This window comes from Sinohyriopsis cumingii, chromosome 7 (assembly GCF_028554795.1).
Source record: "Sinohyriopsis cumingii isolate HCF-2022 chromosome 7, ASM2855479v2, whole genome shotgun sequence".
In the NCBI taxonomy this organism is placed as follows: domain Eukaryota; kingdom Metazoa; phylum Mollusca; class Bivalvia; order Unionida; family Unionidae; genus Sinohyriopsis; species Sinohyriopsis cumingii.
In genome coordinates, this window is record NC_142967.1 from 56909254 (window position 1) to 57167155 (window position 257902).

The 257902-nt window shown below is 35.7% G+C and overlaps 2 protein-coding genes across 12 annotated transcripts; one reads left to right on the forward strand and one right to left on the reverse strand.

Annotated features, from left to right (window-relative positions):
* The first annotated feature begins 54561 nt into the window (after positions 1–54561).
* LOC149795315 (synaptobrevin homolog YKT6-like) lies at positions 54562–98089 on the forward strand. Of its 2 annotated transcripts, XM_089965067.1 has the most exons (10): positions 54562–54701; positions 63021–63091; positions 65366–65492; positions 67342–67424; positions 68844–68944; positions 74184–74242; positions 77356–77401; positions 80655–80720; positions 82974–83075; positions 88322–98089. In XM_089965067.1, exons 3-10 carry the CDS (start codon positions 65386–65388, stop codon positions 88355–88357), a joined length of 600 nt encoding a protein of 199 aa, XP_089821193.1. In that variant the 5' UTR covers positions 54562–54701; positions 63021–63091; positions 65366–65385; the 3' UTR covers positions 88358–98089. The 2 variants fall into 2 exon arrangements, with proteins under 2 accessions (XP_089821193.1, XP_089821192.1); XM_089965066.1 differs by lacking the exon at positions 63021–63091.
* Positions 98090–105789: 7700 nt separating this feature from the next.
* Positions 105790–243591, reverse strand: LOC149795316 (uncharacterized). 10 transcript variants are annotated; one of them, XM_089965068.1, is made up of 6 exons: positions 243525–243591; positions 217981–218032; positions 148972–149252; positions 129867–129924; positions 119179–120005; positions 105790–112069 (listed from the first exon to the last, which is right to left on the reverse strand). In XM_089965068.1, the coding sequence occupies exons 3-6, from the start codon at positions 149101–149103 to the stop codon at positions 111701–111703; spliced, it is 1386 nt and encodes a 461-aa protein (XP_089821194.1). In that variant the 5' UTR covers positions 149104–149252; positions 217981–218032; positions 243525–243591; the 3' UTR covers positions 105790–111700. The 10 variants fall into 10 exon arrangements, with proteins under 10 accessions (XP_089821194.1, XP_089821196.1, XP_089821195.1 ...); XM_089965070.1 differs by lacking the exon at positions 243525–243591 and adding an exon at positions 231615–231717; XM_089965069.1 differs by lacking the exons at positions 217981–218032; positions 243525–243591 and adding an exon at positions 181310–181468.
* Positions 243592–257902: the final 14311 nt, after the last annotated feature.

Below are 257902 nucleotides of genomic sequence, written 5' to 3' on the forward strand. Positions count from 1 at the left end.
TTCCGAATGGTATATATTTATCTTAACCAGATTTAGAGGCGGATGAGACGCAATGACAATATAATAATTATCAGCGTGACAGAAGATTTATAACGCGTATCCTCTGAAAAGATAGTGTTAAAACTTTTCACATATATAGCATCGATATCATTAGTCGCCATAAATGCAATTCAGTTCGAAGGATTGTCTATTCGGAACGGTACTTAACCGTCAATGATGTTTCTATGTACCATTTATCATTACTTGTATCTGAGGGATTCTGAACAGCCACGTGATGATGATGTTGCGGAATTTACAGATGTAGTGTTTGATGGCTGACTGGGGATGTTAACATCGATAATGATTTTGTGCCTCTTGGCGAATGTTTGCTTCAGAGTGACGTTAACCAATCCTCATAAACACTGATATATAATCTTGCCAAGGGACAAATAGAAATCGACCATTGGGACCACCCTGGTGTGCCAATATCAAATGGAGCAAACCTTGAATTATCGCATTGACTCGCGAAAACGCTCGGTAGCTGAATAGACCACCAGGAGTGAAATCAATCAGAGATTGTTTCTACAACAACAAAAAAAACCCAAAGAGTGGAAATCACCAACAAATCCACCCTGGCTATATTTCTCGTCCATTACGTTAAACCAAAATTAGCTCAACTAAGAATAAAAAAGGTATCGACTCATAGTTAATAACGACGCACTTGTCCGTTTAACAGTTCTTGAGTACAAGTGAGAACAATCAGTTTGGACACGAAACAATGACATAATCAGTTTAATTATACATGAACCTAGTGGCAAGCCGCAATAATGCGCAACCACCGGAGTCTTCATTATTTCCTAGGTATATATTTTATATGATTGCATAGAAATTGTACCAGCAAAAAGGAGTAATTCGCTAGAAGAGCGTCTTGCACCTGAACAAAGCCAGCCTGGCGGCTAATTATACTTTGCGATCTCGTTACTAATAGCAGAATTACGATAGACTTTCAATACTAACGACGTGAAAAAATAATCGAAACAACGCAAAAACTGGTAGATATATTCGTCCAGAAAATCGTTTAACTCGCGAAATCCAAACGCGCGTGCGTGGTCGTATGTGCTATTTGTGGAAACACCGCTGAAACCACCGGTGGCCTTAGTGTTGCTGGAATTGTGATTACAGCATAGGTACACTAGCCGGGTTTGTTGTCGGAGATATACTGATAGTAACCGTTTCCGCGTGCAGCACTTGAAAAATAATTTCGCTACGCTTACATAACTGAATACCTGTCATTGGAGAAATTCTCTCGGAGGCACAAGGAAGTCTTATCACAACTGCCAGACTATGCTCTGTGTATGTCGAAGATAAAACGATTAGCATGGCTGATACGAAATGGTGGTGGTCGAAATGGAAACAACTGACGACTTCGTGCGCAGATACGGAACCGGGGTGCTAGCGACTCAAAACAGATAACTGGCTTATAATCAGTAAAACTGGAGTAAATATTTATCAGTGTATATTAATATGCCTGCGAGCACATCACTGCAGCTCCCGACTCATGATGCGGGCTTAACAAGCAGAGTTTTCACGTGGACTTACGTAAATTCCAATCACAGATACACCCTTGTGTCAAAATCCTCAGTGGGAACAATAATGGAAAATCCCGAAGAGGTTTCGGGTCTGGGAACGGAAACTGGTCAGACAGTCTCAAAATCAAAAAATTATTATACTACTCCTTTTGACACATGTTCTCTACACATTGTTTCCAGTACTGGACTTTATAGTTTCTAGTTTCTACAAATCCAAATAAATCATACGTTCAAAATACTCTGAAAATATATTGGGATTAATCTAGCAATAATTTTGAGCTGAGCCTGATCAAGGGATAAGTTTTCCTTGGAATAGAAAAGGTTTTGTCTCTGATGAAACAAATGTAACTAGAATATTTTTTTAAACTACCAATGAATTTGATGTCTTATAGTGTTCTTTCTGAGATCATTTGTTTAGAAAAAACACAAATAAGACCGAAATTACCTGCTAACTAAAAATCAATTGAAAGTTTGAATTTTTTTTTTTTATTTATAGGTCAAGTTTAGTCAAATTTTAGGAAGTAGAGTTTGCTAATAAATTGCCTTTAATTGTCTTTGATGCATCGAATTGGTTATTTAAATTAGTATATGTAATCGGGTTCTTGATTGTTCCTTGTCATACTCTCCTAGTTAATTTGCTATAATTTGCGTAACTGAATCAAAACCTCCAGCTATTAAGAAGATAGCAGCCCTGTGAGGTGAAACCCCGATATTCCAATTTTATTCTATTATTTAGTTATTTATTTAGTTACTTATAATTTATTTATTTATTGTATTGATTTTAGTTTATTTCACTTTATTCTGTTAATTTACCTATCCGTATCCTCCGCTGATAAACACTAACACACAAACCAAGGCTGGAGGTTAGGAAGAGGCCCGTTATTATTGTATTGCTTCACTGAGGGTATTAGCCTTTTCCTGCTGATGTCTTCTGTTGCCTTACCCTTTATATACTTTTCCTCGTGCGATACGCGTCTATTATACATACTTTTATACAATCTTATTTACTGAAAAGTGCTTAATATTTTTTTCATAGCTTGACATTTTCCTTGCATTGATTGTTTACATTTACTATGTAACTACCTTACTATATGTATCTAACTTGTCTAGCTTGTTGTATAAAGTAACCAGTCGCCATAGTCGTTTCCATATGTATTATTTTATTTTATTTGTTACAGCTTTCCTTTGCGGTTCAGTTTTTATGTGCTGCAAAATAGTGTTCTTGGTTTTTGTCCTTGTTTTTGTTTTGCTTTATTTTGTTTGCTTTTGTTTTAACTAAATCCATTTCCACACAGTGGTCAGGGCGGTATGTGGCTCAGTTAATGCATTTATTAGGACAGAACCTTTAAATAAAATCATTAAGATTGAAATTTTCTCTAAATTGTATTAAAAGTAAATTTTCATTAAATTGTATTGAAAGTAATTTTCCACTAAACTATATGGAGATAAATGTTATCTATTTGTGTAATATAAACTGTATGCTATTTCATAAAGATCGCGCTTTACGAGCAGGTGCAGAAATCCATAAAATACATTTCGCTCGTATCTAAATGTCAACAATTGTCAGCATAAAATACATTTCGCTCGTATCTAAATGTCAACAATTGTCAGCATAAAATACATTTCGCTCGTATCTAAATGTCAGCAATTTAGATTTGGGGGGAAGCTGCTGAACAGACAAATTATTATATCAATAATGGATGAGTTACGCAGATGGTTCACACGATGGCCATGTGAAAGTTCAAGAGTCTTGTTCTGACTGAACTAAACGAAACCAAACACTGTATAAATAGAGAAGCGGGATTACGAAGGGTTAGTTCGTTCCTCGAGTCAGAACAGCTCTGTCTTTTCCTTACAGGTAAGAATCGTCTGTGTTCGCAAACTTCTTTAAAGAATGGGCTTTTTTAATATTTGAGACTTTATCGGTAAAATTCATATTTTTCCAACATTTTTGTGAGTTCTTTATATTTTATATTATAATATAATGGAACGTTTAATTGTATTTGTGGTATGTATTATTGGAAAAGATGAATTCGCTACCAACTTCATGTTTAGATTTAATTTGGAAATAAAAGATTCATCCAGTAATAATGAGTAATGCTTAGTAACCTATTCCTAATTAGTATTCTATTTTAAATTACAATACATTTGTTCAAAATGATTGTTGCATTAATTTTATACTCATTGGATATCACGAAGTAACCGAGATTTAACTATCTGTATTACATTCTAAAAGGCAGAAATTATACAATGAAGTTGGTAAGCTCGAGGGGAAAGTGTAATTTTATATGCATTTCTTGTATTTTAAATATAAAGGCTTCATAAATGTATTTTTAGAATGTAGCATTATATATATCAATATAAAGTTCGTTCCTCGAGTCAGAACAGCTCTGTCTTTTCCTTACAGCGATTCCGTACCTCATTCCCCAAGATGTAGCCGTATCTCCACGGTTATTGGTGCAACCCTTCTTAGAGAGCCTGAACTCCTTCTTTTCTCTCTCTCTCTCTCTCTCTCTCTCTCGCTCTCTAACCATGGGCAAAGACATTTCTTAACTTATGAGTAATCCCTTCTCATAGCAAGAGATGAGAAGAAATGTCGCAGAATAGGAACCAAGTGGGTTTTTGGACTAAATGAATAAGACAAATACAATGTGAGAAAGATGGAAATTTATGAAATGAATTAATAAAGAAAAATATATGATGTAAAAATACAATGATTCTCTCACGCTCTCAACATACGATTGACTCAAATCACTCTACACAACATTCACACATTGAAAATAAACCAAAAATATGAGATCAATATGAAGTACAGATCCAAGAAACCTCATGGACTGCAGATACGCTTCAAACAGTATTTTACACAAAAGAGAGATTCACATAATCTCAATATGGACTCCGATTAAGATTCAAAATATTCTTATGAACACAACTAAGATTCAAAATAATCTTATGAACATAAAAATGCAATTGGAACAATAATTGAACCAAACATATGCTTCATGACCCCTTGTACAGTCGCACGATTCCTTGGGTTGGCCCACACTCTTATCGGCCGCTCGCACCCTTTATGGATCCACCACATGTACAGCCACACGTATACGCGCGTACAGACAGCACATAGCACCCTTTTGAATTTGCTACGTCTACGTCCGTGGCACAGACATACGTACATACATACATACGTATCGACAGCACGCAGCCTTAAATACTCTGGAAACTCCAGACAGCTCTAAACAACTTTAGACAGCTTCAGACAGCTCTAGTCATATTCACAGTCACAATCACAGCGACAGTCACAATCAGCTACAATAAAACCAAATTTGTCATAATAATAGTTACTGTAAAATCTCTAGATATATGCTAATACATTAACCTCTAATAGAGACTTGTAATTCAAAGTTCAAATCTGCGTTGTAATAAATGCATTATTACGCGATAAGACATTACAAACCGAATAAGCTTCGCATATCAAATGAAATGTAATTTTAACACTTACCCCTATGGCTGGAGAACAATGGAGAGCGTACACTCCTTGACGTGATCCAAAACGACCAGTGTCGGTTTTAGAAATTGATCTTACTTAAATCCGTAGGAGAGTGAGCAAAAGTCAGAGTAAAACACCGTGCATATCATGTTATTAATGTCCCTTCGTCGCAAGTAATTTCTGGCGAGGTACATGTTAATACAGTCGCTTACCTCGAAAAACACTTATTCACCCTAGATAACGTTGTACGCATGTACAACGAGAAATAGTCAAATAGTTCTAAGGCAAAACCAAGTTATTTTTTTTGCCTAATTCTGTGACAAGAAGGTTATGATGCAAATCTTATCATAACACATTGTTGCTATTCGTCATTCACGTTCCATGATGACCATGATATTAACTGGTTTGGTTTCTGAGTACGAGTGCGGCTGATCAGGCCAGTTTGTACTCTGAACTGTCCGTGATAAACTCGACAGGAGATGCCGCTTTGTTTTGCCTGATCAATAGATAACGTGCTGAAGATCTGAGATTTACGCTGCTTGCACTTCTGCTCTGCCGTTGCAATTCTCTACTCTTCAAAGTCTGTAACTCCAGTACGTATGAGACTGAACCATTTGGAGCGACTATGGGCCAGACCCTTTCAAGACTCATTTTAAGTTTTGAAGTGTTTCAAAGATTACTTGAGGGAACTATTGAAGCCATACTTCTAACCATCCTGAAATCGCGTTCTCTTCTCTTCTCTTCTGACAACTTGATGATATGGCATGCCCATCTCATATACGATTTCATCAGCAGAGTGTGGATGCTTGTAATGTCTGCTCCTGCGTGCTGGTGAGATATGTGAACTTGTCCACTGCTAGGAGGGTTTGGCCATCTACTGTGATGGTAGGTTCTATGAAAGGGTGACCTGGTGAAATTTAGTACACCACCTTTCTCTTCTTCATACTAATCGTGAGACCGAAACTGTCACAAGCTGAAGAGAAATGGTCCATATTTTGGTGCATATCTGACTCAGGTTTGGCATTCAGTCAACAATCATCACCAAATAGGATTCACGAACGGTCACTTCCAGTAATTTCGTCATTAACTTGCCGTGTCTCCGGTATCTGATGTCGATCCCAGTGTCATAGACCTAGAAGGCAAAAGTAAGCATCAAAGAGAACATCATACGGTAGAGGGTTGGGACACCACACAGCCTGTCTAGACTCCATTGGTGACTGAATGATTCAGATGCCTCGAAGATGCCATAATGGAGTTGCCGAACCAGCATGATGAGTTTCACAAATGTCATGTTTCCATCATTTGGAATTGACGACCTACAAACACGTGGATGTCATCCCTCGGCCTTTCCTGAAGCAACAATAACTCTCCCGGAGGACCCTTGATCGATGTAATGCGTAAGGCGATTCAACAGAATTCTGGTGAGGATTTGGCCGGCTGTTGGAAGGAAGGAGATGTCCCGATGGTTGTAGCAGGATTGTCTGTTACCTTTCTGCTTGTACAAGCGGACATTTGATGCGTCCTTGTACTCCTGGGATAACGTTCCTTGGAAAAGTTAAGTCAGTTTCTGTGCGTTGTACGTGTATCTGGCCTTGTAGATTTATGTTGGTATAGTATCTGCTCCAGGTCCCCGTTTCACGACACAATGTAAGTTTACGCACGTTGTTTTGTGAAATGGGGCCCATATGCTTTGTCATTGGTCAGAATATCAATTGCCTTCTTTGTTTCAGGCAGCGTTGGAGAACCTTTATAGATACAAACTGGACTGTAGCGGTGTTGTTTATGCGTCAGCCAGAAAAGTCATATAAAGATGCTTGACACATTTCACTATCGAGCAATACGATTCGCATTGCTAGATTTTCGGACATTCCCATGTGAAAGCCTTTTATTGAAGCGAATGAGACACATCTTTCACATCGTAGAGAAACATTATATGTACAGTACGCTTGCTTTAAGATCCAACCCTTTAAACTCTGCATTTGCGTCTGTGTACCAACCCTAATACAAAACATTATACCAAAATAAACTAAATGTTATCTCCTTTCAGCCTTGACAGTACAACAATCGGCTTTTAAAAAATCTCAAAGTCTTTTTGTTTCTCTAACACCTTCTTGGGTTCTCAAAACGAACCAAACTATTTCTACGCTATGACGAAGGAAACAATCTGAGACAGATCCATCCTTTGTTCATAACTCTTATGAGAAACTTCTCTCCGAATTTCAGTACTACGCAAGAATTTACTCTGACGGTCCAATTACTGCAACCTTCCTTAGTGGAAAGTGCAATACAAAAGTTAGTTTGCCATCGATAGTTTCAGCCGAATGTAGGGCAATATACTTTGCCTAAAATATATCGAAACCAAACACATTTTAAGCTCAGTCAACTTCACCGATTCACAACATGTACTCTAGTCACGAAATAAAATTCTCATCAAACATACTGAGATGTGTACCTATCACAATATAGTATATTATTGGTCACCCATCTATGTCGGTATTAAAAGTAATGAAAGAGCAGAAAGTGCTGCTAAAATAGCCATATCTCTACAATCATCTTACTTTAAAATACCATATACTGATTTTAACCCTTGTACAAAAAAAATTAATTATTTAGTAAGTGGTATACATCATGGAATGATGCTGTCCATAACAAACTCCATGTTATCAAAACCAGCCTTAGGCGAATACATTCCATCTTATAAAACCATCCGTAGGACGAGGTTGTTATCACAAGAATTATAATTAGTCTTGCTTATATCACCCTCTCCTACATATTATAGGGCGAAGACCCGTCTTTTGAATTTCATGCGGCACGAGCGGGCACTGGGACCCGCAGAATTGCGGAAGAACAAAGAAAGATTGCCGATAAAACCTACATGTCAACGGTCTCCACTATTGAATAATAGTGGAGAGTACTGCTGATGTAAAAGGATGACCTTACACTCAAAGTATACAAACTATTTCTTACCAGCTGGGAAGCAGCAGTCCGGTTGCGGTTTGGATCCCTCAGGAGAGGCCCTTTCAAGAGTGGGACCACTATAAATCTGAGGACCCCGGGATCAATCGAAATTGAAAAGATCGAGCTACATAACAAATTGCCGTAAGGAGTCCTGCAGGTTCCATTTGGCTAGAAACTACTTTAGATAATATCGCTCTTGTTGAACCCAATTTGATCATTTCGATACCACCATCAAAATTTTACATACCCGACCAAAACATTTTAATGCGTGATATTTTTAAAAAAAATCTTATTTCTTCAGACTCACACTGATTGGTATTAATTTTATTTAGAAGAAAAACAGTACATTTTGTACATTAAGTTCAAACTATTTATTATTTAAAGGAAATTTATCAACTCGTTGGATTTCGTTGATTGCTCAGGTGGCTTACACATTATTGGCATATTTTATCGTCCATTAGTAAAACTGGACTAGATTTGAAATAAGTACGAGCTGGCTTTTTAGAGCGTACACAATATCCGTTGCCTGTTTGCCGAGTTCGTTGCATCCTGCCTCTCTCGGACATTCGTACATGGACGGAGATGTGGAACAATTTCCACCCGTCTAAAGCCAGGTATCCCGATGTGACATCATCGTGGCGACCAATCGCTACTGGCGTCACATACTGCTTTGGTTGACACCTGGTGTAGTTAACAACAGACTGAAATTCCTTACTTAAGAGGAGTGCGTGTTGGGTTCATTCCTACTCATGATCATTCAGGTCGTTAGGAGCTAAATAGTCCTGCGACCTGAGGGCTAAATTTAACAGTGTTCTGTGAACACATAAATGCCTGGGGGATGAGGCACTTATTCCTTCCCCCAGGAGTAAATTAAACAGCCAGCAATGCTGGCATAAAACCGTCTTACATGCCCTAGTTGGGCGAAAACGACGTAAATTTAATTAGTCAAGTCAAGCCACCTGAGTGCGTTTCTTGCCATGAATCCTTTACCATGAAGCACTTTATTATAGATTGTCTCGATCTCCTACCTACAGGCGATCCTTACAACAATGTTCAGCACATGAAGGAACTTTTGACACAGTTAATGTGTCTTGTATTTTAAATTTCTTGAACAAAGTTTTCATGTATTGAAAAGTATAGCTTGTGTGAAAACCTATTACGCTTGAGTATCATCAAGTTACAACTGTACTGTTAATCACCCTAATTTATATTTTATTGTGTAATTACCGTTGATACACACCATTTGCAATCCCTATTAATAAGGAACCTTCACCATATCATTGTTTTGTTTTCATACTTTCATCGCTCGGTGGTAATGATCCTTTCTGATCAATATATTTTTTTTATCATATAACTATTTTATGGCACTATATAACCTTATAGGGCTGGTGCATTGTAATATCAATTTGTATACCCTATTATTTTTTTTGTTTCCTTCCTTTCTGTTTCTCGATGTCTTTCAGAATGGGCTCGTCCCCTTATGCAAATAGGACATATTTCCCTTTGCCTATCTGTTCTAATTAAATTCCTCTTGCTATGAGGCTAGCTGACACTCTAGAAAGCAGGGCCTTTCACTAATCTTATTCCCGTTGGATTCATAATTTGTGCCCCCCTCCTCCGTTTCCTATGGCGTCTGAGTATTATCCATCGTCTTCCCTTGTTGGTGCTTCTGTACGGAAGAAACATTTTTTTCTTCTTCCTCGTATCCGAGTATTACTGTGTTGTTGTGTTATATGGAAATTTATTGCTAATTACGTGTAGTTATATTACAATTTATTACTAATAAATTGATTAGTGATTATGTGTAAAGTGTTATATTACAACTGATTACTATGTGTAGTATTGGTATATGAAAATTGATTACTAATTATTTGTAGTGTTGGCATGTGACAACTGATTGCTACTTATTTTGTAGTGTTGGTATGTGACAACTGATTGCTACTTATTTGTTGTTTGGTATATGACAACTGATTGCTACTAATTTGTAGTGTTGGTATGTGACAACTGACTACTAATTAGTTGTAGTGTTGGTATCTGACAACTGATTGCTAATTATTTGCAGTGCTGGTATGTGACAACTGATTGCTAATTATTTGTAGTGTTGGTATGTAACAACTGGTTACTAAATATTTGCGGTGTTGGTATGTACAACTGGTTACTAATTATTTGCAGTGTTGGTATGTGACAACTGATTGATACGTATTTGCAGTGTCAGTATGTGACAACTGATTGCTAAGTATTTGCAGTGTTGGTATGCGACAGCTGATTGCTAATTATTTGTGTGTTCGTATGTGACAAGTGATTGCTGCGTATTTCTAGTGTTGGTATGTGACAACTGAGTGATACTTATTTGTAGTGTTCGTATGTGACAACTGATTACTAATTATTTGCAGTGTTGGTTTGTGACAACTGGTTACTAATTATTTGCACTGTGGTATGTGACAACTGGTTCCTAATTATTTGTAGTGTTCGTATGTGACAACAGATTGCTACTTAATTGTAGTGTTAGTATGTGACAACTGATTGCTACTTATTTGTAGTGTTGGTATGTGGCAAGTGATTGCTACGTATTTGCAATGTTGGTATGTGACAACTGATTGCTAATTATTTGCAGTGTTCGTATGTGACAACTGGTTCCTAATTCTTTGCAGTGTTGGTATGTGACAACTGATTGCTACGTATTTGCAGTGTTGGTATGTGAAAACTGATTGCTACGTATTTGAAGTGTTGATATGTGACAATTGATTGCTATGTATTTGCAGTGATTGTATGTGACAACTGATTGCTATGTATTTGTAGTGTTGTTATGTGACAACTAATTGCTACGTATTTGCAGTGTTGGTATACAGACACTAATGGCTAATTATTTGTAGTGTTGGTATGTGACAAGTGATTGCAACGTACTTGCAGTGTTGGTATGTTACAAGTGATTGCTACGCATTTTCAGTGTTCGTATGCGACAACTGATTGTTACTTTTTTGCAGTGTTGGTATGCGATAACTCATTGCTAAGTATTTGCAGTGTTTGTATGTGACAACTGGTTCCTAATTATTTGCAGAGTTGGTATGTGACAACTGATTGCTGACAGTGATGAAATAAAGCCGAATGGAAGAACTTTTTTGCATATGTACATAAGCATAAATAATAACAGGAGGCGAAGATGAGAGATAAGTTGGCGTATCAAGTATGAAAAATATAATGGGATAGTATGGTTTGTTGGTTCTGACATCAGCTTTCAAAATTGTAAAATATGTCAATACTTATGAGTTAAGATTGCTACATCTTTAAAAGTCATGGCTCATCAAATAAATACAATAGACCCAGATGTTCACACTGTTATTTCATAAATGAAATTACATATTTCAGTAGCAGTGATTACAAATAAACATTTTATATCCGTTATGATACTAACTATGCAGTTCGAGTCTAGGATTTGGCCAATGTGGGTATGTGAGAAAGCTTGCCAGTAGCTTTTCGTGGGTCGGTGGTTCTTCCCGGGGTTTTCCCGGGTTCTTCCTCCACTATTAATACTGGCCGCAATGCATAGCCTATCGTGTGCTGAAAAATGGCGTTAAACCCCACAACAACAACAACTAACTGTGCGACATCTAATGCTATTTATTATATAACTTGTAAAAAGAAATATGTTTTACAAACTCGTCAGGAAGTATATAACGCATGAATAAAGATGGCTTTGACATAAGTATCCTTATGGATTCATCGTTTTAATCTGATACCTCCACACGCTTTAATCACAGCTTGCATAATTTAAAAGATTTTTGATTTAAGTCAAGTTATGTTGTTAATTCGGAATTGTAACGTCGAAAAGAAACGTAGATTTAAATTCTTGCATTATATTAAGGACTTCCATTTGGCCACTTCTATTGCTATTCGTGTGGGTGAAGAACACGTTAGCAGTAATTGGTTTGGATGGGTTAAACCCATTTTAGAAAGAAATATTTTGCCTTCAACGTGTTTTTGTTGTTGTTGTTGGGAGGTATTTTGCCTTCAACGTTTTATTTTGGGAGGGGTGTCTATTCTCAACGATAACATGTTCAACATAGTTGTGTTTACATGTGTGTTTTTGTGTGTTTTTGTTTTCCTAACATTGTATTATCATTCTTTCCTTTTTTTGTTTTGTTTTCATAACAGATAATTGCCACATTCACACACACACACACACACACACACACATATATATATATATATATATATATATATATATATATATATATATATATATATATATATATATATATATATATATATATATAACAAAATCAGTCGCATTTCCCTTTTTGCTTTTATGTAAGTTGCTTAAACCAAAACAATGGAATTTACATTTATTAATTTTATTTAGTATTTATAGAAAACTGACAAAATTGTAAGTACAAAAGTATTGTGAAATGTCAAAATGTTTTTATATTTCTGACCTTTTCTATTCTTTTGTAGTTATTTCCTGCATATGTATATAAAACGATAAGGATTATTTTCAATTTATGTCCAAGTGTCTAAGAAATGACATTCTTAACACTTCAGAACATATATTTGGTGCTGTTCTCTACTAGGCTTTCTGGACATGGTCATAGATGCGGGAGGGGTAAAATCATCTGACCATTGATTAACCCACACACTGATTTTTAAGCAGGCATTAGTTCAAAATACCAGCAACCAGGGTTGAGTCCTCAACAATAGTCAACAACTGTGTGTCATCAATAAACATTCTTATAATGGATCGATTATCAATGACCGTATTATTTTTCGTCATTTAACCTCAATTTTCCAAGATACAGCGATATTATTTCATTATATAACCGAGTCTTCCAGCGCCATTCTATTAACAGGACCATGTCAATGTGAGGAACATACGCGCATGTACTGAGGGTGGAAAATTCCCAAACGACAGAAAGGTTCGTGTAAACAGTATTTCGTCACAGAAATTAAACTGTATGCCATTTATTTTGAATAGGAGTGACGTAAACCTTATAAGATGCTTCTATAGGTGATACTCAGATTGTGGTTCTACAAATGTTACCATTACATATCATTATTAATCAAACAGTAGATAGTGCATAATGTGAAAAAAGGTCTTAGATGCCGACAGCTGATAATTCAACTTAATTGTGAAACATAGGCCACGGAGACCTATATTTTATGTATTATTTCTGTATTGTGTTGTTATTCTTGCGATGTATCAAAAGTCCAAATTTATAAATGTGTGTGCAGCAGTTGCTAGTTTTTACCCTGCCACAGAGACGTGGAATGATAGTATGACCTACTTTGGCTACTAAATGTATCCATATTAGAAAGGACGCAGATATCGAACTCTATCTTGTATAGTCCGATAAACTGACCCCTCCAAATCTGTGTTGATACTGATGGATGATATGTGGGTATCGTGTGCAATTTTGCTGCATGCAAATCTTACCAGAACAAACATGCGTACATTTTAGACACATACTTGTATTTGGTAACAGCCATATCGAGCGAAATTCAAAATGACCATATGACAGGTGTTTTGCTATTCCACGTTGATTTGCAAGTCACCAAACACAGGATTTGCTTCGGAAATATTAGTTACATGTCACCAAAAGAACCCTTCAGCCCACGATAGCTCCACAGCCGTTAAAACGACTGGTAAGTGTAAAATATGTACACCCATGTGCGCATCCAAGAATGTCTGCAGATTTTTTTCAGGCTTTAATGAATAGGCGATATCAGACCCTAAAATGCCAATCAACAGCATCATTGGTGAGAGCTAATTTATTGGCCTATATATTGTACCCCTCCCCTTCTTAAGAAAAGAAACATTGCAAGCAAAGATAACCAGCTGACATTTTGTAGCAAATTCAGCTTTGCAAATGAGACACAAAGTATGCCAACTAGACATTAACATAGATGCGTTTAGTCTTTCCTGGTAAAAAGCCTGCAATTTGTAATTGATAATTTTCCAAGTGTCATTTAAGAAGACAGCGATGGCTAAGATATTTAAGTGTAACTTTATAATGCAATCAATGGCATTAACAAAACTGAATCCAAACTAGCACCATAATGACCTTAAATATATGAAAGAAAGAAAGAAACAAAAAGAAAAGAAAGAAATAAAATCAAATTTAATGAAATTTGAAAAAAAAATATATGACAGACATATATTTTTCTGATCCTCTTGTAAATTTGTTTGACAAAAGTCTAGTAAAGTGGTAAACCTTATTATCATTGCTAGGCTACATTTTGATATGCGTAACCTTTCAAAATCCCGAACCCTACTTATATATATGTGACACTTTTTATTGACATGCTTGATTATAGAACCTACATGTTTTAAGAATGGATGTAATCCATCTTATGTTGGTCTCATTCTTACAAATAAAAATAGCCAGTGTATTAATATCTTAAGTGTGATTACTGGTTTCTGATATTTCATACTTTGGTCTTTACTCCGTTAAGAGACACTGTGCATTTTGCAACTAGGAAAAATATCATATAGAAATTATAACTATTTGATGCGCTTGACTTTGTAAATGATTTGAAAAATGCTTCATTTATTGCCCTGTCTTCCAGTATTAACTCAGAATCTGTCAAATCTGATATATTAATTTTGAAAATATTTTGTTAAATGTTATCGACAAGCATCCTCTAATAAAACATACATACTCACGTAAAAAAGCATTAAGTTATACTAAAAAACTTCGGAAAGCTATATATGCTAAACATATGTTGTTTACAAAACACACTCAGTGCGAATCATGCAAAGCCTTGGAAAACTGTAGGAGGCAGTGAAAGTTGGTAAGTTAAAGAATACATCTATAAAAACATACGTTTTAGAGAGATGTGCAGGAGGAACTAAAGCTAGGAAATTTTGATAAACTATTAAGCCATATTTTTCCAATAAATATTCGGTTGGTCAAGACCATTCTCGCTGAAGGTACAAAACTTGTGAACAATGACAGAGAAATACGAAGAAATCTTCAATAACTTTTATGTCATGTGGCATTAGACATTGGTAAGGATGTTCGTTTTGTCATTCTAAACCATAAGAGTATCCAGGCTATCAAGAACCATTGTAACATGGATACATTTGTATAATTTAAGCAAGTTAAACATAAAAAATCGTATAAAATTATAAGTTCAAATTTTAAACAAAGTTACATGAGGGGCTCATATTCCTGTTAAACTGTTAAAAGCTGTGGCACTAATTATTATGGGACATAGTACAGATCTAACTAACAAAACTATAAAATCAATACATACAAAGGAAGCTCACGTAGTTCTGAATTTCAAAAACAACTCTCTTGATAACAGTAAGCATAGAACTGTCAAGCATTTTACCCATCATATCCAAACTGTATGAAAAATCAAATAAGACACAGCATAGCTTTTTGTTTTTCTCAGAGATATATCATATTTGAATAGATATGATTCTTTATATAACTTCGCTGACGATAACACTTTGTCCTTTTACTCACCGGAATTTAATACTGATTAACATACTTGATAGTAGTGAAGGGGGGCACCCTACGTACAATGGGAATTAGCATTACAGACCCCCTTGGGCAAATCTACGTACAATGGAAATTTAACATGGAGAAAAATCGTGGGCAAATCTACGTACAAGGGGAATTAACATGGGAATAAATCGTGGGCCACTTTACGTACAAGGGGAATTTAACATGGGGAATAGAGTTTGGGCTTGTTTAGGGACAAGGGGAATGGAACATGGGATTTTTTTTTTTTTTTTAAAAAAGGGGTAGGCAATTGAAAGGCTATCTCTTTTCGAGAAATATGGCTGGCCCTGAAAAGGGCCTTTGGGTTTTTTTCTTCTTCTTCTTCTTTTAACTTCTTAACTTTTTCCACCATCCTCTTATTTTGTCCATCATTGCTTTCTTCTTTTTCTTTTCTGTTTCCGGCATCCAGTCCGGGTGACCCATGGCTCGGAACTTGGCCTGTATTTTCATCCAGTTGTTATTCAGTTGGTCGAATTCTAATTTCTTCTTCTTATTCTGTTCTTCCTTTCTTTCTTTAGTCCACCTTTCCTTTATGTTCTCTACTTCTTGGGTCAGCACTCGTTTCATAAGTTCCTCGGCTTTTATAAGTTGGTCAACACCCCATTTCACAAAAGACCACTCACTCCAAACTAAGATATCTTGTAGGAAGCATCTTACTAATGTTGTATTATCTAGAGCTTCCTTCAAGCTACCTACTCTTACATAGGGAGGGTTAATTAATCCTCTTATTTTCTTCACTTCTTCTTGTAACATACCGTCAAGGAGATCCATAGCTAGTTTCAGACTCCTCACTTGTCTGGTCACAAAATCCCTTGTAACTGGATATTTCCATTCCTTTTCTACTCTTTCTACAACATATACTCCATCTACTATCCAGTAATAACAGTGTCTCAAGTTGTTGAACAGGTCAGATACAGCAACCATTTTCTTTCCGTTATTCCGTAGAATGATGCGAACGACCAACACTGTGGGTTCTTATAGTGAAAGCGCGGACGTGATGGAAAACATCCCCTAAAAACATAAAATTGATCTTACCTCGATCATGACCAAGCAACGCGCGGACGTGAAGGAAAACATCCCCCCTACTTTTCTCATTTCATATAATAAAACCCTAACTATACTCTCCACATACGCTAAGAAACCCATAATCTACTATTCACACAAACTTACGTGAACGGTTACAAACAAAAACACACAAACACACAAACACATACACTCTCACTATGAATAAAGAGTTAGTGTTTATATTCACACTACCCTACCTACACACATTGGCAAATGGATAGTTATTTCTTTTCTAGAGTATTGGGTAGCCCTTAAAAGGGCTGTTTTTTTTAACTCCAGATGCACCTATCTAATGGTTGCACCTTCCAGGCCTGGCGCCGCACACGCATCTTTGACTCCAGTCTCTTTTTACTTTTTGTCTTGAGAGTGCAGAGGCGGGATGATTCGCTTCAGCACCCCAATCCTCTGTCTCGGGAATATTGTAAGACATCCTCTCTTCTATTTTCTTTTCCTCTTCTTCCCTCTCTCTTCTCTCCTCCTCTTCCTTCTTTATTCTTGCTTCTTCTACGATAGCCTCCGCTGATAGTTCGTTTACTATGCGCCTGGCATATTCCAGGTGTATCTGGAGTTCTAACAGTTTCACTATTCTGCTATTCATTCTTGTGTTGATCAATCAACAAGGGTAGCTAGACTGCCCAGCGAGTTTCAATTTATAGTGAAAGCGCGGACGTGATGCAAAACATCCCCCTAAAAAACATAAAAATGAATCTTACCTAGATCATGACCAAAAAACAACAACAACGCGCGGACCTAAAAGAAACACTCACTCACTTTTTTATGCTACCCATCACTGTTTTAAAATTTTTTATAAATCACTTCAATAGACTATCCACATACGCAAAGCAATCCAATCTAACTCCAAATATACACCTCAAACACCCAAAAAAAACATCATATTAATCTACTATCCACACCAACGTACTTGAGCACTTACAAACACACAAACACATACACTCTCACTATCAATAAAGAGTTAGTGTTTATTTTCACACTACTCTACCTACACACATTGGCAAATGGATCGTTATTTCTTTTCTAGAGTATTGGGTAGCCCTGAAAAGGGCTTTTTTTTTTGTTTGCTATGGCATTCTTTTTTTAGTTTCTAAGAATGCGATGTCCTCTGAGGATAGTCTTTCTGGCGATAGGTCTGCTTCTTCTGAAAGAGAAGAAGAACTCTTTGGTGTTGATACGACAATCGACAAAGCCTCTGTCAGCTTCAGGTTGCTGCTGCTGCTGTTGTTGTTGCTGCTGTTGCTGCTGTCTCTGAAGTCTGTACTTCTCTGTCCATTCTTCTTTTTCCCTGTTCATTTCTTCTCTGAAGAGCTCTTCTATCAGGTCTTCAGTGATTTTTAACATTCTCACATTCTCTATTTCTTCTGGCTTCGGTATCAGACTGTGTCTGACCCTATGCAAATTCACGTAGGCTTCGTTGAGCTTAGCTAGTTTGGAGCACATCTTCTTAGGAGGATGAGTCGACAATGGATGGTTAGACTGGAAACAACCCCGGTTCTTAAAGTCAAAGCGCGGACGTGAAGGAAAACATCCCCCCACACGGTTTTCGAGTCGCAACGTTCAGTGAGTGTCATGAGAGGGATAGTAAGAAATCAAAGAGCATCAATCCAACATTCTTATAGCTAAACAAAAGACAAAGGCATTTTTTTTCAAAACACAACATTTTTTATTCAAAAATAACTTAACACATTAACTAACAATTCTAACATTTTAACAATAATCCAACACTATAACATCAAACAATCTTTTCAAATCACAAACATTTTTTTCTCAATTGACAATCTACTTTAAACAGGGCTGACAACGTTGTGATTTCCACTGTTGGAAATCATTAGACCATTGATGGACACTACGTTTCCTAGCTTGAGACAAAAGATAAGCATAATGGTCACAAAACCATCGATCTACTTTCACATCGTTTCTAGCAGAAGAACGAGGATCAAAATGAGTCACTAAATGTTCTAAGGAATAGCCCAGGCTGCGATGATGCAGAAAATACACACAATATTGTCCACACACCAAGGAATCTGTGCCTTGTAATTTCACATTATTGAATCGGGTGGTTTGAGCATTTCTTCTCATAAAGTCAATGATATCGTCTTCCAAAGGGGGCAATCCGTACGAATCGAAATATTCCACACATCCTTCTTGAGGAAAGTAGACGGCTACCCAGTGGGTTCCTGGGAGATGACTTTCGTCCGTGTTGATCACGTAAGCTTGATGGTCTTTAGGTTTGCGATGAGGGAGTTCATCTTTAGCACAGACGACAGGATTCCAAGAAGCCGTATACGAACTGTGGTTCAAAAGGTAATAAAGTTCCCAGGTATCCATTGATTTGTGTGTGCTTTTTTCTTCTTCTTCACAGGTAATAATAAGTCGTCAATTCGATCCTGACTTTTTGCTTGAAAATGTCTGACGAATAAACGGTTATTCGTTCTGTTTCCTCACTCTGATTCAGGAGAGCTTCGATACGATGGATCTCTTGTGTGGTTAATGGTGGACAAGAATGTTCACGCAAGTCTTTATACCACTGGTGCAACACGTCTTTAGTGAGATGAGACTCCAAGCTTCGTCCAGGTACTCGTCCAATTTTTCTTCTTGACTTAACATTAGGCATTTATCGTGTTGAATTTGACTGGGATGATCATTTTGACATCCATAGCAATTTTTCTTGATCAATTCCGTCATTTTGTCGACCAAGTGTTTGGCAAAACAGGAGACTAAATGGGCTTCTTGTTCTGGCCATCTTGACTTCATCATGATCACTTCTTCTTCTTTTTCTACAGTCTCCTTACATTCCATGTCCAAAGTTTCTCCACTAGGTAAAGAGGGATAACAGTCTTCCATGGCTTCTAATAGTCTAGAATGACTTCTCTCAAACTGTTGATTTCTATCGTATTGTCAAATTCTGCATACAGGATGACGTTCAACGTTGGATCAGCAGGGTCTCGGTTTGCAAACTGAATTTCCACACGAATCTGGCCTGATTTTATAGGGTGGAAATGTCCCTCGTCGCTGCCTTGGTCTGGAGTGAAATCGAAAGCCCACAAAGCATAGCCTCCTACATAATCGTCGTACGTAATCCCGTGACTGGTGTTGGTCCCTAACTGTCCCGTGGCTTCGTACAGGGACAAGTACGATCTCAAGTAATTGTTCTGGGTAAAGTTAGGCTCAAAGGGTCGGGTAAACAAGGTCTTGCCGTCGCGACTGACTTCGATCTTGGACACGCTAGAGTGTCGAAACTCAAAAGGATTTTCGTTGTAAAGTCCATTGAAAGCTGAATTCCTGACGATACCAACGATCAAACGCTTGGGTAACTGTCCTTGGAACAGATGATCTTCGATCATGGATCGCTGTCCAACAGGAATGGTGAACGTTTTCACTTCCACGCGTCGTATGGGATACTTGGCGGTCGTTCTGCTCAACGTCTGACTGATGTCGTTTCCCACTTTAGGTAACACTTCCACACGGCGTACGTAAAGTCTGACTTCTTGGATAACAGTTTTGTATTTGTTGGCATTGGCCATCAAATGGAAAGCGGCAGTGCTACGATTCAGTCTCAGGCGGATATCCACGCCGTTCAGCAAATACTTTTCTTGTAACCACATGTCCAAATGCAAACGATCCATCAGTTCTAAACTTCGCCCTTCCTTAATTTTAGTTCTACGTGTGTTAAACCCCACATTGTGAGGATTGTTATCTTCTGTCAGGGCTGTGTCGTTAAACGTGCCTGCCGTGTCAGGTTTCCATACCACGCAAGCATCCAGATGAGTATCCTTGGCTTCTTTTCCGTACGTCAAGAGATTTTCCAGGTAGGCACGATATGGGTAAGTATCCATGCTGCTGCTGACCAGTTTGTTATTCAAGTACAAGTCCACTTCGCTGAACAAGGAATGCATGAAATTGTTAACAGGAGCTACCCTATCAGTGGCTCCAGGATTGGTGTTGTCCGTTTTGCTCACTTTGACTTTCAAATACAGGTAACTGCTATTTAGATCGATGTAATCTTCGGGCTGTCCTTTGATTTCAAACTCGATGGGAGCGGAATCGGTCAATGAGGAGACGGGATGAAATTCCACCCACTGGGATTCTTGCATGGTCATCATGGTGGGGGGCATGGCAAACATATCCAGTTCCGTCTTGGAACAAGCGCAAGACTCTCGGTGCATCATTTTTTGTTGCTGTGTCTCAATAATCGAAAACGTCTAAGTCTCGAACGGTTCTTCTTTTCTTGGCCTTTCTAGCTTGAAGTCTGGTGAAAGGGTGTTTTCTTCTTCGTCGTCTCTTTCTGCCTTGTCCTTGCTGAATGCCTGACTCGGTAGCGTGCAGGGCATTTATAGGTGTGTCTCGGCGACCCAAAATGTCTTTGCCCGTTTGCAGCAAGACATTTTTGCCTGCCCTCATGAAGGCTTCTTTAGGGTTTTGTTTGTCGATGATGACATTTTGGAGAAATTCTTTGCCTTGCGTCAGTGCCGCATCTTTCAAGGCGTGCAAACCGCGTGTCACCATCGGTTTCAACACCGGGGCCACCGAACGAAAGGCCGATTTTAACATGTCTCCTAAACCGTGTCCTCGCTGTCGAGCAACCCCTCGGTACACTGGATACATGACTTACTTACGAGTCGTGAGAGAACCGTTTTCGAAAATGGAGTTTCACCGTGACTTTTCCTTTGGTGAATGGAATATTTTGTCCCAGATCTCCTTTTATAGCAATGTTGACCGTGTCCAAATAAGACTTGCTGACAGGCAAATAATGAGGATGGACAAATTCGCGGTGGACGTGGTAAGTGTTTCCACCTTCCTCGTCAGTGACCGTGGCAGAATTTACTTTGAAAGGAATGACACGCAGTAATGGTACGGAGGTGTGTCCCACCACGTTGTACTCCACCACATCGGAGTACACAAAGATCAAATTCAGTCCTTGGTTCAGTTCTACCGGGTAACGAAAATACCTTGCAAAATGCATGTCGTTGTCAATGTCTGCCATTTTATTTTTTTTGGTGTGCTTATCCGTGACCATATTGAGGTCTCCACCCAAAATGTCATACAATCCAGGGCAAAATTTAATACGTATACTTTTTTCCTCACTATCAAATTTGATGAGTAGACGATGAGACTGTTTGTGGTACTTGATGGTAACACGTCTATTTGCTGTGGTCAGAACTTTGTCAAAGGTTGCATAGAATTTGTCAGCGATGGCCTCCACCAGATGTTGACCACTAAAATAATGGCCTGAATTAATTTTAAAGCGATAAACGAAAAGAGGAGGAGAAGAGTCACTGCTGCAGGGTAATAGCTCCTTTGCAAGATGTGAGTTATGTTGAGGACTGCCCGTCATGGTTTGCTGCAGTGCTGGGTCCAAAATTTCGACGTCAAAAGTGTTTTGAGTTTCAGTGATGTTTTTGATTTGTGTCGGGTGAATCATTTCTACCAAAGCCACTTCCCAATGGGCTTCGTGATCTAAGGGGATGGCCTGAGGTAATTTGGCCGTGTAACAGCACAACGTGTTGTTGGGAAACACCTCCATGGAACTGTCACTGGGTAAGGTTAAGTAAAATTGGTTTTGGTGACTCATAATTCCAGAGTTCTGTGGCTGTCCGAGGGGTTAGTGGATGTCAGAGGCGTGTCTCCGCCCAAAATGGGGTTCTGGTTGTGGTTGTTGTTGGAGTGGTGACTGGCACTGGCACTGGACACAAGGTTCCCGTTCGAGGAGAATTTCAGGGAGGGATTGGGAAGTAGGTAACCGATGCAACTGCTCAATAAAATGGTCCACAATTGTTTGTCTCCTTGTTGCAAACTCAAATTGGCGATGGCTGCCCCGATGACACAATACACCACGAAGATTTGGCAGAAAAAGACGATTTGCGTTTTAGGCACACGTTCTCCACACCACACCCACAAGGGTTGTTTTTGTAAATCTTGCACAGAAGAACTAGGTGAAGAAGGAGTGGTCGACGTAGCTGCGTCTGATGTGTGAAAGGGCATAATGGTCACTTCTTTTTATAGTCGATGACTTGCGAAGCGTCGATCCAAGAATCGAAACTGGGTGGATATCCTTTCCAACGTACTTTGACTTCTTTGACACGTCGTTTGCCCACTTTACGGGTTCTGCGTTCGAGAATGCTTTCGATGTCGTACACGTCGTCTTCTTTTTTGGTGACACGTTGTAACTCGGGTAAATAAAACGTTCCTTTGAGCACTTCTCCGTTCATGTCTTCTAATTTATAGACGGCAGGATGACGGCCATGCACTAGTCCAGTGACGCGAAACAATTCGGTCGTCCAGTTAGGTAAGTAACCTTTGTCGAAAGTGCGTTTGGTTTTGCCAATACGCACCCAATCTCCTACGGCCAACTCTCCACTTTTCTTGGGGACAGCCCTCGTCGGGGACGTACCAAACAGACGCTCAAACACCAACACTTCGTTGTCGGGAGTCACGTCTTGCGGAGAACGTCCAATGCTTCGATGGTAAGATTGGTTGTACGCTTGCACCAGGTGCGGTAAGATGTCGATGTACTTCAGAGTGTGGTGATGCGTAAAATATTTCCACATGCGTTCTTTCAAAGTGCGTTGAAAACGTTCCACGATGCTGGCTTTGGTTTCGGGATTCTCGGTGGTAAAAAAAATGAATGTCACGTTTCTTTAATTCTTTTTGGAAAGCTTGGTTCAGAAATTCGGTGCCTTTGTCCGTTTGCCATCGAAGAGGGTGACGACCGCTTTGTTTCAACACCCGTTGCAGGGCTCGCACTAACTCGCTGCCCGATTTGGAAGTCAAGGGCACGACCCAGGCAAATTTGGAAAAGACGTCGATGACACAAAACAAATATTTGTAACCACGATTGTAGGTGGCCAAATGAGAGACATCGGCTAAATCGGCTTGCCATTGATGATCGATGCCTTCCACTCGGGTGCGACTTCTGGCAAACTTGCGTCGAATGGGTTTGTGTAAAGTGTAGGTAGCTTGTTCTTGTAACCATCGTTGCACTTGAGGTAAACGGAGACTTTTCAGTCGCGTTTTGGCAGCACGATACAATTTTTGAACTCCTGCGTAACCTGCAGGATGCGAGGGATCGTAGTAAATGCTGGCTAAGACTTTTTCCATTTTTTTGTGTTTGTGTGTTAAAAAGTCGCCCACTCTTCGGTGATGCTACTTTGGGTGGGTCGAAAGGGTGGTTTGGAAACGGATTTACGTGTCCGATGGGCTACGGGAGTAGAAGTCGAAGGTAGTGGTGGTGGAGGTGGCAATGGAATGGCTTTGGTTTTCTTTTCTTTTTTCGCTTCTGGTTTCCCTTCTTTCTTTTTCACTTCTGTCGAAGGAGGCGTGGACATCATCTTTTTAACCCAAGCTTTCATTTCTTCTCGTTGGGGTGTGGGGGACGGGGTCAACAAGGATGCTGCAATCTTACTCGAAATGGGAGCTGCTGACGGTGTTTGAAACACTCCGCGCATCTCTTCTTCCTCAGGTCTTTGTGGGGTAGCATCTCTGGTGACCCTTGGGGATGGTAGTGGTGGTGGTGGTGGTGGTAATGATGATGATGGTGCTGGACTTTTCAACAAGGTCTTAAAATCTTTCAGAGTGGGTAGAGCTGTTTCGTCTAAAGCTTTCTAGTGAAAGAGTTGCAGTCGTTGCAAGAGTTGACCGTACTTTTGAGATTTTTCTGTTTCGGACAAATCTTGGCGATCCATCAAGGACTGCAATTCGTGTTGTAACTGGGACATTTCGCTCAAATTGGGATTGGGAGGTAAATGCGGGGTGCGTTGTTCTTGCCACCGATGGTATTCCATCCATCGTTTGTAAGGCACTAAAGCTAGTTTTCGTCCTTCCATGGGGTTGTCAGGGGTGGATTCTGAGATCTTGGGACTTCCGAGGGCCTTTTTATCTTGCTCCCACCAGTCCTCCCAACATGGTTCCTAAGACTCCTTTCAGTATGGGGCCTAACAAGAGAGGTAAAATGCCTCCACGTTGGACTAACATCTTCTTTTTTTGACGAATGGGAATTTTCTTTTGAACCATTTTCCGAAGAACGTGACGATGTTTGCCTAAGCATTGTTTCTGGTGTTTGGACAAAGGGATCGTGCCTTTCAAAACGTTCAAACAACATTCGCACACGGTATCGATGACCTCTTTGGAGGCCGTTTGAATGAGTTTTTTTCGTAGGGGTGGAGAAGCTTTGGACAGGACAGATAACATGTCCCCATGTTTGGCTAAACGTGGTGGTAGTCCTTTCCTTTTCTTTCCTTGGGGTTTTCTGGAGGGTGGCATCTTTGCTTGTGGGTTCCGGGACATTCACCAAACAGACACTAACGTCGATGACTTAACACACACCCTTTTATCTTTTTTTTTGGGACTATCGCTTTGTCATAAAGGTGACAATGTTTTTCCCAAAATCGCCAAGGAATCCTCCCCTTTGTTGACGCCTCTTTTTCTTGGAACGACTGTGTCTTTTCTTAGGGTAATGTCGATGCTTGGCTAAGCGCTTTGTCGGATGACGCCTCTGCCTTTGTCTCTTTCTTTTGTGGCTTCTTGGAGGTGACATCTTTTTACAAGTTCACCGATACCCCGACTTGGTCACAGGTCTTTTTATACTGGAACGCGTCGCCACTGATTGTCTTTACGTCGTATCAGTTTGAGGACAGGCATGACACGTCGTGCAGGGGTACGCAACGGACTAAATCGAGCCAGTTCTTGCTTGGACAAATCCAGTAAACTTTGTAACATGCCCGATCTTTCATGGACTTTGATTTTGGGAGAAGGTACTTTGTGAGCAGCAGCCACTGCCGCTAAATTGGAGGGTCCTGCCACTGGGGAAGTTCTTTTGGGGGTCATCAACGGAGAAGTTCTTGGTGTGATCAACGTCTCCAAGTACTCTTCAGTTCCTGGTGACATCAACGGAGAAGTGGACAAACGTGAGGCTGCCGGAGACGCAGTCACCGCTGTGGCAGGTCGTGGTTTGCGAGTGTAAGGTTGCGTCCTGGCCGAAGTGCCTCTCTTGCGACTAGTTTTCTTCTGTGGACTTTTCTTTTTCTGAGGACTTTTTCTCTGTTTCTTTTTCTGGGGGCTTCTTTTCTTTTTCCGGGGTGGTGTCTGGTAAGAGGAGGGTCCTGCCACTGGAGAAGTTATTCTTCTTGGGGACCTGGTCTTTTTCTTTTTCTTCTTGGGGCTTCGTTGGACTTTTGTCTTGGGGATAACTTTGGGGGCATTAGGATCCCATCTTAAGAGTGAGCGAATGATGACCCCTCCTAGAGTACCGCTCCCTCCAGGTTTCAAAATGATTTGTTTTTTGGTTTGAGTGTCGATGCGGGGATCGGCCAGTTGGACCAAAGCGACTTTGTTTCGATCGAAAAAGCGTTGGGTTTGATGAGGAATCTGAATGATTCCTTGGAGTATTTGACGTGCTGTCACCGTGAACCATCGTAAGACTTCTTTGAGACTAGCTTCTAAGACACGAGCTCGTGTTTGTGGATTTTTTTCTCGACTGATGCCATACAAGGCACGAATCAATTTGACGGGAAGATGCGACTGAAGGGACGTCATGTTCACACTGTGTGAGGCAGACGAAAAAGGGTCTGAGGTTTTTATAGATTTTTTTATGGGGAGTGAAATGAAGTCGAGGACGGAGACGTGTACAGGACAGGCCCTCCGTCTTGGCACCAGTGGTGAAACAAGTGGGTACGAAATCGCAAATCCTCGGGGGTCGTAGGTTTCAAATCGACGAGTAAATAGGCGTGTGGCGTTTGAGTGGCATCGTCGTACGCCTGAGTCAGCCAAGGCGTTCCTAACTGTTTGGCTAAGACTTGCACTTGCGATTTATCTCGAGGGCTTTTAAACAAGACCACGTAATGCGCATTGAGACTGATGGTGCGATGGGCTTTACTTTGTTGAAACAAATTTTGGGTGATGTAAACGACACTGGCATTACGGTGATGCCCTTTGCGCGTAAACCACAATTTAATTTCTTCTTCGTCTTCTCCTAACATGTCGTCGAAAATGACCAAATGGGTTTGACGGGAGTCAGAGACGATGCCGTCGTCTTCTTTAGGAATTCCTTCCATAAACACGATGGAATCGCCTTGACTTTCTCGCAAGAGGCTGTACGCCGATTGCCACTCTTTGTAACACCACACGATCCGTTGAGGGGGTCGATCGATCAAATGATGTTTATGTTCGATCAAACGTTTGACGAATTCGGTTTTGCCAGAACCGCTAGGTCCAGCAATGAGCTTGTTAAAGGGATGGCGAAGATACAAAGCCTTCCAACTGGCACGATCTAAGTGTTCGTCGATGACTTTGACAGTAGAGGAAGAGGGAGCAGAGACAGTAGAGGTAGCCATGGTGAGAGAAATGTCACTTGTGACACGAAAACAAACAAGACAAGAGTTTATATACTTTTTCAGAACACGTTTATTGAATGTTTTTTTTCAAACATGAATACGAAAGACAAAAATACATAAAAGCCAAAGGCTTAAGTACAAGGATAAAAGGCACATGATAACGATGAACGTGGAATAAACACAAGTGTCTGTACAACAACATGTTTTGGGTAATGTTCTAACCAGTTCTATAGTAGGGGGTAAGGTCACACAAGTGTCCTCCCGAAAGGGTCTTTCAGGTCTGTCCACGACAGTCCTGTCCTGGGTGACGGGTTCTTCTGGCACCGTCACTAACACGGGTTGAAAAGTAACTTTTTTCCTTGAACAACTCTCGTGCATACTGGGCCACTTCTTGGGTCCAAGCCTCAAAACCCCATTCTTTCCAGGCACGGACATCTGTCCAATGGGGATGTAAGTCACAAGCTACACACACATCGTCATACACGTCTTGGGTAGCTAAAAGTTGACGAATCTTTTCTTCCTGTTGAGGTCGAGAAGTATCCAGATGAAAACGCAAGGCTTTGAGCAAAAGGAGTTTTTCGTGACCATTTAAGGCCATTGAGGTGGTAAGTACTGATCGTAAAGAGTCCACAAAGAATCGGCTGGTAAACGAAATCCCAGAAAACAAGTCACTAAGACACACACCACTTGTCGTCCCAAATTGAATGGATAAAATTCTTGTAATAATTGCTGGTAATGATCCACGGTTTGAATATGGTCATTGAGTTCCTTCCACGGAATCTGTTGGATGACATGTGACATAAACCGTGGCATGGCAGCCTGTTTTTATATTCTCTTTTTTTTGGATGCAATACACGTACTTTCTAGCCAGAGATCTTCGTTCTCCAGTAGGGAATCTAAATCTTGCATACTGTAACCGAAACGTCAGAGTTCGTTTAGAAGTTTCCTCTTCCGCTAAGTAGATTCCACGTAACAAATGTTGGTAATCCTTTACCTTGTCTTCCTCAATGTATTGCTGTAGGTGAATCTCGAAGTAACCATAATTATGAACATGTCGATCATTAGCGACCTCAAAGTGTTGAACAATGTCTGACCATTGAAACAATTTCTGACGAATCAGTTCTCTTATACCATTCAGGTACCAGTGGTTAAAGATCTGGTGACGTAACGGATGCAATTGTTCTTTACGTTTCACTTGTATTTTCACCAGCTCTCGGTAAATCCTTTCTCTCAACTCCACAGGCAAGCCCAAAATGTTCTCTTGTAAAGTATCCATAAGTATATACACTGTTTTTGGAATCGTTGGGTGGTGACCAATAGCCTCGTTTAACTTTGTACCTAATGTAATATCCACTCATAATCAGTCTTCTTGTACTTTGGAACATAGCATAATTTAAAACCGGACGAATCACTTTGAGTTTGCGTTTCACTTGTATTTTGATCAGTTCTCGGTAAATGCGTTCTCTCAACTCCACAGGCAAAGCACGAATGTTCTCTAGCAAAGTATCCATGAATAGGTCATACTAAATCCTCTTTGATCTGACACAAGAAATGTACTGTTTGCACAAACATGGTTTTACTTCAGTGTCGAATTTAAATCGTTTAGTCACTAGTCTACACATTACAATTCGTTCAGAAGTTTCCTCTTTCACCAAGTTGACATTGTGTTCAAGATGTTGGTAATTCGTTAACTCTTCCTCTGGAATTCGATGCAGTACGTTTACAATGATGTAGGTAGAATCGTCCATACCAAACCAATCCTTTTTAAAACTAGAGGATCGTTCATCAATGTCTGTCCGATGGAACACTTTCAATTGAATCAATCCTTGTATAGCCTTCAGGTACCAGTGGTTCAAACACCGGTGACGTAACGGATGCAATTGTTCTTTACGTTTCACTTGTATTTTGACCAGCTCTCGATAAATGCGTTCTCTCAACTCCACAGGCAAAGCACGAATGTTCTCTTGTAAAGTATCCATGAACAGATTATTATGGTAAGAAGTTACTTCAATGTCTCGGTCCCACTAAAGGTAAGTAATGACAATTCGGTGACCATCGAGCATGTTCTACGTAGGCCGAATCTTGCGGTTCCCAGTGGTGAAGTGACGCACCGCAACTGAAGCACTTGACTTTATCTCCTTCGCCCAAGTAGAAAAATCCGGCTCTGGCTAATTCTTCAGGGGTCGGTCCTCCCAGATACTTAGGCCATTTTCCTTTGAACGATTGAAGACGATTTTCAAAGTCGCAGTATTCCGACAAACGCACAGGAAACGAATATTCGTCTTTCACAGGTTCGTTTCGATGAGGGTTGAGTGACATGGGCAGGAGTTTGCTCAGGGCTGGATGACATCCGTAGGGAGGTAAACGTGAAGGTCGACATTCCCCTTTAAACCCGGTAAAATGTCTAAGAGGACGAGCGGCATCGCTTTCGCATCCCTCAGGTTTGACACGCACAGCATCACTTTCCATGATAGGGGCAGTGAGAACAAAGTTCCCGTGATGCTTTACGGCATCGCTCAGGTCACAAGGTACAGCATCGTATCCATCGCAAGGCTCACAATCGCACTCGTCTGCAAACTCCGTTACGCAATTACAATGGTAACCACATGGACAATCGCAGTTTCCTTCCGGACATTTTCCGTCGCAATGCCTGGGTCTTATCCATCTAGTATTAGTCACACTAGAGGAAGATACAACTTTTTTACAATCCCCAAACTGGAACGATGTCTCTTTCAAAGTATTCATCTTGTTCGCTCGGTCTTGGTAGTCACAATGAACTATCGATCTTGACCATAGCCCCCTTTTTATACTAGTCTCAATGCAGTCTCCAGCTTGTATATCTTTCCTTTTTTACGTTTTTTATGTCTTGTTCTGGAAGGTACCGTCTCTAAGGTACCGTCAACATTGTACCGTAGTGTGATGGGTGGAAAGGCCATAGAAAGGTAAGGGCAGTGCGGAGACCATCGAGTATGCTCCAGAATAGCTGAATCTTTATAGATAGATAGATCCATTCGTAACTTCAGTCCGCAAGCGAAACACTGTACCTCGTATCCCAATCCTGACTCAGGTCCCAAGTAGACAAATCCTGTTCTAGCTAAAACATGCGAAGAAGGTAATCCTTCCCTATCCGTAGGCCATTTGTGAAACGTGTCCAATCGACGGGCACAATCACAATAGTCAGGTAAGAAGACTGGAAAATGGTAGGGTTTGAACTTGGAGTTCTCATCGGGTTTCTCACTCGATTCTTGCTGTGGCGAAGTCATCTTTCTGGTGGGGTAACTATCCTCTTACAACCAATGTTTTATACCAACGTGTCCATACGGTAAGGTGAAATGATTGGGAAGTCGCACTCGCTTCTGGTACACGATTTGATAGACTTTTTCCAAGGGTCGACTGACGATGTGGTGAGTGGGTAAACGTACAATCTTGTTCGGTTGATAGGTGGTCACTTTAAAGTTTCCATCCTCTCCCGATTGCAAGGCTTCTTTCAATACCCCAAAGTTGACCACTCGACTGGTACGATAATTCAGAGTCAGTCCTTTCACTTTGCACGTCGTGTGCACTTCTCCTTGTTTGTCCCGGTATTCGTAGCCGTAATTTTTGGGGCCGCCACTGACGAAACTTAGAATCTTGTCGTCGGGATGCTCGTCTGTCCAGGCTCCTAAACGGTCTCCTTCGATGTTAGGGTGATGTTGAATCGGGTGATGGATGTAAATGCAACTGTCCGTGTCAAAGTACAGGACGCGTTCTTCTAACAGTTCTAAAGCTTCGTACAATTTTAAGCGAGCATGGGCTGTCACGTAAGCCGCAATGATGACATTTCCAAAAGGGTCGTCTTGTACAAAGTCCAGATCTTCTTCGTAATTGACCAAGATCAAATTCTCTCGAACGACGTCCACGTGTTTCATGTATTTGGTTTTGTCGTGAATCATCTGAAAGTAGCGGGAAGGTTCTGTCAAATATTCCGTCTTGGGTAAACACGGTCGTTGTGCCATTTTACCCCACAAGCAATTTAACATCACTTTGGCAAACGATCGCCTGCCTTCGTTTTTCTCGATGTGGTCTAAAGTGATGCCTTCTTGTTCGTAGTATTTCTCTTTGAATTGTATTTGGTCTTCGGGAGTGTGACACCAGGAAGGATAGCCGCTGGCTTCTTGTTTCAGTTTCAAAAAGGCATCCACGTAGTCTGCGAAAATGCCTTTCTGAGTAGGGTCACCCTTGTGGTATTGTTGTGTCTTGGGAAAGTGGCAAATTTCGTACACTTCTAACAGTTGGTATCCCATGTCCAGAGCTTTGAACAATTCTACGCTGACCCAGGTTCCCGTCAAGGCACGTTCTTCCTGGCTGTGCTGACAAGGTTGGTCTTGGTTGCACGTTTCGGCACAAGTACGGCACAAGGGAAACATCAGTTTGCCTTGACAATGGTGAGGTAAGATGGGATGGTATAGGTTCGTGGGAGGCAAAACTTTGCACTTGATCAAGCCTTCGTATTGTCGAATGTTTTTCAGGTCGATGTGTTCCGTCAGCAATTGCGGGTGCCCTACAGGAAAGCGACAATATTTGCACACGTAGGGATACAGCGAACACACGTCCAAGTATTTGATTTCTTCTCCTTTCTCTTCGTCGGCTTGGTACAGCAAACAGGTGGCATTGGTTCTTCCTCCGTACAAACTATCCCTCGGGTTCAGTGGGTCCATGAACTGGTAACTTTCCACGAGGCGTTTAAACTCGGGATCGGTTTTCATACGGTGATCGTACTCGTGTTCCCACATTTCCACCACTTGGTATCCTTCCTGTTCCAACTTTAGGCGCCGCTGACAAGTGTCCTGGTACAAGTCTTCCATGGTTCGTTGCAAAAACTGATTTTTAGTGCCACGGTCAGGGTAACAGACGGGACATCCGTGAAATAAGCAACCGTTAAACTCGTACACGATCTTGGGGTTTTCTACGTCCCAGCCATCGACCGAATACGTTCCGATGGTCTTTTCGCCCCCTCCGTTGCGGGCATGCTGAATCCACTTGTCTTCCTTGTCGCACAAGTAATGTAACCAACGTAGGGCTTTGACCGAGTATTGACGTTTGACATAGCGAGTCGTTTGAGGACTGATGACAGCCACGGTGTTTTCAGGCATGAATCGTTGTCGATACACTAAGGAACACGCTTTGGCAATGGTGCAAGCTTCTTTCAAAGGATCGACCCCTCCGTGTTCCATGAACAGTTCTCGAAATTTTCCACAGCAACGCCGTAAAATGTCCACGTCGGAACGACAATACTTTAGCATTTCTTCCTGAAAGTCGAAAGGGTCAGAGGCGTGAGCCTGGTACCAAGCGTAGAAAGCTTCTCGTTGTTCGGTACGCATGTTGTCGGGGTCGTAATAGTGAGCCTCAGGCAAATGGGGTAGAACGGCGTGTTGATTGGCTTCCGTATTGAAAAAGTGTGGAAAGTACCCTTTAGCCATTTCTGTCATTCCAAACGTTTTAGGCACTCGACTCAAAGGCATGGCCAAATAGATCATCGAATCTTTAAACTGTACTTGTCCCACTTGCATGAAAATGATTTTGGCTCCGTTCAAAGTCACTTTAGGACGCTCGGTGCCTTGTTCCGTATAGTACCTCAAAAGAAACTGTCCATCGTATCCGGAGAAATTGTGAGCCATCACCGTGGCATGACGATGACAATCTCCGTAACGTTCGATGTCCTCTTGGCTCCACGTCTTGTCGACGGGGTCTAAGACCCATTGGGCAAAATCGTCTAGCGTCTTTGGTCCCCGAAAGATTTTTTCACGCCCTCCAGGAATCTTGCTGCAGTGAGGGAAATGACTGAAGATAGGTTCTTGAATGCACTTCTCGCACGCTCGATGAGCCACGCAGAAATTAGGAATGTGAATGCCAGTCTCTTGCATGCATTCGAAATCGAAAAAGATGAAATTGCCTTTCTTCTTGTGACCGTCCTCTTTCTCTGGTGGGGGTTGGTATTTTTGCACGTAACATTGGTGTTCCAAGTCCACGATGTGGTGACAAATGTGACATTTTTTCTTTCCTGAACATACGTGTGCCTTGGTATTATTGGTACGTATGATTTGTTCACACGTAGAGCACAATCTCAGCAGTTGACAAGCGCATTTCTTCTGTGAACCTTGCGTCTTCAGATGTTGTTGGTAACAGGTAGGGCTGACAAACGTGCGCAGACAAGTTGAACAAGGCACTGGTTCTTCGCTCAGACAGGGTGAAGAGGCCAAACATCCTGTGCATTTAGATCCACAATGCTTGTGTTGCTCTCGATTGCTATAACCATGGTCACATTTCTCACAGTAATAACTGTATCCCAGAAATCCAGTGATAGTGGTAATCGTATCGAAATGGTCATCGTGATAATAAACATGAATGTATTTTCCGTCCTTAAAATCTTGGCCTCGAAACAACAGAGGCCCGCGCATTTCTTGAGGGTGCACTTTCAAGGTGTAGCGTGGAGCTAGGGCATCTTGCAATTTTTGCATCTCAGGAATGCCACAGGGTGTGTCTTTGGACAGGCCAGCTTGTTGCAACAGGAGTTCTGCTTCGCTTCGTTGTTTGGCTCGATCGGATCGTTGAATAGTGTTCCAGGTTCTTTTCCATTCTGCCGTGTCGTTCTTGTTGGCATAGGTTCGCCCCACCACGATGGCACGGGCTAAACACATCTGGTCATGAGGGTTGTTAATTCGGACGAGACTTGTTTTGGTGTTGCGAAGGTCGTCCACCAATAACATCTTTTTGCGTCCAGTCCCTTGAGGAGGAGAGACGTGGGTCATGTCCAGTGTGGCTTTACCATCGGTGATGTCAAACTGGTCATTAGATTGTTGTACGTGTTGAATCTTGTCCATGACTTTGGAAGCAGTCAATTCTGCAGGGGTGCTAAACTCGATCCAAACAGGGGATTTCAAACCGTCGTGTTGTATGGAAAGTCTCAAGCGATCGTCTTCTTTGGGTTGACATTGTCGCTTGAGTGAAGTGAGCAGAGAATCCCACACCCCAGTGATAAACACTTCTGCTTTCTCTAACGGCACTTCAGCCTTGAAATTTTTAAACTTCACCGTGTATTTGTAAGCCGTGGTTCTAAATTTTCTAGAGGAGCGCTTTTCCGTCTCTCGAATGGAATAGTACTTTTCAGGGTTGACTAAGGGTGGTGAACTTGGTTTAGAGGTTTCAAATTCTGGTTCACTCATGTCCTCTTCAAAATCACTGGCATGAATTTGTGCCAAGATTTCAGCCCTGGTTCGAGGCGATAGATCACGTTTCTGCCTCGTACTTTCTTCTTCTTCTTTCTTCTCGAATGAATAGGATCGTTTCATCTTGAGTGAAAAACGTCAAATGACTCAAGTTTAAACACCATAGACTAATTTATAGTCATGGCAGACCAGCGTATATAAAAGGGTGTGTGTCTTATCCTTTCACTATTCATTTCACTCTCAAGCTGAGCACAACGATGGAAGAGACTAACCAAATCGAACGTTTCGTCAGAGCTTTGCGAGGGGTCATTAGAAAATTCTCTTCAGACCAGCCTACGGACTACTCTCCTTCCTTTCGAGATAAAAGTCAAGATACTTGCTATATCTGTCAGAAGAAAGGGCATTGGTCTTCAGAGTGTCCAGACCGTCAAAAAAGAACAAAAACAGGGGCTAAAAAAGACAAAAGTCAAGATACCTGTTATTATTGTAAAGAAAAAGGACATTGGTCTCCAGATTGCCCAAAAAAGAAACAAGAGGAGTCAGAAGAAAAGAGGGATTCTTCAGAAGAAGAAAGGGATTCTTCGGAAGAAGAGAGGGATTATTCTGAGGAAGAAAGCAGACAGGTGAAGAAAAAGAAACAGGAGAAGAAAAGAAGAAGGGAAGAAAGTGAGGAGGAAGAAGAGGAAAAGAGTGTGACGGTGAAAAAATTCAAAAAACAGAGAGACTAAACAAGGAGAAAGAAGAAGTCAATGAACTTTTAATTAAAGTGTTGTGTTGTGAATTGTGAATTGGATTGTAAAAAATGGAGAAAAGAATAAATTAATGATATAAGGTAAGTGTCTTTGAGTTTTGATTTTAAAATAAGAAGCTACACTCACGCACTCATACAAAGACACGTACTATAGGGGTAAAATGGGTGGGGTTTTTTTTGAGTTATTGGCAAATTGAAATTCTATTTCTTTTCGAGAAATGTGGGTGGCCCTGAAAAGGGCCTTTTTTCTTTATGGTGTAGGGGTGAGTTTAAGCAATCAATTTTAACTGCCTTAAGCCTTTGCCACGGCCAAGGCCTACTTCTGGACTGCGTAATGTTGATGATGATGATAATGATTGGGTTGAAATCACTAAGGGTGGTACGGTAGGCTTAGTCACAGGGTTGACGTGTTTGGCTCGGGAAGGTCGTATTCTCTTCGGTCGTAATAAAGAAGTCTGATACATTTGTTTCAGACTTCTTAACTCCGCTAAAATGTCCAACAGTACCGTGACCGTTTCATTTTCACCCTCTTGTTTCTTTGCTGCTACTTCTTCTTGCTGTTGTTGTTGTTGTTTTTTTTCTTACCTCTTCTTCTTGCTGCTGTTGCTGTAGGAGAAAAGCCTGTTCCGCTTCCTTTTGTCGTTGTATAAATTTCTCCAATTCTTCTTTCTGTCTCTGTCTAAAATTCTCCACTTGCGGTAATGAAGAAGGTAACGAAGGTTCCGGAACAAATTCTTGCGAGGAGAGAAAATCCACAAAATCCCAATTCACCTCTTCTGAAAGTAAGTCCGGGTTCCCTTGGGCAGTCTCCCCTGTTGGTGCACCCCAATGGATCGTTTTCTGAGTTTCCGTCATGTTGAATCACTGTCGCATAGATTGACTGCACACAAGCGCTAACGAATCTATATAGACCAACTGACGTCACAGACTGCTCTCTTCGGATTGGATGCGGGGTAACTGAATTTTGTAACGCGTGTTTGGATTGGTGAATGAACTCAATCCGTTTCAATCCTACCTCTGCCTATAAATAAGCGCAGTTCAGTGCATTGATTCACCTGTTCTCGTCGCTTCAAGATGTGGACCGATGTGCAATCTTCTACGCTTGTGTCTTCCATGATGTTCAGGAGGGACATGCTCATGTATGTCCGATCCAAGTGGACCGTTGTCCACAGGACAAACACCAGCCTGTGGATACGTAGGATTTACGTGGAGAGGCAAGGATGCCTCAAAAGAGTCCTGATTTACGGGCCAACAGTGAGACGCAGCCTAAGGACAAGAAGAAGACCAATGCGGTGTCCTTTATGTTAATGAATACATTAACATAAACCCAAAGGCCCTTTTCAGGGCCAGCCATATTTCTCGAAAAGAGATAGCCTTTCAATTGCCTACCCCTTTTTTTAAAAAAAAAAAAATCCCATGTTCCATTCCCCTTGTCCCTAAACAAGCCCAAACTCTATTCCCCATGTTAAATTCCCCTTGTACGTAAAGTGGCCCACGATTTATTCCCATGTTAATTCCCCTTGTACGTAGATTTGCCCACGATTTTTCTCCATGTTAAATTTCCATTGTACGTAGATTTGCCCAAGGGGGTCTGTAATGCTAATTCCCATTGTACGTAGGGTGCCCCCCTTCACTACTCTTGATGCAGAGTAGAACATTCGAACTGACTGGTTCACTGCTAACAAAATGCAAGCCAACCCTGACAAGTTTCAAGCACTAGCTATCAAACCTGTACTAAACGTAAGCAGTGCTGTTAATAATTCTGAAGAAATTGTTAAACTGTTTAAAACTAACACTAACTATCAACTGCAATTCGAATCACTTGTAAACAATTTGGAAAGCTTTAAGGCAACTATCTGTCCTGAATGGTACGGGTCAACAAACTAATAATCTTATATACATTTATCATCTCAAATTTCAATTTCTGTCCCTTAGCCTAGCATTTCTGCAGCGACACTAACACATATAAACTTTAAAAAAATCAAACAAACAAAAAGAACAACAAAAAGCAAAATGACAAGCAAAAAACAAACAAAATAAAAAACATTTTAAAAAAATTCAAGAGCTTGTCCTGAGACTTGTGTGTCAGGATTTTCCAAGGGGCTATCATAAACCTTTGCTTATGGCAAAAAATGCCAACTCTGAAGGTGAGTAGACTTCGAGTTGTTGCTCTAGAGACTTTAAAAATACCGAACAAGCGTGATCCCAAATGTGTAGATGATTCAACAAGTTTTAAACACAATAAATATAAGTTTTGATATTCAAATATTTTCAATGTACCCAGAATTAAGACCTCAACATTTGGCATCAAATCCTTTAGAAATGTAACTGGCACTCGATTGAAGCAGCTACCAAACAACTTTAAAGAGCAGTCGTACTTTAATTAATCTGGATCATTAATTCTACCCTGGAATGGTAAAGACTGTAAATGTAACATTTTTAAATCTGTAAACAGTACTCACCCCTCCCTCACCATGATGACAGCTAACGTTTATTATCGTTTGCTGTTTATATGTATGTGTCTTATGTACTAATCATATGCCACACTGTTAGCTCCTTTCTTTTATTCAATGCTTAAGCTGCATCGCAGCATGCTGTTTAGTCCTAATCAGGCGCTTCTGCATTCATTTTTGAATTTAAATTCTGACCAATAATTTTAATATTTTGTTCATAATCATTTTTTTTAAAATTTATCCAGACACTAATTTCGCTTTTACTCATTGACTTTTACAATATTTTGCTTGCTCGCGACCTAAGTCATGAGAGGTATGTATGTGTTATGATGCGTTTGGATATCTTGCTAGTCATATTTTGTTGTAATGCCTTATTTGTTTTATGTGATGTCGGTAAGAAACTCATTAGAGCTTATGTTGAATTATTGTTTTAAATCATGCAGACGTTAAATAAATCCTGTCTTTTCTTATTCAGAACACGACTCCAAATACGAACAGCTGTCCAAGACTCCGATTCAAGTAAACATGTTTACCAGTAATAACCATGTGAATATTTAATCTATAATCAAAGTCACTGGTCAGGTGCACCATTAACGTTTGACTTTAGACAAAGGTCAAGTACAAAATGCAGATATACAAAACACGGTCCTACTAAACACTGCTAAGCCTGACAAAGCCCGACAAAACCTGACAAAGTCCGACAAAGCCTGACAAAGCCACACAAAGCCGCATAAAGCTTCACAAAGCCATGCAAAGTCAAATTAAACAAGTATATTTATATTGTTAATTATATTGATGAATTAAAATAAAAACAAAAAACAGAAAGACTAGTTTTCAACATAATTATGCCGAAATAAGTACAGAAAACTGGGTGACAGAGTTCAAATTCGAACAATGATAAAGTCTTGAAACAACCATAATTCGCAATATTTGTTGTTGTTTTTTTAATAAATTGTTCTTTTGACTAAATATAGACAGAAATGTAATTTTACAATATATGTTATAACGATTTATCAATTTTTATCTACTTTTTTCTATATTCGACACAACATAACAAAGGTACACAGAGCCAGAAAAAGTCATATTAGAAAGGTGTATTTATGTTGCAATATCAAATTGATGAATAAATCAACCAAACCGAAAGACAATGGGTATACACGTACCCCATTAATAGAACGCAAATTGGGAGATAATTTGGATAATAACAAAGTCAAACAAAATCATATTTGAAATGTTTATTAAGGAGTTGATAGGATAAACTATGGAAATAAAATGCAGTACCCTAAGTGAGTTATCAAACATATGTTGGCAAACTCAAAAAGTATGTCGATGTTTGACAAAGCATAGCAAAGGCCCACAAATCCTGACAAAATCGAACTAAAATATTTATTTAAAAAATATATATTCCGATAAATGATCGACATAAATGGCTATTTTTCACACAAGCACACAATGTCAACCTATGTTTAAAAACTCAGTCAAATGAACTTGCTCCATGGAGAACTCGTCCCATGGAGAACTCATCCTGGGAAAACTCATCCCAAGTGTCAGGAGAATTCGCCCCATTACGCCTGGAGAAGTTGCCCCAAGGATTTATAGATACTAATTCTGAGATGTCGCCACATGATGGTTACCGTTTTATTTATTGTTGTTTCTCTTCAATTTAATGACTTATTAAATCTATAAATTCTCAGTTTTTCAACTTTTCCATTTGATCAACTCCACTTCTTTACTTAACGAAAACCTGGAATTATAATACTTCATCACAAATTGTCAAAATGTTCCAGAAATATCATTTTCACCAACAGTGTATATAAAATTTTATATCAGAGATTAAAATATATAAATAAAAATGGCTTATTACAAAACCCTAACAAAAAAGTGTTGTATTTAATCTGATAAATCTATGTTTTAAACGATTTGGTTCGATTAAATCTGCTTCAGGTTATACCTGAATAAAACCCGATATAATAAGTAATTGTATTGAAAATTATAAATATCATCTGTCAAGTTAACACGGTTCAATTTGGTTTGTTGCTGATGAAATCGATGATAAAATTAAGGGATGTACTTTTGATCAGATGTCGTTTATTGACGCTATGGTTGATATATTATTTGATAATGATATACATACTATTTTGCAGATGAAGTCATAATTCAATCAGACCTATTTATGAAATGTATCTATTACTAAAATATATTTTTCTTTCAATTTTATAATACTTATAATAACTTGTTAAAATGTCAACTGTTGATACAATATATATTTTGTTATCATAATGATATAAAGAAAACTTTACTCGTTCACTTATCTTGCGATGACATTCTAATAGATCTTTCATTGCTTCTCTACCTGGAGGATATTTTCTACCTACAGCTAATACTTTTGACTTATTAAGATCAATAGTTAATTGTGTATATTTTTGTTGGCTTATTGGGTAATGAAAGTTATCATATCGTGAAATTAGCTCATCGCTTAATTGATCAATATAATTAAAGTATTTGCTGTCGTCTGATTTCATTAGCGATAGTTTTATTTTATCAAATTTTGTACAACAAATACCAGAAACTTCATTGTTAAACTCAAATGTTAATGGCTGACCGTTCATTGTTAATGTTTTAATTTTACTGCTGCTTCCATTTAATACCATTAAATTTTCAAACATTATTTTATAAAGTTTCGATAAAATTTATTTAAATAAAATTGTCAGCAATTTATTGCTGCACACTAGCTGAAGATGACATCGAGTATATGTTTGTCAGACTTCTGAGTAGAATGCAAGGCGTTCTGAAAACGCTTTTCGTTTACGTTTTGATAATGACCAAATGCAAACATATCCATTCCATTTTCACAATAACGGTTATCATCAACATTGTTTAAACTGCGTTTTATTATAACACCTGTTTCAAGTTTATGATGATTCGTTCGAGTAGCCATTGCTCTTATAAAACTAACTCCTCCATCAAGCGCACATTTGAAATTGTTAAATCCAATAATTTTTTAAAATAAACCTTTTACTTTTTTGTTACTACATTGTTGTCCAATACTAATGAGTACATTTTACTTCGCAGTCCGATAAAAATAATTTATAATACTCGAATTTGTCTCATCCTTAAATTTACTAATAACTTTTTTTTTTGTATCATCATGAACTTTACTGTTGCGAGGATAATCGGAAAGATCAAACAGATGTCTGTTATCATAAACATCTTGGTATATATCATCACACACTATTTCATAAACAAGTGTGTCGGTATCAATAAACAATAATTTACTTGGTGGCCACTGACTTTTAACAAAATTGTAATGAATATCATGCATGAGCCACTTTGATAAATCTAACACAGCAGCTCCAACATAGATCGGCTTATTAAGTGTTAATCTTGTTTTCCTTTGTTGTATTGCAACAAGATTTTCATTAAAGATTTTTCATGCTGACAAAATCATCATCTGACACAAGTTTGTTTTGCGGTTAATATCATTATCTAGCTCACTATTTACCCACTTTCTAAAATTTTTCCTTTGTTTTACCAAAGAAGGAGTTATTCATTAGCTTAAAGATTTTTCTTTTTCAAAATCAGTTTTTTTTCTGCAGCTAATCTCGAAGTATTCGAGCTAATATGATCTCTCATCCACGGCGATTGATTAAATATTAACACACGATGAACTTGTCTCAATACAAGACGAGTATCTATTGCTTATTTAAGAATTTTATAATATAAAACATAGTTTCGCCTGCTGAGCAAATTTGGTACAAGTTTATTTACAACAGAATTTTGTTTTGATGTTACCATTGCTTGTTGTTCTGGGGACAATAAACTATAGTCGATTATCATTTATTCAGCACAAAATGGGTAATCATTATGTAGATCATGTAACGAAATAGGATAATCATCATCAACTTCAACAAGATATGAAACATCTTCTGGTATTTTTTTCTGTTTCAGATTAAAACAATTGATCTGTTGTGATCCAACAAAAACCTCCAAACTGCATTGGTTCTGACATTTCGTAACCATATAAAGTATTTGTATAAAAATAATTAATATATTTTGATGGAAGATTTGGATCATACTCTCACATATTTTTTTATTTGCTTCCGAATATTTCTTTGTTATTACACTAATACCACCCCGAATACCTTTCTCAATAAAATTAAACACATCAACGTCAGTCAATAATGCCAGCTTCACTTTACTAAACTTTAATAATGCATCCCAAGATAGTCCTGGCGCAGAATAATACCAGCATGGATCTGGTCCATAATTATTATAACTAACCTTTCTAAAGCTTTCAAATACATCAGCAAGTAATAATACATCAGTTTTTAGGTATAGATAGTGGTAATTGCCAAATGTTTTACAATCAAATTCTTTCCAAAATTTTTTAGCATAATCATATTCAGCATCATTTATATTTTCATTTTTTAGTTGTGAATAAAAAATAATTTTTGTCAGGCAAAGACGTTTCATTAAATCTATTCCAGTCATCAAGATATTCGTATGGAAATATTCCTTTTTTGTTAACAAACTAGATTTATCACGGAAACAATCTTGCAGGTTATTAAACTCACTACCACCGCTTACAGCGCTGTTAACTAGCTCATCTAATGATGCTGTCATAAACTGTAAGCTGTCGATGAAACGAAATTTACCTAAAGTGACAGAACTATATACTTTTCGAAATTATTTGGGATACATTTGATTACGTTATCACCTTTTAAACGAGATACTATTTATGAGTCACCAAAAGCTTCTACAATAATATGACTGTCATAACAACGAAAATTATGTAGAGTGACAGGAATAAAATTTTGAGCATGAAACTTTAGATTACAAAATTCGTGAGCAGCTCCAAGATAGTGTCCTGTCAAATGAAAATGATCACGAACTTTTTTAAACTTGATTGAGTCAACCTTGACTAAGTCAGTGACAAAAGCTTTCTCGCAGGTATACAAAATTTTGCTTCGTTGTAATCATATTCTTGTTGATCTGTAATTATTATGTATGGTGCTGTCTTTAAACGTTTAAAAATGTTATCAACTTCGCTAATCAACTGCTTCAACAACCAAACAGTTGGGATAGAGACTCCAACACTTCGATATAATTTAATCGGCTTTGATAAAGTTGGATTAACGCAACAAACTACTTTACACTCGACTCCACGTGGAATATGGTTTTGAATTTTTCTTCTACTTGACATATTAGGATTATTTTTTCACGCCAGATACTGAAAAAGTATACACTCGAAGTTGGCGTAAATAACGAATTGAATCTTTAGTTTATGATCATAGTTTACAAACCGAAGAAGTTTTTTTTTTCTTTTTAATTTGGCATCGTCATTCGTTGTACTTCCAAACAATACTGCATGTTTTTGTAATTTTTCATTATCAGAGCATCCATGTAAGCAGCGGTAGAAATATTTTTGTTTTTATTTTTATTGTATTGTCAACCAACAAGTCCGTTGAAATTTTTAATCCACACGTAATGATTTTTATAAAATAACAAGTTTATCGTTGATTGTGATGCTGTTTTAGAAATATATCTTGGATAAACTTTTTCCATGTTCATCAAGACCAAAGACGTTAGCAGAAATAGAAAATCCAAAGATCTGATTTTGCTTTTCAAATTTCGGTATTTGATTTTCTTCAACTGGAAACTTGATACCAGTAAAATTTAGTTTTGATGCGTAAAAAAGTATTTTTCAACACGATCATCAATTTTTTTTCTGCCGGAAACGTCGCGGAAAGAATAGCCAATTGAAAACATTTGTTATCGAAGTTCGTAACGTTGGTGCGCATTTTTTTATTTTTATTTTTTGTTGTAGATCTATATAAGAACTACCACGTAGTACATTATATTGCATCGTGTGAAATAAAATTTCTGATATTACTCCAAACTTCCAACCAGAGCCTGATACAGTATATTCTTCTTTTCTTTTTTTTTTTTTTGGCCTAGTGGTTAGAGAGACCGCCTCTGATGCGGGAGGTCGTGGGTTCGATCCCCGGTCGAGTCATGCCAAAGACTTTTAAAAAATGGTACTATCAGCTACATCGCTTGATGCTCAGCATTAAGAGGTCAGTGTTAGGACTGGTCGGCCTGGTTTCAGGATAATGTAGCTGGGTGGGACATCATGCTACATTTCTGCGGCATGATGCCCCGGTGCTAACATCACTGCAGACATCGTAGCGATATGGCTGAAAAATTGTTAAAGCTACGTTAAAAATCAAAATTACACACAATGTTTTTATTTACTTCTTGATGTATTTCATCAGCGAACAATGAAAGATTAGTTCCAGGTAAAATTTGTCTTGATTTTACGTTAATACAGTGATCAGCTATTTCTTCATCAACATCATCTCCGAAAAAATTAAAATTTGAAAATAAAACATGATTTTGTGCTATAATTGCTATTGCGAAGTTCATGTTTTACAGTTGGTTCTGGTAAATGAAAAAGATTTGTTGATGTAAAACTGTAAAAAATAATTTGTTCATTAAATCGGTAGCTATTATCATATCCCTCAAAAGCGGTAGCAATTTTTGTTAGTATATTGCTTACAATACTCTTTTTGGCAATATCAAGTAACTTTAGCATTGTTATATTATGCTTTATTACGTATTTAATTATAGCATTTCTTTAAAAAATAATTAAACATATAAATTACTTATAAAATAAATGACAAGCACAAACGAGCAAGAATACTATAATATACATCATGACTATAACCTATATGCTGGTAATATGTTAGGATCAGTGATACATATTAAACATTCTTCACCATTTGGTATGAAAACATCAACAGGTTATAAAATTAGCATAAAATCTGATGGAGATGAAAATCTAACGGAAATGTTAAAGAAAGATTTTATTTATACATTATTTTGTGGAGATATACCAGAAAGACAGCGAGTATATCATGTTAACGGTGCCGTCACTAATGATAACATTGAAAACTTGTCTTTGCAAGATGAATTTCAGCCTCATAAGGTACATTTTATAATATGGGGTATCTGAAAGTAAATTTGCCAGAAAAACAAACTGATTTTACCGATTATCATCGCACAGAATTGTTTATGAAGTATCTAAAAAACCAATTCCACCAGTTTTAATTATTGATCGTATTAACAGCATTAAAACTGATAATCATCTCGAAGATCTTGAACTTGTTACGTTGAAAGAAAATAACCGACGAGGAAGTGCTATTAATTTTAGATTTCCAACTATACCTGTTATTTCATATAATACTGAAATAGATAAAAGTTTAAATTTTCAATCTATTTCAGCTGGCGCAAAACATTTTAAAATAGATTCAAGAACCATTAAGTCCGTTGCAGATGATATTATGAGATTGGCGACATCACAATCAACATTGGATAGAATAACTTTCAAATATGATGATGATTAAAATTTGTTTAAGATTTTTGTCAATTCTTTTTTGGTCAAACAATTATTTGCGTAAAGTATCACATTATCTTTTGTATATTTTATTGACATAATTGGATTAGATTTAAGCATTTCTTTTTCGTCAGCTGTTAATAGAATTTTATCATAATCACCATGCATTAGGATAACCATAATAAAATCGAAATTATAACCTAACAAACATCTTTTAACAGCTTCCTTAAGATCTTTTGTGTTTATTATATCAACCAGCTCATATTTTTTCTTTCATCAATATTAATATATTAGATAAAACGGATTATTATAATGAATATGTGTGAAATATTGATGCAGATAATTAACGCATGCGAAACTGATGTAGACGCAAAGCGTCCTGACTTTGTCAGTGATGATGAAATTGTTGCAGTATCACTGATACAAAAATTATGGAAAACCAACAGTTATTCGATATCATATCACCAAAAAAAATCCTAAAATTTCATTTTACTGTGGAAGAGAATCAGTAATTTTGGCTGTTGATAAAACCATTTTCAAATGTTAATATTTATGCCATGACTTTAAGGCAGAAAAATATAAAATTTGATTTTATATTTGTCAAAATATTTAATCTGACGATTATTTTCAACATTCGTTGAAAATATTTTATTTTATTATGTAAACCTGTAAAATATAAACCCATACTACAAAAATATGAAGAAAATTATATAAAAATTATTACGCTGTTTCAACCTATTAAATTTATCACCATAACCACGCCATTTTACAAGGCTTTTATTACCACGGTTTTTGATTACTCGTTTTATAACAAAAACATCTTGATCAGTTTTCTGTAATTCGTGTTCAAAAGAACTACCAATTACATGTTCTCCTGATAAATCTTTTAACGCATATGTTACTGGCATCGTTAAGAGTAATTTTTGAACGACAAACAATTCTTCAGACCAATTTGGAGTAAATCCCTTCTCACTTTTTTTTTGTTAGAGAAATTCGAACTCGATCTGCAACTTTAAATTTTTGTTTTCTGTACATGTTTTCATTTGCTCGTATATGGTTATTTATTGCGTCGTTAGGTGACATTGAAAGGATTTTATGTTTTGTGTTGTTGTATTCATCAACAACTTGCTGCAGGTTATCAATATATCGATTTGTGTTTTTAATTGTCAAATGTTTGTGGAATTTTGTGCTTAATGTACGAATAAATTGTTCAGCGATAAAAAATATCCCTCATTTCCAGTAACAAACTTTCTTATGTTGTTTTCCTGCAAGAATTGTTCAAATTTTTTATTTAAAAAACTCTGCTCCATGATCAGTCCAAATTTTATTATGTTTTTTTTTTGAGATTTAACATTAATTGTTTTAGCGCAACAGTTACTAATATACTTGTTTTATCTTTAACAGGCATACTAAAAGCGTATCTGGTAAAAACATAAATCACGCTAAATAAATAAACATTTCTTTGGAGCCCCGTCGATATTGAATTCGGCGAGGTTTGAAAGATCCACCAAATCTATCGCCCAAATATCATCAATAACATTTGCTACAACCTAAAGTCACTGAAATATTTTTTTTAGGTCGATGTAGTTCCATTGCAAGGCACTCTACGTCTTTACAGAGGCAAGACTCTCTGAGTCCATGTTTATATTTTGTTCCCATTAATTCATAAACAAGTTTTCTGTCAAATCGTTCTAGTAGATTTTTTGGTTTCATATCATGAAGTTCGTTTAACATTATTTTATACAGTCATATTTGTCAAGGTGGGAATGTTCCAAGTCACGGTAACAAATATCATGCCGCATTGATCTTGAATCAAATTGACTATAATTAATTTATGCACATCAATACCAGCTCCAATTATTTCTCTTTTACCACAGCTAGTGCAGTAAGTGATGATTTTGTTTTGTTCCAAAGATCTTTATCAACCAATTCACAGTTACATTTTTTCATTTTATATATTTTAATCATCTACAATTACTTCCCCATGGCAATTGCATCCACCACTCATCGACTTTTAAAATGCGTCTTCTTTTTACCACAAACAGCACAAATACTTTTTAATATTGTCCTGTTCTTTTTAGTCTTTATTATTTCTTCATCATTGTTTGATTTTTTGTTTCACATGTTAGGCAACATGTTGTCATTTGATATTTTATCACACACAAAAATCAAGTGCTATACTGTCATTAGCAATAGAAGGTTGTTTTTAAACTGTAAAATAAATTTTAAAAAATTCATCTCCAATCCTTTTGATCTAACGTTTTCGATTTGGGACATTTGTTTGATAAACATAACACAATAATAACCGCAAGAAGTTCCAAGCGGTTGCAGTTGATTCCTAGAATAGCCTTTTAAATATATATTTTGTTAATATATTGTTTTGATGACATCACTTGGTGGAAGATCAAATCAGTCCCAAAAAAACTACTTATTATAAACTGCTACCCAATGTGTGCCTGATCCATCATTAAATTCTTGTATATTAACTACGCATGACCCACCAGCGACGGCGTCCTCAAGTTCATGTTTGGAATAGACTCCACGAAAATTTTCACTTTTTTAATTTGTCAAGTATATCAAAATTACTCAACGCTTTTAGCGTCTTGTCCCTGGAAGTGTTATTCCACGTTTTATTATGAACAGATTAGGCAGCAGACTGCCAGCTATTCCCACCAGTAGTGGTGCGATAAATCCACTTTATTCACGTTTCGCCTCGACTTTTTCGCGTTTCTCTTTTCTTTTTCGTTATTGTCTTATTTTGGCATTTAATTTATTATTTCCACACACAAAAAAATTGTTTTATACCACCACCGTTGACTCCATCTCCAGTTACTCCGTCTGCTTTTTTAGTTGTTCCTGATATTGCACCTGATGCTGCTGCTATTCCTAACGTTCCTAGTAATGGATATATTTTTGGTAAAATAGTTTTCATTGTCAATCACAATACTGGTAAAACAAATCCACCATCTGTAGTCTGGCGTTTTACTCGCGACGCTGATAGATTTATTACAGATGGTTTTCTTCGATTAAATTTGGTGGTCTGTTGCTTTGTTAATATTAATTTTGCTAATATCCCACCGCTTTACTGTGGATCTACTCGAAGTGAAACAGCACGTTGTTTTGTGATTGATGTCGCTAAATTTTTTTAACTTGTCCTTGTGATAAATATATTTCTTTTACAATATATTCTGTCATTTTTATTAAACGTTAACATTTAAACGCAAAATGCTTTCCGTTTCGCGTTTATATAAAAAGTCATTTTGCTTTTATTTGCGTCAATTGTAATAAAACTATCACTAGAAACAAGCGCATACACATTTAGTTCAGCAGCTGAAGCAGCGCCAAGTGTCCAGGTTACTTCAATATCTGCAGTTGATCCGATAGCTCTTTCGTTTTGATTACTAACATCAAAGTAAATTGTCGGGTACAACACTCGAAATTCTTCAACAGTGATTTGACTTCCACTGTCGGCGTCCTGATACTTTTGCATAGCTTCTATCAGATGCTTATGGTCGTGTAACGTTTCTTGTCGCGTCATTGGTAAAGTTACATTCGATTGCTCGTTCGGGATACTGTTTCGAGTCGATTCTGGCAAATATGCGTATAACATTAGCGTTATTAAATATTACGTTATTTCCAATTTGATTACCATGTTGTTGTTTGTCGTTGAAACACAACATAAAAAAGTCTTGGTAATTGTTCTCTTGGTGCAGTTGTAATTCGCCAAGTACAATCATTCGTATTTGGAACTTCGGTTTGATAAAAAAAAAAATGTTGAAAATGGATTTTTTGTTCGTATATGTTGTAAGCATCGCCTCCAGTTCTATTGTATTGCTAATAGATGGTACAACACGCGGCATCCACAAGGCCAGTCTTGTATTTGAAATCGTGCGTCAGCTTGTACGACACAATCATTCTGTTCCGCACGATCTAAGATAAGTCTATGTTTTAGTCCACGAAATACTTTGTTGTAATCACGACAGAATCCGAAGATTGTGCTCATCGGAAGCATCGTTGTTATTTGGTTTGATTCTGCTGCAAACGCTCTTCGTTTAGAGTATCCCTAGTTGTATTTTATAATACGTGTATTTAGAAACCTATTAACCAGGTCCAGCATAGCATCATCATATACAACTGTACTTGGTGGTGTTATTCTAGGGTTATTACATGCTTGCGTGAGTGATGCTCTAGTAGCATCCAAAGTTTACTGCTTTCTTTATAAGAAAACCTCGAACAATCACAACAAAACCTTATGAAAAATTATTGAAAGAGCTTGGTGGATATTTAAAGTATAATATTATTAATATCACTAATAAAAAATATACTCCGCAAGCAATTTTATTAAATTTTATAGCTGCATATGGAATTATTAGCATATTCTTCTCGACAATTTTAACATACGAGATATAGCGCTAGTGCTTGGTTATATTGATGAATTAGAAAACAACTGTAAAGATATTTTAGATGAAATACGTTTATTTAATATTATTTACTACTTTCATAAGTATAGTTGGTTAATAAAAAATGAAGTATCAACAGATGAAAGGTATAAGGATACGGCATCGGTTGTCTAGGACAAATTCAGAAATTTTTATAGCTGATGCTAAATTTCGTGAATACCTTGACAATATTGTTGGAAATTCTACCTTTGATGTATAAAATTTATCGCATAAAATATAACAAATAAAAAACATTATTAATTTCAATCATATTTCAGAAAATATTCCGAAAGCTGAAATTGATGCGTTAATATAATATACGTTTTATCATTAAAAACAATTTTGGTGTTATTAAATTAATGTTATAGGTACTACGGAAATATCTTACTATTAATTTCATTTTTATCATTGATATTAACTAGTTCTGGTATAGTTTCTAGCGGAGTGATGTTCAATCCATTTTTGTTATTTATTTCTGGGATTGGTGTTAGTTTATCAACTGCGTTAAAACGAATAGGGTCAGGATCTGTAACACAACAAATGCTTGTAAAACAGCAACTATAATATATATATATATATATATATATATATATATATATATATATATATATATATATATATATATATATATAAAATTGTTGAACCAGATTAGATCTTATCTTCGCGGTGTTAGATACGACATGAATGATCTAATCTACGAGTTTCGTGTGATTGATAGTGTTCTTACAGATATTTTACCAATGCGAATAAGCAAGTATGAAAATCGATATAAAAATGTATAAAAATCGAATGTGTTAGTGATAGCTAAAAGTTCTTTAAATAAATAACATCGGATTAAAAGTTCAACCTTTGATATACCAAGTTTGATCTAGCAGATTTAATCAAATACAATCGCTTTCATGTCAATTAAATATATAAAAAAATTGGTATATTATATAATTACCTCCATAAGCGATGGCGAGATAGCTGACTATGAAACTGATGACGATGAAATTGTTGATAATGAAACTGATGACGATGAAATTTTGACTTTGAAAGATATATGAACGAAATGTGGGACTCAAAAGAATATAATGAAGCGTTAGAATATAATAAAATATATGAAATAATATTTCCAAAGTTTAGATGGTTGGAAGGGTTAAGTCAGTGCTGTCCAACCCGCGGCCAGCGGGCTGATTTTAAATGGCCCGCAAGAGCTCGAGTAGCTATATAGTCGTTGCTTTTCAGTTTTCTGCTGCGGCCCTCTGCTTCAAGAAAAACATTTTTCAGTGGTCCATGGTGTCAAAAAGGTTGGACAGCACTGGGTTAAGTGATAAGGAAAAAATATTTAAAAAAATGAAATTGATAGAAAAAGCGAGAAAAATAATAAAATATGAGAAAAGAATGAAATATGTTCTTCCTCCTAGGCACGTAATTCAACGTATTGTTAATCTTAGCGAGCAATTTACTGATATATATCATATAAGTTTTAATTTTAGGATGCGATATGATTTATATATTTAAAGCCTAAAAGGCTTTTATAATCGCACTCCTTATGCGCGTATTTAGTGATGTGATGTGATTTTTGATTTTTAACGTAGCTTTAACAATTTTTCAGTCATATCGCTACGATGTCTGCAGTGTGGCAGTTTATAGTGATGTCTAGCACTGGGGCATCACGCCGCAGACATGTAGCATGATGTTCCACCCAGTCACATTATCCTGACACCAGGCCGACCAGTCCTAACACTAACCTCTTAATGCTGAACGCCAAGCGAGGCAGCTGTTAGTACCATTTTTTAAGTCTCTGGTATGACTCGCCGGGGATCGAACCCACGACCTCCCGCATCCGAGGCGGACGCTCTAACCACTAGGCCACCGGAGCGGTTGCGTATTTAGTAAAGTTTTCTTTATATTTTAAACAACTGGTGAGGAAGTATTATGGAACCTTTTAACAATTGGTAAGGAAGTATTTTTTAATACCAATTTTTCGGGATCAGTGACATCATAAAATCAGTAGTAAAAAAACTTTTTTTGTGTGGAGTTTCTATGATGTCCTTTTAGAAATCTACAAAAATGAGATGTCATAAAATAAGTGGTATAAAAAATGTGTATTTTGATGTCCTTCAGACAGAAACCTGCGAAATGTATAGATCATAAAATCAGTAGTAGAAACAAAAGGAACTTGTATTTGTTTTGAGCTTCTTCGAGGTCCCTGCACCAGAAATCTCCATTTCTCCTACTACTTCGGTCACTACTGAGTTCAACAGCAAGGCTCATGCGCAGATTTCAGACGGTTTCTGTAAGTTCGCCTGCACTACGCCCGTCATTGAGTTTATTTGTTCCTTTTTGTCAGTGTTCGTAATTTTATTTTTTCTGAATAAAATAAATTATTTACATTTTGCACAAATATGAAACGAGAAGTTTGAAAAAATATTTCACTTCTAAATTGACGATGCAAAATAAACTGGATTACGTTATTTCATTATATATACAGGAACCTGACGTTTTATAAGTACAGCGAAATCTCGGTAATATAAGGTGATTTCATGTTGTCAGAGATTTCGCCGTACTTTACTGATAAAACGTCAGACTCCTGTGATATAACAATCCTATTATCACGAGTACTAATGGGATTTTGTTGCCTTAAATGCATGCTTGAACTGATCGACGTAACTGTCAGATATGAGCAATGATGGAAAACAACTGCAATAGTTCCCATATTATTCAGTACCAAGCGTAGGATCATCTAAGAGAATAAATTTAAAAAAAAACATTCTGATAGGCGCTAAACATATTCAATGAAGGAAAAGGTACTCAACTATCTATTTGATAATCTGAACCCTCTATTTACTCAAAAATGACGGTGACTCCTTAATAGCACATTTGATAAAAGTAATTACATTTATTTGAACATCGATGAATTTTAAATCAGTTGCTTAAATAGATTTTGTCAAAATGGGTAAAGAACAAAAATGTTTATATAAGAGTTAAAAACAATGACGACTTGTGCTTTTTGTATGCAATCGAATCAATTCTAAACACTTCCGTAAATGAATTTCTGATACCAACAATATTAATTTTTAAACGAGTGCTCATGTTGTTTTCGTAGATGTCCGATGAAACTATAAAATCTGTTATATGATGTGACAGTCGGGGCTACATGAATTTCTTACCATGTTGGACACCACACAGATGATTATATCATCTCGTTTTTGGTAACTTTCTGACAAACAAATCTGATACAGTACCTCACAATGGTGAGTTTTAAATAGCATCAATAACAGCAAATAGCGATTCCGAAATGTTCGGTAATAATAGTCCACATATACAGGGCTTAAGTAAACACTTGAAATGAAAAAAGAAGTGTGTGGTGGTATATTTGAATTACAGTGTGAATGTTAATCACGATGAATTATAATCTCAGTTAGTAATTGAGCAATTCAAAATGCGATCAAATAAAGCGGTAACCACCATATGACGACATCTTTGTTGCTAACAGTATTGTTCTAAGGTATATATTTCTATCTTTTAAATAATTTATTTATTTTCAAGAAATATTAAGGTTGTCTGGGTTACAAGTTTTGAAGCGACTTCTCCAGTGGCGAGTTCTTCATGGGGCGAGTTCGCCATGTACCACAGTTTATACAACAAACATTTAAAATATGGTTTTGTCTGACTTTGTCAATCTTTCATCATTATTTAAAATTATGTTGAAACTAGTCCTTCCGTTTGGTTAATGTATTCGTCAATATAATTTACAATATACATTTGTCTAATATGAATTTGCACGACTATGTCAGGCTTTCTGAGGCTTTGTATGACTTTGTCAGGTTTTGTGTAATTAGGACATACTGAAATATTGCATTTTCTTTCGATAATCATTCAAAAAGAACAATTTATAAAATAATAAACATTTTACATACGAATTTGTCAGACGTTATTATTACTTTGTCATTATTCGACTTCGAACTTTGCCCCCCCCCCCCATTTTATTCGGTTATTTAATTCGGCATAATTATGTTGAAAACTAATCCTTCAGTTTGTTTAATTTATTCGTCAATATAATTTACAATATAAATACACTTGTCTAATATGACTTGTATGACTCTGTCAGGCTTTGTGATGATTTGTCAGGCTTTGTATGACTTTGTCGGGGCCCCGAGTGGCCGTGTGGCCTAAAGCGCTCACCGTTCCGGATCACTGCCATCTCACCTCTGCGTGGGTTCGAGTCCAAGGCTCGGCTAGAGTGGGTACGTGGGAGAGCCTGCCAGTAGCTTCTCGTGGGTCGGTGGTTCTTCCCTGGGTTTTCCAGGGTTCTTCCTCCACCAGTTATACTGGCGGCCATGTATATCTTGTGCTGAAAAATGGCGTTAAACCCTAGAACAACAATGACTTTGTCTGGCTTTGTATGATTAGGATATATTGAAAAATGGTATTTTCTTTCGATTATAAGTTAAATGAACAATTTATAAAGTAATAAACAGTTTACATAGGATTTTGTCAGACTTTGTTATTACTGTGTCATTATTCCATTTCGAACATCATCGCCCAATTTTCGGTCATTTAATTCTGCATAATTTTTTGAAACTAGTCATTCGGCTTGGTTAATTTATTCGTCAGTATAATTAACAATATAAATACACGTTTTTAAATTTGACTTTGCATGGCTTTGTGAGGCTTTGTCAGGCTTAGCATTATTTAGTAGGACCCTACAAAACATATAATTATTAAGAAAAAACAAACAGTGCAATTTAAATATATAGAACTAGAACAATAATATTGTGTAATTTTCATGGATAATTATGTGTTTGAACTGAATGTAAATATAATAAAATATAAAATTAATTTTGCTAGATGACAGAGGTTCACAACCTTTCCGATTACGAGTTATACAAAAAAGAAAAGCGGGCGGATCTGACAAACAAAGGCTATGACGATGCATGAACACTGATACTCGGTGTTTCTAACAACTTTCCAACCAATATTTCCTGCTGAGGTAAAAAGTTGGTAAATTACAGGACTGATCCCCCACTCAAATCACAGGCACTTGATTCCGGGGTAAACTAATGTGTACACTTACCAATTAACACAAGGTAACTTTCGCCGGTCACAATCTGACCCCTCGATTACTCCGATCTAATTTTCCGATACTATCTGCGCATTCAGCCACTCATAACGTACATCACTGTAAAATTGGTGAGTTTACACATTAGTTTACCCCGGAATCAAGTGCCTGTGACTCAAATAAAAGCCAAGAATGACGAAAGAAAATAACTAAACCCGGAATGAAATGTACGTCCGCTCCTTTGACTATATTTTGTCTAATGCAGACTACTTCAGAGGTATTTTCTATTAAAATGTATAGCGAAAAATTACTTTTGCAAACCAATCTGCTAGGTTGGCGATTTTTCTCTCACTTCCGGTTGACTAAGCTGCTGTTGACATATGTCAAAAAATAGCTATTAGTAGCTAGAATTACCTTCATTTCAGTGACATATAATAATAAGTGCATTGGTTTTATCCACATTTAAATTTCTGATAAGAGGGAGGTAAGTCAAGTATTTATGAAAGTTATTCGGAAGGGATATTCTGCTTTGTTCAGTACATACATTTTAATTGAGCTTGATTATTATAAGTTGAGGCAGAAGGCGAATTATCGCTCTGGTATGTTCCTAAGAAGGGATTTTATATCTTTAAGGGCGAAACTTTGAGTTTTAGATTTCAGTGAATCGACTAAAATACAAGTCATGCAGATCATGTAGGCTAGCCCGATAAATCAGCCAGCACAACTATACTGAATCGGCGCCAGTACAGGTTTGGGGCTGATTTTTCGAACTATATGTAGGCGTGTTGTACTGACCACTTAAGCTGTAGGTGTGATTTTTAAAATTCGATTACACGTGCGTTTAAACGTCCGTTATTCATTTACTTTGTTTGTTCATCGATCAGTATTCCTTTAAAAATTATTTTATAACTCCTCCATGAAATGAATGCTGCAAAATCAGTGGTAAAGTATGTGGACATCGTTCTACATGGGGCCAACAAAGCTGTATATTCAGTGTGAACTGGATTAAATGTAGCACAATGTAACCACGAAAGTACTACATATTGCAATTTTTGTATTATCTTGCACTGGTAATGATTCAACTTGATTGCCTCTTTTTCTTGACCTAGTTTAACAGTCCCAGTTGCCATTGAAAAGGTCCATAGCGATAGTTTTTGTATAGAACTTATTTGACAACAAGAAATATGCTGCTCATTCAACAATCAGACTTTGTCAAAACTACATGAGTTATAAATTTTAGAACAACAACTAATATTTAAGTTTAATACAGGCATGACACTATTGACTGAAAATTTACGTGTTTCATAAGATGGTGAGATAATGTGTGTTCAATTTTGACAATTTGTATATATATATATATATATATATATATATATATATATATATATATACCTCATGAAATCCTGCTATAACACAATGGCCAGATTGTCAGGGTCCACAGTGTTGACTATTTGTATTGTGCAATGACCAATCAAATCAGATAACTGAAGAAAATGATAATCTCCTAGGCTGTACGGAAGAGGGATGGGTGGGTGCAAAACTTCAAAAACTTCATTTGCACAGTTACCGTCTTAAATCAATGTATATTAAATGACAAGTAATGAAAACATAGTGATTGCATAGTGAACACTTGACTGTATTGAGAGAGCCATGAGTAGCTATATACATGTAGAATATTTAAGGTATCAGCACATGTCCTCAAAAACGTATCACATTGCAACCATACTAGTGAATCAATAAATATTCCATGGAAAATATAGACAGAAGTGTAATATTTTGCAATCTTTCATAGATTAGTATGTGTCTGCATTCAGTGCCAAAAAATAATCAAAAATAAAATTCATCCTTCTAGATTACAGTGGGTCCCAATCTTTCAGAGTATAAGGATTCATTCTTAACTTAAGAAACTTTTGCATTGACTGCCACATACAAATAGTTGTATTTTTAGGTTTCTTTCTTGTAGAGGTCTGTGGCTCATTTATACACCATAGGGTCACCTGAACTGAAGTTTCATAAGAAACAGTGTCTTTGACAAGTTCTGTTTGATAGTTCATTTTGAATACCTATATTATGCCCTAGTGGCTGAATCCTGGAAGTGATATCTTTCAGGAGGAAGCTGATTTGTATTTATCTCTGCTCCATCTTAACATTTTGCTGGTGAACTGAACTGCCACTACAAAGTATTTAAACAAGGCAGTCATCATCCATGCATTTTTCATTGCATTATATAAAAAAGGTCGGGGCCAGATATTTATACGATGAAAGCACCTCAGTAACTTTAATTTCTGATAGATTGGTTAAAGTTTGTGATTGCCCATTTATTCTTTCCCTGTGGCAAAGTCACGATATTCATCTGTTTTTTACAAACTCTTCATGTTTATGTTAATCTATTTTCATAGCTAGGGTAGTTTTACTCATCATTTTGTAACAAAATCTGGCTTCATCACAATTGTAATTTCTGCTTCTAGGAATATCCACCTTATATTAATTCCCTCATTTCATCTGGTAAGATCATACTGGCTTTAGACTCGGAGTAGAAGATTTCTCCCGAAACAACAATTACTTGGCTTATCCCATGTCATTTCTTAAAATCATATAGCCAATCACTGCTATTTTTAAAATTTGTGTAATGACAAGTCTGATGATACTAGCAAGCCACGTGCACATCTTGGCAGTTTTCATTTTGTATGTTTTTATAAAAAAATCATTGCCTCATAATTTGAACAACCTTTAGCTGTCAAAATGATAATTAGCAGTTTCTTAAATTATTTGATATATAACATTGTTTGGTGCTTGCAAGCAAACATGATAGTTGTTTGAACAACAGTTGTAGACAGAATGTGTTGAAGACAAACACAAAGAAGACTCACACTTATCAGCAATTTAAACTCCGATCAAAGTGCAGTGACTGACCATTTACACAATTAAAATGAATATTCACGAATATAAATGTTTAACATCTTTATTAATATAAAGACCAAATGAAAAGACACTTGTTTTTTCAAGAATACAGTACATTAAATCAAACTCTTTTGGGCACAGAACTTTACTTGAGGAAATTGGTGAAATTATTTAAAAAATGTTGGGAGCCATGCACTGATTGAGTTGTATCCCAGTTTGTCCTATAATGAAGCATATCATAGTGGGTTTCACTGCAGTATATATATATATATATATATATATATATATATATATATATATATATATATATATATATACACACACACACATACAGCCAAAGTATGTAGTCCCTATTATCAACAACATGTTTAATCAAGTTTTATCATCATTATCTACAAGAAGAATATAGATTGGGGATAAAACAACCTGCCTATGCTAATGCTTTGAGTTTTGTAAATAAAATAAAAAAGGTAGAAGCAGGAACATCTGTAATACAGAGGTTCACAATTGATTGCTGGATCTCAATAACCTCACTTGTTGGACTGTGATAAAGTGGGAGTGCAATAGGGGCAGCCATATTGCATGTCTGCTGCAACTTGTTCACTGCTATTTCTTGAACAAGTCATAAATAAACGGTGTTTTAATTTTTGTCAACAATTTATGTGAGTAATGAGTTCCAAGGGGTGAGTGTGACATCAGCATTAAAATTGGGTGTGAAATGTCCCTATTGGTTCCATTTAATTTATTTACTTTATTTATTCATCTTGTATTCAGTTAGATCATATCTGGCAACATTTCAAGCTAAATCCATTTTCTTTATACTGGGTTTTTATAATGCTAGTTTAGTTTTAGGGGCTATGTTCAGTGTCTTCATTGTATGGGTTTTTATAAAGCTAGTTTAATTTTGGGGACTATGTCCAGGGTCTTAACTGTATGGGTTTTTATAATGCTAGTTTAATTTTAGGGGATATGTCCAGTGCCTTAATTGTATGGGTTTTTATAAAGCTGGTTTAATTTTGGGGACTATGTCCAGGGTCTTAACTGTATGGGTTTTTATAATACTAGTTTAATTTTATGGGATATGTCCAGGGTCTTAATTGTATGGGTTTTTATAAAGCTGGTTTAATTTTGGGAACTATGTCCAGGGTCTTAACTGTATGGGTTTTTATAATGCTAGTTTAATTTTAGGGGCTATGTCCAGGGTCTTAATTGTATGGGTTTTTATAAAGCTAGTTTAATTTTGGGGACTATGTCCAGGGTCTTAACTGTATGGGTTTTTATAAGGCTAGTTTAATTTTAGGGACTATGTCCAGGGTCTTAATTGTATGGGTTTTTATAAAGCCAGTTTAACTTTGAAAACTATGTCCAGGGTCTTAACTGAAGCATAAAATTCCGTCTTTGAAGTAACTTGAATGACTTTTTTCATTGCAGCTGAAAAATATATCCAGGTTGCTTTGGTTTGTGCATTTATTAAATTTTTTTTATTAAATCAAACTATGCTTCGTATTACTGAAAAGTTAATTTTAGTTGTAAGATGTTATATCCAGAGTCAAAACATGAGCATAAAATTACATGTTGGAAATAACTTTTCTATCTCAGCTGTGAAATACATGCTCTTTTCTTCATTTATTCATCTTCATTTAAATCAAATGATATTTATAATTTAAAACCAGATAAATTTTATGTAAATTTCACAAGCTTTTATAAAACTAATTAAAACTTTTCAGGCCATATTTAGGGCTTAAAAGCAAGTATAAAGTTCTGTATTTGAAATCACTTTTCCACTGCAACTGTGAAATACATACTGATTGCCCATTTTAGGCATTTCTTCATCTTGCATTAAATCAATTTTCAAATCTTACTCTTCATTTGAGACATTTTGAATCAAAAAATTCCTGCTTCAATTAAATACACAACCTTTTATTCCATTTAATCTTGATTTAATTGTTTTTAATCATATGTTTAGATACTTAGTAAAATATATTACCTGTACTGTCTTTTGGCTTTCAGTATACCATCAGTAAATGAACCAAACAAACAAAAATAAAAACATGAGCAGAGAAGCAGTTCATTATAACACCACCAAAACCATCACTGTCTGTCTGTCTGGGCTCTCAGCAATTTATAGCAGCTTTAGTTTGTTACATTATTGGTTTATAATGATCTTCAACAGTATCCATTTCAAGTAGTTTTGTTTTTGCACCTAGTAAAGTGTTAATGATTTCCAAAGTTATCAACCATTCAGACTGACAGACAAACTGGAATAGTCTGGAAATACTTTGTAGCAATAACTGCACCAGTCATATATTGTTAGTGCAGACAATGTAAAGATCTGTCATCCATGTAAAAAAAAAGCTTTGAACCAATTCTTCCTTAAGAAATGAATAATATATCCACTGATGTAAATAAAATTGGTAATTCTCAGGTAAAGTTGTTTTCTCATCTGTTGATTGCTGCTCTGCAAAAATTAATTTTTCATTAAGAAGGCCAATAACTAACTCTTAGAGCAAATACTTAAGAAAGGTATTTAATTTCCTGCTGGTCAGCACCAAACTCAGATAAAAGTTTATCACGTTTATTGTATAGTTTGTTTTATTCAGATTCATGATAATAGATGTACAGTGGAGCTTCCTTAATCCGGACTCCATTTATCCGGAAACCTCACTCCAGAAATAATTCAATGAGAATGCAATTCCTAAACGTTAATTTGCTCTGTTAATCAAGAAATCCACATTCCAGATCCAAAAATCAAAATCAGGGACCAAAGTGTAAAATTACTTTAAAACTTGTATTGATAATCTGGAAATAATTTGTCCAAAAATAAGAAAATTTGAAAAATCGTATATGAAAATACAGTCACTCAGATAATGCAGATTCACCTGCGCAGATTTGAAGGTGTGTCAATGTCAAATTCTAGTGGCATGTTAAAGTTATCAATTGATCACTTATCATGTGTGTGGAAAATCTAAGTAGCATGACCGTATTGAAACCAGCGATAGTGTAAACAGTGTATGTTTTAGCTAGTCACACTGGGATCAAATCAACCATGCTTTTTGACATAACATAGGATAAATAAATTGTGTCATTAAGCATCTTTGTTGTTTACCAATTGTATGTGACATTCACAGCATATTGATGGCTGTATTGATAATCCGGAAATAATCTGTCCAAAAATAAGAAAATTTGAAAAATCATATATGAAAATACAGTCAGTCAGATAATGCAGATTCACCTGCACAAATTTGAAGGTGTGTCAATGTCAAATTCTAGTAGCAGAAGCTGTACAACCACCAACCGGGACATCTCTCATGGGTGCAGTTCCATCGTCTCTCGAGACTAACGGATGCCAACAAGATGGCTGTACAAATACAGTTGATTGATTTAAGCTGTGGACAGTATAGGACTTCATTTCCGAATAAAATGGTGATGTCAGTTATCAGCTCATTAGCAGCTATAACAGCTGTAAAATATGTCTTATAAATATGACTGCATTTTATTAGTTTACCATAATGCATTTAACTTTGAGATATCAGTTTGTATTCGTTGTACTTTTTACATATATTATGGCGACACCATCAATCAAGCATAGACGAGTAGAGGTACCGGCCAGCATAAAAAAAGATTTGCCAGCACAAAGAAGATCACCCAAAAGCTACCATTTATATTATAGCTTACCCATCCTTAGACAATGGTAAGTCAACAGTTGCGGACATCTAAAAATATAAGGACAAATGTTTGTCCATTTCTGCCTACTCAGCAGACCTAAGCTGCGCTCACCATGCCAAATATCAACAAGTTGATGTGGTTCTTAGACATGTCGGCCCAACACGCCGCCATCAACAATGAAATGCTCATTGCCAAGGCCAACTCGGCATCACTGACTTTGCCTAGCTCTTGTTTGGCTACAATGCTTCAAGAATCAGCAGGACATCAAATGCAAATTGTATGAGGGAGAAGCAGAGAGTGCCAACATGAACAAAGTGCAGGCCAACAGAGAAGAACTACAGCGACTACTGCAAGACTATGACCCTCAAGACATATTCAGCCTGGACGAAAGTGGATTGTTTGTCCGACTGGCCAAACTACAGTTTACCAACCCACAACATTAAAGGCAACAAAAAGTCTAAACTTATATTTAGTGTATATGTATGTTCAAGCGCATGTTATAATAATGTGAAATAAACACACGTCAGTAGATTTATTCATTAATTTATTTCAACCATTATTGAATATACAGCACATTTACAGCAAGCATATACATGTACATGTATATGGTGTGATGACATTGTAAAATAAAAATGTGCATGATTTAGTTATCTGGAAAACTTGTTAATCCAGACATATTCACTGGGAATGAATGTGTCTGGATTAACAAGGCTCACACTACATGTACTATGTATAATATATATTCCCCTTCAGAAGGAAGCACATAATATTATTGATATACTGATAAGGAACAGATTAATGATTATGCAACTAGAGGTGACATGTTTGACAGATTTTGATTTAAGAAAGTGGAGCATGAAGAAAGAGAGATATTGAAGTGTTAGGTAAATATTGAATGATGTCCGTTTCAACCCCCTCCTTCTTTTATACTTACATATTTCTGTGACAAAGGCGGGAGGGGTAAGAGAGCCTTCATTAAGCATTTTTATTCACAATATGTGTACCTCCCATTTGCTGCATATACCTGGATACCTTTTTGATTAGATAAATTTTATGTTGGTTTGCATGTCATCCCCCAAAATATATATACATATGTGTGTGTGTGTGTGTGTGTGTATATATATATATATATATATATATATATATATATATATATATATATATATATATATATATATTAGACTAGTAGTGTACATGAGCCTTTTGCTATTCACATCTCATATGTTTCTTTCAAATATTTAACATTTTCATCCATTTGTTCATCCATCTATCACACCTTTGTTTCCAGAGCACAACTCCAAATCCATTAGCAATATCCATATAGAACTTGTTACACTTATTTAATTTTTGGTTGATATGCACTTTTTTGCTATTGACAACTTTTTAATATTTGTAATGATCTGTTCCATTTGATTTTCTATTTATAATCCACATTTACCTTTCCCAGGGCAAAATTTCTGAACCATTTAAGATATCTTAAATTTGGTACATTTTTTATTTGACTAGTGGTGTAAATGTGCCTTTTGGTATTCATAATTTATTAGTTTCAGTAATTTTAATGTTGTCATCAATTTTTTTCTTTCATCCGTAATTTCACTCTTTCATTTTTAGAGCAATTTGGCTCCAAAAGCAATTTCATGGAAACTTTATGTACTTATTACTCATGATCTGGATATCAGCCTTTTGCTAAATCATCTTGAAAATCTTGTTATTGCTATTCCTCCTCCAGAATGCAAAGTCATGCTGACATGGTGTTTTCACCAGAGTATACATGATGTGTAGTCAGCCTAAATGACAATAGTGCCAATTTGACACCCAATATGTCCACCACAGCAGCTAATTTAAAAATCTTGTTATTACTGAAGATGGTGCCAATCTGATGTCCAGCATTGCTGCCACATTGACTGTCTTGAAAATCTTTTTGTAACTACTATTATTATATGCTCATTTTTTTCTCCGTTAACTTTGCATTGTCAGAATCGTTCAGTATTGTGCGATACTGAACTCGTGTGCAACTTCATATTTGCACTCATAAAGGAACTGCTTTCTATTGTAAACAAATGCTGGATGCAGATGTTAGCACTTTTGATTTGTAAACAAATCATGTACACTCGCATAGTAGGCACTTTACGTTTTGGTTGATTAAATTTGTTTCTGAATGAAGTAAAGCAGATGTTTCGTGGAATGCTTCGTACCAGCTGCTTTGGCATATTCTGCATTAACTTTTTTGATACAGTGTTTCAGATGTAGGCTAGCTATACAGTAGACGCAAGAAAGGGTCCTTACAAATAACATGCAAGTGACAAGGTATAAATTGTCATACAGTTTTACATCCTGAATTTCCTCAAAATGTACTTTCTTAGTTCTACAAATCTGAATTACATGAGCCATGTCATAGATTCTCAATCTTGATTACACATTTCGAAATTTTACTGTAATTTTGAATATAAGCGCAATTACAACCTCCTTACAGCACTCAAAATGAAAAAAGCATTAAATTCCAGTTTCTTTTTGATAATTGCAATTGAAATACTTCATATTTTCCCACATTATGATTTCAAACATTCAATGACAGAAACAGAAACACATTTGCAGATGTCAACACACTTCTCCCTCGCTTCTTCAGTCCGATGTATTTCATGTGGAATTTTCACATATAAATCCAGTCCATAATCACAAAATTTTGTAGAATCAACAAAAATACCAAAATCTATTCATTCCAGATCAAATTGTTGTTGCAATTGCATTGATTCACAAAATTTTCAATATTAACTACACAGGTCATTTTCTTTCGAAAGTCTGTCTAGTGCGCAACTAAGTTTCAATTTATCTAGGCGGAGTTATGTGACAGTAATCTGCGCTTGTGTATTTAGTTTGGAATATGGCATACATTCAGTTACTTTGTGTATTTTGTTAATATAATTAAGCATTAGGTAGAATAAGAAAATGAGCATATAATAAAAAGGTTACTGCATTTGTATGGGAAAATATGAACTTGCTTTGTCGAATGGATATACTGTAATCCCAAGGTCATGCAGTATTCCATCTGAAAAACTCGTTCATTTTTTCCCATACAAATGCAGTAACCTATAAATCTTTTGGCAATATGACCATCCATTCACAAAAGTCCCAGGAGGTGCAATATATATATATATATATATATATATATATATATATATATATATATATATATATATATATATATACAAATGCAGTAACCTACAACTCCTGGATAGATGTTTATGTGAACATTGGGTTTCAAAAATAGATTTTTAATGTCTAATTCATTTTTAATGAAACTGGTGCTGATCTTATTCCCAATATGGCCTCCATGGTGACTGTCTTCAAAATATTGTTATTGGTACTCATCTTGAATGAAAACTAATATTGCCACAGGGTTTTCACCAGATGACTTCTTAGGATACCTAGCTGGTCCTAATGAAAATAGTGCTACCTGTATATCCATTATAATGGCTGCAAGAGTGGCCATCTTGAAACTCATGTTATTGCTATTCCTTCAGAATGGATGGTTGTATCAGCATGGGGATTTTACCAAATGACTTCTTTTTGATGTCTAATTGGTCTTAAATGAAAATGGTGCTGCTCAGACATCTAATATAAAAACCTTGGTATCTCAACATCAACAGAATGAACGGTCAAATCAGCTTAAATTTTCACTGAAAGACATTTTTGCATGCCTCCTTGGTCATAAATGAAAATGGTGCAGATCTGACTTCCATTATCGTTGCCACTATGGCCATCTTGAAAATCTTGTTACAGCTATTTCTGCCAGATGGCTGGTCATATTGATATTGTGCTTTCACCAAAGACTTTTTATAATGTCTAGTTGGCCCTTAATGTTGCCAATCTAATATCCATTATGGCCACCATGACATCCATTTTGAAAATCATGCTATCATTATTCAGAAAAAAGGGACAGTCATATAGTCACCATAAGACTCCTTATCGTGTCTTGTTGGTACTAAATGAGAATGATGTCCACCAAAGCAGCTAATTTGAAAATCTTGTTATTGCTAAAGATTATCATTGATGGTTTCAACACTCAGCAGTTAAAGGAAGAAATGATCTTATCTTGAATTCCTGGAAACATTTTGGCCCATAGAGAATCAGTCCCTTTGAGGGATTCTTGCCTAACAAGCTATGAATATGCTTTGCAACAATTGTTAAATTTTTCAAAATAATTGTTGATGCATCCTTTCATGGATCTTAACTTTAATTGCTTTAGTGTTCTCAAAAATTTTACTGAAGATGTTGATTTATTGTTAAAAACTTTTTTGAAGAGAATGAGATAATGCATAGCTGTAATGTCAGTGCAATCTTGTAAGCAGCATATATAAATGATATACATGTATGTGTTATTTTTATTGTGTTTGCTATACATGAATAACATGAAACAATTAAATGCTTTTTGACAAATCACAAATGTAAACAGACTAAATATTTTGAAAGAAGACTACTTAATGTGACTGAGCCTCTTTTAAGAATAACTTCATAACTGTAAAATGTCTTCATTATTCAGTCAAAGTCAATCAGACAATAGAATATCTTTGTTATCTTCAGGAAAGAAAGTCCAAAAAAAGATGAAGCTGTATTGCTTGTCAGTGGTTTCCAAGTCAGAGAGCGGGACAGCTTGTCCTCTCATTGCAGCCCATGAACTTTCTTCATTTGGATACTTTCAGAGATCAAGGTAACATTCTTCATTGTTATCATTCTTAGATTCGTAGAGTTAGTGGAAGCACCATGTATACTTGCTTATGAATCATTTCCAACTGCAAGCAACATATACCGTGATCACATAATTTTCCAGCAGATCAGAGTCGATGTTTCCTAACAAACTGCATAGACCAAGATCAGCCTGCGCATTATGCACTGGCACAGCTCTGGTGGTTAGAGTGACTGCAGGAGGTCATGGGTTTGAACCACAGACGAGTCATACCAAAGTCTTAAAGAAATGGTAGTAACAGCTGCCTTGCTAGGTGCTTAGCCTTAGAATGTTAGTGTTAGGAATGGTCAGCCTGGTGTCAGGATAATGTGACTGTGTGGGACATCATGTTACATGTCTGCGGCATGATGCCTCAGTGCTGGACATCACTTTAAACTGTCTCACTGCAGACATCATAGCGATATGACTGAAAAATTGTTAAAGCTACGTTAAGAATCCAAATCACACACAAACACACACTCTAATGCTGACCTAATTCCTGACCTTGATTTAGAAATCAGTAAGAGTTGAAGTAAACAACAGTTGGACATTACTTATAAGTGGGTATATACCGTAACAGAGATCTTTGCATAGAGCTCTTGGAAATAACAATCAGAAATCTCTGTAAAGGCTTCCCATGTATCCTGGACACTTGAAAAACTACAATATATTCTCACTTACAAGTCAGATTGTGCTTTAGGAATCTGGTCTCTCAAGCCATGTGCTCTCTTATAGCAGTTGTTACTTATTATGACAGGTTTTACTGTAGTTGTTGTAGAAGATAATGGAAATGAAGCATTTAAATAAATATAGTTAAAAGTACTTATTCTAATTAATTTGTATTACCTGGCTTCAATGTGATCTGTTTTTTTATTTATTTCCCACTTATGGACTCTCTCTATTCTCACCTAATTCTCTTGTCTCATATGGATCTCTAATTTGTGAAGACTAAGGGCCCTGGGCTCCCCTTTAAAGGTCATTGGAGAGCTCTGCTGTTCATTTTGTCCATCATTCCACCTATCCATCTGCCCCCACCCCATCATTTGGTGTCATTTGCTTACTTGTTATAGTCTCGGGTAGACTTGCTGTATGGATGACTGCCTATCAGCTACTGTCAATTGTTGATCCCATTGGACTGCTGACCAATTAGACTAAGCCATCCATTAGTCTTTGAGCCAGCTGATGGTTATTATAGAGTTACCTCACTACAGTTATTGCTGACTGCTCTACTAACATCTGGGGTAATTTGTCTGTGTATTACATAGCAGGTGCCATTTCATCTTCTGATAGCTTTTATTATTTTGCCCAGTCTAGGAAAAATTAATCTTTATTTACAATCAGCAGTATTTTGAAATGTGTATTCAAATGTTCACAGCACTATTTTTAATTGTAAAGAAGATATGCAGTTGAATAGAGGGACTTTAGTTGTAAGATCAGTTACATAAGACTTGTTACTATACTTGATCAGATACCTTCAGTATGCAGAAACAACTTTCTTTTAAGCATCATCACATTTTTTCAAGTTCCAATTCACAAAGTCTAATTTTTGCTCCTTGCTGGTTAAGAATACATTTCTTACATTACTTTTAAATTTAACTGCTGATTTTCAGTTGGAAGAGCATTGGACATGTAATCCAAAGGTGACGGGTTAGATACCTGCCCAGGCCAGTCTGGGATGACTGCATCATTGTATACTTCGGAAAGGCATGTAGCATCCATTGGTGGTTGAGTGAGGGGAGGGGTTCTGATATGCAGTAAAATGTGGGGATTTGAGATGACAGACCATTTTAGTTGTCTTTTATTTGCATTTATTGTTGTACTCCTTTTTTTCCAGTGTAAGGGAATTCATGGATTTCTCCTGTAAGATATTGGTTGAAAGGACCATGACAAGTACAAGATCTTCTGTGAAGGAACAAGGTACCAGTATATCTCAGATAACTCAGGCTTAGGTTTAGCTTGTTAATGCCATTTTTAGCCTTAACTGTGAAGGTATCACTTTGCTCATGGCAATGTTATTATAGATTTCTCATTGTTTTTCCAGTTGTCATCAATTTTATACTTTTGCATTATGTTGAAATTGTGCTACATTACTTCAGACTGCTAGAAAATTAGGTCACTGTCCTATTTTTAACTTTTAGTGATTTTATTCCGACATTAAGTTCTATTTTTCTGACACTTAGTTACAGTTATCAAATTTTATAAGTGCATTCATTTTGAGGACTAAACCATTTTGAGGTAAATGACAGTGACTAATGTTGATTTTTAGGTTATTGGATCACTCAAGTGATTTTTATGTTATTGGATCACTCAAGTGAATTTTAGGTTATTGGATCATACATATGATTTTTAGGTTATTGGATCACACAAGTGATTTTTAGGTTATTGGATCACACAAGTGATTTTTAGGTTATTGGATCATACACATGATTTTTAGGTTACTGGATCACACAAGTGATTTTTAGGTTATTGGATCACTCAAGTGATATTTAGGTTATTGGATCACACAAGTAATATTTAGCTTATTGCATTGCAATTGAATTTTAGGTTATTGGATCACACAAGTGAATTTTAGGTTATTGGATCACACAAGTGAATTTTAGGTTATTGGATCACTCAAGTAATATTTAGGTTATTGGATCAAGAGCAGAGCTGATGAGACTCCTTTTTTTGTGGCATTCTTGTTTTAAAGATTTATATCCTTCATGAAATACATTCATTGGAGTTGAATCTTGCTATAAAATGATGTAATGGGTTCACACTTATAACTATTTTAATGTTATAAACACTTTCAAAAATGCCTCAAAAGTATCGAGTTTGTCAGAAATGTTCAAATTTGTAGCATGACTGGATAATATTGTCATTGATCTAAAAATGATCATGTATGATGTAATTATCTAGGCATTACAGTTAATGAGCAAGAAGTTTGTCCAAGTTATATTGAGTGTATTTTGTTTAAATTTTTAATTTATTTTCTTAATACTCCTGCTCACAAAATAGGCTCTTTTATAAGCACATATCTCAGATCTGCTTCATAAGTATGAAAAAATTTGGAAGTTTAGCCTGATATGCATGTTGTTCCGGTAGTTTTAGAAAAGGAGTCAATGGCTCCATGCAGCCATCTAACCTGAACATTACTTTCTTTTAACCAATTTTTATGTACTTTCTGTCTCTTAGTGTCCTCTTTGTCCCCACCTTTTATATGTTTGAGTAAAGAAAAATAATTATGAGGCGTGTATATTAATTAAAAGATGATGGAAGGACATTTCACTATTCATATGTTAGAACTGACAAGGAATTAAAAATGTATTATTGATGTTTTCCATTTTTACCTTTCAGAATATATATGTCATGTATATGTTCGCAGTGATAATCTTGCTGGTGTGGTAATAGCAGATCATGAGTATCCACAGAGAGTAGCACACACTCTGTTAAATAAGGTATGAAATATTGCACAAATTCTAACACTACAGTCGTAATGTGATTACATAATAATTCACACCAGCCAGTAATTGAATGTATAACTTTACAATTATATCGGGGTCCCAAGTGGCCGAGTGGTCTAAAGCGCTCTCCGTTATGGATCACTGCCATCTCACCTGTCTGCATGGGTTTCAGTCTTGGATTCGGCCAATGTGGGTATGTGAGAAAGCTTGCCAGTAGCTTTACATGGGTCTGTGGTTCTTTCTGGGGGTTTTCTGGGTTCTTCCTCCACCATTAATACTGGCTGCTATATATAGCCTATCATGTACTGAAAAATGGCATTAAACCCTACAACAACAACAACAACTATTATATCAACACTGGCATGCAACCAATCAGAAGCATTTCTTTGGACTTGCTTGCCTATTTAAAGAATTTAAAGAAGTGATTTCCCTAGTGTATATCCCCTTACTCCACATCGTTATTTAGAGGAGCTATGGTCCTGAAAGCTCCTCCACTCAACTTTCATTTCTGCATCATTACTTTAGCAATGATTGTTGGACATAGACCAAATTCACATTTATATTGTTGATACCTTGAATTACTTGGATTGCTTGCATTTGGAGATGTTATGGACCCAGAATGCCTGTTCTCATAAGTTTTGATTTCTGACACAAGTTCCTCTGTTTCAGGCATTACACACATTGTTAAAAGGTTTAGTTGACAGATCATAAAGGCTTATGGGATGGTTTGTTGTCCTCCTGTCCATTAGCACAAGTTTGTTACTGCTACGGGGGTGCTCACCAGTTATTATATACTTTTGAGAGAGTGACGTATGTACGGTGAAGTTGTTTGCATTTAAAACATGCACAGTGGAGAGAATGTTGGCATACCTCTATGCTACATTAATGTAATGTGGATAATATTTCTTTGGATATTGTACTTTTTTAAATTGTACATGATCTAAGCACACTGCTAACTAAAACGACTGCTCCCTTGTGCTGCAAGAATCAGCCTGAATTAGTCTAAAGTACACTATCCATAGCAGCTATTAAAATTGGGAAAATGAATTTTGACAGACTAGACAAAACCAGCTTCTGAAATTGCAATGAATGAATTACCAAATATATAATGTAAAAAAATGTTATCAGCTCTTTTTTGATACAATTTACCTCTGAAGTTCAGTAAGGGAAAATGACCAAGTGGTGCTTGCACTTTTTTGAAAGGTGCACATCTGGAGTAAGGCTAAGCTGTATACTCTATAACCCATATTACACCCATCAGTCTTAAACCTTACTAAAGGGAATTAAAGGTTCTTTGAATTATACCTAAGATATACAAGGTCTTTTTTAAATAGCCAATATAACCATTGAGGAAAGCCAGGGTAATTGTTTATCTTCCAAATTCTAACCCTATGCAAAATGCGAAACTGTAGAGTGGCACCTACTTCTCCTAAACTGTTTGGAGGATTGCTATGAAAATATATGTGCTCATTTATTTCATGGTTGCCATGGTTTCATGATTGCCATGAAAATGTATGTACTCATTTATTTCATGGTTTAGTTGTTCCTAAATGAAAATTCTGATACTCTGATACCCAATTTGGCCACTGCAGAGGCCGTCTTGAAAATGTGTTATTGCTACTTCATCTGAGTGGATAAAATTAGCAAAATAGGGTTTCCACTAAGAGACCTTATGATGTCTGTGTCTCTAATGGAATTGGTGCAAATCGGATATCCAGTATGGCCACCATGGCAGCCATCTTGAGAAAGGAAAGTTATACTGACATGGGGTTTTCATCAGTAGACTTGTGATGATTTTAAATGAAAATGTTGCCAATCTAATGGTTAATATGGCTGCCTGTGGCCATCTTGAAATTTTTTTCTTCTTTTTTTTCTTTCATATATGTGTATTTTTCTTGTACACAAAAAAATTCTTAAAAGTACAAACAAAAACGTAAAAACTTTAGTATCATTTTAGGGAAGAGATTGTGTATGAATAATACAAGACAATCTTGGCATGGCCCCTGAAATTTTATATGTATTTTTCTTGTACATGAAAAAGTTTTTTCTTCTTAAAAGTACGAAAAATAACGCATAAAAAGTTTATTCTGGGATCGCGTAGGTCTTCGCCAGTGTTGCAGATTTGGATTGTTTTTCCTTATTGGTGGCAAAATATACCATGTGGCGATTTTTTTTAATTGGTGACGTTATTGGCAGTTTAAACTTTATATACAACCATTGGTTGTAAAGTAAACTATTATATACGTCTTCTCTGTTTCACTACAGGTGTATTTCTCATTTAATATGCATCAATTTACAATGGTAACTGTGCCGATGAAGCACATATTTTACCTACACTTCTCCCTGCAATTTTGTTTGGTACATGCTTAATTTTCTTCAGCTAACTGACCTGGTTGCTTATAACACGGTTCAGTCTATAACGTGGTCGGGTTCTGTGGCTCCCAACTACCGTGTTATAGCGGGGTCACACTGTACCCATTTCCACTCCACTCGATCAAAAGGTTAGAATCATGATCGAGGTACAATCATTCTTGGGTCAGAAGCACAGCCCTGAATGGCTTATAACAGATTTCTCTGAAGAAGCCTCATTTAGAAGTAACAGTACAAGTAGATATCAGTTGAGGAGTCCACCTGTAGCCATATATGGTCAGTGGCATGTGGGAGCCAGGGAAACTGCCTCTCCACATCATTCTTCTTGAAATAAAGGCTGTCATTATTGTCTTTCAATTATAACAGGACAAACTCTCAAGGAAAACAGCCTTGATCTGTAGTGGTAACCTACCTTCTCAAACAGGAGCACCAAATCACCTGACTTTTGCATTCAAGTTTGGCAGTTTCAACATTGGTGAAGCCAACTCCGTGTCAATGTGCAAATCAGATACAATAAAGGCCGACTCAATATCTTGGCCAAAATTTTATTCAGAAAGGGTCAAGTGATTCATTTGGTAAGGTTCCTCCATCAATCAATCCTACATTGGATTTGTACACATTGGGTTGCGTCCAATGATCAAGCAAGTTGGAATAATAAGTTGTCCACATATATCTCTCCAGTTCTGGATCCACAAGCTTGGGTGATGTATGCACTGTCAATCAGTTGGGATGAGTTGTGTGCTTTTAACTACCCATCCATGGTCTTGGGACAGAAAATAATAATAGTAATTGTTGGTTAAGACATGCAAGATGAATCTGAAGCCTCACTCAGATGGGACAAGTCCTGGTTCAGTTATCAACTTGAACGAGTAATAAATTTGTCCAGAAGATTCCAGTCAAGCCAAATCTTCTCAGAAAACTGTGGTCACAGGTGTTCCTCTATTGCCGTGACCATCTTCTCCTTCACACTAGGATCTGTCTGGACATTCTTGTAGGAGAATGAATTCAGACCTTAAGTTCATGATTGAAAGTTACTTGTTTTCAGAACTGGTGCATAACATTGTGCCTTTGAGTGTTTCGATCCTTCAACAGTCCTTTTCTTTCTCTGGCTCTGCTAGGAGAAAAAGTTGGCCCCAGCTACCATCGGTTGCTACTGTTCTATGATATCTGACACATTCATGCATCTTGACAGAATAAGATAGTCAAAATAAAATAAAGATTTATCAGACCTTTTAGACAGGGAGGGATCCAAGGTGGCCAAGTGGTCAAAGGTGCTGGCCTTTACAGACATCTTTGTGCATGTGGGTTTGAGTCTCAGGATTGGCCAACATATGTGTATGAGAAAGCCTGCTAGTAGCTTTCTGTAGGTAGATGAATCTTACCATGTTCTTCCTCCACCAAATATACTGGCTACCATGTATAGCCTATCATGTGGTGAAAAATGGCATTAGGCCCATAACAACTACAACCTACTAGCCAATTCTGATTTGAATTGACCAAAATCCCTCTCCATGTTCATAAAATGGAATCTATCTTTTTAACATAGCTCAATTCAGATACATTTTGAGTCTTCAACCCAAACCTCACTGAAACTACTGTAATGCAAAACATGTTTCCTGCTTGTCATTGCTTAGGCATGCCATGTGAGCAAGTTACATGCCCATTCAGTAACTATCTTCAGTTCAGATTGGATGGTTGGGTGGTTGTCTTGATGTACCTTGCTTTGTGGCCAGAAATTGGTTTCTGTCAGTGGAAAATTAGAGTCATCATATGCTCCCTTTCTTTGGTAGACATGTCGAGAGCAGTGGCTTTTTAAGACTCTGTAAATCCCTCAAGTACTACTTGAATAGCAGGGGCAAGTTGTGGCACACACATATATCTCTTTCTCTCTCCATGAAGGCTGAGAAGCAGGATATCACCCATCAAGAATTATCTGCATGGCTGAAGTAGGTTAAATGCTTGGCATGGTCTGCAGTTTCAAGAGATCAGTGTTGAAATTAGAATGATCTCTATGAGCCAGACTTTTGATCTGTTGGAGTTTTTATCTCAGAGATTTAGCTTGCAGAGACCAATTCTGAAATCTGATGGGTCCTGTGGCGTGTCCAGATGACACCAGGCTACCAGCACATCCACTGGGATTTGCTGGATTCATCAGTTATTTTTGTCAGTAGGAAGAATTCGGTAATCATCTTTTTAACTGGATATATTGGGGTCACAGATCACATGACCTGTTACATTTCTCCAAGAATGCTTATCTGATCACATTACTTAAAACCCTTCTAGCCACCCTTACATGTAAGCTTTCTTGCTGATATTTCATTCTGATTATGGGCCCCGAGTGGCAGAGTGGTCTAAAGCGCTCTCCGTTATGGATCACTGCCAGCTCACCTCTGTCTGCGTGGGTTCGAGTCCAGGATTCGGCCAGTGTGGGTATGTGAGAAAGCTTGCCAGTAGCTTCTCATGGGTCGGTGGTTCTTCCCGGGGTTTTCCCGGGTTCTTCCTTCACCATTAATACTGGCCGCCATGCATAGCCTATCATGTGCTGAAAAATGGCGTTAAACCCCACAACAACAACAACAACATTCTGATTATAAATGAGTGGCACCTAGTGATAGCAAGGGAGGTAATGGGAAGAAGTTATTGCCTTTTTTCTATATGATCTAGACAGTAAAGAAATTCTTTCATCTTTAATCTTTTAAGTCTGCCTGGATTTGGGAGGTAACAGTATTAATATGATTAGGTAAATATTCTCTGAGAAAAATAATTTACGTAAAGATTTGCTTTCTCCTTCTTTTGATACAACTGTAGAAGCTAAAGTCACAGTGAAAACAGTATTAATAACTCAATCTCCTTTCTTTTAAAGGTTTTAGACGAGTTTTCAGCCCAGTATAAAAAGTCACAATGGTCGTCAGCCAAACAAGGGTAAGCTGTCTGAAAATAGAATTTCTTTCTTTCATTCTTTATGTAGTGGAGTGAGTAATTTTGCAGATTGGCATAAAGAATTTGGATTTCATCCAGCCTGCACTTAGAATATTGTAAGACATATGTCACAAGACATGGGTGCAACATATTCCAGCTGTCAGTGCTTAAATTCCAGCTTGTCCACATAATCCTGTGGGTTCACAGTTTAGGGACCTTGCTGGTATAAAATAAATTGCAAAGCTGTTTTGGATCATTTCAGCTTATACATATCCACCTCTAATTTTCTGTACAGATTAGCTACATGTTTTTCATTTTCATATATCTCTCACCACTCACTTAATTCCTCTTATTTCACCTCTTCCATTCGTTTTTATTATCTCAAAGTCTTACAGTTTATCTATATACACTATTTCACATACCAATACCTACTTCTTTTATTACCTACAGAATATTATTGGCTAACCCTTACTAAATGAAGGATACCTTACAGACCAGCCAGTTACTAAATGATGCTGACCCAGCATTTTAGAAGAATATGATCCCAAGATTGTCATTAAATTCCTGACTCCCTTATCTTTTTAACTGTCCAAGATGTTAATATGTTTTCCAAACCTACCCCAATCACTTGTTGCTAATTTGAAACCTGATAAAGGTAATTGTTGATTCTGTTATTTCGATTCATCCATCTGGCCTTGTACAGCACCTTTAACAATTTCTCACACTAAAATCCATTAGGTCGTACTACTGTAGATTGTACAATTTTAGTGAATGTCACTAAAATGTTATGGTTGTTAAATTTTAAGTTGAAAAATATTTGCATAACAGAAACACCATTGGTTAGTATTGAAGTTTGTAGCTACCAAGTCATACTAAAGATTTTACTAATGCATGAACATATAGACTTGTGCATGTTACTTATAATCAATACTCCAATCTCTTTGTATTAATAATCACTTTGTATTAATATCTTATTGCTGACACTAATTTAATGTAATGTTTGATTTATCTCATGTTGGAATAAAGCAACTGCACCTATTTTAATCTGACTTGACCTGAAAGTCGATATAACTTTTATTTAAGGTACAACTATCACCAAAACTTTATAGTTCTTTTTTTGGCCGTTGGTAATTTCCTTAGGTTTTATGTTGCTAATATAATAAAATTTAAGATTCTCTGAAATTTAATGATGCTAAAAAATGTATGATTTACAGTAATAATAGGTTTCATAGGTAAGCTGTCACATTCCATAGAACCTTTGTATTTATTGGGAATGATTAATTCCTTGTTTCATTGAAGATTATAGTTTGTTACCATGGTAATGTATTAAGTCAGAAATTGTCAAACAGAAATTTACTCCGGTTTTTATATATGTGATGATAAATTTTGACAAATAGTTGTTTATGATTATTCGTATTACATCATGAAGACATTACCAGATAGCATATTTTTTCAATTGTATTTTGCCTATGGAATGCATTATATTTCAGTATAATGAAAATTGGATATAAAATTTGTAGCATATTTAGGGCTCAGTCTATATTTTGATGAGTCATATCACTACGGTGTCTGGTGTGGCAGTTTACAGTGATGTCTAGCACTGGGGATCATACTACAGACATGTGGCATCATGTCCACCCAGTCTCATTATCCTGACATCAGGCCAACCAGTTCTAACACTAATCTCTTAATGCTTAGGGCCAAGCAAGGCAGCTGCAAGTATCATTTTTGTAAGTTTTTGGTATGACTTGGCGGGGGCTCAAACCTGCAACCTCCCGCATCAGAGGTGGACATTCTAACTACTTAGGCCCCCAGAGTGGTTTTGGAGAAGTGAGAGAGATTTTTGAAGAATCTTAATTTGTTTTGGGATTAGATGTTTGGTGTATTATTAAGTTTCAAAAGATCAGAGCCACTGCATGAGGATTTCAGCTCATAAAAATAGAGTGATCTGTTTATTGGGAATTTCTCAATGTACTCAGTTGGTCTACTGTCAGATCTGGTTGAGGCAGGGAACTATAAGACAGTTATAATACCTGTGTAGAGATTATCTTATACTGTTTAACATGTGTTACAAAGTACAGCTGAGATATTAGATTAGGTCAGATAGCAGTTTCAGTTAAAGCAATTATTTTATCAAATCTTAATATGAGTTTCTTAGCAGAATTCTGCATGGCCCACATATTTCATAATGTACCCATATTTTGAAATGAAAATAGAAAAGAACGAATGGCAATGTTTTATTTATTTTATGTATTCCTTAATAATATATGTTTTTTTGGAAGATATGCATAAATGTATTAGGTATTTGGAATATCTTGGATGTTACCCCTCTGAACTACATGACATGGTTAACCATTCCTAAAAAAATTTCTTCAGCAGCTTCTCTTTAGTAATAAAACAAATAAAGTAATTAGTGGTAATCTATTTTATTTTTCATGTCACCTTGCCACATACAGTTGATGATTATGTAATAGGTTTAGCTGGCGAGTTTGTGCATCAGTACAACTTAATCCTAGTGTCCGATAAGTTTCTATATGTCAGATTTGCCCAAGTTTTGAATGTGTTGTCTGCTTCTGTGGTAGGACCCAAGCAGGTGTTTTCACTCATCCATCATTTCGTTGATATGGATTTTCTTGGACTTTGGATCAGATTCAAACATGGTAGGGATTATACTATGTTAGGACACAAGCAGATCTTCACTCATGCATCAGTACCATGATAAGGTGCTTCTGGAACCTTTGATCATAGTTAAACATGATAGGGATTTTACTACATGAGATCCCAAGTAAGTGTTCAGTAATGCATCACTACCTTTATGAGGTGCTTCTTGGACCTTGGATTAAAGTAAAACTTGGTAGGGATTATACTGCCAGAGGTCACAACTTGAAAGTTGCATTTCATTGATGTCATCTCCAAATCAGAAGCTGGATTGAAAATCGATTCTGTACGTAAAAAAGGCAACCTTTCTCCCCAAAAAGTGTTTCTAATCACTTTTTTTGCCATCTAGTTTAAGCCCTGGTCTTAGAACGTAAAATTTAAACCTGGTTAAATATGGAATTGTTGATATTTCTTTTGTTGAAAAATGGATTATTTAATAATTTGTTCTCTATTTTTAGCACTATTGAGTTCACACAACTAGAAACTCTTTTACAGAAGTATCAGGTAATTTTTTATTCTTTGGTAGATATTGTTGAATAATAATCATAACAGTATATTTGGTATTTTCCTGGTAGTGGTATTCTTTATCTCTTAGCATGTTTCTGTTGTTAATATGCAATGGAAAATAGCCACACATTTCATGTATGTAATGTTAAAAAGTTCCCACATGTTAAACATATTTTAATCACATTTGTAAAACATGTCAAATACATGTAATTCATGTAAATACTTACCATATATGTCATAAACATATTTTACTTAATACATTCTTCTATAAGCTCTGTTATGTATAAAAGGGAAACTTCCCCAAACCAGAAACTGTTGGGCCCAAAATGTTTGGCCAATATATCTATTTGGCCAGTACGATGCAATCTGCATTCTTGAGTGACTGATGTATTTTCAGCTATCTGTTTTATACACCCATCATATTTTGGACTCTATTTGACTTACTACATTCATGAAATTTGGTATGTGGTTGTGACTTATGGAGAGTAAGATAATCATACCAAAACTAGGTCATTGTGCACTAATTTTCATGCACAAGTGACATATTTTTTAAGCTAATTGTTTACCATATTTTCAGTGCCTTGAACCTAATTTCAGTGGCACACATGAAAGCTTTTTATGTGGAAGCATTTTGGCAAGAGCTGGCTAACCATACAAAACTAGGATACTGACTTGATTTTCACATTTTAGTGACATGTATTTTCAGTTTTAAATTTTTTCATTCTCAGTACATGTATCTTAGACCCACTGTCACTTAGGTGATTGTGACATAAATTTATACTTGTAGGATGTTTGTATTTTGAGCCATGTGTTTGTTACACCCTCTGTATATTTAACCCTAATGCATCCAAACTAATCTAACTTTGTTTCAACCCTACTTGGATGAAACTTGGCTAGTTGATGCATCCTAATGTTTCTGGTCTAAACACGGTAGCCTGGTCATTAGCTTAGACAAACAGTAAGTGGGTCGAATGTTCAAATCCTCTCCAGACCATTCTGTATCAGCTGTCAAGGCATGTCTCTTTCTGGCAGCATTTCTAACAAATATTCATTGCAGAGATTAGTGTTTTAATGTCTTTTGTAGTGATTCATTCAGTATAAAACAGGCACTAGAACCTTGATTTCGTTGCATTACAGTTATCAAGTTGTAACAAGGTTGTAATATAATTAAAAATATGAACAAGACCTCAGTGAATTTTTATAAATTCTCTTACCAGGTCCATTGCTGAGAAATTCATGTTTACCTTGCAACACCTGAGAACATAATTGATAACTGTTACATCAGTGTTATAATGATCTTTAAAACTGGTGTACTGCTTAGAATTATGGGAGATATTAGATATCATTATCATGTCATAATAACATCTTTTTGTAAATAAATTATAAAATAGGATAAAAAATCTAAATACTAGTATTTGACTGGAATAACATTGTTGTGAATGAAAATGAATAAGACAACTTGTATAAACAAAATCCTATGAAATTCTATAAATGTGTAACCTGCTGTACTTTAGTTACATTATCATCCTGCTTCACTGGAGGCACATCCTTAATAAAAGTAATATAGTGGTAACATATACCATATATACAGTAGTACTCCCCTTGATCACCCCACCCCCACCAGCGACCACCTGCTTCCATTGGCACTGACAAGTTTGTATTCAAAAGTACCCCTCAAGAATGGCCACCCCTCTAACGCAACCAGCAGCCAGCAAATTAGTACAAAAATGTAAAATGTTCCCCTCACAAGCAGCCACTTTTAAAAAAAAAATATATCCAGAACCAATAATTAATTCATATTGTGATGTAAGGTAAGTAATGAGATCATTTCTATTGTTGTTACATGTCTCCCAATGGCAAGTTTCCATCACTGAAAAAAGTGTTGACTAAAGCACATGTAACAGTTTACAGGAAATGAGCTCAACAATGTTATGATAGAGTTTTGGGCTTCACACATCTGTCGAGTTCTTCTCTTTGTTGATTACAACTGGACATAATTGTCAAGATCATAACAGGGTCAGCATAGGCTAAAAATAGATTTTGTGCATTAACACACATACACACAGAGAAATTAACCTTGACCTTGAACAAAACAGGGTATCAGACAAAGACCGAAAAATCATGTGTCAACACGTTTATTGCTTCCTTTATGAAGAAGGCCTTTTGTCCACTCGACAAAAGTTTCATCTGTGTAATTAAATCGCATACAGTTAGCAATATCCGAGAATAAATCATTACCAAACATTGACATGTCATCACTTAAATGGAGACATATTATTTTAGAAGAAAGTCAGTTATTCTTCTTGATGACATCAAGTGACGTGGGGAGGGGGGACTTGCCGAACAATTTCATGTAGAAAAGACTAAAATAAAACAATCTTATGTTGAAGAGACTTGAATAAACAATGTCATAACTGATAAGGAGATTATTCAGCAGCAGTTTGAAAATGGAGCAAATGGAAAGAGAATTATGTATGTACCAAGATTTAAATGATGTTTTTGAATGGTTTTGCGATGTGCCTGACAACAGTACCCACTTGCATATCACACTTTCGTCAAGAATAAGAGCTGTTAATGTATATTCAGTTCAGATAAGTCTGTTATTATTACAAGAAGAACCTTTTAATAATTAATGTTACTTTTAAATGAAGATATTAAGTGCTTTGTAGTATATAGCTTTCTTACTACGTACATTACTTATACTTCTCACAAAAAATGAAGTCCCCCTCTGGAAAGGCCACCCATCTTATAAGGCCACTTTCCCTGTGCAGAAGTGGTGGCTGTATAAGAGGGGGACTACTGTACTCTCATTCAAGTTAAAATCAACTGCAAACATTATAGACCCTGATATGCCATCACATAACGTGTTAGAAGATCACAATCTATGTTGTATGTTTTCCTAATTATTCCTAAGAAACTGCATAGACCCATATCTTTTGGCCTATTATGCATTTGGGTCTGCACATTTTGCAGTTAGACTTAGCTTCAAAGCCATTATATAAGGTACTGTTCAATGTAATTATCCATATTTTAGGACACACATTTTACCAGCCCAGTAGCACTCAAAATGAACTGCACACTATCAGTTTTTATGTTGTTAGATTGATTTGATTCCTTCTAATGCAAAAGTATCATTTTTTAGCAGAAAATTTCAGTTTTCTGATAGTAAAGCAGAACATTTTTTTACTTATAGTTTCTTGTTCATATGTATTTCATAAAATTCTTTTTTCTTTTTCATTCACTATTTCAGAATCCTAAAGAAGCTGATGCTATGACAAGAATTCAGAGTGATCTAGATGAAACAAAAATTATTTTGGTAAGTTATTTCATATGTCAGCAGCACTCCAGGTGTCATGCAAACTTTATTTATCATTGGGAAACCTACTTTAAAATATGGTAAAAACTGTCTTGAAAAACCACTGCTATTAGAGATCACTTAACTTAAGAGACCAGCTTTTTAATGCACATATTTTTTTATACAGTATTCTGACCTATCATGAGAGACCACTTTTCTTGGGAGATCTTCATTTTTTAGCACAAGGGGTGGTCTTACAAGACAGGTTCTACTGTACTAGTGGTCATTCAAATTTTAAGTGGGTTCCTGGGTGGCAGAGTGGTCTAAAGCACTTGCCTTTATTGATCACTGCAATCTCACCACTGTCCAAGTTGGTTTGATCTTGGGTTCAACCATTGTGGGCCTGTGAGAAAGCTTGCCAGTAGCTTCCCATAAGTCAATGGTTTTTACTGGGGTCTTTCCTGGTTACTCCTCCACCAGTTATACTGGCCACCATCTATAGACCATCTTGTGCTGAGAAATGGCATTAAGCCCAGAACAACAACAAATTTTAGTTGCCAAGCACTATTAATTCTGTTAATTCTGTCACAATAGAAATTTAGAACAAAAATCAAATGAGTTGGGAATTAATGTCAGAAGATGACGTAAAGTTAAGTTTTAAGTGTAGGCAAATTAAAGAGAATATTATGGAAAATTGAGGTTATTGAAAATTGTACTTGTTTTTGCTTATTGGATCCATGTTGCATGGGGAAATTATCAGTGAATGGCTAGTTTTGTAATTTCTATTCAACATCAGTGCACAGATGCTCAAAAAGCAGGGAATATTTAGATTTAGTGATGTGATCAAAATTCACTCTTAACCCATTTTCCTCTGAGATTGTTTTAATTTTCTTCTGGAAAGAGGGATGAGGGTAGGAAACACATTTTTTTTATTACTTGTAGTTGCATTGCATCCAAAGCCATCTTTTTCTAAGATTTTCATTTTGCTAGATGTTAAAGTGTATGTAAGCTGTTTTTGATTGGCTGTTTCATTGGTGCAAATGCAGATGAATAAAACTTGGCCTTATGTTTTTTTTCCTTTTGCTTATTGGACCCATGATTGTTGTGTCCTGATCGTGTTTTTCTCCAGATCTCAGACTTACCCTGCTTTTTGCAGATGTTCATCTGCATCTGTCCACATAGAATCTGAACCTGTCTGCTTCGGATCTAATGGCAAAAATGTATCAGAGATGGACACAAACACCAGTTCCAAAACTCTTAGTTTTCAGACTAAAACAGTCTGGTTTCCAAAAGTTTTTTTTCCCACTGTATTTTTTTAATGGTGAGTAGAAAGTTTACATTATTTGATATGATTGTAGAACTACATCTTTCTCCTTTTCTCTGATACCAACTCCTCTGGTGTATCATGAATAATGTTGGCATCACAGAGTTTGGAACTAGGGTACTACCTCATAATGCCTTAACACTGCACATGGCGATAGCGATTTAAATATCTTCTTCTTCTTCTTCTTCTTCTTGTAGGATTTAATTCCATTTTCAGCATAGGATAAGCTATATATGGCAACCAGTATAAATAGTGGAGGAAGAACCAGGCAAAACCCTGGAAAGAACCACCGACCCACGAGAAGCTACTGGCAGGCTTTCTAACATACCCACATTTGCCAAACCCAAGACTTGAACCCATGCAGACAGAGGTGATATGGCAGTGATTCATAACGGTGAACGCTTTAGACCACTCTGCCACTTGGGGCCCCCAGTTAAGTGTCATGCTCAGCAATGTTGAGTCTAGAGTGCTAAGCACAACCTCACAATAGCTCTTCACTATCCAGCTTATAGTTGGTTTTACCATTTTCATTACCTGGAAATAAGCACCAAATGCCACTGTGATTTTTTTTGTTGGTAATATGTGCACAGATAATTCTTATTTTCTTAGGTTAGTCTCATGAATGACAGGATAAAATCTCAAGAAAACAGCTCTGTTTCTTTGTCGTAAGGAAATCAGCATGACATTTTACTGTCATGCAGAAGAAGCTCAGTGGTTACCCTGCCAGACTTGTGATCAGAAGGATCCAGGTTTGAATCTTGTTCAGATCAGGTGATGTTGGCCATTGTGGTGGGTCACTGGTTATGATACTTGACTTCAGTTGCCTTAACTGTATACAACCTTTTATTTGTTGATTGTCATTGAAAACTAAACAAACATAGCAGCAAAATTATTTTCTTATGAATGTAATATGTGATTATAAGCTAAGAAAAGTAAAATTTTCATTACAGTATAATACAATAGAAGCTGTACTACAACGAGGGGAGAAGCTGGATGATTTAGTAGATAAATCAGAGATGTTGGGCATTCAGAGTAAAGCTTTTTATAAAACAGTAAGTACCATAGGTATATGGTTTGTGGTGTTTTGTCTTTAAAATAATATGTATGATACAGGAATTATTTTCTGACTACATAAAGTTATTACTCTTTAATGTAAATATCAGGACATTAAAATATGATTACTTTTCTCTCAATGCAGATAATGTCTGTACTGATGAAAATTATCATTTCTCTAATACATTACCTGATCACATCAACATTAGGAAAACCTCAGTTATCTATTGAATCCAATCCTTTTGAAAAGATGAAAAATTAATTTACCATTTGTATATCATATAGATGAAGGGGAGTAACTATTACAAATTATCTCCCCCTGCTCTGGCTAGGTGATCACACTTGTACTAAATGCTTACCTGTTCAGGGTGCAAGGGACAACTTTTATGTACAAATTTAATGCCGCAGCCATCTGTCTAATATAAAAATTCATACAAAATATAATAGACAAGTGAGATAAAAAAAATGTATATATTTTAGGATAGCTAAAATAAAATAAAGCGTTAGAATATCATTCAATTGACCTGACAAGTTAATGAAAGGTTCATAGCAAAAGAAATTTACACACCCTATCCCCAAATGTATACGTGCATTTTTCACATCCGAAGGTCATATTTGACACAATTGTGAATGCAAGCTCTTTCCCAGGGTGATAATTTGAAAAACATTGTGTACTAAACATTTTCATGCAACTCAAAAAAGTTTAAATCCAGGACGTTTTTGAGAAGTCATGCTTGCCTTAATGTCATATATTTTTACAGGTGGTTGGCACTGCTTCCTAGCTGATTTATGGTATTTCACAGTCTACATACTGTGAAGTCATTATGGAAGGTGTACATTCCTGACATTATTTTCAAGAACAAACACTAGCCTGAAACACCCAATTCACAAATGTATCTATATCTTTTATCAACTGTTTCGAACAGTTTATCTTCATTATTTTGTGATTTAGTCATTTGTAATGTTGATATACTGTGTATGTACATTCTTTTTTTGCATTTTGTGTGAATTCATGTTTTTTTTTCCATTGCTATGGACCTTTTTATCATTTAGAAAGTCACTGAGGTCATCTATATTCACCAGCGTATTTACTGAATGACATAGGAGACACTGTAATTTGTTGATTCATTTGTTTTATAGGTGTCTTCTCCATGTTTTTCACCAGATTTGTACATTATATTTTTGTATTTTAGTCTTTTCTTTTTTGTGTCGAGAAACTGTCTTCCAAATGCAAGAAGTACAAACAATTCAGGGTTGCTGTAGACAACCATGATATGTGTCTGTATCAAGTGATCATCTTTAGTCCGTGCAGTCTCTACAGTACATGGGTCAAAGGTGTGTGGTCTAGCATCTTGTGTAAAGAACTTAAGAGTCTGGGAGAAGAGGTTGCAGTCCATGAAGTACCAACTATCCAAATCCTGGCTGGCCTGGCACAAGACTGAACTTCCGGATCCCACTCTTGTGGATTAAGCATAGCCAACTTTGATTTTCTAGGTTCCACACCAGACCTTGTGATATGCTGTTTTATGAACAAGGATGAGCACAACCCTTCTGTTGAGGAAGGTGAAAACCTCACTTGCCACTGCACTCTGATCCAGCTCTGAAATAGAGGAAGTTTATATTGAAGGAGGCAGTTGAGTGAATTTTCTGGATCTTGTCACCTTCAGACTGTCTTCACCCACCTGCAGTGAATTGGACATATAAGTAAATGTCTGTGAGGAAGGTGGATATAATTGTTTTGAAGATGTCAGAAAGTACCTGGCATCTTTTAAACAAAATATATCACCACAGTAATGCCAAAGCTTTTTCTCAGTGAATGAGCTGTTAGCAATGTCCTCACTACATTGGTATTTGTCTCACTTAGTGTTCAGAGTCTGGATTAATGTACAGCTGCTGCCAACATGTCTGCCCTTCCATTTTACAAGATTTTCAGATGTTTGACACTACATTGAAGCTGATGTTGAACACTGTGGTGACTTTCTCTGAGCTGTCCTTGGGCATTGTCTGTTTGACTGGTCCCACAGGGTACATGTTGAGACTGATAAAGGGATGAAGTGGATTAAAGACAAAATGTGTATTAATACTTGCAATTTCTCAGAAAATAAATAACTTTCCTGTCAGTATCATTTAAGTTTGCTAGGCCTGCTGGTAAATTGCTACCTGATTCTGCCACATGACTTTGACCATATGCCTATGCATAAATAACCAAATATCCAAAATGGGGTGAGAAGTGTCAGAGTAAACTCGGATTACAGAAAGAGGAGTTACAGCAGTAAATTGCTGGTTAAAGTTTTTGAGATGAGGGATTTTATATTGATGTAATGGTTCACAGTAGACCTTATTGTTGAGGGGATCATTGATAATACAAGAGAATCCTGTAATCCAGCTATTTTTAGAACATTGTTTTCATTTGTTTGTGTCATATTCCCTTTGAACATTTTTAATTTCCTTGGCTGTATTGGGCATTTTAGTTTCTGGTGGCTTTGAGGCATCCAGCTACCACCACATGTTGACTTTAGACCTATTTACCCCCATGGATTCTCCATATTTTGTGTGGATGAAGCCCAAAAAATAATACGAAGACTACATTAAATGGATGAATTGGCCAAAATTACATGTCTTAACAATTCATTCCACTTATAAAATTTCTTTTCATTAAAAAAATTTGTTTGATCAATGTCAAAGAAGTGCTTATTCAGTGGTTCCCATGAAAACTGGTAAACTGTCTGTAGGCATTGAAGGGAGCAGTCTGTAGTTGTTTTCAAAAATGGTAGACCAGTCTCATTTGAAAAGAAAATTGGAAGAAGTAAAAAAGTCAAGTGCACGCCACAAGTTTCTAAAGATTTATACTGATATATGCCTGTCTAAAAAAAACCAATCTAACAAAGTAGTTGGTAGTTGATCAAGCTGATATCTTCAAGGCAAACCTAGCAGAAAGAGTGAGATAATGGCCTTTTATGGTATCCACTTGTGGTAGCAATGATGCCACAAATTTAGCAGTATCCTCTGGTTATGCGTACTATAAATCCTGTTACCAGGTTGTGATAGAGCAGCTGCTGGGGAAAACATAATTGGATTGATAGACAGTACAATGTGGAAACCTTGCAAAGACTTAATGGGGCTAATTACATTTGTTTGAAGTGACACTTAAATGTAGATCTATTGGTAATTAATTCTTATCATACACATACAAGTTTTCCATAACATTTGATGGCCATCCAAAACATACAGAGATTTAATACTTTTTAGATACAAATAGAAAGAAATGTTTTTAGCTTTTTAGCTTTTTAGCTTGGAATTGTTAATGATATAAAAATTATTTGAGTGTATAACCATGTTTGTACATTAAAAAGTACATGAGTTGAGAAAACATTACAATTAATGACAAACTTGGTGAATTCTTATTTGTAGTATATTAATGTAAGTAGAGTGATAATGGTTTTAGGAAAAGGTGTTTCTTTTCTTTGTAAAAGAAACAGATAATGATGTATTTCGTAAATGTTATATCTGAATGAAGTTTTTATTATTGTTGAACTGTTAGCTAAGCTACACTTGAGGGATGATGTCATCAGTTTCCATGCCCAGGTTTTACACCATGTCACATGCTGTGGAGCAAAATTGAGAGCAACAAATAGTAATATTGAAAAAGTTATTTCAACAGCTAAGGTGTGGAAAGTATCATTTATACTATTATTGGAATCAAGAAACTTTACTTAACAAATGAGTAAAATCTTCCAAAATTCCCTTAGCAAGAAGTGTGTAAGTTTTATCTCATCTAGCCATAAGTTAAAGTAACCCAACATCACCCTCCATCCAGTATTTGGCATACAATTGCTATATTGAACTTCTCAAAAACTACCAGACCCATTCTAACAGAACTAGCATTCTGGCATAGTCTTATAGATTTGTGTGAATGATGCCAATTTACTATTAAATATGATTTCCATTACTTAAATTAGAAAAACTGTCAAGATCTTCTTCTCAAAAAGTCACTGAACATCATTTGATCAAATTTGACAGAAGACATCCTGACATGAAGACCTTTCAAATTTTTATAAATGATTCCAATCCATAATCAAATATGGCCACCGTTGTTGCAAGTAGAAGAGCATTTATGCAGGTTTTTCTCCAAAGCTTTTTCTCCAAGATGCTGCATCATAGAATTTGATTAGACTTAACATACAGCTTGAATATCATTTAAGTTTGTACAAATGCTTTTGATTTGCAACCAAATATGGCCACACACACTACAAAAAGAAACCACACAGCAAACTTTTAATTACTTTGTCAGAATTACTTAAATATGACCATGCTTGACAGAAACCATCCTGGCGTAAAGGCCTTTCAGGTTTACACAAATTGTGCCAGTCTTCCATCAATTATGGCCACAGTTGCAAATAGTAGAAAAACCTTTGAAGAAGATTTTTACCCAAATGGCTCAATAGAGTTCAACCAAACTTGGCAGAAAGCATGCTGATATGAAGACCTCTCGTGTTAATACAAATGATGCCTATCTGCCATCAAATATGGCCTCTGTTATTGAAAATAGAAAAGCCTGAAATAACTTCCCTTAAATAACTGCCTAACAGAATTTAATCAAATATGACACAAAATGACCTGGCTTGAACACCTTTCAGATTTGTACAAATGATGCCAATCTGCCATCAAATATGGCTACTGTTACCAAAAAGATACTTTTTTTTCTCCATAACTTTATTTTTCTCACAAATCTGAACAGTTTTGCCCCAAAAGCATCCAGGTATAAGGGTCTTTTAGTATTGGACAAATGCTGCTGATATGCAGACTGATACAGATGAAGGTACAAACACTAGAGAAACCTTGAAACATTTGTTTTGTAATACACAATCAACAGCACTTGAGAATATCCTTGCCCAACTGCTTTTGCTGCTAGGTGGATGTCACACAAGTGAACTGTCCTCTTTTTTTAAAAATTGTTCTTTCCATGGGTCAGAGATTATATTTTGGACAATCATGCACGTCACTTAGACCTTGTCATTTTTGTGAACTTCACCCCCAAATTTTGACCAGTGACACCCATCTTTTATTCATTATTATATCATACATAGCCAATTCTTCAGAAACTCCCAAAGCTCAATGTTTGGTTGAACAAGCTATATTCTCCATTCTTTAGTATTTGCATGCATACAGTTTGTATTTCCTCCACCAGCTGCTATTTTCTGGACAACTTCAGAGCAATAATATTAAGCTCTTCCTTCTTTTTCAGGCCAAGAAAACAAATCAGTGTTGTGTAATACTCTGAAAAGAAGTTAGAGCCAATGGTAAAAGGGATAAAGTGTATGGAGAAAAACAGAAGACATGGGATAACATCACGTTAACATGATGATAATAACTTTTATCTGAACTAGTTTTGCCATGATATATTTTTTCAGTTTTATGTATTGAATTATTCGTACACAGTCTATACTCGTTAATCTGTCTCAAATAATTCAGTTTAAAACATCAAATAATCCAGATTGACAGCTTTATGGAACTGATATTTTTCTAATTTATTGCCTCAAATCTTAGGTACAAAAAAATAATTTCCAGCAAAACTATCCGAACATTTAAGTTACGGCACAAATTTGACCTTAATGTCTGTTTCTAGGCTCAGCCAATTAACAAATTATGTTGACAATGTTGATGTAACAAAATCAAAATATTTGCAGTCTGTATTTCATTTAACCTTGATATAAGTGCTGTTATTTCCAACTAAGAAAATACCAACATTGAAGCAGCAGATTGCAGTGCAATGGAAGTTCAATTTTTAGTGATTGGAACCACCATACATAATCATCTCAAAGTGTATAGCATATACCAGCTGTATATATTGCTTTCTTCATTTGAATTTCATTTGTATTAGTCCCAAGTATGACAAGCTGTGAAGTGTACTGGCATTTTCATATAGACTAAACAGTAGTGCTTGGGTTATAGTGAACCACTGATAATGTAACATGCAGTGTTGACACGGGGTGCATTGTTGACATGGGGTGCACTATTATTGCATTATTATTATTAGAATTCAGGCGTAACACTAGCATCAGCAGGGTGAATATTAATAATGTTTTGATTATCGTGGTCTGGAGCCCTATCTTTTTCTTTATCCCTCTCACTTGAATGTGAAAGAAGAAACATTTAAGACTAATATCATTTGCCCAAACAGAGAAGCTTTATATTGATTCAACTAATCTGAATCTAATCTGCAACAATTCTTTTTGCCAGGTGTATGTAATGGTAAATGTTTGCATTGAATAGTGGACTAAACTCACAGTTTTGTTTCTTGCATTGATAAGTTGTGTCAGACTGCAAACAGCAAAGATCCTGATCTGCCATAGCATAATGCACCTGCATGTCATGGTCTGTATTGGTTGTTCTACTGATTACTCCTGACAAACTGCACAGACACAGATCTGGCAGCACATTAAGCAATGGCAGATCTGGGTCCATGCAGTTTGCAGTTGCGCTCATCTCATTAGTGAATACATATGGTATATATTGAGATAAAGGGCCTAATACATTCTATGTATACTGTTTTTTTAACTGTTTTACAATTTGGATAGTTATCCACAATGCGGCTTATCAAAACTGAAGAGTCACAATATGGCTTGCATATGACAGATTCAAATAATTTTGGATGTTAATTTATATTAGGAATTAAAGTTTATGCATAATAGTTTTATCTGTTTATCCTTTCCTTTTTGTGAATATTGTGCTCATCTTCAGAGAAACTGTATTAATTTTTTTTAAAAATGGAACTTTTTACTGTACTTGATACATGTACAGATTTCCTTTTTACCACATACATCAATATTAATTTGAAAAAAAATAACTCTGTATAATCATAAAAGGGCAAATCTTGACAGTCTTTTAAAGGCAGTAAATATTTTATAATTTTTATTTTTAAAATTCCAGTTGCTGTATTATGTTGAATTACCTGTTTCTTTGCGCAGATTGTAACTTGTCTTATTTTGGGTGCCCAGATATTAGCAGTAAGGGTGCCCAGATATTAGTGAGTAAATTGTAAATTGTTCAATTTAAGAGCACAACACATGGTTCATATGCTTCCTTGAATACCTTGAAAGTATGTGATTATGACTTTTTAATTTAAGGCCTTCAAAATACTTGAAAATTGATATAGTGTTTTATGACTTTGAAAATTCCTTGAAAATAGAATTTCTGCTCCCTCCAAAACTGTTTTGGACCATTTTTTTCTCTTATGGTTCTTGAAGCCCCGAGTGACCAAGTGGTCTAAAGTGCTTATTCTTATGGATCACTGCCATCTCACCTCTGTCTGCGTGTGTTTGAGTCTTGGATTCAGCCAATGTGGGTATGTGAAAAAGCTTGTCAGTAGCTTCTTGTGGGCTGTTGGTTCTATCTGGGGGTTTTCCCGGGTCTGTCCTCCACCATTTGTACTGGCCGCTATGTATAGCCTATCTTGTGCCGAAAAAAGGTGTTAAACCCTACAACAACAGCAACAACTCTTACAGTTCTTGGAATATTGACATAATCATCGATATTTTATTTTTTTATAACATCTTCGGATACTTGGTTAGTTAGAAAAACCAACTGTGCAACATTCTTTTTTCTGGCATATTTTGAGGTCATGAAAATGTGTTTTTAAGGCACTGGAAAGCTTGGACAAATCCTTGAATTTAATATGAGTGGAAGCATACAAACCCTGGTCACATCTAAGTCCTAATTAGATAAATGATGTTCAGATTAAAGAGATTAGACTGTATTATATTTTTTAATATTTAGAGTTCTTGTCTTATCAATCTTACCTACTTAAGCATCATCAGACCTGCCAACTCTTACTATTTTTCCATTAGTCTTATGAAAATTACCCTTAAAATACGGACTTAGGGCATACTAGCAGAAATTACAGAAAAATGATCGTTGCCAACAAATCCGGATAATTGGTTCATCCGTGTTTTATTTGGATCCAGGTTTCATCTTAGAATTAGTGAAATTAGTCAAGGAACCAGACTAACTTTAGAGCAACACCCCAGATGCTTTAAACTGCACCTATTTGTTCATGCAAAGCGTCTGCATGATCAAACTGTTGATTATAGAAGTTTTAAAAATGACTTCCAGAAAGTAATGTATGTCTATGACAAAATGGAAAATAAGCTTCTAGAAAAGTGTTAATAATCAAATCAGAAGAATAAAAAGGAGTATTCAGATTCTTGTGAATAAAAGCTTGAAAGGACACAATTACGTTTATTGGACATCACATTCTAATTTGTGTATGTCTCTTGGCGGGAGATATGATTGCTGTCATCATGTGAAATGGAAAAGAATTTCCAATAATTATGTCAAGTTGAGAGATAGCAACAAGCCATTGAGCTGCATAGGGTTTGGAACTAGAATTTGTGCAGTTGTACTAGTGGTAAATAAAGTCAACACATACTTCACAAACTTTTCCGTTGAACATGTTTATTGTCGATGTGTCGAACTTTTAATTATGTTTTCCAGCTTTATAATAGCAGCTATTGATATTTTGTTACACCTTACTGAAAACTGGTAAATCTTACGGAAAAAATCAACTGCCTTACTGAGATGGACTCGTCAGGGTTGGCAGGTTTGTGTCATGGTTGGCAATTGTAAAGTTAAGTATGAAGTTTATGACAGATATAGGGTTACCGTATTTACTATTTAATAAGTCAAGTCAAAATGCAAACTGCATAGACCCACATCTACTGTGGCTTAATGTGATGGCAGATCTGGGTCTGTGCAGTTTGTTTGGAATAATCAGTAGAACAAACAACATAGACCTGATCTTCAGTCACATTGTGATATGGCAGATCAGGATGTTTGCAGTTTGGCTTGACGGTATATTGGCAAACATGTGTATGCAGATTGAGACACCAGGCTTCACAAAACACTAATCTATAAATCAATTGCAAAAAGCCCAAGAACAAAACAAGGTTTATTTACTTTTCATTAAAAAAAATTAACATTTAAAATTTTCTTTTATGTTGCTATGATCCTGATTTTAAAAGTTTTATTATAATTGCTGATTGATCACTTTGTAATCTGAAGAACATTAATTTAAGATATTTTTGTCATAAATATAAATCACTTCATGGTGCTGGGAGAGAGAGTGAGCCACAGGCTCATCTGAAGGCAACATTAATTACCCTAAAAAATCCCCAAAAATGCCAAAATATTTGAGCATACCTCATCATCAAAAAAAAAAAAAAGAGAATAAATACTAAGAGAAATTTACCAACCCCCAAAACTTCCATGAACAATTTTCATTGTAAACACACCTGTTTGAATTTAATTTGTAGTTAAGACCTCACACATTTCCTTAATTGGAGTAGTATAATTACACTGATGGAATCAGAGTTTTGTTTGGTTCTATCAGTCTATAGGTGATAACAGGCTTTATAGCTGCATATGCCAATTTGTTCCCATGCAGGATAATTTTGTTTTTGTATACTGAATTATTGCTATCATAGGCATAGTTTGAAGTGAGTAAGTTTAAACTTTAAAAAATTTACCCACTCCAGAAACTACCAATGTTGTTTTCATGCCTCCACTATTACCAGCTAACATATGCCCCCCCCCCCCACATAATATCAGCTAAACTTCCACACCTAAAAAGTATTTACAATTTTTAACCTCCTCCCTCCCCCGATTGTACAGGCTGTGATGGATCAAAGTATGAGAGTACCATCCATGGGTGAGAGAGAGCTAGAGAGTGGACAGAGATGTTAACATGTGAGAATTGAAGGAATTTAAATATAAATTTATATATGCATGGAAGATTTATTACCCTTTGTATCATTAGAACTTAATTTTGAATTGACATTGTTTGTGAGAATTGTATTTGCCACAGAATCTTTGCATGATTGTATGAAAAAGTCATTAAATATATATGTGCAAAATATTTGGAAAAAATAAAAACTATCTCATCTAGATATTATTTTGCAAGCAAAAATACATTCTCTGTGGCATGCCACTGTTTGAATAGAATGCAAAACCAAAAGTCTTTACTGTTTTTTGTGGTCTTAAGTCTGTTAAAATACAGCTTAGTTATCAAACTTCTCACATAAACTCAGTGAAAACAAAATATGCAGCTAGAGTTGATGAATGGATAGTGATGACAATATTAATAATTTGGTCCAACCTGTCAGTGATTCATGCAGATAAGTTGAAACAGTGTTTGTACAAAAATAAAATAATCATGAACACTAAATACTAAATTGTGCAAGTTACAAAATATGATCTTAGCATGAATAATATGAATTAACACCACAAGAATAACTTTGTATGTTTCCAACTAAGAAAAGTATTATGCGTCATTTGCTATTAGAAACTTTTTCATACAGTAAAAGTTCAGTTGGTTTATTCATTTCATAAATTTGGTTTTGAACGTCAAGCATAAACTTCACAGATGGGAAACTCACTTCACAGATGGGAAACTCATTCTACATATATTTGAGAAAGCGTGCCAGTAGCTTCTCGTTGGTCGGTGGTTCTTTCTGGGGTTTTCCCGGATTCTTCCTCCACCATTAATACTGGCCGCCATGTATAGCCTATCATGTGCTGAAAAATGGCGTTAAACCATGCAACAACAACAACAACAACATTCCACATATTTCACATTCCTGCTGCTCAACATAAATATAGCAGGAAAATTATAGCAGTATATAAGGGGAGATAACTCTGCAACACAAATGATTAATTACAATAATATCCTGTATAGTTTCTCGGTGGGTGGCACCCATTTTCTCAGATAATTGTTTCATCTAGTCATTATTTCATGATACCAAGGATTTTGGAAAAATTCCAATTGACTAGATTTTTAAAAATATTTAGCATTTTATATGCTTTTGCTTATAATAAATGTAATTATGACATGTTATTTAAGTCAAACAGAAGCCTTCACTGTGTACATTGGAAACAAATTTTGTCTATATGTGAGAAGGTTTTGCTTAATTTATGCATCTCTAGCTTTCTTTATTGTCCTTTGTCTGATAATAGATAATGCCACTAAATCAGGAAGAAAAGATCAATGACATACTAAGATTTCACAGATTTACTTAATTACAACCTGCATCCAAAAATTTTAGGAAATTGCAGTTGTGGAGCTGAATAGTGTAGTTTGCCTATAAATAGTCTGCTTTTGTAAAAACAGTGCTTTTCGCGCAGCTAGAAATGACATTTACTGAACTTATTCAGATAAGTCCATAAAGTTATCATAACGCTTGTGACATGGGCTGTTTTGCCTGGCATACTTTAACATGTCACTATGTCATTTTCTAGATGGAAATTTGTAGAAAATTAATACGGTGTTTCAGCTGGGGGCAAGTTAAAATTCTATTGATTTTAGACCAGAAGATCAAGGTCAGTGAAGTAAAAAATTGTTTCCACATAGTAAAAGTATCTTAACATCACTTACCTTGTGCAAACTTGTGAAAAGTTTGCATTTGGGGTAAGGAAGAAGCCTATTGATTTGGGGTTCAAAGGATTAAAGGTCCTGGTCACTGTAGCAGCAATGGCCTAAGATAGAAATCTTGACCAGCATAGGTTACCAGTTACAAATTATGTAATATTTTAGATTCATATCATTTTTATGGCACAAAAAACATTCATAATCACACTGGATAGAAAGACTGTGTTCTTAGGATAACACTGGCTTCAAAGAGAATACCACAGAACGTGAGTTGTAATACAACTCTTACTGTTCAAATGATACACCATATAATAAAAGGGATTTCAGTTAGACAGGTCTGAACCAAATTTGTAATAGGTCTCTTATTGCTAGAATTAAATGATATAATAATGGGGACATTGCTTTCATTTGTATTTTATCATACCGTGTAATTTCTGTAAATTCTGCCATAAATATAAATGTATGTTGCATACTGTTTAAAGATGTTTGATACTGTCTAGCCCTACTTATTAGTTGGGTCCAACTGCAAACTGCAATAACCCAGATCTGCTATTGCATGATGCACCAGTGGATCTACGTAGTTTGTTAGGAGTAATGAGTAGAACCAACAACTTAGCCCCTCATCTGTCAGCACATCATGCAGCAGTAGATTAGGGTCTGTGTTGTTTGCAGTTGGTTCTGACTTGTGAGTATATTCAGCACATGATTTTGTGCAGTTTGCAGTAGCATGCACATGTACATCTAACATTCTAGTGTTTTGTAAAAATGAATAGCTGTGTTTCATAAAACTTTTAGATAATATTTGTTTTCAGAAATTTGTGTCAATGAGGAGACAGTGGGTTTGAGTTACATAGAATAATATGAAAATAATGTCCTAAGCATTTTACAGAATAGGTAAAACTTTCCATGTTTACATGCTTATAAGACATCCAGCTGCAAACTGAACAAACCCTGGTCTGCCATTACATTGTGCACCGGCAAATCTGGGTCTGTGCAGTTTTTTTTAAGGAGTAATCAGTAGAACAAAAAACAGAGACCTGGCACATTATGCTACAGCAGATTAGGATCTTGGTTATTTGCAGTTTAACTTGGCTAATAAGCAAGTATATATGGTAATTATTTTACCACAGTGACTTTAACTTAGTTTTTTGTGTTTCTAGCTGTCCAATCAAAGCGCACTTGTTGAGTCAATTTACTCATTATTTAACACTTTTTATCTCTGTTCATATTACTACTAGGGCATATATGTGTTACACATATCTTGCAATTTAGTTAGTTTTCTGTCACCGTGGTTGGTAGCTATATTCCATTAATTTATCATAACGCTTTTGACATGGGGCTGTTTTGCCCAGCATACTTTAACATGTCACTGATTTCATTTTCCATTTATTTTGTTCCCTTTTTTGTGCTGCATCACTTATTGATGTAGTTTCTAGATGGAAATTTGTAGAAAATTAATTCGGTGTTTCAGCTAGGGGCAAGTTAAAATTCTATTGATTTTAGACCAGAAGATCAAGGTCAGTGAAGTAAAAACTTGTTTCCACATAGTAAAAGTATCTCAACATCACTTACCTTGAGCAAACTTGTGAAAAGTTTGCACTTGGTGTTAGGAAGAAGCCTATTGATTTGGGGTTCAAAGGATTAAAGGTCAAGGTCACTGTAGCAGCAATAGCCTAAGATATACTTGCTTACTAAGTCAGGTCCAATTGCAGACTAACTTAGACCCTAATCAGCCATTGCATAATGTGCTAGCAGATTGGGGTCTATTTTATTTGTTCAACTTATTAGTCGTAATAAATTGCATGAACTCAGATCTACTGTTGCACTATGTGACTCCATTATGGATCACTACCATCTCACCTCTGTCTGCGTGGGTTCGAGTCTCGGATTTGGCCAATGTGGGTATGTGAGAAAGCTTGCCAGTAACTTCTCGAGGGTCGGTGGTTCTTTCGGGGGATTTCCCGGGTTCTTCCTCCACCAGTTATACTGGCCGCCATGTATAGCCTATCGTGTGCTGAAAAATGGCTTTAAACCCTACGACAACAACAAGCACTATGTGACAGCTGATTTGGGTCTATGCAATTTACAGTTGGCTCCAACTTGTAAGTTGGTATGCATGGTGCATTTGTTTTTCAGTTTTAATACCCACTTTGAAGTCTTGGAGACACAATTAGAAAAGTCATCGTCATGAAATATTTTCAATGGTCCATATGTACAGTTAGCAATCAGGGTAGTCAAAGTTCTTTTGACTCAGTATTTCTGTAATTTAATGCTGTAAATAATCCAGTTATTATATACCACCATAACATAGAGCATATTAAAGTATGATGTCTGTCCATCTGTTTGTGTGTGCAATTAGTCAGGCTCCCTAACATCTACAATAACATAGAGCATATTAAAGTATGATGTCTGTCCATCTGTTTGTGTGCAATTAGTCAGGCTCCCTAACATCTACAATAACATAGAGCATATTAAAGTATGATGTCTGTCCATCTGTTTGTGTGCAATTAGTCAGGCTCCCTAACATCTACAATAACATAGAGCATATTAAAGTATGATGTCTGTCCATCTGTTTCTGTGCAATTAGTCAGGCTCCCTAACATCTACAATAACATAGAGCATATTAAAGTATGATGTCTGTCCATCTGTTTCTGTGCAATTAGTCAGGCTCCCTAACATCTACAATAACATAGAGCATATTAAAGTATGATGTCTGTCCATCTGTTTCTGTGCAATTAGTCAGGCTCCCTAACATCTACAATAACAAATATTTGTGGATGGCTTGTACTTGGGGTAAGGAAGAAGCTTATTGATTTCAAGGTCAAAATGTAAGACGTCAAGTTCACTGTGACGGAAAGTAGAAAAATTGGTTTCTGTACAATAACATTACATACCTGGATCAGACTTTGTGGATATGTTAGACTTAGGGTAAGGGAGAAGCATGATGATTTTGGGCTAACAAAAAATATCAAGGTCACTGTGATTGAAAGAAAGTGGTTTCTGGGCACAAATATCACTTTTGAACCAAGTATCTTTTCCAAAGTTTGTGGGTGAATTATGAAAGAAACCTCTTGATTTAGGGTAGAAAGGTCAAAGCTCAAGGTCATTGTGGATAAGAGAAACTTGGATTTTGCATAAGTATTGTTTTTTCTAGAGTACATGTTTTGACCCAACTTTGTGGATGGCTTGCACTTAGAGTAATATAGAAAACAACTGGCATTTAATGGTAAGAGGTCATGTTAAGTCTAATCCAAAATAGTTTTTTGCAAAAGTGGCACCATAAGTGTAGTTCAGGTAAGTATATTTTTATCTAAGATCTCATCATTGAGACTCAGTAGTCAATAATCTCATCAGCTGGTGCTTGTGTAGAGGACTTTTAAACACAGGGCAGGTGTATAATGTGATGTTCATATTGTTCTTGTCATTCTAAAGTAAATTGAAAGTATTCATTTTTTAAAAAATATTTAACCTGCATGCATCAATAATTAAGAGAAATTGCTAACTTGTAATATTGTATGTAAGACTAAGTATACTGTAAAATGATGTTAATTATGAACAAGTCAATAAAACGTATTCAGCCAGTTTTCATAATCGTCTTTATATGACATATTTACTATTTATTTCTTAAAATTGCATTGGATGCTTCAGTGCCTTGGTGATGTAGAGGCAGCCAGACAGTCTTAGGTTATTGTCTTTACAATAGGTCATCCATCCAGGTCATCCATTCATGTGTCTGTTTAAGTTTTGCACTCAAGCCAGTTTTCAGGTATTGTGGAGAAACATTTTTGTTTATTGAACATATTTTTACTCTTGTCAATGAAAGTTGCTGCTAAAGACCATCAGTACATTATTAGGCAGTGACTCAATGATCGTTTGCAAAATAACGTACCTACTCATATGCACACACATCTGCTATCCCCAAATCAACCTGCAGATCATGTTCTTTACTGTAATGTCATGGATCAGATTAACAATGTAGGCTGTGCTCTGTGAGTGCATTTTAATGGGAGATCTGGACGACTACACTGTGAGTGCATTTTGATGGGAGATTTGGATGACTGCACTGTGAGTACATTTCGATGGGAGATGTGGACTGCTCTGTGAGTGCATTATGATAGGAGTGCTAAATTTACTCCAGTAGTGCATTATCATGAGAATTGTAACTCTGCTGAGCTATTGCATTATCATGGCAACTCTTACTTTACTTTTGCTTGTGCATTCTGATGGGAGCCAGTGTGTTATGATCGGAGCTCTGAGTCTACTCTCCAGTGCATTATGATGGGAGCTACAAGTCTACTCTGCCAGTGCATTATGATGGGAGCTATGAGTCTACCCTGCCAGTGCATAATGATGGGAGACCCAACTACTCTGCCAGTGCATTATGATGACAAGAGACCCAACTACTCTGCCAGTGCATTATGCTGGGAAGCCTTACTATTCTTGTTTGTATATTTTGATGGAAGCTGCATCTGCTCATCCAGTGCATTTTGATGGGAGTTCTGACACTTCTCTGCCAGTGCATTTTGATGGTACTTCCGAGCCTACTCATGTTTGTGCTTTATGATTGGAGCCTTGAATAAGCTATTCTGTTGCATTATGATGTGAATTCTGGCTTTGCTATGCCAATGTATTATGATGGAAGTTCTGGATATTCTCCTTCAGTGTATTGTGGCAGATCTGACTGTTCTTCCAGTGCATTATGATTGGGATCTGACTCTACTCTTCCAGTGTATTATGATGGGAGTTCTCACTTGACTCTTCCAGTGCATGATGTTGTTGAGTTTAGACAGTACTCCACCAGTGCAATACGTGGGGAAACTGACTATCCTCTGCCATAGCAATTTGATGGTAGTTCTGACTACTCTGCCAGTGCATTATGATGGGGTTTCTGACTGTACTCTTCCAGTGTACTGTGAAGGGAGTTCTGACTCTATACGGTTTGAAGTTTTGTGCACATTATGTATGAGAAGATATGGTGTTTTGTGCATTTGTTTTGGACCAGTACTATTTCACCCATTTGTTTTGGACCAGTACTATTTCACCCATTTGATTCGGACCAGTACTATTTCACCCATTTGTTTTGGACCAGTACTATTTCACCCATTTGATTCGGACAAGTACTATTTCACCCATTTGATTCGGACCAGTACTATTTCACCCATTTGTTTTGGACCAGTACTATTTCACCCATTTGATTCGGACGAGTACTATTTCACCCATTTGTTTTGGACCAGTACTATTTCACCCATTTGATTCGGACCAGTACTATTTCACCCATTTGTTTTGGACCAGTACTATTTCACCTATTTGTTTTGGACCAGTACTATTTCACCCATTTGATTCGGACCAGTACTATTTCACCCATTTGTTTTGGACCAGTACTATTTCACCCATTTGATTTGGACCAGTACTATTTCACCCATTTGTTTTGGACCAGTACTATTTCACCCATTTGTTTTGGACCAGTACTATTTCACCCATTTGTTTTGGACCAGTACTATTTCACCCATTTGATTCGGACCAGTACTATTCCACCTATTTGTTTTGGACCAGTACTATTTCACCCATTTGTATAGTACACATCAAAAGGTCACTTGCTAGACAACATAATAACATTTGTAGTTAGATCAAAATGGACAAACTTGATCTATTATCCTTTGGCACAACAATTTTTTTTTTTAATGAATGGGAAAGTTAGAAGGTGGCTGTCCTGGGTTGGGTTACATGGGCACTGAATGAGTAACCATTCGGTTATGGGACCTACACTTTACCAAATGAGCTACCACAGCTACACAGGATAGAATGTGGATGAAAGGCTTGCATCTTGACTCAGTCATGAGGCACATACAACAGTAAGGTGTCTTGTTCAAAGGTTGAAAAAGCATGTTTTTGGGAAGTATTTCCATGTTTTTAAATTTACAGCTTTAAGCAAAATTTGGTGGTATATTATAATAAACATTGGCATAGAATTTATAGGAAGATGGTGTGTTGCTATATACTCATAGCCAAATAAGGAAAATTTAGAGGTAATTGTGAAATGCTGTACCTGTGGGAACATTTGAAAGAGATATGCATGGCGTCAGAGGATTTGAATTCCTTGGACTGTCCTCTTCTTTCTTCCTTAGGAAAGGAAGAAGGATTAATGAACTTCCTCCTTGGAGGTCTACAGCAACAGCAGCTTGGACCTGACAGTTGATGAGGAAGTTTAAATTGAGGTTGCATATTGGACGGGAGCTGCATTCATTTAAATAACTTTATGGATGGCCCATGAGGGTGATTCTTATTAACCCCATCCTTCCTGGCCAACTGTGTGATGGGCCAGGAGTGGTTGTAATGGAAGTGCAGAAGTTCCACCGATAAAGCTATTAACACAGAAATTTCATATTGGGAGATTTTTGCCACAGCTTCTATTACATGTTGCAATGTGACTGGGTTCAGCGAGGCTTCCTTCATGGATGAAAAAAAAGATTAACCAGTACATTTTACAATCTGATGAAAATCTTAACACATTAACCCCTGCCGATGAGTTTACGTGGCAGGAGGTAATAGCCTACTGCCGAGCTCTGTAGCGTCAAGGTCATGTATGATACACTAAAGTGGGTGGTATTATAGAAAAGTAAACAGATGTAGCTCTACAATGATACCCATTATCTGGAAGTTGTAGTTGCACTACAAAATGTGAAGGGAAAAACCGATTTTTTTTAACCGATTTTTTTTCATCCAAAATTCGCCCGTGGTCAGAATCCAATTTTGTGTCTGGATTTTACACTTTTTGGTCTTAGATCTAAGGCAGACTGGTATGAACTGCAAACAGACAGATGAACCTTTGAAAAAAGTAGGATAAGATGGTTATTTGGCATAAAGAGTGGTCTTGATACAAAAATAATGGATCCGTTAAGCAAAAGAATAAGAACTCCCAACTTTTACCCTTCTGCACATGCATGAGCTAAATAGCCAATGAAATATGATGTTTCTAACACAACTAGGCAGTAGGTTATTTGAAAATTACCTGGAAGTTGATGTATTAGGATGTATTCTTAAATAGCTTTCAAAATGTGTTTCCTACTCAAATTTCAGGCAAAATCTACAAAAACCTCCAGGGGTTAATGTGTTAACATACTTGTATATATATATATATATATATATATATATATATATATATATATATATATATATATATATATATATATATCAGCCAGTGAATCAAACAAATTGATTTCTTGTGAAATGTCTTTGTAAAATAACTTAACAACTAGTATATTAATCTTTTTATGTATTATAATGGAAAGAATTGTCATTAGTCATCGGTCTTTTATTAGGACAAGATGTTTTATTGACATGTTTTTCAATGATATGAAAATGCTCATGAAGATCATCTGGTGTGTCACACTGAACTTGTGTGTAAAGTTCTCACTGACTCCAGCTATAATGGCTGAAACTGAATCATTGTCATCTGCTTCGTGTAAAGTTCTCACTGGCTCCAGCTGGAATGGAGTCATTGTCATCTGCTTCGCTTTCAGTAGCAGAAAATTTCATTGCTTTCTGGCAAAATCCACCACATCCTAAAGAGGAATAATGACACAATTATTGAAAGCACACCTTGACTATTGTATTGTCTCTCAGAACCATTTTCGTTTAGGACCAACAATATATCTTAAATATTTTAATGAAAATGCAGTGTCGATATGACCACCTGTTTAGAACAAGTAAAATGTTTTACTTTAATTAACATAGTATCAACTACATTTTGCAACTGGGACAAGTTACAACAAAATGGCAAGATTTTTCATACTTGAAATAAACTTGAAGTATGCATGGTCCACATTACTTTAACCCTGAAGCTGTGGAACTTGTGCAAAACATCCCATGTGAGTGATGGCAATGATCACCATGGCATTTTTGCTGTATGATAGCTGTCTGTAGCATTTTTCAAACAGCTCTACTTGAAAAGTGTGCTTGGTATGTATGTATATATATATATATATATATATATATATATATATATATATATATATATATATATATATATATATATATATAAAATGTCTTTCAAATTGTCTGTCCCTCAGTGAATTTTTGAAAACAGGATTCAACCAAAAATCACTTGGAGCCAAATCACGACTGTATGGAGGATGTGGCATAGTTGGAATGCTATGCTCCATCAGGAAGTCATCCAGGAGTGTTGATTGGTGTGCTGGATGGATATGTTGGGTGACAGTGCACTTGCCAATTTTGTCATTACATTTGGTGTCTATATATGTTGGGATACAAAAAGTGTTATATTTTTTTACATGCAAGTCTTGGGACATGAAAGTAATTATTTTTTCTTGCCCCAAGACTTAGAAATCATTACAGTACATGAGACATAAATATCTGCAGGCATTTGGCATGCAGTATTTTTAGCTGCAGATCATTTTATTAGAATGTTATTATTGGCATTAAATTTATTGACAGATTCAGAGAAAGAAAAAAAACTATTATAACAAAACATACCAAACTTTTCAAATATTGCTCATAGTTACCATATTCTGGAATAGGATATAGCAGTACACCATTCATATTGCTCAACTCAGTGTACTGCATTTATTCAACATACATCATAAAAATTTTGGTGTTCTGCATGAAGTTTGAGTCAATTGTCAACACTGCTGTTTCTCTTCAATGATCATAGTAATGTTTATGGTCACTTTTTAAAATGTTCTAAATGAGATTTAGTGGCCTGAGCACATGGGAAATTTGTATGGATGAGATTTAGTGGCCTGAGCACATGGGAAATTTGTATGGACGAGATTTAGTGGCCTGAGCACATGGGAAATTTGTATGGATGAGATTAAGTGGCCTGAGCACACATATAATTTTATAGATGAGATTAGAGGCCTGAGCACACATACAATTTTATGGAGGAGATTTAGTGGCCTGAGCACACATACAATTTTATAGATGAGATTAGAGGCCTGAGCACACATACAATTTTATAGATGAGATTAGAGGCCTGAGCACACACAATTTTATAGACGAGATTTAGTGGCCTGAGCACACATACAATTTTATAGATGAGATTAGAGGCCTGAGCACACATACAATTTTATAGACGAGATTTAGTGGCCTGAGCACACATACAATTTTATAGACGAGATTTAGTGGCCTGAGCACACATACAATTTTATAGATGAGATTAGAGGCCTGAGCACACATACAATTTTATAGATGAGATTAGAGGCCTGAGCACACATACAATTTTATAGACGAGATTTAGTGGCCTGAGCACACATACAATTTTATAGACGAGATTAGAGGCCTGAGCACACATACAATTTTATGGATGAGATTTAGTGGCCTGAGCACACATACAATTTTATAGATGAGATTAGAGGCCTGAGCACACATACAATTTTATAGAGGAGATTAGGGGCCTGAGCACACATACAATTTCATAGACGAGATTTAGTGGCCTGAGCACACATACAATTTTATAGACGAGATTTAGTGGCCTGGGCACATACAATTTTATAGATGAGATTAGAGGCCTGAGCACACATACAATTTTATAGACGAGATTTAGTGGCCTGAGCACACATACAATTTTATAGACGAGATTAGAGGCCTGAGCACACATACAATTTTATAGACGAGATTAGAGGCCTGAGCACACATACAATTTTATAGACGAGATTTAGTGGCCTGAGCACACATACAATTTTATAGACGAGATTAGAGGCCTGAGCACACATACAATTTTATGGATGAAATTTAGTGGCCTGAACACACATACAATTTTATGGAGGAGATTTAGTGGCCTGAGCACACATTAACTTTTTAACTTTAGTTTTACATTAACTTTTAGTCAAAACACATTTGCTTTGTTTTTTTTTATGTTCTTGTTTGTTTACAAGTGACATTTTTAAACTAGCATTATTGCATATACAGTGGTGTACAATGAAATTCAATTTTACTTTTGTCCTTATATTAAGCCAATTAAAGTCAAGCACATCCACTAACACATGGGGTTGTGATAATAAACTGAATATTGAATTGACCAGCAGAGTTGTTTTCCCCAATTGTACACTGTACTTGGTTAAAGTAAATCTATCTCATCTAATGCATCACAAGCGAAGTTAACATACATTTTCTCCCAGTATGAACCGGGCAGGATCTGCATTGAAAAATATATCAGTATGATTTTTCATTACTCATTAAATTTTTTAGTACTCATTACACTATCATTTTATATGCAATTTTACATGCATCTTTTTTCCCCATACTTTTCTATGTAATTATGAGTACTTTTAGTTAAACATTTAATTATGAGTGTCACAAGAAATTGCACACTGACCTATGTATTATAATTTTGTATTGCTTGGACCATTAACTACTTAAAAATGAAAGATTTAAAAAAAAAATAATACTCCAACATTTCATAAGTAGTCATTCTTATGATTCAATTGAGCAGTGTAGAGCTAAAGATGCCTTAGGCATGGTCAAAACTGGGTCTGTGTTGATTCCAAAGTGATAAAAATAATGCCACGGTAGCACAGTTAGTAAAACAATGGACTTGTAATCCAGGAGGTACAGGTTTGATACCTCAAGGTAATCTGCCTCTGTGTCTTCAGGAAAGGCACTTAACTCCCATTACTTGTTCATGATATAGCCAAGAATACACTTCCTAACTGTATTAGCTGCAAATGGGTGTGTATTATATCATGGTAAATATGGAATTAGTTACCCTCCTCAGCATTATGGTTGAAATAAACAAGTTGTACCTTCTAATGTTAACCTGAGCACAGAAAGGAAATAAGTACACATGAGTGTACACATAGAATCTCAGCTGCAAGAATTAAGTAACATCGTACTGATACAGAGCTGTAAGAATTAAGTAACATAGTACCGATACAGAGCTGTAAGAATTAAGTAACATAGTACCGATACAGAGCTGTAAGAATTAAGTAACATAGTACCGATACAGAGCTGTAAGAATTAAGTAACATATGAACATAGTACCGATACAGAGCTGTAAGAATTAAGTAACATATGAACACAGTACCGATACAGAGCTGTAAGAATTAAGTAACATAGTACCGATACAGAGCTATAAGAATTAAGTAACATAGTACCAATACAGAGCTGTAAGAATTAAGTAACATAGTACCGATACAGAGCTGTAAGAATTAAGTAACATAGTACCGATACAGAGCTGTAAGAATTAAGTAACATAGTACCGATACAGAGCTGTAAGAATTAAGTAACATAGTACCGATACAGAGCTGTAAGAATTAAGTAACATAGTACCGATACAGAGCTGTAATTCATTTATTCATTCAAATAGTAACAGCATACATATTTCACCAAAATATTCAGTTTACAAAAAAAAGCGCTAACATCATAGTATTAAAAACCGATAAAGTGCCTCACGAAGAAATCTAAGCAAGTTAGATCTTAACATTCCCATCTGAATATCATACATCCTTTTGGCAAACTAAACTAAAAAAATATTAATGAATGAATCAGAGCAAGAATGGTGATTTTACATTAAAAAAATGTCTTCCATTACAAATAAGACTCCCTGACAATCAACATAAAAATTTGGCCAAATTACACTATACTGGTTGAAAATGGAACCTTTTATGCCCAATTTTTTTCTTTTGCATAAATATTAACTTGTCTATTCCACATCAACCTATCTCACAAAAAATTTCTCACTGCTCTGACAAAATTGACATTCTCTGAACACTTTAAATTTGTGTGCATCAAATTTTGCAGTTTGGTTGGAAAATGCATATTCCTAGGTAATTCATTTAACGGATTAAATTTCATAATAGGTTTACAAACCCATTCTAACGCAGCCCAAGTGTTGTGGGTTCAATACCCCACTCAGCTTCAGTCTGTCTTTGGGAAAAGGCTTCAATTTCCTTGGCATAATATTGCTCCAAGCGTCATTAAAAGACTGGCAATATCTGACACACAGTTCACTCCGACTTCCAACAATTTGAAATTATGGAGGTCTCAAAGAAGAAAATTATTCAAGAAGATCTAAAAATAATGGGAAGTTTTAAAATAGAGGAGATATGAATGACCACCATCAAGTGGGCATTTGTATATTACTAAGCGAATTTCATTACTCGGGTAGTTTGGTTTGATATAATTTTTGGCTTTTGAATGTTATATAGTGATAAGGTGAGCTGATCCGATGGTGGGAGCTGAACCCACAAACTTCTAGTTAGGAGTTCCATACTTTAACCACCGAACCATTGCAGCTCCCCTGAGTAGTTTGGAAAGAAAAAGTCTAATGTGCATGAGTGTGTGTGTGAGTGTGTGTATGTCAGTGTGTTTACTACTTTTCATTTTTAACGACAGATTTACACATCATCTTACAACATAAAAATAAAGCATCAGTAGAATAGGACTGATGCACTGTGTTGTAAAAGGTCACCATTCTGAATGTCATAAAAGCTGTTTAATTAAGGCAGTAATCCTTGTGGCTTAGTGGTCAGCCAGGGTTGGTTGCCATAATGATTACTCCAATAATCTTGGCAATAAATAACCTATTTGTGCTGCTGTGTTGTAAAACACCAAACCAAACAAACTGTTAAGTACCATAAATGCTCACTTACAGGTACAGTCCGACTGCAACGAACCTCAGCTGTTGCATAACGTGCCAGCAGACATGTATCTGTGAAATTTGTTAGAAATAATCATTAGAACAACATTGATCCTAATCTGCTGGCACTTTATGTGATGGCTGATCAGGTTCCATGTCATTTGCAGCTGGGCTCGACTAATAAGGGAGTATATGTGGTACATCAAAAAACTGCTGACTCAGATCTGATGGCATATTTTACCGGGAATTCATGTATTTTTTGTGGTTTGGACATTTTTTGGTTACTTAAAATCATAAATTTTGGGAAGATTTAATGTAAGCTGTGTCTTTAAACATAGCACTCATGAAATCCATTTTTAAAAAAAGTGATATCCATGGAAAACATGTGAATGCAGAAACTGTAACTCATTTGGCAGAGTGTTGGACTTGAGCCTATGACATTTGCATTTGGTGCATGATATTCAAATATGGTAAATCATTGCAGCATGGATGTATTTCAGGCCTTTGATCAAATCATTGCTACAAAATTTGTAACCTTGATCCCAAAATCAAAAGCTTTAGACAAAATGTCAGAGAATTAGTTACCTTAGATCATAATGCTTCGTCCAATGTATGAACAAAACCCATCAATGGGTTTAAGAAATGTAAGGAAAAAAAATAAAAACCTTTAAGCAAAATCTTAATGCAAATTTTCTATTATTGTGACCTTGACCCCAAGATCAATGAGAAATGCAAGTTTGGTATGAATGTAACCTTGACCCCAAGATCAGTACGGCAAGAACATGCATTGCAGAGGGAACTGTCTTAGCTTCACAATGATTTACCTGAAGGCTGATGAAAATACATTATGGGTTTACGGAATATAAGCAAATAAAAATCCTTTAACCAAAACATTGATGTGATTTTTCTATGAGTGGTCTTGGCCAAGGTCAATAAAGAAAGTGCTCCTGTCACACTATGTTTTATTCACAATGATGAAGAAAAAGCCTTAACCAAAACTGAAGCACTAATTTTCTATGACTGATGTTCAGTACATGGTGGAAGGGGCTAGATAGAATATTGCAGAATGCATGGTTTTGGCTTCATAATTTGAGTGAATCTGATGACTGGAACCTTAACAAAAATGTAAAAGGGATGATAATTAAGTGACAGAATGAATTGTCTCAGCTTCATAATGATTCATGCCAAGTATGATCAGAATCTATGATGGTGTTTAGGAATTATATGCAACTAAAAAACAAAAAGCAAATCCTTCCAGTACTCTAGACTCCACTGCTGGCTGGAATGTGACTGCTTGCTTCCCACTAATGTGGGCTTAAACAATAAAAAGCAATTATTGAAAACTACAACCCTGGTACTGAGATTAAAAATCCTTGATGAATATCCACTGAATTAATTCATTTGATGTGGATGTTTTTGATCATGGTAATTAATTTATGTGAATGTTTTTAATTAATTAATGTGAATGGTTTTAATGCCCTATATTATACAGTGTCCTTCAGCTTTTGAATCAACAAATTGAAAAAAATTTAAAATAGTTACATTCACTGGAAAAGTCAAGCAAGAGATATGATATGCATGGTAATAATAAATATAACAGAATTTTAAATAAGTGAATTTAATCACAAAACTTCAATAATCACTAAAGGGTACAATGAATTACTATATGCAAAATGTCATGAAACTGTAATAAATATTATCTTAATAAAATATATACATCTATGTACAGCTTTATATACTTAATAATACAATATGTTTTAAAACTCCGACCTATGACAATCAGAATATAGAGATGTCTTGGTGATTTGGTTTTTATTTGATTAGGATGTCATGAAGTAATATCAAAGCTAACACATTTTGAATGTGAAGACATGTTGAAATCTACATGTAGGAATATCATCAAGTGAAATATCTGTTATAACCCATAATGCACTGTTTCAGTATGTCTAATAAGCATTCTGTACTGATTACATTTTAGCAAACTCAGTTAATATGTTTCACAAAAATAACTGATTGGCAGAGATATGATTGGATGTGATCACTGCTTTTGACATCACAGATATATCACTTGTAACCTAGGTGCATAATACTGCTGTGAACTCTGCAAGAGACTGGACATAAAGTGGTGTTATTGTGACTTCTGATCTTATTAAATAATGAAACAGTAAAATTCTTATGCATTTTTAATAACTGCAACAACAGTATTGTGAAAGAAAATGATAAAGGCAAATACATTTTTATGAGAACTTTTACAACCTGCTATAAACTGGATGCACAGGATGCTTTGTGATGTGGAAAACTGATGTGATCTCAAAATCGTGTCAGTCTGAAAAAGTTCACCCACCAGCATACCCTTTTAATGGTGTATTCAGAATCTTACCCAAGTAAAATTATCCATTTTTAAACAAGTTAAAATACGCCAACCTTTTGCAAAGTGATCATACTTAAGTGTTATCTACATATACAAGATATACTTGCTTATAAGTCGAGCCCAACTGCAAACAATAGAGACCTGGATCTGCCATTGCTTATCTGGATCTGTTGAGTTTGCAGATGGAGCATTTATGTACTAATTCTTTTTAAAAAAACATATAAATGCTTGGTTTAGCACACACACTTGACGAGAAATGGGCAATGAAAGAGTCGCAATCAGGCTTCATAAAGAATATGCATATGATTATGCATGGTTTAAACAATGATGTAGTACAAAGACAATAGATAAATAGATTTTTAAATAATTAAATTAGAATCACAGCAATGCTAAATTTGGAATCATTAAGTCTGAACACTTGAATGACCTTCACTCCATAAATATTTTTCAAGAGTTGCATTTTAAAGAGTTTAAAAAATACTTTTAAAAACCAGGGCTTGCTTTGATGTTTCAAAGGTAATTTAAAAGTTTGGACTCAGAGGATGTTAAATCAGTATATACACAACGTTGTGATGTTTCATGAAAGCAGGACCTCGTACAGTAGACTTAACAAATTTTAGCCATTTGTGCTTACCTCTAAAAATAAGTGTCTCAAGTGAACTTAAATTTAAAAATATAGTGAAGCCTTTCTTCTGCAACTAAATAATTTCCTACCAATAAGAAAATAAAAAATGAGGGATCCCTTTTTCTATTGTCCACAATTTAAACCAATAAAATCTACTGGTACTCATGTTATCTATTTATCACAGGCATTGACTGAAATTATTTTGCAAGAAAAGAGAGATTATGTAGCATATGGACTTTAAGATTGAAAATATTTATTTCAATTCTCAAACATTTCTGTTTAATCTTCCTTACAAAAGGATATGTTTTTAGTAAATGTTAAAAGTTTGATCTCAAATACCCAGATACACTTTAAAATCATTCTTAATTTCACAGAACAGTTCTTTTTCAGAGATTGTGTAAATTAAAAAAAAATATTTATAAACAAAAAGAAATGGAACTGACCACAGTCCAAGGGGCAAGAGAGCATGTTGCACAAGTAATAGGGAAATAAAATCAATTAATTTTTTTAAAACCAAAATCTTAATGTAACTTTTCTAAGACTGACCATGGCATAGCTTCATGTTTTAAATAAATATTAGCAAATTAAGAAACTAAACTCAAAATCGAACCTACTGACAATGACACAAGAAATGTGATTGCTATTATCTCAATTCCACTAACATAATGTACAGGAAGTATTACACTAAAAAAACAATGCTGGCTAGAATCATATAGCAATATACTGCTGAAGTAACAATATCTTGAAAATCTCCTGGACCAGTCATTTTCTAGAAATTTGTTCATGATTAATCATATTATGTTGAAAAAATATTATTGTTTCATCAAAATGTACCTGAGAATCTTGACATTTCAAGATTTAAAAATTATGCATCTCCTAAACCAATATTACTCATCTTAAATTTTATAACCACTATTATAAACTTCTAATACAAAGGATAAAGTCTGCATTGTTTAATTAAAACGAAAAGTATAAATACTGTAAATATATAAATTATTCAATGAGCTTTCCACAAACTGCCATACCTTTGCCATAAAACTATTACATTATACCTAATGTTCCATCCCTTGTAGGAAAAAATAAATATGTCAAAATTATTTTGCATAAATAGCACTAAATATAGGAAGGGTTATTAGCCAAAAGTATTTATTGAAGAATTCCATTTGAGCGACTGAATACTGTTTCTGAAATTGTACCAGCTCTGAACAAAATTTTGTGATTAAATTTAGTTACGAGTTATCTCCCATTAATGGTACATGTATTACCATTATAACACGAAAGAAAAAAAAATCCATAAAACATATCACCATTACTGTATGAAGAAAAGTAAATGAAGATGTGTACATAAAATGTCCTCAATAACTAACGTATTCACTCATAAGTAGAGGCCAATTGCAAACCCTGATCTATCACTGCATAATGCTCCAGCAGATCAGGATCTATGCTGTTTGTTCTACTGATTACTCCTAACAAACTATATACACCCAGATCTGCTGGCACATTATGTAATGGCCTATATGTGTCTGGTCACTTTGCAGTTGGACAACTTCTAGGTGAGTATATAGGGTATTTCACTATTGGCAAGGTAACAATAAAGCTAGGGAAAAAATGTCAGTGGTTTTCAATTTGTTCAATGTCTAGATCTTCCTGCATTGCAAACATCTCTGGTTCTTCCATCTCTTCTTCTTCCATAAAATCACAACCCTCATCGTCACCAATTAATTTGACTGGTCCACTTGTTACAGAAGGAGGATCATCGTCTTCTATGATTGAGTCCCGATTTAATGGTTCTAGTTCATGAATTGGACTGCTTCTGCCAACAGCCATCATTCGCTGAGCAGTAACATCAGTATCTAGTGGGGAGCTAGCAATGGGCATGAGTTTCATCATCGGGTCCAGGTCTGCGCAGAGCTGAGACTGGAAGATCTGGTCCTTGACGTGAATGGAGAAACAATCTGACCTAAGGTTACTGTAGGCAGTCTGAAAAGGAATGAGTACCAAAACTTAGTGACCAATCAATAAACATATTTTAAAAAAAACTCTATCATCTTATCTATATAAATAAAGGTCATCATTATCATATATACAAATCCTGTTACTGAGATTTTATCTTTGTCAATTGGATCTGCAGATCACCTATGATCAATAATATTCCCTGATTAATGTACATGTCATTTTGGAGGGGAAGGCTAATTTTAAATATCTAATGGTGACAACAGAAAAAGAATAAGGATCAATACACATTAGCCAGGGTCATAGGGTGGATGTTTTCAGAAAGTCACCCTATGGGAGGGTGATTTCTCATATGGTCACAGGTATTTTCTGCCCAGTAAAAAGCTACGCAATAGCAACAGGATATATATTACTGACGTTAAAACTAAGTTTAATGTTGATAATTTTGTGATGAAAAAAAAAACAGAATTATCAAGTCCTCTAGCATTGAAAGTTTCGGGGGAAAGTTCTCCACTCAATTTGATAAGAGAAGGGGCTAAAATAGTAGGACTTTAACGAAGAAACATGCTGGGACCTAAAAGATCACACATTATTTCTAGCATTTGGTTTAATTTCTTCTGTGATTCTTTAGAAATAAACTTCAATCCCACAATCATGATTTTTAGAATAGACTACTGGGGTAACAACTTATGGATTTTGTGGTGAATACAAACCAAGAATTTAAATGCAAAACTATGGTAGAGATGCCTCAGTGCAAGTAGGTCAGCAGGTAAATTTCACAGTTAAGTGTTAAAATGCACAGAACACAGATTCTAAAAAGACAAAAAATAGAGCATTCTGTAAGGAGAGAAAACAGTATTCTATAATGACAAGAAACTAAGGACAGAAAACAGCATTGTATAAGGACAGAAAAGCTCACAAGTTTGATCACAATTAGGCAGACTTATTTTTTGGACAACTCTGTTTTCTGTGACATTTTAAAAAGAAAGCTTGTCTTTCTAATTTAGTTTTCCTCTGACAAATTCTGGGACTGCCTTATATGTGTTGGTAAACAGTCTGAGTGAAAAATCTTCTTATTAAAAATCTGTCAATTGTTTGAAAAGAAAGGCAGGTAGATGGAGAATGTGTCCACCATGGTAAAAATAAGGTATTCTTTATGGTCTCACCATCGTATACTTTATGATATACCATGGTAAAAATAAGGTATTCTTTATGGTCTCACCATGGTAGTAATAAATGTATGCTTTATGGACTCACCATGGTAGTAATAAATGTATGCTTTATGGTCTCACCATGGTAGTAATAAATGTATGCTTTATGGACTCACCATGGTAGTAATAAATGTATGCTTTATGGTCTCACCATGGTAGTAATAAATGTATGCTTTATGGACTCACCATGGTAGTAATAAATGTATGCTTTATGGACTCACCATGGTAGTAATAAATGTATGCTTTATGGTCTCACCATGGTATACTTTATGATATACCATGGTAAAAATAAAGTATACCTTATGGGCTCACCATGGTAGAGACAATGTATACTTCATGGTATACCGTGGTACAAATAAAGTGTGCCTTATGGACTCACCATTGAAAACATAAGGTATACTTTATGGGCTCACCATGGTAGAAACATGGTGTACTTTATGGGCTCACCATGGTAGAAATAAATGTATGCTTTATGGTCTCACCATGGTAGAAACAAGTTATACTTCATGATATACCATGGTAAAAATGAAGTGTACCTTATGGGCTCACCATGGTAGAAATAAGGCATACTTTATAGTACACCATGGTAAAAATAAAGTGGGCTTTATGGGCTCACCATGACAGAAATAGCTGTATGCTTTATGGTCTCACCATGGTAGAAATAAGGTATACTTCATGGTACACCATGGTAAAAAATAAAGTGTGCTTTATGGACTCACCATGGTAGAAATAAGGTATACTTCATGTTATGGTCAGTACTGAACAGTAGCAATGATCTAAAACTAACAGAATTGCAATCAATGAGAAGATAATCAGGTTATACAACCCATATCACTCTGGCTATTAAGTGTGTTTGATTTGGCATAGCTGACTGCCTACTGTCCTCCACTCACACATTACATGTTTTGTGATCAAAGTCAAACATGTATTGGTAATCTATAAATGGCTGGTCATTAGTGTAGCAAATTTAAAAAAAAAAACCTCATACAAAAAAGAAAAATGTGAGCAACACATCTGAAACACCTGCCATGCATTTCATAAACCCTCTATATATTAGTGCATAATTGATTCTTGAGAGTATTGACCAATGTGTCTCAGTGACCTGGACCTTTGCTGAAGATACACAGTTTTGAAATAAACAAGATACCAGAACAAGAGGTCATACCATGACCATGACATCTGGCCTTTAGATCCCAGAATTTATGTTTCTTTATTACCATACATACAAGTCATCTATAAAACTTGAATTGAGGAACTTTAGAACAAAAGTTATTCTGCCAAACCAAAATTTTCATTTGAGGTACAAGGATCATAGAATTTGACCTTGTGACCTATAAATCAACATGGTCTAGAACTGAAGTTATTAAGGTGCAAAACACCTTTTCTTCTTTCAGTCAGTGACACTGACCATTGACCTTTTGACCCCAAATGTCTATGCTACTTTATTACCCATTGTGCAAGTTATCCACGAACTTTGGTCAAGATATTTGTTAAAACTGAGATTTTTGTGCATCAAGTTTAGTCTCAGTGATTTACTTAGACATCTGACTCCATAATCAACATGTTTCTTCCTTACCCCAAGTGCAAGCCGTCTACAAAGTTTGGTTCAAATCTGATTTACAACTAATGTTATTGTGTGGATTACATTTTCCTTTCTCCAGTCAGTTACCTTGAACTTTGATCTTTTGACCCCAAAATCAATAAAGTTCTTTACTTACAACAAATACAAGCCATCCATAAAGTCTGGTTAAGATCTGGAATGTAGAACTGTGCATAAACCATTTTTGTTTCATTCGCAGTAAGTTTGACCTTTACTCCATATTGATATACTTCTTCGTTACCCCCAAGTGCAAGCAATCCACAGTGTTTGGTAGCTGGCCATTGCAACAGCTTTATCGGATGTGCAAGTGACACCATTTTCATTAGGACAGACCTTGGGATGAATGTGTGTGTAAAGATTCATGGCAATCTTCCAAGAATTTTAAGAGTAGTGATAGAAACTTGAGCTAAAGGATGTTCTATGGTTGTTGGATGATGGATGACATGCCATCACCTAAATTCTTGTCTATTACCAGTAGAACTAACTAGTAAAATTTTCATGAAGGTTGTAACTTCTTTAATGAAAATGGTGTCCATACACCACTGTGCATATTTTTGTTGTTGTTGTTGTTGTGGGGTTTAATGCCATTTTTCAGCACACGATAGGCTATACATGGCGGCCAGTATTAATGGGGGAGGAAGAACCCAGGAAAACCCCCGGAAAGAACCACTGACCCACAAGAAGCTACTGGCAGGCTTTCTCACATACCCACATTGGCCAAATCTGAGACTCGAACCCATGCAGACAGAGGTGAGATGACAGTGATCCATAACGAAGACCGCTTTAGACCACTCGGCCACTCAGGGCCCCCATATTTTTGTGGGGAAAAAGTACAATCCTAATGAATACTGTGAATATTTCATGACAAAAGTAACAATCTTCATGAAGATTGGTTTATTTGGAGAAAAGGCATAATCAGCACAATTTTCTGTATGAAAAATCACTTCAGTTTGATTTTTGACCATGGTACAAAATTTTCATTTACAGAAAGTGACCACTTTTTCATGAACATTTTGACAGAATTGGCTTTACAAATCTTTGTGAAAAAAAACACCATTTTCATGAAACTTTTTTTCACCAGGAAAATGTACTATGTTCATGACATGAACAGTCATTGATCACCTGTGGAGCTCTGAGTGAATAGGCTTGGTAAAGACAGAAAGACGGACAAAAACTACCCTCTTTAATTATGCTATTTTATTAAGCTACTGACATTTATATGTAGAACAAGGGTAGAGGATATTATAAAAAGCTAATTAATGCTTCTTGGAGAAAGCATGAGGTCATGTACTGAAAATACATCCATCAACATAATTATCAAATTATACCTACGTGTTAGATAAATCTCTAGACATTAAAAAATGGATCTACAAAAAAAAGTAGAAATTACTGCTCTGAGAAAAATAAGATTGGGAAGCAATTAGTGAAAGTAAATTGTTGACAAAACTGAGGGAATTATTTATAATGTTGTTTATTTTAATATTGATCTAATGTCGCACACTTGTTAAATAAGCATGAATACCTGCAAAATTAGATAACTATACAATGCTGTTAGACATGCTGTATTTAACACACAAGAATCAATTACTACAATAACCACATCAAAGGATAAATTCCCAATACCCATTCACTTTAAGTGCTTCTGATTCTGCTAACTAGCCATGCAGGACTCCACTATGGTATTGTGCAATAATCTTTTACAATTATTCCATAGCAAATATTTTCTCGGACAAGAATTTCAAACTGATCTTTATACCAAATTATATTGCACAATAAACACATTCGTCCTCTGTGTAAGCTGTGTTCAGTGTGAGAACTGAATCTGAGCTCAGACTAAAAATATAAAGCCTAAAATCCCAATGTCTTTTGCAAGCAAGAACAAGCTGGTAAATTATATCTCTCAGCCTTGGATGTTGGGGAAACTTAATGTTCACAGTTCTTTGACATTTGAACTTGACCCCAAGAGATGACCAAAACACTGCCACCTGAAACATCTACAAGTAGAGATACTTAAGTGTACTGAGATTCATTTTACAAGCTGCTGAGTTAAAATGCAAAAAAAAAAAGAAAAGAAGAAAGGAAAAAAAAAGCTGACCTCTAATGTAGGCTTTGAAAAAAGAACCGAAAAACATGTTATACATACAACCCTCCCGAGCTGATATAAAGGTGTTAAGTATTACTAGTATAACTATATCTCAAGTAGCATGAAATAGAAAGTCTGACAGACAGATGGTCTGGTCAGGTTTGGTGCACAGCAAATGCAAGTAGGTTGTTTAGTACCAAGGCAACTGAGCTATACAGAGCCCTGCCCAAGGACACGCTATGGTAGCTAGCTGATGGGGACTCATCCGATGCTAGGATCTGAACCTGTACCATTTCAGTCATAAGTCTGGCATGATAACCACTGCTGAGCTCCTGACTGTCAATATTAGCTGCCTATTCCACACATGGGAGCCGGGTGTAGGGGAGATATGGATGGAAGTATACATGGACAGATGAGTGGACATAAACATAAATATACTATGTTCCCCACCTTTTGATGAAAAAGGAAACACTCCAGGATCATCATATGTGCGGACTTGAGCATCACTTGCTATGTTAATTATTCAAATTAAGTTTTCTAAGTGTTGCTCTTGACTTAGTTAATGCAAATGAGATATAACAATCATTATTATTAATAACATTATTTTACCATTTACCCAGGAACTACTACTACTACCACCAGCATATAACTAGGTTAGGGAATGATTGATGTCCCTTTTAAAATTGCAATGGACAGACTAAAATTTATGGAATCCCTAAACAGCATTAACTAGCATATTTGATACATTCACTGCCATAAACAATCATTCAAATGGAACAATTATACAAAACATATGTACATTTGGACTTAAAATGATTAATAACATTTATTTCAAGGCTCATTCAATGTAACTCAAGCATCAATTACTCACTTTATTTATCAACGTAAAAATCACACCAAATTGCAAACACAGACTCAGAGTAAATAATGTTGGCATATCAGTTCTATGCTTTTGAATTGAAATCATAACAAATAGGACACAACAGAATCTGCCTTTGCGCAATATGTAATAACAGATTTATTTCTATGCCATTCACATGGGTCTTTAGGTATGCAGAACATAAAACCTAATGCCTTTATATACAAGCCAAACTGAATGACATCTGAGGATTAAACATACTATCAAACATGCAATTCAGTTCATAGGTTTTATTTTTGAATGCCCTAATGGCTGTTCAGTTAAATCCAATACTGTTAAATGAAATCCAATATACAGCTTTAATTAAATAAATGAATTGAAACAGGCAATAATATAGAATTTGTTTATAAGCCCATGCTTGATGATTAGCCAATCCCAGAATTTTACACACTTTAGGCAAATGTTTATTTTAAAATGCCTTGTCCAGTGCTAAACCCACTCTCAATTATGTCATTATATACATTTACAAGGCAAGTGTTTGGGTGTGCCATGGAAGAAATACTGTAAACACTCACAATGGCAAAGTATGCTGGAATGTTTCCTTAACGTATAGGAAACATGAAAACACAGTTAAATGAGCAACCATTTATAGAGGCAAATGCTGGAAACAAGGATTGAACCAGGACCACACAGGTGCACTGCCAATGGGCTACCAATGCAGTATCCAAGGATTATCAATCCTTTCAAGAGATTTTAACAGAACAAAAATAAATCAGATATGATCATTGATGCTATTTTGAAAAAGCTAAAATTGAAAAAGTGAGCGTTTCCCTGATAGCTCCTTTCATGGCTAAATTACTGTGTATATTCCTTCATAAGCTGAGTACAAATGCAAACAGCATTGACCCTGATCTGACATCACACAATGTGCTAGCAGATCAGGGTCCATGTTGTTTGCAGTTGAGCCTGACTGATAAGCATGTACATGCAGTCTGCTGAGATAGATAGTGGGGGTTGGGGGCGGGCAATGCCTAATAAAGGAAACTTTGAGGCTTTACATCCCCAGACTTCCCATGATTTAATTCAAAACTGCTGCATCATATAGGGACATTTTAACAGGTTTATTATGGGTCAATAATGGTCTCTTGCTCCATCAAAAATAATATCACAATCACGAAAAATTCCCAACATTTTAAAACTTGAGTACTGGAAGAAGAAAAAACCCATCCCAATGCAGGTGAACTGTTTTCCAAACATGATCGATGGTTCCAAGTCAAATTCCAATCCCCATACAAAAATCACTGCAAATGAATAGATACGATCAGTCTTTACTTGGCAGTATTTTATAATATATAAACTACATGAATGCTTGGCTGTACTCACTTCCTTCATTTTCAGCAGATTCAGATTTGGACGTCCATGGAGTCGTCGTCTTCTTCCACTTTTACGCTCACGGTAAAAAGAGGGTTGTGAACGACATCGCTGTATTTTCTGCCGATGTGGGGATGAAGGCATAGAATTTACAGAATTGGGGACACTGGCTACAGAGCCTGAGCATGAAGAACTACTTGAGATCTGATCCTCAAATGAAAGACTGCGATTCCGAAATGCATCATGTTTAATGAAATTATACACTGATGTAGAGTCCACATAAGGGTAGTCAAGTGGGCTGATTGCTCCATCACTGTAGATGCATGTAGATGCTGATGAGGGACGAGGAATGGGTGACTCAGGGGGTGTAAGAAAATCCTCTGGTGTTATATGACCACTGTCCACCTGTTTATATTTAAGTGAAGAAGAACTTGAAAATTCTGAGAAACAAGAATCTGTGCTAGCCCTTGTAAATTCCCTTGTAAAATTACTATGTGTATCCTTTTGAAAATTTGAGATGTGGCAATTCCTGGATTTGTTGGAGACAGACAATCCAACTGGTTTCCATAATCTTGACCCTTGTGGTTGCCATGTTGACTTTGCAGGTGGAATATTGCTATCATTCTCAGAGTGAGTGTTCAACAACTGGGAATGTCGTTTTTTTGGTCGAGAAGAATTCAGAGCTGGAGCAACATTATCACAGATTGAACCAGTATTGGATGGTTTAGCATGAGAACATGGGAAGGAAATATCCACACGACTTGGAATGGTGTACTCTCGATTCAGGGCCATTTTCTTTCCACTTCTGGCATTTGAATTTCCTGTAAATCCTTTCTTACCTGCATTAATAAGGAAAATCAATTAGTAGAAATTTCTTTGAGATTTTACAGATCCACTAAAACATCAATCTATCAGTCTCTCTTTCCTTAAGAAAATGACTATCAAGAATTATGAAATTATTGCCAAAGCAAAGATGCAAGCTTCCAAGATATTGGTTTTGTCTACAAAGTACCATCTGTATGTGCGTACAAGTCAGATGCAACATAAACTGCATAAACTCGGATCTGCCATTACACAATGTGCTGGCAGATTTTGATCCAGGAATTTTGTTTAGAATAGTCAGTTGAATAAACAACACATATTCGTATTGCTGGTGCATCATGTGACACCAGATCAGAGTCTTTGTTACCTGCAGTTATACCTGACTTACTGTAATAAAAAACTAGAATGCACCGATGGAATCTGTTCATTCATAAAAGGAGTATTTACCATCCCTTTGCTGATTACGTGCTTTGCTTAACCATTTCTTAAAATATATGTTGCACATATTCTACAGTTTATGGATTTGAAACGGGGTATGCTGAAACTACTTGGCCAACACTTTGGAAAGGTGAATGTGTTAACACAAGAAACATCAGCTGCAAAATTCTACAAATATATGCTACAAATATTCAGCAAATACTTTAAAAAACTCAGTGGGACCAGTCACATTTACCCTTTACCACAGAACCCAGCTGGAAGTAATTTAAAAACAGGAAATAATAGCTTTGCTCTACTTGTGCAAACACAAACAGTTGACAGTTTGACAGAATATAGAAATGAAAATTGTTGACAGGAAATCCTGTCCTCAAATGCAAGTCCTTGGCAAGAAATGATGTCATTCAAACATCAGTCCATCAAGGAAATCGTGTCTTCAAATGCAAGTCTTTGACAGGAAATATTACCAGCTTGATAGATAGTACATATGCAAATGATTGTCAGTTAATTATAATCTGTGAAACATCCAAATTCATTTAAATAACAATTTGTGAAAAGAAATTTTCATTGGAGTGTTATAAAGAAATCAGGGTACAATTTTGTACAGAAAAGTCAATTTGAGGAATGTCTAGATCTTAAAGGAAATAGAAACCAACAAGGTTGACATATGCCATAATTACATTTTTGACTATGAAAGGTACTGCAATTTATAAGTGTAATTTCATCTTGTGTCTCTAAAGTAATTCATTTCCAATAGTTCCAGTTAACATACCTTACACTTTCTTACAAGGCAAGTCCAACCGCAAACGATATGGCCCATGATCTGCCATTGCATAATTTGCCAACCAATCAGGTTCTGTTGTTTGTTCTACTGATTACTCCAATCAAATTGCAGAGATGCAGATCTGCCAATGTATTATGTGATAGTAGATATGGGTCTGTGCAGTTTGCAATTGGACTTGTAGGTGTATATATATATGATACATCAGTGGTGAACTTCATATATTTCATATGTATCTGTACCAAGCAAACTGATTTAAGGTCTTTTCTTTACTGGATCATGACAGTAAGTCACAATACAATGGTACTACTTGAATCAAGATCCAAGAAAAGCTTGCATTTCCATCTCAATGCATTGTATATTTATGCAGTCTTACCTGCTCATTTATTGCATTTTAAACAACTGAAAATGCCAAATAAAGACAAGTTATAAAATCAAGGTTCATTATTAGTCGACAGGTCAAAACCAATAGCCTCTTGCATATGCTGGATGGTGCTACTGTAAATGTCTGATGACAGTTTTTGAGGCATGTTCTTGAATTTGTGGACATCATTAAAAAAAAAAGATCATTTCCCCGACTGTCATATCTGGTACCTGCTGTTTATTAATTTGGTTCCAACACACCCATCAATGTAGTTTTCCTTTTGAATCTGATAAGCATTCTAGCCCGACTTGTCAATTAATGTTTTCTCCAAAATCTATACCTGTGTGCAAATACTGTGATATATTTTTCTTATCACACAATGTTGGAAAGCACAAAAAAGTATGCAACACCCCAAAAAAATGCAAAATTTACCAGCAGCTGAAAAGTAAGGATGGCTAAGTCTAAATTATGATGCAGTGCCCACCCTGGTATTCTACCGTGCTCCTGATTTCTGCCGTTTAAATGTCTTCTCTGTCTGAATAAATTTTTCACCATAAAATATTATTGCATTTAATAAATTAATACTTAGCACTAAACTTATCAGTTTGTATAGTTATAGTTACATAATAAGATACACTGCAGACTAGCTTCTGAAAAAATTGTTGAGTACCTTTACATTTAAGGTTTTTGATTCTGCTACTTTATGAATAATTATAAATTTGAAATAACTGATAAAATATTTTCCCTGGTGCAAATTGAAGAGCATTTTAAAAAGCCCTTTGCAAACTGAAAATCATATATCTGTTCAGTCATCTGCTTATTTATTGTTTCAGATGTTAGCCCATGGTCCTCTGAACCTCTATCAACGTAGTAAGAAAATTGTCAGAATATGGAAAATAAATCCATTCCATATATATATATATATATATATATATATATATATATATATATATATACCACAAATTTATATATTTGTACAGGATTTTGTTTCAGACTTTCAGATAGTCAAACATTTTTGTTCTAAATTGATCAAGTTTCACAAGTCTTGCCTATTCCTTGGAGTAATGTGAATTTTGGTTTCAGAACCTTTCAGATTCAGCATTTTATAAAGGCAGAAAGGCTGCAATTGTGGCCAGTCGGAATAGATTCGAGAACTGGTTTTTACGGTGAAACTTATTTCTGTATCACCATTTTCTGCACTTTGCTCGGTCAGCAGAAAATATCAGATATTTCATTATCTCTGATTTTGTCCTTAAAAGATAATCTTTCCATCTCACTGACTTTCCCCCAAAGAAATCAGTTATCTGTTATTTCAACATAACACAATGCTGTTATGCTTTAGACATTTCCCTGATGCCTAATCAATGGATTAATCTAATATATGGACTTGGGTCACAATTACTGCTTCTGGTTCACTACCCACAAATGTAGCCCAGTCTATTTTTAGAGCATTTTTCATCTCTCATTTTGGTCATGATACAAGAGTTAGATTTAGGCATTCCTGGTATTGATTTTAAGGTAACTGTTTATTCTTTAGAATATAAGCATTATGGTATGGTTGTGTGGTCTAAGGTTGACACTGCCGGGGTGGGAGTGGGAGACAAGCGCCCCACTCCTCCAGAAATGCCCCATATGGCTTGCGTCTCCAATTGCCCCTGTCAACTAAAATCCAGCTCCTGGCCTTCAAGAGTGGCTTAGATCTGAAGTCCGGCAGACCTCGTTTTCCACTAACAGGAGAAGGGGTGAAGGCGGGCCACTGCCGCCTTAAAACCAGTTGCTTCGGGTAGATGGGACTCATAAACCTTGGATAGTAGCTATCTAAGAGAAGGAAAACTCTGATTCCAAACCTCTGCTGCCTTGCGGCTATACCCATTCATGGGAAAGGCTAAGGGAGTAAACCCCGACAGACAATCTGGAGACGGAGTCCCTAAGGCAGTCTGACACTGACTTCAATGTCCTTCTGGCAACTCCTGTGACGCCGTTGGTGCCAAGCTGTATCGGCATTGGGCATTCCCTTGGGCCAACCAGCTGCGTGGAGAGGGGGGATCTGTTGCATGGACAATATCCAGCATCCCCAACAACGAAGGCCTTTACTTACTAGGAGACTTCAATGCTAGAGTGGGAGCTGACCACGATGTCTGGTCCACCTGTCTCGGCTTTTACGGAAGGGGCAAGATCAACAAGAATGGTCAGCGACTGCTGGAGATGTGCTGCTACCACAGCCTATATGTGACCAACACTTTCTTCAAATGCAAGGAGATCCACCAGGTGTCATGGAGACACCATGTTCACGCCACTGGCACCAGCTAAACCTCGTCATCACCAGGCATGCGGAATTGGCCAGTGTCCTCCTCATCTGCAGCTACCACAGTGCCGACTGCAACACGGACCATTCCCTCATAGCCAGCATGGTGCGAATATTACCCAAGAAGCTGCACCATGCCAAGAAAAAGGGTCACCCACGCATCAACACCTGCTGAGCAAGCAACCTAGAGAAAACACAGCAGTCCATCAGCAAACTACAGGAAGCTCTCACCAAAGTGACACCTGATGACACCATTGACTCCAAGTGGTCCCATCTCCGTGACACTGTATTCAATTCAGCCATCACAGCTTATGGAAAGAGGGCGCAAAAAAATGTCAACTAGTATGAGGCAAACTGGGAGGAGATGGAGCCCATGACTGAGGCAAAGAGGAAAGCCCTCCTGGCATACAAGGCTGCACCTAGCCCCAGAACACTACAAACCCTCAGGACTGCAAGGAACAATGCCCAGAAGACCACCCACTGCTGTGCCAACACCTACTGGCTGAACCTTTGCAACAGTATACAGACCACTGCCGACACCAGGGATGCAAGAGGAATGTAAGAGGGTATCAAGAAGGTGACAGGCCACCCCACCTCCAAGACCGCCCCCCTCAAATCCAAGATGGGCGAAGTCATCACAGACCATGGGAAACAACTGCAGTGATGGGTTGAGCACTATCTCGAGCTACATGCAACCCAAAACAACATCACTGACACTGCCCTGGATGCCATTCCAGACCTGTCGGTCATGGAGGAGCTAGACACACAGCCCACCCTGGAAGAGCTCAGAAAAGCCATTGATTGCCTTGCCTGTGGGAAGGCTCCTGAATGTGACGCCATTCCGCCTGAAGTCTTCAAGAGCAGGAAACCAGCACTGCTCCAGCTCCTACACATACTCCTCTGCTGGGAACAGGGATACATCCCACAGGACATGCGTGACGCCAACATCGTCACTTTGTATAAGAAGAAAGGAGACCGTAGAGTGCAACAACTACTGGGGCATCTCTTTCTTCAGTATCGTCGGAAAGGCTTTCGCCCATGTTGCCTTGGTGCGCTTGCAGATCCTAGCCTCCCGCGTCTACCCAGAGTCCCAGTGTGGATTTTGAGCTGGCAGGTCAACTGTAGACATAATCTTTTCACTATGCAAGCTGCAGGAGAATTGTCACGAGCAGCAGATGCCCCTCTAAATTGCCGTCATAGACCTGATAGAACGCACCAACATGAACAGCATGTTCTCCATTCTCAGCGAGAGGCACCTTCACTGGCTCAGCCAAGTCAACAGAATGGACCCTGGCCGCATTCCCAAGGACCTGTTATATGGGGAGTTAGCAGAAGGTGCATGACCGATTGGACGACCACGTCTGTGCTACAAAGATGTTTGCAAGAAGGACATGAAGATGGCCAACAGCAATGTCAATGACTGGGAGAGCTGTGCTAAAAAAGTGTCATGATTCTGGGTCATTTATCTGATAAACCCATGATCCTAAAGCTTGACAGGCTCTCTGCAATAATGGTATGCAAAGAATATTTCAGAACAACTCATAGTGTCACTCATTTGCAATACTTTTGCTGCCTAACAGGTGCTTGCAAACTGTTTGTACACAAAATGTGCAAAGCATTTGATTTTAAAAAAGATATATGTGCAGCACACTAGTGTTAAATAATGAACACATAAAAAATAAACATAGTAACAATTCCATGTAAACCAGCAATTAATTTACAATACTACACTTGTTGCTTATTAATCATGTGACTTTATTAATATAGTATTGGTTGCAGATTTCAGAATATTAAAGTGTTAAATATTGTTAGATTTTATGCTGTACTGGGCTTGCAAATGACAGAAATAATTAAACTCATTTCATAATTTTTCATTTGAAATTGGCATCCATGTAAGATCCTGAAAAAGACCCCATCTTAATAATGTATTTCATTATGACCATTCCTGTTATATGGCAGGTATGGTGATGGATTACATTTAATTGTTTGGTAGTTAAATCTATTACATATTTCACAATATGGTGTTTACTCTAAGGTATTATAATTCAGGATTATGGTACCATGTATACTTCCTTATAAGTGGAGTCAAATTGCAAACAACAAAGATCCTGATCTGCTGTGTCATAATGTGCCTGCAGATCAGGGTCAATGTTGTTCTACTGATTACTCCTAACAAACTGCACAGAACCAGATTAGTCCTTATGAACTGCACAGAACCTGAGCTGCTAGTGCATTATACAACCACAATCTCGGTCTGTGCAATTTGTCTTATAAGTGAGTAAAATGGTATCTGAAACAGAGAAACATGTACACTTAATCTGCTGTAAGACAGAGTTTGAAGAAATTTCTTATTATTAAGTTAGGAGAGGCAAATGTGTGACCTCTAAATTCCAGACATCCAAACACACCTCCACACCATGTGAAGTTTTTCTCTACTATGTGGGTTTGTTTCCAAGCATGCCACCCTTTGTTTACATATACATGTATTGTTGAAGACAGAATACCTCCATTACAAACACTTTTCGTGAAGGGCTGTTGCTAGCATTTTTTAGAATATTATCAACAAGTGCTTTTTGCAATAAATTTGGAAGTACATAAAAATGCCTTTAACAAAATAAACAAGAAAGGAGCCATCTGTATTAGCAATGGTAACCAATCATACAACCCTGCTTTGTACTGGCATCTTTGTACAATATAATGTACCATAAATGTATACTCCCTTATAAGTCTATTGCAATTGCAAACAGCACAGTCCCAGATCTGCAATTGTATAATGCTTTGGAAGATCTGGGTCTATGTAGATTGTTGGAAGCATTATGTGATGGCATATCAGGGTCTATGTTGTTTGCTGTTGGATTTGTCTTAATAGGTGAATATAAAAAACTGAGAAAAAATCATGTAAGCAGAGAGAACTTATTATGTCCAATACCATTGAATATGGACTGGTAATAATAGTGTTTGCACCAACATATAATGTGCACGCAAACAAACACAGATCCAGTTTCACCAACCCATAAAATGCTGTCAGTTTTAGCTGTTCATTGTAATTATGACTGCAAGCCTCAAGCAAACTTCTAAGAATAGTGACTTATCAAATATCAAAAAATACAATCCAGTATTTCTTTTAAAAATTATTCAAGCTGAGTGTAAGAACTCATACAAGGTCATAACTTGATCATGTGATTTCAATTTTGATGCAAGTTAACTGGCTGAAGCAAAATGGAACACAACTTCTGCTTCAAAAGGTAAGTTTTGATCCCAAAAATATGAAATGGTGTTATATTATCAATAGACATCACTATATTTGCCAATTTAGCAAATGAGGCATGGTCTGAATTATAATCATTTCGAAACTAAATACCACAAAAACAAGAGGCTCCTGTGGGTCTGATATCTTTCCTTTGCTTACATAAAATACAGCTGACCATGTCACTGAGCAGGCTTGTATATCTACACAACGTATGCAAACGATCTCCCAAATGTTACTTCAGGTTGATTTTACCTATTTTACTATGGATGCTGATTTTACCTATTTTACTATAGTGTCAGAAACACACTTTCCAAAGATAAAGGAATAATTAATCTGTAAAGTCATAATCAAAATTATCAAAAACTTTATTCAAATCTTTAACTGTTTGTTTACTGAATCATGTCTTTCAAGCAAACTGAAATTATAGGTTTCATTATTCTTCATAATTAAAGAATTTAGAGTTTCAGGAAAAATGCATACTGAGGAATATTTTAAACTAAAGATGGAAATAAAAAAAATAATTCTTGACTAATTTGTCAGTACTGACATTAAACAAATGAAATGCCATAAAATAATTCACAATACATATTATAACATAAATTAAAAATGGCAATACTAGCAGGTGTCACACTGTTTTTCACCAATATATCAAACCTGCTTTAAAAAATATTAACAATTTCAAATGTAGCCATGTCATTAGAAATGATTCTTTGCAAATAAATTTATCAACTTAGACATGGTTTTTCAAAATAAATATTTTCATACTGGAGCGAAATCAATTTTAGAAGAAAAAAAACAGTTATTTGCAAGCAAATATCTGTTAAGTGTGCAGAGAAGTTCTGATCCCAAATTACAACAATGCACATTGTTTATGTAAGCCTGCAATTGTACATTATCTCTAACATCGTTTATAACCTATATCTTTTATTCAAACTTTAACAGGAAAAATGTGGAAATTATTTTATCAAAATCTGATCAGGAACATGGCCTCCTGCAAATGTTGATGGACAGACAATAAGCACATGACCATGCCAAGGTCTCACTAGGTCTTATGAGGTAAGCACATGACCATGCCATAGTCTCACTAGGTCTTATGATGAGGTAAGCACATGACCATGCCATGGTCTCACTAGGTCTTATGATGAGGTAAGCACATGACCATGCCATGGTCTCACTAGGTCTTATGATGAGGTAAGCACATGACCATGCCATGGTCTCACTAGGTCTTATGATGAGGTAAGCACATGACCATGCCATGGTCTCACTAGGTCTTATGATGAGATAAGCACATGACCATGCCATAGTCTCACTAGGTTTTATGATGAGGTAAGCACATGACCATGCCATAGTCCCACTTGGTCTTATGATGAGGTAAGCTAAATCTAAAATATGGCCAACATAAGTTGAACTTGACCTTTGTCATCTTAATATAAAGCCTTACACAAAATTTTAATTCTATTCAAGTTCTTCAAAGATGAATGAACTGAAATAAAACTGAAGGGCAAAGTTTTAATTCAAACTTGGGCCACAGCTCCATAAAATTCTGCCAGAAAATGGTGAAAAATGAACCTGGCCTTAGTCTTCCTAATGAAAAGCTTATTTTCAAATTTCATTTCAATCCATGAATTTCTTTAAAAGTAGCTGAGGAAATGAGCAAAGTTCTAAATCAAACCATAACTCTATAAAAACTTTGCCTGAAAACAGTGAAAATCAAACTGAATGAGGTCTTTTTAATGTAAACCCCTCAAAGAATCTTTCATTTAAATCCGTACAGTCCCTGAGACAGTATAAAGCACAAATGAAATTGTGACATGACAAGACAGAATGAGAAGTGATGAGAGAGGGCAGGACCAAAGGACATGGGCAACACAATAATATTGCAGGGGTATACACCTGTCTTGAAAGACCACATTTTCAATGCACAGATGTGTTAATATAATGACCTGTCATGAGAGATAATGTTTTGAGCAACAATGGGGTTTTGGGGGGCAGAAGGGGTGGTCTTTCAGAACAGGTCCTACTGTACTGATTAAACTATACATTCCTTCATCTTTAAGGAATACTGCAGGATTTGCTGGCTAACAGAATCTTTCCTTAATTCAAATTAATATAAACATGCATGTTTTAAAAACAAGAACATTATCAACACAATCAAGATCAACAGTTCTGGAGCAAGTGTGTCAAACTATTCTAACTATTCGACATTCCATAATGAAGTGTATCCACTCTAGAAAACCCTATTTTATCAAAATGATATGTATTTGATCAATTGATTACAGCGATGAAGCATGTCTGAGATATGGAGATGTGACCCAGCAATGTTCTCATTGGATTTAAACTGTCCCACCTCTATGGCAGATATAAACTTTAAGCAAAAGTCTAAACAATAACAACATGATGGAAAATCAAGAACTAATTTTTTTCATGCTTAATCACTCCTGAATCAGTTATTTTTGGTAAACAAAATGTCAGCATTTCTCTCATATTACTCTGCCACATAAATTCTAGTCATTAAGAGACAGTTTGTCTTTTTCATGCTTGGCCCAGGTGCTGCAACTGTAACCAAATCCACAAAGGTCTGGTGTATACATTGCAGTTACTAAGTGTGAAAGATGTAAGTATTCTGACAACAGAATGAATTTTAATTTTATCGTGAAGAAATATGCCATTACAACTGAATTAATTTAATATTCATTCATGTCAATCATTGTGTATGCTATGGTGGCATGTTTAATCCAATTACCTCCTGTTCCTGATGATGAAGTGTGGATGGAGTCTTTGGATCTGTCCTCATGGTTTGTCTGAAAAATTGTACAAGAATTTTTAGATTCATTACCTCGTTGTAGATACAACAGTTACAAATCAAAATATCATTTAAATAATTCTGCTAAAATGCAGGTATTCAAACTGCCATTCTGTGCAATTTTTTTAAAAGAATGTAAACTCCAAGATGATTGCATGGCACAATTTCATGGTTCTCCTGTTGATTCCGTGTTATGAGTGTGTGACTGGGATTTTTAACATAGATTTAACAATTTTTCAGTCATACTGCTATGATGTCTGCAGTGTGGCAGTTTATAGTGATGTCTAGCACTGGGGCATCATGCCACAGACACGTAGCATGATGTTCCACCCAGTCATATTATCCTCACACCAGGCTGACCAGTCCTAACACTAACCTCTTAATGCTGAGTGCCAAGTGAGGCAGCTGTTAGTGGCATTTTTGTAAGTCTTTTGTATAATTCGGCCAAGGTCGAACCCACAGCCTCCTGCATCTGAGGTGGACACTCTAACCACTAGGCCACCGAAGCGGTCTTGATACTGGGTAATTATGACAATTTTGCAACATGTACACCAATGTCATGGATGAAGGTGGAATTCAAAGGGACCACATCCTGTCAAGCATTGTATCTCTTCCCTGAAACCATTTAAGTTTAGAGTCTCTTTTTGAAAGTTCAAAGTCAACTGCACATTTGGACTCATAATAACTCTAAATAAATATTGTAAATTGATCAACCTCAGACCAATTTAGTAGTAAAATGCATCGACTGACATAGATACGGACTTGTCCTATCATGTAACTGAACAAAACTCATCCTGTCTGACTGAAACCTAAGTTTAGATAAAACCGTTGCCTGATATCCTGGACAGAACTCTCGAATTTCAATTCAATTTCAAACGAGATTATGGGGAAGACTTTCTAATTTTCTATGAACCACCTGACAAATTCTATAAAATGCGTGTGTTTAAAGTTGATATGCTGAAGATTATTAGAAACATTTCTTAAATATCAATATAAAACTTCTGACAACAATAATCGTGTTCATATAACACAAAGTCCCCAGATTACTCCTAACAAACTGCACAGACCCAGATCTGGCAGCGCATACATAAGTATATAAGGCAAGACTTGTATTACGAATGAGGGCACCTCATACTGAGGTATAGTTATAACAGTGCACATATTATAAGTGGTTCTTAATTGCCAGGAACTAAAACTGATTAAATATCAAAATCTGAAGAATCTGATTTTGCTAATGATTCTTCAGATCCAACTGTCTGCGTAGTTTGCAGTCGGATCTATCTTTTGTGCAAGTATATATGGATACTTATAACAGGAATTAAATAAACCCAATTTAATGGGATCAATGACCACACACATTTTAAAAGTAGGGGGGCTGTATAGTGAGGGGTATTATATAACAAAGAACTACATTAGCAACATCAGATTTTTTTCGTGGGAAATACCCCAAAAATAGATATACCACAAATACATGAAATTTATAACAAAGAATTTGATTAGCTATACCAGTCTATTTGCAATGAAATGCTATACCAGTCTATTTGCAATGAAATGTTATAAAGTACTGACAATTTAGATCTAAACAAGAAAATAACAACAAAATTTGATAACTGCATAACCATCATGGGACTGTACAGATATTTCCAATAAAGTAATTTATAAAGACATGTAACATAACATGATAATAGGTTTGGTGATATCTTTGTAGTTCAGTGATCAAAGCTGACCCTGAAGGAAGGGTATATAACTAATGGGGGGGGGGAATAATCTAGAAAATCAATGATCATTGACATAATTTGTTCTGTAGATAGTAGATCAAAGAAATGTTTTGATGTTGCTTCTGGCCATTTAAAAAATAAAAGCAAAACCAGAATGTGGTCAATATTTGTAAAAGAAACATTGCCCTAACCAATGTTACTGAGAGAAAGGGGAAATTAAATAAGCAAATACAACTGGTAGTTTGCCTATCAAACCCAAAAGAAAATAGCTGTAAAATTGCCAATTGAGAACAATGCAAAAAGTCTTTGAAAAAAAGTGTTAAGATTATTATTTTACAAAGAGTTTGTCAAGTGCAAATGTCAAGCTGTTTCTTTTGCAAAGTACACATTTTTTTTCAATAATAATACATATCCTAATGAAAATTGCATTATATTCTAATGAAAATGACAAATCTAGAAGAAGTATGTGCAAAAGTCTGATGATTCATACATTAAAGAAACAATGCTGTTTTACATTCCCAAAGTCAAGATTTATTTTGGCAAAAACGTTTTACAAGGAAAAATATATATTTGGTTGTCATGATACAAGGTAACAAAGAACACTACCCACATGCAGTACCAAATATGCCTGCTTAAAAGTCAGATCTATTTGCAAACTGTATAAATTGTTATGACTGATTAGAACTATATATACTTGCTTATAAGTCAAGTCCAACTGCAAACTACACGGACCCAGATCTGCAATTGCATAATAAGCCAGAAGATCTGGGTCTGTGCAGTTTGTTAGGAGTAATCAGTAGAACAAACAATATATACCCTGGTCTGCAGACGCATTATGATATGGTAGATCAGGATCTTTGTTGTCTGTAGTTTGACTTGACTTATCAGTGAGTATATACATTACTACAAACACCACAGACCTTGATCTGATTTGCATAACGCACTAGTAGATCAGGATCTATGTTAATTGAAGTTGGACCCAGTATATATGGTAGAACTTTTCTGTATAACCCTGCCTGATCATCACATTTTTCCAAGTGACATTTTGAACCAAACTGCACGATCCAAAATAATTCATATTTTTAATTTCTTCAATAGTGTGCTGATATCAAATTTTCTACAACTGACATATATTTATTTAAGTTTAGCAGTGATATTAATCTCATGAAGAAAACATGTAAAAAAAATAAGCCCATCCCCACTTGAAAAAGTTGTAAGTTTTAATTTTAAGAAGTTTTATAGTGATTTGACATATTGCTCAATCAATTCCACCCATCCATTATCACCTCAAGTATTCCGTGAACACACTGCAGGAATAATGTAAAATAACCACAAACATTAGTTGTAACAGGTTTATGAATAGTATCTTCCTAATGAAGGGTCAATTGTTATCATTCCAGGGAGTACTAGTCAGAACAAAGTATTATAGTACATGTATACATCAATTAAACAAAGCTTACTCATGTCACTCAGGTTAATTTTGAGAAGTAACTGTCAAGTCATCTAATGCCAAACATTCATAATTCTACCAGAGAGTCATCTGAATCTACCATATGTACTCATTTATAAGCCCAGTCCAACAGCAAACTGCAGATTCAGATCCGAGTCTATACACTTAATTAGAAACAGTGAGTAAAACAAACAACAATGATCCTGATCTGCTGGCACATTATGCAAAGGCCAATCAGGGTCGATGTTGTTTGCTGATGGATTCGACTTATAAACAAGTATATACACTATACAACTTTTACCATTATTTTTCTCCGTGAGTAAGTAATTGATAATTTAAGCATAACTTTGAATAATTGCTGGCGTGTGTTAAAATTGACAGCAAAATTCTTTGAGTACGACTTAACAAACGTGAGTGAAATTATAAATGTTCAAAATTGTAGGATGATGACTTTTAAAAGATGAACTGTTCACTTATTAGTGAATTGATGTCCACATAAATTGAGCAATGCAGAATTTTGTCCATACTTTAAAGTTGTCTTTGAATACAGAATATTACAAGCAATTACAAATTGGGTTAGTGTTACTGTTTTCTATCTTTACAATTCAAAAACAAATTTCACTAACTTCTACTATAAAGTTAATTGTTTGGAAATACTCAGCACAATTCTAAGCCCTATTTGTGGTATTTGTTATAGTATCCATGAACTTTTGTCTGGAAAGAGAGTCAAAGTGACACACTTTTGTAATTCTGACACTTCAAGAAATTCTTGCCTAGTAATCAACAATGTAATATCAGTGCTTTCTAATGCAACCAAAAGAGAATTATTCTTATTTTGTCCTTCCAAATAACAAAATTTATTGAGTGCAGCAAGTTTTTGTAAGGGAAAAAGAGTAAAGTTTTCACAAATTGACATTTTCTTATTAAGTTTGTAGAATGAATGAATTTGCACTGAAAAATATTCAAGCAAATTATTTTGGCAGTGACCAATGCGTCTGCAAATCAGCCTGCCAAACAAGGAGTCCAGCGATATTTTCCTGTACAAATTCAATAACCTATTTATTATATAATTAAAACAAATTAAAAATAAAATGTTATTTTGTACACTGTCACTGAACAAGAGAACTAAACAATGCTGTAAATTAAAATTCAATTAGTCATCTTCACACAAATGAATTTAAAACCTCGCCCATCATAAATGGAGCTGTAACATTTCATCAATATACAGGTAAAGTTTATGTGCCAGCACAATTATTAGTACATGTACTTATTTTCATTTTGCAAATTAAGTATCTACATTCTGAAAGTAATCATGCATCAGTGTTGAATATTCTTGTGCTTTCAAACAGGATATATGCAGTTTTTGATGCAATAACAATTGTACATAATGACCTTTCAAGGAGCACCACTTTCTGTGATTTCATTTTCCTGTCAAGAAAACTGAACCAATTTATCACTTGTTTTATAACAACTGTGCTTTTTACTGTCTGTATGGGTCTCACTACCATGCTGTGGCTTTTTACTGTATTTATGGGTCTCAATACCATGCTGTGCTTTCTGGGTCTCAATATCATGCTGTGCTTTTTACTGTCTGTATGGGTTTCACTACCATGCTGTGCTTTCTATTGTCTGCAGGGTTTCAATGCCATGCTGTGGCTTTTTACTGTATGTATGGGTCTCACTATCATGCTGTGGCTTTTTACTCTATGTATGGATCTCACTACCATGATGTGGCTTTTTACTGTATGTATGGGTCTCAACACCATGATGTGCTTTCTGGGTCTCAATACCATGCTGTGCATTCTACTGTCTGCATGGGTCTCAATACTATGCTGCATTTTCTGCTGTATGTATGGGTCTTGATACCATGCTGTGCATTCTACTGCCTGCATGGGTCTCACTACCATGCTAGAGTTTCTACTGCCTGCATGGGTCTTGATACCATGCTGTGCTTTCTATTGCCTGCATGGGTCTTAATAGCATGATGTGCTTTCTACTGTATGTGTGTGTCTTAATATCATGCTGTGCTTTCTACTGCCTGCATGTCTTAATATCATGCTATGGTTTCTACTGTCTGCATGTGTCCTAATATCATGCTGTGCTTTCTACTGTCTGCATGGGTCTTAATATCATGCTATGGTTTCTACTGTCTGCATGTGTCCTAATATCATGCTGTGCTTTCTACTGTCTGCATGTGTCTTAATATCATGATGTGCTTTATACTGTCTGCATGAGTGTCAATACTAAGCTTTGGCTTTCTACCATCTGCATGGGTCTCACTACCATGCTGTACATTCTACATTCTGCATGGGTCTCAGTACCAGGTTGTACTTTCTACTGTCTGCATAGGTCTCACTACCATGATGTGCTTTCTAAAGCCTCCATAGGTCTCACTACCATGCTGTGCTTTCTAAAGCCTCCATAGGTCTCACTACCATACTGTGCTTTCTAGTCTGCATGGGTCTTACTACCATGCTCTTCTTTCTACTGCCTGCATGGGTCTCAGTACCAGGTTGTACTTTCTACTGTCTGCATAGGTCTTATGTGCTTATTACTGTCTGCATGGGTCTCAATAACAAGTTATAGTAGTCCTGGTCATCATCTGGTAGGCAATGGTACATGCAAAAGTTCTGCTATGTTTCACACCAGAAAATATTTACTGCATGTACTCACTAACAAGTCAAGTCAAACTGAAAATAATAAAGATCCTGATCTGCCATAGCAAAATACATCTGCAGATCAGGGTCTATGCTGTTTGTTCGACTGATTACTCCTAACAAACTGCATAGATCCAGATCTGCTGGAGCATTATGCAACAGCAGATCGAGGTCTATGTGATTTGTAGATAGACTAGACTTTTAAGTACATACAGTAATAGTAACATTAACGCACAATTGGGTGGGGGTATAATGGCACTTTTAAGACATTACTGCAGAGGAAATGGGAGCTGAGTGCCTTTGTCAAGGACACATCGCAGCAACCAACATAGGATCGTCATGGTGGGAAATGAACCTTGAATTACAAATCTTGATTGCTCTACCAAATGAGTTACTGTGGCCTCTCTTAATGCAAAATGAATGGGAATAGTTTCAGAGTATATAATAATATCAAATACCTGAGATATCATTGACAATGACTAAGTCTTAAGAATTTTTACTTTAATGTAAAAAAATTCTGACTCTTTCTTTCTTGTCATCAGAAAAACACTTTTCTCTTTTCACATATGTTTATATCACCATAAAAAAGATTGAATTTACACAATTTCTTCCATATAACTCCAACTTCTCAGCTCCCAAGTTGCATGCAAAATAATGAGAATATTTTACTAACATATAAAAAGGTAAAACTAGCAATTTTTCTTTTTTCATTAATTAATAAGAAATTAAATGTTGAAACCACAACATTTTATGTCCAATTGCTGCTACAGTTCATAGAGTTAAGATGCACTTAAACTGTAATGTTGTACTGATAGCGTTAGAATGTAATATTCTGAGCTGTGTAACAATTGCTTGTTTTACCAAAAAGTGAAAAAAAGCAGACATAGATTTGTTTGTGCATCATGCTGTGGGTAAATTTATTCTGCACATAACTGGCTGTGTAAGTACACGATTTTTACTATTTTGATGAAGGAAAAGATTCAAATATGGAGGAATTAACAAAATGACAATGATATGTTCCAAAAGCACAGGTGAAAATAATAGAAACTACATAAATGAACAAATTTCAAATTTTTGTTTTAAAGTATAAAAGTACAGTATGTTTGGATAGGTGATGGAAATAATAATTTATTACAGAGTTAAAATTGAACGTGGAGTAGCAGGTAGCAAATAGTTGCAATGTATATTTTGAATCTTGTAGCAAATAGTTGCAACGTATGTTTTAAATCTGGTAGCAAATAGTTGCAATGTATGTTTTAAATCTGGTAGCAAATAGTTGCAATGTATGTTTGAATCTGGTAGCAAATAGTTGCAACGTATGTTTTAAATCTGGTAGCAAATAGTTGCAACATATGTTTTAAATCCGGGAGCAAAATGGCTTATCAAGAGGCAAAAGTTTGGCTGTGACTTTTCATGTTGTTGAAATTCTTGGTAGAAAAATTATAAAGAAAATTTTTCACCAAGTAGGAGAACTATAAACAGTAAATTTGCCATTTGCTACCATGTATTTGAACCCAGTATTAATTGTGTGCAGTTTTCACATATGAAATGAGTTTGACCCATTTCCTGCAGAACACAATAAAATGTCTATTTCTTAAACTTGGACAAAAGGCAAAGGAGCTGTACAATTTCTGTTCTTTATCTCCTTCAAATATTTACACTTCTTAATATAGACCACAATTAATTTTTTTTTCATGTGAATGTGCTATTTGACTTGAAAATATGTATCAGTGTGATACATGCAAGTCAATCTTCACTTGACTTTCCTGATGATGTGCCTGACTTACTTATAAATAAAATGTATTCGACTGTGAAAAACATTCATCCAGGTCTGCCATCACATGTAGTAATGTGCTGACAGATTAATGTTTACATGGTTTGGTCTACTTTGGATTTTTAGCAAAAAGCAAAGAGCATGATGTGCTGGTGTACAATATTCAACATAATACAAGTACAGTCTAATTTAGGGTTAAGTTTATAACAATGAATGCACACTGATGATATTATAAACAATGCCCCCATCATGTATGTGTACATATACTGACAACAGCATAAATTATGCCCCCATCATGCATGTGTATGCCCCCAGCATGCATGTGTACATACACTGACAATAGTATAAACAATGCCCCATCATACAGGTGTAGATACACTGACAATAGTATAAACAATGCCCCATTATGCATGTGTAGATAGACTGACAATAGTATAAACAATGCCCCATCATGCATGTGTAGATAGACTGACAATAGTATAAACAATCCCCCATCATGTATGTGTACATACACTGACAATAGTATAAACAATGCCCTCGTCATGTATGTGTACATATACTAACAACAGTATAAACATCATGTGTACATACACTGACAGTAGTATAAACAATGCCTCATTATGCATGTGTACATACACTAACAATAGTATAAATATCATGTATGTGTAAATACACTGACAATAGTATAAACAATGCCCTCGTCATGTATGTGTACATATACTAACAATAGTATAAACATCATGTATGTGTAAATACACTGACAATAGTATAAACAATGCCCTCGTCATGTATGTGTACATACACTAACAATAGTATAAACATCATGTATGTGTAAATACACTGACAATAGTATAAACAATGCCCTCGTCATGTATGTGTACATATACTAACAATAGTATAAACATCATGTGTACATACACTGACAGTAGTATAAACAATGCCTCATCATGCATGTGTACATACACTAACAATAGTATAAACATCATGTATGGGGACATTGTACACATTCATGTTGGAGACATTGTTATAATAGTGCCACTGTATGTATGCATATATGATGGGGGGCATTGTTTATAATGTCATTGTATGTACACATGCGTGATGGGGGCATTATTTATAATACACATACATGATGTTTATACTATTGTTAGTGTATGTACACATGCATGATGGGGCATTGTACTGTCTCTTCTCAATATGGTTATGCTTAATAAAGGTGGTGCTCTGCTGTTTCATAATTTGCATAGGGTTAGATTTTTAAAGAAAAAGAATTTCTCAGGATTTCCTCCCTGGTTATACTGGCTATATAATAAAGACTTTGTATATGTTAGGTGTTGTTAAAAGAACTTTTAATTCCCTTTATTTTGATGTATGATTGATGGGTGTTATTTGGGTTCTAGAGTATACAGCTTGGACTCACTTCAGATGTTTGTAAAAAAAAAAAAAAACAGCTTGCTCCACTTGGTCATTTCCATTCCTTGACTAAAGAGGTAAATTGTTAAAAAAACAGAGCTGATAACTTTTGTTTATGCTTTTCTGATATTTTTGAATTCATTTGTTGCACTTTTTAAAGCTGGTATTGCCTACTTTGGCAAAATTCAATTTGCCTATTACTTTTGATGAATTCAGGTTAATTTTAAAAGCACACAAAAGATACCATTTTTGTCTACTGTGAGCTTTGATTATGTACAACTTCCACATGTACATTATCCAAAGAAATGTCAGCCAAAGTACATGAAAATAACATAGAGGTATGCCAACATTATCTCCATTGTGCATGATGCAAATGCAAAAAAACTTCATCTTACATGTCTCTCTCTCAAAAGTACATAATAACTGGTGAGCACCGCCAACGACAAGTTTGTGCTACGTTACATTAAGTTTCCTCACAGAGTTCTGTGGTAAGTTACATTAAGTTTCCTCACAGAGTTCTGTGGTAAGTTACATTAAGTGTCCTCATAGAGTTCTGTGGTAAGTTACATTAAGTGTCCTCATAGAGTTTTGTGGTAAGTTACATTAAGTTTCCTCAGTTCTGTGGTAAATTTACATTAAGTTTCCTCATAGAGTTCTGTGGTAAGTTACATTAAGTTTCCTCATAGAGTTCTGTGGTAATTTACATTAGGTTTACTCTATAAGTTTCCTCATAGAGTTCTGTGGTAAGTTACATTAAGTTTCCTCATAGAGTTCTGTGGTAATTTACATTAGGTTTACTCCTAGAGTTCTGTGGTAAGTTACATTAAGTTTCCTCATAGAGTTCTGTGGTAAGTTCCATCAAGTTCCATGGTAGAGCAGACAAATCTTGTGGTAACTTCCATTAAATTCCATGGTAGAGTAGACATGCTTCTTGGTATGCTCCTTTAAGTTACATGGTAAAGCAGACATGCTTGTGGTAATTAAATGCTTGTACTTTTAGACTCGCTTGGAATAACCCCACGACCCCCTGGAAAACTGTGGCCCACAGGTTGGGAACCACTGGGTTATAGCATTTGAAATGTGTGGTCTAAGAAAATTAGCTTAATTATGATGTGCAGAAAATAGAAAAAAGATAGTCATTTAAATAACTAAGGCATAACGACAAACGAGCCAGATAACAAAAGCATGATAATTACAAGTCATTCATAATCAGTATATAACAAAGGCTGAACAAAAGGTGCCAGGTAACAAAGGCCACACCTCATTCAGTATCGTTACTTTAAAATCACAGGTTGCTTGTTCACTGCAACAAAATCATGAAAAAATGTTTTTATCTTGTGTTTGTTTAAAATGAATTACGTAGAAATATCATCTAGTTATTGTAATTCATATGCTGAGTACAGCTGTGAGTAAATCTCTGCTGTGTTCATTCTGATTTCTGCTTGCTGTGAAGATGGCTGTGAATTAAAAATGTCTCTTTTGACACAAAACTATAAATAAAAAATACATGGATGAGAAGTCCAAGCACTGACAAGCAGAGATACCTAGCAAGCCTTGAAAAGAAAAATAATGAACATGAAATAAATATTTGGATGGATGGATGGTCACCAGAAAGAGGGGTTGTACATGATCAATCACAATATTATTCATAAATATGCAAATATAAATACAACCTGGAAACATGCCCAATACTCATCCCTAAAGTCAAAAAAGAAGACAGCAAGATTAACATAAAATCTTGACACCAAATTTTATTACCAACAGCTGAGACAAAACTTCACCTGAGAGTGATACCCATTTCTCAAAGTCTGTTACTAATGGGTGAAAGCACAAGATCTCTCAATAATTTCTGTTCTTTTCTCTGGCAGTTTCATATAAAATTAAACCTACTATATAACAGCCATTTCCATAAGACAGTCAACTTTATAATACAGACATTTTTCCAAAGACCCAACAAACTAATTTCATCTAAACTCAATCTTACTACAAACACCACCTTTACATTAGGTACATCCAGTTTTAGCCAGTCCCAGGAGTGGCTCTATTATTTAAGTGTCAGTGTACCTAACAAGAGTGCATAAAAGTGTTGAAGTGAATCCGTGTATAAACTGACCTTTATCTATTACCTCAATAGCAAGGAATAATGACATAAATATTCCTTTTAGTATCGTTAACTTAGGTGTTTAGTGGCAATTCCACTCTCCAAAGAAAACTACCTCTCTCTGCATAAATGGTGTGAAATTGCAATCAATTTTATTGTTCCGTAACAAGAATACCCTTGAATTAAAGTTATTAAAGATCTGACATACAACTGTCCACCTGGAAATTTCAGCTGAAGTTTTTGGCAAATAATGAACCCTTATCAAGTGAAGTATTTCCCAATATTGACAAATCCTGGATATATTCCATGAAAACAAATCTCGCCTACCACACAAATAACTTGTACAGGTAGATGACACCTGCACTAGTAGCAGTAAGCTACATTTATTTAGTGCTTTAAAAACCTCATTGTTAGCCAAGCTAGGAACTTTACTTTATGCTCATTAAAACACTGCAAACTTGCTTTAGAAGACAAACAGACAAAAAGAGAAAGACTGAGAGTGAGTACATATTTCCATTAATTGGAAATGTATTTCATGGAAATTTATGGAGAATATTGATAAAATGTATGATGAAATACACATTTTAAAAAACCCAAACGATTACAATATCCTACTTAGAACTACCAAAAAGTTTTCAAGCACAAACCTGGAACTCAAGCTATATAAACCATAAAAAAAAAAAAACAGCAGCAGCAACACAAAACAGGAAATGCCCTTCACTATACCACTAAGGTTTTGGTACCCTCTACAAATCAATTTTGCTTACAAACTATGTGTGACGCATGCTGATGATGGATGGTGACCACAAACAAAAGTCTGGCTCCCTTCCTTTAAGGGAAAAAAGGAAGACATAATCACATCTGATAATGAAGCATACCCCTTTCATTGAAATTTAGCAGTCAAGGAGAGCATTTTTTGCAGCACAGAAACAAAAATTGGTTATTTAGAACTGGAATGAAGCCTCAGCCCTAAGGACACACATAGTAACCAGCATGGGCTGATCTTGTTGTTGTTGTAGGGTTTAACGCCATTTTTCAGCACACGATACATGACCGCCAGTATTAATGGTGGAGGAAGAACCCGGGAAATCCCCAGAAAGAACCATCGACCCTCGAGAAGCTACTGGCAAGCTTTCTCACACACCCACATTGGCCGAATCTAAGGCTCAAACCTACGCAGACAGGTGAGATGGCAGTGATCTGTAACGGAGAGTGCTTTAGACCACTCGGCCACTCGGGGCCCCCATGGGCTGATCTAATAGGATAGCTAGAAATCAGACTATTTGCCCAAATATGGGCATTAGTTTGTCTCCAGATGGCTTTTCTGGATCAAGGGAATCAGCTGTGAATATAGTTTGAATGGGATGTCGGTCATGCTAGATGGGGCTGATCTTGAATAGAAGTATATGATGGTCATATCAGCTGGGAACAAGAAACCTCAAGGGATGGGTATGAAATGTCACACCTATCATATCCAAGTGATTCAGGAAGCCGTTCCTTCATTATCTATCTATTATCAAGAGCAGTACTGGATGTAGTTTATTTGTTTTGCAGAAAGGACAATCCATATTTAAAGATTTTGTTGATTAGCTGTCAATCTGAGTGGGTGATCCCTAGGTCAATCAGAGGGGCATACCATGGCCAAGCAGTACTGTCCAAGTATAAAAAAATTATAACCATGCCTGAAGATGAATGGTCCTTAACCAAATTAAAACCTATTTGAAAAATACATATTTCTGCATCTCTCAAATTACACTTTTCGAACCATGCATAAGTGTGTGTGTGTGTGTGTGTACTTTAATAATCTGATTTATATTGCAATGATGTCTGCAATATAGCAGTTTACTGTGTTCAAAACCATGACCTCCCACATCAGAGGCAGATGCTATAACCACCAGAGCAGTCAATAGAGTAATGACAATGGATAAAGCATTGTACGTGAGTAAATGGAAGCACATTGTTTTAAAGAAGAATTTTACTGAATAACTGTGTATACTTGTTTATAAGAAAAGTGCAACTGTAAAACAACATAGACTCTGATCTACCATCACATAATGCATCAGTACCACTTATTAGAGCATCCCCTGGATGTGGCAGGTCGTGGGTTCAAACCCCAGCCGAATCATACCAAGTCTTAAAACATGGTACTAACAGCTGCCTCGCTAGGTGCTCAGCATTAGTGTTAGGCCTGTTGTCAGGATAATGTGACTGGGTGGGACATCATGCTGCATGTCTGCAGCCTGATGCCCCAGTGCTAGACATCACTATAAACTGCCACACTGCAGACATCATTGTGTTATGGCTGAAAAATTGTTAAAACTACATTAAATATCCAAATGAAACATGACACGTGACACATACTACATCAGTAGATCAGGGTTTATGTTGTTAGTTCTACTGATTATGTTACATGTTTAATCTCTAATGAACAGTAACAAAAGAATCAATCCAAAAATAATCCATGAATAATCCACAAATTAAATTTTATAAGTCCTAGTAATGAAATGTTCTAATGAAATTAGAGTCCTGATGAAAAATCCAAAACAAAAGGCGATGATGTATACTCTAGTCAGTGTTTGAATTTCTGAATAAAATTTAGAGAAATATCTTCAACCAAGAATTCTGTATGAGCACTCAAATATTTCCAGGAAAAAGAATTTATCTTTTAGAATCCAAATAATTTGAATAAAAATTAAAATGTAACTACAAACTGGTCACAAACACACACTTTCCAGTGTAAAAGTCCAACTAATTAATTTCTCTATAGACATCGGTATCAAACCTGAATAGTGCACAATTTCAGAAAACCCAGAATTGCAAAACAGTGGCTTTTTACCTATACAATGTTTCTATTATTAGATATTTATAAAAAGATTCAGGTCAAACTGAATTTTCTGGAATATATTAAACTCCTAGTGAACAAAATTACACTACGTCAACATGTAATGAAATTAAAAATAAAAAGATTTTAAAACTTACAAATAATTAAATTAAATAAAATATAAATTAAATCAAATATACACAACATTACAATTTTTAAAACAATGCACAGACCCAGATCTGCCTGCACATTATGCATTATCAGATATGCAGTTTTCAGTTGGATCTGACTTGTGTGTATATACAGTACACAATGGACTGTTCTTGAGATGTCTACAATGGCAATTCCAAAGATCTTCAATGAATTATTCATTATACATGTACTCTGGGTGTAAGGGAACCTCATAGTCAAGTACAAGAAAAAGAAAAACTCTTATTGTAAATTTCAGCATTTGGCTGAGGTAAATATACATTTTTATTTTAGATGGATCCTAGTTCATACACATGTGAATATATTTTCAACAAATTTTTAAATCACTTTTAAAAGTTAATCTGGAGCCAAAGGTTGTTGGAAATATTCATTCCACATCATTGATATGAAACAAAGTGAATCAACAACCTTTGTCCAGCAAAGATGACAAATGCAAGAATTTCTAGACTAGTATTTGCAATTGTTTTTGTCTGCCAAAATGGGAGCTACTGAAGAATCTGAAAAATATGTCTTGATGGTGTGTCTATATCAGCATCAAGAATAACCCTAACTGTTCTCTTCTGAAATTTCAATTGTGCAGTTGTCTTGATTTTCTGCAACACATTTACTCCTAACAGAACATCACTGTTACCATAAGGCATAATATCACTCCCACTATATACTGAACAAAAGTATGACTCCAAACAAAATATCACTGTTACCATAAGGCATAATATCACTCCCACTATATACTGAACAATAGTATGACCCCAAACAAAATATCACTGTTACCATAAGGCATATCATTCCCACTATATACTGAACAATAGTATGACCCCAAACAAAATATCACTGTTACCATAAGGCATAATATCACTCCCACTATATACTGAACAATAGTATGACCCCAAACAAAATATCACTGTTACCATAAGGCATAATATCACTCCCACTATATACTGAACAATAGTATGACCCCAAACAAAATATCACTGTTACCATATGGCATAATATCACTCCCACTATATACTGAACAATAGTATGACCCCAAACAAAATATCACTGTTACCATATGGCATAATATCACTCCCACTATATACTGAACAATAGTATGACCCCAAACAAAATATCACTGTTACCATAAGGCATAATATCACTCCCACTATATACTGAACAATAGTATGACCCCAAACAAAATATCACTGTTACCATAAGGCATAATATCATCCCACTATATACTGAACAATAGTATGACACAAAACAAAATATCACTGTTACCATATGGCATAATATCACTCCCACTATATACTGAACAATAGTATGACCCCAAACAAAATATCCCTGTTAGCACAAAAAGAACATTATTATTACCACAAAAAGAACATCACTATTACCACAAACAGAATGTCAATCTTACCACAGACTGAAAGAGTATTATTTACCCCAAACTTGGCATCATTTTAACCCAAAACAGAACATAACTATTAAAACAAACAGAACATCACTATTACCACAAAGATTCACTAGGTATTATCACAAAGAGAACATCACTGTTACAACAAACTGAACATCATTACTGCCACAACAGAACATCACTGTTAACACAAACCGAACATCACTACTGCCAAAACAGAACATCACTGTTAACACAAACCAAACATCACTACTGCCAAAACAGAACATCGCTGTTAACACAAACCGAACATCACTACTGCCACAACAGAACATCACTGTTACCACAAACCGAACATCACTACTGCCACAACAGAACATCACTGTTAACACAAACCGAACATAACTAATGCCACAACAGAACATCACTGTTACCACAAACCGAACATCACTACTGCCACAACAGAACATCACTGTTACCACAAACCGAACATCACTACTGCCACAACAGAACATCACTGTTACCACAAACCGAACATCACTACTGCCACAAAAGAACATCACTGTTACCACAAACCGAACATCACTACTGCCACAACAGAACATCACTGTTAACACAAACCGAACATCACTACTGCCACAACAGAACATCACTGTTACCACAAACCGAACATCACTACTGCCAAAACAGAACATCACTGTTACCACAAACCGAACATCACTACTGCCAAAACAGAACATCACTGTTACCACAAACCGAACATCACTACTGCCACAACAGAACATCACTGTTAACACAAACCGAACATCACTACTGCCACAACAGAACATCACTGTTACCACAAACATGCCATGCAGTATATATTGGGATTCTGGCAGCACTAGACATATCAATGCAGTGTATCATCACAAAAAATATCACAATGCCACTATATATCATCACACTTTTAATGGCAGTGGCACTGGACAAATTCACCTATCTTGGCAGCAGACTGTCACATGCAGTCCACATCAGTGATGAAACCAGCACCAGAACTGCTAAGCCTTTGGCAGGCTATATGCAATGTGTGAGAGTGAAGAGGGATTAGTCTGCAAGCAAAGTATAAGGTCTATAAAGCAACTGTGTTGCCGACTCTGCTTTACGCTTGCAAGACCTGGACAGTGTATAGATTCCAAGCCAGCGGCTGAATCATTTTCAAATGGGCTGTTTGAGAAGACTGATGAGGATAAGATGGGTCCCTGAAACACTGAGCTAATCAAATGGGCAGGCATTCCAAGCATCCATATTCTGCTGATAAAATCACAGTTGAAATGATCAGGCCACTAGGGCTGTCAACGGGTACCCGGGTAACCAAGTACCCGACCGTAGTGAAAAACTCGGGCATTGAAAATTAATGACGAGTACCCATTCACAAAAATAACTTGTCAACAACACTATCAAAATATCTTATATCATCAGCAGTACACTGGTCTGAGTTGCAGCTCCAGTCTATATTTAGGAGTAGGACCACCCGTTTTTAGTTCATAAAAACATTCAAAAAACTTTTTTTTATTTTAGTTTGAAATTTTAATATTGTAATGTTTTGCTTAATTACTGTAAACCTCCTTTAGTATTTAAGTTCTCAACTGAAATTTGACTTTCACCGCCATTCGCAGTGAGTAATAAATAACAAAACACGGTGTGGAAGTTGTTGGAAGTTTATTAATAAGTGAAACAACATTGTAATATTAATTTATTATTATTGACAAATCAAACAAAATATTATAGCACAATTTATAATAGACAATTTGAAGTACAACAGGAAAACAAATTATCTCCATCGACAGCCATCTCCCATTGGGTGTGGGTAAAGTGCGAATGTGAATATACGAAAGTGCAAAATGGTAAAATGCGAAAAAGAGAATGTGAACAAGTGGATAAAGTGTGCTAAACAATGTGCAAAATGATGTAAATAATCTGTTCATTTCGTCACCCTACAACAATCCAGGTTTGTGAAAATTTGACAGTGGGGTAACTAGGGTTGTACATGTCTTTCATGTTCTAACAGATACCCGGTTACCCATAAAACGGCGCAACAGGTACCTGGGTGAAGTTTTCCGTGGTTTTTGACAGCCCTACAGGCCACATCACCAGGATGCTAGATGAGTCACAACCAAAGATCTACCACATGCTGAAGGAGGGAAATTGATCTCAGGATGGTCTGAATAAACACTTCAAAGATTCCCTTGCTAGTTATCTTTGAAATACTTCAACATTAACCCTGAGTCTTGCGAAGGTCTTACACAGGATTACTCCAGACCACTCCAGTGGCCTAGTGGTTTCAGCATCCACCTCGGAAGCAGGTTGTCGTGTGTTCAAACCCCGGCCAAGTCATACCAAAGACTTACAGAAATGGTACTAACAAGTGCCTCACTTGGCGCTCAGCATTAAGAGGTTACTGTTAGGACTAGTCGACCTGGTGTCAGGATAATGCGGCTAGGTGGGACATCATGCTACATGTCTGCGGCATGATGCTCCAGTGCTAGACATCACTATAAACTGCCACACTGCAGACATCATAGTGATATGACTGAAACATTGTTAAAGCTACATTAAACATCCTAATCACACACACACACAGAGAATTACTCCACTCACTGGAGTATCATCCATACTGGAGTCTCATCAATACTGGAATCTCATCCATAGAGAAGCATCATCCATACTGAAGTCTCATCCATACTGGAGTCTCATCCATACTGGAGCTACAAACTTTGAATGGAAGAGAACTGCAGAGGGAGTGCAGAAGCACAATCAGCAAAAAACACAGAACTACAACACCTTCTCTGTTTTTGAAGCAAACCCAAGTGGCATCACCTGTCTAGTGTGCCACAGAAAGTTCAAAGCACAAATTGTCTTCATCAGCCACTCATGTACTCCCAGCAATCAAACCAACTAGTAATGTCATGGTCATGTTTGAACTCAAAATACGAACAACAAACAACACACTTTTAATTATGATAAGCTCCTTGCCTGATAAAGATACCACTTTACAGTTTTGCACAGTGCATATCTGGTACTATCTTAAGTTGCAACTATGTAAACACTAAAATGCTTGTATACTTGCAAGCTGACGCTCCCATTTTCAAGCTACCTGTTTTATTATACATAATGTGTGTAGTACAGAACTGTAAAATGGTCTATTAGGGATTGTCTGCTGAAATCAACTTACAGAGTACTAAAGTTACTAGTGAGCATGGTTAATCCACACTGCAACTTTGATAGTAATATGTAAAATAAAAAACTGGGATTTGAGTATATATACTATGTATCTGAATATTAAATAAATATTGAAAAGTATGAAACAGTGAAGTAGATTGGTGTGCAAAACACCCTTATCCCAAGATACACTCACACTGTAAGTTTGATCTCTCTATGCATACAATGTAGATGGAAAGAGAGAAAGAAATATTCACAGATGGTTGAACAAAGTGAGTACAAGATATTGCCCACTTCTCAAAATGGGAATATAAAAAAATCTGCTTCATACCTGTTTATTATTGTTGTTGTTGTTGTTGTTGTTGTTGTTATTCTTGTTGCTGTTGTGAACATTCTGAACATTTTCCTCCAGAGATTGGTGCTGTAGTTTCTCAGTTAACAACGTTACATCCAGAGCCAGCATTGCAAAGGATGATATGAAGGCACTTGCTTCCTTTGGAGGTGTTTGGTGACTTTGGTATGTGACTGAACGGTTTCATTGAATACTGACAGGCTGTTGTTGTAGCCTGACTGTAGACATCATGAATTGAGGATTACTCCTTGTAATGGTCTCTGTAAATAAAAGAAATAAGCAAAATTTTATAACATAAAAAAATGAAGCTGGGTATTATTGGATAAATATTTTGACAGACTTAATTTTCTTCAAACAAGAATACTATATACAGAACAAATTCACTGGTGAAATTCTGTCCCAATTTCAAAGCTTATTTGAAACCATAATTAACTTGATTCAATCAATCAATCAACTTTTAAAACAAATGTCTTTGCAACCCTCTACCTTGTTATCTGTTGAGTTTTTCATTAGAGTTCAAAATGTCTATCTATCCAGCCATCTACTGGTCTTTTTACATTATTAGCATCTGTCTACATTACAATTAAAATAATTTTGTAAACTTGTGCACTAATATTAATATTACCAATGTCAAAAAACACACACTGCAAATGCTTGAATACTTTTGAGAGAAACACTAACATATTTGACAGGCTAATTCTATACTTTACTCAGACATCAACATATGTTCTGAAACATGGCTGTTAAACGACACCGAATTCAACCAAGCAGTATGTCCTTTTATTACAGAATGTTAATGAACTGGTAATTACTTTATCATTTACAAATCAACCACTGATAAAACAGCACCTAAAAATGTACCAATCAACAACAACCTGTGATCCACATAAGGTGTTATGTGTACGTGTGTGATAACAATGCCCCCTGTAATACATAACTCCTCAACAATGTACATGTAAAGCACTGAACAAAGCAAGCACGTATTACATTTACATTACATCTCTGAACAAATCCAGTTTTACAGAAAACTTGCAGTCATATTTTATCTAATAAAACTTGACCAAGTACGATAAAAAAAATTAAAAACAAAAAGCTAAACTTAAGTAGTGTACTTGACACAGTTCAACATATTTTTTGTTGTTATTTTTGTAGTGAGTATATATGGTTACAGACTTACTACCCTACTACTTTATTATAAAATTCATGATTACTGCAATAATATTATTACCACCCAGTCACATTTTCCTGACACCAGGCCGACCAGTCCTAACACTAACCTCTTAATGCTGAGCGCCAAGCGAGGCAGCTGTTAGTACCATTTTTGTAAGTCTTTGGTATGACTCAGTCAGGGATCGAACCCACAATCTCCCACATCTGAAGCATATGCTTTAACCACTAAGCCACCGGAACGGTTGGGATCAAAATGTATCCACCTAATGCCCACAAATTGCAAGGTGGAATAGTTTTTGCTGTCTTTTCCTCCCCTCTCTCCCGCCCCCACTGACACCTGAAATATTCAGATATAGTCTAGGCAGGTCAGATTAAGTTTGTGATGTTCTATTACAAGTTTACCATGAATAAATAACAAATGGCATCATTCTGGAGCTAAGCTGCTGTAGGCAACTGAATGGCCATACATACATATATATAAGTAAACATGATGCATGTCAGAGTTCTTGTATGCAGGCAATAATATTCACTGAAGCATATCTGGTAGGGGTATAGAGTACAGTTTAATTCATCCCATATTGCTATATAAATAAATCACCACCAGACTACTATCTGGATTTAAAATTAAAAACCTGTCAGAGAGCCAGAATGTTTGCTTTCATGAACCTCAATTTGAAAATCAAACAAAATGTTAAAAGCAGAAATAGATGATCACAAAAAAACTCTAACCTTATTTCCAGCTAGACTCATAAATCTGTCTTATATTTATTGAACTATTGCAGTAAGGTACTGCATGACCTGCAGCTTTTTTGTGTGACTTGTACAATGTAACCTATTACCTATTTTCACTTTAACTGATTTATACTGGATTAGGAGACCTGGCAATGTACTCTGAAAATCTTTATTCTAACACTCATCTAATTCAAGTCAGCAAAGGTCATTCAAGTCAGCAAAGGTCATTCAAGTCAGCAAAGGTCATAATTTGGAGACTTTCATCTGATTAATGTTAGCAATCTCATAATTTGGAGAATTTAGACTTTTCTTAAAAACCTTGAATACAATGCCAGATTTGATACCTGTGAAATGCAGCAAGATACTACTCCCAACTTCACTGGATCCTCACAGTCAATTGGTTGTGCAAGTACTTTATTGGGTGAAGATTTATATAAAGTTGAACACTGGTACTCACTGTATAAAATACTCATCAATCCCTTAGAAAAGACAATGTTTCTTGGAACTAGGCAAAGATTATCAGTTAGCAAAAATCCAAATCTTGTGCTGTAGATTTCATTTAATTGAAAATGTCGACATGTAATAACCTTTGGGAGTTCATGTTGATAAGAACTTAAACTGTAAAACATGTCTGCTCTGTTTTAAGCTCAAGAATATATCTTTTACAGATGATACAAATTTATCTACCACTGAAATTATTCCACAATGCAATCATTTTTCCTCTTTGGACTGCTCTTACACAGTTTGGGGGATATATAACTGATAACAATATTGAAACAATACAGAAACATCAAAAAAGCGCATCAAGATTTACCTACATCTATTTAGATCCTAGATTTACGATTTGACAACACCTTCCAAAATTCTATTCTTAAAATTGAAATGGTTGAAATTGCAAAACAGCTTAGCCTACCAAAAGTTATTATTAATGTTCAAAAGTAAAGAATGAGCATTGCCTTAAATATCTGCATGGTATATTTCATTGGTGCTCACTGTATAGGAACTAAATTGAAATCAACTACAAATGATCAGTGCAGAATACCATTTCCATAAGAAATCATTTGATTACTCTTTTGTGGATTGAACTCCCCATAACCATTAGATCATAAACAATTCAACATGTCTTTAAATATTGGATAACCGTTGTCACTTTAAATATTGAAATAATGAAATACATTCTCTCCAAGTTGCTCTGTCAATGCATATCATAGACACTTTGTGCAATTATACTTAATGTATCCTGAGGGCCTCAGGGGAGATCATCAATTACTGTCCCATTAATTATTAGTTGATTTGGTATCTTACTGATTCTATCGGAGTAAAATCACCCAGAATATTCCACATATCTGTTGGACTGTTGCATTTTCAACCACTGTTTTATAAAAATTTCTTTAGCAAACTGAATCATAGCAGTGCATCTGTTACACCAGAGTTTGCAGTTATGCCAATTCTTGTCTTTAGTCTCTATTCTATCTTGCATCATTGATTTCCAACATAAGCCACGCAGTTATAGTTGCATGTTGATCCAAAAGAAAGTTCATGACAGTGTACTAGGGTTCAAGTGCTTCAGTTGGGTCTTCTATAGTTCCTACACGGAAGAGGTTGGAGTTTACTAATGAGATCAAAAATTGTCAACAATTATTGGCTTGAAGCATCTATAGGAACTGTTGTTGTTGTAGGGTTTTAACGCCATTTTTCAGCACAAGATAGGCTATGCATGGTGGCCAGTATAAATGGAAGAGGAAGAACCAGAGAAAACCCTGGAAAGAACCACTGACCCACCAGATGCTACTGACAAGCTGTCTCACATACCCACATTGGCCTCTGTAGGAGTTAACATTATGCTTAGTATCATATATATCCTTAACATTTACTATGATACAAATTGGATAATGGTCACTTACTGATAAATAAGAGATGTGTACTTCTAGAATATTCTCTGATTTATTACTACAAGCATGATCAATTAGTGTACTTGATGTTTCAGTGACTCTTGTAGGTGATGTAACAAGTTGAAATAACCCATAAGATTTGATCATGATTAGATGATTAGTCATCATGCCTCGTTACAACTTGAGTAGTCTATGCTGAAATCCCCCATCACAATAACTTCTAGAGCACATCTACATACAAAGCTCAATCACTCTGACAATATTCAACAAACTCAGCAGAATGTAAAACTTTACCAAAGTTACTTTAGTGCAATATTTAGGTCAATGCAACCTACTTTTGATAATATGGCATTGTATTCACCAACATGCAAAGCTTAACTCATAAATGATGACTGGATGTTCAGAAAGACGGATAAAAGTAATACTATACACTCTTTCCACAGTCATGGTGGGGCATAAAAATGGCAAAAGCAAAAACCTTGCTAGCCTCTTTTGGAAGACAAAAATAACACTAAAACAGGAGAATCCCAAGAGCTCAGTCTTCTTGGGTTTTAATACCATTTTTATGCACATGATAGGCTATACATTATACCAGTATGTTTGGTGGAAGAACCCAGAAAGATCCTGGGGTAATTTAAGAAGCAATAACCCATGGGAAGCCACTGGCAGGCTTTCTCCCATACCCATATTGGCTGAGCTAAGAGTTGAACTCATGCAGACAGAGGTGAGATGTCAATGATCTGTAAAGTGACCAATTTAGACCACTCGGCCACTCTAAGCCCCTGGACCCCTCAATATCTCAAATTTTCAATGGACTGTGTGAATCATTTCAAGTACCATCTATACTTGCTTGTATGTCGGAACCAACTGTAAACTTGATAGACCCAGACCTGCCATTGCATACTGTGCCAGCAGATATGGGTCTTTGCAGTTTGTCAGGTTCATAAAGTGTAACAAATAAAACATACACTGATATTTTGGTGCATTATGCAGTGACAGATCAGGGTCTATGTGGCTTGCAGATTGACACAATATATAAGCGAGTATAGATGGTAATCCATATCATACTTCAAGTCCACATAGTTCAATACTGTTTTAAATATCCTCTTATCATGATCACCAGTGTGAATGATCCAGAGGTATTTAAACCAACCATTTTCAAATCAATCATATTTTACTGTATTTCAAATCAATCATATTTTACTGTATTTTAAATCTATCAGTGGAAAAACATTTATTGGTTATAAACTTCACAAAACATTTTCACAGACCTGAATAGCTACAAATTATATTTAATCAAGAACCTCTGAATTTACCATGAGTATAGTAATCAAACCTGTCATTAAATAGTTCAACTGACTGCTACCAGCTATTACTTACACTGTATTATAATATGATTTGTGTCTCATTGTTTTCAACCAGAAAATACTAAGCTGCCATGTAAAGCATTCTTGTTGCCTGCATTTGTCAATCCTAAAAAAAAAGAACTGACAGACTACATAATAGTTTCAAATTGTCTAAGGAATAAATATCCATTTACAGGTAAAATGTCGGTTTTTTTGGTTTTTTTTTTTTTTTGTTGTTGCTGTTCTAAGTCAAGTGCATACCAGTTAATTACATACAGCAACGTTGGAAAACTGAGTGATATTTCCAACAGAAAGCTTACCATACTCGCACTATTTAAGTGAAAATATGAAACAAATATGGCTATTTGTAGAATGGTTAATCCTCATAAACTGACTGCAGTTTTACCAATGAAAAATTAAGCTAATTTTGCAATTTCATGTTCAGTGACCTTGACCTTTGATCTTTTGTTTTCTGACTCTAAAAAGAGCTACCCTTTATCTAGTCTAATGGAAAAAGGTTAAAGAGTTTTAATAAGCTGGCAACAGGAAACATAAGCAAAGCAGAATTATCATACAGAACCTATGATGTTAATATTAGCTATGTAACTGTGACCAATGACCTTTGAACTTGTGAATTAAATAGCGAGGTGTATCTGCCCAGGAGTAGATTACTTACGATGTCCAATGAAAACTGAATCCTTGAAACTTAACAGATTGAACAGAAACTAATACAAGAGGCTCAAGTAGGCCTGAAATCGCTCAACAGAAAAATGCAACAGCTGACCATGAAATCTGCATCAGCAGGGTACTTTCTCCATAAATTATTTCAATGCTCCTGATTGCATGTTATGAAAATAACTGTTTCATGCATTCTCTAAAATTTATATCTTCATCCACGTGTGATGGCACACCTTCATCATTTTGACCAATAATGAAAGGATCCAGATCTGCCATAGCATAATGTACCTGCAGAACAGGGTCTATACAACATAGACCCTGTTCTGCAGGTACATTATGCTATGCAGATTGACACAATATATAAGCGAGTATAGATGGTAATACTGATTACTCCTAACAAACTGTACAGACCCAGATTTGCAGGCACATTATGTGAAAGCAGATATGGGTCTATGCAGCTTGCAGCTGGACTTATAAGTGAGTATATGCAGTATAATCAGCACACAGAATGAGATTCTTCCAAAACGCATACTTGGTCTAGTGTGAAATGCTAAATGACTTTTAAAACACTATACTTCTAATAAACCAAATACTGTTCTTATAACATTCTACTTAAAAATGCTTTTTTATGCTGAAAATGGAACATAGTTTTTAACAGTATTCAAGTTGGCTGACTTGTGTCTAAGATGTAATATACAGCAAATATTCCATCCTTTATAGCAAAAAATTTGAATTCAATGTGAAACTAACTAATAGTGTAATTCAATGTGAAACTAACTAATAGTGCCATATGATCATGGGGCACTTTATTCCAATGACACATATAATTAACATATGTATTATAATGCAGTCTTAATTACGTTAGACAATAAACAGATACAAAAATTAAAACCAAGAATACTACAACAATAGTGACTTCTACCAGTACTATTTAAAAAGGCAAACAAAATTACATGTATATAAATACTGGTAATCATTATTTATAATGTTAATTTTCTCTGCTATAAAGGGACAGCTAAAAATAAACTGAAACAAAAATTATGAGTTATGAGGTTTAGGAGGTTAGAAACCGTAAGCCTGTGTATTAAAATTTCCCAAATACTCATTTCACAGTGACATATTCCCAAATCCAGGAATTGTGGATCCAAATTTTTATTGTTGGAGTCGTCTATGATATGACTGACTATCAATGTTTTTATCATTCAGTGTTTTATAATACCAAAGTACCAATGTATGTATCTGTAATGCTCTTATCTAGGTGTCACATACGAGGCAAATAATTATGATATTTGAAGAAAACCTGACTTGTTTTACCTCATATACTACTCATAAATCTAACTTGTACAACCCTGTAACCCTGCAATCAAGTACACTAAGCTTTCATGGAGATGAAGAAATGTACAGAATTTACTCTGATCTGAGGGCCCATTTATTACTGGAACAAAATATGTGTAGCCAAACTGATGCCTGCACTCAGGACCAGGGCCATGGACAGGGTAGGACAACTAGGACAAAATTCTGGAGGCCCGCAATGGGCAGGGGGCCCATCACCATCACAATTTGCAATTTGTAGGGGCCTACTGAAGAATTTTTCCTAAGGCCCACAAGTCTAGTCTGCAGCCATGCTTGAGACCTCTGCCTACAAGCACTAAACACTAGAAATACTAGAAGCATTCACAGAAAAAGCAGCTGCCACTGATAACATATACTGATTTTAGCACAAGGATATTATCAAATTCTGTTGGTCACAAGGCAAAAAATTTAACACATCAGCTATGGAATAAAACAGTTGGAAATTTGCAAATTCACAAAACTTAAAAATATAAACACATCAGCTATGGAATAAAACAGTTGGAAATTTAAAACTTAAAAATACAAACCTATCTAAATTAAACTTGGCAAAATTTAATACCAACACTTTTCTATACATGACATTTTTTTTCTTCTTGGGATTTAAGCCTGAGTATCTCCATCAACCCTATAATGTTCTGTAATGACAAGTGTTGTACAGTTCTTCCTCATTATAATGCAGTAGTCAGGGTCCATTACTTTTGATCATGTTATGTACCAAACCGTGCTATATACAGAACTGTGATATATTGAGAATAGTGTAATATATGGAACCATGGCATAGCTGGCACTATCACATTTTTTTAAACTAATGGTGTCTTGAAAATGAAATGGAAAAAAAAAACAAGACTAACTTTCACCACGTTTTCTTTCAACCATTATTATACACTGGTATGACTTTGGGAATGGGGTCCATAGTAGTACCATGTTATATCCAGAACTGCATTAAAATGGGAAGAGTTTATGACCAATTCCAGGTGTGTGTGTGCCACTAATTGTTACAGGGCCAAATATTATGTTAATAATATTGTTGATACCACAGAGAATGTTAACAATAAATATTTTTCTTCATGCATTTGTTGAGGCAGGTTTGAAAACAAGAATAAAGATGTTCAGGCCCAAATAGTGGGTTGGAAGCTCGTGGAGAAAATTCTAAAATCAATATGATTAAAAGAATTTTCAGTACTCATTTCCTTGCTTTTGTGATATAAGCTGACAATTTTTAAAAGTTTTGGCTCCAAAAATCAGAAGAGGTCTTCCTTGTCTCAAAATGCAAACCATCTACAAGTTTATTCCAGATATGTAGCTCAGAACATATGTAGTTTTATGGAAATTATTTTTTCCCAATTTTAATCCTTGGGACCTTGACCTCTGACCTTTTGTCTTCAAAATGAATAAGCATCTTCCTTGTCTTAAATGCAAATGATTCCCAAAGTTTAGTCAATGTAAAGGATAAAGACCTGAAGAAATCATGCAGAAACCACTTTTCTACGAAGTCACTGTGACTCGAACCTCTGATTTATTGACCCCAAAGTCAAGTTATTGTTTCTTTTACATTCCCTATGACACTAACCTTTGATCTTTTGGTATATTTCTTCCTTGCTCCAAATATAAACTACATGCAAAGTTTGGTAATGATTCATCAGGCAGCAACTTTATCCAAGGCAGGCCAGATAAGTGATTTTTAAAGGCTTAGGATGTAAATCGGCGGATTAAATCAGGTCATAGGTTGCATAGGCTTGTAGATGGTGGATAAATATACATGTAGTTATTAGGCAGAAATGAAATAAGAAGCACATAAATGCTTAGACAACATAGTATTACATGATATAGTCCACCTCACAGCAGGCATAAAAAATAGTTGCTTTAACTGGATAGGAATTCTTGTTTACCTGAAAGTAATCTCAGGCACTATAAAGATGACCATTCATGTAATTCCATCATAATTTAAGTTCTTACAGTTAGAAGAAACATCACAAGAGGAAGTGCAATCACTCAGACATATTTACACAACATATTGTAACTCAGGATACAGAGAAGAATGTTTTATGCTCCTATTTTATGAGGCATTGTGGGCAGGTTACAATATCAAATAAAAATCAACAACTTCAGTTCAAGTAGCCAAGTCCAAATGCAAAATACACAGATCTTGATCTACCATTGGATAATGCACATATACTGGTAGATCTGGGTCTATGCAGTTAGGAGTAATCAGTGGAACAAGTAACACGGACACTGATCCATCAGTGCATTATGTGATGGCAGATGATGGTCTATGTTGTTTGCAGTTTGACTCAACTTATTTATATAAATGAGTACATATGGTTTAGTTCAACAAGAATATGATTAAGGTGCACGTCTAACCCTTCAAGTAACGGACACGCCTTGTCTTCAAATATGGTATTATATGTTTGTAACTGCAAATGCAAACGGGTCTGTATTGAAAATTGGATGATTAATATCATTCCATTAGAAAAAATTCAAAGATTCAAGTATTAGAATTCACTGAAGCACGGAGCATTAAGGAAGAACAGCCAAGACTCATAATCCATCTTCCATTTACGTGATTACCTTTTAGTATGCAATAAGTGGGGAAAAACAGATATTTATGGACACTAAAGTTTGTATCCATTAATCTAGCATTTCGGTCACTTATATGATGTTCCTGAAACCCACTTCAGATTTCTGATGTATTAACAAGTGTAATAATCATATATTACATCTTACATAGCAAGGCCTCATATATTAACATTACAAAGGCAAGTGTGATTTTAATTACATCTTACATAGCAAGGCCTCATATATTAACATCACAAAGGCAAGTGTGATTTTAATTACATCTTACACTAAGCAAGGCCTCATATATTAACATCACAAAGGCAAGTGTGATTTTAATTACATCTTACATAGCAAGGTCTCATATATTAACATCACAAATGCAAGTGTGATTTTAGCAGCACCAAACTGAAATTCTAGTTCAACCTGGAATTGAACTTTTTTTTAATTCTGTTTTGTCATGTGACAAACAGAAACTTACATTTTAAGATCATTTAAAATAAAAATAAAAATTATAAAACTCAATGAATGACCACAATCTTTAGCCTGCCACATAGCTTCACAAAATATTGCAAAAGATGTAAACATTTCAAACTGTTTTATAAATCTCAAATGCAAATTGGTACTATATATATATATATATATATATATATATATATATATATATATATATATATATATATATATATATATATATATATATATATATATATATACTGACTACAAAAGATAAGACTATCCCTTAAAATTTTTTAAAGTAATAAAGAAAATAAACAGGTGCAGTTTTGTTTCATTTGATCTCAAATCATCACTTTCAGCTTTTGATAACAATTCCAAACAAGAGACCCACAGGGATCTGATCTTTCTCTCCTGTTTACATAATAAAACTCTTTATCATTTCACAAATTTATAACAATAGCTATACTTATGGAAAATGTTTATTACTGGTATTTGCTGGTTTCCTATCTTTGTTGCTAAGTAAGATACACTGTTGCTAGGGGATACAAACTGAACACAATTTTGGTACAAAATATTCTAAGGAACATTCATTTGAACATTATAAATACTGGCTCGCTTTTCTAAAGAAAGCTGAAGCTCAGTTTATCATATGCTTGATATGGGAACCACACCAATGCATGGTGAGCCACTCTAGAAAGAATTATGATGTAGCATCTTGTAAGAAACATTCCAATTAAGTGTCATGAAAACTGACTTCATTCTGGAGAGGTTGAAAATCAGTTTTCCATATGGTTGATATGGAGTCCACAATGTTGCAGTGGTAGCCACTCCAAACAATATTGAAAGAATATGTCCTAAGGAACATTTCTGCAAAGTTTAGAAGAGGCAAAAAATAGTATATGTTGCAATACATATGCATGATGGTTGCAGGGCCTTACCAACAGATTGCATGGCCCATGGCCATGTGCATTAAAAATCATAGCAAACTGACAATATGTGATAATAACCGTATGTGTAGCCATCTATCAAATGTATTTTTAGTTTTGAAACAAGTACATAGCCAATCCAATCTTGACTTCAGAAGTATCCTAAGGACATTAGTGCAAAGTTTCACTTGTGACTGTACAAATCAATGAGTGACTTTGATATGTTTGGCCTGCTCTTGAGCTGACCAATTTATCACATGAATTTGCCATTGACCCTCGCAGAGTAAACGTCCAATCTTATCTACCTCAGTATTTTCACCTGCTAAACAAACTGTTGATATTGAAAGAGGTCAAACCAAGAGCCTACAGAATGATGGATGATGGGTATTGATCCCCGAACAACTTCCTCCAACAGCGGCTTACTTATCTTACAATTGATTAATGACACGGACTTCATTCCTGGTCCAGATATGTAAAATGTATGAATCTGTTGTCAAATCTTACATTATAAATAGCTCTAGAAATCTAATATCTGAGGAAGGGTGACAAGAATCCATGAGGGATGTTTATCTCCCTTCTTGTAACATTAATTGAACAGGCTCTCCGTATTTCATCTACCGTGTATTACTAAAATTCCAGGTATTGTCACATCTGCCATAAGTTGTCTGCTATATCGGTCAATTTGAAATTAAATATACTTTTCTGTCCTAATGAAGAAACAGTATTATCAAGGATAAGTAAAAGAATAAACTCCAAAGATATGCCAATAAAAATGCATGCATTGGAGTGCAATTTTACTTCAGTATATTTTACACTAATTACTGATAAATTTCTGGTTGTGGGCATATCACACGTCTATGCTCAATAACACATAGTGGTGGAGATTAATGATGAGATTTTAGGACAGAAAAATCCATTTAAAATCCAATATTCCTTCAAATCAAGCACACATAAAAATCCACTTGTCAAGATAAAATACACCAAATATCCACACATCTTTAAAAGTGGTGGATGAGCTACTTTTTCTGTGTGCCAGATTTATCCATGTAAAATAATCACCCAATTATAAACAGATATTGGCCTAACAAAAAACACATTGTTCTGGTTTCCCATATAATCTTTTTTTTGGCCTGTCAACCATATAAATTTGTTTTTCTAGATTTTATTCAGCTCATGATATTCTCTAAACTTTTGTCAGGGACAATCTACTTTTTGCAGACTCAGTATTGGTAATGTTTCTTGTATGACTGAAGTTTTTGCAAGCACATGTGTCATCTTGCCATGTTACTGAACAATGAGAAGCTATAGCATTCTAAAAAGTAAAACAGTTAAGAATTAGAAAACTGTAATTAATTACATATATTCAATTATACTTACTATTTACTGTTTCCGTAATAACTTTTTATATCTAAAATTGGGTTGTTAGCCCTGAGCCAAACAAATATTCAATTATGGAAAAACACAAGAGTTTTTGCTTGACCTTTCTGATTGTTCTTCAACTATTTTGGTTCTTCATCCTTCAACAAATTTTTATTGTAAGTTACACCACTCTACAAGCAATAGTGTCAACACTAAACTTAATGTGAAGTTTACAGAACAAAACACTGAACTATGAAATATCAATAACAGTGACCTAGTTTTCACTGATGGCTGGTGCCCAATTTAAATTTAGAGAAAAAATGTCGAACAAGAGCTATTAGAATTTCAGGACCCTTCTGTTCTCTCTCTCTCACACTCTTTATCCTATCCATCAAATGTAGACTCCAATACAGAAGGGTTACTTTCAAAAAGTTTCATTTTCATTATGTTCATGATCAACCAATCTTCCATTTAAATAAAACATGCAGTAACATTTAGGAAGCTGCATTAGCTTAGTTGGAAGAGTGTTGGACTTGTAATCCAAGGGTCATGAGTTTGATACTTACAAAGGCCAGCCTGGGTTGGCTGTTTTTGAATGTCCTTGGGAAAGGCACTTATCTTCCGTTTCCATGGCAAGATATACCCAATAATGTGTTGAAAGTGCCATAAAAACCAATAACAACACAGTTAAATAATCAAGCTAACAACAACTATCCAAACATTCAACATGACAGCCCAAAATAAAATAAAAATCATGAAAATGCCCCAAAGCTCCAATGCCATGATTTTAGCATACAAAACAATCCACCAGTAGTACATACTCTGCTTTATTGTAGAGGTGATTCAAAGGTCAGATTTGGCAAAATTTCTAAGTACCCAGAGCTTCAATTTGAATTTACTACAATCACTGCACTTATAATACACTATAAAAACTCTGATTCTATTGACAGATTCAATTGCTTAGACTTTTATTCACAGAAAAGGAATCAAAACAAGATCACCGCCGTATCGAAAAAGACATACAATTTGATTACCATATATACTTGCTTATAAGAATTCAACTGCAAACAGCATAGACCCCGATGTGATACTGCATGTGTCAATAGATCAGGGTCTATGCTGTTTGTTCTATTTATCACTCTTAGAAAACTGCATAGACTCAGATCTGCCAGTGCGTTATATGATAGCAGATCCGAGTTTGTGCAGTCTACAATTGGACCTGGCTTAGCAGTGAGTATATATAACAGATCATCTGATTACAATTTTTGTTCAATGAGATTTGTTCTATGTGAGTGTGTGATTTGGATTTTTTAAGTAAGTTTTGAACAATTTTTCAGTCATATCGCTAAAATGTCTGCAGTGTGGCAGTTTATAGTGATGTCTAGCACTGAGGAATCATGCCATGGACATGTGGCATGATGTCCCACCCAGTCACATTATCCTGACACCAGGCTGACCAGTCCTAATACTAGCCTCTTAATGCTGAGTACAAAGCAAGGCACCTGCGAGTAACATTTTTTCTAAGTCTTTATTATGACGTGACCAGGGTTCGAAGCCACAACCTCCCCCATCAGAAGGAGATGCTCTGAGATTTGTTCACTAATTTTGTACATTTGTATGTATGAGAGAGAGAGAGAGAGAGAGAGAGAGAGAGAGAGAGAGAGAGAGAGTCCTCTGAATTTGCAAGGTTTCAATAATACAATATATGACTGGAAAATTATTAAAGCTGCATTACAAATCCAAATCACACACACACATTAATATATCACATAAATATGGACTATATTTGTGTAGAATTATCTAGATATTAAAATCAATAATTATACTATTTCACAATGATTTAGTATATAAGATTTCATGTCAATAAATACCCTTGAAAATCAGTACTCAACAATCGTACCAATAGCAAAACTGCTGAAACATACTATATATATGTGCTGGTAAGTCAAGTCAAATTGCAAATGACAAAGATCCTGATCTGCCAAAGTCTACTGACCATGAAGATCAGAATCTATGTTGTTTGTTCTACTGATCACAGCAAACACACTGCACAGACCCAGATTTGCCTGTGCATTATGTGATGGCAGACCTGGATCTGTGCAGTCTGCAGTTGGACTTTATAAGTGAATATATAATGTACTAAAAGATTTCAATTTAAAAGAATCAGAAAAAAAGGAAATGAATAAAGTCAATGGGGGGTGTATGACCACAATATCTAATTAAATCTGGTGAATTGGAAGTGATATTTAGGATTTGAAAGAATCACTTGAACATCCATCAACATCCATTATATAGTAGACCAGTATCATGGAAACTTATCATCTTTAATAACAAGGTATGCTCTTTCAGGCTTTTAGATATTTTCATTGGCTTTGTACATTTCTCAGGACTTGAAAACTTAAAAAGCAGAACTTCTAACTTAATGCAATTTGAGATTATTGAAAGACATCTCTTTCACCTCTTGGACTTCATACAGACCTGACATTGGAATAAAAGCGGCAGTCTTTCAAGGGCCAATATGTCACTGCAAATGTTCAACAACTACTCTAGTTTTGGCAGAAAGTCAGCAATTTCAAGGTTTTAAATGCAACTGAATTTTACTAATGACATGAAGAATTTGATAAATTATTCAATTTTTGCTAATATGGACCTGATTAATATCTATCTTTTAAATTGGAGCCACATAATCCAAGGGTCACATTTTCAATACTATTCTATGAACAGTTCAGTTCAGCTGCGTTTGTGTTAGCTCCTTCTGCATGCTACAGCTAATGATTTGCTAAAAATACAGTTTAAATCAGCAAGACCTTTAAACCAAGAATTGCTTGTTGAATAATATATTGTGTATTAAGCCAATGGTGGGCAAACTACAGCCTGTGGGCCGCATGCGACCCGCCAAGGGCTTTCATGCGGCCCGCCAAGGGCTTTCATGCAGCCTAGGAACAAGTCATCATTCGCACTGACTCTATATTACTCTGTTTATCAAATAAATGTGCTTCTTTTGAAGTTTAAGTTTTCAAATACTAACAACATATTAACAACTGAAAATTAAATTAGATGTTATTTAGAAAAACCTTTTGTTTTTGCTATTTCAAATATTAATTATTTTACTTAATGAACTATGCAGCCCGCGACAAGGTGTAAATTTGTGTATGCGGCACTTGCACTGGAAAGTTTGCCCACATCTGTATTAAGCACATCTATGGTGACAGATTAAATTATGTATTAAGCACATCTATGTGACAGATTAAATTATGTATTAAGCACATCTATGGTGACAGATTAAATTATACATTAAGCACATCTATGGTGACAGATTACATTATGTATTAAGAACATCAAAGGTGACATTACATTATGTATTAAGAACATCAAAGGTGGCAGATTAAATTATGTATTAAGAACATCAAAGGTGACAGATTAAATTATGTATTAAGAACATCTATGGTGACAGATTAAATTATGTATTAAGAACATCAAAGGTGACAGATTAAATTATGTATTAAGAACATCTATGGTGACAGATTAAATTATGTATTAAGAACATCTATGGTGACAGATTAAATTATGTATTAAGAACATCAAAGGTGACAGATTAAATTATGTATTAAGAACATCAAAGGTGACAGATTAAATTATGTATTAAGAACATCTATGGTGACAGATTAAATTATGTATTAAAACATCTATGGTGACAGATTAAATTATGTATTAAGAACATCTATGGTGACAGATTAAATTATGTATTAAGAACATCAAAGGTGACAGATTAAATTATGCATTAAGAACATCTATGGTGACAGATTAAATTATGTATTTGATAAAATGGGCAAGATCTGGTGGTGGTTGATTACATCCACCTTTCCAATAAATTCCTGAAAGTGCAATAGCACATAAAATCAGAGGAACTCCACATTTTGCTTATAGTTCTGCAGGTGTGGTCTGCCTTTATACACATCACTCTAGGATGAAAATTTTCACTTAATATTGATCACTCCAACTTGCATGCATTAGAATAATAAGATAAAATGTTTCACTCAATATTAATATGCATCTTGAATATTAAACTGTCTCTCAGAGAAAGTTTGATATTTTGAAAAATGAAAATTGTAGATGCCATGAAAGATTTTTTTAAAATGTTCTGCCCTGCATGTGAGCATTTTGAAATTGTAAAAGTACATTTTCTGACTTCAGTCTATAAAATGGTAACATTATGAGAAGCTGACACTCACTTGCGTATAGACCCTACCCTGAGTTTTTAGTACATATGTAAAATGTTAACATTAGGAGAGGCTGACACTCACTTGCATATAGACCCTACCCTGAGTTTTTAGTACATATGTAAAATGTTAACATTAGGAGAGGCTGACAATCACCTACATATCGACACTAACCTGAGTTTTTAGTACATATGTAAACTGTTAACATTATGAGAGGCTGACAGTCACCTGCATATAGACCCTGAGTTTTTAGTACATATGTAAAGTGTTAACATTATGAGAGGCTGACAATCACCTGCATATCGACACTATCCTGAGTTTTTAGTACATATGTAAACTGTTAACATTATGAGAGGCTGACAATCACCTGCATATCGACACTACCCTGAGTTTTTAGTACATATGTAAAGTGTTAACATTGTGAGAGGCTGACAATCACCTGCATATCGACACTATCCTGAGTTTTTAGTACATATGTAAACTGTTAACATTATGAGAGGCTGACAATCACCTGCATATCGACACTATCCTGAGTTTTTAGTACATATGTAAAGTGTTAACATTATGAGAGGCTGACAATTACCTGCATATCGACACTACCCTGAGTTTTTAGTACATATGTAAAGTGTTAACATTATGAGAGGCTGACAATCACCTGCATATCGACACTATCCTAAGTTTTTAGTACATATGTAAAGTGTTAACATTATGAGAGGCTGACAATCACCTGCATATCGACACTACCCTGAGTTTTTAGTACATATGTAAAGTGTTAACATTATGAGAGGCTGACAATCACCTGCATATCGACACTACCCTGAGTTTTTAGTACATATGTGAAGTGTTAATATTATGAGAGGCTGACAATCACCTGCATATCGACACTACCATGAGTTTTTAGTACATATGTAAAGTGTTAACATTATGAGAGGCTGACAATCACCTGCATATCGACACTACCCTGAGTTTTTAGTACATATGTAAAGTGTTAACATTATGAGAGGCTGACAATCACCTGCATATCGACACTACCCTGAGTTTTTAGTACATATGTAAAGTGTTAACATTACAAGAAGCCGACAACAACCTACATGTTGACCCTGCCCAGAGTTTTTGTTAAAATAGTAAATTAGTATTATAAGTTTCATTATCAGATGATATGACTCTGTGGTCACCTATACTTGAGAAACTGATCACATAATAAAAACCTGAACACTTAGGTGTGGCCACACCAACAAGAAAGTAAATACATACTGAGTTTCCACAAAGCTGGGCTTGACAAAAATGTTAGATTAATTAATTTATTGTAGAATAACGTAAAGGTTACAATTTCATGACTTTTAATAAATTGTTCCCATTTGTCTCATCATACTGAAGTATTGCTTGGCTAAATGGAAACCATACTGACACCGAAGAATACTTAATACCTTTGTGATACAAAAAGATAAAAAGATATCTGCAGTGTTGACTATTATTGACCATTTCCATGCACACATGCATATATATCTGAATCATTACCTAAAATATATTTTTTTTATCTAATTCTAACTCGTACATACTACTGTATATATATATATATATATATATATATATATATATATATATTCTGTACACCCACCTGTCTATAACACCTCTGGTCATATGCAGATAGACGAAGTCCTGAGAAATGTACAAAGCCAATGAGAATATCCAAAAGCCTGAAAGAACACCACTCTTGCATTACACTATAACAGGCAAATAGTAGTCTTTTCTTCCTTACCTATCAACACATCGTGTGCAAAGGCAAAGCATTCTTTTCATTGGCACCTAGCTCACTAAACAGGTACACTGTATATGGCAATTGTGATTGTACTGGAAACCAAAATGAGTAAACCAAAATATGTGTAAAGTCTCCATAGAAGGCCTCAAGGGATAAGGCTTACTGACAGCATATTGACCTTTAAGCAATGCATTACCATACACACCCGCATAGCTTAAACCCTATGCTCAAGAAAACCACTCATTTTCTTGTATTGTAAAAACTGGCTGTGCCATGGAAAACTGTACTAGGTACTCATTCCTGGGCTGAGTGGATGCCGATTCCCACCTTGAGAATATATGTACATTTTCTACTTTTAACAAGTGCCAAAGTTCAACAGTGCTTAACATCTAGCATGTCGATAATATATTACTTTTGTCGATTTTGCCTACTTACTGTAAATTCAGAACATGATGCAAAGAAAGTCGTCTTTATTTCTTATGCAAGTACATTAGACAACCTTAATACAAGTCCAGATCATGAAGCCATTATCACCATCCATAGGCAAAAATCAACAATAATCTTGTTCCCCCCCCTCCCCGGACTTGTGATGATGGATTGAAGACAGCAGGGGTTACAACACTTCTAATATATGGTCCTTATGTAAATAAGAGACAAGGTTTGTATACTAAATTGACAAAATGCAGCTTCAAACCCAGTCCTCCATTTCTTAACTGTATTCACACTTACAGTAATCAATGCATTATTTTAATGTGGGGAAATTGAATCCAAAGAGCTGTCAGACATCTTTATGAGTTAGACCTTTGACAAGTTTTTTAGCGCCAGAGAATATCAAACAAATTCTGTTGTTTTTTCTGCCTGGTAAGATGATGATAAGCATGTACTGGGTCATCAGTATTTTCAAGACTGCAGCGTTATTGATAAATTGTCACACCAGATATTTCTATAGGTATGTAATTGCTTTTCACCAAAAAAAAATTCCAGCTTACGTTTGAAAGAAGTCCTTTAAATGTCTTTGCCAATTACTGACTATTACACAATGCTTGACCCTGAAATCTATTTATAATAATAATAATAATAATGCATTATTTATAGAGGGTGACTCATTAGTCAATGACTATTCTCCCTTGAGGCCTTCTTAAGGAGAGTATAACAAATGCGCATTATATGAAGATAGCAATAATTAGTGTTTATTTTTATAAAGCAGTGTCAGAATTTCAAGACAACAGCCGACAGGTAATAATTCAATAGGGGGCCATGATGGAATAACCTTCCAATTCTTTTGGCCAATCAGGAATCATTATTTTGATATGCACCCTAAAATAATTCTCAAGTAATGAAAGTCTGGCTAAAATAAAATACTCAGTAGGAAAGTGGGTGAAAATTGTCTCTTATTATATAGCTATCTAATGGGTCATCTATAAAAAGGGTTTTAAACTTGCTGTCTGCACTCAGCACATAATATTTTCAAGGTCTAGATGCATTTTAGTATCATGCTTGTTTTGGATGCCTCTGTTTTTTGTAATAGCATAAGTGTGTGTGTGTGTGTGTGTGTGTGATTTGGATTTTTAGCGTAGCTTTAACAATTTTTCAGGCATATTGCTAAAATGTCTGCAGTGTGGTAGTTTATAGTGATGTCTAGCACTGGGGCATCATGTCGCAGACATGTAGCATGATGTCCTACCCAGTCACATTATCTTAACACCAGGACAACCAGTCCTAACCTCTTGATGCTGAGCACCAAGCGAGGCAGCTGTTAGTACCATTTTTATAAGTCTTTGGTATGACTCGGCCGGGGATCAAACCCACAACCTCCCGCATCCAAGGCATTTGCTCTAACCACTAGGCCACTGGATCAGTCTAATAGCATAAGGAGTTTGGTGGATAAGTGTGATAAGTAACGTGAGGACAGGAACAAGTGATCTGGAAAAATGTTCCTTGAGTCATGAAACCCCAACTCAGTTGTGTAAAGCAATATAACCTATTTTTCACTCGCACACTCATAACGCAAAGACAGTAATCAGTGAAAAGTGAAAATGGATAAAAATTAAAAAGAACAAAGATCTGTGTGTATGAATATTGTGAATCTGTATAATGTACACATCAGTACTAATAGAAGAATATTGAAACGAGAGTTTAGAATATGAAAGGGTAGTTCTCCCTAGATGCAAAATTTTTATTTTTTTATTTTTTTTTTTCTATTGGTTTTAACAATACTTTTAACAAATGATTGGCATTATGATACACATGAAAACAGGTAAGTGCCTTTTCCCAAGGACAAATTGAGACAGCCAACTTGTAGGCAGGTATCAAACCTGCAACCTTTGGATTACTTATCCAGTGCTCTCCTGTATGAGTTACTGCAGCTCCCCCATACAAAAAGAACTGAAAAGAATATTTCCTTCATAGTAATGATTTAACAAAATCTCACCTAGTATATAAGTAAAATTTCCCTACAAAACCTGAATATAAAGTATTGACTCCAGCACAGGTTGAAAATTCCAGTGAGCTGAAATAAAAATCGATTACAGGTGAGCATTCATCTCAACCAATGAAATCATAAGAACAATTTCCATGTTGCCATGGAGTTAAGTGACAAAGGTCACAGTTTGGTAAAGTTCAGTGATGTGCTATGTTAATCTGTCAGATACTGAAACTGCGGTGTAGCAACCACTCAAACAACCCATACAAATGCAGGGTTTTAGGGGCAAAAATCTCCATCAAAAAACTCTTTTTTATTGGGAGGAGGCCCCAGAATTAAGTTTTTGTGGGGAACAGGGGGGTGGGGTGGGTGTGTGTAAAAATGTCATGCAACACCACTGCTGAAGCTAAATATATCTCAAATGAGATCATACAAACTGTATTTTCCCATGGCCTGTGACATCATCCAAGTCCATTCTTTATCCTCCTGTATCATATTCTTAAATTTACACCACAGACATAGCTTTGCACTGGTGCAAATTAATGTACATTCCTATCAATCTGACACAGTTACAACAAAACACTAAGAAGTTGCAAGTTCCATATTTGAGGTTTGGTTATATACTGTAACATTGTATATACCTGTATATTGTAACTCTTCCTCTTAATTGTTAATCAAATTCATTTTGATCAAAATATCATATGGACAGATCATACATGGTATGTTCTGGTGTTTAACAACACATCAACACATAAAGATTATACTGTGCCAAGGCAATTGCAGTAAAATGTGCTGCCCAAGGACACTTCACAGAAGCCAACCTGGAATCAGAACCTGCACCAATCTGGCCATGAGTTCAGAAAGCTAACCACCCTGGCTTCTTCAATTAAACCTGATGAAAAATAGTATAAATCTGAACCTACTGGACACAGAAAACAAATTGTGTTCAGTCAAATAAATAGTTTGAGACAGACAGACTTTCACTCCTATGATTAACAGAGACTCAGCAGTCAAACAAACATCTTTTGGAATGCAACCAAGCAAGGCCGCACCAGCTATAAGAAAGGAGTACATCAAAGAGGCACTGCTTCCTACATTTGCTTGACAGGACCTTAAACTGAGAAACTTATGTTGGAAAACCAGAGTTTGGAGAAGATGACCATTCAAGTGCTATAACTCTTACAAATGTTTTGGATTTATTCAAGGTTATACAGATGCATAAAAACTTTGGCTGAAATGCAATAGTATTCCTCATTAAAGTTATGCTGCAGAAAGCAAAGTTAGAAGGATAGGTAATCAAGGGCCATAACTCTTCTAAATGATAGTGTGAAGCATAGGCAATTCAGCTATCAAATGGCATCCAATTATGTGTAGGGGTTGCAGAGCTATTATGCTTACAAGATGGAAGAAAGGAAAATCTGATTACTACAGGGCTCTCACATTTTGATGCAGGATTCCTAATTAAACACATCAAAAATTAAATACTCATCTCTAATCAAATTATATTACCAAGGACTTGATGGTTTTTAAAACTCTACTAAAAATAAGTACATTTTTATGGAAATGAGTATGTGCTAAGAAGATATACTCACAAAAGTGAGGTACTTTCTTCATGCAAGTTGAAAAGAAATTCTCACACTTCCAAATAAGGGATAAGTGTGGCAACAATACATTGTAATATGTACTCTATGTATATCCACCTCTCCACTATAAGTATATTGTAGCTTGGGTTCACCATATGTTCTTGCTGCATCCATGTTTACAAATGTTGTAAGTGCTTAACAACAATGTACAACAATTACTCACTGACAAGTTTTAAGATGACCTTGTAGCAAAAATTAAACAATGCTAACAGCAAACCAATTCTGGTCTATATTATAGTGAAATACTGTCTGATATCCAATGCAAGCACATCCGAATGGGCATGTATGCCACAATCTTCTTTGTTAACACACCTCCAGGACATCCACAAGGGCAGGTACTTGAGGATCACCACTCAAGTACAATATATCCACATCCGTATATATGGCTAATATACACTTACAGAATGCTCAGTGCCATGATTGTGTCTGAAGAGGGGAGGGACCATGTTACTTCCATATTTCAGCACATGATAGGTAAAGTGAGTAGTATACACCCCTCCCACATTATAACGTGGTAATCAGGGTCCATTACCACCAACCATGCTAGGTGCCAAACTACGCTGTACAGAGAACAGTGATATATACGAAATCATGATATATCAAGAATAGTATTATATACAGAGCTGCATTTTATAGTAGACATCATTAAAATCTGTTAAATAAAGTTTTAAAAAAAAAAGGAAATGAAGTTATAAGGCTGTTTCAGCAAGTTTTTGCTACGTATTAGTATCATTCTGGTCAATTGTTGTTGCTGTTGTTGTGGGGTTTAACGCCATTTTTCAGCACACAATAGGCTATACATGGCGGCCAGTATTAATGGTGGAGGAAGAACCTGGGAAGACCCACCCGGAAAGAACCACCAACCCACGAGAAGCTACTGGCAAGCTTTCTCACATACCCACATCAGCTGAATCCGAGACTCGAACCGGCGCAGACAAAGGTGAGATGGCAGTGATCCGTAACGGAGAGCGCTTTAGACCACTCGGGGACCCTCATTCTGGTCAAGGGGTCCATAGTAGTACCATGTTATATCTGGATTCATGTTACAATGAAACATGTTATAAAGAGAGAAAACTGTATTTGTTTGAGGAAGAACCAAGGAAGAAATGCCAAACCCATGGGTTGCTACTAGCAGTCTATCCACATACTCACATTGGTCAAGCCGAGATTTGAACTTGTACAAACAGAGGTGAAATGTGTGATTGATCTGTAAAGGCAAGCACCTTCTACCACTTGGCTACCCAGTTTGTCCATTCAGTTCCATGACAATGTGGTGATGGTATGACTTGTATTGATTCAAAAGATCAAAAGCCTCCAAGATAGTCAGCATAGGCAGCTGGGGTTGACAATGTAACATACCATGGAGAAGGAGGAATGAAACGAGGCTGCATCTTTGCCCCTTTCCTCTTCAACCTTGCCATCAACTGGCTGATAAATGAGATGTAGATGGCAAACTACAGATGGCAAAAGAGGAATTAGGTGGTCCATCATTTCAACAATGGATGACTCTTCAAGTTGGTGTATAAATATTAAGAAAAGACAGACAGTGATAAAGATAGGATTGAAAGTGAACAGCAAGAAACCAAATTAATGAGGAAAATAATTAAAACCAACAATCCTCTCAAGAATATCCCAAAAGCTTTCAATCTTCCAAAGCAAGTGTCTGAGGAGGATTCTTGTCATCTTCTGGCCAAACAAGATCAATAATGAAGATCTTCATCAAAGGATACAATCACCATCTCTTGTCTAGACTGAAGAAAAGATAGTGAAGGCTGGAGTATATTTACCAAATGGCACTGGCTGCACCACCCAGGACAGCCCTCTGCTGGACCCCAGATGAGAGACAAAAGAGGGGTTGGCTCAAAGAGACCCGGAGGAGGACTATAGAGGAAGAAATTAAGGAATGAGGCTTGACAAAAAAACATCACATGTGGGGCTAGAGACTGTCAGCAGTGGTGTTCTCTTGATGATGATTAGTATGCCACCTAAGGCACAAAGAGGGATGTGTGACTTGCAACGATAAATAGTTATGGTCAGTTTGATATAATCGGTCAATAAAGATGAACACACAAACTATATAGATGTTCATCATTCCGACATGTAACAGTGTAATACTGTAACCAACATGTAATAGTGCAATACTGTAACCAACATGTAACAGTGTAATACTGTAACCAGAGTTTGCTACTACATTTTAAAGTTTTGTTTGGTTTTGTTTGGTGTTTTATGGCACATTAATGCCAGCAGGCTATTATTGCCAAGGCAACTGGAGTAAAGTGCCTTGCCCAAAGACAAAACACAGTAGCTGACCCATTCTCATTCAATGGTAGGATTTGAATGTTCACTCTTTCAATCACAAGTCCAACAGACTAAAAGCCTCAGCTTCTTTATATTTACAAGTACAGTACAATTTTATAAAATTTGTGACAGTCATACAATCCTACTAAACTCTCTGTGACCAGCCAAGTTTTACAGAATTTGGGACCAAGTCATACATTCCTGATAAACTGTGACCAGACAAGTTTTATAGAATTTGGGACAAAGTCTTACATTCCTGATAAACAACTGCTGTTTATGACCAGACAAGTTTTACAGAATTTGTGACAAAGTCTTATATTCCTGATAAACTGTCTGTGACCAGACAAGTTTTTTAGAATTTCAGACAAAGTCATACATTCCTGATAAACAACTGCTGTTTATGACCAGTCATACATTCCTGATAAACAATGGCTGTCTGTGACCAGACAAGTTTTGTAGAATTTGTGACAAAGTCATATATTCCTGATAAATAACTGCTGTTTGTGACGAGACAGGTTTCATAGAATCTGTGATACAGTCAAACAATCCTAATCAATGACTGCAGTTTATGACCAGACAAGTTTTGTAGACTTTGTGACAAAGTCAAACATTCCTGATAAACATCTGCTGATCATGACCAGACAAATTTCATAGAATTTGTGACAGTCATATATCTTGAAAAACAACTGCTGTTTGTGACCAGACATGTTTTATAGAATTTGTGACAAAGTCATACGTTCCTGATAAACATCTGCTGATTGTGACCAGACAAATTTTATAGAATTTGGGACAAAGTCATATATCTTGAAAAACAACTGCTTTTTGTGACCAGACAAGATTTATAGAATTTGGGACCAAGTCATACAATCTTGAAAAACAACTGCTTTTTGTGACCAGACAAGTTTTATAGAATTTGGGACAAAGTCATAAAATCCTGATAAACAACTGCCGATTGTGATGACAGGCATTAGTAATTGTTTGCTTACATTATCTATCTTGTTTAAACTACTACATATACTCACTTATAAATCAACTGCAAACAGCAATGATTCTGATCTGCCGTAGCATAATGCACCTGCAGATCAGGGTCTATGTTGTGGGTTCTACTGATTACTCCTATCAATCTGCACAGACCCAGATCTGCCACTGCATAATGCACCAGACTATTTGGGTCTGTGCAATTTGCAGTTGGACTTGTTTTATAAGCAACTATATATGGTACAAAGCAAAACTGAACAGAAAAGACATGATGTTTTACACACGGGTGTAAAAAAAACTCCATCAATTCTTCATATAAGACAAAAGTTCTTAAAAGATTTTTAAAATAAGTGGAATTTTCAAATACAGATCACAGAGGATAAAGCTTGCATGCAATACGTACACTGCAATCTCCCTTCACCAGTCATCCATGAGCTGGATCACTTTTAGGTAAGTAAGGGAAGAGGCTGTTGAGGTGACGTAAATATATAGCCCAATGAGAAAGATGGATGCTACAAGATGGTTGCTTTACAGATATGGTGCGTGTGTGCATGCATGCATGTGTGTGTGCATACACACACCTGCATGTGTGAAGATGCATCAGTCAAATTTGGTTAAAGCAAAACCATAAAAAGATTTCTTCCTATCTCAAAACTTATCCATGGCTCTGGATGGCTGATCTGGGAAGCTATTTGCCTTTACAGATCACTCACATGTCACCTCTGTCCGTATGGGTTCAAGTCTTTCCTATATGAATACAGATACATGAGAAAGCTTGCCAGTAGTTTCCTATCAGTTGGTGGTTCCTCATGAGATCAAGTCTTGCCTAGATGAATACAGACACATGAGAAGCCTGCCAGCAGTTTCCTGTCAGTTGGTGGTTACACATGGGTTCAAGTCTTGCATAGATGAATACAGATACATGAGAAAGTTTGCCAGTAGTTTCCTGTCAGTTGGTGGTTACACATGGGTTTAAGTCTTGCATAGATCAATACAGACACATGAGAAAGCCTGCCAGTAGTTTCCTGTCAGTTGGTGGTTCCACATGGGTTCAAGTCTTTCCTATATGAATACAGATACATGAAAAAGCTTGCCAGTAGTTTCCTGTCAGTTGGTGGTTCTTCATAGGTTCTTCCTCTACTAAATATACTGGTTGCCATGTATAGCATATCATGTGCTGAAAAATGGGGTTTAACCCAATAAAGTCAGACCTCAAAACTTGCCTAGACATACAATGATTCATGCCAAAACTTCTACTGCAAGTGTCAGAGGATATTTTTTTACATCACTGATGTATTTAAGCACTGACACTGGAGAAAGAGAAAGGCCATTTTAGAAATTTGACAGTCAAAAATATCCAAGAAAGAAAAACAGACTTCCACAGGGATATTTTTTCCCCAAAGACAAAAATATCATAAATAACGATTTCTTTGGAAATGAATGGGTGTTAGATGTTACGACTTAACAAGGATTAAGCAATGGGTGCATCACAAAGGCCCCAATTATTATAATATAAGCAATGGGTGCATCACAAAGACCCCAACTATTATAATATAAGCAATGGGTGCATCACAAAGGCCCCAATTAGTATAATATAAGCAATGGGTGCATCACAAAGGCCCCATTTATTATAATATAAGCAATGGGTGCATCACAAAGGCCCCAATTATTATAATTTGCTTGACAGTGCCTTAAAGAGAGTGGCTTTTATTTGGAACCCAGAACTTGGAGACTGAGCAGTGAGGGGGCAGAACCCATGTAAATGATGACATGAAATGCTGGAAATGGGTTCAAGTCTTGCCTAGATCAATACAGGCACATGAGAAAGCCTGCCAGTAATGTCCTGTCAGTTGGTGGTTACACATGGGTTTTTTAAGTCTTGCATAGATCAATACAGGCACATGAGAAAGCCTGCCAGTAGTTTCCTGTCAGTTGGTGGTTACACATGGGTTTAAGTCTTGCATAGATCAATACAGGCACATGAGAAAGCCTGCCAGTAGTGTCCTGTCAGTTGGTGGTTACACATGGGTTTAAGTCTTGCACAGATCAATACAGGCACATGAGAAAGCCTGCCAGTAGTTTCCTGTCAGTTGGTGGTTACACATGGGTTTAAGTCTTGCATAGATCAATACAGGCACATGAGAAAGCCTGCCAGTAGTGTCCTGTCAGTTGGTGGTTACACATGGGTTTAAGTCTTGCATAGATCAATACAGACACATGAGAAAGCCTGCCAGTAGTTTCCTGTCAGTTGGTGGTTCCACATGGGTTCAAGTCTTTCCTATATGAATACAGATACATGAAAAAGCTTGCCAGTAGTTTCCTGTCAGTTGGTGGTTCTTCATAGGTTCTTCCTCTACTAAATATACTGGTTGCCATGTATAGCCTATCATTTGCTGAAAAATGGGGTTTAACCCAATACAGCCAGACTTCAAAACTTGCCTAGACATACAATGATTCATGCCAAAACTTCTACTGCAAGTGTCAGAGGATATTTTTTTTTACATCACTGATGTATTTAAGCACTGACACTGGAAAAAGGGAAAGACCATTTTAGAAATTTGACAGTCAAAAATATCCAAGAAAGAAAAACAGGCTTCCACAGGGATATTTTTTTCCCAAAGACAAAAAGATCATAAATAATGATTTCTTTGGAAAGAAAGGGTGTTAGATGTTATGACTTAACAAGGATTAAGCAATGGGTGCATCACAAAGGCCCCAATTACTTTAATATAAGCAATGGGTGCATCACAAAGGCCCCATTTATTATAAAATAAACAATGGGTGCATCACAAAGGCCCCAATTATTATAATTTGCTTGACAGTGCCTTAAAGAAAGTGGCTTTATTGGGAAACCAGAATTTGGAGACTGAGCAGTGAGGGGGCAGAACCCATGTAAATGATGACATGAAATGCTGGAAATCTAGCTCATTCCGATATCACTAAACAGTTTACAGCGATGACCATAACCAATGATATTCCATCTCACATGTGCAACCAGCTATTAAAATAAAGATCCATAACTATTAACATGTATACATTTTCAAACACAACAGAGAATGGGGAACTAAATAGCGAAAATGTTGGCACAACAAAGCTGATACTTCTATGATTATCCCTTTTATAGTCACATCAACCCCACTTCCCCATATATATGTAAGAGTCAACGTGTTAAAGAACCTGTACTAAATAAAGCTTCAGATATTTCACGTATAATGAGATAACAACTGTGTCTTGGAGAGCAGAGCATAAATGGCCAGATTTTTTTACAAAAATTCACTCACAATGAAAATTATGGAAAATGCATAAAAACTGATCCAGAAGAAAAAAGAGCAGCAACTCAATACACACTGTAACCAAAACTTAATCTCAAACACCAACAGCACCAGTATGTTTCTCCACCACAATTCCCCCATCTACAAACAAATGAAAGTACGCATTCTTGACACCACTGTAAATAATGAGGGGGAAATGTAGATTTTCTTCAATCAAATATCTGGCCAATCAAATAAAACTATAGTGTTACCTCAGGGTCTCATCAATATAAAAGTTCAAGATAAAGCTGGTCGAAAACCAAGATACCCTGGTAAAGTTATGCTGCAGAAACCAAAGAAGAATAGACATAAGTATTCTAAATGACAAGGTAGAATGCTGGAAAACTTGTTCAAGTTTTGTCAGGAGTGTGCTGTAAATTTGGTTTAAATCCAACAGCCCTTGGCAATGTAATTACAGAGAAACTAAATTCAAGAGGCTAAAAAATCGTTTGGGTAGTTTGGACCTAGCAAACCCTTGTAAATGAAGCCATGGAACGCTGAAAATCAAAAGCATTCCAGATCTTGTCGATATACAAACCCATACTGATTTGGGGTAAAATCCAATGACCTTTGGTAAAGTTATACTGCAGAAACAAAGTTAGAATGACAGACAATCAGAAGGCATACATCCTGTATGTACCCCAAAGTGATGGAAATTTAATCATTCTGGGTCTTATAAATATAATGCCAAATTTGGTTAATATCCAGTAATCGTTAAAAAAATTATGCTATAAACACAAAAGCCAAAAGTATAACTCTGGTATACAAAGTCACAGGAAATCAAACTAATTCAAGACTTCACCAATATGGAGCTGTGTTACAAATTTGGCTGAAATCCAATAATTCTCAAGAAAGTTATACTTTGGAAACAAAACGTAAGAGGGGACAGGTACTAAATCTGGGGCCCAGACTCCTCAAAGTGATGATACAGAAGACTGGAAATCAAACTCTTCAATATCTTATTAATATGCATACCATATTTGGATAAAATCCAACAAATCCCAGTAAGATTATCATGTTCAAACCAAACTGAACTGATAGACATCTATTTGTCAAGACAGACTGAAGGATAGAAAGACAATATGACTATTATAGGGTTATGCCAACTGCGGTGAGTTTTTAGCCATAGTGACAATGTGGTAGATGTAAAGTAGGTCATATGTGGTTGACTGTAAAATAGGTCATGTGTAATAGAAAATGTACAATAGGTCATATGTGGTAGAAGACATAAAATAGGTCATCTGTGGCCTTCTGGATAAGGTGATTAAGGGAGGAAACCTTATTATGGGATACATACCTTGTCATTTTTCCAAGTAAGAACGTATTGGACAATGTTAAAAAGTGTAGTTTATATAAAAAATTAACTTTGTATAAGGACTTTACTCATTTATCTGTTGACAATTTTATAATTACATCATAATTATAAATTAAGTTTGGGGATGGATAAATGTTGCTGAATTCTGTGTTAAGCAGAGATATTTAATTTGAAGAACACAACATGCTGTCTAAAGTCACTCTTGAATATCTTTCAGTTAGGCCGAGATATTAAGACAATCCAATAATACATAATCAATTAAACTAATTTCATAAGGCAGTATAAATAAACATTTGTACATTCTGATCTGTCAAAAGTGATGTAATCTATGTGAAGAATACAGTATTCAACCGGTCTTGAAAGATGACCCATTCTGCCAAAAATACTGGACTTTCACAACAGGTGTACTGGGATTAGAATTAAACATGTGTAGTAGGTTTGCTACCTGCTGCAAATGTTTTTTTTCCAACAATAAAAAAATGTCACTGGAACTTTTTTCAAAATTCCTTGTAGCAACAACTCTGAACATGATTTTCCATCAAATATCAAAACAACAAGACATGTAGCAAATTTAGAAGTCATTACAAAACTAATCTGCAAATTAAGAACATGGCCCTTACAATTAACAATTTCTAACAGTGGTCTTTCGTTTTCCAGCTGTAAGAACACAATTTTCTGATCAAATAACTAACTTTTAACCAGAGATCAGAATATTTGATTCAGAAAGTGTAATACATTTCTTCACAACACCACCACCCCCTCTTGCAGGCTAGATGATGTAAAATAGGTCACATGTGGTCAATGTCAAATGGGTAATATGTGGTAGAAGATGTAAAATAGGTCGTATGTGGTAGATTATGTAAAATAGGTTATGTGTATGTGTGTGTGTGTGATTTGGATTTTTAACATAGGTTTAAAAAAAATTCAGTCACATTGCTACAATGTCTGCAGTGTGACAGTTTATAGTGATGTCTAGTACTGGGGCATCATGCCACAGACATGTAGCATGATGTCCCACCCAGTCACATTATCCTGACATCAGGCTGACCAGTCCTAACACTAACCTCTTAATGCTGAGTGCCAAGCGAGACAGCTGTTAGTACCATATTTGTAAGTCTTTGGCATGACTTGGAACTGGGATTGAACCCACGACCTCCCGCATCTGAGGTGGATGCTCTAACCTATGTGGTAGATGTAAAGTAGGTCATATGTGGTTGACTGTAAAATAGGTCATGTGTGATAAAAAATGTACAAATAGGTCATATGTGGTAGAAGACATAAAATAGGTCATCTGTGGCCTCCTGGATAAGGTGATTAACAGAGGAAACCTTATTATGGGATACATTCCCTGGCATTTTTCCAAGTAAGAAGGTCTTGGACAATGTTAAAAAGTGTAGTTTATATAAAAAATTAACTTTGTATAAGGATTTTACTCATTTTTGCTTTTATCTTTGTTTGTATGATTTCTTACTCTGCAGGTTATTACTACCTATCTATCTATCTATATATATATATATATATATATATATATATATATATATATATATATATATATATATATATATATATATATATATATATATATATATATATATATATATTATAGTAGGTACATACGTACACACATGTATACATACAATACCGCCATTGTGCTTTTCTAATCAAGGCATGGGTTCATTTTATCCCGTGACAATCTCACAAAATTATCAAGTACAATACAATATTTGAACAGCTCTTGTTATCAGGACCTAGATGATCTTCTGTTGTGCAACAAATCCCCTCAAACAGACCTTTAATTCTTGACAGAATTTAATCTGGTGACAAGTATCAATACATTACATCTACCTGACACTTTCATTTACGTATTTCCCAGTATCACATAACAAAACAAAATTTAACTCACCCCTACAGAAAGCCAATTCCTACTTTGCTAATTTCACTGTAGATATTCCATTGTCACAAGCCTGGACCTAGGATACAACACCTTTTCTCCAGCACTTGCTATTCACAATGTAGACCCCTCTCCAGCAAAGTGGACAAAATCTCTGAACTGTAAGATTGGCTTTGAATGCTATATATCGTTACCTTTCAGAACAAAATGATATGTTTAAGTATACAGGTGGGCGAAAAATACATGCCAATGATTCAACCAATATTAACAAATGGGCAACAAAGACACAGCACTGATTCAACTTGTATATGATATAAACATCTAGTGAGAAGACTTATCAATGCCATATTCTTAAACAGTGTTTAATTCGGGCAATGAACTTTTATGTTTCTTTAATAATGTGAACAACTCAGCCAAAACACATTAAAAAAGCTTAAATACACCCATTAATTGAACTATCACCTGAGTTTCAATTTTAAAATGTCAATCATGTATTGAATAAATTAATCTGGATCACACATTAAGCTTTTACATTCGTAAAATATTTCTTTTTAATGCAGATTTCCATTATGTTACATGTACCTTGTGAATTTGTTTGTTAAATTTCATTTCCATTTTCCAATCATCATGAACTATCAGAGTATTAAAGGACGTAATGACTTATTTCTTAATGAAGTTACAAACGAGCATAGCAAACCCACTGGGATATTGCTATCAAATCAAAACAAAGTAAATAAAGTGAGTTTTGATTAGGTTCTAATAATTCATTAAAACAACAAAGTAAACTAATACAATGATACATGGTCCCCATCCCGAATGGCCCCAAACCCCACTCTGCTGCACAGTCGCTAAATAAGTGACTCTGCTATATGGCAATTTACTACCCTATTTTGGATATTATCCTTACATCGGTCAACTCTGAGATGACGTCTGTAGGTTAAGAGCAACAAATTGGTTCCAAAAACATAGCCCCATTACTTGGTTAATTTTCATGACCTAATGAAATCAGTCTGACACATCTTTAAGAAGCAATATTTAAACTACGCACAATTCTTTCAAATAAAAGTATTTTTGCAACGTGTCAAATTGCCGATGCTTATTGGAGCACTTCTGTTGTCAAATCTTCATTTTTTGAGGTACATAGTTTTCCATGTTGTAAAGCTCCTCAATTTCAAAAGTAAGTGAATCTTGTTTGCAGTTCTCAATCCCATAATGCCTAAGTAAAAGGGATCAGTTTCAAAAGAAACCAGAACTTGTGAAGTCTGTCCAAACCCTACACCCCACCACACCACCAATCATCAGCCACCTTGAATGACATCAACATTAGATTTTACCATGTGTCCCTCTCACTTTATCAGGGTGCTATTTTATTGCAGATGATGGTTCGCTGTTTTTAACTGCACTTTTAACACATAATAGGTTATTATCTTGCACAGGATAGAGATTTTTAAATGTACCAATATGATGTTATTGTCAACAGATAAAACCAGGTCACAACAGCAGATGTGGCCTGCAGACCATAAAATGAATGTGCTTGCCTTGGAGATTTTTAAAAATGATGTCTACTATACCTTTTCTATAAAAATTGAAAGTCATCATAAGCAAGTAAACAGAGCGCAAACCATTTATAAAATTACAGATGGAAGCCGTCACATATATCTGCATACTTTTTAACTTTTTGCATCCACTCCCCCAACCTCCCATTCCCATACACGGAGACAGGATTTGAGGCCTTCATTGTCCTCTATCAGTCCTCATTAAACATTATACCAAAATAGAATAACCCTCTCTAACCAGTGTAACTGGAGTTCATATTACTGGTGACCTTTGATCCCCACCCCAGCAGACTGAATCAAGGATATGAAACCTTTGTGGCCATCTACTCATCCACTTAAAACAAAATCCCAGTTACCATATATACTACCTTATAAGATGGGGGCCCTGAGTGGCCGAGTGGTCTAAAGCACTCTCCGTTACCATATATACTACCTTATAAGAGGAGTCAAGCTACAAACAGTACAGACCACTCCGGTGGCCTAGTGGTTAGAGCATCTGCCATGGATGTGGGAGGTCATGGGTTCGATCCCTGGCAAAGTCATACCAAAGACTTATTAAAATGGTACTAACAGCTGCCTCACTAGGTGCTCAACATTAAGCGGTTAGTGTTAGGACTGGTCGGCCTGGTGTCAGGATAATGTGACTGGGTGGGACATCATGCTACATGTCTGTGGCATGATGCCCCAGTGCTAGACATCACTTTAAACTGCCACACTGCAGACACTGTAGCGTTATGACTGGAAAACTGTAAAAGCTACATTAAAAATCTAAATCACACACACACACACAAACTGCACAGACCTAGATCTGTTGTCACATAATGCACCAGAAGATCTGGGTCTAAGCAGTTTGTCAGAAGTAATCAGTAGAACAAATAACACATACCCTGATCTGCAGGTGCATTATGTTATGGCAGATCAATATTTTTTTGTTTGCATTTTGAATTGTCTTATATGAAAGTACATATGGTATGATTACACTTCCTCATGTTAAAAAGAAAGTGACAGATGTCGGGATGGATGGATAGATTCACATATGCAGTAACAGATGTCTGGACGGATATGACTTATGTAATATATCCTCAAAAGTGCAGACCTAATTAAAGGTAATCTATACATACAGTTGAACCTAATCTCAAGTATATGAACTAACTTGTGAACAACAGAATGGATCTGAAAAGCACAAAGTTGGAAATTATTCAAATTTGTGATTTTCAGATCCATTCTGTTGTCATCAATCAACCACCTGAACGATCAGTATGATTTAAATGATCAAATCACTGGACGGTAAAGCCTTCAATCAACATGATTTAAATGATCAAAATCACTGGACAGTAAAGTCTTCAATCAACATGATTTAAATGACAAAATCACTGGACAGTAAAGCCTTCAATCAACATGATTTAAATGATCAAATCACTGGACAGTAAAGCCTTCAATCAACATGATTTAAATGATCAAATCACTGGACAGTAAAGCCTTCAATCAACATGATTTAAATGATCAAATCACTGGACAGCAAAGCCTTCAATCAACATGATTTAAATATTCAATTCACTGGACAGTAAAGCCTTCAATCAACATGATTTAAATGATCAAATCACTGGACAGTAAAGCCTTCAATCAACATGATTTAAATGATCAAATCACTGGACAGTAAAGCCTTCAATCAACATGATTTAAATGATCAAATCACTGGACAGTAAAGCCTTCAATCAACATGATTTAAATGATCAATTCACTGGACAGTAAAGCCTTCAATCAACATGATTTAAATGATCAATTCACTGGACAGTAAAGCCTTCAATCAACATGATTTAAATGATCAATTCACTGGACAGTAAAGCCTTCAACCAACATGATTTAAATGATCAATTCACTGGACAGTAAAGCCTTCAATCAACATGATTTAAATGATCAAATCACTGGACAGTAAAGCCTTCAATCAACATGATTTAAATGATCAAATCACTGGACAGTAAAGCCTTCAATCAACATGATTTAAATGATCAAATCACTGGACAGTAAAGCCTTCAATCAACATGATTTAAATGATCAAATCACTGGACAGTAAAGCCTTCAATCAACATGATTTAAATGATCAAATCACTGGACAGTAAAGCCTTCAATCAACATGAACAAATTACTGGACAGTAAGGCTTAAAGTTTGGAAAGTTCTACTGTAGGAGAAATATTTTGGTGACAAGGTTTTATTTGTAAATGAATTGAACATTTTCATGTTCAATAACAGAAACAATAATGTAATGCAAGGGCATGTCAAAAAGAATGGAATATGCTGTTAATATGTCATTCTAATGTATGTCCTTTTGACAGGTAACATTCAAGAACACACACACACACACCTCTGAGACTTTAAGTAGGTGTGTGTGTGTATGTGTGTGTGTGTATATATATATATATATATATATATATATATATATATATATATATATATATATACCATAATCTGTCAAATATATTGATCTATTGATCATCACTTGTACATTTCTTCTGGTGTTTCAAGATCCACCATACATACTAACTTTTAATTTAATTCCAACTGCAAAAATTGCACAGACCCAGATCTGCCATCTCATAATGCACTGGCAGATCTGTATCAGTGCAGTTTATTAGGAGTAATCAGTAGAACAAACAACATAGGCCCTGATCTGCAGGTGCATTATGCTACAGCGGATCAGGATCTATGTTGTTTGCAGTAGACTCAACTTATAAGTGAATATATGCGGTATTAGCTAATGTGCTTAATCATCAGTTTAGTATGCAGTTTAAGTTCTATACATAACAAAAGTCAAGGAGTACCATGCACAGTATTTGCACAAGTATTATAAGGCACAACTGGATCATGGAAGATTCAAACTTGCCATTTACTTTTTTAATCCAAAATCAATAGATATTTTCCTTCTTTCAAATGCATGCCATCCACACAATTTGATCAAGGTAACATACACAAAACTAAAGTTATTCTGCAAAATCAATTTTCTTCTTTACGTTTCGTTCACCTGACCTTTAAAATACTGACCCCAAAATGAACAGGTGCCTCTTGTCTCAAATGCATGCTATCCACAACATTTAGTCATGGTATATGGTATAGGACTTGAATTATTTGCTGAACCCACTTTCCTTTCTGGTGTTCCTCAGTCTTGATCTTTGACCTTTTAATCCCCAAATAAATAGGTGTCTTTTTCATCTCAATTGTAAGCCACCTAGAAAGTTTAATCAAGGCATGTGGTACAGAACTTTAAAAAAATTGAAGGCAATTTTTTTCCTTCTTTCAGTCCATGAGATCCTTTATAACTCCAATATAAATAGGAGTCTTCCTTTTCTTATATGCAAGCAATAGAGAAAGTTTTGTCATAGTAGGTAAAAAAAGAACGTGGAAATCATTTTTCTTCCATGACTGCCAACTGACCTTTAGCCTTAAAAATCAATATGTCTTCCTCATCTCAAGTATAAGGAATTTACAAAATCAAGACAAGTTATGTGTGTGTGTGTGATTTGGATTTTTAATGTAGCTTTAACAATTTTTCAGTCATATCACTACGATGTCTGCAGTGAGGCAGTTTATAGTGATGTCTAGCACTGGGGCATCATGCCGCAGACATGTAGCATGATGTCCCACCCAGTCACATTATCCTGACACCAGGCCAACCAGTTCTAACACTAACCTCTTAATGCTGAGCACCAAGCGAGGCAGCTGTTAGTACCATTTTTGTAAGTCTTTAATATGACTCGGCCGGAGATTGGACCCACAACCTCCCGCATCCGAGTGGGATGCTCTAATCACCAAGCCACCGGAGTAGTGACAAGTTATGTAGTATGGGTCAAGATACTGTATGTAAACAGTTTTCTTTCATGCAGTTCCTGTAAGCTTGACCATTGGCATATTGATACTCAGATTGATCATATTCTTGATTGTTCAAATCCAAGCAATTTCAACAAAGTGTGGTAATGATAGATGATGGAGAACTCAACATGAAGGGATCATCAGAGATGATACATTAGATGATATGTATTAATTATGTCCCTTTGATACTTAGTGACTCCAGTGTTTTCCAGCAGAAAGACTCTTTGTACTGACAAGCTGACGATTTATTACACTGAAGATAAACATTGTTACATATTGGAATGGAGTATCAGCAGTGGCAAATAACCACTGGATATGAAAATGCCCAAAAAAGAGAGGGAAAAGTCTGATTACTCCTAACTTTTTGCTTGAAACTGTACAATATTTCATTTCAATTTATCACTCTTGATGCAAACTTTAACATTTCAACACACAAATAGTGTTGCTAGTATTTGAAATCTTAGTTTAAATTTTGGCTGAAGAAAATTACATAAATTTTGTCTTATTAAAATGAAGCATACCTTAAGTCTTCTGTTTGACTTTTACTGACTTTAGCCTTTTTCAAATATTTTCTTTATTTATGTCATTTTAAAATTTGGGAAAACATGCTTGTAGGAAATTTTGCCCCATAAGGACATGTTCAAATTCTAATTTCTGTTTATTATGTAAGAATCTGGTAGAAAAAAAATGCTATCAGTTGGTATTTCAGTACTTTGTGTAATTCCCTCTTCAAGATGTTGGGGGCTTCTGAATATTGATGGGAGTGAAATGTTTGAAAAAACTGACAATTAGGAAAGTCCGATGTGGCTGTCAGACAAGAAAAATCCATTTTTCAGCAGTTCAGGATGAATAAAATTTCCTGTTACTATACAATAAGGACTCATTTGAATTCCAGTATTATATGACATGATTATCTTAATCAGGTAAGCATCAGATTTCCAGATTTTCCAGCTCTGGTTCTGGTTTAAGGTCACCATGCTGGAAGGTTGGTTTGTAGTTTTACCATGCTTTCTTCTTATTTGCTAGTATCAACAAAATTCATAAACCCAGAAAAAAATACAATACAAACTCTGATTATAGTCAGTCCTCTTAAACAACCACCTCCAACCAAGTACTGACCACTCCAGTAGCCTAGTGATTAGAGATTCCACCTTAGATGCGGGAGGTTGAGGGTTCAAACCCTGGCCAAGTCATATTAAAGACTTATAAAAACGGTACTAGCAGCTGCATTGCTTGGTGTTCAGCATCAAGAGGTTCGTGTTAGGACTGGTCGGCCTGGTGTCAGGATAATGTGACTGGGTGGGACATCATGCTACATGTCTGCAGCATGATGCCCCAGTGCTAGACATCACTACAAACTGTCACATTGCTGACATCATAGCGATATGACTGAACAATTGTTAAAGCTATGTTAAAAATCCAAACAGACAACCCCCAGCCAAGTACTAATTTTATGAAGTCCCCAATATATCTCTATTTTTACCTTCTTCATGCAGTCAAATTTGTTCTTCTGCCAGATAGCTGGTCAGGACAGGCTGCATTGTAGTCATGAAACAAACAGACTTTTCACATGATTACAAAATGGTCAGCAACAAAATCTGTATTACATATATGAGAGAGAAAGCAAATTTTTCACCCACCTGTATAATGTGCCGTTTTCTACCTCTATTTACAGGTGTAAGGTGTAAAATTTATTTATATACCTTGAAACATTGCCAAAAATGACACATAAAGTAGTAGCAATGGAGTGGAAATTTGTATGCTTTCAAAATGGCCCATTCATTGTTGGTAAATTAGGTCTCTATTTTACATTTTAGTGGATAATTACTTGCCGCATAATGCCAGGGCAAATGATGTCATAACTTTTTAAATATTTAGGTGGTTTGTGGTTAGCGGTTAGATATTAGTCTCTAGTAGTTCCAGGCATTTTCATAGGGGTCGACAGTAATCCTCATGTCTGTGTCTCTGTCCATTCATCCATCACACAGTGGATGCAAGATATGAAGCAATTTTTGATGGATTGTCATTAAATTTGTGAAATGCTAGGGTCCTTACCTAAGACAGATACATCAACAACTTTATTCACACAATTTTTCTAAAAGATATTGCCCTATTTTGACTTGGAGCTGAATGCTGTGTACGAGATGATCTTGAAAACACAAGTGTCCCTAAGTTTATCATGGATCACTTGGGACATATGATGGTCAAAATCTGAAGAAGCAAATTTCACCAAAATCTCTGTGAATTTTGTGAGAGTTATTGCTCTTGGTTACTAGCCACTGCATGCATTATATGACATACTCTTGTGACTGCAACCAGTTCCAGTTTTCATGTGGGTCATCATGAAACTTTATACATCTTATGATCATCACCTGAAGATGCACGTAACAAATTACATATTTGTTAGTTATTTCCCTTTTTATCCTGCAGCTAAATGTAATTAAAGATGGAATCTTATGAATGCAAAACTGTCTTGCAGTTTTTTTTTACACTTATTGCTGTGGAACCTGGCACATATTATGGACATCATCCAAAGATGCACGTATTGAAAAATCTTTGTGCTGCCATGTTTTATGTAGAAGTTATTGCCCTTTATAACTTACAGCTGGATGCAATATATGACAGAGTTTTGTGAATGCAACTACTCTTGCAGGTTTCAATGGATTGCTGTGAAACAGTAAATATTATGGTCATCATCAGAAAATATGCATGTCAGGCCAGTCATTTTACTGACACTATTTTCCAAAGAGCTGTGCACTACAGGCCAATCTCCATCAAGGTAGGATGCAGGAGAAACAGAGTTATATTTATACTTATCACTTACCACTGCTGTAGTTTCAACTTTTTTTCAAACCAATCACCAGTACTTTTTTGAAAAAAGCCAAAAACTCCAACATTTTATACAAAACTGCAATGAATGTTCTATCAGAAAACAAAATGTATTGCACCAAAATTCATTAAACTGACTCTGTACTCTTGGGCATTGATTTCAACAAATAAACACACCCATCACAGTTTTTTTAATTTCTTTTCCCATAATGACAGAATAATATTTTTTGAAGCCTTCATCTGTTTTGCAGGGCTTCAGATTTTTTTTTATTTATTATATCTGAGTGAGAATATAACATTGTTACCATTTTAATTATTAGTACTAATACAATTTTAAACTCATTGTCTTTGTCAATGACATAATTACCAACACTTTTCCAGCACAAGGTAAAGTTGTTTTTCTCAATGAAGTGGTGCTAAATGCCTTTCCCAGGGCCACATAAAGGCAGCTTAATTGGGTTGGCCTGGGCAGGTACTGAACCTGCAACCCATGGAATAAGAATCTTATGTTCTACCGCCTGACCTACTAAAGCTCCCAGCAAATAAAGCCAAATGCCTTGCCAAATGTCTTGCCCAAAAAGAACACACTACTGAAGCTCCCAGCAAATAAAGCCAAATGCCTTGCCCAAAAAGAACACACTACCGAAGCTCCCTGCAAATAAAGCCAAATGCCTTGCCCTAAAAGAACACACTACTGAAGCTCCCACCAAATAAAGCCAAATGTCTTGCCCAAAAAGAACACACTACCGAAGCTCCCTGCAAATAAAGCCAAATGCCTTGCCCAAAAAGAACACCCTACTGAAGCTCCCAGCAAATAAAGCTAAATGCCTTGCCAAATGTCTTGCCCAAAAAGAACACTACTGAAGCTCCAAGCAAATAAAGTCAAATGCCTTGCCAAAAGCCTTGCCCAAAAAGAACACACTACTGAAGCTCCCAGCAAAAAAAGCCAAATGTCTTGCCCAAAAAGAACACACTACCAAAGCTCCCAGCAAATAAAGCCAAATGTCTTTCCCAAAAAGAACACACTACTGAAGCTCCCAGCAAATAAAGCCAAATGCCTTGCCCGAAAAGAACACACTACTGAAGCTTTTATGTGCTTATCTGATGGTGGGAATCAAATTGGCAACCTTGAGTCCAATGCTTTAACCACTGGCCACCATTAATTCATAGAAACATTTGAAAAAAATACTGACTATATATACTCACTTATAAGTTGAGTCCAAGCTGTAAACTGCACAGACCCAGATCTGCATCTGCATAATTCTGGGTCTGTGCAGTTTCTTAGAAGCAATCACCTGAACAAACAACATAGATTGTGCATTATACAAGATCTGGGTCTATGATGCTTGTAGTTGGGCTCAATTTGATGCCATGTACATATGGCACCTGTAAACAAGCCTTATTTGATCTATAATAAGATTGACTCCATACCTGGCATGAGCAAAGCATAAATATTATCACATGTATACAGTAATCCTATTCTGCTCAATATGCACCCAGATACAAACTATTTTTAAACGAACATGTCAACAAAAACAAACAGGCAATCGATTCCTAAATGTAAATTTGGACTGTATGCCTGTTTTTAAACCTGGATACAGTTGAACTTGAATTGATAACCTAAATAAAATACAGCAAAATTGTCTTTATCTTCAAACCATGAGATGACACAAAATTTGGACACACACTTGTTTATGGACTATCTGAAGGATGAAAAGCCATCTCCATACAAGTGCTAAATTACTTAATCATTTTCAGAAAATAGAAGAAAAGTGCAGCTATGAAGCGGAATATCCAGTATTTAATATAAATACAAAATTATTTCTGCCACATAAATAATCTCTATGTACACAGGACTTTTTCTCATTCTGTTTTTTTTATACCTAAAAATGACCTGACAATCAATTTTTTCACAATAATTTTTAGACCTTAAGTAAGTAATAATAAAAGTGTACAAATAAAATATAACATTGGCAATATCATACAGTTAAATCTTGCTGTTGTTGTTGTTGTTGTTGTAGGGTTTAACGCCATTTTTCAGCACACGATAGGCTATGCATGGCAGCCAGTAGTAATGGTGGAGGAAGAACCCGGGAAACCCCGGAAAGAACCACCAACCCATGAGAAGCTACTGGCAAGCTTTCCCACATACCCACATTAGCCAAATCCGAGACTCGAACCCACACAGATAGAGGTGAGATGGCAGTGATCCGCAACAGAGAGCGCTTTAGACCACTTAGCCACTCGGGGCCCCAAATCTGCTTGTAACTCTCTTGCTATACAATGAAGTATACTGTGAACAAAGGCAAATTAGTGAAATTTATTTTACTTTCAATGTGTAACAAAAACTAAACAGACAAATACCATAAAATTCAAAATAGCATATAAAATATCCAACCATTTTTGAACAAATATTTTAATGGTCTTGAAGATTCGTCATTTCAAACTAATTTTCCTTCTTGCATTATAATTGTTACATAAAGGAAAGAAACTCAATTTTTATTATCCAATTTAATTTATGCATCAATAGACTTTGAAATGGAAACAAAAATTAAGATTCAGCTTGATTTTCTGCCGTCAAAATACTGCCACATTAATAATTCCATCCATCACCAACCATAGCTGATACAAATGTAAAACTAACACAATTCTTCAATTTCACATCCAGTGACCTGACCTTTGATCTATTGATCACATAATGGGAGCTGCCTTTTCAGAAGTATAGTGCAGCTATGAAGTTGAAACTTGAAAGCTAACACCAAAATTAACAATGTCAGATCAAGTGGCCTTGACCTTCCAGCTAATGGTCAAAGGGACCTGCCCATGCCAAGTCCAGTTTCCCTATGAAGTTAGACAGGAATTAGACAAAGAAAACTTGACTTACCAGGCAGAAAAGAAAAGCAAATTACTGACTTTGACATTAGACCTAACAGCCACCAAATCAAGTCTTCTAACTCAACTATTAGATAAAGACATACATAAAGTCTGGGGGCCCCCGAGTGGCCGAGTGGTCTAAAGCGCTCTCCGTTATGGATCACTGCCATATCACCTTTGTCTGCATGGGTTTGAGTCTTGGATTCAGCTAATGTGGGCACATGAGAAAGCTTGCCAGTAGCTTCTTGTGGGTCAGTGGTTCTTTCCGGGGTTTTCCTGGGTTCATCCTCCACACTAATACTGGCCGCCATGTATAGCCTATCATATACTGAAAAATTACATTAAACCCTACAACAACAACAACAACATAAAGTCTGAGAAAAAAAAGACTACATCAAACAAGTTATGGTGTGGAAACTTTTTCACCTATAGATGGACAGACAGACAGATGAACAAAAATCACTATTACCCTGCATCTTCAGATGTAGAGATGAAAAGCAGCATTACATCAATCAAAACTATCAAATTAAAGCTATAATACAAAGTATGACCTAAACAAATGGGTCTACTTTCATTACATTCTCACATCAAAAGAAAAAGCTTTCCAAAAAAAGAATGTTGTATTTGTTTGGGGTTTTAATAGCACTTTTAAGACATTATTGGCTTTATCATGCATAGTACACCAGATCTAAGTGCCTTTAACAAGGATGTACAAAGGCAGCCAACCTGGGCTGGCCCAGGCAGGTATCCAACCCATGACCCTGGGATTATGAGTTCAAAGATATGCCAACTGAGATACCATGGTCACCCTATCAGGAATAGCCTACAATAATGAAAACTGAAGTCCACTTAAAAGAAGTGCCTTATATGGAATTGAAGTCAAAACCTATTATGCTTTCTTTGTTTTAAAAGAAGTACTACAAAAACAATTGTCATTATTCTATTGATTGATTGATTGATACATTTTGCGATCTGTGCAGGACATTAAACAGACTGACACCAGGAGTATCTTGTTTTACACTAAAATGTCCAAATGCTGTAAAACGCCTATGGTTTCTAAAGAAAGACAGGTGAAATCTGGCAAGGTTCTATGACTGCTAGATTATCTGTAAGATAAAATGAAAAGTGGTACACAAGAGCAAACAAAACAAGAACTACTACCCACAATGCAACACTCTCACCATAATTAGTTAAGTGCATTTTTTTGTGCTAATGACAAGACCACAATACACATATTTCTTGAAAATGAAATCATTCCCTTAAAGACAAAACAAATTCACAAATGGCTAATACACAACTTTCCTTGAACAAATTGTTCTGTGCACATTTTAATGTAAATATTTATTCATTATTTGTACCAATTATAAGTTTTGTATAATTGACACCTTGATGTGCCATAATATCAGCTACAACACTTGTTCTGTTCACAATTTCGAGGCATCACTACTCCCTAAGAAAATCATTGATATTTCTTCTGTCATTTTTTTCTGCAAATTTGCTAAGCAGTGAAGAATGTTAACTTGTATTCAACTGAAAGCAGTATTCAACTCCAAACAGAAAAGAAAGTATTGAGTTCAGCCTCTCAGCCTTTGTGCAGGATCATAAACCAGACAGGTGAGATCTGGAATGGTCACCTTCACTAAAACTTCTAGCCATTTTATTTAAAATGCAACCTATGCTGATTGTATTTTATGTTGTGATCCAGTTACTGCCTAACACAAGCTACTCTTGGTGCATCAGAACTAAAACCTAATGCACTTGATATCACAGTACAAATATTGAAGGAAACAGATAACACAATAGCCCAATCAATACATTCCCTAAGGTGAAGCAATGAGTTACATTCCTCTGCAATAAGTCAGAGGTTATTGGGGGAAAAAATGAATTATGCTCAATGGTGTGTCTATTCAAACGTTTGAGACAAGTTTGTTTTGTTTTGGTTTCTTAGTTTTAATGACACTTTTAATATAATGCTATATCATGCCAAGGAAATGGGAGCTAAGTGCCTCTTTTAAGGAGGCCCCAGAGTGGCCGAGTGGTCTAAAGCGCTCTCCATTACGGATCACTGCCATCTCACCTCTGTCTACATGGGTTCGAGTCTAGGATCCGGCCAATGTGGGTATGTGAGAAAGCTTACCAATATCTTCTCGCGGGTCAGTGGTTCTTACCAGGGCTTTTCCTGGGTTCTTCCTCCACCATTAATACTGGCCACCATGCATAGCCTATCATGTGCTGAAAAATGGCATTAAACCCCACAACGGCAACAGCCTCTTTCAAAGACATACCACAGCAGCCAACTTGGGGTAATCAAGGCAGGTATTGTTGTTGTTGTTGCTGTTATGGGTTGAATACCGTATATACTTGCTTATAAGAAAAGTCAAACTGCAAAATGCAGACCCAGATCTGCCAACACATAATGCACCAGCATATATGGGTCTGTGCAGTTTGTTAGAAGTAATCAGTAGAACAAACAACACAGACACTGATCTTCAGGCATGTTATGCTATGGTGGATCAGGATCTATACTGTTTGCAGTTTGACTTGATTTATAAGTGAGTATAGATGGTAGTAGAAGACAGGATGTTGGGTAAATAAGATAATAAATCTTTTACATCTGATTCTTTTATTTTCATTTACATACTGATTTTTTAAACACCATCAATTTATACATGTAGATACATTTTTCTTGTCATTTTTTGGCACATAAAATATTTTAAAAATGAAAAAATAATAATCTTGAAAAACTGAGAAATTTGCTCATATAAATACACCATTGCATCTCCTGCATAACCCTCCATGATGGAGATGAGTCTATAGTAAATACAACAGTTCTCTATACAGACACTAGTTGAGTATGGATGATTCTGGAGATTACTAACATGTTTCAATGACCTAGACCGTTGGTTAAAGTATACGGCCTGGAACTAAACTTACTGTGCAGAAACTACAATTGTCATCTTAGATTTACCATTACCTGTTGCCCTTCAAGACTAGAAGAGCTTAAAATTGTAATTACTGGATGCATTTTTAGTTATACAATGCACCCAGCTGCAAGTTGTAAATAGCCGTAACTCTCTGAAAATGATGGGTGCAGTGATCTGCTGATACGTGTAAACTGCGCATCTTGGATTGGTTTGATTTGGTTTGGTGCTTTACAGCACAGCAACACAGGAAGGTTATTTAGTGCCGAGTCAATTGGAGCAAAGTGTCCTGTCTAAGGACACACCTTGGAAGCTGACATAGTCTGGATAGATAGTTGCAAGTCTGGCTCAGCCATGACCAAGGCTCCCATAAACTGCAGCATTAGCTGCACTAATATGGTTGTGTGCTAGAGAGATGAACGTATGGACAGACATGACTATTCCTAAATAGCCATTGGGATATATTAGGAATTGTATTATATATGCAACACACAATACAGTTGTTGTTGTTGTTGTTGTTGTTGTTGTGGGGTTTAACAGCATTTTTCAGCACACGATAGGCTATACATGGCGGCCAGTATTAATGGTGGAGGAAGAACCCGGGAAAACCCCGGAAAGAACCACCGACCTTTAAGAAGCTACTGGCAAGCTTTCTCACATACCCACATTGGCTGAATCTTAGACTCGAACCGCCGCAGACAGAGGTGAGATGGCAGTGATCCGTAACGAAGAGCGCTTTAGACCACTCAGCCACTCGGGGCCCCTACACAATACAGTACCATGACAGAACCTCCTACACAAACACAATGAAACTTTTGTAAACTGCAATCTATGAGGACCACAAATTATGGCTGTTTTTGGAAGTGCCAGTATTTTGGGGTGTGCTTGGAATTATAATGGCCTTAATGGGACAAAAAATATCAGAGCAGTTTTCAGAGGAGACTGTACTACTGGTGTGTTGGTATAGGGAAGTCTCAGAGTATATGTCCTGTTAGGTTGCTTTAACAGACCTTACGCTGACTAATAAAATGACCTTATTGTCTACCAATGATTCCTACTACCATAACTTGAACATACTGTGTGCCCAGTCAAGTGAAAGACAGTGGCAAGGTACATCTTGTACTGAAAACAAGCCCATTCAACATTGCACAAATACACAAACCAAGAATTCTCAGGACAAAGGATATATGCTGTATTATCCCATTTTGATCTTTGCGGTAACCTTATCTATTGACATCACAGGTTTCTCTACCTCAATAAATGCAATAAATCCACTGTACCTCAAAAATACAATAAATCCACTGTACCTCAATAAATACAATAAATCCACTGTACCTTAATAAATACAATAAATCCACTGTACCTCAAAAAATACAATAAATCCATTGCACCTCAATAAATACAATAAATCCACTGTACTTCAATAAAAACAATAAATCCACTGTACCTCAATAAATACAATAAATCCACTGTACCTCAATAAATACAATAAATCCACTGTACCTCAATAAATACAAAAAATCCACTGTACCCTAATAAATACAATAAATCCACTGTACCTCAATAAATACAATAAATCCATTGCACCTCAATAAATACAATAAATCCACTGTACCTCAATAAATACAATAAATCCACTGTACCTCAATAAATACAATAAATCCACTGTACCTCAATAAAAACAATAAATCAACTGACCAAAATCAGAACTATTACCATATATTTATATCTTTAACATGTGGACCCAACTGTAAATATCACAGATGCAGATCTTCAAATGCATAATGCATCACAGGTCCTGTTTCATAAAATTGCTCGAAATTTTCTTTAATACATATACAAGATTTCACTATATCTTTCTTATGATACATTTCACAATATGTTTTAGTCAGATAAAGCTATAATAAAATTGCAACAAAAAAAAATAACTCAAATTTTAAATTTGTTCACCTAACACTCTCATTATTCTTGAAATAAATTCCTCTATTTTGATGAAATCCTCAAGCTTTCCTCAAGTTTTCCTCAGACATAAAACTCTTACTGGTTATAAAAGGTGTCGTGAAAGATCATTACTCCTTGAAATCTGCCAAAATGTTCACTGAAAAAGTTTGTTTCTTGTTAACAAAGTAAAATAAAAAATAAAAGCATCAGATTGTGGGGAAATAATCAGCTATTATGTGCAACTGGAACCAGGATTTATTGTTCGCTGCTTGATATCACAGTTAGAAGTATAGCATGGACCATGATCTGCCACTGAAATTAAAGAATGTATAGCATCGACCATGGTCTACCTTTGAAATCAAAGAATGTACAGCATAGAATCATGCTCTACCATTAAAATCAAAGACAAAATGTACAACATGAACCATGATATGCCACTGAAATTATAGAAAGAATGTACAGCATGGTCCATGGTGTGCCACTGAAATGATAGACCGATTGTACAATATGGACCATGAGCTGCCATTAAAATCAATGACAAAATGTAAACCATAGTCCATGATCTGCCATTGAAACCAGAGATAATGTACAGCATAGACCATGATCTGTCATTTAAATCATAGAGATAATGTACAGCATAGACCATGATCTGTCATTTAAATCATAGAGATAATGTACAGCATAGACCATGATCTGTCATTTAAATCATAGAGATAATGTACAGCATAGACCATGATCTGTCATTTAAATCATAAAGATAATGTACAGCATAGACCATGATCTGTCATTTAAATCATAGAGATAATGTGTAGTATGGACCATGATCTATCATTTAAATCATAGAGAAAATGTAAAGTATGGACCATGATCTGTCATTTAAATCATAGAGAAAATGTATAGTATGGACCATGATCTGTCATTTAAATCATAGAGAAAATGTACAGTATGGACCATGATCTGTCACTGTTTATATGATGACAGATCAGGCCCCATATTGTTAAAACTTTCTGAGCAAGAATCTCAAGCTTGGACGAAAAATTCCAATTAAATATTATACATATATTTGAGTATACCAATGTGATTGAAGTTTAGCATGCTAGAAGAAGAAAAAAAGTCAAGATGATTCTAAAAGTTATACATATCAAACTTTATTCCAATCAGAGTTGCAGAAGGCCCAAGTTTTAAGTTATTGAGCCTGAACTAGAGTTATATGTTGAAAGTTTCTAGCTCAAGACCAACTTCTATTATAATAATATTAAAATCTGAAAACTTACAGGGTTATTTTCACTCAATTCCTTTTTCCCAGAAGAGCCACAGTCAATAATTGGTCAGCATGCTAGACTGTAGACTGAAAGTGCAGATTCTAATTCTACCACTGGATCAGTCCAGATTGAATACTGTGGTACGTCCTTTTGCAAGGCACTATTACTCTAACTGACTCATTACTAAATAACCTATTGGTGTTGCTCTGCTTTAAGACAACAATCAAACTCTTTTCTTGACTGCTAAATTTACCTGACCTTCATTTACTTTAGGTATCATAGAGTCACGGGTTTCAGCTTAAGTTTCATGTTTGGAAGGGGGCCTCGAGTGGCTGAGTGGTCTAAAGCGCTCATCATTACGGATCACTGCCATCTCACCTCTGTCTGCGTGAGTTTGAGTCTCAGGTTCGGCCAATGTGGGTATGTGAGAAAGCTTGCCAGTAGCTTCTCATGGGTCGGTGGTTCTTACCAGGGTTTTTCCACCATTAATACTGGCCGCCATGTATAGCCTATCTTGTGCTGACAAATGGTGTTAAACCTACAAAAACAACATCATGTTTGGAAAGTTTCAAGAATAAAGAGCCTGGTTCACAATGTTGGTAGTTAGGTGTGTTTTATACATGATCAAATATGGTAGATTCCCAACTGTAGGAGGAAGGAAATTGATACCATATATAATCACTTAAGTCAGGTCCAACTAAAAACAGCACATACCCTGATTTGCCATCACAAGAAGATGAGGGTCTGGATCTATGCAGCCTGCAGCTGAATCCAACTTACAAGTGAGGATATATGGCGTGTTAGCAATAACATTAATCTTCTACAAGTAATCAGAATTAGAATTGAAAAACAATTCATCCAAATTTATACACAGTATAACTTTGTACAATAGGGTTTGATGTAATGGTATCGAATGCTACCATTCTGTGGAACTATCCTTGAAATCAATGCCTGGTTTTCTTCAATACAGGTATAAATAAATATAATGCCAATCTTGATGACATACACCTAAGAAAACTAACAAAGAAGATAGCAAGCTCTTTTGATATGGCTACCCCAGTATTTGATTACAATTTCTGTATGTAAGTTATTATCCTAAATATGAGTACTAATATAGCAGTAATGGATCAGTAGTAACAAATCACCGTTTCATTATTGCCCTGATAGAAACATATGTTAAAGATTGTAATGAAAAAAACTGTTGTCACTCAGATCTTTAATGAGACAAAAATGTAGAGATTGTCAGAGATCCATCATTAATGCTTACAACAAAAAAAAGGATTTGCCAATAGCACTGTAAAGCACCTGAGTGACACTGATGCAAGCCTGAAGACTGCATTAACAGAAAAAGGCTTGCTTGATAAAACTGGTGCAAATGAAACGAAGCACATTTGATTGAAAAATTTTGCTGTTTCTTTTTCATATCCTACAAACCTTATTTCTCTATGATACATCCAAATGATATTCAGATGAAATCAAATGCCCCTTGTTATGACTGGAGGCCAAGACAGATAAAATGCTTAAGGTCACAGGCCACATGAGCAAGAACAGACCCTTATTACTAATTATCAATCTTAATTAAAAAAAATGCATATTTTCAAAAGGACTGCCTACATGGTCATGGACTGCCCAGTGTGAAGACAAGGCTACATGTGACCCATGGGCTGCAGGTTGGACACAAAAATATTATACAACTTACTTTTTTTCAGACATCAAGATGCTTCTGGACTTTTAAAAGGAATTACTGCTGTTACAAACAGGTTATGTAACTCTCATTAATAACCCCCTTTTTTTATCACATTTTAATAGCTCTATGTAATGGTAATTGACCTATTACCACTTGACAATCATCAATTAACCAATCAGTAAGTGTAAATTAGACACACCTCTAGGCATTGCTTACGTCTGCCATTTTCCTCCAAAAGCTGCTCGTGGCAATAATGAATTCATTATGATAAGTATTTACAATTTTTGCAATGATTTGTTGATTTCCTGATTTATATGCCTGGGTAAAAAAAAGTCACTGTGAGCCTTGCAATTCTAACTTGATATCCAGATCGTCTACATGGAGGAATTCGACTTATTCCTTTCCCGAAACACAAAATTTTTATGGATAAAGACTTTTATGTGGTCGCATGTACGATCAGATGAATATGGAAATAACTGATGGCAATCACAATGTATTTGTTTGCAAAACATGTAGAAAAGCATGTCCTATCAATGGTCTGAAGGGAAAAAAAGAATTGAAATTGAAAAATTTTGTACAAATAAACCTTTCTAGAATATGGGTGGAGAACCCCAAAACTTTTGGGCTTTGATGTATCTTATTTTTCTTGTACAGGAAGCACTGAACTCCAGACAGCATTATTTTAAAGTTTGAAAATTTACACTTTAATGTTTGCTTGTCCCAAAAACAATGATTTATTGTCTCGATCTTTCAGACACTTGAGTGACTCTTTACTTTCACACTGGGCTGAAGGTGGGGTGGGGATACAAAAATGTAATCATAAAGAAATACAAAGACAATTATCGTCCCATATATTAAGCATGCATTTACATGTTTACATTAACAGACACCATTGATCAAGATTCCATCTGACGAACATAGTAGAACTTGAAAATTATTATGTAACACAATATACTTCTAAACAGTAATTATTTACGATTTTATTTATTAATTTTTAATTCATTTATTTCCAAGACAGCATGAACATAAGCCACATAAAATTAATAAGGATAAGATTTATATACTAAATACATTAGCATCTTTTGCAGCGAATTTCCATGTACATTAATAAATTCTAGAGCAGCTTTAAAATTTATTTTTGTTATTTACTGAAATAACACACTTCAATTATTACTATACAAACTGAACTACAAATATAGATATTATCTACTTCAGTATAATATTACATTTTTAAGAATAATACAAATCATTTTCAATAAACATTTCGCTTAAGCTGGAACATGTCTTTGCCAAATACCACGTTTGTCGGAGGTTAGCAGGGCACCATGACATGCAATTTGGTAGGTGAAGCAGTCTGTCATCTCATGTAAGGTCAACTGCAATGCAGCTTCACATACTTCACATTAAAACAAAATAATAATAATGACAAGTAGTAGTAATAATAACCATAATAACAACAAAAAAAATACTACACTAATAATAATCATAATATCATACCATCTCAATAACCTGGGTTTCCGGTCAAGGTATATGGTCTCAAACAAAAGTTATTATGCAGAAACTGCTTTTCTTATTAGTTTTACCAAGACCATCAACAGTAATCTGTAGACCCCAGAATCTACAGGTTGTTTTACTACCCTATGTGCAAGTCATCCACAAAGCTTGGTCAAAAAGGTTACTTGAGAATACAAGTTTTCAGAATATTTTTTTTTACCTGCAATGACCCTGACATTTTCACCCCCAAATCAACAAACCTCTTCCATACCTTGCATACAAGCCCTCCACAAACTTTGGTCCAGTATGTTGTCTACTCAGTGTTTGTTTTTTTCAATTATAGTGACCTTGGCCTTTGACCTTTGAAACCCAATTGTATAGCCTTCCTTTTTACTCAAGGTACAAGTCATTCACTAACTTGGGTGAAGGTACATTGTTGAGAACCCAAATTTGTGTGCAGAAACAACTTTCTTCTTTTGGTTGCAATTGCTTTCACCTTTTACCTTTTGTCCCCCAAATTAAAAGATTTCTTCCTAAGCCCACATGCAAGCCATCCACAATGTTTAATCCAGTTCTGTCAAGTAAAACCATTGCTAATGTTCAGAAACAATTTTTCTTCTGTGAATTACAGTGATCTTAACTCTCAAGGTCAATAAACTTACTCCATATCCAAAGTACAAGCTATCTACAAACTTTGGTCCATGTGATACTAAACAAATGATATTGTGTAGAAACCAATGTTCTGCTTTCAATCACAGTTACCTTGAACTTTGAAATTTTAACCCCAAATCAGTAGGCTTCCACCTTTTCCCCCAAGTGCAAACTAACAATAAAGTTTGGTCCCAATCTGTTATGTAGAACTAATGTTTTGTGCAGAAACATTTTTCTTCTTTCAGTCAAGTCACAGTGACCTTGACAATTGACCTGCTGACCTCCAAATTGATAGGCTTCTTTCTTATCCCAAGTGCCAGTCACCTGCACAGTTTGGTAACTGTAGATAGTGCAGAAACTATTTGTCTCCATCACCTTTACCACTGAGCTTTTGACCCAAAATTGATAGGATTCATTAAAGTGAAAGCATTCCAGAAAATCTGTTGCATGTACATGCTACTGAATTGAACTTGTAATGCAGGATATAAAAAGTTAATGGCCATATATACAGACTGAAGGACAGGGTCATAGCAAAAAGCACTCCACCAAAATGGTCAACAGAACACACTGATCCTACATATGCTGATGACTGCACTAAACTGACATCTAACCTGCATTCATACGCATATTTAATGACTGAAAACATTAAATTAAGGAAGGCAGAGCTTTCCTTATCAGCTGGGAGCCAGGTGATTTAACTGGCTACTTGTACTTTACACCTGATAATGTTTTTTTTTAAAAACCCCACTGTATTCCCATGATGGGGGGGAGGCACCAAACCCTCCTGCCTACTTTGGCAACTCACCATTCAACTTCTTTTGTAATAGAATGCCCTGTGAAGGTCTCATGACTGCATATAAATCATGCAAAAGCAAATATATTATTGATAGGAAATCTGAGCACAAAAAAACCAGGACGAATTCTAGAAAATACTTACAAAACAACTAGCATTAGATATTAGGTATGACCAAGATTATTTAGCAATCAATGTCCAAAATGTGAAAATAAAAACATACTGACAATTCGAAATCAAGATTTTTCAACCTTTTAGAAAAGAATCCAAGTACATGTGGCCAAACCTACCATATGTACTTGCATATAAATCAAGTCCAATTGCAAACTGTCCTGACCCAGATCTGCCACTGCATAATGTACTGACAGATCTGTCTTCTGCAGTAATCAGTAGAACAAACAACACATACCCTGACCTGCCAGTGCATTAAGTGATGGCAGATCTGGGTCTATATTGTTTGCAGTCAGTCATTACTTACAAGTGTGTATATATGGTAATACATGAATGTGATATTACAGCTGAATGCAACAGACTTTGATGACCATCAACTAGGAGAGAGAAAAAAATTGGAATGAAAGGTACACCAATTATCCCAAACAAACATACAAGGAGAAAAATGGGAAAGTGGTGAAAAGACCATACCTTTAGCCTAAACAATACTTGATACTACTTAAGAAATGAGGAACTAATCCAGGGTAACAAAATTCAATGGGCACCATTATACACTTAGAAACAGGTTTATTTAAACAAACCCACCATCAAGATTTTTAAAAAATTCTAATACTCAACTACAGATCAGGTGATACGATCTGGGAGCTACCTTAGATACTTGCTTATAAGATGTGTCCAACTTCGAAAACTGCATAGACACAGATCTGCCTTTGCAAAAATGCGCTGGCAAATCTGGTTCTGTGCAGTTTGTTAGGAGTAATCAGTAGAATAAACAGCATTGGCCCTGATCTGCAGGTACATCATACTATGACAGATCCAGATCTTTGCTGTTTGCATTTTGACTCAACTTATAAGCAAGTACTGATAGTAGATATGAATGAAATAACAGTTTTATCCCAAACCTTGGAAACAAGAAATTTCAACATAGAGTGGAACTAAAACAAATATTGATTAAAAAAATTGGCAAAACTCCAGTCCAATTCATTAAAAAAAACTGTCAAAATCTACCTCATGTTCCAATCTCAAAAAGTGTCAAATTCTACCCCCAGTCCCAATCACACACAAAAAACAAGTAAGACAACTAATATATATCCATGATGCATACCTGATGTGAGAAACAGAAAAGTGAAAGAAAATAATTAATATACCAAAATGCATATTCTGAAAAAAATACCAAGACTCCAAATCACATTTAACAACTGCATGCAAGAAAAGGAAACAGTGAACAGAGAGAAATGAAAAACACAACTAAATGTACACTGCAGATATACACAACAAAGGTATGTACAAAATATCAACAGAATATATTCTTGAAATCATGGGTGAAAGATGCTAATATGAATTAGGTGTGTGTGTGATCTGGATTTTAACATAGCTTTAAAAAAAAATTCAGTCATATTGCTACGATGTCTACAGTGCAGCAGTTTATGGTGATGTCTAGTACTCGGGCATCATGCTGCAGACATGTATCACAATGTCCCACCCAGTCACATTATCCAGACACCAGTCCAACCAGTTCTTACACTAACCTCTTAATGCTGAGTGGCTAGCAAGACAGTATGAATTAGGATAAATACTACTGAATCAGCCACTTGCTTAGAAAAATAGCAAACCATAAATGGAATACATTACCACCTTGGCAATACGATTTCATCATGACATGCTATTTAAAATAATTCTCCACCAAAGACATTTTAGGAAATTAAAAAATCACTACTACAGTATAAGACTCACCTAATAAACATTCGATATGTACATATTCATGCATCCTATGCACACGTGTATAGTAACACCTCCATGTGTATGGATGTATATAGAGGTGGAGAAAATAATTTGGCCACTCTGTTGTTTTTTTTAAATTAATACAATAGTGAGCAGAGACAAATATAGTAGTTTCTTACAGGGAGAAAAATACAGCTAAAGTAGGATTTTGTGTTCAGCTATATGACTTTAATATTATATATACACACACACCAATGTGTGTGTGTGTGTGTGTGTGTATATATATATATATATATATATATATATATATATATATATATATATATATATACACACACACACACACACACACACATACAATTTTTTTAAAAAGCTTCAAAATATTAAATAAATGCACTTTGGACAGGGATCTCTAAATTTAGGGCTCTCACCTGCCCAGAAGGATATATAACTAAGGACAGTAATATCAAATGGAATGGCTCACTAGGCTCTGTAACATACCTCTAATAAATGATAATGTATTTACATAGTATTCTATGGCACCTCAGTACAAACGTCAACTACGTCATCCAACAGCAATTCACCCCCAAATACTTCTGTCTCAGAGATTAAATCAACATACTCTACCAAAATGTGTTCCACTATCAGTGGACAGGGCATGACATGCACTCTGGTCAGATTCAACTTTCAGGAGGTATGCATGAATCAGGTATGTACTATGACGATATGCAATCAGCAAATACCACACAATACCACCTTACCTCTCCAATTTGTTCTATATGAAGGATGCCAAACTCCAACAGTGGGCTTAATGTTCTTAAGCTTGTGGCACATATTTCCCCTTTGATCATTAACATGCTGATTTATATAATATTTTAGAATTAAGTCAATATATGGAATCTTCCATTCAGAAATGGGTGGCTGCAAGGCAGCTTTATTTGCCCTTTCATTACCTTTGATACCAATGTGACCAAGCATCCATGGGTACAGAATGTTTCCCCCAGAGTGCATAAGGACATCATGTTTCTCTAATTATCTAGGATATTAATGGGTTGTCAGATTTAAGATTCTGCAAGGCTTTCAACGTGGTAAAGGAATTCAAAAAGATGATGCAGTTTGTTTCTTGAGAGGTTTCCAAAGTACAATGTAATTCAAAATCTGAAACTGGACCTAATTTCTGCAGTAAAAACCGAAGCTTTATACAGTAACCAGATCAAGATTGTGCCATGAGGTGTTGCAATGGCAGCTCAAACTATGTCTCCATCTTTCAAACCATCTGTATAGAGGGACACAGAGCTGAGATAGAAGGATCTATTTATTGTACTTTAATAGATATATTGAGGTCTTTTGAGTTTACAAAGATCAAAGTATTATTTTGACAACCATGTAGGCAATGATTTGTGACCACAGTATATCACAGCATTTCCAACACTGATTTTTGCTGTTTCTAAGTGAGGAAGATTTTGTATGGCAAGATGTGAAATTAAATTTGGTTTCTCAGCATACAAGGTTTGGTATTTAGGCCTGAAGACTGGACCATATGTGGGGTCACTGTGATTTGAAGATAGGCCTGAAGACTGGGTCATATGTTGGGTTACTGTGATTTTAAGATAGGCCTGAAGACTGGGTCATATGTTGGGTTACTGTGATATGAAGATAGGCCTTAAGACCATATGTGGGGTTACTGTGATTTGAAGATAGGCCTGAGGTCTGGGTCATATGTGGGGTTACTGTGATTTGAAGATAGGCCTGAAGACTGGGTTATATGCTGGGTTACTGTGATTTGAAGATAGGCCTGAAGACTGGGTCATATGTTGGATTACTGTGATTTGAAGATAGGCCTGAAGACCATATGTGGGGTTACTGTGATTTGAAGATAGGCCTGAGGACTGGGTTGTATGTTGGGTTACTGTGATTTGAAGATAGGCCTAAAGACTGGGTCATAAGTGGGGTTTACTGTGATTTGAAGATAGACCTGAAGACTGGGTTGTATGTGGGGTTACTGTGATTTGAAGATAGGCCTGAAGACTGGATCATATGTGGGGTTACTGTGATTTGAAGATAGGCCTGAAGACTGGGTCATATGTTGGGTTACTGTGATTTCAAGATAGTCCTGAAGACTGGATCCTATGTGGGGTTACTGTGATTTGATGATAGGCATGAAGACTGGGTCATATGTGGGGTTACTGTGATTTGAAGACAGACCTGAAGACTGGGTTGTATGTGGGGTTACTGTGATTTGAAGATAGGCCTGAAGACTGGGTTATATGCTGGGTTACTGTGATTTGAAGATAGGCCTGAAGACTGGGTCATATGTTGGATTACTGTGATTTGAAGATAGGCCTGAAGACCATATGTGGGGTTACTATGATTTGAAGATAGGCCTGAGGTCTGGGTTGTATGTTGGGTTACTGTGATTTGAAGATAGGCCTAAAGACTGGGTCATAAGTGGGGTTTACTGTGATTTGAAGATAGACCTGAAGACTGGGTTGTATCTTGGGTTACTGTGATTTCAAGATAGTCCTGAAGACTGGATCCTATGTGGGGTTACTGTGATTTGATGATAGGCATGAAGACTGGGTCGTATGTGGGGTTACTGTGATTTGAAGACAGACCTGAAGACTGGGTTGTATGTGGGGTTACTGTGATTTGAAGATAGGCCTGAAGACTGGGTTGAATGTGCGGTTACTGTGATTTCAACATAAGCCTGAAGACTGGGTCATATGTGAGGTTAAAGTGATTTGAAGATAGGCCTGAAGACAGGGTCATATGTGGGGTTACTGTGATTTGGAGATAGACCTGAAGACTGGGTCATATGTGGGGTTAAAGTGATTTGAAGATAGGCCTAAAGACTGGGTCATATGTGGGGTTACTGTGATTTGAAGATAGGCCTGAAGACTGGGTTGTATGCTGGGTTACTGTGATTTCAAGATAGTCCTGAAGACTGGGTCAAATTTGGGGTTACTGTGATTTGAAGATAGACCTGAAGACAGGATCATATGTGGGATTACTGTAATTTGAAGATAGACCTGAAGACTGGGTCATGTGTGGGGTTACTGTGATTTCAAGATAGGCCTGAAGACTGGGTCGTATGTGGGGTTACTGTGATTTGAAGATAGGCCTGAAGACTGGGTTGAATGTGGAGTTACTGTGATTTCAAGATAGGCCTGAAGACTGGGTCGTATGTGGGGTTACTGTGATTTGAAGATAGGCCTGAAGACTGGGTTGAATGTGGAGTTACTGTGATTTCAAGACAGGCCTGAAGGCTGGGTCGTATGTGGGGTTACTGTGATTTGAAGATAGTCTGGTAGTAACCTAATGAACAGCCAATTTTGTCTGTCTGAGATAAAGTAATGGTTCATTTGCTTCAGGCTTTCTGAAGCGGAAGTTCTAAATGCACCCATTAAAAGTCTAATTCCTTTATCGTGAATCGGATCAAGCATTTGCAGTCAAAATTTACAAGCCAATCCATACGCAACTGAGTCATGATCAGGTTTCAATCTTACTAATAACCTATATAATCACTGCAAGCCCTTCCAATCTTCTCCCCAAACAGTGTTTGCCATGACCCATATTAAATTCAGGGCTTTTTGGTATTTGTCCCTGAGAAATTTAATATGTGGAAGAAATGTTAGTCTACTGTCAAAAATAAACCCTAAAAATGCACTCCCCTTGAAAACTGGAATAAGCAAACTGCCAAGCAATTCTCATAAGGATCAAAGCAAAAATCAGAAACAATATAAAGCATAACGCCTCATAACAACAATATTTTCAAGAGAATCAAGATAAAGTTGTACATGCATGCATGTATCAAACAAGCAAAAAATGCACTTCAACCACTTTTTAAAATATTTTTAGGACAGATAATTTCAAAATCTGATCTCCATAAGGTAATAATAATAATAATAATAAAGACTTTATTTAGAGAAGGTAACTCAATTAGTTACAGAACTAATCTACCTTGAGGCCTTCTATCTGTTATATACAATATATACAGTATGATGTGAAGAGTCTGGCTTGACACTAAATAATTAAGTAATTTTAAAATTCAAAGTATCAAGCCTGGAACACATGCACAGGCATCTATGAACACATAAACATATATAAATATAAAATATCATCCTGCTTTGAAAAAAAATTCAACTGTGAAAATGATGCAAAATTACAAAAAAGCAGGTGGTATTTATTGTTCTAGAACTGTTCAATTGTCTAAAGATGTCATACATTTGAGACATTGATTATCAAAAGAAGAAATGCCAGAAGCCTGCCTTATGTCACTGGGATTTCACTGGTTCAATACCAGTGGACCAGTATACTGAAAACTTTTTTCAACAATTCCTTCTTTGGCCTTGGTATAATGTAATTTATACTTCTTATGGACCTTAAATTTGGAGTAACATCAGCATCTCTCTGATGAAAGATATTGCTTAGATAGACAGAAATGACTTTTCTGGATATTTATACATCCATTTGGCCTTTCTAAGAGATATTCTTTCATTTATCGTTAAAATCTTTATATTATTTATTGCATCCTGGAAGTTGTCTATACATTTATCTAGAATTAAACGCAAGCCCTCTTTTGGAGTCTTAAAAGTGTTATGTTTGAATTAGAGGTATTACCAGTACCCCAAATTACACTACAATAGTCCAGATAAGGCTGAATATAATTTTTATAAAAGATGACCCTATACTGAAGAGGAATGTATGTTTTGTTTTTCTTCAGTAGCCAAAGACAAGAATTAACCTTTTTTTAAATATATTTAATGTGAATAGACCAAGCAAGATTGTTATCTATGAATGCACCAAGAATTTTATCATGAGAGGTAATAATAAGGCTCACACTGTCTAACAGAACCTGGAGTTTGTCGCTATCTGTCTGCCGCATTTGACACAATATACATGTACCATGATACATTACTTCACCATCTCCAGCATGTATTTGGCATTCATGATGCAGCCTTACTGTGGTTCAAGTCCTACTTGGTCAACAGGACACAAATTGTGTCTGCAAATGGAATACACTACAGCCCAGTTAATCTATGTTGTGGTGTTCCATAGGGGTCTGTTCTTGGACCAGTTCTCTTCATTCTATACACTCAGCCACCCTCAAGTGCCATAGATCATCATCCAGTATTTCAGCAATGGTACACTGATGATACCCAATTATACAAATCTAGCCACCCAACTGAAGTTGATGCTACCATCCAAGGTGTAAAGAGGTGCATTTCTGATGTGAAATCATGGATGACATGTAACAAGCTGCAGATAAATGATGATAAAACTGAGGCCATTCTGATCACAACAAAAAGACTTTCTCATTCACATCCTTTACCTCAAACAATAAATATCAGCAACACCAACATTAAAGTCACAGTCAGTATGAAACCTAGGTGTTACTCTGGACAGTACTCTCACATTGCACCAACATGTCATGAACATATGCAAGGCTGCATATCTTGAGCTAAGACACATCAGCTCCATTCACAAATATATTTCAGTTGATGCCACTAAAACACTTGTGTGTTCATTAGTATTTTCAAGACTGGACTACTGTGACTCAATTCTGTCTGGTTCATCTCAATATCTACTCAAAAAAACTTCAAAACACAGCTCCTCAGATCATACTTAGAGAACCACAATCAGAGCACACCTCCCCGCTGCTCTGTACCCTACACTGGCTATCCATTCCATCCAGAATTAAACACAAAATTTGTTCTCTGTGCTACGTTTCACTGACGAACTCCAGTCCAACATACCTATCCAACCTCACCCATGTTTACACACCAGCAAGATACTTACACTCCTCTTCTGACAATCGTATACTCATTATTCCCACTATGAAAACAAAGTCATATGGACAACATTCTTTTGCATACCAGGGCCCAGCAATGTGGAATGAATTGCCCACTGAACTTAGAGACAAAGACACTGTGATCCCATTCAAGAGTGCTCTTAAAACTCACTTTTTTTGACTGCAAGAACAAACTTAAAGACCTAATAATGTTTCCTGCCTTAAATATTTTCTGCATGTTTTTTTGTTTTCTAATTTCATGGTGTTTGTTTTTTGTAATCATATCATTATATATGATTTTTATGTTATAGGTATTGTCTAATGTTGTAAAGCGCTTAGAGCTTCTAAAGATTAGGCGCTATACAAAGTCCTCATTATTATTATTATTATCTAGCCTTGTTCATTTTTGTTGCATTGTAACTAGTAGGGCTTTCGTTTTTTCTGTATTTATGATCATACTGTTTTCTTTGCACCATACTTGAAGTCTGTTGAGAGCATCCTGTAAGTTATTTTCAAGTACCGTTTTGGTTTTACCCATCTCAGACAATGTAGTATCATCTGCATAGAGGTCAGTGGAAGAAGCTGAAGTTCCAATCTTAAGAGGTAAGTTGTTGATAAATAGAATGAATAACAGGTGTGTGTCTGCATGCATATGTGTGTGTGTATTTTTAACTCAGCTACGATGTCTGCAGTGTGACAGTTTATAGTCACATTATCCTAAAACCAGGACAACCAATCATAACACTAACCTCTTAATGCTGAGCACCAAGTGAGGCAATTGCTAGTACCATTTTTATAAGTATTTGGTATGACTCAGTCGAGTTTGAACCCACAACCTCATGCACCCAAGGTAAATGCTCTAACCACTTAGGCCACCAGGGCAGTTGATCTCTGTAACGTCAATCCCCTGACAGTTTTTTTGTAGTATAATGCCATTTTTCTATCATATAAAAGGATTTACATGGTGGCCAGTATATCGGTGGTGGAAGAAGCTGCAAAGATCTGCCATCACACAGGAAGAAAATGACAAGCTTTCTCATTTCTTACATACCCACATTGGTTAAGCTGAGACTCGAACGCATGTCTTTGACAGCTAAGCCACTTTGGCCACCCCACTCCATACCCATCAAATGTCACTTTTAATAAATCTTAACACCGTCAACAAATATGCATGCATAAAAACACCCCCCACATTACAAGGGACAATAATACAACAGAACACATCTTAAGGGCAGAGGTCATAGACAAATTCTAAATTTCAATCTCTACCATTAAAGAAGCCTTGATACAGACATTTGTGCTCTCTATTGGAGCAAATTAAAAAAGGGTTGAGATATAAAGGTCTAAAAAGGCAAGGTAACTTAAATATGGGATTTTATGCCCAAAGTTAAGGAGACTAGAAATCCATAAATTGGCAATATTTTTAAATCATACTACATATAGACAGAAAAGTACAAGCTGAACCCAATCAAAATTAAAAAAATTTCTTCAAATTATTATATATAAAATAAAATACACCCCAAATATCAATAAGCTTTGGATTCAGTGTCAGAAAAGTCAGACATAAAAGCCATTGTAAGTTGTGGAAAATGAGTAACTCATAACAAATAGAGATATGCTGGAATGGGGGTACCAGGTGTCCACAAAAAAAATGTAAATGAAATCATCTGCTCCTAAATTGTAATCTTTATAAAAATTAATTTTATGCATTGTACCATTTAGGCAGCTCCCTAATTACCTACCAGTATACCATATATATATATATATATATATATATATATATATATATATATATATATATATATATATATATATATATATATATATATATATATATATATATATATATATATCTGCTATTCAACAACTCTAACAGTCACAATGAAAGACACAAAAAATTCTGAAGGCTTATACAAGAGATCCAGTTTATACTGGTAGCCTTTTTCACCCAGGCTATTCAAAAACATCAATACAACACAGTGGTTGCTTAAATACAATCTGTCAATTCACAAGTCTGACATACATGTATTAATACATGCCCTTAATCCATGCTAAATGACCAAATGCCATGAAGCCTTGTTCAGAATCTTGGAGATCTGCCCACGGATAATTTCAAGTGATTACATAAATTTATTAACTAAGTTTTCCAGCTGCTCATTTGCCATGGACAGATTTGTTTGTCAATGGAAAAAGCTTGGGAACTTGAAATGCAAAGAAAAAGCTGGAAACCCTGACATTTGCCATGGACAGATTTGTTTGTCAATGGAAAAAGCTTGGGAACTTGAAATGCAAAGAAAAAGCTGGAAACCCTGACATTGTCTTTGGATAGCATAGGACCCAGTTCATTACATATGGGTTGGTAGCATGAAAAATAAGTGAAGTATGAACTTATTTGTATCAAGAATTTTGTTTCAGTTTTTTCTAACCTGGAAAAAGACAACAACAACATGCACAAAAAACAGGAATCACCATATACAATCAAATGCCTGGGACAATACTTAAAGCCTGTGCTAAGTCACACAACATCTCTTATCCAAACAATTCAACTGCAACAGTCCAGGGAAAGATAGACATTTTCTTTCCCTGCAGCCATCTGTTTTTTCAGTAGTAATTGAGAAAGCTATTAGCAAATATAATCCAATAATTCTGAAAGAAAGGCAAACAGTTACAGCTAGGTCATGAATTCTAACCCTCTATTCACATATTCCTGAAACTCCCAAACTTGAGTGTGCACACTGAAACTTAAAATTACTTCTCAAAGATCTCATATTTGTTAAACTACTACAAAACAAAAAAACATAAAAGATATATGTACTTAAATGTGTTGGCACTTCAAACTTTTTGTATTTCAGTTTGATATAGGTTATTACTGTAGGTTATTACAATTTTGACCTTGAGTGTGCACTCAAGTTGACAAGTTTTGTGAAATTGGGGCCTGGTGAGTTTATTTCGATTTTACCTGACTTTTATGGAAATGCAAAGCGCTGACAAACATTTAGGCATTTTAAATTAATGTACCATTAACACAGCCTTAAGTATGCCAATTCATAAAATCACATTTGTTTTTCCTTAACATTTTCTACGAACAGAAAAAGTTATAAAAAGTTATAAAAGTTACTTCTAAGCTATAAATGGCGATCCAATCTTGAATTGTACACTGTCTGTGTGTAAAAATTACAGATCATAAACAAAATCATTAACTCTACTAGAAATGTTGAGTCTGCAAATTCTCTAATGAACTGTATTTGTGAGGCACTGGTACCATGTCTTGTCCTTGTGCAGAAATATCTACAACTGGTATATATAATAATGTAAGTGAACTTTTTAATCACCCAAAAGAACTGGCTTAACATTTGCAAATATTTTGTGTTCTCATGTACAACACTCAATACATGGAAATTTTCAAGTCTATTTCCTATCTATTGGTCTGCATGGAAAATGTCAACTTCCTCCATGAACAAGATGGAAATGTCTAACCCATTCTATGAACAAAACAGTATTTTCCAGCATTGGAAAATTATCCATATAACAAATTTCCATAGAAAGAACTTGGAATCTGCATGGAGACCATGGAAACTGTATCAATATTCTAATTAAGAATCTTACTGCATGTTAAAGACCTCTTTTAAAATGAGACCGCTAGCAGCCATTTTGGACTAAAACTAATAGATTTTACTCATGATTACATTCAGTATTCAAATGAAATAAAAATTTTGATGCTCAAGAAATATAAAACATTCAATGAAAGAAAGCAAAAACAAGTTTTCTGTCACTGTCTATCCTTTGAGTAAATTGATTTTGTTTCTGTATGACCTAATGAAAATGGCCAATATTGACTAACTTATATATGACAAGCTGTCACTGTGTCCACCACACAGGTAAATGTATGACCGCTGAAGTAATGACTTTTTTAAAAAAATCTTATAAATTGTTTCTCATGAGATCACTCTCAAGGCATATCTCATGTATACTTGTTTATAAGTGGAGTCCAACTGTTAAGTGCACAGACTAAGCCATGCCATTGCACAATGCCCCAAAAAAATGTTTCCAGTTGGCTGACAGTCCATATCTTTTTCGTTGCCAACCCTAGCACTTTTTTTTAACTGGGGTTAAAAAAAAGGTTTTTAACTTTCTTTAAAAATGATTTTGTGCATCAAACTGAGCTGGTTTATCCCAGTACTTTAAGTGCTTACTACATTATATGTACTAATCATTATAATATATATCATGTTTAAAAAACAAATACATACCTATCCTGATTTGGAAACACACATAGTTTTTTGGCCTAATGTGCTGTCAGATCTGGGTCTATGCAGTTGGTTCTACCTATTACTGCTAACAAACTGTATAAACCCAGATATGTCATCATATTATGCAACCATAGATCTGGGTCTGTTCACTTTGCAGTTGGACTTCACTTACAAGCGAATACACCACTATAAATGCACAGTGATTACACATGATTTGCAAAGTTTAAATAGCTCTAATTTAAAAACACTGGTGGAAAATTGACTGTACAGCAAGCAGCAGTAAAATTTTCACTTGCCCAGGATATTATATAGAATAAAAAGGAAAATCCTGATTTTTAAGCAACGTTGATTTTGGGCAAGGAGATGATTTGGAAATATTTCCACCCGGAAAGGTAAAGTTCTGGGATTCAAATTCTTTCTATGTATTCCTGAATATGTTTGAGAAACAAAGTGGTTCACTGGTTGGTGTACTGGACTTGCAACCAGAAATGTCAGAGTTCAATACTGGCCCTTACCATGCCATGTGAGTGTCCACAGTTATATAACCATTCAGAGGGATTAACAAATTTTTGGGCTGGAAATTTGAAACTGCCATTTGGAAGCCTGGCTTGCTCCAAACATAAAATCCCAATATGAGTAAAAACATAAGATAACATAAGATATGGTTTTTATTAAGGAAATCACATTATATTTATTTTAACTTTTGCTTTCTTTTTACTTTGTGTGCATCTTATAGCCATAATCTGATATTTAAATTTATCAAAATATATGTAAATAATACAGGTAGGTAGATATGTAGATGAGAAACAGAACGAAGATATAGTAAGCAGAACAAAAACAGACATGAAAATGTATGTAGACAGATAAATCGATAGGTAGAAAAGGTGAGGACATGTCTAATTGAGAAAGAGAGAGAGAATGTTTAGGTAAAAGTTCTTGAACTAAAACAATACCAGCCAGGGAAACTCATTAATCCATTCCCCATATTCTGAAAATTCTCAGCATTTTATTGGCTAATCACCTAAGTAGGTCATTCCATTAACCCGACCCCCCCAGATTCTTATGTTACGTGCTTAGGCTCGAATAAACAGTAACACAAGAAAAAGTGAAAACAACAAGCTTTGAAAAATATATTTTAAAAAATTCTGTAAAAATGAGGGGAATATGAACTTACAGTTTTAAGAATCAAATCCAAAAATATTCCAACAATAATCCACAAATAAAATTTTAGAAGTCCTAATAACAAAATGTTCAAATAATTTCAAGTTCAAGTCCCGATGAAGAATCCAAGATGTTAGACGATGACGTATGCTGTAACCTGTAGTGTTGAAGTCTACAGCTCCTTGTAGAAACAAGAAATATCACTCTGGTTTTGGAAATCTGAATAAATTTTTATAAAAGCTGTCCTTGTTCAAGAATTTTATATGAGCACACATATTTTCCAGGAAAAAAGAATTAATTCTTTTGAATCCAAGTAATTTGAAATAACTCCAAACGATACAACACTTTCCAGTGTAAAGAAAAAGCCCAAAACTGTGATTATTTCTCCAAAACAAAGGTTATATTCTATTATAAAACTTACAAACAATTAAATCAGATAATTAAAACAAATATACATAATAAGATGATAATTGGGTAATACGAAAAAATAATGTGGTGCCCACATTTCAAAATTCCTGATGAGTAAAACTTGTAGTTGCTACAAGAAATCAAAAGCTTATCCATATAATTTAAATATTTTATTATTGAGACATAACTAACCATGGCCAAGAATAAGTACATAGCTGTAAAATATGGTCGGAGTTCACCATATCTAGATCACCCATGTCATTATCCAAGCTGTCAAAGAAGGACATAGAAGTGTTTTAAATTCCTCTCTCCATCCAAACCCCATCGACTAAGTGCAATAACAATAATAATAATAATTAAGACCTTATTTAAAAAGGATAACACAATTAGCTAAGAACTAATCTACCCTGAGGCCCTCATACAAAAGGAATTAATTTATTTTAGCTGCATCTCTGAAGCCACTGGATGTATTGGGTTTGGAAGAAGGAAATAGAGTGGGCATTTCTAATCTCAGAGTACTGGAAACTTTTTTTAAATAACTCCTTTTTTGGTTTCGGAATTTTAGACTGTTTGGTAGACATGGATCACAGGTGGGGAATATTACCTGGTAGCCTACACTGGAATAGTGACTGTAAATATTCAGGAGCACTATTATGGGATATCCTGTACATTAATTTGGCTTTTCTGAAATAGATTCGGTCTTTAATAGGTAATATTTTAAACTTACGAGCTAAATTTTCCTTGCTTTCTTTCTAAATTTTCCTTGCTTTCTTTCTGGATTGATATTAGCCCAATGCTCTTTTTTGAAGATGTGCCAGCTTTGCTATGTTTTTATCATTTGAATTACCCCATACTGTATTACAGTAGTCTAAATAGGGTCATATGTAACTGTTATAAAATAGTTTTCTGTGCCTTTCAGGAAGCTTCTGTGAAGTTAGACTGTTGTAAATACTCTCTATTACATCTCCTCATGGCTAATTTACATTCAAATGAATTCCATCCAAAGGCAATGTTAATACTTTGTTGTTTGTGCCAATTATATTTTTGTTAGCGTTTTAGCAGTGAGGATGAGAATACTGAAACACTGTTTGACACCATTAGTGAAAAGGCGACTCAGAATCACACAGGTTGGAAATTCTCCTCCACTCTACTAAAACACCATGCGACTACTGATCTTTCCTTCTAACTGATGTGTAATTATACATTAACACAGAGTATACTGCCTCAGTTGCCACAGGAAAAGTGATATGTGACTTTATTGAAGCAGGAAACAACATCATTCAGTAGTGACAAAAGCAGCAACTTACCTGTCTCTGATAAAAATGCCTCTACAGGCTCTTGTCAAGGTTCCATGATCACCTTAAAAAGAAACAATACAGGCATATAAACTTCTAAAAACATACACTGAAACTGCTTATCCACTTACCATTAGCCCCTAAAACCTCCATGGGATAAGTCAGTCACTTATATTTGCCAACAAGATCATGAATGTCATGAACGCTGGAAAAAGCTTACAAAAAAATGGCCACTTACATGGGAAAATAAGTTTAATTAGTCATCTAATATGCGTATAAACATGCAATCCAAAAATTATTTTCCTTGATCAGATAGCAGGAGTCATGGTAGGTCAGATGGTAGAACATCAGACTTGTAATCCAGGGGTCACACATTCAATACCCACCCACCCACCCAGCCTAGGATGTCTGCCTGAGTGTGTCTTTTGGAAAGGAACCTTTTTCTCATTTCCTCAGTGCAATATAGTCGATACCATTAAAAACTAAAAATGAAAAAGTGGTAAAATGGTTTCCGCTTACAAGGTTACACTAAAAAGATAGGTCCAAAGTTAGAATAACTTGTAACAAATCAAACTAGAATTATATGTTAGTAAAATAAGTATCACAGCACTTGCCGTTTTGACCTCCATTCTAAAGTTTGGGTACCTGTGCCAGGTGCAAATCTGTCTTTTTAAGTGCAATAACACAAGCCATGATGAGCGACAACGTGATATGTATGATTATCATCCTGTGCCGAGATTTCCTCATTTTCATGACTATGCATAAACCTGCTTAATAAATTACTATGAACACAGGTACAAAATTCTGGCAATGCATGGTGTCCCAACATGGCCTTTGACTCTGTCTCAATGAGCCAATCAACGTTTCTCTTCTAAACACAGTCAATGAGAAAATCAAAGTTTCTATTCTAAACAGAGAATCAATAAAATGAGCACTTTCATTGATGTGTTGCCGATTGTTACATGGCGCTGTTGATGATGTACATTTTTGTTTATGCACACCCTACTCATAAATTACAAAGAAATTTCAAAACAGGTAGCCAAGGGTGATAACAGAGTGTAGTGGATTATCACCCATGGTTTAAGTTGATGGGTCAGAAAAGTATTGGATACTTACAGGGTGGGTTTCCAATAGTTATAACATTTCTGGAAAGTGCCGGGACAAACTGAGTACTGCTAACGGCATTTGATACATACCAACATGAGGTAAGTTGTTTGAAAATTTCTGCATTACATTTTGATTACACATAAAAAGCAATTTACGCGTATGAATCTAGCAATACTCGTAGGTTATAATCAACAGGTTATAAGAGCTATATACATGTGACTGGAACACAGTTTAAAATATTGTTGCTGTGTACTCTCCGTGATGAACTTTACTGTTCTGAAATTTACACTATTAAAATTTTGTAAGCAGAAGTATTATATCAAAATGACACTGAAACCTGTCTGTACCTGCTTATAAGTTAACTCAAACTGCAAACAACAAAGATCCTGATCTGTCATAGCATAATATGCCTGCAGATCTGGGTCTATATTGTTTGTTCTTCTGACTAGTCCTATCAAACTGTAAAGACTCAGACCTGCTGGCACATTATTTGACAGCAAATCTGGTCTGTGCAGTTTGCAGTTGGATTCGACTTATAAGCAAGTAGACACGGTATATTTATGCTCATTTTTACCTCCGCGACAAAGAATATGTGTTCATAAAGGATAGTATATACAAATCACTTCTATAGTTATGATCATTTTTACCTCATACAAAGAACATCTGCTCACCAAGAACAACATATACAGATCATATCTCCTCTACCTATAACCACTTTTTACATCCAAATATATATAAAGGTCACATGTCCAGAAAGGACAATTTATTGTGGTTCTTGAAATATCCCTTACAGACATGGTTCACTGTATATGTTTCTTTATATAAAAAAATTATAGAGCTATATCCATTCATCTCTTGTAACATCTTTACTGATTGCTAGATCAGTAATCAGTAGTTGATGAGAACTGAAAATGCATAGAAAATACTTTGAAAATTGCAATTTGTAAAAACTATTTCTACTAATTTAGCCTGCAGCAATGTTGACAACACCTAAATGATGTAATCTGAACAGCAAAATGACGAAGTCCTTCAAGGGTCCCAGGAAGCAATGGTTTAAAGCACTCGCCATTACGGGTTCAAGTCTTGGAGTTGGCTAACACAGGCATATCAGAAAGCTTGCAGTGGTTACCCATAGGCCGGTGGGTCTTCCTCCACTAGACATACTGGCCACCATGTATAGCCTGTTGTGTGCTGAAAAATTATGTTAATCCCACAACACCAACAATGAAGCCCTTCTATTCTGGCACTGACATAGTCAGTCTTCTATTCTAAAACTGACATAGCTAGTCAGCCTGGATGGCACATGGTAACCACAATTTAGCTATACTGAAGGAAGTGAAAGGATGATTCTATATAAAATGTCCATGAATAGTTTGGTATAATTACAATAATAAACCTTTCCATTCAAAGTCAATCATAAACAAACACTTGTACTTCTTCATTATAGCAATTACTGGTGTAAAAGTGTAATAACTGACCACAAAGCGCTTAGGAAATCAGAACTCAGTTACTCTTATGACATTCATCTTTAATTTCATTTTGCCAGTTTAACAACTGAAGAATTATCATCAAATTTACACAAATGGAAAAATCTCTACACTTCAAGGTTAGCCCTATTGCATGCAACACTACAAGCACAGAATACAGAAAATTTTTCCAGAATTAAAAATAACCCAAAAGGGGTAACACAGACAACAAAACATTCCTAATAGTCTTTTTTTTTAATGACTCAATCGTATCAATTTAAACTTTTGAAGTGTACTGATCAATTAATACTAATAATAATTTATTTATTTATTTAAAGAATGCAACTCAATCATTAAAAATATATTCTCCCCTGAGGATTTCTCTCCAATGCACTCAATTTCTATACATTATTTAACACTTGCTGAAACAGAATACCTATTTCTTATTGAACATGTAGTAAACACATTTTTAAAAGCATTAAGAGACTTTACCCAAAAACAAGCTGTTCCAGCCAAGAACCTCTAAAATTGTAAAGCTCTCCTTAACCTCCTTACATTTTCAGGCAAAAAAGAGACTGCAAGCTTCTAGTTTACATGTATGCTGTATTTAGTTCAACATTTCGACAGATATTGTTTTGCAGTTCCATTTACAGTAACAGTTTCCAACCTCAGGCTGTGAACCCATGGCTGGGGGGGGAGGCAGGTCAGTATTGTTACAAAGGGTCATCAGAAGAAACTGGGGGGTCCTGTTGGTTGCCAACTTAGGGTTGCAGCAAGAAAAAAGGTTGGGAACCTTTGATTTTGAACTTAATATACTAAAAAGCTTAATTTTAATCAGTTCTTTGGTACATTTACATCCAACCTAATTTTTCACCAGACCACTCCGGTGACACAGAGCATCTGCCTTGGATGCAGGACATCACAGATTCAAACCCCAGCCGAGTCTTACCAAAGACTTTTAAAAATGGTAGTAGCAGATGTCTTGCTTGCTGCTCAGCATTAAGAGGTTTAGCAGTGTTAGGTCTGCTCAACCATGTGTCAGGATAATGTGACTGGGTGGGACATGATGCTATATGTCTGCGGTATCATGCCCCAGTGCTAGACATCACTATAAACTGCCACACTGCAGACATCGTAGTGATATGACTGAAAAATTGTTAAAGTTATGTTAAAAATCCAAATCACACACACGCTTTCTTTCCTCACCAAGGAATCTAAAAAAAATTAAAAGGTTTATTAAGAAGTATATATGCTTCTTTTATTTCAAGATTAAAATCCTGTCAAGGTCTTGTCTGGAACAGTTTCCCCATATATTAAGACAATAATCTAGCAGTGGTTGAATATATGCATTAAAATAGTAGGATTCTGACTTCACAAAGAAAGTATTTTCTTCATTTTGGCAAGCAGTGCTATGTTAGAAGCAATCAATTTAGATATTTTATTGACATGTTAAAGCCAATGAAGTTTATGGTTAGAAACATTTTCAATGGTTGTATTCTTAAGATTTAAATTAAGTGTTTTTGGTCCATGTGATCCAATTTCTGGGCTTTGTTGTTCGTTGATTGTAGATTTTATGGCACACCAGCACTGTATGGTGCCATAATAAACATTATATAATAAAGATTTACCAATCAAAACGGTTTATAACCAATGAGCAATAAAAATATTTAAAAAAACATTGATGAGATGGTGGGATACAATGTGAAGGTTCCCAATGAACAGAATGTAAATGATGTATATAAAGGGTCATTAGATTTTAAAAAAAGATAAAATAGGGTAATTAACAGTAATTATGTTGTTTAAAAATACTCAGAGGAAACAGGTTGCACATAAGCTATATTTTAGAAGAAATGTTAACTTTCTTCAAGAAAGTTAAAATACAAGACACATATACTCTAACAAAAAGCTCCTTCATGTGCTGAACATTGTATTAAGAATGGCAAGTTACAAGGGTGCAGATCAAAACAATTATCAGAGTGCTTCATGGTGATGGTTCATTGCAAGAAATGCACTCAGACAGGTTGTCACTCTTTAATATGAAGGAGTGGGTTTTATAAGTAATAATGGGAATTCCTAGAACCAGACTGCTCATTGCAAGAAATGCACTCAGACTGGTCATCACTCTTTAATATGTAGGAGTGGGTTTTATAAGTAATAATGGGAATTCCTAGAACCAGACTGCTCATTGCAGAAATGATTATTTTCAATTATTAAAGGTTAGCAACATGTTTTTCAAAGACTTCAGACAGTGTAGGTTTGACTGAAATTGGCCTGTAGTTACTGGAATCATCCTTTACTTCACACTAATAGATGGGTTTCACTTTAGCTGATAACCCCAATCACTCAGTTGGTCAAGTATCAGACTCACAGTTCAATGGTCACAGGTCTGATACCTGCCCAGGTCCAACAGCCTTGGTGTGTCATTGGGAGAAACATTATCTCTCATTTCCTTGGCATGTTAATAGCCAATAATGTGTTACAAGTACCGTTAAAAGCAAGATATACAAAACAAATCTAATTTAACACATTTTAAAAATCTGGATATTTATTCGTCTTAACACTTAAGCTAATTACATGTTACAGACTTGGCAATTACTTGTACTGAATGTTTCAACAACTCTGATCCAATACAATCTACTTCTGCAGCTCTATTGACATTTAGGCTCATTCATATTTAACATTTACTTCTGTTTCTGAATAAAATGAAGAGATAAAAAAGGTTTACCTGATATCTTGACACACAAGTGCTCCTTAAAATTTCCATTTTTAGCACAAAACTGGGGCCCTGAGTGGCAGAGTGATCTAAGGCACTCACCTTTACAAATCACTAACACATCACAACTTTGTCCATATGAGTTCATGTCTCAGCTCAACGAATGTGGGAATGTGAGAAAGCTTCCTCTAGATTGGTGATTCTTCCTGGCATCTTCTCAGGTTCTTCATCTGCCAAATAAAATGGCTGCCAAGCCTGCCATGTGCTGATAAATGGTGTTATACCTCACAAAACCAAGTATTTGTTAAAAACATCTGCAATTTCTCTCACTGACTTTGCAGTAGTACCTTCATACTGTACTTAGTTGAGGTGAAGGAATTAATATTTTACTTAACTCACTGAGATAACTTCCATATTTCATCACTAACCTTGTTTTCTTCTATTGCTTGCACGTAAATAAAAAAAAATCTTCTTTAACATTAGTTCCCCCATTAGTACTTGAAAGCAAAGAAATAACAGTGCCATTTTTCAATGACAGTATGTGTCCTCTACACTGACAGGTTCATGAATTAGTTTATTTTATTTAAAAAATTAAATCTGTTATTTTATTATGAACTGCCCTTGTTGGTAATTCTGGTGTGATGTCAAGTGATATATAATGATCACTAACTGTCTGTTGGTTTAAATGTGGTCTACTGGACTCTCAGATTCTGGAGTGACTAAAGTTACCCAAGAAATTAACTGTTTGAAATTACAAAATAAAATATTCTGCAGGGGTCTTCAAGAAGTCAGTATTTAGGTCACCTTTTATAATAATTTCACTTCCTCTCTTCTGATTTTCTCTACTGGGTCTTTCTAACTCCAATCCATTAACCTGTAGCTTTTCATAATTATTAGCATTTGAAACTAAAGTTCCACAAATGCCCAAGATGAAAACTAACCACTTCTTGTACATAACAACCTTCAATTCATCTAGTTTTAAGAAGACATATTTTATATTTAAATGTGCAATTCTCAAGCATTTCTCTGCAAGTCTGAAAGTGGTGCAGCCCTTGTCACTAATACCATTCTTTGCTTCTAGTGTCTGAGATTTGGCACTAGTACACTAATATAATATTTTTATTCTAGTGTTTGAGATTTGGCACTAGTACACTAATATCATTCATTGATACTAGCGTTTTGAGATTTGGCACTAGTACATTACAGTGGTACCTCGGGTTATGAACGCCTCAGGTTACGAACAATTCGGGTTACAAACAACAACTTCAAAAATTTTTTGTCTCGGGTAACGAATTGGGTTACGAACAAAGGTGAGAGAGAGAGAGAGCAAGGTTTAACGTTGGAGACAAACGATCGCGTACAGTACAAACGAAGGCCACACAGTACTAACATCGTTTGGCGCTAGCCTAGTAGCCTAGTTTTGCACGCGTGCACAGCCTCGCTTTCATTGGCCTTACTACACCACAGTGGAGAGCTCACTACAGATGAGCTTGTGGATCTTCAGAATAACAGCTAAAGACATTAAAGGAGGAGCAGTCATCCGATGATGAGGAGCCAGTGACCGTTTCAACTGCCAGGATTAAAGAAATTTGCAGCAAGTGGGCAGACGTCAAAGACTTCATTGTGAACCATCATCCAAACAAACTTGTTGCTAACAGGGCAGTAAACCTGATGAATGATAACGCGATGGCCCACTTCAGAAAGATTCTCCAGCAAAGGAAGCGACAAATTTCCCTTGATAGTTTCTTGGTGCAGAAAGATTCCCAGTTGGCTGCCAAGAAACAGTGACAAGAAACTCCTGAAACTAATGATTCAGAATAGCAAACAAAGTGACAAATTTCCCATGATCGTTTTCTTGGTAAGAAAGATGGACTAAATCTTTTTTTATTTTACATTTAATTTATTTGGTTGTTTTCTTTCTCTTTATTTAATACGTGAAGTACACGTATTCTTTGCGTTTTGTCAGGTAAACGACCGGATGTTAATAAAAAGAACGATTCTTTCATCTTGAAACGGATTGTCTCTATTTCATTGATTTCAATGTTTCGGGTTACAAACATTTCGGGTTACAAACCGAGTTCTGGAACGAATTAAGTTCGTAACCCAAGGTACCACTGTAATATCAATCTTAATTCTAGTGTTTGAGATTTGGCACTAGTACATGTAATATGGGAACCATTTTGAAACAGACATAAATATTGTACCATAGCATTTGTACATCAGCTGTAGTAACATATTGCTGATACATGTACACTATCTACAGTTTCAGCAATGATGCAATTAACTGTTGTAACATGGCAGTGATACATGTACACTACTTTATTTCAGCAATGATGCAATTAACTGTTGTAACATAGCACTGATACATGTACACTACTGTATTTCAGCAATGATGCAATTAAAAGTTGAAACAGCACTGATACATGTACATTATCTACTGTATTTCAGCAATGATGCAATTAACTGTTGTAACATAGCACTGATACAAGTACACTACTGTATTTCAGCAATGATGCAATTAAAAGTTGAAACAGTGCTGATACATGTACATTATCTACTGTATTTCAGCAATGATGCAGTTTGGTAATGCAGTTACATTGGAATTGGAATCATTTTTTTTGTGCTGACTCTTTAGAACCTTTACAAAATCCACTTATATAAAGTTAAACATGCCACAGTGTTAATGTTTATACAATAACATTCAGTTGGAATGAAAATGCCCCTCCAAAATCAAATGGTGAATAAGAAACAGCAGAGGGTGTAAAACAGAGCCTTGAGGTATCCCTGCATGAATAGTTTGAGTTTGCAAAGCCAATATTGCCAATGGTTATTTGATGAGACCTTTGATTGAAGTATGATTTAAACCTGAACTAAAATTTCATGATCAGCTAGACCTAAGGTTCTTTAAAAGTACAGTAAATGGAAACAATCCAAGTCAAAGAAGCATTACCCATTTTTTGTTGCATAATATGTTAATTTGTTGGATATATTCAAAATCCTGATTATGCGTTATGATAAATGGATGTTGTGTGGGTTTAAGGCCAGTTTTTAGGACATGACAGTTGGTATATCTGGTGGAGGAAGAACCCTGGAAGACAGATGAAACAGAAACCCAGATGAAGCTAATGGCCTACTTTGTCACGTACCTTTGTTGGTACATTATCTGTAAAGGCAAGTACCTTAGACCACTCAGCCACCCAAGACTACTGCCTCATATATATGAAAAATAAAGCAAGTTTCAAGTAATTCATAATCTTGCTTAGCTACTTGCTTTTCAAATAATTTTGAGGGGCCCCGAGCGGCCGAGTGGTCTAAAGCGCTCACCGTTACAGATCACTGCCATCTCACCTCTGTCTGCAAGAGTTAGAGTCTCAGGCTCGGCCAGCGTTGGTACGTGAGAAAGCCTGCCAGTAGCTTCTTGTGGGTCGGTGGTTCTTCCCGGGGTTTTCCAGGGTTCTTCCTCCACCAACTATACTGGCCGCCATGTATAGCCTATCTTGTGCTGAAAAATGACGTTAAAACCCTACAACAACAACAGCAACAAATAATTTTGATAATATATGTAGAATGGATAATGTCCTATAGTTCCCTGATCCTCCATTTCTTTTCTTAAAGAGAGGTGTAACCTTTTATTTGTGCACATTTCAAGGTTTCTGGGAAGATATAAGCATTTATGTTGAAATTTATACATGCAATAAATGTTAATACTTTGTTATCAATGGTACAGTTAAAAATGTGTGGATGAATGCTATCCTGTAGAGAGGATTCATTAACAGCATATCAAAGACCTCAGCTTCAATAACATTAACTACTGAAAGAACACTTACCAGTAGGTAGTTTAGCTATTATATGAAAGAAGGGCATCAAGCCCTATTGGGCTGTTAGTCCTGTCCTGAATATATGAATAGAGAGGCTTGTGACAAAATTATTAAATATGTAATCATTCTGGTAGGATTCAGCTCTTTTAGATGTTTGCACAGTTTACTGGGTTGTATGGGGAGGGTGGAGAAGAAAATCACAGCATTCAAATAGCTTCAAAATAAATATTCTTGCTCGGTTTAATAGTAAGAACAACAACAACTGAACAAATTATTATATCCATTAAATTTAATTTCATGAATTTAATCATTTTGGCATTAATGGTTTAAAACAATCCCAGCTCAAGAAAATCCTTAAGTCCCCACAAAAAAAAAATCAAATGGTAGGTCACTGATAATGGATAATCCACTTGGAATTTGAGTAAGTTGTGTTTAACCATTTTTATTTTAAATGGGGCATGCCCATCTGAAGGCCAGACTATGGTGGTGCAGACATTTTATATATATATATATATATATATATATATATATATATATATATATATATATATATATATATATATATATATATATATATATATATATTAACACACAGATTAAGTATAAATGCACAAAGTTTATTTGATATGCATTAACAGAATAAATTGGAGTGTATGTATTATTTTATATATATATAATAACACAGTTACCTCTCAAATAATTTTTTTACGGTGACTGTGACTTCTGACCCCTGGGGGCCAGAAAATATAAAACCTCATATACATTTAGCCCAACAACACCTTGAGAAGTAAATCTTTCTATCAAAGTTTCAGTCAATGGTTTAAAAGGAGATACAGTTACATACAGAACTACACAACAGATAGATGGTCAGGCAATCAGACAAAAAGTAGATATGATTTAATGGCATTTAACTTCAGCCAAGGTATATTAGATGAGGTTATAGCTGTATGTACATATGTAACTAATATTTTTACTCACTCACAAGAAAAATCCAACTGAAAACTGCATAATTTGCTGGCAGTTCAGGGTTGTTGTAATTTGACAGGAGTAATCAGCAGAAAAAATAACATAGGCCCTGATCTGCAGGTGCATTATACTATGACAGATCAGGATCTTTGTTGTTAACAGTTTGACTCAACATACGAGTGAGTATATATAGTACATTGATTACTGAATGATTTCAAAGAAGAGTCCAAATTCATGAACATATTGAATTGTTATCTGATCATCAAAGAAGAGTCCAAATTCATGAACATATTGAATTGTTATCTCATTATCAAAGAAGAGTCCAAATTCACGAACATGTTGAATTGTTATCTGATTATCAAAGAAGAGTCCAAATTCAGGAACATATTGAATTGTTATCTGATTATCAAAGAAGAGTCCAAATTCATGAACATATTGAACTGTTATCTGATTATCAAAGAAGAGTCCATATTCATGAACATATTGAACTGTTATCTGATTATCAAAGAAGAGTCCAAATTCATGAGCATATTGAATTGTTATCTGATTATCAAAGAAGAGTCCAAATTCATGAACAGCCAGGAATGAAGAATAAACAAATGAATATAATTAAGTTTTAGCAAAAAGCGCAAACCACCTGGCCAATACAGCTGGGCTCAAATCGCCAGAGCAATAAATAAGTTCTCTGGTTTTTTCTCTGGCGTGACATAGAAAGCAAACCAATTCAAATGGGGGATACATGAATGCATTCTGTGCTTAGAATCTGCAATATACTGGTCACTGGGCAGTTACGATTTTCACTAAAAGATTAACATGCCATCTTTTGTCATAAGGAGTCATTATAGAAAAGTTAATTATCACTACATATTGCACTGATTATCTGTACATTATTACAATATGCATTATTATTATTATTATTATTATTATTATTATTAACTTTCAATGTGGCAGATAGGAACTTTTGGATTATTTTTACCAATGGTAATTAACACATCATCAAATGGACTAAAACACCATCAAATGAATTGTCAAAAAGCAGGGAGGATATTTAGAGTCGTAATGTTAAAAGTTTAGAATGTTCTATCATATTACAGATATTGATAATACAAGTAACTATTTGAATTTTTAAGATATTGAACTGCAGTATTCTAATGTGACTAATATCAACTTAGAATGTGCAGAAAAAATAACAACCTAGAATAATGCAAATTAAAACATAAATAATACATTAATAGAAAATATAAACATAAAATTTTGGCACTGATTCTCCTCCATACCATCTTTCATATCATATGGGAATATTCTCATCATGTTCACTTCAACAGATTTGAAATTTGGTTCATATTTTAAGTTCATTGTATGAATGAAATTATGTTATAATATCCTGTAACCCTTCCTTTGCAAAAATACTTTTTATTTTTATTTTGCTAAGATCTGAATTATGTTATCATCAAAATTATCAATTTTTTAATTTAGGGGCACAAACAGGAATGAGTTTTGGACTCCTCTGGGTACTTTCTGCTGAAACAATGAACAATGATGCATTTACATTACAATGAAATTTAGAACAAGTTTCATGACCACTGTTTTGATTAATTGTGACTCAGTGCATGGATAAGTGACACTGAATTGTGCCAAATAGGGGTAAGGTTTCAATCCTAACATCAGATCAGCCTTGATTGGCTACTGTGGTGTGTCCTTAGGCAATGTGTTGTTTCTTTTGGTACTGTGGTGTGTCCTTGGGTGCTGTGGTGTGCCCTTGGGCAAGGTACTTTACTCCCTTTAGTGCCATAAAGCACTAAAAAAACAGCAAACCAACATGACACTATTTTTAGACAAGGGTCAAGGACCTTGGTTTAAAATCCATTTAGTAAATTGATTTTTTTTATAAATTCATTTTTTTTTGTGTTGTGTGAGCTTACATTCACTGTATTGTTAAAAAAATTTTATCTGATACTGATCACTATTCTCATTGTTTTTCACTACCTTTATTGTGTCAGAATACACAATTTCCTTAACCTATGCATGTACATTCTGGTTTACCAACTACTGGTCAAACTGGTTCAAACTAGCAGTCAAAAGTACCTTAAAAATGAATGACCTTGGGGGAACCATCAATACCACACGAGTGCAAGATGAAATTCAGAATCTACCTGGGCATTTATAAAGCTACAAGCTTCTCTTGTAGTATGAAAAGACATTACCAAACATAATCAATTAGCTGACAGTGCAAAAAACTTCCATTTTGATGCCATGCAATGATCTAGCAAGTACGTCATCCATCACCATGTGGAAGTGCACTTGCTGAAACAATTGCATTTACCTATGAAACGCCCACTCAGAAATTCAACACCCACTCTACACAGTGTAAAGTGCCATACTTTTTCAACTAATATATCACTCAGGACCGGTGTTTGTCCACATCTCAGTAGAAATATTTCACTACAATTACATGTCAAATTTCATACAAGTGCATTCTCTGTTACTGAGAAAATGACGACTTTTTTTGTACATGTGAACAATGAGGCTCCAGAGCACCATAATAGATGTACCAATTATTTTTCAGTTACTCACCATAAACACTGGATGACAAAACACTTCTTTTTCACAGCTTTTAAAGCTACTGTCTGTTCCTACAACAAGCTAAAATAAATACAAACACAGCTGGAGACATGTATCTTTTATAAAGAATGGATAGTGTATGATTTTAACTCAGTCACACTGTATATGATGCAGATAGTATACACTTATGAAGTGCAAGTTTATCAACAATGACCAATACCTACAAACCTACCTACCCACATCCACACCAACATGATAAAATGATGGAATGAGACTGCAGTCTTATTTAGCAAGAAAAGGAAACTTGTCAAAGTTTCTAGCTCTAATAAAAACTTGTACAGAAAATTAAGCAGTATGATGCTGCTAAACTTGCCAGAAAGTTTCAATCATTATCAATAAATGAGTATCCATGGCTAGAACATGACTCAGCAAATTACTTATTAATTTTGAAGCCACTGCAGAATATATTTCACTGATGGACTTTTACTTTGTTTTCCTACTGGATGCATAATTAAATCTGCAAGACTAATTGAACTTTAATTGGAAAGATAAAGAATAACTAAGTATGAAAACATGATGAAAATGAAATCAATGCAACTCTATCACTGAACGGTTTCTCTCCCTCTTTTTCTCTCTCTCTCTCTCTCTCTCTGTCTCTCTCTCTCAAAAATCTAGCTGTTTTGAAACCATTTTCTATCTGACCATTTCTGAGGCAAGTTCAATTTTCCCAAGAGCAAATTCAAATTTTAAGTCAGCTTGCCTGGGACATGCCAACTTTCAGCAACTTCATCGGACTATGAGTAGCAGAACTAAAAATGTATTCTTGTCATGTCAAACAAGTTAACCTCTTATCAGGGGTGGTCTTTTATGAAAAGAACCTCTCAAAAGGGGTACCACTGTGTCAAGTCTCTGGTACCAATGTCCCCTTTGAACCTGTACTACCAGTCTGTAATGTTTGCAGTGTCTTGCCTGCTCTGCTTTGACATGCAGTAAACTGATTTACGGATATCTTACCTGCATCTTGCACGTACACAAATTCATGTTAACAGCCTAGTAGAAATATACATCCTGGTACATGAGTCATTCACATATATACACAAACATGCAGCATGGATCCACAAACAGGAACTGTCATTTTTAAAGTGTTCCAGCATGATGAAGATTTACTTCCCCATTGATGGATGGATTTGAGTCACACAAATCTGACACTCATCACGTTTCTCAGGAAAGCAACATGCATGTAATTTGGGGGTGTACTGTATTTCAAATACCCAGGAATGCAACATACATGTAATCTGGAGGTTTACTGCATTTCAAATATGTACCCAGGAATGCAATATACATGTAATTTGGGGGTGTACTACATCTCAAATATGTACCCAGGAATGCAATATACATGTTATTTGGGGGTTTACTGCATTTCAAATATGTACCCAGGAATGCAATATACATGTAATTTGGGGGTGTACTGCATCTCAAATACCCAGGAATGCAATATGCATATAATTTGGGGGTTTACTGTATTTCAAATACCCAGCAAAGTCACTGGAATCGGAAGGGGCCCAGAGTGGCAGAGTGGTCTAAAGCGCTCTCCGTTACAGATCACTGCCATCTCACCTCTGTCTGCGTGGGTTCAAGTCTCGGATTCAGCCAATTGGGTATGTGAGAAAGCATGCCAGTAGCTTCTCGAGGGTCGGTGGTTCTTTCGGGGGATTTCCCGGGTTCTTCCTCCACCATTAATACTGGCAGCCATGTATAGCCTATCATGTGCTGAAAAATGTCGTTAAACCCTACAACAACAACTGGAATCGGAAAAGTGATCACTGTCACCTCTTCTTACTTGTGATATGCATTACCCTTAATGAAGAATAAATCCATCAAGTTTCTCTCACAATGTACATGCACCATCATCAGAAAAACTAAGCCAAAAGCAAAAGTTTAAATTGATGCCACACCACCACCAATAACAAAACTCAGAAAAGTAATGTCACTGCATCAAATGCTTTGCTCTTGAGACAAACTGAAACAATTTTTTTCTATGTACAGTAAGTACAACCTCTATCTGAACTCATTAAAGGCAAACAATTTTTTTCTGTGTACAGTAAGTGCAACCCCTCTCTGAACTCATTAAAGGCAAACAATTTTTTTCTATGTACAGTAAGTACAACCTCTATCTGAACTCATTAAAGGCAAACAATTTTTTTCTATGTACATTAAGTACAACCTCTATCTGAACTCATTAAAGGCAAAAAATTTTTTTTCTAAATAACATATTAATTATGTCTCTATCTGCATAATGGTTCACAGTTTTAACAACAAAAGAAACTGCCACCCAAAAGCAGACCACTGCTTTGGAAGAATGCTTGTCAGGTGTAGTACAGATCAGGTGTGACCAAAAGTCCTACAGTTATCAGCACCAGCTATATCACATCTGTTACCACAGGATAAATTTTAATGTTAAATCAGGTATCTTCCCAGAGAAACTGAACTATGCTAATTTTACTCCTATTTTAAAACACAGACCTAGATGTTATCCTGGAAATTACAGACACATTTCGATACTAACAACTTTATCAGAATGTTTGGAAAAACATGCAACTACTTTAATACCATACCTTTTCCCTCTTCCACAAGGAGCATTCTTAACAAATAGCTGTCACAAGACTGACTGATCTATGACTGGACAAAATGAATAATGGTAACCTAACTGGCATGATACTGGTCTCTCACGATATTCTTATTAGTAACCTGTATTGTTACTGATTTCATGAAAAATTGGTTTAATTTATATTTATGTGATAGGAAACTACAAGTTTCAATGGGAAATGTCCATTTCATCTCATGTAATATCAAATTTGGAGCTCCACAAGGTTTCATGTTCGGTTCCTGCCATTTTCTTTTATTTATCAATGATCTTCCACTCCATACGCAATATACAAATACAATAATGACATGACTGCAGATGATGCAAAAATGTCTTCATCAACTAGCACTGTCTGTCTATACCCTTTAAAGCAAACTAAGTTCAGACCCTACATCAACTGAGGAGTGGCCAAAACAACAAAAAAATGAAGGTAGTACATCACTTTCACACAAAATGCACGCTTATTGGAATATTTTTCAAAAAATTTGCAAAGTATGAATATAAAGAGGTATCACTGTACATTAATACTACCACAAATGATAATTGCAAGCACAGTGGTATGAAGTTTTATAGCAATCCATAAAAAAAACAAAGAACTAGTTGCACTAATGATAGTGTGTGCCTACTGGCAGAGCACAACAATTACTATATATTGACCCCTGGAAATCCATGTTTTACCTACATTTCATTTATAAGTGACAGGTTAAGTTATCTTAAGATGATGCAAGTCCTTTCTGCAAGGAAATGTATTGGTCAAGTAAAGCAGAGATTAATCAGATAAAATGTGTTTGCTTTTACCAGCTAAGTATAACTGAACTGAAAGTTCATGTCATATCAAAGTACATGTAATGAGAATTTCTTAAGGTTTTTAATTAAGATGCTTTTAAATTAATAAAATTTTAATTACTTGCAATTTTGATGGACCTTAGGTATCAAAGCTAGAATAAAGAAACTGTGTGTTTTTTAAAAGGAGGCATGAGTGAGAATTCACCCCCACACATATTTTTCTGACATCGATCTTATTTTTCTGGCATTTAAGAAACTCCAGAAGAAAACAAAACATACTGTTCCTTTTGCAATCCAGGTGCAGATTTTTTTTCTTCCAAAATCAGTATGAAAGATATTCATAAATGCATTGCATCAGTGAGGTGCAAACCAGTTTGCTGACAACCATGTTGGGCAGGAAATGGATAGCAACTTTGTAATGCAAAGCCTTTGCAAATACCATCTACAGCAAAATTTCCTTTTGCAAATAAAGGTATTTAGCAAAATAACACCAGTTAAGTCAATTTGATATAGTTACAGCAAACTAAGAAAAGTATTTCCAATGAATAAAGCTGTTGGAACACTACAATTATTTTGCAGTCTTTGAGATACACTTGTTTGATGATATGACATTCTAAACCCTATGGTTACTAAGACCTTGCACGTTTTTAAGAAATCTCAGTTTTCTGCAACTCTTCTTAAGATACAATACCAAATACAGTTGGTTGGTTTGTTGGTATTTAACTGTACTTCTCCAAATTATTGACTATAACATGCCATGGAAATGGGAGTTACCATATATACTTGCTTAAAAGTCTAGCCTAACTACAACCTGCACAGACCCAGCTCTGCTACTGCATAATGCGCAGGCAGATCTGGCTCTATGCAGTTTGTTAGAAGGAATCAGGAGAGCAAACATTAAAGACCTTAACCTGACAGCATACAGCATATCATGCAACTGCAGATAGTGTCTATGTTGTTTGCAGGTCTTCTAATGAGCAAGTACGTAAAGTGCTTTCCCAATGAAATGCTAGGCAGTCAACAGTAAAGCCCACCTAAACGACGCATAAATGATGGACACCACATAAATGATGGACACCGGTTCATAAGAACATCTATAAACCATTTGGGTTTGCATATATATTTCACCTTTATATAAAAGCCACTTGTCAATAAGGTAAACAATTTGTACTTCATCCATTACTAATCATGTATATTCAACTCCTCACCCAAAAATAGCATAGAGTTTAATATTTAAGAGATATATCTGTATTAATTACTACAAGTGGCCACTATGCACCGTGTCCTACTTACAAGACTGGTTCATATACTCCAATGATGGGAAAAGTATTTAGAAATGAAATATAGGTATTATACAAACTGTATGAGTAGATTTATCTATGACATCATCTAATGATGTTGTGGAATGTCAGGATCAAGATGAAGTTCTTGATACATTTTAATCATAATTCTTAGACATATATAATAAACACATTCTGAAAACACTTAAATGTCATGGTCCCACCACACACACAAATATGTGTTTCTGGTTGACCGACCATCCCTGTTTTTCACTGATGACTCAAAAAAAGTTATTTTAAACAATTTCCAGAAACTGATTTGTGGATCTAATTGACCCAGTTTTGCCCATTACTTGAATACCTACCCTAATTGTAATACATGCAGCGCCATTGGAAGCATACTTTTGGATCTAAAAAATAGAGGTTTCATTGGTATAAGGGACCAGCCACATAATTTTGCAGGTAGGGGAAGGCCTATGAAAACTAAGAAAATTATTTAAAGAAATAAATTTCAGGCCCATAAACAGCTTTCAAAAACAAAAATATGCTCTCCCTGATTTATAGCAATAAATATTATACCTATTATATTAATTGATGAAAAATTATTATGAGGTTGAAGAGTAAAGAAAAATATACAGGGCAATAATAACATAACTTCATCAAAGGAATAAGGATTTTCCAGAAAATTAGCCCATTATGGTCATACCCACTATTTTCAAAGTTACTGAGAAATATCAGTATAACTGTAACAAAACTGACTGGAACTATCTTAAACACAAATGACCTTCTACATCAATACAAGTAAAGCTTTCAATGAAACCAATGATGTCAAACTTCACTGATGAAGATTACCAATAAAAAGCTAGAAGACATAAGGTCAAAGTAAAAGGATCATTCTTTTAAAGAAGGCATCTGACTTTGTTTAATATATTTACTGAAAAGTTCATTTATTACAATTTCAGTTATAAAAACATTTCCTGGATACAATCCTATGTTAATGACGGAACCCATCAAGTGCAACTCAACAGTACTCAATCAAGCCTAGTCAAACAGAACATGATGGGCCTCAGGGTTCAATCCTGGGTCCTTCTTGTTTCTGTTGTACATCAATGACCTGCCATTGTATGAACAAAACAATGAAAGTGATATGTATGCAGATGATGCAACACAATCCAAGAACAGCTAGCTGCAGCATGTTCTTGATTAGGTCAGTTAATGCTGTCAAGACAATGAAAGGTATAGAAAGACTAAAAAGACCAATGCAATGCCATGGTGACAACATTCATTTATCTCTCAATGATGACCATGCATCTCATGTAGAATGTCCTAAGCTCCAAGTTGATGAAAAACTAACCTGGACTCGTCACATACATCATGTCTGTAACATTATAGATTCCAAACTAACACTACTGCAAAGAGTAGAGAAATATCTACCAATGCATTAAGGAAACTATTCTACTATTACCTATTATAAACTACTGTTGGGCATTATGGGGTTCATGTATACAAACTAATATTAGTCATATAATCAAACTTCAAAGTCAGCATATTAAATTATAATCGATGTTGATCCAATGAAACCATCTGCTGACATGTTTTTGTCTTAAACAGGCTGCCTTTTGACAAAAGAATTCATATCATACATGGTTTTGGGGTAATAAAGCCATTCATAATTTTGTTTCTGAATTTAGGTATTTTTTTGTTAATTATGGTTTTAAAGATACCACACCTGAACAGTTCTAATAAAAAGATTTAAACTGAAATCTTGTACATCAAGCGAACACATGATGTGTGAACTACTATCTTTGACTTTGTGCATGACGGTGGTGTGGAGTTTCAGGTTATGGAAAGGTGTACATTTTCCCACTATTCAAATAAAATGATGTATTGTAAGCTCAGAGATTCAAGAAATAAGAATATGACCAGACATAAAAACATAATATTAGCTTTGGATTTACACTTAGATAAAGTTATGGCATATCATTCACCATTGAAAATCAACCAAACAAGACCGTAGTCCAAGTATTACTGTACTAAAGGCAACACATTATTATTGTTACACGTATATAGGTAAAGATATTAAATGCAAGAGTAATTTTCATTGACAACACAGATAAAAATAAAAGTAATTGTTTTAGGTTCTAAAATAATCACTTCAGAGTATTTTCTTACATACCCATCCACCTAACATTACAAGTATTTTCATAAATGTTTTATTATCTTTGACTGTTAACTTGATATGTACAATCATCGCAAGCCATGGGTTAAAGTACGCAATGTGAAATTAGGGTACACCTGATTGTTGCCCATGGCTTGCAGCAATGGATATGAACATACAAACTATTTATTTAATATAAGAGTGCTACTGAAAATCCCGTTCCATTCCAAACAAAAATGGGGTACATCTGGGGATATTTCACAAACAGGTACATTCTTATGCTTGCTAAACATATAACTGTACTTCCCAGTTTTGATGTAAAACCCCAGTCTGAGCCTCCCGAGTAGGTGGCTGTTGGTAAGGAATGCGCCCAAAGGCATATGTCAGATGGGCATATGCATTTGTCTCTTCATGCCCAGGAAGTAGGAACATCATTAGATGGCGAAGGTCAAGACAGTTTTCAAGCTACCTGTATGACCCTAAGAGAAAGGATGTGCTCCCTCCCCACCCCTGAGCCGATTTCAATTGCATGCATACATTTATCTTTTCATTCCAATAAGTATGTCTGTACTTCCAACCATTTGTCAGTGGTCTCAACAGTTTCATAGTCTGCATCAGACACATGGGTTACATTCATTGGGGTAGATGGGGAACGCAGGGCGAATGTCAGTTAAGTGTATAAAAAAATTTTTAAATGACAAGTGATTGTACAAATGGTTATAAAACAGGGATCTAAACATTTACTATGCTACGTTTTTAGGTGTTAGTATGGACATAAGGGTGGTTGGTATAGACCCTAGGGCACTGCCCAGGAGTCACAGTCTGATATGTGTTGAGGCTTGGGTCATTGAATGGAATGGGTTTGTCTTTTTAACAAATATGGTTTTGTGGACATAACACTTGAGAAGTTTTTTTCTTTGAATCAAACACACTAAGTATGTGTCAACTACTATATCTCTAACTTTTATGTGTCACAGAAGTATGAAATTTCAGATAACGGAAAGGTGTACATTTTCCCACTAATATAAGTAAAATGACACATTTTAAGCTCTAGTTTCTTAAAATTAGAATATGACCGGACATAATAATGCTTAGGAAGAATTTCAGCTGGGTTTACAGTTATAAATAAAACTAGGTAAAGTTCAGGCACATTATTCACCACTGAAAACCAACCAAATGAGAAAGTGGGAGTAATATTGTTAACTTGATATGTACCACATAAACTCACTTATAAGATGAGTCCAACTGCAAACCCCACAGACCCAGATTGGCCATCACATAATGCACTGGCAGAGTTGGGTCTATGCAGTTTGTTAGGAGTAAATCAATGGAACAAACAACATATACACTAATCTGCTGATGCATTATGCTATGGCAGATCAGAATCTTCATTGTTTGCAATAAGACTGACTTACAAGTGTGTACAAATGGTCCCAGTGTCATAAAACACTAGAAAAAGTATCCTGTATTGCAAAAAAGAAAGAGCAGCGGATTTTCAGCTGTAGCTTGCAATGGATATGAACAAATAAGACCAGACTTTTCTCAACCCATTCTGGGCCAAAAATTATGCACCATTTGCAACACAATAAATGTTCCATTATTTTCAAATGTAGGGTTAAAAAATCCAAATCAGAGCTAAAGAAAAATGAATGTCCATTACTACAATGACTTTGGAAGATAAATTAATATAATGAAAGTAGCAAGAGATCAAAAGAGTTAGAGCAACCTAGGCTACTGACGTGAGTGATCAAGAATCTTTTCTTGATAAACTTTCATGAACTGACTGTAAAAACAATATCCTATTCTGACCTTTTTACGCATAAATATTCTCAATTCCATGGATCCTAGGCCAATTTTGAAATGTAAAAAAAGTCCCTAAGTATACAAGAGATGGATTTCATATCAAAGCACTTATGAAAATCCACTCAAATTTCAAACAAGAAAAAGAAGTGGATTTGGGAACATTTTCCAAAAAAACTACATTCTTGTATGTATTAAACAAATACAATCACTTCCCAGTTTTGACTTAAAACCCAGATTTTGATCCTCTTGCTTTGGCCTGTGAGCAAGGACTGCACCAATGGGATACATCAGCCTGGCATGTACAATGGGATATATCAGACTGGCATGTACAATGGGATATATCAGCCTGGCATGTACAATGGGATACATCAGCCTGGCATGTACAATGGGATATATCAGCCTGGCATGTACAATGGGATACATCAGCCTGGCATGTACAATGGGATATATCAGCCTGGCATGTACAACTGTCTTTTCATAGCTATATTGTGAGGATCTTGAAACTTTTCAAGCTATTACCCAAAAAGGCAAAGTCCAAGGCAGTAAAGATGGACCTCCAGTATCACTGTCAGTCACAGTTATAAATTTTTCTTTCATGCCAGGCAAGTGTATAATAAAAATAATAGTAATAATAATGAGGACTTTGTATAGCGCCTAATCTTTAGAAGCTCTAAGTGCTTTACAACATTAGACAACACCTAAAACATAAAAAAACATACACATGTATAATGATAAGATTACAAAAGACAAACACCATGAAATGAGAAAACATAAAATATGCTGAAAATATTTAAGGTAGGAAACATTATTAGGTCTTTAAGTTTGTTCTTGCAGTTGAAATAGGTGAATTTTAAGAGCACTCTTGAATAAGATCATTGTGTCTTTGTGTCTAAGTTCAGTGGGCAATTCATTCACCTTTGCTAGGTCCTGGTATGCAAAAGAACATTGTCCATATGACTTTGTTTTCATAGTGGGAATAATGAGTATATGATTGTCAGAAGAGGAGTGTAAGTATCCTGCTGGTGTGTACACATGGGTGAGGTCAGATATGCATGTTGGACTGGAGCCCATCAGTGAAATGTAGCACAGAGAACAAATTTTGTGTTTGATTTTGGATCGAATGGATAGCCAGTGTAGGGTACAGAGCAGCGGGGAGGTGTGCTCTGATCGTGGTACTCTAAGTATGATCAGAGCAGCTGTGTTTTGAACTTTTTGAAGTTTCTGGAGTAGATATTGAGATGAACCAGACATAACTGAGTTACAACAATCCAGTCTTGAAAGTACTAATGAACACACAAGTGCTTTAGTGGCATCAAAATGTTTGCAAATGGAGCTGATGCGTCTCAGCTCAAGACATGCAGCCTTGCATATGTTCATGACATGTTGGTGCAATGTGAGTACTGTCGAGTAACACCTAGGTTTTGTACTGGCTGTGTGAATTTAATGTTGGTGTTCTTGATATTTATTGTTTTTGAGGTAATGGATGTGAATGAGAAAGTCTTTATGTTGTGATCAAAATGGCCTCAGTTTTATCATCATTCATCTACAGCATGTTACATGCTATCCATGATTTCAGATCACAAATGCACCTCTCTACATATTGGATGGTAGCATCAACTTCAGTTGGGTGGCTAGATTTGTATATTTGGGTGTCATCAGCGTACAATTGGTGAGATACTGGATGATGATCTATGACACTTGAGAGCGGCTGAATGTATAAAATGAAGAGAACAGATCCAAAAACATACCCCTGTGGAACACCACAACACAGATCAACTGGGCTGGAGTGTATTCCATTTGCAGACACAATTTGTGTCCTGTTGACCAAGTAGGACTTGAACCACAGTAAGGCTGTATCATGAATGCCAAATACATGCTGGAGACGTTAAGTAATATATCATGGTCTATTGTGTCAAATACTGCAGACAAATCAAGGACAGTGAGGACTATAATCTTTCCACTATCCAAAGCAGAGAGAATGTCATTAACTACTTTCAGAAGAGTAGTTTCAGTACTGTGGCAAGGGCGATATGCAGATTGTACATTTCTAAAAAGACTCTTTGAATTCTGATGATACAAGTTGGAATAGAACAAATTTTTCTAAGATTTTGATATGAAAGGGAGATTAGAAATTGGGCAGTAGTTCTTTAAATCATTATGGTCAAGTGTTGGTTTCTTCAGCAGAGGCTTTACAATGGCAGTTTTGAAAAATGATGGGAATTTCCTGGATGAAAGATGTGTTAATAACATCAGTTAATGAAGGCAATATTGGATCTAATCACACAAGTAGCAGTGATGTTGAAAATGGATCAAGTTCACATGACTTTGATGCACTCTTCATCATGCTTGTACATACTAAATCCATAGAGACAGGTTCAAATGCTGCTAACAGTTGCCACTGAAATTCTGTATCACAACTGTATGGTGACGACAAGCCAATTGAAATTGTGTTGTCAAGCTTATCTCTATTGGTTTGTACTTTGCCATCGAAGAAATCTGCAAACAGGTCTGGAAGGTCAATTGGAGAGAAGGTAGTTGGAACATTTGTTAGAAAAATACATGGTTACTGGGTTGGGATCTCAACAGTTTTCTGTTAAATTCTTGACAGTTGGTATGGCTCCCAGTGCATCAATAAGGGGGTTAAAGCCTGATATGTACTGGCACTTGGATCATTGATCACATCTGAATAAATTCTCAGACTTATGAAACATACAACTCGGGTACGTGCTTTAAATATATGTAAAATCATCCATACCCCACCCCCAAATAGCACCAAGCCTCAAGTCATGATCAGAATTCCAAAATGATGGGACATCTACACACATGGGACTATCACCAATTCAATTTTTATTTTTCTGGCTTTATTGGACTCTTCAGAGTTTGGAGATATCAGGACATGTTTTACCATATGTATGGACTGTATCTATATCAGGACATGTTTTACCATATGTATGGATTGTATCTATATCAGGACATGTTTTACCATATGTATGGATTGTATCTATATCAGGACATGTTTTACCATATGCATGGATTGTATCTATATCAGGACATGTTTGACCATATGTATCGATTGTATCTATATGAGGACATGCTTGACCATATGTATGGACTGTATCTATACCAGGACATGTTTGACTTTATGTATCGATTGTATCTATATCAGGACATGTTTGACCAAATGTATGTATCATCTGTATAAATATTAGGACTGTGCTTCATTGAATTAGATAATAAATTGTTCAATAACTGAATTAAGTACAAAAACAGACAATATAGACTGCATATTGATGTATCCTTAAAGTTTCATTGACAACGATTTTAATTCCACCTAATTTTGCCGACCATTTCAAGCTTGAAATCAATCTGAATAAACTGAACACATTGTGACATATATATGTACTGTGTTATATATCTTCAACAGATAACTTGCTCTTCATTATAGGTCAATAACAGTGACCTCATCATTCCCCATGTTTAATACAACTAACCTTAAACAGGAAACAAATCTTATCTGTCTTCAATTTTCATATTAGACACATGGTATTTTTGTTGGCGAATATATAATAATACATACTTTCCCTATATCTAACATATTTTAGGCCTGCAAAAAATAAACCATAAAATCACATCATGCTCAAAAGTCCTATCCCACCCCCTTTAAATACTGACAGTAAGATTTCGCTCTTTCCTTTGCCAGTTTCTTTTCATACTGTCTTAATATGTACCCTATTATTTGGCACAAAAATGGGTGAAAAACAAATAATAAAATAAGATAATATGCAAATTATATTGTTTATACTAATCTAAATCAACTTGAACCTCTTCCACAACATTAAAACTGTAAGTATAACAATAACATTAAAACTATAAGAATAAATAAATAAACAATTTTTTATTCTTTGTTACTACAAAAAATTAAATTCAGTATTTTAAGAGGATGGCTTACTTTGCATGCTTCCTTACTGATGAAGCTACTATGAATATAATTTGAATATCGATTTCTTGAAATTGACATGAGTCACTGCCCCCCCCCCCCTTTTTGCTGTGGCGATGGATCTATTTTTAGACATCGATCCAACCAAACCATGCACAAAATAGACATGCCAAACCCAGTTCAAATGGCTCTAAAATACATTAATTTTGTAAGATACAGATATATGTTTTATGTTACTACTTATCTGAACACATAATGAGATTGCAAAGAATATATGTTACACACAGTTTGCTTTGAAACCAGGCCTTTTCCTTACCTGTTTCTTCCTTCGCTGCCTTCGGTAGTGACCCTAATGATCCTTTACGTCACATGTTGCAAACCAAGCAAGCGGTCGAGCTAGACCGCGAAATTTCAATACGCCTCGGGCAATAGGTAATAATTAAATTATTTAATAAATAAATAATCTAATCCTATATAGTATATAATCATTTGAAATAAATATATATATATTATATCGTATAATAATAATAATAATAATAATATAGTTTCTTCTTCTTCGTCTTCTTCTTTATGATAATGATGATTACTTTGTATGTCAAATGCGCGAATTCCTAACGTTGTCATTGTAAAATGATATAATTTTATTTTGCTATGTCACGATACCATTATTGTTTTTAATTCCAAGCGTTTCTGATCGACTCTTTAAATTTTTCGTAAAACAATAAATCAATCAACACAAAACAAATTTAGTTCATATACTGTTGGTTAAATGTGTACAACTGTTTTAGTGAACTGATCTATTTATCTTGCACGTAATTCCTAATTAATTATACAGTCAGCCAGATGCTGATCAATATTAGCGAAGGGTAAATTATACAAAGGCAGAAGAAAAAATATGGTATAACTTGTATAAACTCGAGTTAGATCAAGGATGTGCTATTCCTCGTAAGCAGTTTTTACGAGATCTACATCTATTTTGAATATACAACGGACAGGTTAATATATTTGATATACTCATAAAGACGAAAAGGCGAAAAAAAGCACAAAACAATCCATAAAACGTAGCTTTTAAACGCTAATCTTCAAACGATATGTTCGTTGTGGTTGCATACCAAAAGAAAAATCTACAAGAGTGTCTTGTATGAGATACAGAACTGGAATTGCCAGTTATTGATAATGAAACATTTTTGTTTCTTCAAAAGTTATATATATATATATATATATATATATATATATATATATATATATATATATATATATATATATATACATCCGTAAAACTTAGTAGATGAGCACAACATGTTTGTCCCCACCCACCTCCGAAAATAAATCAATGTGCGTCCCTGAATGTATCATACATTTAATTCAAAGGATCACGTTAAAAATTGTACATCAAACTACTTTCATGGGGATCTTGATCAGTAAACCCTCTTCTTGAAAAAATTTAAATCCACTTGTACAGACAATTGTTTTAGGCAAAGTCGTCACCCACTCCACCCCCATCTTCAATTATTTCAAATGAAATTATGTGGTTGGTAGGTTGATCTCGTGTTAGGTCTTGGATGGTGTTGGTTGAAGCTTTGTTCTGTAATTTCTCTTTAGGAAGTCACCTGACATGCTCCTCATATATATGGTGGATGCTTTGATATATTTCTACATATTGTAACAACTTTTACATAGTAATTATCAAACAAACACACATATGTGTACGTGTGCGTGTGTGTGTGTGTATTGGTTCATGGTTGATCAAACTAACATTAATTGGAAGAATAAATATGAATTGAAATGCAAGGAAATTCACCTGCATCAGTCCGATGATCCCATATATGATCTAGTCTGAAGTGATGTAAAAGAAAAAGAAAAATGATTCGTAGTACCAGCTTATTTTTTAATTTAGAGATGATCGACCTACAAGACACTCTTGTAGAAAAATCTACAAGAGTGTCTTAACTGAGATACAGAACTGGAATTGCCAGCTATCGATCATGAGACATTTTTGTTTCTTCAAAAAGTATTACTAGTAAGATGACATGATATAGATATCATACTTATATTGTTTGGGATTGCTAGTCGATGAAGACTTTCGTAGACTTGATTTTGTAATCTAACTTTCATTTTATTTTTATTTTTTTTATTATTTTATTGGGCGGGGGCGGTGTTGTCTTTTTCATTCTGCCAGCACTACAAAGTTATATGTGGTGCAAGGGATAAAACAAAAATTAAGACATTTCTACTTTACAATTATGATCTCCCTTTGACCGAGCCGATCTTTGTCTTTGCGTCAGCTTCGAGTCTAAACAGCCATTATTCTCGAGAGAAAAGATAAAATTAGCCACGCTTCACTATCTGACCGCTCCGGTGGCCTAGGGGTTAGAGCGTCCGCCTCGGATGCGGAAGGTCGTGGGTTCATTCATCGGCCGAGTCATACCAAATACTTACAAAAATGGTTCTAACTGCTGCCTCGCTTGGCGCTCATCATTAAGAGGTTAGTGTTAGGACTGGTGTCAGGGTAATGTGACTGGGTGGGACATCATGCTACATGTCTGCGACATAATGCTCCAGTGCTAGGCATCACTATAAACTGACACAGTTCAGACATCGGAGCGATATGACTGAAAAATTGTTAAAGCTACGTTAAAAATCCAATTCACACACACGCTTCACTATCATCAATAAAATATTTTTAAAAAAACAGGATTGAATAGAAACTGCTTCTGCGAGATGTGAGCTAGACTAACCGATCAAACTAGGAAGAGTCTTACTGAAGAATGAGAGCAAGCCGAGTATTCAAATGTGTTATTAAACCATATCTACCCGCTTAATTCAATATTGAAATTTGTATTATAAGCCATATCTACCCGCTTAATTAAGTCAGTATTGAAATTTGTTTTTATTGAACCACAACTACTCGCTTACTGAACAGATGCAGAATGGGTGTATAATCGACATTTTACACAACAAAGTTGTTGAGGAAACAAAGCATAACTACAGGGCGGAAATGTAACAAGACTAAATATTTTACATTTTTACAGAGATAGGTATCAACCACTCAGAGCAAGATAATATATAGCTTTGTTTAACTGGGTTAAAAACACAAAAACACAGAAGCTAGTATGAACATACAGATTAATTTTTGGGGTATGCTCTGAAATTAACTTTAAGTAACCCCACCCACCCCGATCGCAAAATTCGCGGAGACTATCAAAATTCATTTTAATTAGATCGAGTCATTGGTTGGATAGAAGTCTGCCAAAAATAGACAATTTTAAATAATTTGAAGGAAATTCGATTTGCATGTAAAGTGTGGAAGACACTACTGTACTGATGATACACACGTCTTGCGGAGTAAAGGCTGTGTTGTCGCATAGATCGGTGCAGCCAAAAGAGACTATAGAAAAACCGTTTAGAGTAATTTAAATAGAGACGTATACAGATTAATGTGACTATAACGACGGAATGTATCATTAAGTCAGAAGAAAATAGTTGTAAAGAATGGTATCATCACAGATAAGCAGACAAGAAAAAAGAAGAGAGTTTTGTATTTAAAAAAAAAAATGCTTGAATTCTTGAAATACCGCGAAAATTTGTCAGAACATAAAGGACTGTGAAATAGTTAAGATAACTCGATAGATATAATGCGCGATGAAGGTACAGACGTAAAATTCAATATTATCAGCACCAATATAAAGTTCTATATGTTATATGTGTTTTAGAATGTACCATTGCCCCAGAAAAAAATATTCTTTCATTCAAAATTTGACTTTTTATACCACGGACGATTAAAAAAAACTAAACATATGTCATCATAGTTTTGAACTTGCCATAAATCAAGTCATTGAACACACAAACCATCAGCTTACATAGAAACATATTGGGCTAAAGTATATTCCGATGTTTTGAGTGAGCTCGCAAAAACTAGTGTACTAAGAATTAAGGACCAAAATATATATTGTGTTCCCAAAGGAAAACGAACACAATTTTAATTCCATCAAATATATTATATATGTAAGAGAGAATTAATTAAACAAAAATTAAGAGATAACGATAATGTGATAGATAAGTACTGATGTCCGACACTTAAGGAAAGTAACTAAAATTATAAATACATTTGTTCATTCAAAACCTGTCAGGACATGACATTCATCTGTTCATTATAAATTAGGCTAAAAACGATCCTGGTGAAGAACTAACACCATATAGAACAATGAAAATAAATATATATCATTTAGCAGGGATTTCAATGTTGATAGGTCCATGAAAGGAGGACATATCAAATAACAGTAAAACTAACAAACAGGTTTGAAGATAGTTGTCAAAAATGTAAGTAACGAAACGTTCACAACATCGTTGAAACGTTGCAGAGAGATGAAGTCCAAATATTTGAGGAAAGTCAATTACTCATACGAATACACGGATAGCATTTACAGATTTAACGTTATACCATCCAAATAAAAGTTGTATTGTTGTGCATTGGTAATTTTTGTAGGAGTTTAGGAATGTCTGCATGAAATAGTACAATACTAGACCCAGTACATAATTCGAGTCATCATGGCTTTGCGAACATTTAAAGAGTACTTCAATAACTTGTTTCAAATTATATGTTCCTGAGGAATGAGAGTAGAATAAGAGATGGAATTTGCATGATTACACACACACACACACACACACACACACACACACAAGCCATGAATACTATTCGGACAAAGATTTAGAGACAGTTTAAAAAATTATGGTGAGTACGAGAGGTCAAAGTCATTCATATTGTACACAGATCCCAACATCCTCTACGTGCGTGCATATAAAAAAAAAAATTGGCAATCAATAAGAGACTTAGCAGGAAATCAAATAAGATTATACCACGGCGTAATACGAATAGCCCTGGTTTATACATGATGTCAAGCATTTTCGACTTCATAAAAATAATATAACCATATGGAAAATGAGGAATCTCTAAATTCATTCAATGTTTACTCTTTTTTTTAAAACTCAACTACATGTTCTCTTTGTACATCGTCTGTAACGAGATAGTATTAAATGAAGATAGATTCCACTGCATTTTTGGCAATGCCGTAAGTCTTGCTGCAAATCTAACATTTTCCAGCTGGTCCTTTATAACAGAGTTGTCTTTTTTCATGATCACCTATACATATATAACAAAATTTCTACCACAAAAAAAAAGCTTGTTTGGTCATGAGAATTTTGTTTTCTTTTTTTAAATCAGCAATTCTGCCACAGCCATCAGAAATAAGATATTTGTTCTTTTCAAATATCAGCTAGTAACTTGAAGGACTTTTCTACTTTATCTCCTATCACAATCGTATTTTATACCCTTTAATCCCCTTCACAATCACCTTTTAATCCAATATCACAATTATCCTATCACAATCACTTTTTTTTATATCCCTATCACCATTTCTTTTAATCCCCTGTACCAATTACCTTTTTATCCAATATCACAATCACCTCTTTTATTTCCTATCACAATAACATTTTTATCTCTCATGACAATGAACTCTTTATCACTGTCACAATAACATTTTTTTTTTATCTCCTATCACATTTACCTTTTCATCTTTGAGTAACTACATTTTGTTATTGTAAGTTTTATTGAACAAAAGTGTTAAACAGATTTTAATGATGTAGTAAAATAACTCAGTCTACTATTGATTACAACATATACCACAATGTAATTAGTATATTTTTTACCCTATGTAAAATCACTGAAAGAAGCTACCGGGTACAAGCAGTCTCTCTGGATTTAGCTTAGGTAATACTGTCTGCAAGGTTTGTTCGGTTTTAATGTTGCTCGTGGCGTATGTGATACAATGATGTATTTCTTATTTATCATATATCCAAATTACTTAGAAACCTATCTGCTTGAAAATGCGTAAATTAGTGTGCAGTCACAGTTGTTTTTTTTTATATCACTCTGTGTCCTTTACCCTTGAAATGTTTATCCTGCTTTATGCGGATGATACTGTAAATTTTGGCACTGACGTAAAATCTTTTCAACATAATTTAAACGTTTTCCTTTCCATACATTTTTGTTTTCATTTTTGTTTGTGTTACGAATATTCAGAGTTATGGAAATTTAGTATCAATTTCACAAAGACAAAGATTTAAATTTTTGGTACACGAAAAGATGACAAATATAGATTTACAAATTTGTCAGAGTCTAATAGATATTCGAGCTGAATTTAAATATGGATTATTAATTTTTGAACTAGCTAGAAAGGTCCTGTATTTACTTTACCGAAACATTGTTTAATCTACCCATAGACCAGCAACTATAATCTTTTCGATTATATATATTACCCGTTTTACTTTATGTGTGAAGTTTGATGATTTGAAATATGGTAATCAATGACAATTTTAACGTCACATTTTTATAACAGATTTTAAAACTGAAGGGAAGTGTTCCTATTTATATGTTTCATTCAGAACCAGGATGAAAGCATATTGATCAAATTATCAGATACGGAATAATGGGATTTCGGTCTGATCTTTATCATTAGTGGTAAACAGGCTCAACTTCTCAACAAACACTTTAAAAAATGAAACCAATGCTAATCTTAATACTTACAAAAGGACGAATAACAAGGAACACTGATAATTGTTGGGAAACAAGACCTCCTATATTATAAACTGGCTGCGGAATCCCAATTTTGTTAAATACTTTTTTTTGCTTCATTGTTTTGTTCAACTCATTTTTAAAAGTTCATTCATTCCAATATTTTATGCTTTCTTTAAACTCCGGTTCTATGACGGGCAATTAATCTAGTTTATTAAGAATCCTACATGAACCAAGCACATGATACCAGAAACTTCAGAAGACCTTCTTATAAAGGAATGGTAATCGTTGGCAACTCTGTCGTCTAAGGGAAAACGTTAAAATTGTTTAAAGGAAGATTTGAATATTGATAACTACTTATTACTGTTACCCAAGAAATCTTTATTTAAAATGGACAAAGCTTACGACTTCCAATAATAGACTCCCTGTTGAAACCGGTTTTTGGAACATCACACTGTTTGAGGAAAGAAGCTGTAACCATTGTGATAAAAATCACATCGGGGAGGAATACCATTATTGATTCATTTGTCACACATTTCACAACGAATGAAGTAAATTTATAAAACCCTTCTATCACTGCAAACATTCTATTGCAAAATGATAGACAGTATTTGTCACCAATAATCACAAAAGTCTCCAATAGCTTGCCAAATTTGTTACTCTGTCAATTAATACAATATCATAAACTTTGTGCTCTTTGTAGAAATGGAAATTTGATCATATTTCATAATGATAAAGTGGTATTTTTTTCTTCTTCTCTCTTTTTAAACGTTTGTACATTTTGTTACGTATATCTGATTTAATTCATGTTTATTTTAAATTTAATTGTTTGTCAGTTTTACATTTTTTATTCTATTATAATGTAAATTTATTCACTAGAGATGATACTTTTTCAGAAAATTGTTTGATCTTGACTGTTAGTTTATAAACACCAGGTGCTGATCTAAATTCTGACATTGATTCAAAATTAGTAAACAAAGTTCTGTTTTATTTTAAAATGATTGGTTGTTTCCAAGGTCATGATAAGATTACATTTAAGATGTAAACAACTTTTTTTTTAATTTTTTATTTCTTAGAGAAAATTATTGGTCTAATGAAGGCCATATTCTGTGTACGTGATATAAACATGATCATGTTACCCCCCCTCCTTGATTTCGCAATTCTGTTTTTTCCATAACTACGCATTTGTTAGTTTTAATAGAGATGTGTAGAGAGAGATTCCTCAGTTTTTGGGCTTTACACTTGGTATCAAGTTGTTTTCTTTGTTGTTGCCAGATTTTGAGTTAATTATCTTCAGATCATTTGGATTTCAAAAGGATTAATTCTTTATTCTCTGGAAATATTTTGAGGAGTGCTCACACAGAAATTTGGGAAAGACATTGCTTACAAATTTAATTTGGATTTCCAACACTGAGTACCATTATTTGTATTTCTACAAGGAACTGTAGATAAGCACAGTAATGACTCCAGCATACGTCATCTTCATCCATCTTGGACCCACCATCAGGATTCGAACTTTAAATTATTAGAACATTTATTACATGGACTTTTGCAATTTAATCCGTGGATTATTCTTAGATTATTTTTGGATTTGATTGAAATTTGTATTATAAGCCATATCTACCCGCTTAATTAAGTCAGTATTGAAATTTGTTTTTATTGAACCACAACTACTCGCTTACTGAACAGATGCAGAATGGGTGTATAATCGACATTTTACACAACAAAGTTGTTGAGGAAACAAAGCATAACTACAGGGCGGAAATGTAACAAGACTAAATATTTTACATTTTTACAGAGATAGGTATCAACCACTCAGAGCAAGGTAATATATAGCTTTGTTTAACTGGGTTAAAAACACAAAAACACAGAAGCTAGTATGAACATACAGATTAATTTTGATTCTTTTCCAGGAAAATAAATAATTTGTTAAATTTTGAAAAGCTTGTTGTTTTCACTCTTTCTGTATTACTGTTTATTCGAGCATAAACACGTAACAATTCCAATACAGTGAAGGCATTTTGTCTTAAAAATGTCATATTTATGTATCCAAAGTTTCTCATATTTCCTCAGAATGTTTGATATTCTTGTTCTAATTGTAAGGTTGGACAGTGATGCGATCCGTATCTCCATAAGTTAGTGATATCACCTTAATTTTTTTTTTTTTTTTAATTGTAGCAGTTGTTGTATTCTCATAACAACTTGTGTGAAGCTTGAGAGCTACTTTCAATAATTAAATCTTTATTCCGTTGCGTTGGAATAAAATAATATATATTTTGTGATATTTTTCACTGCTTGTGATGAGCCAAGTATTTCCTGTACCATGCCCTTGATATAGCTATGAAAACTATGCTTTCCATAGTATTTATTAACCTACACATTCATGTAAGCATTTAATTAGCATGCAAACACCAGCAAGCGAGCAATTAGCCTGCAAATACCAGTAAGCAATATACAAACTTACACGCATGAATATGTATTCCTATTTTATGTTACATGTTCATCTGAATGTTGGTATAAAAAAAATCACTACCTTGCGATTGTCGTGGTTTCTCTCAAGTACCTTCAGGATGAAGATATGTATACAGGTCAAAAGAGTCTCTTAAACTGTTGTCAACTAACCTCAAACTTTATCTGATGCTATTTTCGTGAAGAGTTTTAAAAAATTATATTGCTGCTAGTCTGCATGTGACATATTAATAAGATATTTTCTTCCTTCATTTTCTTTCCACAGGTCAGGGGCCCCGAGTGGCCGAGTGGTCTAAAGCGTTCTCCGTTACGGATCACTGCTATCTCACCCTTGTCTGCGTGGGTTAGAGTCTAGTATTCGGCCAATGTGGGTATGTGAGAAAGCTTGACAGTATCTTCTCGTGGATCGGTGGTTCTTCACGGGGCTTTCCTGGATTCTTCCTCCACCAATAATACTGGCCGCCATGCATAGCCTATCGTGTGCTGAAAAATGTCGTTAAACCCTACAACAACTATCCAGAGGTCATAACACTGATCACTTGGGCACTATAAAGATAAGGTTCAGATTTTTTGATTGTTGCTTACCTAATCCAGTGCAAAAGTCAATATTATATGTATTTTCTATTTTGAAAGACATACTGCTAAGACACCGAATTTTATTTTGTATTTGAAAGACATACTGCTGTAAGACATCGAACTGTATTTTCTATTTGAAAGACATACTGCTGTAAGACACCAAATTTTATTTTCTATTTGAAAGACATACTGCTGTAAGACACCGAATTTTGTTTTGTATTTGAAAGATATACTGCTGTAAGACACCGAATTTTATTTTGTATTTGAAAGACATACTGATATAATTCACAGAATTTCAGACGAAGTTGGTCTATCACAGTTAAATCAATAACTGTCAAGTAACGTATTAAGTGTAATTTGAGATTTACAAATGCCCACCAACCATTTTGTTTGAAATATTTCAACTATACTTGTAAATTCGGATATAAATATCTCCATAACAATGAAAATGTTACCACAATAACTTTAACACCATCTGGATAATCCTGATAAATACAAACTGGTAATTTTAAATAATTTTCATAGCCAAAGATAAGTTCTTACAAAAACTGATTCCGTTTGGTTATCTCTGTTAAATCATTATTATGCTGCAATTCTGACAGGGCATTAGTGTTGTCAATCATCTGGCAGGGTATTAGTGTTGGCAATAACAATTTTGTTAAAGTCAGTGTTTTATGCTTAAATAATGAATTATATTTTTATTTCATTATCATTTTCTTGAATGTTATCAGGAAAAGCTTCCCCACAGATGTGTGTTTGTGTGATTTTGGATTTTTAACCTAACTTGTAAAAAATGTCAGTCATATCGCAGTTTATAGTGATGTTTAGCACTGGGGCATCATGCCACAGACACGTAGCATTATGTCCACCCCAACCACCTTATCCTGACACTAGAAGGACCAGTCCTAACACTAACCTCTTAATACTGAGCGCTAGCGATTACTGCTATCACCATTTTTATATGTCTATGGTATGACGCGGCCGCAGCGGTCTCCAGTGGAGATTGCAAAGTGTCAAAGGTATCACTGGCACTAACTGAACAATTCAGCTTTCATTGTACTCTATGGTAGTCCATAAGAAAATCTTTTATATTTTTTCCTGATTAACCTGGAGATCGATCATTGAAAAATGCTACTTCCATTTAGATGAATATACAACTGATAATATCAAAACAACCAGAATAGGCAATAATGAACCACAAAATGCGGCTTTAAAAAAAAAAAAAAAAAAAAAAAAAACATTTACTCAGCCGACATACGGACTCATGTCACAATTATTATTTCCGGTTCAGTACCCAACAAATATAGTTCCAGATAACATATGACAATAACTTCACCATTAGTTTATCTTTGAAGGTAATTTAGATTGACACATGGTTTTTGTTTACGGTGTGGACACAGTGGAATGTCCAGTAATAAGAAACTGTAGGGACCATACAGAAAAATAATTATGACCTGAGTCCATTCATCGGAAGAATTTTCTATTTACACACACACACACACACACACACACACACATATATATATATATATATATATATATATATATATATATATATATATATATATATATATATATATATGACACCAGGTCGACCAGCCCTAACACTAACCAGTAGGCCACTGGAGCGGTATATACATATATACATACACACATATAAATATATATATATATATATATATATATATATATATATATATATATATATATATATATATATATATATATATATATATATATCCGGGTATTTTGAGGTGAACATACCGGTATTTTGACGTAAGCCGTTCCTTGAGTGTGTCGAAATTTATGTATCCGGTTATTCTGAGGTGCCGCCTTACTCGACTGTGGTAAAACCTCAGTTTCTTTTGTGTCTTGTAACGGTTATCATTTAGGACCTAAATGTGTAGGAAATAAAAATAAAAAAAAACAACAACCGGTTTATGTTAAATTAAAAAAATGATCTAAACAAGTTTTTACCAAAAACGCTTTTATTTTAGCCATAGATTATCAACATCAATGTGCAGATGTAAGTGAATGAAAACAAAAACCGTTTCATTGGTTTAAAACTGCATTTCAGGAAGAAGGAGCCTGACGTTTCGTCCATACAAAAAGACGAAGAGTTCGGAGAAAAAAGAAATACCGATTATCTACAATAATTATTTTTTTTTAACCCTAGTTTCGAGAGTGTCTGCACGTTCTAGTACCGTATATGAACGGCAGCCGAAACATCATTTTTTGGTGATGTGGAGGTGGCCGTGATAGTATGCGTGCTGGAACGTGCAGGCAGGCGATAGTTGTCTTATCTCGCATTCAGAGGTCCTAGGTTCGATACCAAGCAGAAACCCAATATGGAGCGAATTATTGATATGCTTGTTCAGCGGTAAGGTTGGAATAGTCCTAGTACTATTAATTGTAATTAATGTCCTTACATTCGTCAACCATAGGGATCTTAATATACATCCTCGTAATAAAATATATATATTTATAAGTATATAGTCTTTAGAGTAATTCTCCTTAGGCCAGTGCTTGGAGTAATGCTACATTACTCCCTTATATAGATATAACCTAACCTTGCCAGTGCCAAGGTATCTTAGGACATACGATATATATATATCTAAAGTTTCGAGAGTGTCTGCACGTTCTAGTACCGTATATGAACGGCAGCCGAAACATCATTTTTTGGTGATGTGGAGGTGGCCGTGATAGTATGCGTGCTGGAACGTGCAGGCAGGCGATAGTTGTCTTATCTCGCATTCAGAGGTCCTAGGTTCGATACCAAGCAGAAACCCAATATGGAGCGAATTATTGATATGCTTGTTCAGCGGTAAGGTTGGAATAGTCCTAGTACTATTAATTGTAATTAATGTCCTTACATTCGTCAACCATAGGGATCTTAATATACATCCTCGTAATCAAATATATATATTTATAAGTATATAGTCTTTAGAGTAATTCTCCTTAGGCCAGTGCTTGGAGTAATGCTACATTACTCCCTTATATAGATATAACCTAACCTTGCCAGTGCCAAGGTATCTTAGGACATACGATATATATATATCTAAAGTTTCGAGAGTGTCTGCACGTTCTAGTACCGTATATGAACGGCAGCCGAAACATCATTTTTTGGTGATGTGGAGGTGGCCGTGATAGTATGCGTGCTGGAACGTGCAGGCAGGCGATAGTTGTCTTATCTCGCATTCAGAGGTCCTAGGTTCGATACCAAGCAGAAACCCAATATGGAGCGAATTATTGATATGCTTGTTCAGCGGTAAGGTTGGAATAGTCCTAGTACTATTAATTGTAATTAATGTCCTTACATTCGTCAACCATAGGGATCTTAATATACATCCTCGTAATAAAATATATATATTTATAAGTATATAGTCTTTAGAGTAATTCTCCTTAGGCCAGTGCTTGGAGTAATGCTACATTACTCCCTTATATAGATATAATCTAACCTTGGCTCTGGCCATAACCTTTTTTTTTCATAGAAGAAGGGACACGGCTGAAACTTTTTTTAAGGTATCGAATTTAGCGGTCATTAATAAAGGTGACAACATTGGCGAATTACATCATTAAAAGCTAAGTCTGCATCATTTAGATGGGCGTTCTTGCTTCCTGCACAACAATGCAGTATATAAATGAATGTACATTTTTAGTTCATGATGTACTTCAAACATGGAGAAAGAAGGTCCCTGTAATCTATCTTTGACTGATAAGTGGACCTGAGTTGTTATTAGCGTGTTTAAACTTAAATTAATTTGTAACATCTTGATCATTCCTCATTGATATGGAAGAAAACAAAGGTAGAATATTCGTCCGTTTAAACTAGTACAGATTTATGTGCATTTAAAAGGCTAATCTGATCACGACACAATAAAAGCCATTTAATTTATTTGATGTAGCTCAATGACTGATCCACTTTCAAGATAGCTTACATTTATAATTTCAGGTTAATATACACTGAACGAGGGGAGCAAAGCAAGTCCGATATAACCATTAAATCATACAAAGTAGGCCAGGTCAACAACGTAATGTAATGTTACCGTGTTTCTTCATCTTCGCTAGTCAAGGTTCCGATATGTTGACCGTAGATAGGGTTAACATATCGGAACATTGGCTAGCGAAGATGGTGTTCCTTTTGCTTGTTTGTTCTTTGAGTTTAATTTTTTTTAGTTGTGTGTGGCAGGTGAAGTAACTGCCCATGGTAACTAGCTGATATACCCGTGTCAGCAATTTAGATATGTATTTATAGCATTCCACCCACCTCCCAGCAGTTTGTACCATGTTTACAAGTTTAAGCTGCGTGGGTTCGTGTCTCGGATTTGGTCAATGTGGGTAGGTGAGAAAGCTTGCCAGTAGCTTTTCGTGGGTCGGTGGTTCTTTCCATGGTTTTCGCGGGTTCTTCCTCCACCATTTATACTGGCCGCCATGTATATATAGCCTATCTTGCTGAAAATGGCGTTAAACCGTATAACAACAACAACAACAGGTTTAAAACCGAAAATCATCAAGGATATAATCAATACACAAAACAAAATTTCATTAATTAATATCTAATTTCTAAACTGATTCTCGACAGGGGGTTCCTAACACTGGCATCCAGTTTTATATGACTTGAGACTTTATTCTAGGATCTGTAGGTAGGGTGTTATAAGCTAACGAGAGTAGGGAGCATACAATAATGATTTAAAGAATAGTTGTTGGTATCTTTGAAATAGCAAGAAATACGGAGTTGGGCTAAGATGTACATTGTCCATTTCTTGTTTAAATTAATATTTTTTTAAGAACTTTACATATCCCCAGACCATGTTAAAGGTCGTAAGTCAAAAACGTGATTAAGTAACGCGTTATGTTCCTAATAAGTCGTTGGAAATGCTCCTTCGCGCATGTCATAGGTTCATCATCATGATATTCAGTAGAAGACAGTAATGCACGATTTTTAAAAATTTATTTCTCAGCCACGTGTCGCCTGCAAAACACTAACACTGCAACCTTTTGCATACTGAGTTTTTCCCCTGGTACCTGCAAAGATGGATGGATGGGTGGACGGACGGACGGATGGAGAGATAGATAGA

Coding starts and splice junctions, on each gene's coding strand:
- LOC149795315 (XM_089965067.1), top strand. CDS start 65,386: ATGAAGCTGTATTGCTTGTCAGTGGTTTCCAAGTCAGAGAGCGGGACA. Junction 65,493..67,341: donor GGATACTTTCAGAGATCAAG/GTAACATTCTTC, acceptor CTTTTTTTCCAG/TGTAAGGGAATTCATGGATT. Junction 74,243..77,355: donor TGGTCGTCAGCCAAACAAGG/GTAAGCTGTCTG, acceptor CTCTATTTTTAG/CACTATTGAGTTCACACAAC.
- LOC149795316 (XM_089965068.1), bottom strand. CDS start 149,103: ATGCTGGCTCTGGATGTAACGTTGTTAACTGAGAAACTACAGCACCAA. Junction 120,006..129,866: donor TTCATCATCAGGAACAGGAG/GTAATTGGATTA, acceptor TTATTAATGCAG/GTAAGAAAGGATTTACAGGA. Junction 112,070..119,178: donor ATCTGCTGAAAATGAAGGAA/GTGAGTACAGCC, acceptor ATTCCTTTTCAG/ACTGCCTACAGTAACCTTAG.